Source organism: Ornithorhynchus anatinus, chromosome 1 (genome assembly GCF_004115215.2).
Source record: "Ornithorhynchus anatinus isolate Pmale09 chromosome 1, mOrnAna1.pri.v4, whole genome shotgun sequence".
In the NCBI taxonomy this organism is placed as follows: domain Eukaryota; kingdom Metazoa; phylum Chordata; class Mammalia; order Monotremata; family Ornithorhynchidae; genus Ornithorhynchus; species Ornithorhynchus anatinus.
In genome coordinates, this window is record NC_041728.1 from 27,341,394 (window position 1) to 27,554,061 (window position 212,668).

General features: G+C 52.3%; 2 protein-coding genes and 1 long non-coding RNA gene across 4 annotated transcripts; 2 read left to right on the forward strand and 1 right to left on the reverse strand.

Annotated features, from left to right (window-relative positions):
- Positions 1-6,470: 6,470 nt before the first annotated feature.
- On the reverse strand, positions 6,471-97,668 carry MERTK (MER proto-oncogene, tyrosine kinase). Its single transcript, XM_029071151.2, has 19 exons — positions 97,548-97,668; positions 79,701-80,043; positions 71,345-71,445; positions 68,566-68,739; positions 57,622-57,708; positions 51,934-52,049; positions 44,175-44,358; positions 40,334-40,485; positions 34,521-34,671; positions 32,892-33,045; positions 30,834-30,919; positions 28,056-28,151; positions 27,122-27,202; positions 24,126-24,218; positions 21,163-21,281; positions 16,044-16,153; positions 13,822-13,981; positions 12,670-12,806; positions 6,471-7,453 (listed from the first exon to the last, which is right to left on the reverse strand). The coding sequence occupies exons 1-19, from the start codon at positions 97,624-97,626 to the stop codon at positions 6,949-6,951; spliced, it is 2,928 nt and encodes a 975-aa protein (XP_028926984.1). The 5' UTR covers positions 97,627-97,668; the 3' UTR covers positions 6,471-6,948.
- On the forward strand, positions 51,364-59,773 carry LOC114813833. Its single transcript, XR_003761593.1, has 3 exons — positions 51,364-51,877; positions 55,393-55,505; positions 59,367-59,773. It is a non-coding gene; the product is annotated as an uncharacterized LOC114813833 (long non-coding RNA).
- Positions 97,669-114,910: 17,242 nt separating the features above from the next.
- On the forward strand, positions 114,911-212,272 carry ANAPC1 (anaphase promoting complex subunit 1). 2 transcript variants are annotated; one of them, XM_029061318.1, is made up of 48 exons: positions 114,911-114,978; positions 118,056-118,292; positions 120,520-120,681; positions 123,318-123,369; positions 124,736-124,836; positions 126,318-126,400; positions 127,396-127,469; positions 130,046-130,191; positions 130,919-131,139; positions 132,303-132,512; positions 133,421-133,516; positions 136,014-136,104; positions 136,214-136,279; positions 138,540-138,674; positions 140,801-140,941; positions 141,675-141,735; positions 142,019-142,206; positions 144,946-145,020; positions 148,039-148,304; positions 151,502-151,593; positions 152,647-152,795; positions 153,296-153,374; positions 154,315-154,351; positions 155,126-155,196; positions 156,665-156,843; positions 164,208-164,434; positions 167,209-167,327; positions 169,777-170,048; positions 172,698-172,932; positions 175,271-175,362; positions 176,495-176,629; positions 176,721-176,803; positions 177,669-177,747; positions 180,358-180,432; positions 184,177-184,253; positions 185,870-185,960; positions 186,061-186,114; positions 187,543-187,736; positions 192,446-192,532; positions 196,402-196,519; positions 197,377-197,454; positions 198,670-198,737; positions 200,384-200,522; positions 203,496-203,582; positions 204,200-204,295; positions 204,655-204,853; positions 208,517-208,651; positions 211,899-212,272. In XM_029061318.1, the coding sequence occupies exons 2-48, from the start codon at positions 118,080-118,082 to the stop codon at positions 212,012-212,014; spliced, it is 5,844 nt and encodes a 1,947-aa protein (XP_028917151.1). In that variant the 5' UTR covers positions 114,911-114,978; positions 118,056-118,079; the 3' UTR covers positions 212,015-212,272. The 2 variants fall into 2 exon arrangements, with proteins under 2 accessions (XP_028917151.1, XP_028917161.1); XM_029061328.1 differs by lacking the exon at positions 132,303-132,512.
- Positions 212,273-212,668: the final 396 nt, after the last annotated feature.

Genomic DNA, 212,668 nt, shown 5'->3' on the forward strand with positions numbered 1-212,668 from the left:
GTGGATGGCACGACCATCCTTCCCGTCCCGCAGGCCCGCAATCTCGGTGTCATCCTTGACTCGTCCCTCTCGTTCACCCCACACATCCTATCCCTTACCGAGACCTGCCGGTTTCACCTCTACAATATCGCCAAGATCCGCCCTTTCCTCTCCACCCAAACGGCTACCTTACTATTACGGGCTCTCGTTATATCCCGGCTAGACTACTGTGTCGGCCTTCTCTCTGACCTCCCTTCCTCCTCTCTCGCCCCGCTCCGGTCTATTCTTCACTCCGCCGCCCGGCTCATCTTCCCGCAGAAACGATCTGGGCATGTCACTCCCCTTCTTAAACAACTCCAGTGGTTGCCTATCGACCTCCGCTCCAAACAAAAACTCCTCACTCTAGGCTTCGAGGCTCTCCGTCACCTCGCCCCTTCCTACCTCTCCTCCCTTCTCTCTTTCTACCGCCCACCCCGCACGCTCCGCTCCTCTGCCGCCCACCTCCTCGCCGTCCCTCGGTCTCGCCCATCCCGCCGTCGACCCCCGGGTCACGTCCTCCCGCGGTTCCGGAACGCCCTCCCTCCTCACCTCCGCCAAACCGATTCTCTTTCCCTCTTCAAAACCTTACTTAAAAATCACCTCCTCCAAGAGGCCTTCCCAGACTGAGCTCCTCTTCCCCCTCTACTCCCTCTGCCATCCCCCCTTTATCTCTCCGCAGCTAAAGCCTCATTTTCCCCTTTTCCCTCTGCTCCTCCACCTCTCCCTTCCCATCCCCACAGCACTGTACCCGTCCGCTCAACTGTATATATTTTCGTTACCCTATTTATTTTGTTAATGAATTGTACATCGCCTTGATTCTATTTAGTTGCCATCGGTTTTTATGAGATGTTCTTCCCCTTGACGCTGTTTAGTGCCATTGTTCTCGTCAGTCCGTCTCCCCCGATTAGACCGTAAGCCTGTCAAACGGCAGGGACTGTCTCTATCTGTTGCCGACTTGTTCATCCCAAGCGCTTAGTACAGTGCTCTGCACATAGTAAGCGCTCAATAAATACTATTGAATGAACAGGACCAAGAGCAGGGTTCGAGTGGAAATATTCTAACTTTACGAACAGAGAGCAGTTCTCCCAAGACAGCTTTTTATTCATTTACTCGGTCGTATTGAGTGAGCCCTTACTGTGTGCAGAGGATTGTACTAAGCACTTGGGAGAGTACAATAGAACAATATCTCTTAAGAAACACTCTTAATAATATGTGCTTACTATGTGCCAGGCACTGTACTAAGCACTGAGGTACTGTCCTAAGCACTCTTGTGGAACGTGTCTATCAGGTCTGTTCTATTTTACTATCCCAAGCTCTGCAAACGGTAAGCGTTCAATAAATACCACTGATTGAAGGAGCAGCAATGGAATACTTTCCCCTTCACCTTCCATCTTCTTGGAATCGGGTGGTGGGGTGGTAGGGAGAGGGAGTATGTATAAATTCCGGGGAAGCAGCGTGGCTCAGAGGAAAGAGCCGGGGCTTCGGAGTCAGAGGTCATGGGTTCGACTCCCGGCTCTGCCACTTGTCAGCTGTGTGACCGTGGGCAAGTCACTTAACTTCTCGGGGCCTCAGTTACCTCATCTGTAAAATGGGGATTAATTGTGAGCCTCACTTAGGACAACCTGATTATCCTGAATCTACCCCAGCGCTTAGAACAGTGCTCTGCACGTAGTAAGCACTTAACAAATACCAACATTATTATTATTAAATCCCTAGAAACCAAATGTTTTAAGCCTAACCCTTACCATTGTCCAAAATGATAAATTAACGTCATGGAAAAGTGCCGGCGAGGCTGTGGTTAATGGCAGGGCTTGGCCTAGGATTGGTGTGAGGGTTAAGGATAGGATTTAAAATGATAATTATGGTATTCGTTAAGCACTTACTATATGCCGGGCATTGTACTAAGCATTGATTTATGACTGATGTGTGGACAACTGGAACTCACCGAACCTGACCATTGGCTAACCTGACCATCTCTGGACTGAGATCCCGTGTCAGACTTTGAGCCCATCATTGGACAGGAATTGTCTCTATCTGTTGCCGAATTGTACATTCCAAGTGCTTACTACAGTGCTCTGCACATAGTAAGCGCTCAATAAATATTATTGAATGAATGAGATCACTTCGTCTACTAACCCTAACCCTTTTTCCTTTTCGATCTCTCCCTCTAACATTAGTCTGGCTCTCTTTCTGATTCCACTATTTCCCTACACCATTTCCCCTCCATCTAATTTATTTTAATGTCCGTCTCCCCCTTTAGACCGTAAGCTCACTGTGGGCAGGGAGCGGGTCTAACCAACTCTGCTTTATTGTATTTTACCCAGTGCTTAGTACAGTGTTCTGCAAATAGTAAGAGTTCAGTAAATACCACTGATTTCCTCTCTGCCCCTTCCCCTATTCTGAGGCAGGGAAAAGGATCCCTTATCCTCCTGCCAATCAATCGATGGTATTTATTGAATGATTACAGTGCGCAGAGCCTTGCACTAAGCACTGGGGAGAGCAATCAATATTTATTGAGCACTTAAAGTGTGCAGAGCACTGTACCATGTGCTTGGGAGAGTAATCAGCAGCCAGTTAATCATATTTATGGAGTGCTTACTATGTGCAGAGCACTGTACGATGTGCTTTGTAGATTATAATACAGCAATGAGCAATCAAATTCCCTTACCACAAATAGCTTACAGTCTAGAGAGGTGGAGACGGACATTAATATAAATAAATTACAAATATTTACACATAAGTGCTGAGGGGCTGAATTGGGTTGAATGAGAGAGACGAATCAAGGATAACGCCAAGGTTACGGGCTTGTGAGACAGGAAGGATGGTGGTGCCGTCTAGAGCGATGGGAAAGTCACAGAAAGGACAGGATTTGGGGTGGGAGTACAATAGAATAGAGGTCCCTGCCCACGACGAGCTTACAGTCTAGCGTTCATTCACTCAGTCATATTTAGTGAGCGCTTACTGTGTGCAAGGCACTGTACGAAGCGCATGGGAGAGTACGACATAACAATGAAACAGCCACGTTCCCTGACCATTACGAGCTCCAGTCTAGAGGGACAAGAAGTCACCGTTACCAGGACAACCAGACGGGATGGTAGAAAACCCCACTTCACCAGCCCCCCCCGCCATCGGGGGGAAAGAGGAATAACAGAGAAGTCAGGAAACCGCGATGCTCCTCTGTTTCCCATGCGCCCGGCAGGATACCAAGACTGCTTTGCAGAAGTAAAGCTGCCGTTCGGCGCCTGGTTGGTCAATTCCCCGCTGACTAAGCAGAGGACTGGGGCGCCAGTTGGCCCGGGCTCTTGACCGAGAGGGGCTATAAAAGTCCGAGTTTATTTGGAGTCGAGGGGTCAAGGGTCACACCCGGGAGGAGGAGGTCTGCTGTTTATGTTGAGCCACTGGAGCAATTGGAGAGCTCTCTCTTCCCCAGCCTTTTGCTTTCACCCCGATCCCGAGGCCCTGATGCTGCTCGGACCTCGACAGTCAGACTCAGCCAGAAGGGGGCAGAAATTTATCGCTGTGTCATACAATCCCGAGCGCTTAGTACAGTGTTCTGCACACTGCAAGTGTTCAATATATATGACTGAATGAATGAAAGCAACATCCGTCTGACCCCGGACACTCACGGCTGGGGGCGGCCTACGACTTCGCTTCTTTCACGGGGTTCAGTCCTCGGATTCTCGTCTAGACAGCTGAAAACGACGGCAATGGCTGACAGAGGCTCGGACCCCCGTCAATTAGTCAATCAGTTAATCAGTGGTATTATTTGAGGGCTTACTTTGTTCAGAGCACTGTACTAAGCACTTGGGACAGTACGATACAACAATAAACAGACACACTCCCTTCCCACACCAACACCTGTTCAGCTGCGTTTCCCCCCTCACACCTGGTCCCGCTGGGGAGGGCAAGTTCCCAAATAGGGAAATCAATTCGTTTTTTCATTCTCTTGTTAGCTTGTCTGTTCGTTCGAACGAACCAACGTTCTTTCACTCATTCACTCACATTTTTTTAATGGTGTTTGTTAAGTGCTCGCTATGTGCCAGGCCCTGTTCTAAGCTCTGGGATAGATACGAGTTCACCGGGTTGGACACAACCCAACATATAGGGCTCACAGTCTTAGAACCCCATTTTTAGGATGAGGTAACAGGCCCAGAGAAGTTAAGTGACCTGCCCAGGGTCACACAAGAGCCGACAAGTAGTGGAGCTGGGTTTAGAACCCAGGCCCTTTGACGCCCGGGCCCGTGCCCTTTCCAGTAGGCCACGGTGCTTCTCACTGTTTAAATTCAGGAGTCACAAAACATGAAGACATTCCCTTCGAAGATTGAAACTTTGGCTCAAAAGACTCGAGAACTCGTGAGACCTGGTGGAAAGAACGCAGGCCTGGGAGTTCAAGGTTCGAATCCCAGTTTCACCACTTAGGTGTTGTGTGATCTTGGGCAAGTCCCTTCTTTGGGCCTCAGTTTCTCCCTCTGAAAAACGGGGATTCGATTCCTGTTCTCTCTCCCCCTTAGATGGTGAGCCCCATGTGAGACAGGGACAATGCCTGGCCTGATTAACCTGTGTCTATTCCAGTACTTTGTTAAGCACTTACTTTGTGCCGAGCACTGTTCTAAGTGCTGGGGCAGATACAGGGTAATCAGGTTGTCCCACTTGAGGCTCACAGTCTTCATCCCCATTTTACAGATGAGATAAATGAGGCACGGAGAAGTCAAGTAACTTGCCCGAAGTCACACAGCTGAGAGATGGCGGAGCCGGGATTAGAACCCATGGCTTCTGACTCCTAAGCCTGTGATCTTTCCACTGAGCCACGCTGCTTCTCTACAGTGCTTGGCATATAGTAAGCCCTTAATGTTGGTATTTGTTAAGCGCTTACTATGTGCAGAGCACCGTTCTAAGCCCTGGGGTAGACACAGGGGAATCAGGTCGTCCCACGTGGGGCTCACAGTCTTAATCCCCATTTTACAGATGAGGGAACTGAGGCACAGAGAGTGAAGTGACTTACCCACAGTCACACAGCTGACAAGTGGCAGAGCTGGAATTCGAACTCATGACCTCTGACTCCAAAGCCCGTGCTCTTTCCACTGAGCCACGAAGCACTTAACAAATACCACAATTAGTATTGTAATTACTTGAACGAAGACTACCGCACCCATGGGATATTTACTCTGACACGAAATTCCCTCACAGTCCACAGGTGGGCTAGGACCAGAAGAACCTCTTTTCCCTCCACCCACCCACCACCACAAACACAACCCCACACCCCGCAAAGCTGTGACTTTCGACTTGCCTGGTTTTCAGCATCTCCGATCAGGGAACCGAGGCCGGAGCAAGCGGAAACCAATGGCTCCGGGACAACAGTCTGTTCACCCTCCTTGAGTGACTCACACGGAGCTCGGCGATCCAAAACTGTGGTCTCCTGCCCTACGGGATTGAGGTCTCGTAGCCGGCGGAGGCTTACGGATCACCGTTCCAAGTCTCCTTCCTTTCGGCCTAAAGCGCTTCTGGCCCCGGGGTTTCCCCCGAGTCTGAGGCGGCCCTCTCCAGCCTCCCGCCGGCTTTCTAGGAAAAATCCTTCTGGTAGAAAATGAGTCAAAATATCTTTGGACCAACTATGCGGTTCACGGCAAACCTGGCCCGCCCACAGCGAGAGTCTGGCCCACGTTTACCCTCCTGTGGGAAAATGATCGAATACATTTGGACAAAACTGTTTAGTAACCATGGTGAGTGGTAGGGAAAGATGTTCCGAAGAGGGCAGTGAGGGAGCTGGGTGGAGAGCACTGGGGGAGCTCGGGGGAGAGCACTGGGGGGGAGCTGCGGGGAGGGCACTGGGAAGCAGCGTGGGCTAGTGGATAGAGCACAGGTCTGGGAGCCAGAAGGACGTGGGTTCTGATCCCAGCTCCACCACTTGTTGTTTGTGTGACCTCGGGCAAGTTACTTCACTTCTCTAGGCTTCAGGTACCTCATCTGTAAAATGGGTCTTAAGACTGTGAACCCTATGACAGGGACTGGGTCCGATCTGATTAGCTTGTATCTACTTCAGCGATTAGTATAGTGCCTATTCCATAGTAAGTGCCTACTACTCCTCGGACTAATAATAATAATGAAGGGACTGTAGGCTTTAGGCCCCGGCAGCAGAGTTCTGACAGAATCACGCAGCGATACCTGACGCTCTCAACCTCCGAGGCTCCAACCAACTAGATTTTCTCACCCTCCGGTTGGGGCAGAATTAAGACTTCACTGAGCCTGGGGCAGAGCCCCAACAGCACCAACCCCCCCAGGACAGACCTTGACTCTCAAATGAGCAGATTCTCCCCGGGGCCCTCGCGTCCAGAACACCCCACAAACGAATTCGCGGCCGAGCACAGCCAAACCTTTCCCGGGAATCGGAACAGACCCGCCCAATTCGCTACTGTGCTGAAAGGATTTTAAAGAGCGGGAGAAAACCCAGGTTGGAAATTTCATTTTACAAATTTATTTCATTCGCCATAAAAAAAAACCAATATGAACAGTTCTTTGCATCGCCAAGAAACAGCCGTAGGTGAGGTGAAACTGCTGAACCCTCAAATTTTATAATCCCAAATATACTCCCTGTGGGCGGGGAACATGCCTACCAATTCTGTCGTACTGTTTTCTCCCAAGCGCTTAGTACAGTGTCCTGCACGCAGAAAGCGCTCAATAAATACCGCTGAGGATGATGACGATGAGGAAGGTGAAATAAAATAGGTCGTCTTATCAAAATAGAATCTCTTTCTCGGCCTCTTTCAAAATATATATATGTCTCTATACAAATATATATATTTATATATATATTATGCATTTTCCAGGCACGTTCTGGACAACATTCCAAAGGCAGTAGAGAGCGCGGAGTTAACCGAGCCGACAGTTCCGAATGTTCGATCGGGCTCGTTACCTCCTCCCGGGGGCAGGTCTTCACATGGGGATTTCGGAGCTCTCCGAGGAGTCGTCCGCACAGAGCAGCCCGTCGGGCGGGGCGTCCTCCGGTGACGGGGATCCCCCCCGGGACCACGCGGCCCCGTTCCTGACCGCCGCCTCCTCCGACGAACCCGGGTTCCCCCCGGCCGGGGCGGGCGGCTCGGGGATGTCTTCCTCTTCGGCCGTCCCATTCAGGATGTACCTCTCTTCGGGAAGGAGAGACGCCTGGTGCACGTCGGCCTTGACCACGCTGCCGACGGGGGCGGAGGAGCAGGAGGCGATGATGTAACTGGAGTCCAGGTTCATGTCCAAGTCGGACAGGTCGGGGTCCTCCGCCGACTCCGTCCAGTCATCCTGCCAGAAGGTGTTGATGTAAAGCGTGTCGGCTTTTCCCGGGGCCTCGGGCAGACTCTCCAGGAGCTTCTCCAGCTGGACCTTTAACATCGTGAAGGTGGGGCGGTCCAGGGGGTTGGCCACCCAACAGGAGGACATGATTGCGTACCTGGAATGGGGGGGAAAGCGGGTGTCATCTCCAATCTGACCATTCCCCACCCCAGCCTTCCCTCCTGGGGAGAGATGCTTCGGTTTGGTGACCGGCTCGGGGGAGGAGAAAGGGCGAGAGACGACTGAGGTGGGAAACTGCCAGGTTGGGGAAATGAAGGATTTTTTTTCCACCCACCCCTCGATCTGGTCAGCCTAGGAATCGACTGGCTAGGAACCATCATTCCTGCCGCAACAAAATCTTCTAGGAACCATCATTCATGTTGCAACTAATTGCTCTAAGAGTCATTCCTGCTGCAACTAAACCTCTAGGAATTGTTATTCCTGCTGCAACTAAACCCCTAGGAATCATCATTCCTGCTGCAACAAAACCCTCTAGGAATCATCAATCTGCCGCAACGAAATCCTCAAGTCCTGGACAGTCAGCCCCTCCATGTTAGTAAAAACTCACATCAACCTCACATCACCACTGGCTTCTTCCCCGCTGCCTTCAAACATGCCCATGTCTCCCCGATCCTAAAAAAACAACACCCTCTCTTGACCACACAGTTCCCTCCAATTATAGCCCCCCTCCCTCCTACCATTCCTCTCTTAACTCGTCGAGTGAGTCGTCTATACCTGATGCCTCAAATTCCTCTCCTTCAATTCTCTCCTGGACTCCCTCCTATCTGGCTTCTGTTCCCTTCCCGCCACAGTCACCGCCCTCTCAAGGTCACCGATGATCTCCGTCTTGCCAAATCCAACGGACGCTACTCCATCCTAATCCTCCTCGACCTCTCAGCTGCCTTTGACATGGTGGACCACCCCCTTCTCCTGAAAACGTTACCCAGCCTTGGCTTCACTGACTCTGTCCTCTCCTGGTTCTCCTCTTATCTCTCTGGCCGTTGATTCTCAGTCTCTTTCATGGGCTCCTTCTCTGCCTCCCACCCTCTAAATGTGGGGGTCCCTCAAGGTTCAGTTCTGGGTCCCCTTCTATTCTCCATCTGCACTCACTCCCTTGGAGAACTCATTCGCTCCCATGGCTTCAGCTACCATGTCTATGCAGATGACACCCAAATCTACATCTCCTCCCCTGAACTCTCTCCCTCTCTCCAGGCTCGCATCTCCTCCTGCCTTCAAGACATCTCTACTTGGATGTCCTCCTGTCACCTCAAACTTAACATGTCCGAAACAGAGCTCCTTATCTTCCCACCCAAACCCTGTCCTCTCCCTGACTTTCCCATCACTGTAGACGACACCACCATCCTTCCTGCCTCAAAAGTCCGTAATCTTGGTGTCATCCTTGACTCCTCTCTCTCATTCATCCCACATATTCAATCCATAACCAAAACCCACCTTCACAACATCCCCCCTTTCCTCTCCATCCAAACTGCTACTACATTAATCCAATCACTCATTCCACCCCACCTAGATTACTGCATCAGCCTCCTTGCTGACCTCCCAATCTCCCGTCTCTGCCCATTCCAGTCCATACTTCACTCCTCTGCCCAGATCCTCTTTCTACAAACACGGTCAGGACACGTCATGTCCCTCCTCAAAAATCTCCAGTGGCTGCCCATCCTCCTCTGTATCAAACAAAAACTTCTCACCATTGGTTTTAAAGCCGTCCATCACCTCGCCTCCTCCTACCTCACGGTGCTTCCCTCCTTCTTCAACCCAGCCCACATACTTTGCTCCTCTAGTGTTAACCTTCTCACAGTGCCTCAATCTTGCCTGTCTCACTGCCAACCCCTGGCCCATGTCCTGCCCCTGGTCTGGAATGCCTTTCCTCCTCAAATCCCACAGACAATTATTCTCCCCACCTTCAAAACCCTTTTAAGGGAGCATCTCCTCCGAGAGGTCTTCCCAGAGTAAGCCCAATCTTTCCTCATCTCCCACTTCCTCCTCTCCCACCCTGACTGGTTCCCTTTGCTCATGTACATATCTGTAATTTTATTTATTTGTATTGTATTGATGTCTGTGAACTCATTGAGGGCAGGGAATGTCACTGTTTATTGTTGTATTGTACTTTCCCAAGAGCTTAGCACAGTGCTCTGCACACAGTAAGTGCTTAATAAATACAACTGCATGAATGGCCTCAAGCGTCATGTCGATGAAAGGGGTTTTGGTTAGAAAACAACTGTAACGGCGCATGGAGATAGTTTGAGATTGCTCAACCTCGATCTCCCTGGGTGGAAGTCACCAAGTTTTGTGGAAAACCGGAAATCTGCCAGTCAAGATGGCCTCTGTATTCCTTTGACCCTTTGAGGGGAGTTTGCTTGCATCTCACGTTTGAACCCCACAGAAACACATGACCACATCGTGGGGTGTGTTTCCCCAAAGACTTACATGTGATTAGTTAGGTTCCAATCCAGAAACTTTTCTGACAGCGCGCTCTCCCTAAAACCCAAATTTTTCTCCAGTTTCCAAACGGGGAAATCCGCAGGGATGTGACTTGGGCAGCAGCACTAAGCAGATCTCAAGCACAAGTGCTGCCTAGCTCCCGCTAAAGGGACCCACGTGGGCCTTATGGGGGTAGTTTCCAGTTTGGCCTGTTGCCTGGCTTTGTTTCGGGCTGTGGAGTCAGGTATGTTCATTGTGCCCAACAATAGGATAAATATATCCCGATGCCAGCTCGGGCACAATAGCTGGGCAGGGCCCACACAGTGTGTGGAGCAGGGTGGAGGAGGACAGTGCAGAGAGCAGGCCGGGTACAACAGAGTCAGAGAGGAGGAGGCATGGAGCAGTGCTTTTTTAGCTGAAGGGAACCAAGAGCCAGTGTAACTTGAGCCTTGTTTTTTTGTCTGTCTGACCACAATCTGATAAGGACTGGGAGTCAGTCTGGAGCTTGGAAGGGAGCAGGGCCGGGAAGGGAGCCAGGAATCTGCCCAGAGCTGAGGAGAAGCAGGGCCAGGAGTCCCCCCCGGAGCTGAGGAGCACAGCACCGTCATTTTATTTATTTCTATTAATGTCTGTCTCCCCCTCTAGACTGTGAGCTCACTGTGGGCAGGGAATGTGTCTATTCTATTGCACGCTCCCAAGGGCTTAGTAGAGTGCTCTGCACACAGTAAACGCTAAATAAATAAGATTGACTGACTGACTGAGTCTGCTCAGAGCTGAGGAGGGAGTCCTCAGCATGGATTTGAGAAGCAGTGTGGCTTTATGGAAAGAGCTCCAGCTTGGGAGTCAGGGGTTGTGGGTTCTAATCCCGACTCCCCCACCTGTCAGCTGTGTGACTTTGGCAAGTCACTTCACTTCTCTGGGCCTTCATCTGTAAAATGGAGAGTAAGACTGTGAACTCCACATGGGACAACCTGATTATCTTGTGTCTACCCTAGCGCTTAGAACGGTGCTGGACACATAATAAGTGCTTAACAAATACCAATATTATTATTATTATTTTTAAGTCAAGAGTCTTCCTGGAGCTGAGGATAAGCAGAGGCAGGAGTCTACCCGGAGCTTGGGGATCGAGTGACTGAATGCGGATTTCCTGTCATCTCTTTAACCGTAGAGTCATCTCCGAATAGCGACACTATGAACACATCTCCCCGCCTCTTTCTGCAATCATTCTGGTAGCGTTTCCATCGAGTTTTCTTGGTAAAAATCCAGAACCGTTTCACCATGGCCTTTTTCCGCTCAGTAAACTTGAGTCTCCTCTCTCGACTCTCTCCTGTACTGCTGCTGCCTGGTACAGGGGACTTCTGACTTGTAGCAGATGGCTTGCCACTTGCTAGCCACTGTCCAAATTAGGAATGGAATGGACAGGCCTCTGCTTGACTCGCCCTTCCATAGTCGAGACTGGTAGGGGACTGGAAATGCTCCAGGTGTGACCCTGAGAGGGGTGAGTGTGGATAAAACCAACTCAAATACCTACCTATCCTCCAGGAGGTAGATTATACCACTACCTTCTTAATTAATGATAGTAGGTCTCTGTTACCTTTTTGGCAGCAGATGGGAGCAATTTCCCTTCCTTCTTTTCAAGGATAGTATAAAGTCGGACAAAGGCCGGACAGGGACTGTGTCCTACTTGATTATATTGTATCTACTCCAATGCTCAGTACAGTGCTTGGCTCATAGTAAGCGCTTAACGAACACCACAGTTATTATCGTTGTTAGATTGTGAACCCGGGTCTAATTAATAATGTCAGTATTTGTTAAGCGCTTACTATGTGCAGAGCACTGTTCTAAGCGCTGGGGGAGATACAGGGTCATCAGGTTGTCCCATGTGAGGCTCACAGTTAATCCCCATTTTACAGATGGGGTAACTGAGGCACAGAGAAGTTAAGTGACTCGCCCACAGTCACACAGCTGACAAGCGGCAGAGCCGGGAGTCGAACTCATGACTTCTGACTCCGAAGCCCAGGCTCTTCCCAGCTTCCTATGCTGCTTCCCAATTCCCACCTGGGTATTCTCTTCCAATGCTTAGTACAGTGCTCTACACCCAGTAAGCACTTACTAAATACTATGACTATACTTAACTGATCTTTTGTAGCACATTGAGCTCCTTGAAGAGATGTACTGAGAAACCCAGTGCTCTTTCTTACGATTCTCATTTCCTGGTGGTCAAAAAATACCACACTTACCGTTTCAGCTGCACACCTCTGAAGCAATTACTTGTTGATGATGGTATTTGTTAAGTGCTTACTAAGTGTCAGGGATACATACAAATCAGGTTGGATCAGTCCCTGTCCCACATGAGGCTTACGGTTTTAATTCCCATTGTACAGATGAGGGAACTGAGGCGCAGAGAAGTGAAGTGACTTGCCCAAGGTCACCCAGCAGACAAGTGGCAGTGCCAGGATTAAAATCCAGGTCCTTCTGACTCCCAGGCCTGGACTTTCCCACGATGCTTCTCAAAAACTTCCCACTCGGGTTTCTCTTTTGGGCCAAATGACATCATCTATAATAGAGGATGTGCCTATTCTGCGTCCAGTAATCAATGGCACTTATTGAGTGCTCACTGTGAGCAGAGCACTGTACTAAGCGCAGGGGAGAGTTCACTAGAACAACGGAACAGACACATTCCCTGCCCACAACGAGTTTACAGTCTAGAAGGGGAGGCGGACATTAATAAAAGTAAATTACAGCTATGTCCAGTACACAGCAGATGCCCAATAAGTGCTACAGGGGCAGCACCCACCCCAAAGCCAGAGAGCAGACCGCATTGGTGCCCCGACGTCCCCCGTCCCTCCCGGGGGCCGCGAGCCTGGGCAGCGGGAGGGCGAAGGGGCCGCTCACATGTCATCGAGGCAGTCATCCGGCTGTTTGAGTCGGTGGCCGTGAAGCAGGTAGTCGTAGATTTCGTGATTCTGCACTCCAGGGTAGGGCGTCATCCCTCGAGTCGCGATCTCCCACATGGTCACTCCAAACGCCCACTATGAGCGAGGGGAGGCAGCACGTCAGGAAAGACCTTCCCACTAAGATTGAATGGATCTGTTCATCGCCAAAGGTCAGTTCCTCAGAGTTCATCGCGCAACTCGCACAATGCCGGGGATTATGCCCGGGGTGTTTTGTTCCTCAAAATGTGTGCTCTGAGCTCAGCAGAAAGACAAGTAGGCCCCTCAGTCGCGATCGGTTTATTCCTCTCCATGCCTCCTCCCCAACACTATTGTTCCCTGGTGGAAAGAGCTTGGGCCTGGGTGTCAGAGGACCTGGGTTCTAATCCCGGCTCTGCCACGCGCCTGCCGCGTGACTTGGACCAGTCACTTCATTTCTCCTGGCCTCCGTTTCCTCGTCTGGAAAGTGGGAATTCAAACCCGGTCTCCCTCCTACTTAGACAGTAAGCCCTACACGGGGAAAGGGACTGTATAGATTATCTTGTGTCTATCCCAGTGCTAAGTACAGGATTTGTTCTATAGTAAGGACTTAAATACCATAAAAATTATTATTTTCCTTTCATGAGCTTTTTCCTTAACAGAAAAATTATCTTATTCATCAGGATGAGCTTTATAGTCCCAGAATACTTTTTCCAATCTCAGGGTATGCATATCTCTTCAGCATATCTATCTCCGCGGGGATTGTGGTGACAGGTTTTTTGTGTGTTTGTTTTTCCAATGGTATTTATTAAGCGCTTACTATGTGCCAAGCACTGTTCTGAGCGCTGGGGTAGATACAAGATAATTGGGTTGGACACAGTCCCTGTCCCATATAGAGCTCACAGTCTTAATCCCCATTTTCCAGGTGAGGGAACTGAGGGCCAGAGTAATGACTTGTCTAAGGTCACACAGCAAACAAGTGGCAGAGCTGGGATTAGAACCCAGGTCCTTCTAACCCAACTCTGGGCTCTATCCACTAGGCCACGCTGCTTCTCAATTAGCTCAAACACTCCCTATCCTAAATATAGGCATTTGAGCTATTCTCGGTGGGGGATTCTCGACGCGGCTCACGTACCACATCGCTTTTGCTGGTGTAGACGCGATCAGCAAGACTCTCTAGAGCAATCCATTTCACTGGCATCTTCGCAATGCGACCTTGCCGGTAGTAGTCTCCGCTATAGATCTTCTTAGAGAGTCCAAAGTCAGCCACGCAGACGGTCAGGTCATCCCGGAGCCTATAAAGTTCCAAGACCGAGGAGTTGATTATTGAAGTCGCTAAAGGCTTAAGGCATTCCACATCAAGAAGCAGTGTGGCCTTGTGGAAAAAGCGCACGCCTGAGAATCAGCTCTTGGGGCAGGGAATGTGTCTACCAACTCTGTTATGTTGTACTCCTGTCTTGTCTTATGCCGTCGAGTTGTCTCTGACCCAAAGCGACGCCACGGACACGTCTCTCCCAGAACGCCCCACCTCCATCTGCAATGGTTCTGGTAGTGGATCCACAGAGTTTTCTCGGTCAAAATCTGGAAGCGGTTTACTGTCGCCTCCTTCCCCTCAGTCAACTCGAGTCTCCCCACTCTACTCTCTCCCGTGCCGCTGCTGCCCAGCACGGGTGATTTTTGACTCGTAGCAGATTGCCTTCCACTCGCTAGCCAATGGCCAAGCTAGGAATGGAATGGACAGGCTTCTTCTTGACTCTCCCTCCCGTAGTTGAGACTGGTAGAGGACTGGGAACTCTCCTGGTGCGACCCTGAGAGGGGGATGTTGTACCCTACCAAGCATTTAGTGCATTGTTTTGCATTTGGTAAGTGCTCAATGAATGGTTTAATTGAACTGGGCTCTAATCCCGTTTCCTCCACTTGTCTGCTGTGTGACCTTGGGCAAGTCGCTTCGCTTCTCTGGCCCTCAGTTTCCTCATCTGCAAAATGGTGAATAAGACTGTGAGCCCCGTGTGGGACAGGGACCGTTAAGCGCACCATGTGCCAGGCACTGTTCTAAGCCCTGGGGTAGGTATGAATCAATCAGGTGGGACAGAGTCTCACATGGGGCTCACAGTCTACGTAGGAGAGTTGGGATTTAATCCCCGTTTTGAAGATGAGGCCCAAAGTAGTGAAGTGACTTGCCCGAGGTCACACAGGACAAGGCAGCTGGAGCATTTTCCTCCTCTAACACCAACCTACTTACTGTGCCTCGATCTCATCTCTCTCACCGCTGACCCCTTGATCACACCCTTCATGTTGCCTGGGACTCCCTCCCCCTTCAGACAGGCATCAATATAGAAAAAATAGAATTATAGATATAAACATATATACATTAGTGCTGTGAGGTGGGGAGGGGGAAGAGGAAAGGAAGCAGGTCAGGGTGATGCGGAAGGGAGTGGGAGATGAGGAAAAGTGGGGCTTCCTCTGGGTAGGCTTCTTGGAGGAGGTACGCCATCAGTAGGGCTTTGAAGCGGGAAGAGTAATTGGTGGTGCTTTGCACACAGTAAGCGCTCAGTAAGTACGTTTGAATGAATGAATGAATTGAATGAATGAATGGTATGGATTGTGTGTATCAACTATACTGTACTTGTCTGCCTGACTACTTGTCTTGTTTTTGTCGTCTGTCTCCCCAGTTTAGACTGTGAGCCCGTTGTTAAGCAGGGATTGTCTCTATCTGTTGCCAAATTGTACATTCCAAGCGCTTAGTACAGTGCTCTGCACATAGTAAGCACTCAGTACATACTATTGAATGAATGAATGAATGAATACTCTTCCAGTCGCACAAATAAGTGCTCAATAAATACCGCTGATGGGGCTCACAGTCTACAGGAAAGGGTAAACAGGTACTGGCTTAGTGCTAAGAGTACGGGCTTAGAAGTCAGAAAACATGGGTTCTAATCCCAGCTCTGCCACTTGTCTGCTGTGACCTTGGGCAAGTCACTTAACTTCTCTGGGCCTCAGTTGCCTCATCTGTAAAATGGGGATTAAAAGTGTGAGCCTCACACGGTACAACCTAATTCCCTATATCTATTCCAGCACTTAGAATAGTGCTTGGTACATAATAAGTGCTTAACAAATACCATAATTATTATTATAATTATAATTATCCATTTTACAGTTAGGGAAACTGAGGCTCAAAGAAGCTCTGAGACTAGCCGAAGGTCTCAGAGCAGACAAGGAGTGGAACTAGGATTAGAACCCAGGTCTTCTGGCTCCCGTGCTCATTCTACTAGACTTCCCTGCTTCTCTCTGGAACACAGCCGAGGGTCCGGGATGAGTCTGATGTCCCGGGAAGTAAAGTGAAGCCAGAACACTCACATGCAGTTGCGAGCCGCTAAATCTCGGTGAAGAAAATTCCTGCTGCTCAGATACTCCATCCCCAGTGCAATATCCACCATGAACTTCAACAGGGTCTGCACAGGCGTGTGCTGGTTGGGATAGAAAGGAAGAAGGGAATGAGAAGCTGCTCCCAACAGCAAATTCCAATGACCCTTTCCCGCTGATGCCGGGGTAGGGGCGTAATCTCCTGGAAGGCGGGCGTTGTGTCTACATTGTGTTATATTGTGTTATGTTGTACTCTCCCAAGCTGCTTAGTACAGTGCTCTACACACAGTAAGTCCTCAATAAATTCATTCATTCAATCGTATTTATTGAGTCCTTTATAAACTGTTCTAAGCTCTTGGAAGAGTACAACATAACGGTAAACGGACATATTCCCTGCCCACAACGAGCTCACGGTCTAGAGGGGGAGACAGACATTAATATAAACAAATAACTTACAGATACGGACATAAGGGCTGGGAGGGGGGAAAGAAAGAAGGGAGCAAGTCGGAGCGACACAGAAGAGAGAGGGAGAAGTGGAAAAGAGAACTTAGGAAAGTCCTCTTGGAGGAGATGTACCTTCAGTAAGGTTTTGAAGGAGGGGAGAGTAATTGTTTGTCTGATTTGAGGACGGAGGGCGTTCCAGGCTAGATGCAGGACGTGGGCGAGAGGTCGGCAGAGAGCTAGATGAGATCGAAGAACAGTGAGAAGATTAGCGTTAGAGGAGTGAAGTGTGCAGGCTGCGTTCTAGTAGGAGAGTAGCGAGGTGAGGTAGGAGAGGGCAAGGTGACTGAGTGCTTCAAAGCCAATAATGAGGAGCTTCTACTTGATGTGGAGGTGGATGGGAAACCACTGGAGTTCCTTGAGGAGTGGGGAAACATGGCCTGAATGGTTTTGTAGAAAAATGATCCGTGCAACAGAGTGAAGTATGGATTGGAGTGGGGAGAGACAGGAGGCAGGGAGGTCAGCAAGGAGGCTGATACAGTAATCAAACAAATAGCTCTGACCGATCGACTGAGAGGCAATCCCGTGGCTCAAATAGGCTGAGAACTGCTGACGTGTCACCAGGGGCTAGGGGCGGACACGCATAAATACAAACACACACAAACTGCTCTTTTTACCCCAACCCTACGGAATTTAACTGAGGAAAAGACTCAGTCAGGTTTTTCTCTTCCTAAAACAGGGTCTACCCTGAGGCAGAAACTGTAAAACTGAGTGGTCAGGAGTTATACTGGTCAGAAGCTACTGGAGGTTTTTCGCTATATAAGGCAAGAGGGAATTCGTTCTTTGTTGATGCAGCTGGAAGTCGTTTTTTCCTCTCGTTCTTTGAGTCAGCAGGCCTAAGCCATGCTACAGTTCTCTGTCTTCCATGTACATCTGGCTGTTGCAGATTCATGACTTGAGAAATAGCATGGCCTAGTGAGAAGCAGTGTGGTCTAGTGGATAGAGCCGGGACCGGGGAGTCAGAAGGTCCTGGGTTCTCATCCTGGCTCTGCCTCGTGTCTGGTGTGTGACCTTGTGGAGGTCGCTTCTCTTCTCTGGGCCTCAGTTACCTCATCTGGAAAATGGGGATTAAGATCATGAGCCCCGTGTAGGATGGGGACTGTGTCCAACCCGATTTCCTTGTATCCACTCCAGTGCTTAAATAATGCCTGGCACATAGTAAGTGCTTAAAAAAAATACCACAAATATTATTATTATTGTTGGCATGCAGTGAAGAGGCTGCATTTTCTCCCTTAGACTGGAATAGTAGTAATTGTATTTCATTCAGCGCTTTCTATGCGCAGAGTACTGCACTAAGCACTGGGGAAGGATACACAGCAATAATGATGGTATAGATTAAGCGCTTTCTATGTGTTGAGCACTGTAATAAGCACTGGAATCGATATAAGGTAATCAGGTCAGACTCAGTCCCTGTCCCACAAGGGGCTTACAGTTTAAGTGTGAGGAAGAACAGATACTGACTCCCCATTTTACATTTGAGGAAACTGAGGTCCTCAAAGCGACTTGCTAAGTCCCTCCACAGGAGGTTAGTAGCAGAGACGGGATTAAAACCCAGATCTTCTGATTCCCAGGCCCGTGCTCTTCCCCCTAGGCCATGGTGAGAATTAGACACTGTTCCTAGTTGTGAGCCCTATGTGGGACGGGGACCGTGTCCAACCCGATGAGCTCGTACCTACCCCAGCACTCAGTACGGTGCCTGGGACATAGTAAGCACTTAACAAATGCCATTAAAATAAAAAAGAACCGCCTTCAACCTTTACCCCGCATTGGGTGAAACATTTCCCAGTGCAGCTTAGAGTTCCACACATCGACCCCACCAGGAATGACTGGTTCTCATTCTTTCCTGTTTTACAACTGGAGGAATGGACTGAGGTACAGCTGGATGATTGTCAGGTGAGGGTCAAAGGTTACAGGCCTGTCTGCCCAAAGTCACGAAGGAGGGGGAACTGACTCCGTGTGGCTCTTGGAACCCCTCCGGCCTGTCCCCATGACGTGTAACACGCCCACAGCCCTACGTGTGAACTCTTCCCACAGTGGGGGAAGATGATAATGGTATTTGTTAAGCGCTTACTATGTGTCAAGTCTACTCAGCGCTGGGGTAGATGCAAGTTCACTGGCTTGGACACAGCCCCTGTCCCACATGGGGTTCACAATCTATGGCGAAGGGAGAACAGGGATTGAATTCTCATTGACAGATGAGGAAACCGAGGAACAGAGAATTAAGCGATTTGCCCAAGGTCACGCAGCAGGCCAGTGGCAGAGGCAGGATTAGAACCCAGCTCCTCTGACTCCTAGATCAGGATTCTTCATTCATTCATTCTTTCAATCGTATTTGAGTGCTTACTATGTGCAGAGCACTGTACTAAGCGCTTGAAATGTACAATTCGGCAACAGATAGAGCCAATTCCCATAGCCTATGCCGCTTCTCAATTCCACTGGCTCCCTCAGAAGCTATAGGATGTTTATGAAGAGGAGGTGTTGACGAAGAGGAGAGGAGTTGATGAAGAGGAGAGGAGAGTTTAGCTAATCCCCATTTAATGGGGGATTAATGGGGAGTTTAACTAACTCCCTTGCCCTTGGACACCCGCACTGAGTACGTCCTTTATGCATCGTTATACAGCAGAGGATCGGTCAGGAGCTTCCTGAGGTGTGAAAGCTGGCTTGGTCTGGCCCTGAGGCCAAACAGAATCAGAAATGGGTGGTGTGGCCTGCTCTTTTCCTGGCAAAGCGCCGACTTGGCACAGATGAGAAGACAGGTAACTGCAAATATTTTTCCAGGCCTTGGGCGGGCTGCCTGGCTTCCCGATGTTCCTGAACCCCCTAAGAGGCCCAGGCCCACGGAAAAGGCTCCCATAGATTTCTGAGCAGGATTCCCTTAACAAATGCCATTATTATTGTTATTATTATTATTCCCTGCCCTGCTCATCCCAGGTCTGACCAGAGCCGACTGTTTCCGATCGGGGCGTGGCTTAGCGGAAAGAGCCCGGGCTTGGGAGTCAGAGGTCGTGGGTTCTAATCCCGGCCCTGCCACTTGTCCACAGTGTGACTTTGGGCAATCACTTAACCATTTTGTGCTTCAGTTATCATCTGTAAAATGGGGATTAAGAGCCCCATGTGGGACAACCTAATTACCTTGTGTCTACCCCAGCGCTTAGAACAATGCTTGGCAACCAGTAAGCACTTAACAAATACCAGCATTATTATTATTAATCACCCCAAATGGCAGCTTTTTGGCCTGGTAGCTCTTTGAAGCCGATTCCACTCCCACTATCATTGTCCTTATTAATAATAATAGTAATAATAGTATTTATTAAGCACTATGTGTCAAGCACTGTTCTAAGCGCTGGCGTAGATACAAGGTAATCAGGTTGGACACAGTCCCTGTCCCAAATGGGGCTCACAGGCTTAATCCCCATTTTACTGATGAGGGAACTGAGGCAAAGAGAAGTGAGGTCACACAACAGACAAGTGGAAGAGCCAGAATTAGAACCCAGGTCCTTCTGACTCCCAGGTCTGCGCTCTTTCCACTAGGCCACGCTGCTTCCAAAGATACCTACTCTCTCTTCTGTTTAGAGAGTTGGCCCTGGGTGGACCAGGGACTGGGGCTGATCTGATTATCTGGCACCTACTCTAGCGGTTGGCAGAGTGCTTGGCACCAGTAGGCACTTGATAAACATCACAGTAAATAAAGTGAGAGAGGGAGTTAGCAGGACAAGGAAAGGAGAGTGTCCCCAACAATGGTCCTAGGGAGAAGGGGAGGGAAAAGAAGCAGTGTGGCCTAGCAGAGAGAACCCGGGCCTAGGAGTCAGAAGGGTCTGGATTCTCATCCCAGTTCTCCCAAGTGTCTGCTGGGTGACACTGGGCAAATCACTTCCCTTCCTTTTGACTCCATTCCCTCACCTGAAAAATGGGGATTGAGACTGTGAGCCCGATGCAGGACACACTGTGCCCAACCTGATTAGCTTGTATCTTCCCCGGAGCTCAGTACAGTGCCTGGCACGTAGTAAGCGTTTAGCAAATATCATTAAAAAAAAGGGGCTCATATTTGAGGTAGAGAAGGGAGCACTTCAAAAGTGGCAGGGCATAGATCTCACCTCTTTGATTTCCTCCTCAGGCGTTAGTGAGAGGGGAGGGAGATTCTGTGTTCCAAGACCGGGGTCTGTGAGGAAGGAACTAGATCTGGTTGGCCAGCAGAACTAATTCTGGCTAATTTCTGCTCCGCCACATGTCTGCTGTGTGACCTTGAGCAAGTCACTTCACTTGTCTGGGCCTCAGTTCCCTCATCTGTAAAATGGGGATTGAGACTGAGCCCCCCAGTGGGACAGGGACTGTGACCAGCCTGATTAACTTGTATCTTCCCCAGCACTTAGGACAGTGCTTGGCACATAGTAAGCACTTAACAAGTACCATTGCTATTATTATTAAGGAACCAAACAGAATAGAACTGGAAGGAGGAACAGAGTCCATTTCCTTTTTTATTTTGGCCCGCTCCCTGATCTTCATCACCACTCCCTGCCTTATTTCAGCTGGGCCCAGACAGATCACTTTCAGACCCTGGGCCTAATTACCGCCATCGGGGTCGCGGACCCCGCCTCCACGGACGGGTCCCTACCTGGGAGCTGGTCTTCAGCCTGGAGTAGAGAAGGTAAGTGTGTAAATCTCCATATTTCATGAAGGGTAGGATCACCATCGGCTTGGGCACCCGCTGAGAGCTCAATTCTATGCACACACCTGGGAAGAGAAACTAGTTTAGCCAAATGCAGGACGCATCATATCCCATCTACCGCGGAGAGACGACTCAATCGTGCGCTTCCGGACCAACTAAACCAATGCCTACTGGTGGCTGGATTCTCTTTAGCCTGAACACTCTTCGTCCACTCCTAGCCGGTCCGTGCCACTGTCTCGTTTCTGACCAACCGTGAGGAACAACAGGAATTACAGCGGGTTTACCACCAGGTGGGCAGGGTTTGTGTCTACCTACTCTACTGTATTCGCCTCTTTCAAGCGTTTGGGACAGTGTTCTGCACACAGTAAGCACTCAGTAAATATCATTGATTGACGTAGTTCCCAGTGAACTCTGGTTCTCTACAAATAACTGATGGATGAGTGTAAAAACCAGTACTAAGTATTATGAAATTGCTGTGGAGTGATAATAACATTGATCTCATTCGTTCGTTCAATCATTTAGCGAGCACTTACAGGATGCAGAGCACTGTACTAAGCACTAGGGAGAGTACAATACAACAATAAACAGACACATTCTCTGCCCACAATGAGCATCTCTTGACTTAAATAATTATGATCACCATTTTCCCCAGAATTAAATAATATTGGATATTCAAATGATTTTTGGGAAATAATTTCACATCGCCAGGTTCCCAACTACCTCATCAGATTCCCAAAGGCTTTCCCACTTAGCATTTCCCACAGCACGCTGGAGAACTAGGACAGCATGGATTATTTCCTTGTGATTACACACAAGACATGGACCATGTCTCAGTCTCCTGCTCCAAGCTTCTCCTGTTATGATTATCCTATCCTTGTGAAAAGTAATCAGTCGATCGTATTTATTGACCGCTTACTGTGTGCAGAGCACTGTACTAAGCGCTTGGGAGAGTACAACAGAGTTGGTGACACATTCTGTGCCCACAACAAGCTTAGAGAAGTTTTGTCTTAGCCTGTGGAACCGAAAACTGGAGACACTAGCGTGTTTAGCTAGGGGAGAATCGAGAAAAATTTGCCATTCATTAGGAAAAGTGGAAGTTAAATTGCAAAATGAATCCCCATTCCCTTTACGCCAGCGATCCTTGATAGCGCTCAGCATTTGAGACAGGAGTCACCAATCAATGAGGAGGCCTAAGCAGTGTGGCCTTGTAGATAGAGCCCAGGCACGGGAGTCAGAAGGACCTGGATTCTAATCCCGGCTCCACCATTCGGGTGATGTGTTATTCTGGGCACGTCACCTGACTTCTGCGGGCTTCAGTTCCCCCATCTTTAAAATGGGGATTAAGACCGAGGGCCCCATGTGGGAGAGGGACTGTGTCCAACCCAATCACCTCGTATCTACCTCAGCACTTAATACAGTGCCTGGCACATAGTAAGTGCTTAATATCACATTTCTTTTTTTAATCTCCATCTCCAACATGAGATTCATCATTTGCAGTCTGGCCTCCTCTCTCTAATTTAACGTCTGTCTCCCACTGTACACTGGAAGCTCCTTGTGAGCAAGGATGATGATGATGGTATTTCTCAAGCACTTACTATGGGCCAAGCACTGTTCTAAGTGCTGGGGTAGGTACAAGATTATCAGGTTGTCCCACGTGGGGCTCACAGTCTTAATCCCCATTAGACAGATGAGGGAACTGAGGCAGAGAGAAATTAAGTGCCTTGCCCAAAGTCACACAGCTGACAAGTGGTGAGGCCGGAATTAGAACCCACGATCTCTGACTTCCAAGCCCCGGCTCTTGCTACTAATAATAATGTTGGTATTTGTTAAGCGCTTACTATGTGCCGAGCACCGTTCTAAGCGCTGGGGTAGACACAAGGGAATCAGGTTGTCCCACGTGGGGCTCACAGTCTTAATCCCCATTTTACAGATGAGGTAACTGAGGCACCGAGAAGTTAAGTGACTTGCCCAAAGTCACACAGCTGACAAATGGCCGAGCCGGGATTTGAACCCATGACCCCTGACTCCAAAGCCCGTGCTCTTTCCACTGAGCAAGCTGCTTCTCTGACTAAGACGTGCTGTTTTGATGTGGATCACATCGACCATACTGTCCTTAGCCAAAAGTTTAATACAGTGTTCTGCACACAGTAAGCACTAAATAAAGAGCATCGATTGATTGACCGAAGAATGCCAAAGATGTGCCCGTCTCCGTGGACTATGCGGTCTTTTGCCTGTGACTTTAGCTTGGGGGATCAAACTCCATCTCTGGCAAAAGAGAATACAATGTTCCGAGATGGAGACTGACCTCCGAAGGCCTTAGAGAAAGAACTCTGCTTCCAACAGGCTGCATCCTTTCTATTCTCCGACTGCCCCCTGTTCAGGCCCGACTGTCCCTTCGGTCTCACCCGCCCGAAAACCGAGACTCCGCTCACCGTTGAAGAAGCAGAACAAGACACAGAACGAGACGCACAGATGCAGGAAGGGGAAATTGTCTGATGGCTGATGGCCAGAGGGCGTCTGAGCCGAGTCAAAGAACAGGTGGGAGAAGAGAGACGTGAGAGGAGGAGGAGAGGAGAGCAGGTTGCAGCAAAAGTCCCGACTCAGAGAGACAAAGTAGCCAGGCTGATGTAGAAATGTCTGATGCAGAAGTCAGGAAAGAAGCTGTTCAGGGCCTAGATGAGCAAGCGCATTGATTAAAACATCCGGACCCCGTGGACCCTCAGAGACCACCCGATCGCACGGCAGTAAAGCTGAGGCCTACCTAAACAGGAAGGGGGAATGGTCGAGGAAAGTCCTAAGAGGCTAAGAGGGAAATCCTGGTGAAAAATCTATTCTCCCGGGATCTCATCTGACCGGATTACCACTCGGCAGCCCCGGCTTTTGAATTTTTCATGGGCTGGGTTACGTACCTAGGAGTTTGATAACATTTGGGTGATCGAAGTCTTTCATGCACGCGGCTTCGCTGAGAAACTCCTCGATCTCTCTTTGGGAAAAGTTATCCACTGCAAAAGGAAATTAATGCAAATCAGAGTGGGGAAAAAAACACAACTAGGTTACCAAACAGACAGGTCACCTGGAAAAATAACCAACCACTCCGACCGGCTTGCTGCCGCTGGCTTGTTTGTATGACCGCAATTAGACCGTTTCCTGTCGATGTGAAGCTGCAAGGAGGGAATGGTCATTTTGGGGGCCACAAAATGAGGCGGACTTGGCATAAAAGTTAACGGCTTCCATCCAGACAAGATCTTCCCCAGCTTTGCCGTCCCTCGTGCCCAATTTACCCTCTGCTGCTGCTTTCCAGCATGCTCTGGGCTACAGAAACAAGAGCCTGATATTCCTGACCAGAGGCCCCTTGACCCTCGGCATTCATTCGCAGATCACTGGGAAAACCAAACAGGATCCCGGAAGCGGGAGGAACAGCAGACCTTATTCTTCTGCATTGACTGGATTTGCTCCCTTTATTTACCCCTCCCTCAGCCCCATGGAACTAATGTCCATATCCGTAATTCATTTATTTATATTAATGACTGTCCCCCACTTCTTGACTGTAAGCTCGTTGTGGGCAGGAAATGCGTATGTTACATTTTACTCTCCCAAGGGTTTAATACAGAGCTCTGCACACAGAAAGCGAAGCAGTGTGGTCTAGTGCATAGAGCACAGGCCTGGTAGTCAGAAGGACCTGGATTCCAATCCTGCCTCTGCCACTTCTCTGCTGTGTGATCTTGGGCAGGCTACTTAACAAGCGCGTCTTTGGCCACAGTCTTGGTTTGCATGACTGAACTGGGTCCATAAATTCTGCTGCTGATTAAGTGACTCGGTCTATCAGCTCTAAAATCTGCACCAAGCATTCCATCCCCACTTATTTCGAATGTAAAAGGTTATTTTAGAAAGGCATGCAGGCTGACTGGCCCTTCAGTTTCCTCTTGCAAGTAGATTCTAAATTTGAGGGGGGTAAAACAAAAAAAAGGGCAGTTTCACAATGTCACTTTCAGAAGTAACAGAAAATCTTTCCGGAGGGTTACTGAAGAAACAACATTAAGAGAATCGACAACTCAGTCGGTCAGCAGTCCCTCCCATCAACTCTGGAGGAATTGTGGGGGTGGACAAAGGGAACAGGTCAAGGGAAGGGGCAGAAGAGTGGGGCTAAGTCAGAAAAACCTGCTCTGAAAATGAGGAGTTCTTTTCAATCGGTCAATCACCAATGGTATTTATTGAGCGTTTACTATGTGCAGAGCACTGTACTGAGCGTTCTGGGAGAGAACACTTCAACAGAGTTAGCAGACCCGTTCTCTGCCCACAACGAACCCCCGCCCCCGACCCAAATGAGAAGCTTCCAAGTTTGGCAGAGCCCGGGCTGATGGGGCTGAGGTTTTGTTTGGCCTGGATGGTGTCACGGCCACTTCAGGTGTCAGTTGGAAGATGGAACCAAAGCTTCTGGGGACAAAAGCTTTGCCCCTCCTCTGGAAACAGGTACCCCCTGTCCCCCATGTGGAGATGATCCCTAATCTATAGCCGACTGTCTAAATGAGCTTTGATGAAAGTTGTAATCAAAGTGCACTAAAACCCAATTAAAATCATAATGAGATGTTAGCTTATTCCGAATCCCCAACTGACGTCTTGCGCTCCTTGTGGGGCGGGAACATACCTACCACCTCTGTTGTACTGAACTCTCCCAAGTGCTTAGGACAGTACTCTGCAGACAGTAAGTGCTCAGTAAATATTATTGATCGATTGATGATATGATAGAGATGGTAGCATTTAAGCTCTGCACTAGGAAATCTATTTATGGAAGTCTGCTTACCTGAATCTAAGTTTCAAACCTTCCTAGACATGGTGTAATTATTTTTTTATTAGGCACAAATATTTTCTGTGGACTGTGAGCTCACTGTGGGTAGGGAATGTCACTGTTTATTGTTGTATTGTCCTTTCCCAAGCGCTTAGTATAGTGCTCTGCACACAGTAAGCGCTCAATAAATATGACTGAATGAATTTTCCGGGCTCCATTCCTTCACTATTTCCTGGCCACAAACTCAGCTGCGTGGAACTTTGTGGAATAAATGTGTGATCACATGCACACACTTCTTTATTACTCCTTCTTCACCCCTCACCATTATGTGGCTGACAATGGATAATGACAAATAGTCTGTAAGGTCCTTGTGTGCGGGAACTTTGATATCCTACTCTACTGTATTGTACTATCCCAGGAGTTTAGTACAGTGCTCAGCCACAGTAAGTGTTCAATAAATCCCATTGATTGAAACGTGTCTAGAGATAGAGCTCTCTAGACTGTGAGATCATTGTGGGTAGGAATGTGTCTGTTGTTATACTGTACTCTCTCAAGCGCTTAATACAGTGTTTTGTACACGGTAAGCACTCAATAAATTAATCTAAATGAATTGCCAAAACTGAGACTAGCTTTGGAGGGAAGAGAAGAGTTGGAAATGGACTCTTCCTCGTCAATGTGAATGTATCAATCGATCCAATCAATGATATTTATTGAGCGTTTACTGTATGCAGACCATAGCTGTCAGCGCTTGGGAGAATATAATAGAGTTGGAAGACACACACCCTGCTCACAATAAGCAGCAGCATGACCTAGTGGATAGAACCCGGGCCTGGAAGTGAGAAGGACCTGGGTTCTAATCCCAGCTCCGCCACTTGTCCTGTGTGACCTTGGGCAAGTCACTCACCTCTCTGTGTCTCAGTTCCCTCATCTGCAAAATAGGGATGAAAACTGTGAGTCCCGTGTGGGACACGGACTGTATCCAACCCGATTAGCTTGTATCTACCCCAGCGCTTAGTACAGTGCCTGATACTGTAAGCACTTAACAAGTATATTGAGGAAAAAATAAGAGTGGGGGGGTTACAGTCTAGAGATGAGTTTACAGTCTCAGGGATTACTCACGCTTCATAGTTTTTACTGCGACTTTCTGACAGGTCCCATCGGACTGATTAAGATTTCCTTCCATCACTGATCCGAACTCTCCTGTGAAGCACAACGACAAATTATTCATTTGATCGTACTTATAGAGCGCTTACTGTGTGCAGAGCACGTACTAAGCACTTGGGAAAGTACAATGCAACAATAAACAGTGACATTCCTGCCCACAACGAGTTTATAGTCTGTGGAGGGGAGGGATGTCCAGAGGCATATTGGGAGTATCCTCCTTGCCCCAGGGGAGCTGAACTACCATGAGGTTCCTCCTCTCATTCAGAAAGGAGAGATGAAGTAGTTTGTAAAGACAACGTTCACCTCGGATGAACCCGCTAAGACTAAACCTACAGGATTTCTTTAGAAAGGTCATTTTATAAACATTCCCAGTTTTGTACTGCATAAGTAATAAGGTTTAGACCATAATCTAAACCTTTGCCCCAGTTGACCTGGAACCGATAATTTATTATGCCCGGTGATTAATTCAAGTGACTCAAAGGTACTGCCCTTCAGTAAAGTTTTACAGCTCATGGACTGAAAATGAAGTGCCAAAAAAGGGAGAGAGTTGTCATTCCTTTTGGACACAGGGAAAAAGAAACTAGTATCACCTTTGGTCTGTGAAATAATTGAAAGAGACCTGGCATGAGAAAGAAAACAGAACAGAGTGATTAAGTAGTTCAGCCAGAGATTTTTCCCATTTCCACTCCCACAAAGGAAACGTGGTGAGCTTCCATCACAACAATATCTGGGTATCATTACTCTAGTCGCCTCGGTTTTTCCTTTAAAAAGAGGAAGGGTACAGGCAAGTCTATAGACCCTCACAGTCATTCGACAGAATTCTCATTCACTCAAAATGGGGAGTCTGGTCCATTTGACTGCTTGTAAGTACGTATTACGAATTGCTTACCCTCTCCCAGAATTTTCCCAAGTGTTAGAAGGCTTCTGTCAATCACCACGTCTTCCAGTTTATTTTGCAGCTCTTCACTGACTCCCAAGCTGCTTACTATAAAAGAAGTGTGCAGGGTAGTTGTCGATAGGGAGTATTTTCTGACATGAGTCCCATGGGAAACTTTCCAAGATAGTCTTCCCCCCATTCCTCTCTGCACCAAGAAGAAATTCCTAGCCACTGGCTTTAATGTACTCAAGCAGCTCTCTTCCTCTTACTGAGAAGCAGTGTGGCCTAGTGGAAAGACCCCGGTCCTGGGATTCAGAAGACCTGGATTCCAATCCATCACTTAACTGCCGTGTGACCTTGAGCAAGTCACATTACTTCTCCGTGCCTCAGTTCCCTCATCTGCAAAATGGGGCAGGGAATGTGTCTGTTTAGTGTTATAGTGTACTCTTCCAAGTGCTTAGTACAGTGCTCTTCATGCATTAAGTGCTCAATAACTATGACCAGGTAGGAGGAAGAACAGGTATCCCCATTTTACAGTTGAGGAAACTGAAGGACAAAGAATAATAATCAATAATAATGGTGGTATTTGTGAAGTGCTTACTATGTGCCAAGCACTGTTCTAAGTGCTGTGGGGGAGGGGGATAAAAGATAATCAGGTTGTCCCACATGGGGCTCAGAGTATTAATCCCCATTTTACAGATGAGGTAACTGAGGTCCAGAGAAGTTAAGTGATTTGCCCAAAGTCACATAGCTGACAAGTGGCGGAGCTGGGATTAGAACCCAAGACCTCTGACTCCCAAATCTGTGCTCTTTCCACTGAGCCACGCTGCTTCTTTAAGTCACTTGCCCAGTCACACATCAAGCAATTGGCAGAGGTGGAATTAGAACTCAGGTCTTTCTGAGTGCTCTCTCCACCAGGCCAAACTGTACTTACTGTGTGCAGGGCACTGTACTAAGCATTTGGGAGAGTACTGTACAACAGAGTTGGTAGACCCAATCCCTGCCTACAACGAGCTCCCCGCCGAGACTGTAAGCTCATTATGGGTAGGGAACGGGCCTACTAATTCTGTTTCACTGTACTCTCCCAAGCATTTAGTACAGTGCTCTAAACATAGTAAGTGCTCAATAAATACCACTAATTGATTAAAGGACCATATTTGGAAACAAAGAGATGCCCTTAAATATCCCCAAGCAAACCCCCGGAACAAAATCAGGGCCTGCTGAAGATCTAGGGGCCTCGATATCTAATCAGAGTCCAAGGAAACGAAAGGACACCGACAGGATAAGCAGGAAGGCCCCCAATGTCTATTAAGGTTTGAACAATTGTAGCTTTGCTCACACTCCAAGTTGCAACCGATTGAAAGCTCAGCCCTTCTCCAGCCCCTTGTAAAATATCGAAAAGTATTTTGTTCATGTTATTTGTTAAGTGCTTATCATGTGTCAGGCACCGTTCTAAGCACTGGGGTAGATAGAAGCTAATCAGTTTGGACACTGTCCCCGTCCCACGCGGGACTCACAGTCTTAATTCCTATTTGCCAGATGAGGTAACTGAGGCAAGAGAAGTGAGGCGAGTTGCCCAAGGCCACGCAGCAGAGAGGTGGTAGAGCAGATTAGAACCCAGGTCTTCCTGCCTCCCGGGCTCTAACCATTAGGGAAAGCTGTCGTTTTCCCAGATGACGTTACGGGCAGGAAGCGCCTGTCCACACACACAAACACACACCCACACCCCCCCCGTGTGTGGGATGAGTAATGGACACTCTCTTCTGCACTGCGTGTACTTCGAGATAGTTGCTTGTGTTTTTGATCCGTTAATTGCATTGCCAGATTAAAGTTCACTAGGCGTAGCCTTCTAGTGAGCCGCTTGGAGGTTTGATGAGGAGGGTGAAGTTTAGGGAATTTTTCAAGTCCGTCTCCCATTTGGGGCCGGCAGTGGGATAGAGCTTCTCAGGTACCTGAGGATTGCCGAGTGCCACGGCTTCCTGGTCACTGATCGAACAACTTAGATCCAGGACTGTCTACTTACATAGGGTTTTTGATTGGGATAGGGAAGTGGTAGCCCACTTTTAGCAGGGCAAACGCTTGATTTCCAGGAGCAACGATGGCTTGCTCAGACCTATTTTTTTCTTCAGTGGTATTTGTTAAGCGCTTACTATGTGCCAGGCATTGTACTAAGCGCTGGGGTAGATACAAGCTAATCAGGTTGGACACAGGCCCTGTCCCACATGCGGCTCACAGTCCTAATCCCCATTTTACAGAAGAGGTGACTGAATTATCACATATCAATCATTCAGGCAATCAATCAATGGCATTTATTGAGCACTTATGGGGTGCAGAGTTCTGCGCTAATAATAATAACTGTGCTATTTGTGAAAACCTTACTATGAGCCAGACAGTGTTCTAAGCACTGGAGTAGATGCAATACAATCAGGTAGGACACAGTTCCTGGATTACATGGGGCTCGCAGTCTCAATCCTCATTTTACAGAGGAGGGAACTGAGGCCCAGAGAAGTGAAGTGACTTGCCCAAGGTCACAAAGCAGACCGGTGGTGGAGCTGGGATTGGAACCTATCCACTAAGCCAGGCTGCTTCTCTTTCCTCTCCACTCCTAACACTTTCTCCGGTCATCCAGGATGGATATCCTGTCCAACCTGGTGACCCCCTAGGCTGCGGTCTCCTGTTGACTGGCTTGCCCTTCTTGAGGGAATCCCACAGGTTTATCTTCTGCTGCCCAGATATAACTAGTAAAAAACACCACCACCCAGCCTCCCCGGAGGGAATGCGGTCACTTACAGGTAAGTTCGATAACTCTCCGACTGAATGACTTCTTGGCTTTGTAATTTACTACCAATTCCGAATCCTCCTCACTGAAGGCGCTCCTAAAATGAAAAGAAAAACCAAATTTAAAAAACCCACCCCGAAGTCCCTTGTGATTCATTTTGTAAAACGATTCCTCACAAAATGGTAATGCAAAGGGTAGTTCGAGAAATCTAACTATATTTCCTTGCTTTGATGCCTTAGAAAATACATTTTTCCACTAACTACATACATCAGCAAGGATTAATGAATACAGCATGGGCCTAGGAGTCAGAAGGCCATAGGTTCTAATCCTGAACCCATCACTTGTCTGTTGTATAGGCTTGGGTGAGTCACTTCACTTCTCTGGGCCTCAGTTACCTCATCTGTTAAATGAGGATTAAGACAGTGAGCCCAGGCGGACAGGGATTGTGTCCAACCTGATTTCCTTGTACCACTCCAGCACTTAGTACAGCCCTGGCACACAGTAAGCACTTAACAAATACAATTATTATTATTATTTTGTCATTCCATTCAGTTGATCCTTTTCTATCAGTTGCAGGCCTGGGGCTAAAATTCTACAAGGAACATTCAGTCTTAGGGGCTGACACTCTGGAAGGTCAGGAAGAGACAGATCCTTCACCTGTGGGTTGTTAATTTGTCACTAAAAGCAAAACCTTTCTTGGCATCAGGGAGACACCAGATTATGAAAAGAATATCCAGGAAAGCAAATAGTCCAACCCAGAAGGAGGTCAAATGACAAAAGATGTGATCTGAACATCTGCATCCTAGCTAAATACCTGGATCATCACCAGTGATATTTATTGAGCGCTTACTGTCTGCATAGCACTGTACTAAGCATTTGGGAGAATTGGTAGACATTATCCCTGCCCACAGTGAGCTTACGGTCTAGAGGCTAAGCATCCTCTACCAAGTACTTTGCGATATTGAGCTTTGGTAGGGTCGGGAGATAGATGATGAGAATTATTCACATAAAAATATCTCCCCATTTACGAGCTTTCTAGATGTATGTATATTAATTCCAGTGTGGTCACTGGATTTTTCTTATGTGGTTTCTAATAAAACAAATCTTTCCTTGCCAAGAATCAGATTACTGAGTGAAAAAGTGAAAAAGTACTGTGCTTATCTCTGGAGAGACTGCCATTTGATATCTCGACCAGAGCCAAAACCAAGCATATCAAAGAATGGACTTTGCCATTTATCATTATTATGATAGCTGTTGTTGTTATCACTGTTATCATTGTGGTATTTGTTAAGCACTTACGACGTGTCAAGCACTGTTCTAAGCGCTGGGGTAGATACAAATTAATCAGGTCAGGCACAGACCCTGTCTCACTTGGGTCTCACAGTCCAAACAGCGGGGAATATAGGTACTTAAACCCCATTTGAGGAAGCTGAGGCAGAGAAGTTAAGTGATTTGCCTAGGGTCACACAGCAGGCAAGTGGAAGACATGGAATTAAAACCAGGTCCTTTGGCTCCCAGGCCCATGCTCTTTCCACTAGGCCTTGTTGCTTCTCGTTTTCCAGCAACTGCCTAAATAAGGATGTGTGAGGCTCCTTGGTTGGGCCCTTCTCAAGAACCATTCTGGCACCGCCTAGGGGATGTTCTGGATATACTTTAAGGAGCTCGGAGTGGGGACCGCTTTAGATGAGTGAATCCACCACATAATAAATGTCGCATCAACTGACACCGTTATCACCGTTCTTGTCTTGTCTTATGCCGTAGAGCCGTTTCCGACCCATAGCGACACCACGGACACATCTCTCCCAGAACGCCCCGCTCTCCATCTGCAATCGTTCAGGTAGCGGATCCATAGAGTTTCCTCGGTAAAAATCTGTAAGTGGTTTCCCATTGCCGCCTTCCAAGCGGTAAACTCGAGTCTCTGCCCTCGACTCTCTCCCGTGCCGCTGCTGCCCAGCACGGGTGAGTTTTGACTCGTAGCAGATGGCCTTCCACTCGCTAGCCACTGCCCAAGCTAGGAATGGAATGGGTAGGCCTCTGCTTGACTCTCTCTCCCGTAACCGTTGGCTTACCCAAATCTCGTTTCCTGCGCTCTCCTCCTAATAGCCACAGAGACGTACAGAACCAGCCCAATCACTGTCACTCCACAGAGGCACGCGAGGATGATCACCACAGGATCCGAGTTTCTGGGGGCCGGAGTTGACGATGGGGCGGAGTTGGCTAAACCTGGAGAAATGTACGTTAAAGCAAAATAAGGAGATTTGCTCTTGTTCCAGAAACTGCCTCCTCTTTAGACTTCAAGCTCTCTGAGGACAGGGAATGTGTTTATTTTTACATTGTACTTGAATTGTATTTTCCAAGCACTTAGTACAGTGCTCAGCACACAATAAGCGCTCAATAAATATGACCGAATGATTGAATACTCTCCCAAGTGCTCAGTACAGTGGTCTGCACACAGTAAGTGTTCAATCAATATGATGGATTGAACGAATGAATGCTCTTCCAAATGCTTAGTACAGGGCTCTGCACACAGTAAGTGCTCATTAAATACGATTGAATAATCCAATTTTGAGTTAAATGTCGCCATCAGTCATCCCAGCCCCATATCTTCAATTAATCAGTCAATAGCATTTACCGAGCGCTTACTGTGTGCGGAGCACTGTCCTAAGTGCCTGGGCACTGTGGAGCACTGTATTAAGTGACTCAGGACCCATAAAAAGCCCATAAAAAGGAGAAAACTGTCATATGGGAAAAGGGTGCAACTCTTAGCTAAAAACCTGCTTGTGACAGTTCTAAGGGGAATTTTCTTTCTGCTACATCCTGAAAGGAGTTTGGGCCCTATCAGGAGCTCTTTAAAGCCCACTGCCATACTACTTTGCAGTTTTGAAAGGGTCCTGCTTTTAATTCTTTGCAGAATATTCTTTGTTCTTCTTTAGAGAAGCAGTATGGTTTAGTGGATAGAGCACGGGCCTGGCAATCAGAAGATCAAGGGTTTAAATCCTGGCTCCGCCACTTGTCTGCTGTATGGCCTTCGCTTCTCTGTGCCTCAGTTATCTCATCTGTAAAATGGGGATTCAGACTGTGAGTCCTCTACAGAACAGGGACAGTGTCCAACCTGATTTGTTTGTATCCACCCCAGTGCTTAGTACAGTGCCTGGCACATAGAACTTAACAAATACCATGATCATCATACGACATATTATATATCATATATTATATAAATATTATATTTAATACATTATTATTACTATTATTAAATGTATTTGGTCCCCTTTGGAGGCCCTGCCCCAGGTTCTCTCAGGCACTACTCAATCTAATAATCGAATACTAATCTAAAAATAATTAGTAATAATAATAGTAGCAATCTCACACTCAATCCAATAACAACAATAATGATGATGATGATAATAACCGTGGCATTTGTTAAGCACTTACTAAGTACTGAACATTGTACTAAGCCCTGGGTTAGACACAAGATCAACAGGTCCCACCTGGGGCTCACCGAATGAGTAGAAGGGAGAACAGGTACTGAATACCCATGTTGCAGATGAGGGAACTGAGGCTGAGAGAAGTAAAGTCACACAGCAGATAAGAGGTGGAGCCGGGATTAGAACTCATGCCTTCTGACTCCTAGGCCCAGGCTCTTTCCACTAGGCCACCGACTGCCTTTTATTTGCTGTGAACGGGGGTTTCGGGCTCACCGACTCCTGGAATGAAGAATTTCACTGGGTCACTGAGGGGTCCGGCGCCTCCGCTTGTCACGGCTGCTACTCGGATGGTGACCGTGGCGTTGGTGGCCTCGATGGGAATGAATGCCCAGCTGGAATTCCGGTGGTCTTCCGAGCAGCGGTCCTGATGGAAATGGGGGACACGTTCATTTAATCCTGGAGCAGCAGGAGTGAGCAAATTGGAGTTTCGTCCTGTTTTCCTTCCCATAAATAGGACTCCACTGGCTAGCTTGGTGTCTGTGCAGCTAGGACAATGAACTATTACTCTTCCATCATTCAATCAATCAATCACATTTATTGATGGCTTACTGTGTGCAGAGCACTGTGCTAATAATGATAATTGTGGTATGTATTAAGCCCTTACTTTGTATGCACACAATAAATTATCCATCCTTGGTTTCACGGACTCCGTCCTCTCCTGGTTCTCCTCTTAACTTTCTGGCTGTTCATTCTCGGTCTCCTTCGTGGGCTCCTCCTCCCCTTCCCATCCACTAACTGTAGGGATTCCTCAAGGGTCAGTTCTTGGTCCCCTTCTGTTCTCCATCTGCACTCACTCTCTTGGTGAACTCATTCACTCCCTCAGCTTCAACTACCATCTCTACGCAGATGACACCCAAATCTACATCTCCTCCCCTGTTCTCTCTCCCTTCCTCCAGGCATTATATCTCCTCCTGCCTTCAGGTCGTCTCCATCTGGATGTCCACCCACCACCTCAAACTCACCATGTCCAAGACTGAGCTCCTCATCTTCCCTCCCAAACCCTGTCCTCTCCCTGACATTCCCGCCATTGTGGATGGCGCTGCCATCCTTCCCATCTCATAAGCCCGCAATCCTTGACTCTGCTCTCTCATTCACCTCACACACCCAATCCGTCACCAAAACTGCCGGTCTCACCTTCTCAACATCGCCAAGATCCCTTTCCTCTCCACCCAAACTGCTACCTTGCCGGTACAATCTCTCATAATATCCCGACTGGACTACTGCCTCAGACTCCTTTCTGATCTCCCATCCTCCTGTCTCTCCCCACTTCAGTCTAGACTTCACTCCGTTGCCCGGATTATCTTTTTGCAGACACGCTGGGGGCCTGTCACTCCCCTCCTCAAAAATCTCGAGTGGTTGCCTATCCACCTTCTCATGAAGCAAAAACTCCTCACTCTTGGCTTCAAAGCTCTCCATCACCTGGCCCCCTCCTCTCTCACCTCCCTCCTCTCCCTCTACAGCCCAGCCTGCACACTCCGTTCCTCTGCCGCTCACCTCCTCACTGGGCTTCGTTCCCGCCTGTCCCATCATCGACGCTGGCCCACATGCTCCCGCTGTCCTGGAATGTCCTCCCTCCTCACATCTGCCAAACTAGCCCTCTTTCCCTCTTCAGAGCCCTATTGAGAGCTCACCTCTGCCAGGAGACCTTCCCAGACTGAGCCCTCCCTTTCCTTCTGCTCCTCCTCCCCTCCCCATCGCCCCGACTCCCTCCATCCGCTCTACCCCCTTCCCCTCCCCATAGCACCTGCGTATATTTCTACATATTTACTGCTCTTTATTTTATTAATGATGTGCATTTATCTATGGCTCTATTTATCTATTCTGATGGTATTGACGCCCATCTACTTGTTTTGTTGTCTGTCTCCCCCTTCTAGACTGTGAGCCCATCGTTGGGTACGGATTGTCTCTATCTGTTGCCGAATTGTACTTTCCAAGCACTTAGTACAGTGCTCTGCACACAGTAAGTGCTCAATAAATACGATTGAATGAATGAATGAATGTTTGAATGAGTGAGGTGTGAGGAATCCCGGTGAGGCTGCTGTGGTGCCCGGGCTTACCCTTTCTGGGGGAAGGAATAATTCCTTTCAATAGTTGGTTTGTTTTTTTTTCCCTCTTGCATAATTGTGCAGTTGTGACTCAGCTGGCCAGGGTATTTATGAGCCATTCCAGGACCCACTGGGAGGAAGGCCAGATTCGGTCTGGCGACGATGTGACAATGAGTCAGAGGAATTGGGTACAAAGATGGCAGGTTCAATACGCCATCGAATGCAACAGGCAGAGACATTTTTCCTCCTCCTTCCTCCTCCGCCCCACTTCACTTTTTTTAATACTGCATTTGTGAAGCGCTGTCTATATGCCAGACACTGGGAAGCAGGATGGCCTATTGGCTAGAGCCTTGGCCTGGGAGTCAAAAGGACCTGGGTTCTATTCCTGGCTCTGCCACTTGTCTGCTGGGTGACCTGGGCCAAGTTACTTCACTTCTCTGGGCCTCAGTTCTCGCATGTGGAAAATGGGGATTAAGACTGTGAGGCTCATGTGGAGCAGGGACTGTGTCCAACCTGATTAACTTGTATCTACCCAAGCGCTTAGAACAGTGCTTGACACATAGTAAGCGCTTAACAAATACCATCACCGTCTAAGCACTTAGACTTGAATCTGTAACCTTTGGACATTGGATATTCTCCCCATTCCCAATCCCATAGTGCTATATACGTATCTATAAATTATACATTATAAATTACTTATTTATTGATGTTAGTTTCAGTCTCCCTCTCTAGGCCATAAGCTTGATACGGGCAGGGAACGTGTCTGCTAATTCTGTTGTATTGTACTCTCCCGAGGGCTTAGTACAGTGTTCTGCACAGAGTACTGTTCTAAGCGCTGTACCAAGACAACACGGGCTTGGGAATCAGAACGACCCGGGTTCTAATCCCGGCTCTGCCACTTGCCTGTTGCATAACTTTGGCAAGTCACTTCACTTTACTTCATCTCATCTGTCAAATGGGGATTAAGACTGTGAGTCCCACGCGGGACACGGACTGTCTCCAACCTGATTATCCTGTATCAACCTCAGCGCTTAGCACAGTGCCTGGCCCATTGTAAGTGCTTAGCAGATACCATAAAAACCCAAACAGAAAAAAAACCCGGGAACCGAAAGACTGTAGAGAGCCAAAACAGAATCAGTATCTCTATGCTTGCCTCCAGAGGGAGATCCGGGCCCTAATCGACTGCAGTTTCTTAGCAGCCCAAGATTGTCCCAGAGGCCAGGAATTGAGGTCTGCTTTCATATTCGGTTACTTTTTTAAAAGGAACAAAAAGTACAGCTAACTTTCAACTTCACAGAAATGGGGAGGGGAATGGCGAGAGCGGGGAAAACTGAAATCCACAGACCATCCAGAGAAATCGCATTTTTTGGCCTTTTTTCTAGGTGCCTCTTCCATTAAAGCCTTGATCCGAACTGCTACCGAACAGGGATCTCATCTCCTCTCATCCATTCAGCTCTAATTCTGGTGGTGATGGAACCTCCTCACTCATTCATTCATTCGTATTTATGGAGCGCTTACTGTGTGCAGAGCACTGTATTAAGCGCTTGGGAGAGCACAACATAATAAACGGACACATTTCCTGCCCACAGCAAGCTTACATGAGTAGCGATAGTGTCTACGACTTCCAGTATGGTACTTTGCACACAGTAAACGCTCAAAAATACCATTTATCGATAAATACTATTGAATTATTGATTTTTGTGCTAATTAGTCTTGCTCCACACCTAAACAAAAGTCCCGAAGTTTCTAGAGCAAGTTTCCATAGGTGGCAGGGGAGAATTTGGAGGAAGGAGAAGGGGGTTGTTAAGGTGAGGAAAAAGTCTTTTAGGTAGAGTAGATGTGAAGCTTTAGGTTGGGGGGGCGGGGAGGGGTTGCAGTGAGGGCGAGGAGAAGGGGAGATGGTCAAACAATGAAGTTGGTGACCAATCTCCTAAATTCTTAGTCCAGTGCTCTGCACTCAGTAAGCGCTTAACAAATACCATCGATTGAATGATGTTTACTGAGCACTTACCAGGTGCAGAGCACTGGACTGAGCTCTTGGGAGAGTACAAGGCAGCGGAATTGGCAGACTGGTCCCCTGTCCACAACAAGCTTACAGTCTAGAGGGGGAGACAGGCATTTAGTACAGTGCCAAGAGCTAAGTACAGTGCTTTGCATGCAGTAAGTGCTTAATAAATGTGGTTAAATGAATAAAGTATGGATATGTACATAAGTGCTGCAGGGCTGACAGGGGCTGGGCGGGGGGAATGGGGGTGTGAATAGCAAATGCTAAAAGCGTCCAGGGATTCGTACAGAAGGACCCAGGGACCGAGTTTGAGGAGCTGGAGTTCCCCGAGTAGGCGGGGATGAGCCGGGCTAACTGTCCGGAAAGTTCACGGACATGGCTGACCACAGAACCACCACTTACAGAAAAGCGTGAGAGCTTTTGTGCTGAGGCTACCCACAGTCTTCAGAGCCGCCATGAATCCGGCATTTGGTATGATATCCGGTGCACAGCAAAAACTAATGTGAATGCCAATTCTTTAGACTCATAATAATTAATAATAATTGTGGTATTTGTTCAGCGCTTACTAGGTGCCAAGCCATTGTTCTAAGCACTGGGCTAGATCTAGCACTGGCTAGATAATCAGGTTGGACTCAGTCCGTATCCCACATGGGATTCACAGTCCTCATCCCCATTTTCCAGATGAGGTAGCTGAGGCCCAGAGAAGTGACTTGCCCAAGGTCACATGGCAGACATGTGGCAGAGCTGGGATTAGAACCCAGGTCCTTCTGACTCACAGGCCCGGCCTCTACCCTCTGGGCCACACAGCTTCACAAGGAACTTACACGAGCGAGAGGCCAGAAAGATTGTGTTCCCTTGCATTCTTTTCCCTGGCATTTAGTTCAGCGCTCTACATGTGGAAGATCCTTCTAAGTACTCTGGGATGAATGTCTGATTTTGTGCCAGCGAGAACTTGTGAGGAGATTTTCTCCAGGTCAAGAGGTAGAAAAATGGCAGTTTAACAAATACCATTTAAAAAAAAAAGGCAAAGAGGCAAAAGAGAAAACAGTGCCACGCCTGGCAAACACTGAATAAGAAGAAGGGAGGAGGAAAGAAAGAGGAGAGAGGAGGAAGGAGGGGAAGGAGGAGGAGAAGAGGAAGCAGAACGAGGAGGAGCAGGAGAAAAAGAAGAAGGAGGAGGAGGAGGACAAAGAAGGAGAAGAAGAAGAAGAAAAAGGAGGAGGAGGAGAAGAGGAGGAGAAGGAGGAGGAGAAGGAGGAGGAAGAAGGAGAAGAAGAAGAAAAAGGATGAGGAGGAGGAGAAGAAGAAGAAAAAGGATGAGAAGGAGGAGGAGAAGAAAAAGAAGGAGAAGAAGAAGATGAAGAAGATGAAGAAGTTGAAGAAGAGTATTTGTTAAGCAGTTACTCTGGGTCAAACAGTATTACTAACCAGTGGGGTAGTTACAAGATAATCAGGTCGAACACAGTCCCTTTCCCAGCAAACTAGGGGCAGTCTCTTTTGTGCGAAATGTGACTGGGGCTGTAGGTCCTGCCTCGGCCTTGTCATCCACCCGCACACGCATGGGTGAATTTTGCCTTCATTACTGCCTTTTTCCAATGCCAAGGGCAACTATATATCAGTCAAAACATGTACTAAGCGCTTGGGAGAAGAATACAATAGAATAGGTAGACAGAAACCCTGCCTTGAAGGAGCTTAACACTGCTCTTGTACCTACTCTGGCTCACGGAAAGACCAAGCCCGCTCCCACAGAGAAACCGGCTAAACCCTCCAGAAGAACAGCTGTGTTGTAAGAGAGGGCCAAACCATTGCTTCACTGTAAGCTCGTTGATGGGAAGGGACTGTGTCTATTTAATGTTATATTATATTCTCCCAAGCACTTAGTATAATGTTTGGCACACAGTAAGCGTTCAATAAATATGACTGAATGAATGAAAGAATGAATTTCCGGACCAAGACTTCTGGGCGTTCAGACTCACGTTGACCTCCAGCTCTTGCCAGCAGTAGATGATGAAGAAACCCAGCAGGGCTCCTTCGTGCTGCTGGATCGGAGGTGTCAACCATCTGACTTCCAGGGAATTACTGGATTCGTTCAAATGTACGGACACATTCGAAGGGGCGGCCGACGGGGCTGAAAAGGAAACAGAGAGAAAGGCTAAAGCTCTCAGGAAAAATGATCTCACGTGACCGCTTCGACAACTGTGGCATTTGTTAAGCGCTTATGATGTGTACTAAGCGCTGGTGGAGATAGAAGCGAATCAGGTTGGACACAGTGCCTGTCCCACAAGGGGCTCATGGTCTTAATCCCCATTTTGCAGATGAGGTAACTGAGGCATAGAGAAGTGAAGTGACTTGCATAGAGAAGTGAAGTGACTTGCCTAAGGTCACCCAGCAGACAAGTGATGGGGTCAGGATTAGAACCCAGGTCCTTCTGACTCCAAGGCCCGTGTTCTCCCCATTAGGCCGCACTGCTTCTCTAGGATCTTGGAGGAGGCAGGTCTCGGTGGCTGCTCTCCCTAGCTGTGAAGCTGGACAACCAGCTCCCGCGGTGATAGAGTTGAGGTTCCTGACCGTAGAGGTGAAAACACAGACCTGCCCCCCATAATCTGGCCTCTGCCCCGGGGCATTCTTGCAAGTGACGCTTCCTCCATTCAGTCTCATACTGAATCTCAATGCTGAGACCTTTTTTTTTTTGGAGGGAAGGTATTTGTTAAGCGCTTACTGTGTGCCAGGTACTGTATTAATCGCTGAGGTATATGCAAGCTAATCTGGTTGGACACACTCCCTGTCCCACATGAGGTTCACTGTCTTAATCCCCATTTTACAGATGAGGGAACTGAGGCCCAGAGACGTGAAGTAGCTTGCTCAAGATCACCTAGCAGACAAGCGGAGGAGCTGGGATTAGAACCCAAGCCCCTCTGACTCCCAGGCCCATTCTTCTACTCCCTTCTGTGACTCCCTAAACTTGCTCCCTTTATTCATCCCCCACTCCCAGCCCCACAGCACTTATGTCCATGTCTGTAATTTATTTCTATCTCCCTTCTAGACTGTAAATTCGTTGTGGGCAGGGAATGTGCCTGTTTCTTGTTCTACTGTACTCTCCAAGCACTTAGTATAGTGTTCTGCACACTGTAAGCACTCAATAAATACGACTGACTATCTACTAGGCCACTGTGTAAACATACATTGCAATAAATGCATTCCTATACATGCACAACGGACAGAGGGTGATGTTTTATCATGCAGTTTGGAGAAGAATTAGGAAGAATAGAAAAGCTAGACACGGAAGACTAGAGGAACACAATATCACAATGCCACCATGAATTAGTTACAACGTTGGCTGTTACCCAGCAAGGGGAAGGCAAAAAAAAATGATAATAATAATAATAAAATAATGGTATTTGTTAAGTGCTTACTATGTGCCAGGCATTGTACTAAGCACTGTGGTGGATCCAAGCACATCGAGTTGGACACAGTTCCTATTCCACGTGGGGCTCAAAGTCTAAATCCCCATTTTACCGACGAGGGTACCGAGGGCCAGAAAAGTGAAGTGACTTGCCCAAGGTCACCCGAGGCAATTCTTTGGACAATGAGGTGAATAGACGGAAGCCCCATCTGTCGGGCTGTGATAATGGGCCCATCCCCGGCCACCGCTCTGGGTTTGACACGGCCAAGTCGGAGGCGGAAGCAAAACAAGTCCTGAGTGTCTCAGCTGAGCCCGCGGAGTCAGCTTAGACACTCAGGACTTGTTTGCTTCTGAGTCCCGCCGTCCATTCTGTCCCCATCGAATCAGAATAAAATAAACTGAAATAGGAAGCAACAACTTCAAAGTCCAGAAAATACAAAGCCGACTGAGTTTGCGGTGCCCAGTTTCCCCCTCTGGAGCTGGACGTGATGACTCAGCGTTGGCCGTCTGCCTCACGGCAGCTGGGTTTACTGAGATCCTCACACGGAAAAGACTTAGGCACCTTATCAAGGCTCCCTGACTCATATCTCGTCCTCGATTTGATTTCATTCAGCTTTTGAGAATCAGTGAAGAGCAGCGTGGCCTCGTGGAAAAAGCACGGATCTGGAAGTCAGAAGACCTGGGTTCTAATGCCGGCTCCACCACTTGTCTGCTGTGGGACCTCGGGCAAGCCACTTCACTTCTCTGGGCCTCAATTCCCTCATCTGCAAAATGGGGATTAAGACTGTGAGCCCTACGTGGGACAGGGACTGTTCCGACCTGATTAGCTGGCCTAGTGGATAGAGCACAGGCCTGGGAGTCAGAGGGACCGGGGTTCTAATCCCGGCCCTGCCACTTGGCTGCTGTGTAACCTTGAGCAAGTCACTTCACTTCTAGGTGTCTCAGTTCCCTCATCTGTAAAATGGGAGTTGAGATTGTGAGCTCCATGTGGGACAGGGACTGTGTCCAATCTGACATACTTGTATTCACCCCAGCGCTTACTTCAGTGCCTGGCACAGAGGAAGGGCTTAACAAATACCTCAATTATTATTATCATCATTATTATTATCATTACTTTGTATCTCTAGATTGTGAGCTCATTACTGGCAGGGCCTACGTCTATTTGTTGTTGTACTGTACTGTCTCTAGAGTTTAATACAGTGCTCTGCACACAGTAAGCACTCAATAAATACAACTGAATCGAACTGAATCTGCTCCATCCCTTAGCACAGTGCCTGGCCCAAAAAACTTAACAAATCCCATCCAACACAAAAACAGACATCTTAGCCAAGGTCAGACCGGCTCCTGATGCACTGGGGAAACTCCTCCAGCGACAGGGCTGGTCTGGACTGTGTTGATCTCAACCACGCTAAGGAGCATCTTGCTATCTCTGTGCCCTGAGCCATCAAATAGCTACTCAGCATGGGGAAAATCAGTCAATCAATGGTATTTATTGAGCACTTACTGTGTGCAGTGCACTGTATTAAGTGCTTGGGAGAGTGCAATATAATTGATAGTCATGATCCCTGCCCTCAAGGAGCTTACCATTTAGTGTTAAACAAAAACTCCTCACTCTTGGCTTCAAAGCTGTCCATCCCCTTGCCCCCTCCTACCTCACCTCTCTTCTCTCCTTCTATATCCCAGCCCGCACACTCCGCTCCTCTGCCGCTGCTCACCTCCTCACTTGGCCTTGTTCTCGCCTGTCCCACCTTTGAACCCTAACCCACGTCCCATCCCTGGCCTGGAACGCCCTCCCTCCTCACACCCGCCAAACTATCTTCCCCCCTTCAAAGCCCTACTGAGAGCTCACCTCCTCCAGGAGGCCTTCCCAATCTGAGCCCCCCTTTTCCTCTGCTCCTCCTCCCCTCCCCATCACCCTGACTCGCTCCCATTACTCTCCGCCCCCTCCGTCCCACAGCCCTTGTGTATATATGAACATATTTATAATTATAATTCTATTTATTTTTCTTAATGATGTGTACATATCTATAATTCTTTTTATTTATAATGATGCTACTGATGCCTGCTTACTTGTTTTGATGTCCATCCCCCCGCTTCTAAACTGTGAGCCCGCTGTGGGCAGGGATTGTCTCTATTTGTTGCTGAATTGTAATAATAATAATTGTTAAGCACTTACTATGTGCCAGGCACTGTTCCAAGTGCTTAGTACAGTGATCTGCACATAGTAAGCGCTCAGTAAATCCGACTGATTGAATGAATGAATGAATTTAGTGAGCCACGTGGCAGATATTGATGGAGATGATCTTCACTCGGTGCTTACAAGGTGCCAGAGGCCGGGCTAGAGAATCAGAGCGGTCACAGTCCCTTCTGACAAGGAGCTCAGAGTCCAAGAGCTCGGCTAGTTCATTCATTACCTCCTTCCGTGGTACTGGCCAGAATCCAGGCGCTCACCGCCGACCAGCCGACTTCATTCATGCAAGAAATGCCAATCTTATAGTTAGTCAGGACCCGCAGCTGTTCGATTCGGTACAGACGAGGGGAGGCGGAGGCGGTAAACATCATGACTGATGCATTATTCAGTGGATCGGCTTCCTTAACCTTAAACGAAAAGACAAAAAGTAAGGCCAGGATAAATCATCTGATTGACCGGAATTTCAGATTCGGTTTACCTCGAAAACATATTTAGGAAGCAAACCCTTTCCTCCTAGTAAATGCAGTTCCTTCCATCACTGCCAATTTGGGTGACTCATCCTTTCTGAGGGAACGGCAGTTACCCCAGAGAGGAGGACCCTCCCTGCTTCCCAAAGTGTGTACAAGGGCCCTGGACGTCCGGGGAGACGTCTGCTCTGGTGAAATAGTCCTTAGGCTTTCGCTCCATGGTCACCAGAGCGAAACTGTTGAATGGAAGTAGTGTGGCCTAGTGGATAGAGCCTGGGCCTGGGAGTCAGAAGGACCTGGGTTCTAATCCCAGCTCCGCCACTTAACCGCTCTGTGACCTGGAGCAAGCTTCGTCACTTCTCTGGGCCTCTTATTTCATCTGGAAAATGGGGATTAAGACTCGTAAGCCCCATGTGGAGCATGGACTGTGTCCAACCTGACTGGCTTAAATCTATGCCAGTGCTTAGTACCTAATAAGCACGTCACAAATACCGTAAATAAAATGGAAGCTGCAATCCATGAGGCTGAAGTAAAAATTTCTTGTCCCTTCCTCACTCCTTTCTCTTCCTGAGGTGATTTTTTGATATTTGAAGGCACACCTCCTCCAAGAGGCCTTCCCTGAATAAGCCTTCATTCCTCTTTTCCCACTCCCTTCTGCTACACCCTTGCTCTTAGATTCGCTCCCGTTTTTCACCCCTCCCACAGCACTTAGATATATCCATAATTTATTTATTTCTATTAATGTCTGTCTCCCCCTCTAGATAGCCACCTTTTTGTTTTCATATAGTGTGCCTACCAACTCTGTTATGGCGTTATGTCTCAAGCGCTTAGTACAGTGCTCTGCACACTGAAAGCGTTCGATAAATATGAGTGATTGATAAAGAGGATAACGGTTTTGACTACAGTGATGGGGGAGGCACAGGGAGGACAGGGTTTGGGTGGGAAAAGGAGGAGTTCTGTTTTGGACATGTTTAATTTGATATGATGGCAGGACATCCAGCTAGGGATGTCTTGAAGGGAGGAGGAAATGTGAGATTGCAGAGAAGGAGAGAGATTAGGGCTGGAGTTGGAAACTGGGGAATCATCTACATAGAGATGTTATTTGAGGTCAGGGAAGTGAATAAGTTCTCCAAGGGAGTGGGAGTAGATGGAGAAGAGAAGGACTGAGCCTTGAGAGACCCCCCCACTGTTGGAGGGTGGGAGGCAGAGGAGGAGTCAGAAAAATAGATCGAGAAGGAGAACCAAGAGAGGACAGTAGCAGTGAGTCCAAGATTGGATAAAGTTCCAAGGAGAAGGGGATGGTCTACAGAGTCCAAGGCAGCTGAGAGGTCTAGGAATATTAGGATGGAGTAGAGGCCGTTAGATAGGGTGAGAAGACGATCTTTGGTTGCCTTAATGATCTTAATGTTTCTTTGGGGCGAAGGGGCGGAAGCTAGATTGGAAGGGATCTAGAAGAGAATTACAGGAGAGGAAGTGGAAACAGCGGGTGTAAACAACTCTCACAAGAAATTTGGAGAGAAATAATAGGAGGGAGATGGGGCAATAACTGGAGGGAGCCGTGGAGTCAAGGGAGGGCTTTTATTTTGGGATAGGGGATTCATAAGCATGTTTGAGAGCAGTGGGGAAGAAGCCGATGGAAAGCGAACAGTTGAAGATGGTCATCGAGGAGGGAAGTAGGAAGGGGGCGAGTGTTTTTTAAAAAGCTATGAAGGGATGGGGTCAAAAGCCCAGGAGGAGGGGGAAGATTTAGAGAGGAGGTGAGAGATTTCATCTTGAGCTTCTAAAAGGAACACAGGGAGAGTCAAAGAGGGTGAAGGAGGAGGAGGATAAGGGATTGAAGAGGAGCAGGGGAGATTTTAGGGAGCTCACACCTAATAGTTTCAATTTTGTTGATGAAATATGCGGCCAGGTTCATTAGGGGAAAGAGATGGTGGGGGCTGGGAGAAAGGAGGTTTGAGGAGGGAGTTAACTGTCTGGAACGGCTAGTGTAGGAGTGAATTAGAAAGGAGAAGTATTGTCAGGCAGTGGAGAGGGCTAAATTGAAGCAGATAAGAATGTATTTACAGTGGACAAGGTTAGGAAGCAGCAACGTGTGACCCAGGGGGTGGGACACAATCAGTCAATTCAAAGAGAACTTTCAGTGTGCAGAGCACTGAACTAAGAGCTTGGGAAAGTTCAATGCGAAAGAGTTGGTAGACATGTCCCCCCTATCCACAAAGGGTTTACAGTCTAGATGGAGAAGAGCTTGCTGTGGAGAGTGGTTTATACTTCTGTGGAGCCTGTCCCAAGGAGGTGTGGCTTAGTGGAAAGAGCACGAGTTTAAGAGTCAGAAGACATGGGTTCTAATCCTGGCTCCACCCCTTGTCTGCTGTATGACCTTGGGCAAGTCACTTAACTTTTCTGTGCTTCAGTTACCTCATCTGTGAAATGGGGATTAAGACTCAGTGACCCCCATGTGGGACAACCTGATTACCTTGTACCTACCTTAGTACTTAGAACAGTGCTTGGCACGTAATAAGCACTTAATAAATACCATCATCATCATTATTATTATTCACAAGACAGGACAGCTTGGGGTTCAGGACCCTCCAGATTCAAAGTGGGTTTTGGGGGGGTTTCTAACAACTTAGCTGGCCTCTCCAACTAAAACAATGCACACTCCATCCTATTTCTGATAAGCTGCCATTTCTGGCTGTTTCCCTTTGCTGTTCCACGATCTTTCTCCAGGATTTCATTCACTCTCACCCCTTTCCAGTCAACAGTTGCATGGGGCAAATCCGTCACGCCCACACTGCCGGGGGTGAATGACGCATTCATGCTTAGAGTGGCTTAAGCTATAGAGAAAACTCAATTCTCTCAACGTTCTTCCAGATTCTAGGATTTCATGCCTTAAAAGAGGCCCCAGCTGTTTGTATGACAATCCAGAGAGTAATTCCGACGCTGTCTGTAGGATGTACCAGAGTAACTGACTCCACTGCTGTTTGGATGATAATGATGGATTAACTGCAGCTCTTTGTGTACAGGGAACATGTCAGGTTATTGTACTGAACTCTCCCAAGTACTTAGTACAGAGCTTTGCACCCCGGAAGCGCTCAATAAATACGATTGAATGACTAAATGAATACTACCAAGACCAAACCCCAGTGGGGAGCTGTATTCTCTGAGTCTGATTTGAGGCTCTGTCCCATGGCTTATTCTGAGATTACAAGCAACTTTCCTCGACGTCCCCATCTGCTAAATGGTACGAGTGACTGTTTCCACCTTCCTGGGTGGTCCCGAGGCGAGGGTTTACTCTGTCACCATTTCAATTAAAGGTATTTATTGAGCGCTTGCCTGGACTCAGCTCTTGGGAGGTTACATTATACCAGAATTGGGTGGCGCCATCCCTGCCCACAAGTAGTTTACAGTGTACAGCCTCTACTTGGATCTTTTGGAACCAGATTTGAAAGGAAAACAGCAAGAGCCTTCTCCTTCTGTTTCATCCACAGGATATTTCCCAGTCCTTTTCCTCAATCAATTAATCAGTCATTCAGTCAGTCAACTGTACTTTTTGAACACTTACTATGTACTAGATTAAGCCCTTGGGAGAAACAGACACATTCCCTGCCCACAAGGAGTTTACAGTCTAGAGGGGGAGATGGCCATTAATAGAAATAAATTACGGATATGAACATAAGTGCTGTGGGGCTGGGAGGAGGGAATGAATAAAGGGAGTAAGTCAGGGCAACGCGTCGCATATGGGACATGGACCGTGTCCAAACTGATTAGCTTGTGTCTAGCCCAGCGCTTAGAACAGTGCCTGGCACATAGTAAGCGTATAACAAATGCCATTAAAAAAAATAATAACCCAGTCCCATGTCCTATCCACTAGGCTGCTTCTCAACAGACTAGACTTGGGTTCTAATCATGACTCCCCCACTTGCCTATTGAATGACCTTGAGCAGGTCACTTACCTCTTCTGTGTCTTAAATTCCTCAGGGACCAAATGGAGATTAAATGATCTGTTCTGCCTCCTGCTTAGACTGTGAGTCCCTTGAGGGAACTGGACTGTTTATACTTGGATCTACCACGGCGCTCAGTACATAGCAAGCGCTTAACTAATATCGGCATTATGATTATTCTAATCAGCAATCAGAGCCACCAGGACACACATGCTTTGGATTCCCATTGCCCTCCATATAATAATGATAACTATTATAATAATAATAATTACAGTACTTGTTAAGTACTTGCCAAGGGCTGTCCTAAGCACTGGGGTAGATACAGGTAATCTGGTTGGACACATTCCCTGTCCCACATGGGGCTCACACTCGTATCCCCTTTTTACAGATGAGGTAAGTGAGGCCCAGAGAAGTGAAGGGCACGCCCAAGGTCACGCAGCAAGCATTTGGCAGAGCCAGGACTAGAACCCAGGTCCTTCTGGCTGCCAAGCCCGTGCTCTATCCACTCAGCCACGCCACTTCTGCATATTAGGCAGGGTAAAGCAATCCGGATCACCATTCCGGAAGGTAGACTTGAGGGTTTCTTCCAAGGGGGACTTTCCTTGTATCTCCTCTCGGGCGCAGAAGATGGGGTGAGGGTTGGGGTCGGATTAATCTGGCGGGGCGACCCTGGGCCCCCCAGCCTGGCCCTCGGAAAAAACAAAAGCAAGTGCATTCTCCCACTCCTGGGAAACCCCTCGGGGAATTCTTTTTCTGTTTTCCTTCTTTAGAGGCGGCACCTACTTCTGGGTGACCCAGCCCCAGAAGCTAAATCAGAGGGAACCCCTCCGGTCCCTCCGCTCCCTTTTCCGGAGGCTGTAGGTCACCGGGCCGGGGGTCAGGCTCCCGGGGGCCGAGGGCAGCTCCGGAATCATCCCCCTGCCCACGGGGTCTGTGGTGGGGCGTGGACATGGGGAGTTCAAAACAGAGGCAGAGGATGCAGTTCCTGGACGGGCCTCCTAAGCTGGTCAGGGGAAAGGCTGGGGGCACGACAGAGGAAACTGGCGGGTGTGACCCACCCAACATGTTTGTTTGAATATCGTCCAGAAGCTCATTATTAATGTTTGGAGCCCAGGAGGGCAGTGACTCAGCGCCACAAAACTTTCAAAAATGCACAGTTCCCCGAGCAAGCCGAGACCCTTCGACATCAGCGGAGCCGGGATTAGAACCCAGGTCCTCCGACTCCCAGGACCGGGCTCTTTATTTCTATTGAAGTCCGTCTCCCCCTCTAGACTGTAAGCTCTTTGCGGGCAGGGAATGTGTCAGTTATTTTGTTATATGGTACTCTCCCAAACAGTACAGCGCTCTGCACACAGTAATCACTTGATAAATACAATCAACTGACAACTTGTTCCTTTTTTTGACTTGCTCCCTTTATTCATCTCCCATCCCAGCCCCACAGCAGTTACGTACATATATCTGTAATTTATTTATTTATATTAATGTCTATCTCCCCCTCTAGACCTTAAGCTCGTTGTGTCTGTTATACTGTACTCTCTCAAACACTCAGTACAGTGCTCAGCACACATTTAGGGCTCAATAAATATGATTGACTGACTGATTTTCACTAGGCCACTTCGGTTCTCTAGGTACTTCTGTACACATCCTTGTACCCGGCCATTTTCCCTATCTACAATCGATTTTAATGTTTACCTCCCCCCTAGACTGTAGGCTTTTTTATAGTATTTATTAAGTGCTTACTATGTGCCAGACACTAGGGTAGTTACAAGATGATAGAGTTGAACACAGTCCCTGTCCCCCATAGGGCTCACAGTCTTAATCCCCATTTTACAGATGAGGGAGCTGAGGCACAGAGAAGTGAAGTGACTTGCTTAAGGTCACACAGCAGACAAGGAGAGTAGAACCCAGGTCCCCTGACTCCCAGGTCTGTACTCTTTCCACTAAACCACACTGCTTCTTCTTTTAGGCAAGAGTTGCACCTGCGAGCTATATTATTCTGCACTTCTCCAAGCACTCAGTACAGTGTTCTGTGCACAGTAAGCACTCAATCAATCAATGGTATTTATTGAACGCTATATGCAGAGCATTTTACCAAGCGCTGGGGAGAGTACAATACAACAGAGTTAGCGGACAAGTTCCCTGATCTCAATGAGCTTAGGATCTAGAGCTGGGTTTTCAGTCAATAAATACCACGGATTGATTGACAACAGACTCTTCTGTCAGGGGCCGGGTCGAATGTCACTGGGTCACTCAGGCAGGGCCCAGGGGAAGGGCTCGATGAGGGGGTGGAGGAGGGATCTGGGGGTCTGCAGCAGAGTTGTCTCCCCCCACCCCAGAAGGGGCCATCAATGGCTTGGGAGCTCCCATGTGATTTCAAGAGATTTGGTCCCTATCCTGTCAGGCCCAGCTCACCTCAGCCATTTTGTTGGTCACCTGCCTGCCACCCAAAATGCCCAGAAAAGAGAACGGCATGTGCTTTAAGGGCCCGGACGTAGGTCCGTTCCAACCTGGACTCCCAGAAATCCCATCAGCAGAGGAGTCACACCTGCTTATGGGACAGGGGAATTCCGGCGTCACCCTCTCCAAACCAGCATTCACCCTCACCCTCCCAATGCCCAACAAAGCACATATCTGCACCCCATTATTCATCTAGGCTTCCCCTTCACACAGAGCGGGACTGTTTCAGCCTGGCAGGGCAGGGCAGGGAGAGGGGGAGGGGTTTTGCTCAGTGGTTAGAGCAACCCTTAATGAGTGCTGTTCCTTTTCCCTAAATACTCCCTTTCTTCCCTTCCACGCTCCCCACTCCAAAGTGTCCTGCCCTGATTCAAAATGAAGTCAGGCAAGAATTAGGACGCCTGGTTCTTGAAATAATTAGGACGCCTGGTTCTTGAAATCCAGAGGAAAGCTAGGGTTGCTAGGATGTGTGTTTGACACCTTTCCAACCAAACTCTCTCTTTGGGTGGATTAACGGGGGAAAGGAAGAGGGAGGAAGGAAGGGAACCAAGGTTAAGCAGAAACACAAATTCAGGCTCGTCCAGCAAAACCCTCCAAAGGACCCACCACACCGGGACTCCCATCAGACCCTGTCGCAGCCCGGGGAAGGCCTCGACCGGCTGTAGCCGTGCGAACCATCTACGCTCCCCTTACTCCCAGTCTCCGGGGCCCAGATGCATGAGAATGACGCCGCCTCCGCCTCCTCCGGGCCACTGGGACTGCCATCAGCCCCTGCTCCAGTCTGGAAAGGAGTCGACCAACGATAGCGTGAGGGCTTCTCAACTTTTAAAACGTCGACCCCATCACCACAGGAACCACAGCTGTGACTTCCGATCCTGAAAAGACTGCTGCTCCTTTCATGCTTGTCGCCGTCCTTGTCTTCTAGATTTTTGGTCTCTTTTCTTATGTATGGGTTGCCGACTTCTCCCTGCTCTCCCGTTCTTAGACCGTGAGGCTCTTGGCGGGGGTCAGGGATCGTGTCTGTGAATTTCTTTTCCAGTAACTAGTACAGCGCTTTGAACACGGTAAGTGCTTAATAAATGCTATTAATACAACTACTTACAACTACCGACTAGCTTACCTGAACTCTGCACACATTGAAAGGGGAATAGCCATCAAAGCCTGGAGTCCAGGAGACCAGAATGCTATGGGCCGTCCTGTTTTGGACCCGGACTGCAGTCGGTGCTGAGGGAATGGCTAAGAGAAAACAAGGAAACAAACGTCATTTTCTTTTTTATTATTATAATTATTATGTTTACAATGGTATTTGATAAGCACCTACTATATGCCAGGCTCTGTACTAAGCACTGGAATAGACACTCTCCCAAGTGCTTAGTATAGTGCTTTGCACACAGTAAGCGCTCAACAAAGGCGATTGAACGAATGAATTGGATTGGACACAGTCCCCGTCCCACATGGGACTCAGAGTCTAAATCTCCATTTTACAGATAACTGATGCTCAGAGAAGTCATTTGCCCAAGGTCCCACAAGTGGCAGAAAAGTGGGATTAGAACCCAGGTCCTTTTGACTCCCAGGATTGTGCTCTAGCCTTTAGGTCATGTTGCTTCTCTTTAAAGAAGCAGAAATGTGGTGGGAAGACAGGGCCCGGGGGGGGGGGGGGGGGTGTCGGATTTGTCCTCTTCTGTCCCCCTGCTGCCGACGCTGTCCCGACCCCCTGCCCTCTCCCTCACTCCAGCTGAAGGGGGAGAAGAGGCAGCGGGTAAGAACCACAGACCCTTCTCTAGATTTTCCTAGAGTCAACCCGGTCCCCCAAACGGTGTGATCTAGTGGATAGAGCACGGGCTTGGGAGCCGGAAGAATCTCCGTTCCATCTGTCAACTGTGCGACCTTGAGCAAGTCACTTCGCTTCTCTGGGTTTCGACTACTTCATCTGTAAATGGGGATTAAGGCTGTGAGCCCCGGGTGAGACATGGACTGTGTCCAATCTGATTCGCTGGTATCTCCCTCACTGCTTAAAACAGTGCTTGACACATAGTGAGCGCTTAAGAAATGCCATCATTATTATCACACTTGGGAATTACAAAAAGCGTGTGTGACTTTACCCCTCACCCGTGGTGAGCGGCTTATTCATTCAACTGTGTGTACTGAGCGCTGACTGTGTGCAGAGCACTAAACTAAGCACTTAGGAGAGTACAATACAACAATAAACAGACACATTCCCTGCCCACAGTGAGCTTACATTCTAGAAGGGGAGAGACAGACATTAATATATTGAAAAAATACAGCTATGTACATAAGTGCTGTGGATCTGGGACGGGGGCGAAGAACAAAGGGAGCGAGTCAGGGTGATGCAGAAGGGAGTGGGAGAAGAGGAAAGGGGGGGCTTGGTCAGGGCAGGCCTCCTGGAGGAGATGGGCTTTCAATAAGGCTTTGAAGGGAGAGGAGAGTAGCTGTCTGTCGGATTTGAGGAGGTTTAGGCTGGTTGGCAGCAGGGGAGGGGGGTGGCTATTGGCGAGGCTGCTGGGTAGCCACATCCTTGGCATTCAAAGCAGCAATGGCTTTCGATGGTCAGATCCAGCTGGCCACGAAGCCGAGGGGAGAGATGGAGCAGGGGGCGGGTCCGGCCTCCAATCAGTCATTCAAATGATGCTGAGGGCTGAGCGCTGTACTAAGCGCTTGGGAGAATACAATATAAAAAGACACATTCCCTGCCCACAACCAGCTTACAGTCTGGAGGAGAAGACAGGTAATTCGAGAGCCAGGGAGAAGCCCCTGTGAGAGAGGGGAGGGAGGGAGAGGGGCTTGTTAACAATAATGATACTGATAATAATCATGATAATAATTTTGACGTTTGCAAAGAGCTTACTGTAGGCTAGGCACACTGAAAGGATGTGTGGCCTAGTGGAAAGAGCAGGGACCTGGGACTCAGAGGACATGGGTTCTAATCCTGACTCCATGACTTCCCTAGGCTGTGAGCTCGTTATGGGTGGGGATCGGACCTGCTAATTCTGTTGCATTGTACTTTCCCAAGCTCTTGGTATGTTCTCTGAACACAGTAAGTGCTCAATAAATATGATCGACCGACTGACTGACTCAATGAATGAATACTATTGGTTGGTTGACTGTCTGTTGTGTGGCCTCAGCCAAGTCGCTTCGATTCTCTGTGCCTCAGTTACCTAATCTGTAAAATGGGGATGAAGACTATTGGTGCCAGGGACTGTGTCCAACCTGATTATCTTGTATTTACTCCAGTGCCCAGCACAGTGCCTGGCACATAAGTAAACACTTTAAAAAAATACCATTTTTTAAAAACAACAATAATAATGTTGGTATTTGTTAAGCGCTTACTATGTGCAGAGCACTGTTCTAAGCGCTGGGGTAGACACAGGGGAATCGGGTTGTCCCACGTGGGGCTCACAGTCTTAATCCCCATTTTACAGATGAGGTAACTGAGGCACAGACAAGTTAAGTGACTTGCCCAAAGTCACACAGCTGACAAGTGGCAGAGCTGGGATTTGAACTCATGACCTCTGACTCCAAAGCCCGTGCTTTTTCCACTGAGCCACGCTGCTTCTCTAACAATACTTTGTGGTGGATTAGAGTCAATACAAGCAGACTGGATGCAGTGCCAGTCCAACGTGAGGTTCCCAGTCTGAGGGGGAGAGCAAACAGCTGCTGAATCCCCAGTTTACAGGTGAGGAAACGGGAATGGAGGAGTCAAGGACTTGCCCGAGGTCACCCAGCAACAGGTGGAGGAGCCGGTAGCTACTGTTCCTCAGACCTCCCATCCCCCAGAGCCCTCCAAGCCCACCCAACCCTGCTGGAGGGCTGAATCACGCCGAACATGTGCAAAGGGAGCAAGCAAAGGCCGGAAACCAAACCCCACCATTCCCTGGCCCTCACTGCTGGACCCCCGGCCACCTGATCACCGCTCTACCTATCGCAGCACGACCTCTGGAAGACCCCTGCCTACCTTATGGATGCTTTATCCCTGACTCACTTCCACCCTTGGACTTCAGGAATTCCCATCATTTCCTCTGGAAACTGTGAGAGTGCATTTCGGCCCAGAGAACTAACACGGCCTTTCCGGCAGCCACTTTCAGTTTGATACTTCCGATTCAAAGGAGCCGTCGGGAAAACTCCCTTCGGCCGCCACGACCCACTTGGCCTGCTGAAGCGATCAATACCGTACCCTCATTCTTCACGTCCTTCATTTCCTATCCTCCTAATCCATCGATCGGTCCTACTTATTGAGCGCTTACTGTGGGCAGAGCACTTTATTAAGCACTTGGGAGACTACCACACCACAGAGTCGGTAGACACGTTCCCTGCCCCCAGATGAGTTTATCGTCTAGAGGGGGAGATAAACATTACTATAAATAAATTATGAATGTGTACGTAAGTGCCAAAGGGCGGAGGGAGTGGAGAAAAAGAGTTGCAAATCCAAGTGCAAGGGTGAAGCAGAAGGGAATGGGAGACAGGGAAATGAAGGTTTATTCAATTTTTAAAACCCAATTCTTCTTCTCGTACCCCTAGAGGCCCTACTAAAGTTGCTTCTGCTTATTTTCTTATGAAATAGATCACCTCAAAGATCGAGAATACCGACTTCAATACAAAATGCATTTTTCAAAATCGCAACTGCTGGAATCCATTGTAAGAATCCCCCCGTCTGCAGGGAACACTCAGTTGAAGGTGGGCATTTCTACTGTTCTATCAGCCTCCTCACTACACTGGCCTCCTTATTTTCAGGCTCTCCTCTCTCCACTCTATACTTCACTCTGGTGTTTGGCTCATTCCTCATCCTGCACACATCTTTTCGTTCTTCCTAAACCTCCAATAATTGCCCATCCTTCTCCGCATCAAGTGGAAACTCCTGACCCGTGGCTTTGAAGCTCCCCCGTCAACTCTCTCCCTCCTATTTATCAACTCCCTTCTCCCATTACACCCCAGCTTGTACTCTTCTTCGCTCCCAAGCTCATTAGAGAATCGGCATGGTGCAGCGGATAGAGCACAGGGCTGAGAGTCAGAAGGTTGTGGGTTCTTATCCCGGCTCTGCTCTGTGACCCCGGGCAAGTCACTTCATTTCTTTGGGCCTCAGTTACCTCATCTATCAAATGGGGATTGAGTCTGTGAGCCGCAGTATAGGACAGGGACTGTGTCCAACCCGATTTTCTTGTATCCACCCCAGCGCTAAATACAGTGCCTGGAACACAGTAAGGGCTTAACAAATGCCACAGTTATTATATTATTGTGCTTCATTCTCAAGGCTCCCATCTCTGGTCGCCTGCTCTCCCTAGAAGCATCACTGCCTATGGAAAGAGTCTGGTCCTCGGAGTTAGAGGATCTGGGTTCTAATCCCATCACTACTTGCCCACTGTGTGACCCTTGGAGAGACACATAACCTCTCTGGGCCTCAGTTACCTCATCTGTAAAATGTGATTTAACTGTTCTCCCTCCCCTACCCATGGACTATAAGTCCTATGTGGGACAGGGACTGTGTCTGATTTGATTATTTTGTATCAATCCCAGCACTCAGTATAGACCTTGGCATATAATAAGTGCTTAACGAACACTACCATGATCCCTGTTCATCGACTTGGAACAACTTTCTCTTTCAAATCCTCCAGAACACAGCTCTCCCCATCTTCAAAGACCTGCTGAAATGTCAACTCCTCCTCCAGGATGCATTACCCAATACTGTCTTCCACTCACTTCATATCCTCTTATTAATAGTATTATTATTAATAACAATAATCATAACAATTGTGGGTTTTGTAAAGCGCTTACTATGTGCCAAGCACTGTACTAAGTGCTTTGGTGGGTACAGGATAATCAAGTCCCACATGGCATGCTCAGTCTAAGTAGGGAGGAGAACTGGTGTTAACATACCATCTTGCAAACGAAGAAATTGAGGTCCAGAGAAGTGAAATGACTTGCCCAAGGTCAAAGAGCAGACAAGTGGCAGAGTCGGAATTAGAACCCAGGTCCTCTGGCTCCCGGGCCCACGCTCTTTCCAATAGGCTGTGCTGCTTCTCTTACCTGCCACTTCAAAACTTTTATACTAACAGTCACCCATAGATGTACATTTCGATTACCATATCGATTTATATATTTTACTCTTTATGTATGTTGGTATTTGTTAAGCGCTTACTATGTGCAGAGCATTGTTCTAAGCGCTGGGGTAGAGACAGGGTAATCAGGTTGTCCCACGTGAGGCTCACAGTCTTAATCCCCATTTTACAGATGAGGTAACTGAGGCACAGAGAAGTTAAGTGACTTGCCCATTTACACACCATTAGATTGTTGGTAAGAGATGTTTACCAACTGGGTTGTAATTTACTCTCCCAAGAGCTAAGTACAATGCCCTGAACACAGTAAATGCTCAGTAAATACCACTGGTTGATTGTTTATTCACCGATCCAACTTTCCCTTCACTTTTTCCTATCGGAAAATTATTTTCGGGCCGTCTCCCCCATTAGTTTGCAAGCTCCTTGAGGGCAGAGACTGTATCTTTCACCTCTATTTTTTTTTGGATGTTATTTGTTAAGTACTTACTATATGCCCAGCACTGTACTGAGTGCTGGGGTAGATACAAGAAAAGCAGGTTGGACACAGTCCCGGTCCCACCCAGGGCTCACACGCTTAATCCCCATTTTATAGATGAGGTAACTGAGACACAGAGAAGTAAAGTGACTTGCCCAAGGTGACACAGTGAGCAAATGGCAGAAGCTATGTAATACGACTGCATAAGGCGTCGACGAGGAACGAGGGTTAGGAAGAAGTCGGACAGTGTCATCGTATTACTTACCTTTAATATTGATCTGTCCTGCCTTTGACACAGTCAGTCCTTTATCATTGTGAGCTTCGCAACTGAACACGGCCGATTCAGCAAGACCTGCAACACAGGGAAACCCCGTGCGTATTGTCAATGTGGAGGAAACAGGGTCAGTTTTTTTCCAAAACAAATCATTTTCAACTCCCAGCCCCTTCTTGTTTCAGTATAAAAAAGAAAAATGGACAATACTCATTTCTTGTCCGCTGAGGTGCTTTCTTTGCTAAGATCCTTAGCACGCGCATTCATGCAGTGTGGCTTAATGGATAGAGTACGGGCCTGGGAGTCAGAGGACCTGGGTTCTAATACTGACTCCGCCATGTGTCTGCAGTGTGACCTCGGGCAGGTCACTTAACTTCTCTGCCTCAGTTACCTCACCTGTAAAATGGGGATAAGAGTGTAAGCCCTTGGGTGGGACGGGGACTGTGTCCAACCTGATTAACTTGTATCTTCCCCAGGGATTAGAAAAGTGCTTGGCACATAGTAAGGGCTTAACAAGTACCATCATCATCATCATTATTATTATTATTATTATTATTATTATATGCATAAGTTCATTTACTTATTTAGCAATACCTTTAATTATTCATTCATTCAATCGTATTTATTGAGTACTTACTGTGTGCAGAACACTGTACTAAGGCTTGGAAAGTACAATTGGTCAACAGATAGAGACAATCCCTACCCAACAGTGGGCTCACAGTCTAGAAGGGGGAGACAGACAACCAAAGAAAACAAGTGGACAGGCATCATTAGCATCAAAATAAATAGAATTTATAGACATATACACATCATTAATAAAATAAATAGAATAATAAATATGTACAAACATACACAAGCGCTGTGGGGCGGGGAAGGGGGTAGAGCAGAGGGAGGGAGTCGGGGCGATGGGGAGGGGAGGAGGAACAGAGGAAAAGAGGGGCTCAGTCTGGGAAGGCCTCCTGGAGGAGGTGAGCTCTCTGTAGGGCTCTGAAAGGGGGAAGAGAGTTAGTTTGGTGGGTGTGAGGAGGGAGGGCATTGCAGGCCAGAGGTAGGATGGGGCCAGGGGTCGATGACAGGACAGGCAGGAACGAGGCACAGTGAGGTGAGCGGCGGCAGAGGAGCGGAGTCTGTGGGCTGGGATGGAGGAGGAGAGACGGGAGGTGAGGTAGGAGGGGGCCAGGGGATGGAGAGTTTTGAAGCCAATAGTGAGGAGTTTTTGTTTCATGAAAGGTTGGTAGGCAACCACTGGAGGTTTCTGAGGAGGGGAGTGACATGCCCACAGCGTGTCTGCAGAAAGATAATCCGGGCAGTGGAATGAAGTCTACGTGGCTCACTGGAAAGAGCACGGGCTTTGGAGTCAGAGGTCATGGGTTCGAACCCCGGCTCGGCCACTTGTCAGCTGTGTGACTTTGGGCAAGTCACTTAACTTCTCGGTGCTTCAGTTACCTCATCTGTAAAATGGGGATTAAGACTGTGAGCCCCACGTGGGACAACCTGATTCCCCTGTGTCTACCCCAGCGCTTAGAACAGTGCTCGGCACATAGTAAGCGCTTAACAAATACCACCATTATTATTATTATTATTAAGTCTAGACTGAAGTGGGGGGAGACAGGAGGTTGGGAGATCAGAAAGGAGGCTGACGTGGTAATCCAGTCAGGATAGCATGAGAGATTGTACCAACAAGGTAGTGGTTTGGATGGAGAAGGAAGTGTGTCTGAACTGCTTTGTTTTCTTTCCAGCTCTCACTATCTGGACATCATTTTTGTTCATCTCTCCCTTTAGACTGTAAATTCACTGAGAGCAAGGATGGTACTCAGTGCTCAATTTCTAACTCAAACCCTGTGTGACCTCACCCTGCATGTCTGCATCAACACATGAAGGAGGAGAACAGCATCATAGAGCTAAAGGAGGAGGTCGAAAGTCAGAGAGGAGAAAGAACAGGAGGGTCTGATCAACCGAGAGCAGCAGCTAGAAAATCCGACCCTGGGCACGATCTCGTTAGGCAAACCCCGAAACACGTGGAAAATGCTAAAGGTGTCCTCGGCTTCATTTTCATGGGAGTACGGAAGGAGCCAGAGACGGGCAATTAATGTCCCTTTAATTTGGGCTTAAAAGAGGAGTATAATAAATGACTACCAAGGCATGATGAGGTCTCTCTGGCCGGGTTTGTTTGGTGGTTTGAGGAGTTTTTTTGTTTTTAATAGTGTTTGTTGTACACTTACTGTGTAAGGCCTGGAATGCCCTCCCTTCTTATATCAGACAGATAATTATTCTCTCCCACCTCCAAAGCCTTATTGAAGGCACATCTCCTCCAAGAGAACTTCCCTGATTAGCCCTCTATTATTTTTCATCTACTTCCTTCTGCATCCCCCTCACTTGCTCCCTTTATTCATCCCCTCTCCCAGCCCCTTGGCACTTATTTACCTTACTGTCATTTATTTATTTCTATTAATGTCCACCTCCCCCTCTCAACTGTAAGCTCTCTGTGGGTGGGGAATGAATCTGTTTAATGTTGCATTGTACTCTCCCACGCTCTTAGTACAGTGCTTTGCACACGATAAGTGCTCAATAAATACTACTGAAGGAATGAATATGTGTCAAGCACTGTTCTAAGCACTGGGGTAGGTCCAAGTTATTACAAGTTACTACCGACATTCAGTGGGTCATGTCTCACTGGGAGAGCGGAGACGTGGGAGGAGAATTCATGGCTGGGAAACAAAGAAGCAGAGAGCTGTTTCCCCTCAAAACTGTAAGTTCATTGTGGGCAGGAAATGAGCCTGTTTATTGTTATACTGTGCTCTCCCGAGTGCTTAGTATAGTGCTCTGCACACTGTAAGCGCTCAATAAAAATGATTGAATGAATGAATGGGAGAGTGGGGAACAGGACCATGGATGTGGACGGTAAAGTGTGGGAACAAACTTAACACCTCATCTTCCTCTCCCTCAAAACTCTGTTTCCCCCCCGTGATTTTCCCATTACTGTAGACAGAACCACCATCCTCCCTGTCTCAATCAGTCGCACTTATTGAGTGCTTACTGTGTGCAGAACACTGTACTAAGCACTTGGGAGAGTACAACAGTCCAGAATTGGTAGATACATACCCTGCCCACACCTAGCTTACAGTCTCACATGCCTGTAACCTTGGTGTTATATATAGCCAAATTAACTTATTGTATCAGAGAGGTTTCACGGGAGGGCAGCCGCTTACTTTTTTTTAATGGAATTTGTTCAGCGCTTACTATGAGCCAAATACTGTACTGAACAATGGGGTAACTTCAAGGAAATCAGGGCGGGCACAGTCCCTGCCCTAAATGGGACTCACACTAAGTAAGAGGACGAACGGGTACTGAATCGCCATTTTACAGGTGAGGAAACTGAAGGCCTGAAAAGTGAAGTGACTTGCCCAAGATTGTACAGCAGGCAAGGAGCAGAACCTGGATTAGAACCCAGGTCCTCTGACTCCCAGGTCCTTGCTCTTTCCATTAGGCCACACTGGCTTTCCATCTGAAGTAAAATGGACATGTCCCTCCCTCCCACTGAAAACTTTCCTCTTTCTTTGTCCTCACATCATGGCTTTTACATCGTTTCCCCGTTTCCCTATTACTTACCTACCCTGAACCTTCCCTCACACCCTCTGAAGCAACTGCCATAAAGGCGGCTAGTATTGTAAAGTTGAAAATCAGCCTTATAAAGTCGAAACGTGTGAACTGCACAGTGAAAAGCCTAAAACTGCAGAACGGCCTGTTGAATTAGTAATATGGGAAACTGTTTTCTGGGAAACAGAAAATCACTTCTATTGTTCGTAAAGGAGGCCCCATACAATGAGAGAGAACCACAGCCGGCTGCTGTTCGGTCACCAGATTCACGAAAACCCCGATAGGTCACCCTGCAAGTCCTCATGAAGACAAGAGCAAGCATTTAATGCAAGATTACAGATTCTTCTCGGGGACCCGATAGGAGGGAATCTAACTTTTGACAAACAGCACCATTCAACTTCAGCCACAAAGGTGCCACCCAGATTTCTCTTTCGACATTTGAGATTTTTAAAAAGGAGACAGTGTCAGAGTTCACAGTCTTAGAACCTCTGATGGCTATTTTTGTTCTGTAACAGGATGTCTCCCGAAAAGGACAGCCCAACCAGAGTTGCTGAGGGAAGTTAAATCTTGTTATTCAGAATGGAACTGGATGGGAGTTGAGCAATCCGGTAAATAAATCAGATAAGTGTTCCTTGTTTTTGCTTAATAGAAACCTAACAATGGAAACCGGCTCTAGAGCAGAATAGTTTTGTTTGCAGCTGGGAGGCTTTCTAACCAAGTCGATTGAAAAAAAAAAAGGAAACCATGTAGGAAAAAGAAGGGAAGTCTTAGGAAAGTTTTGAAATATTCAAAGGTGGGGAAAGGGGGAGGGTTTTATTTAATCTAATATCTGTGTCAAAGATCCTTGCTAAATTCTCATCTCTGAGGAGCAAAACAGTAAGGCACCTGACCACAGAGTTTGGAGGGGAATGAATGTCTTCAGAAAGACCAATAATAATAGTATTTTTTAAGCGCTTACTATGTTCCAAGCACGGTTCTAAGCGCTGGAGTAGATGCAAGGTAACCAGGTTGTCCCACGTGGGGCTCACACTCTTCATCCCCATTTTACAGATGAGGTAACCGAGGCTCAGAGAAGCGGCTTGCCCAAGGTCACACGGCAGACAAGTGGCGGAGCCGGGATTAGAACCCATGTCCTCTGACTCCCAAGTCCGTGCTCTTCCCACTAAGCCACGCTGCTTCTCTAAGTAGCAAGGAATCATTCACTCATTCAATCGGATTTATTGAGCGCTTACTGTGTGCAGAGCAATGTTCTAAGAGGTTGGGAGAGCACACGAGACCAATAAAGAGACACGTTCCCTGCCCACAGCGAGATGACAGTCAAGAATCGGAATGACTTGATGGAGCCCAACTCCCTGGGAAGTGTCGGGACCGGAATAACAGTTCTCATGATGCAGTTTCTTGGAGACACCTTTCCTGCATCAGTGCCTCATGAGAGCCTTCATAAAAGACTATCATATCGTAGGGAAGCAGCATGGCCTAGTGGATAACGCACGGGCCTAGGAGTCGGAAGGACCTGGGTTCTAATCCTGGCTCTGCCACTTCTCCGCTGACTCGCCAGACATCGTGGTTGACGGGAGTCGTAGTCTGGCCAGGCTCAGGACCCTTCAGAACCCAGACCCAAGAGCCTTGAAGGTTGGTCAGATACCATTGGCTAAGCAGCGTGGCTCAGTGGAAAGAGCCCGGGCTTGGGAGTCAGAGGCCATGGGTTCGAATCCCGGCTCTGCCACTTGTCAGCTGGGTGACTGTGGGCAAGCCACTTCACTTCTCTGGGCCTCAGTTCCCTCATCTGGAAAATGGGGATGAAGACTGTGAGCCTCACGTGGGACAAGCTGATGACCCTGAATCTACCCCAGCGCTTAGAACAGTGCTCTGCAACAAATACCAATATTATCATTATTATTACCTTCAAGGGGGACTCTGGAGGACTCAGAGGGAAAGGCAGGAAGGAAAGAAATAACCCTTATGCGACTCCCCTTCAAAGCCTTATTGAAGACACATCTCTTCCAAGAGGCCTTTCGTAAGCCCTCATTTCCTCTTCTCCCACTCCCTTCTGCGTCACCCTGATTTGCTACTTTTATTCGCCACTTCCCCCTCAGCCCCACAGCACTTATGTCCAGATCTGTAATGTATTTATATTATTGTCTCTCCTCCCGTCTAGACTGTGAGCTCACTGTAGGCTGGGAATGGGCATACCAACCCTGGGGAGAAGCAGCATGGCCTAGTGACAAAAGCACGGGTCTGGGAGTCGGGAGGACCCGGGTTCTAATCCCAGCTCTGCCACTCGTCTGCTGTGTGACCTTGGACAAGTCACTTCACTCCTCTGGCCCTCAGTTACCTCATCTGTAAAATGGGGATGAAGCCCCATGTGGGACAGAGGCTGTGTCCAACCCGCTTTGCTTGCATCCACCCCAGAGCTTAGCACAATGCCTGGCGCATAGTGAGCACTCAACAAATGCCACGGATTTGATTGTAATTATGAATTTAAGAGCGTAAATAGAGGAAACATTTTCAGCTTTGACTTTGATCCTGGGTCTACTCCCCATAAGTGACCCTGTCTACCTCTATAGACTCTGAGGTCGTTGTGGGCAGGGAATGTCACTGTTTACTGTTGTATTGTGGTTTCCCAAGTGCTTAGTACAGTGCTCTGCACACAGTAAACACTTAATAAATACGACTGAATGAATGGAAAACTGTCCAGCTTGTCCTTCTATCAGCAGTCCCTCGGAAGCTTGACCAGTGACAACGGTAGGTTCTTCAAAGCACAGTGGCTTCAGAGTGGCTGTTTGTCAGGGTAGGAAATACTGCAATGAGTCAGGGGGGAAAAAAAATCAGAATACGAAAGACTCTTCTGCCAGCAGTTATACTGCATTCGCCCAAACACTTAGTACTGTGCTCTGCGCACAGGAAGCACTCAATAAATACAACTGACTGGCTGATTGAAAAGAAGAGCCTTATTTGGGGTAAAGGAACAGGGAAAGCTATCCAAGTGGTGGTGAAAACATAATTCACCCCCTTGCCTCTATACTGTAAACTCGCTATGGGCAGGGAACGTTTCTGCTAATTCTGCCTTTCCCAAGCACTTAGTGCTCCGCAACTGCTCAATAAAAATCAATTATTGATTGTGTTATAATCTGATCAAAGCTGTGGATCTCCAAAGTGAGGAGGACAAGGCAAGCATGGATGTCACAAAACCATATATATTCTAGAACCCCATTTGGAGGCAAGATAATAATGATAATAAAATAATAGTAATTTGGGTTTTTAAGCACTTACTATGTGCTAAGTCCTGGGGTAGGTACAACCCAATCAGGCTGTGCCCCACAGGGGACTCACGGTTTGAGAGGGAAGGAGAACAGGTATTTCAACCCCATTTCACAGAGGAAAAAACTGAGGCACAGAGACATTAAGAGGATTGCCCAAGGTCCCACAGCAAGCAAATGGCGGAGCCAACATTAGAACTAAGGTCCTTGTATTCCCAGATCTCTTTTCATTATGCAACCTGTCATTTCTCTCACAAATCTGCTTTGAGTTTCAGTTTTCTTTTCCCCCTCAGATGACTCGAGCTGATGGGTGCTCATGAGCAGGGAAGGGACCAAAGTGCGGGCTGGGAAAAGTTAGATTTTGGGGAATTCCCAGATTAGCAGTAGTAGTAATAGTAGTGATTAGGCACTTACTATGTGCAGAGCACTGTACTAAGCACTCGGAGAGAATACCCAGATGAGAATAATAATAATAATGTTGGTATTTGTTAAGCGCTTACTATGTGCCGAGCACTGTTCTAAGCGCTGGGGGAGACACAGGGGAATCAGGTTGTCCCACGTGGGGCTCACAGTCTTCATCCCCATTTTACAGACGAGGGAACTGAGGCCCAGACAAGTGAAGTGACTTGCCCACAGTCACACAGCTGACAAGTGGCAGAGCTGGGAGTCGAACTCATGAGCCCTGACTCCAAAGCCCGTGCTCTTTCCACTGAGCCACGCTGCTTCTCAATTAGACATTATCCTTGTCCTTTGGGGGGCTTTCAATCTAAGAAGTCCTTTAATCACTTTCAAGCCTTTTAATCACCATTTAACATATTGAATCATTTCTTCTGGGGAATCACTTTAAAGCAAGACATCCTAATGCGTTGGAGAAGATTTCTCAAGAGAGACTTAGCCTCCAGCCTCCCTTTCAATGGGCTTGAAATGATTCAACCCCCACTAACTGAGGGAGCTTAAATAAAATCTCAACTCACCAAATTAAAATGATTTCTATGGAGCTAGCCTGAGAAGTTTATAAACTTCCTGTTTCACATGTGTCATCCACATCGGCTGGTGTATCTTCCTTTATCAGCATCCTCTCCTCGGGGAGATGTGGAAGGGCAGAGTTCAAAGTCAGTGCTAATGATGTGCTTCACTGGTTTGGAAAGTGTGGGGCCCTCTCGAGAGCAAGTTTCTTGTGTCTAAAAGAAGACATTACCAAATACAGAGCTCTGCTCATTCCCTTGTTTGAGGAATCAATGAGTCAATGGTATTCACTGAGCACTTTCTAAGTGCGGCATCCCATACGGAGCGGCTGAGGAAGTACGATAGAGTAAGAAACCGAGGGCAGGGTTACTTTCTGCAGAGTCTAATTGTCAGCGCATCATTTCGCCACAGAATCACGAGGCTCCAGGGAAGTTTTGCTTGTAACTCGCTTCCCTTACAGCTAGGTTTGGGGCTGAATAAAAGTTCAGGCCTCTTTTCCTCACACTGAACGTTGTTTCTTTTCACATATAAACTTCCATTATAATAGTAATAGTTGTGGTATTTGTTAAGCGCTTACTATGTGCCAGGCACTGTACGAAACGCTGCGGTGGATACAAGTTTAGCGGGTTGGACGTGTTCCGTGTCCCACATGGGGTTCACAGTCTTAACCCCCATTTTAGAGAAGAGGTAAATGAGGCCCAGAGAAGTCAAGTGATTTGGCCAAGGTCCAAGAGCAGACGTGTGGCGGAACTGGGATTAGAACCCAGGTCCTTCTGACTCCCAGGACCCTCCTTTATAACAAATACCCTGAAAAATGAAACAAAATAAGTGACGCAGCAAGAGGAGCTGGATCCTCCAGGCAAGAGGAGGAAAAGTCTATTGGGAAAGCCAAGTCTCACAGCCGCAGCCCAAAATATCCACTATAGGCCAGGGGCAACCAGCAGTGACCAGGTGGAAGAGTCATGGGGATCAATCAATCAATCAAACATGCATACTTTTCAATCAATCAATGGTCAATCAATTGATCATTCCCATTTCTCAATGATATTTACTGAGCGCTTACTACGTGCAGAGCATGCTACCAAGCAATTGGGAGAGTACAATCCAACAGAACTAGGAGTCACATTCCCTGCCCATAATGAGCTTACAGTCTAGAGGAATTTAGGCACTAATTTTGCGCAGAGCACTGTACTAAGCACTTGCATGTGGGTAACCCGCCTGGGAAGTGAAGTTGAGCCCAGAAAGGCTGTGTTAATGCTGGAGGTGACCCTCTAGACTGTAAGTTGGTCGTGGGCGGGGAACGTGACCGGCTACTCTGTTGTCCTGGACTCTGCCAAGCGCTTAGGACAGCATTCCGCACACAGTACGTGCTCAATAAATACCACTGATGAGGACGAGGTCATCGCCGACTCGGCAGAAGGTTAAGGGGCGAGAGAGTGGAGGGGGTGTGCGATGATACTTCTCGGCTTCACCCCCAAGAGAAGGAGGGTAGATTAGGGAGAAGCGGTGTCTAGTATTGGTGCACAGAACCTATGACCTTCTACTCCCAGGCCTGTGCTCTATCCACTAGGCCATTCTGCTCCCCCTGTAGCCTGAGTCACCTGGACCGGACACAGTCCCGACCACGAGATGAGGGGAGGGAGGACGGAGAGGAGGAAGCATTTCTTGGACTCCCAAGTGCTCGGTACAGTGCTCTGCACATAATAAGTGCTCAGCAAATACCACTGTTTGATGGATTGATTAATGAGGATTAAATCCTCCTCCCTCCAATTTAAGAACTGTGAGCCTCAATTGGGACAGGGATTGGGTCCCAACTGATCAACATGTATCTAGCCCAGCACTTAGAATAGTGCTTGACACATAGTAAGTGCTTAGAAGCAGTGTAGCCTAGGGGATAGGACATGGGTCTGGGAGTCAAAAGGAACTGGGTTCTAATTCCGGCTCTGCCATGTACCTGCTGTCTGATCTTGGGCAAGTCACTTCACTTCCTCTGTGCCTCGGTTACCTCATTGGCAAAATGGCGATTAAGACTGAGGCCTATGTGGGACAGGGACAGTGTCCAGCTTGATTCAACGGGTATCTACTCCAGCACTTAGAACAGTGCTTGACACATAGTAAGTGCTAGAAACAGTGCAGCCTAGCAGATAGAGCATGGCCCTGGGAATCAGAAGGAACTGGGTTCTAATCCCGGCTCTGCCACGTATCTGCTGTGTGACCTTGGGCAAGTCACTTAACTTCTCTATGTGTCAGTTCTTTCATCTGCAAAATGAGGATTCAAATCTGTTCTCCTTCCTACCTAGACTGTGAGCCCCATGTGGGACCTGATTATCTTCATTCATTCATTCAATAGTATTTATTGAGCGCTTACTATGTGCAGAGCACTGTACTAAGCACTTGGAATGTACAAATCGGTAACAGAGACAGTCCCTGCCCTTTGACGGGCTTACAGTCTAATCGGGGGAGACGGACAGACAAAACGATAGCAATAAATAGAATCAAGGGGATGAACATCTCATTAAAACAATAGCAAATAAATAGAATCAAGGTGATGTACATCTCATTAGCAAAATAAATAGGATAATGAAGATATATACAATTGAGCGGACGAGTACAGTGCTGAGGGGAGGGGAAGGGAGAGGGGGAGGAGCAGAGGGAAAGGGGGGAAATATCTTGTATCTATCCCAGCGCTTAGGACAGTGCTTGGCACACAGTAATACCACAAATTACCACACAAATTATGGCACAAATACCACAATTATTATCACTGATAATAATAATAAAAACAAATACCATTTTAAAAAGTTCTTAGCCTCAAGACTCCTAAAGCAATCCACCAGAAAAGAGTGTGGTTCTGATGCCAAGAGAGGCAGCCAGGAGCTCAGAAGGGACAGACAGGAGGATGGAGAGACTGAGCAAAAAAGGTATTCTGAAGAGAAGGAAGTGGAGATTGGCATCTAGATGTGAAGGGGAAGTGGGAAAAGGATCGTCGTGGGGAGAAAGAAGCCTTAAATGGGGGAAGGGAGCGAATGTGTTGAAGTTAGAGGCTCCAGAGATCCCAGGCAGGAAGTTTTTGTGGGTGCTGGGGGTCCTGGGACAATGTTATCAACTTGCTTACCTGCAACAGTTAGTGTGGAAGGAGATTTCTCCTGCTCCTTGTCCACTCGCATGCTATTTCTAATCCAGTAGATCTTGACGGGCTCAGGAGGACCCACGGCGTGACAGGTGAGGTTGAAGATGGTATTTCTGCTCACATTCAAGCTCCCAGGGTGCCGAATGAAGTGAGGCAGTCCTACCGAGGAGAATAAGAATGGCACTTGGGACATCAGTGCAATCATCTTTCCCTCAGCCCTCTGGGTAAGATGCAGAAAACAGTTTAACAATCAATCGTATTTACTGAGCGTTTATTGTGTGCAGAACACTCTGTTAAGCGCTTGAAGTCCTGAGGACCGCCACTTTAAAGAATATACATAGAAATGTCTGTAATTTTAAAATTCGTAATAATGTCTCTCTCCTCCTCTAGACTGTTAGCTTGTTGTGGGCAGGGAATGTGTCCTTTATTGTTGTATTGTATTCTCTCAAGCATTGAGTGCTAAATTCAATCGAATTTACTGAGCGCTTAACTGTGTACAGAGCACTGTACTAAGCACTTGGGAGAGTACGATACAATAATAATGATAATAATAATAATGTTGGTATTTATTAAGTGCTTACTATGTGCCGAGCACTGTTCTAAGCGCTGGGGTAGGCACAGGGGAATCAGGTTGTCCCACGTGAGGCTCACAGTCTTAATCCTCATTTTGCAGATGAGGTAACTGAGGCACCGAGAAGTTAAGTGACTTGCCCGAAGTCACACAGCTGACAAGTGGCCGAGCCGGGGTTTGAACCCATGACCTCTGACTCCAAAGCCCGTGCTCTTTCCACTGAGCCACGCTGCTTCTCTGCAATAATAAGCAGACACATTCCCTGTCCACAAGAGCTAGTGCTCTGGACACGGTAAGTGCTCAATAAATACAACAGACGGACTGACTGGGACCACTTCCTGTTGGTCTGAGAAAGCTTTTTGGGGTTTTTTTAATGGTAGTTCTTACTACGCCAAGTACTTTTCTAAGTGCTGCTGTAGATACAAGGTTATCAGGTTGGACACCGTCTCTGTCCCACATGGGACTCAAAGTCTAGGTAGGAGGAAGTAGGATTTAACGCCCATTTTACAGATGAGGAAGCTGAGGCTCAGAGAAGTTAAGCGACTTGCCCGTGGTCACCCAGCTGACGAGTGGCAGATCCGGGATTAGAACCCAGGTCCTCTGACTCCCATTCTCTATTCATTAGGCCACGTTGCTTCTCTGAAAGCAAAGTCACTTCTGTATCCACTCAAAATTCCCCTGAAGATTCCTAAACTGCTTTAAAAACTCATCCAAAGGGGCTTTACTGGCAGATGAACAAAACACAAATAAAACCGGTTTTGTAAGTCAGACCGCTCTACCTACCGCAGAGTCACTGAGCTCCTCATCAGTGCCCTGAGCAGTCAGGCTCAGAGGAATTGCATTTCTCTATCAAAGACACCCTGGCCTGCCTGGGTGACTTGTACAAAAATCAGGTTTGAACACTGGGTATCTAAGAGGGAGTAGGTCATATTAAGGCTGAAAAATATTACCGAAACGCATGAAATGAGGTGTGTCTACCATGAACACAGCGCTGTGCTGAGCCCTTGGGGATCACAGAAATGATCCCGGCCCTTCGGCGATTGATGATCCAATAGGTGGGCCAGACACTAAAATAATTTCAGCAGGAGGAAGGAGGAAAAGGGAGATATGGCAATAAATACGCGCTTAAAAAATAGGGTCGGTAAGAAGCAGCGCGGCCTAATGGAAAGAGCACGGGCCTGAGAGTCAGATGATCTGGGATCTAATCCCGGCTCTGCCAAGTGCTTCCTATGTGACCTTGGGCAAGTCACTTAGCTTCTCTGTGCCTCATTTGGCTCATCTGGAAAATGGGGATGAAGACTATGGGATACGGACTGTGTCCAACCTGAAGGTGTATCTATCCCAGTGCTAGGCCCAGAGTAAGCTCTTAACGAGTACCATAATCATCATTATCACTAGCCTCGCTCGAGGCAGAGGCAGAGAGACATCCCACCTTCAGCCACTTCCTCTTGGGTCTGCCATGGCATCCTCCCTTACAGCACGTGCTCTCACCCCACATCTCTGGGTCTGATGGGGAGCCCGGCCCACCCTCTGTCCCCCAAATCAGGGAGGGGAGACGGGATCCACTGTGCCTCCCGGCAGCCTGGGTGACCTGGTGACTCCAAAATCCTATTCCCCCTTCTCCTTAGCCTGTGAGCCCCACGTGGGATGGAAATGTGCCTGACCTGATTACCTCGTGTCCTCCCAGTGCTTAGTACGGTGCCTACCACTTAGGGAGTGCTTAACAAATACTGTAATTATTATTATTCTCTGAAGACCCCCTGTAGGGAAGGCATCCAGCAAATAATAATGATGGCATTTGTTAAGCGCTTACTTTATGCCAAGCACCATGCTAAGCACTGAGGGACAAGGTAATCAGGTTGTCCCACGTGGGGCTCAGTCTTAAGCCCCATTTTACAGATGAGGTAACTGAGGAACAGAGAAGTTAAGTGACTTGCCCAAAGTCACACAGATGATAAGTGGCTGGGGCCGGGATTAGAACCCACAACCTCTGACTCCCAAGCCAGTGCTCTTTCCACCAAGCCACACTGCCTCTCTAAAAGCACTTAGCAGGCTGGCAAACGCCTGGAACTTATTGCCAAAATCACGAACCGGGTAGGAACTAAATCTCAGGAAGGCAGGTGTTCACCATCCAGATTTTTTTCCCGCCCCTAAATCCATGGAAGATTAGATTCAGTGTGGGTTAGGTCTCACCTTGGACTTCGAAGTCAATGGGATCGGACACTACTTCCTCCTGGTTGATTTTCAGCTTGCAGACGTAGGATCCGTTATCAGAACGCTGCACGTTGCTTATGCTTGAAAGAGACACACACAATTTTATCTCGAGTGGCTTCCCCAAACAGTTCTCCGTGCACTTCAGCTTAATCTTCCTTCAGTGGGTTTGATTCCTACATGGTAGACAGGACTTGGCAAACTTGGATGCCAATCACTCAATCAATAGTACTTATTGAGCGCTTACTGGGTGCAGAGCACTGTACTAAGCTCTTGGGAGAGTGTAATATAACAGAGTTGGTGGACCTGTTCTCTGCCCACAGGAGTTTATGGTCTAAAAGATTAAAATAGATTACACATACTGACATAAGTGTTGTAGGGCTGAGGATAGGGTGAATAAAGGGTATGAATCCATGTGGAAAGGAGACACAGAAGGGAGAGGGAGTAGGGGAAATGAGGGTTTAGTCAGAGAAGGCCTCTTGGAGGAGATGCGACTTTAATCAGCTTTTGAAGGTGGAGAGGGATGATCCGCTGGATATAAAGGGGGAGGGAGTTCCAGGCAGAGGCAGGGCCTGGGCAAGGGGTCGGGGGTGAGATAGATGAGATCAAGCTGGAGTGAGTAGATTAGCATAAGAGCAGCAAAGTGTGAGGGGTGGGTTGTAGTCGGAAATCAGTGAGGTAAGACAGGAGGAGTCAAGGTGATTGAGTGATTTAAAGCCACTGGAAAGGCGTTTTTGTTGGATGCAGAAGCGGATGGGCAACCACCAGAGGTTCGTGAGGGGCGGGAAAATACGGACTGAACAGTTTTTTGGAATAACGATCTGGCCAGCAGAGAGAAGTATGGCCTGGAGTGGGGAGAGACAGGAGGCAGGGAAGTCAGCAAGGAGGTTGATGCAGTAGCCAAGGAGGTTGATGCAGTAGCTAAGGTATGATAGGGGAAGTGGAAGGTGTGCATCTCCAAGCAGGACATGGGATAGATGCCTCTGTTACAAGATCTAGCCGAAGCCCTGCAAGCTTCATCTTCACTTTCAAGGAATGTGTCTGTTATACTGTTATACGGTACCCTCCCAAGCACTTAGTGTAAAATGTAATAAATACTTTTGATTGATTGATTTCAGAAGGAAAGTTCTCTGAATTTTTTTATGGTATTTGTTAAGTTCTTATTATATGTCTAGCACTGTACTAAGAGCTGGGGTAGATACAAGCTAATCAGGTTGGACACAGTCCGCGTTCCACATGGGGCTCGCAGTCTCAACGATCATCTTACAGATGAGGTAACTGAGGCCCAGAGAAGTTAATAGTAATAATAATAATAACAATGATAATGTTGGTATTTGTTAAGCACTTATGTGCAGAGCACTGTTCTAAGCGCTGGGGTAGATACAGGGTAATCAGGTTGTCCCACATGAGGCTCACAGTTAACCCCCATTTTACAGATGAGGTAACTGAGGCACAGAGAAGTTAAGTGACTTGCCCATAGTCACACAGCTAACAAGTGGCAGAGCCAGGATTCAAACTCATGACCTCTGACCCCCAAGCTTGGGCTCTTTCCACGGAACCACACTGCTTCTCTAAGGTCACACAGCAGACAAATGGCAGAGCCGGGATTAGAACCCAGGTCCTTCTGACTCCCAGGCCCCGTACTTTATCCACTAGGCCACGCTGCTTCCCTGAATGAGCAGGTCCCCTTGATTTTCCAGGCCACATTATGGTGTGCTCCTTGAATACCACTGACAAGTCAGTATCTCAAGGACAGTGTCCTGGGGAAGCCACTCAAAGATCAGGCTGGTAAACACTTTTCTTTGCTGGCCAAAGGTAACATTATCTTAGTGTCTTGTCTCCTACTTGCCAGATAGAAACAAAGAAGAATATTAGATTTCAGGAATCCTAAGAGAGTTCTGGCCGGCTTACTGGGAGACGCTGAACCCTCACAGGAACTGGATTTAGGGACAATTCCCTAAATCTTCCTAGAGGCAGCCCTGGGTCGATCCCTTGTTAGTAACAGAGCCGGACGACCTCCGCCACACTTTCTATTCTCCTCAAGACTGTAAGCTCGTTTGCGGGCAATCCTTCATTTCCTTTTCTCCCACTCCTTTTGACGTCACCCTTGCACTAGGATTTTCACCCTTTATTCGCCCCCGCCTCAGCCCGACAGACTGAGGATAAACACCTATCCATAATTATTTATATTCATGCCTGTCTCCCTGTCTAGATTCTAAGCTCACTGTGGGCAGGGAATATGCCTACCGACTCTGTTGTGTTTTACTCTCCCAAGCGCTTAGTACAATGCTCTGTCCAGGGTAAGTGCTCAATAAATACCTTTCAGCAATTGATTGCTTAATGGCCTTCCCAGACTGAGCCCCCCCTTTCCCTCTGTTCCTCCTCCCCTCCCCACTCCCCCGTCCCCTCCCCTCAGCACTGTGCATATTTGTAAATATTATTTCTTACCCGATTTATTTTGTTAATGATGTGTATATCTCTATGATTCTATTTATCTTGATGCTGTTTTGTTTTGTTCTGTTTTGCTTTGCCGACTGTCTCCCCCATTTAGACTGTGAGCCCGTTACTGGGCAGGGACTGTTTCCATCTGTTGCCAAATTATACATCCCAAGTGCTTAGTACAGTGCTCTGCACATAGTAAGTGCTCAATAAATACTACTGAATGAATGAATAATGGAAGAAGACCAAACGTGAAATTTTACTAGGAGTGTATCTGTGGCCAAAAAAGCCCTACTTTATGCCCCCCAAACCCATACCTCGTTGTGTAACCATGTTTGACGCTTGCCGTGCCTGGTGCTGTTTTGGATTTTGCCTCCTCGTCTGCTATTCCTTAAGAAGCTTTTGCTCAAAAATAGCTGTTCCTAATGACGCAGGCAGAAATAGCAACAGAACCGGGCCTGAACTCTCCTTCCCCCACAACCACCCCGCCCCGAATCTAGCAGGGAGCTGGCCTGTCGCTATCTTTCGGAGCTTTTTGGGTAGGGAATTTGTTGTATGAGCTGACCTTTTCTCCTTCTTTGGAATCTAGCTCCCTGAGCCAATTTAAAAGAATGAATTTGGCTTGACTGTGCCCCAAATAGCCTTTTGCGTTTTCAAGATTTATTTATTCCTTAAAAGGGGCCAACAGGAGCAAAATGAAGCCCTACTGGGGATTCCCTCTAGGCAGGAAGCTCACTGTGGGCAGGGAATGTGTCCTTTATATTGTTATGTCATACTCTCTCAAACGCTTAGTACAGTGCTCTGCACAAAGTAAAATAACATTGACTGATTGACTGATTCCTTACAGTTCCTACTGACAGCAGAGCTTCTGACACTGAGGACCTTCAGACCTTTTAAAAACTAGTGCAAGCACCTACCTCAAACACACTCACACTGCATCTTTCCCCTCCAAGGGTTGGTTTTTTTGTTTATTTTTCTTTTTAATGGTATTTATTAGGTATCTACTATGCGCCAGGCACTTTAACTAAGCACTGGGATAAATAAGAGCTAAGGAGGTTGGACACGGTCCTCGTCCCACGGTCCCATTTGACAGATGAGGTAACTGAGGAACAGCGATGAGAACTGATTGTCCAAGGCGGAGCCGGAATTAGAACTCAGATCCTCTGACTTCCAGGCTCATGCTCTTTCCACTAGGCCATGCTGCTTCTTCATTCATTATAAATCTGAGGTTCACTAGTCAGACGGTCATTCAATCAATTGGATTTCTTGAGCCCTTACTGTTTGCAGAGCACATACTAAGCGCTGGGGAGAATAAAATACAACAATAGAACAGACACATTCCCTGCCCCAAATGAGCTCACAACCCAGAAGGGGCAACAGACATTAATACAAATAAATAAATTACAGATATGTACATAAGTGCTGTGGAGCTGGGAAGGAGGATGAATAAAGGGAGCAAGTCAAGGTGGCATAGAAGCAGCCTGGCTCAATGGAAAAGAGCCTGGGCTTCGGAGTCAGAGGTCATGAGTTCGACTCCCAGCTCTGCCACTTAGCTGTGTGACCGTGGGAAAGTCACTTCACTTCTCTGGGCCTCAGTTACCTCATCCGTAAAATGGGGATTAACTGTGAGCCTCACATGGGACCACCTGATTACCCTGTATCTACCCCAGCGCTTAGAACAGTGCTCGGCACATAGTAAGCGCTTAACAAATACCAACATTATTATTATAGAAGTGAGTGGGAAACGAGGAATGGAGGGTTTAGCGGGAAGGTCTCTTGGAGGAGATGTGCCTTCAGTGACACTTTGAAGCGGGGGAAGAGGGATTGTCTGTCAGATATGAAGAGGGAGAGTGTTCCAGGCCAGAGGCAGGTTGTGGGCGACGGGTCGACCGCAAGACAGATCAGATGGAGGGACAGTGAGAAGGTTGGCATTAGAGGAGTGAAGTGCGCAGGCTGGGATGAAATAGGAGAGTAGGGAGGTGAGGTAGGAGGGAGCAAGGGGATTGATTTAAAGTCGATGGTAAGGGCTTTCCGTTTGACGCGGAGTGGTTTCTGAGGAGTGGGGAAACATGGCCTGAGCGTTTTTGTAGAAAAATAATCCAGGTAGCAGAATGAAGTACGGACTGGAGTGGAGACAAGAGGCAGGGAGGTCAGCAAGGAAGCTGACACAGTAATCAAGGTGGGATAGGATAAGTGCTGGGATTCACATGGTAGTAGTTTGGATGGAGAGGAAAGGGCGGATTTTAGGGATGCTGAGAAAGCCGAACTGACAGGATTTAGTGATGGATTGAATATGTGAGTTGAATGAGAGAGAGGAGTCAAGGATACTGCCAAGGTTACAGGCTTGTGAGACAGGAAGGAGGATGGTGTTGGGAAAGTCAGAGGAAGGACAGGGTTTGGGGGGGAAGATAAGGAGTTCTGTTTTAGGCATTTTAAATTTGAGATAACGGCGGGATATCCAGGCAGAGATGTCTTGAAGGCAGGGGGAAATGCAAGACTGCAAAGAGGGAGAGAAATCAGGATTGGAGATGTAAATTTGGGAATCATCCACATTCATTCATTCATTCAATCGTATTTATGAGCGCTTACTGTGTGCAGAGCACTGTACTAAGTGCTTGGAAAGTACAATTCAGCAACAGATAAAGACAATCCCTACCCAACAACGGGCTTACAGTCTAGAAGGGGGGAGATAGACGACAAAACAAAACAAGAAAATGGGCATCAATACCATCAAAATAGATAAATAGAACCATAGATAAATGCTCACCATTAATAAAATAAATAGAGCAATAAATATGTACAAGTATACACAAGTGCTGTGGGGAGGGGGAGGGGACAGAGCAGAGGGAGGGAGTCGGGGTGATGGGGAGGGGAAGAGGAGCAGAAGGAAAAGGAGGGCTCAGTCTGGGAAGGCCTCCTGGCGGAGGTGAGCTCCCATTAGGGCTTCGAAGAGGGGAAGAGAGCTAGTTTGGAGGATGAGAGGAGGGAGGACATTCCAGGTCAGGGATAGGACGAGGGCCTGGGTGGATGGCGGGACAGGTGGGAACGAGGCCCAGTGAGGAGGTGAGCGGCAGAGGAGCGGAGTGTGCGGGCTGGGCTGTAGAGGGAGAGGAGGGAGGTGAGAGAGGAGGGGGCCAGGTGATGGAGAGCTTTGAAGCCAAGAGTGAGGAGTTTTTGCTTCATGAGAAGGTGGATAGGCAACCACTGGAGATTTTTGAGGAGGGGAGTGACAGGCCCCCAGCGTGTCTGCAAAAAGATAATCCGGGCAACGGAGTGAAGTCTAGACTGAAGTGGGGAGAGACAGGAGGATGGGAGATCAGAAAGGAGGCTGAGGCAGTAGTCCAGTCGGGATACTATGAGAGATTGTACCGGCAAGGTAGCAGTTTGGGTGGAGAGGAAAGGGATCTTGGCGATGTTGAGAAGGTGAGACCGGCAGGTTTTGGTGATGGATTGGATGTGTGAGGTGAATGAGAGAGCAGAGTCACGGATGACACCGAGGTTGCGGGCTTGTGAGATGGGAAGGATGGCAGTGCCGTCCACAGTGTCAGGAGTTGAAGCCATGGGTGTGAATGAGTTTTCCAAGGGAGTCAGTATAGATGGAGAATAGCAGGAGACCCAGAATTGAACATTGAGGAGCTCCCACAGTTTGGAGGTGGGAGGCAGAGGAGGAGCCCACGAAGGAGACCGAGAAATAAGGAGGAGAACTGGGAGAGGACAGTGTCAGCAAAGCTGAGATTGGATAATGTTTTCAGGAAAGGGGAGGGTCGATAGTATGGAAGGCAGCTGGGAGGACAAGGAAGGTTAGGATAGAGTAGAGGTCATTGGATTTGGCAAGAAGATCACTGGTGACCTTTGAGAGGGTGTTTTCTGTGGACTGAAGTGGACAGAAGCCAGATTGGAAGGGGGTCAAAGCGAGAATCGGAGGAAAGGAAATTGAGAGAGCGGGTGCAGAAAACTCATTCAAGGAGTTTGGAGAAGAATGGAAGGAGGGAGATGGGGTGATAACTGGAGGAAGCCCATGGGGTCAAGGGAGGGTTTTTTTAGGGTAGGGGAAAACATGGGTAGTTTTGAAAGCAGAGGGGAAGAAGCCATTGGAGAGTGAACAGTTGAAAATTGTAGAGGGAGGGAAAAAGGGTCTTGATAAAGTGTGAAGGGAAGGGGTTGGATGTGCAGGTGGAGGGGTTGATTTTGAGAGAAGGCAGGAGAATGCCTCTTGAGAGACTCCTGGGAAAGAGGGGAGAGTTGAAGATGGGGTAGAAGGGGGGGAAGGACTGAGGAGGGGCTGGGGATATTTAGGGAGATCACTACTGAAGAATTCAATTTTCTCAATAAAGTAGCCAGATCATTAGGGGTGAGGGATGGAGGAGGCAGAGGGACAGAAAACCCCACTGAATTGCAAACCAACTAGAAAACTTTTGTTTTTTCTGCAAGGCCAAACCTTTTCTCCTGCTCCTTATTCACCCAGTTAATATATTCCCCTCAGCTTTAAAGGTTCAAAACATCCTCAAAAAGTTATTTGTCTGAAATGCCTGTTGACTCTCTGCCCCTCCCCCTGATAAAGAGAGTCAGCTCTGGCAAGAACAACCCCGTTGGCTGTCTTCAGAGCCCCGGAACAGCAGACAAGTAGACAGGTGACCATCCCTGGGTTATTTCTCCTTGAGGGAATAATGTGATTCTCCAAAACTCTGTCTTTACTCTCTCCTTCTCCCTTCCCTTTCTGTCTTCCCTAGGCATATGGCAAATGATTCTATCCAAGGTCAGGTCAAGAGTAACAAGTGAAAAGGGAAAGTATAGCTCCTTCCTGAAGTGAGTCATATACTGGTCTCATAGATTTTTGTCCTACTGATAATTGTTTTTAAGAGTCATTATTTTTCCACATTACTTTGTTGAAGTCTTTGCCCAGGCATAGTGAGGTACCTGGATTCTTCTGAAGAGTAATTCTGTGAAACGCTTTGAAGGGAGCTAAGAACATTAACGATGCCACCCTGTCCAGGACTCTGTCTCTGAGAGGAAAAGAATTAATTCATTCAGTCATATTTATTGAGGACTTAGGGTATGCCAAGCACTGTACTACACGCTTGGGAGAGTATAACACACAATAACCAGACCCATTCCCTGCCCACAAAGAGCTTACAGTCTAGGGGGGCAAGACATTAATAGAAATAAATAAATAACAGATATGTAAGTGTGGCCTAGTGCATAGAGCACGGGCCTGTAAATCAGAAGGTCCTGGGTTCTAATACCGCTCTGCCACTTGCCTGCTGTTTGACCTTGGGAAAGTCACTTCACTTCTCTGGACCTCAGTGACCTTATCTGTAAAATGGGGATGAAGACTGTGAGCCTCACATGGGCCAGGGACTCTGTCCAACCTGATTAGTTTATATCCACCCCAGCGCTTAGTAAAGTGTCTGGCACATAGTAAGCACTTAAAGAAAAAATCTCTCCAGCCCTTAGAACAGTATTCCAGTGTTAGGAACAATGCTTGGCACATAGTAAGTGCTTAACAGATACCATTATTATTATTGTTCAACACAGCTCTGCTGGGGTAGAAGTATCACCCCAATGACAAGAGATAATCTATGTTCCCTTCAGCCCCCGGGAACCGCAGAGTGTGAAAAGTGGGGGCTGTTGAGAAAATTAACAAAGAGCTGGCCAAATCTTTGCTTTGAGTGTTTCTTGTTATACTGTACTCTCCCAAGCGCTTAGTACAGTGCTTTGCACACAGTAAGTGCTGAATAAATACAACTGAATGAAGTAAGAGACGTTGCCCGCCCGGGGAAGACCACCTAACTCATTCACTCATTCAATCGCATTTATTGAGCGCTTATTGTACACAAAGCACTGTACTAAGCGCTTGGGAGAGTCCACCTCTCCATGCAGGGGGAATCAGGGACTTTACCTAATAGAAGATATAATGGCGGTCAACTCGTTGTCCGAATAAACGTGAGTGATGGCGTGATGGGCCCCGAGGAGCTCCTTGCCGTCCTTCCACCAGGAGATGACGGCAACGTCCTGGTAGATCGTGGGCACGTAAATCGAGCAGTTGAACTTGCCATCGTTGTGCTCGGAGAGCGCGATGTGCCCCACCGTGGGATTGAACTTGAGGGGCGGGGAGAACGTGGGCGTCTGGAGCGGGCCGGGGCCCGGGGAGACCGTCGCGGGGGGGACCGCTTCCGAGGACGACGCCATCGAGGGGTGGGCCCGGCGAGGCGCCTCTGCTTCTCGTTTCGCCACGGGGATGTCTGCAAAGAAAAACACCAGACTAGTGGATAGCGCAGGGGCCTGGGAGTCAGAAGATCAAGGGTTCTAATCCCCGCTCTGCCGCTTGTCTGCTGGGTGACCTTGGGTGAGTCACTTCACTTCTCTGGGCTTCAGTTACCTCATATATAAAATGGGAATTGAGTCTGTGAGCCCCACGAGGGACAGGGGACGTATCCAACCCGATTCACCCCGGCTCTTACTACAGTGCCTGGAACATGGTAAGCGCTTAACAAATACTACAATTATTATTATTATTATCCCTTTAAATGGCAAGATAAATTTTCCCCGTGGCAGGTGGCAAGTTTCTCCGGAGCTTGTCGCCTTGCTTTCTTCATTCAATCGTATTTATTAAGCTCTTATTAAGCACTGGGGAGAGTACAATACAACAACAAACAAAAACAACAAATGGCTCGCTCATTTTTCCAAATCATGGTCTTAGAACTCCAGGACCCACGAGACACATCGATGATGTGCCAAGCTAATCAATTTCCTTCCCACAGTCCTCGCCTCTTCCCAGCTAAGAGTGAAACCTTGCTGATTTCAAATGCGGCTTTCTCACTGGCCGAGTCCGAGACATCAAGGGACAGCGATGATGGCAACATTTTGGTAGGCTGTAGGCTCGAGACTGTAAGCTCACTGAGGGCAGGGAATGTGTCTGTTTTTGTTCTATTGTAATAATACTAAAACTATGTGCCAAGCACTGTTCTAAGCACTGGGGTAGATACAAGGTAATCAGGTTGTCCCAAATGGGACTCACAGTCTTAATCCCCATTTTACAGATGAGGTAACTGAGGCACAGAGAAGTTAGGTGACTTGCCAAGGTCACACAGCAGACAAGTGGCGGAGTTGGGATTAGAACCCATGTCCTCTGACTCCCAAGCCCATGTTTTTTCCGTTAGGCCCCGCTGCTTCTCTACTAGGCCCTGCTGCTCCTCTCCCAAGCGCAGGGTACAGTTCTTTGCAAACAGTGAGCACTCAGTAAATATGATTGAATGAATAATGAACGCCTAGTGGAAACAGCACAGACCTCAGTATTTGTTATTATTAAAAATAATATTAATAATGGTATTTGTTAAGCACTTACTATGTGCCAGCAGGCGCTGTACTGAGCGCTGGGGTGGATACAAGGAAATCGGGCTGGACACAGTCCCTGTCCCATGTAGGACTCACAGTCTCAATCCCCATTTTACAGATGAGGTAACCGAGGCACAAGGAAGTGAAGCGACTCGCCCGAGGTCACCCAGCAGACAAGTGGTGGAGCCGGGATCACCACTTACTATGTGACAGGCACTGTACTAAGTGCTGGGGTAGGTACAAGACAACCAGGTTGGACACAGTCCGTGTCCCAAGTCCGGCTCACAGTCTTAATCCCCATTTTAAAGATGAGGTAACAGAAAGGCAGAGAGGCCAAGTGACCGGACCAAGGTCACACAGCAGACAAGTGGCCGTAAATTCCTTAGTGGCCCGCCAGCCAGCTGGGCCGGAACCCTGAGAAGAGCCCTGGAGGAGAGAACATGGCCACTTCAGTCGGGGTCCATCTTCCCGTCCCCTATCCCCCCCAAACACACAGAGCAGAGCCGTCTGAAGACGTACGGGGTCTGGCTTGGGGGCCACAGGGTTTTGTCACTGAAAAATCACTGGATCGACAGTCCTGGAGCTAAGATCAATTAATCAGTGGTATTTATTGAGCACTTACTCTGTGCAGGGCACTGTACTAAGCGCTTGGGAGAGTACAAGCGCTTAGAGAATCAGCGTGGCTGAGTGGAAAGAGCACGGGCTTTGGAGTCAGAGGTCATGAGTTCGAATCCCTGCTCTGCCACTTATCAGCTGTGTGACTGTGGGCAAGTCACTTAATTTCTCTGGGCCTCAGTTCCCACATCTGTAAAATGGGGATTAAAACTGTGAGCCCCACGTGGGACAACCTGATTACCCTGTATCTCCCCCAGCGCTTAGAACGGGGCTCTGCACATAGTAAGCGCTTAACAAATACCAACATTATTATTATTATTATTACAATAGAACAGAATTAGCTGACACGCTCCCTGCCCTCAGTGAGTTTATAGTCTAGAGGACGAGCATACAGTCTAGAGGTACAGTCAAAGCAGTGTAGCCTAGGGGAAAGAGCAAAGGCCTGGGAGTCAGAGGATCCAGGTTCGAATGCCAGCTCTGTCACACATCTGCTGCGTGACCTCGGGCAAGTCGCTTCACTTCTCTGGACCTCAGTATTCTTATCTCTAAAATGGGGATGAAATACCTTGGGCTATAAGCCTCATGTGGGACAAGGATTGTGTCTGAACTGAATGCTTGGAACAGTGCTTGGAACAGAGCAAGCACTTAAATACCCCAATTACTAATTATTACAATCAGACCCACGTGACGGTTCTCCCCATCGCAGCCCCACCTAGACTGTAAGATCGTGGTGGACAGGAAATGTGCCGGTTTATGGTTATACTGTACTCTCCCAAGTGCTTAGTACAGTGCTCTGCACACAGTGAGCACTTGATAATTACTATTGAATGGAGTATAACTGTCTACTTAATGGAGAATTCTCTGGGAGCGGGGGCCCTTCCTTTGCATGCCAGCTCCACCCAGGTTCTTGCCATGCCCATCCCCGAGAAGTAGGGTGGGTTGGTCACTTTTGAGCATCTTTTAATGTTTTAAACTATATGAAATAAAAAGCTAAGCAGTCATAGTAGAACAAGCTGAGAAGAGGAATCTAGGAAATGATGCTCCCATGGAAAACTTTCCCATTGATGATGGGAAAGAGAAGCATCATGGCCTAGTGGATAGAGCCGGGCCTGGGGGGGGTCAGAAGGATCTGGGTTCTAAACCCAGCTCCGCCACTCGTCTGCTAGGTGACTGTGGGCTAGTCACTTCACTTCTCTGGGCCTCAGTTACCTCTTCTGTAAAATGGGGATTGAGATTGTGAGCCGTAGGTGCGACAGGGACTGTGTCCAACCCGATTTGCTTGTATCCACCCCAGTGCTTAGTACAGTGCCTGGTGCAGAGTAAGCGCTTAACAAATACCACAGTCATTATTATTATTATGGAGCCTCTCGTCATTAACCTTACTGGAGCTTCCCCAGAGTTTAGTACAGCTAATCTCCCCCGATTAGACTTTGAGCCCGTCATTGGGCAGGGATTGTCTCTATCTGTTGCCGCATCGTACATTCCAAGTGCTTAGTACAGTGCTCTGCACATAGTAAGCGCTCAATAAATACTATTGAATGAATGAATAAACGACTGGTGAACCTCAGTCCCACCACAAAGACTTCGGACCCGAGAACTGCTCAAAGGAACTGATTTTACTACTCATTGTTCAGGCAGGGCCCACTCACTCTCTGTCATCGGTGCTCTTCACGCAGTAGGCGCTCAGTAAATACCACTGATGATGGATTGATCTGTGCCAGCCAGAGTACTGGTGGGAAAGTGGGTGTCACTGTACCTCGATCTCGTCTACCTGGCCGCCGACCTCTCGCTCACATCCTACCTCTGGCTGGAACGCCCTCCCTTCTCATATCGGGCAGATTTTTGCCGTCCCCCGACTTCAAAACCTTATCGAAGGCCCATCTCCTCCGAGAAAACTTCCCTGACTGAGCCCCCCTCTCCTCTTCTCCCACTCCCTTCTGCGCCGCTCTTATTTGCTCCTTATTCATCCTCCCTCCTATCCCCACAGCACTTATGTATATAGCGGTATATATAGATCTGTAATTTATTTACTTATTCTATCACTGTCTCCCTTTCTAAACTGTGAGTTCACTGTGGGTCGGAGTGGGTCTGTTTGTTGTGGTATTGTACTCTCCCTAGTGCTTCGTAGAGTGCTTTGCACACAGTAAGCGCTCAATAAATACCACTGAATGAACGACTGAATGAATGTCACGGTTCTGTAGGCGGGCAGAGGTGCCGCCCATTGCTAAATGCGACTGAGCACAAAATCCACTTGTGGCCAAAAAGACCGAGAAGCTGGGCCGCGGCATCCTAGACCAATGGGTAGTTGCCATGGTAACCACCTCCGCTAACAATAATGATGATGGTATTTGTTAAGTGCTTACTATGTGCAAAGCACTGCGAGGGGTACAAGGTGATCAGGTTGTCCCGCGTGGGGCTCACAGTCCATCCCCATTTTACAGATGAGGTAACTGAGGCACAGAGAAGTTAAGTTAGAGAAGCAGCGTGGCTCAGTGGAAAGAGCACAGGCTTGGGAATCAGAGGTCATGGGTTCTGATCCCGGCTCCGCTGCTTGTCAGCTGTGTGACCTTGGGCAAGTCACTTAACTTCTGTGCCTCAGTTCCCTCATCTATAAAATAGGGATGAAGACTGTGAGCCCTATGTGGGACAATCTGACTACCTTGTAACTACCCCAGCACTTAGAACATTGCCTGGCACATAGTAAGCACTTAACAAATACCAACATTATTATTATTGTTATTATTAAGTGACTTGCCAAAGTCATACTGCTGACAAGTGGCGGAGCCGGGATTAGAACCCATGACCTCTGACTCCATGGCCCGTGCTCTTGCCACTGAGCCACGCTGCTTCTCAGCTGCTGGCCATTTTGGCTATGTGGCCTTTTGATCAGACTTAGCCCCCACAGGTACTTCCCTACTACTGGCTCCAGGGACCCTACGGTGTCTCTCTGCGATTAAGAGGTTCGGTCTATCTTATTCACTCAGAATCCACCTTGATAAGTAGCATCCTTCTCGGTAAGTCAGTCAATCATATTTATTGAGCGCTTACTGTGTCCAGAACACCGAACTAGGCGCTTGGGAGAGTACAATATAACAGACACATTCCCTGCCCACAACGAGTTTACAGTCTAGAGGGGGAGGCAGATGTTAAATTACAGATATTGGACTTGTGTGCTGTGGGGCTGGGAGTGGGGGATGAATAAAGGGAGCAAGTCAGGGCGACGTAGAAGGGAGTGGGAGAAGAGGAAAGGGGGAGTTTAGTCTGGGAAGGCCTCTTGGAGGAGATGCGCCTTCGATAAGGCTTTGAAGCCGGGGAGAGGAATTGCCTGTCGGATTTGAGGAGGGAGGGCGTTTCAGGCCAGTGACTGGGTGTGGGCGAGGGGTCGGCGACGAGATAGATGAGATCGAGGTACGGCGAGGAGTTTAGCATTAGAGGAGCCGAGTGTGAGGGCTACGTTGTAGTAGAAGGCAGAAGTAGAGCAGTAGTAGAGCTAATAGCTATTGAAGCGATGGTCCTTTTAAAACCCGTCGGCCCAGGTGCCTTTTAGGAAAAAGAGTTAAGCAAAAGCAGCTCGTCTTGCGGCAAACTATTCATTCCAAAAGGTCCCCGAGTGACTATTTTGGCCTCCAGCCTACAACTCCGAGCATTGATTTCCAAAGAGCGTACGGCGGATTTTAGGGTTTTTCCCTCCCCGCAATGGAAGGCATTTCCGGAGCTCCGCCCATTCCAGAGCTCCGATTCTGGCGGCACCCGCATGCCGTTTGGTAACAATTAAGCCCTGTCCCTCCCCACTGACCCTACTTCGCACCGTAAGCTGCAGTCAGCAAGGCCTGGAATTCCATCCAGGCCTTCGTAAAAACAAACAGAAGCAAGATCGACCCTCCGGGATCGGTCTCAGCTCCCCGATGTGCCTTCTGGTCTTTCTCGGCCAGGCGGATTAACTTAACCTGATGAGGGAATCTCCCCGGCACTTCGTACGCGGCTTGGGAAGCAGCGTGGCCCAGTGGATAGAGCCCGGGCCTGGGAGTCAGAAGGACCTGGGTTCTAATCCCAGCTCCGCCACTGGTCTGCTAGGTGACTTCGGGCAAGTCACTTGGCTTCTCTGTGCCTCATCTGTAAAATGGGGATTAAGACTGTGAGTCCTCCGTGGGACAGGGACTGTGTCCAACCAGACTATTTCGTATCTATCCCAGAGCAAAGAACGGTGCCCGGCACATAGTAAGCGCTTAACAAATACCATTAACCACAACAACTCAGTAAGCACTCAATAAAAATGATGGATTGACTGAGGACTAGGGAACTCTCCCTCCCCTTCAGCTGCTGTGAAAGGGCCTCCGCCTCCCTCTTGCCCCTCTCCTGATCATCTCCAGAGATGGGGCGAGGCTGTTGCCCTGAAGGGCCTTTCTGAAAACCGAGGCATGGAAAATCCTGCACTCGGGGGTGAGCAGGGCCCCCTCAATACGGCCATACCCCTGTTCTTCCCATCAGGGCCTTTTGGGAGAGAAAGATCTGTCTCGGCCTCTAGCTTGTAAGCCTGTTGTAGGAAGGGAATTCATTCAATCGCATTCACTGAGCGCTTACTGTGTGCAGAGCACTGGACTAAGTGCTGGGAAATTCGGCAACAGATAGAGACGATTCCTACCCAACAACGGGCTCACAGTCTAGAAGGGGGAGACAATCTGTTATTCTGTTCCACTGTTCTCCCCCCAAGCGCTTAGGACAGTGCTCTGCACACAGTAAGCGCTCAGTAAATTCGACCTACTGACTGACCGCTCCACCCCCTAGTTGGTTAATGCCAGCATTTATTAACTACTGTGCTAACCACCGACGGAGATATGAGATAAATAAATGGAACTCAGTCCCTGGCCCACAGAGCGCTCACTATCTAAATCAGGGTAGGCTAGACACATTCTTCTCTTTGCCTGCTATGCGGCCTTGGTCAATTCAGTGAACCTCTGTGGCTCTGTGCCTCAGTTTCCTCATCTGTAGGCACATCTCCTCCAAGAGGCCTTCCCTCCTTTCCTCTTTTTCCACTCTCTTCTGCGTCTCCCTGACTTGCTCCCTTTATTCATCCTCCCCTCTCAGTCCCACAGGACTTATGTACATATCTGTAGTTTCATTTATTTAAATTAATGTCAGCCTCCCCCTCTAGACTATAAGCTCGCTGTGGGCAGGGAATCTGTTTACTGTTATACTGTACTCTCCCAAGGGCTTTGTACAGTGCTCTGCATGCAATAAGCGCTCAATAAATACGAGTGACTGACTGACGGAATTCTCCCTCTCCCTTAGACTGTGAGCATCATGTGGGACAGGGATTACGACCAACCTGATTATCTTGCATCTACCCCCCTGCTTGGCACATGGCAAGTGCTTAACAAACACCACAATTATTATTAATATTAGATCCAAAAAAAAGAGAAATAAATTATAGGCAAGAATTTTCAGGCAACGAGAGCATTTTTAAACCAGGAGACTACGAAAGGGAGGGCAAAGATAGGAACGGTGGGAAAGCAGTGGGGACTAGTGGCACGAGTGCTGGCCTGGGAGTCAGAGGACCTGGGTTCTAATCTCAGATCCGCCATTTACTGCTGTGGGACCTCAGAGCAGTCACTTAACTTCTCTGGGCTTCAGTTCCCTCATCTACAGTCCCGTGCTCTTTCCACTAGGTTCCTCCAGCCTCTGGGCTTCCTCTTCTTGCGAGGCTTCCTTGAGTTCAGGCCCAGGAGCCCCATGGTTTCTGTCCCCCCTTCCCGTTTCCCTTCCCCCACAACTTCCTACCTTCCCCTGATCCTGACACCCCAATAGACAGCTCCACTAATACAAAAATAACAACAACTGTAATTAGGGTACTTATAATAATAATAATAATAATTGTGGTATTTGCTAAGTGCTTACTCCGTGACTGGCACTGCGCTAAGCGCTGGATAGAAGCAAAGTGGGTTGGACAAAGACCCCTGTCTCACGTGGGGCTAACAGTCTCAATTCCCATTTTACAGATGAGGTAACCGAGGCACGGAGAAGTCACACAGCAGACAAGCGGCAGAGCCAGGATTAGAACCCATGAATTTCCGACTCCCAGACCTGTGCTCTATCCACCACGCCATGCTACCTCCCTAAGCGCTTCCTCAGTACCAAGCACCGTTCTAAGCGCTGGGGTAGATACAGGTTAATCAGATCATACACAGTCCCTGCCCCACATGGGGCTCACACTCTAAGTCCCCCTTTTCCAGATGAGGTAACTGAGTCTCAGAGAAGTGCCTTACCCAAGTCACGCAGCGGACACGTGGCGGAGCCAGGATTAAAACCCAGGTCCTTCTGACTCCCATGCCCACAAAGCCAGCTGCTTCTACAGGGAGAAGCAGGGAGGACAACTTTCCACAAGAAGATCCGACCATGGATGCTCCTGTTGAGCTTCAAATGGCCTGTTCTTACTTGTGCAAATGAAATTCTGGATAGAAGTCTGGAAACTATGATGATGGTTAGCTTCTACCTCAGTCTACCATTAGGGTTTAACAGGCATGTTCTCCAGGCTCTCCGTTGCCATCCACAGATAAACAAGGCTTGCTTTTGTACACTGTAATCTGGGACAGCAAGGGGCATTTACAAACTCTTTGTTCAGACGGGGGGAATACGGTGTTTATCGCTTCCAAAGAATGTCAAGGAAAGCAGAACTTTAACGCAAACCTAAACTACCCCATGAAAGACGGGTCACAAAGGGCTTGCTTGTTTCCTAGGTAAACAACTGAAATTTAAGACGTTGGTCACCTGACCTCACTCAGAGGAAGGGGGGGGGGGGGGTGTCCTTCTTAGAGTGAATTCAAAACTTTAGCTGAGTTTCAGGTTGACAGCACCATAATTATACCCTTTGCTTTTGGTTTAAATTGATATTTATGAAGCGCTTCCTATGTGCCAGTTACTATATCAAGCACTGAGGTGGATACGAGATAGGTTGGATACAGTCCCTGTTAGTGGTATTTATTGAGCGCTGTAATAAACGCTTGGGAGAGTCCCATAGGACCCCACTTAGGGCTCAGAGTCTTAATCCCCATTTTGCAGAGGAGGTAACCGAGGCGCGGAGAAGTGTAGCGACTTGCCCAAGGTCGCACAGCGGACGAGGGGCAGAGTCGGGATTATTAATAATAATAATAATGTTGGTATTTGTTAAGCACTTACTATGTGCAGAGCACTGTTCTAAGCACTGGGGGAGATACAGGGTGAACAGGTTGTCCCATGTGGGGCTCACAGTTTTTCATCCCCATTTTACAGATGAGGGAACTGAGGCACAGAGAAGTTAAGTGACTTGCCCACAGTCACACAATTGAAGAGTGCCAGAGCCGGCATTCGAACCCATGACCTCTGACTCCCAAGCCCGGGCTCTTTCCACTGAGCCACACTGCTTCTCCTCTGACTCTGAGGCCTGTGCCCTTTCCACCAGGTCACCCCGCTTTCTTCCCTTCATAAAAGAGGAGCAGGAGCCGTTGGCGAAAACATGCAGGGATCAAGCTGATAAAACCCAGGAACTAGCACAGCTCCTCAGCGTCTCTTCAGATGGCCAGATGCAATGAAAAACACTGGTTTGGTGCCCCAAACACATGGGTTACCGCAGGGTTCTACACATTACCATCACGAAATGCCTTTCATTTTCTTCCTCTGCTCAGTTGTAACCCTCAACTATGTTTCTCCTTTGGAGTAAAAATTTCCATGTGCGATCCCCATCCAGAGGCGGCAACTTTCATTAGTTCTGGCATTCTCCTGGAAAAATCTATCTCGCCGCTAAGTTGGATAAGGGGGAGCCCCAGCCGGGGGAAGGTGGAGGGCAGAGAGAAGAGGAGGAGAATGCAACGGAGGGATTTAGAAAGGGTGAAAAGGTCTGGCCTTTGAGGAGGCTTGAAAATATCCCCTTTGACCCCAGTTCTCTTTGTCCCACACAAAAGAAGAGGGAGAGGGGATCTGTTTGAACAGTGGGCGGCACGGGGAGGTCTCAGGGGGCGATGCTGAAAGAGCTCATAGCTACCTTAGTGGACTGGAATCAAACATCCTGCCAACGACTCTTCCCTGACACGACACCGGAGGGGCAGAAAAAGCCGAGACGAGGATTGGTGCTTCCGGCCTCCTTGGTAGTTCAACCAGGGCCGAGCCTGCCGCTGCCTGACTTGGGAAGTCTCTCCTCCATCCCCCGAGGTGGAAATGGGGTCAGCCCCCTATGAGCTGGAAATGTGTCTGTTTATTGTGGTATTGTCCTCTCCCAAGCGCTTAGTACAGTGCTCTGCACCCAGTAAGCGCTCGACAAATACAATTGAATTCATGAATGAATGCCAGGTGAAGGGCCCGGATCCGGCCCATAGGCTGCAAGGCCAGGCTGGGACCACCTACTTACCAGCGGCGGGCCAGGAGAGGCTGGTGGCCCTGCCCCTGAAGAAGATCAATCGATCGATGGTATTTGCTGAGCGTTTACTGGGTGAGGAGCGCCGTACTAAGTGCTTGGCAGATAGAGTGAGTCAACACAGTTTCTGCCCTCAGAGAGCTTGTAGTCCAATCCAGAGGAGTTGGAGCAGCATGGCCTAGTGGGTAGAGCAAGAGCCAGGATCCTAATTCTGGCTCCACCACTCGTCTGGCTTCACTTCTCTGGGCTCAGTTCCCTCATCTGTACAATGGGGATGAAGACCGTGAGCCCCACGTGGGACAGGGACTGTGGCCAACTTGATTAACTTGTATCTACCCCAGCGCTTAGAACAGGGTCTGGCACAGGGTGGGCGCTTAATAAATACCATTAAAAAAAAAAGGGCACAAGGGTCTAAAACTAGGGATATGGTCCAAGGTCAAAATGGTGACCATAAATCGGCAGGTGCTTGAGGCTGGTCCAGGCCCAAATAAGCAGGAAACGGCTGCCCACCGGCCAAGAAGTCACTGAGGGACTATATCTTTCCATTCAGGTTTACTTCCAACCCTGGTCAGTTTGGTGGTTAATTTCCTTCAGGACAAAATAGTCTAAAGAGATCAATCGATCAAATCGACGTCCTCGATCGAGCGCTTACCGTGTGCAGAGCACTGTACCCGAGAGCTTGGGAGAGTACAATAAGGGATTCGTTCATTCATTCAATTGTATTTATTGAGTGCTTACTGTGTGCAGAGCATTGTACTAAGGGCTTGGGAGAGTATAATATAACAACAGACGGTCACATTCATGCCCACAACGAGCTCAAAGCAGTATGAACTTCACGCTGCGCTGCGCGTACAGACAGACTCTTTTCACTACCGACGGGTCAAATCTCCAGAAGGCAAGATCCCACCCGTCACCCCAGTAACAACACTCCATTTTGTCATGTGGGACCCGGTGAGGGGGCGGGTTAGTGGTTTCACGGTTCAAGCTCTCACGTGTTTTCCATTCTGTTTTGGAGGGTAATGACTAATCGGAGTGAAGAGACAAGGAGAGATGCCCAAGCCAGGGAAAAGAACGTCATGTTTTCGGTCTGCCAACTTTGGCAGCTCTCCTGCTCGTTTCTGCTCGGACAGCAAATATCCTCTGACAACAATACTCTCGCACGGATGTAAGCGTGGTCGACAGAACGCGCGGATTACAACCGTAACTCTGCCAACGGTAGGGAGAAAATTTAAGATCAAGGCATCTGGGAGAATGAGCTGATCTTTAAACAAGAGCACATTACTTTGGGAGCAATAAAAAAGGGCAGAAAGAACAGTAAGAGGCCCAGTTGGCAAATCCTGTAACAGCACAGAGATCCGAGAGCAGGAAAAACAACAGTGAAGATAAGGCCAAGTCATTAAAGAGTCCCGCGAATCACAGCATGACGGTGTGGGGCAAGATCTGAAAGCTAAAGGGAGGAAAGACAAATCACTGGCAAAGATACAAAAGCCAGGAAAAAAAAAGAAAAGGTTTAGTTCTCCCTTATTAATCAATCGATGTCATCTATTGAGCGCTGACCACGTGCAGAGCACTGTACTAAGCGTTTGGAAGGACTTGCCGCAACAGAGTTGGTAGATGGATCCCTGCCCTCAAGGAGTTTACAGTCTCGTTCGAATCCATAAAGTTCAGATTCATGGGGCTCTGTAGTAATAGATTTATTGAGGGCCCATCCGGGGCAGGATGCTGTACTAGATGCCTGGGAAATAAGGAAAAAAATCAAGTTGTAGGTTCCCTGCCCTCTAAGAGCTTACACTCTTAGAAAAGGAGGAAAAACATAAAAGTAATAACCAAGAGTGACTTCAAGGACTCCCCCCTCCCACCCCTTCACTGAAAAGCAGCGAGGTCTAGTGGATAGAGCACAGGCCTTGAGGATAGAGTTCTAACTCTGGCTACACCACACGTCTGCTGGGTGACCCTGGGCAAGTCGCTTAACTTCTCTGTGCCTCAGTTACCTCATCTATAAAATGGGGATTAAGACTGTAAGCCCCGCGTGGGAAAGGGACTCTGTCCAACCTGATTTGCTTATATCCACCCAGTGCTCGTAGAGAAGCAGCGTGGCTCAGTGGAAAGAGCACGGGCTTTGGAGTCAGGGCTCATGAGTTCGAATCCCAGCTCTGCCACTTGTCGGCTGTGTGACTGTGGGCAAGTCACTTAACTTCTCTGTGCCTCAGTTCCCTCATCTGTAAAATGGGGATTAAGATTGTGAGCCCCACGTGGGACAACCTGATTCCCCTATGTCTACCCCAGCGCTTAGAACAGTGCTCGGCACATAGTAAGCGCTTAACAAATATCAACATTATTATTAGTAAGCACTTAAATACCATGATTATCATTATTGTTATTAAAGTGCTCTTCATTCAGTCCTCATTCCCATTAGAGAGGACCAAAATAAAGCATATATATACATATATAAGTACACACAGATATATACATAATACACACATATATTTATATAGAGAGAATATAGAGAGTACCATACAATTGAGTGGGTACATATGATCTGCTACTTTTCTACCTACTCAACTCCATCGTGAGCTCCCAAGTGCTCAGTACAGTGCTCTGCACACATAAGGGATTATGTCTATCTGTTGCCAAATTGTACATTCCAAGCACTTAGTCCAGTGCTCTGCACATAGTAAGCGCTCAATAAATACTATTGAATGAATGAATAAGCACTTAAATACCACTGACTGGGAAATATAAGAGAGAGAGAGAGAAAGCTAAAGAGGGTGATACCAGCCGCCCCCCACCACAAACACACTATAATCCTCTTCAAGAGTGAGAGCACTAATGAATTTTAATACCAGTAATGTCTTACAGTTTTCTCTCTCTCTCATTCACCATCGAGCTCTGGTTTTGCAGTGTGTGTCCAGAAAGAAATCCGAGTCGGACAAGGCAAGCCAAACGGTGCCATTCAACTGAGAGTGGGCGTCCAGGGTATATTTCGGGACTCGGGGTTTTTTTTTTTCCGCAAAGAAAAGTACATTTCTTGCCCAGGAGCTGGGTCACACAGCAGCCTTGAAGACGGTAATAATGAGTGGCTGCCTCCGCCACTCCCAGCCAGGGCTCAACGTTCACAGTGGAAAGGGACAGAAGCCTCTCAGCTCAGAGGAATGTCGGGTGCAGTATATGCTTGGCCAGTTTTTCGATCGGCATTTCCCTCTTTTCTTTTTTTAAGACTGTTTGGCCTCCCACAAGCCTACAGAGAGGGTCGGCTAGCAACTAGAAGGACCTAAAGTGATGCCCCTGCCACCAAAGGAAAGAAAAGGGGAGAAAGAGCGTGGCCCGGTGGATAGAAACTGGGCTTGGGAGTCAGAAGGACCTGGGTTCTCATCTCCGCTCCGTCACTTGTCTGCTGTGTGACCTGGGGCAAGTCATTTCACTTCTCTGTGCCTCATTTCCCTCACCTGTAAAATGGGGATTAAGACTTTGAGTCCGACGTGAGACACGGACTGGGTCCAACCTGATTAGCTATGTCTACCTCGGCGATTAGAACGGTGCCTGGCACACAGAGAGCGTTTAACAAATACCATAAAATGAAGGGGTAGGGGGAGAAGAGGCAGGTAGGCTCTCTCCTTTCAATCTGCCTTTCCTTTCTCTGCTGAGGGGTGAAAGAAAAGGGGAGAATAGGAAGGCTCCCTCCTTTGAAGGTACTTTGCCTTTCTCAGCTAAGGGACTGAAGGGTGAAGGAAATGGGGAGAAGGAGCAGACGCTCTCCTTGGAACCTACTTTTCCTTTCTCGGCTCAAGGTCCGAAGGGAGGAAGCGAGGGGGACGGGGGAGAGATTCCGTTCCCCTTCTCGGCTCAGGACCTGAGGGGGCGGCGTAAACAGAACGGAGAGACGGGGAGAAGCGGGCGACGTGAACGGAGTTTGGGCTGGACTGGGAGACCAGGGGTCCCGCTGTCCTTCAGGAGGTAGCAGAGAAGTAGCGGGTGCCTCTCCGTCCCTGGAGAGGGACTGTGGCTGGATTGCGGCTTGTGCTCCCTGCCCAGCGGGCACCGTGCCCGGACCTCACCCTCACAGAGCTACCGATTCCGCCCTCGGCTGCTGCAGCTTGCTTTCCCTCTTACCAGCCCGGCCAGGGCACCTCGAGAACCCTCAGAGCTCAGTTTGTGGGTGCTACCGTCCTCCCATTTATTATCGTATTGTAATAATAATGGCATTTAAGCACTTACAATGTGCCAGCAGGCACTGTACTAAGCGCCGGGGTGGATTCAAGCAATCGGGTTGGACACAGTCCCTGCCCCATGTGGAGCTCGGAGTCTCTACCCCCATTTTACAGCCGAGGGAACTGAGGCCCAGAGAAATGAAGTGATCTGCCCACGGTCACACAGCAGACAAGTGGTGGAGCTGGAATTAGAACCCATGACCCTCTGATTCCCAGGCCGGGGCTCTATCCCCTGCGACTCCCCCAAGTACTTAGTACAGTGCTCTGCACACACTAAGCGCTCAATAACCTTTGCTCTTCACCCCCACCCCAGTCCCAGAGCATTTAAGTATATATCTGTAATTTTATTTATATTGCCGTCTGTCTCCCCGCCTCTAGACTGTGAGCTCACTGAGGGGAGAGAATGCCACCGTTTATTACTGTACTTTCCCAAGCGTTTAGTACACAGTACGCGCTCCATAAATACAAACGGATGATCGAATGAATGAATTTTCTGAGGCGGGGTAGGAGGTGGGCTAAAAGATTTCTCGTAACAGAACGGGGGCATCGAGGCAGCTTTTCCACGGAGAGAGGGTAGGGAGAGACACTTTAAACCCGTCGATGGACAGGGATTGTCTCTATCTGTTGCCGAATTGTGCGTTCCAAGCGCTCAGTGCAGTGCTCGGCCCACAGTAAGCGCTCAGTAAATACTATTGAATGAATGCACAAGCTCTCACAAACATACACACTCAAAATATCCTCCCCCACACACTCGGACACCCTGACACACAAACTTACACACAACTCTTCAATGCATAAACCCACGGGGTCACACACACACACACAAACACATACGCCTAAAGCCCAACTAATAATAGCGTTGGTATTTGTTAAACGCTTACTATGTGCAGAGCACTGTTCTAAGCGCTGGGGTGGATACAGGGTAATCAGGTTGTCCCACGTGAGGCTCACAGTCTTAATCCCCATTTTACAGATGAGGTAACTGAGGCCCAGAGAAGTGAAGTGACTTGCCCACAGTCACACAGCATTCTCCTGCATCACAAACCCTACTTAAAGCTCACCTCCTCCAAGAGGCCTTCCCAGACTGAGCTCCCCACTTTTTTCCCTCTGCTCCCTCTACCCCCCCTTCACCTCTCCACGGCTAAACCCTCTTCTCCCCCCTTTCCCTCTGCTCCTCCCCCTCTCCCATCCCCTCCCTTCAGCACCGTACTCGTCCGCTCAACTGTATATATCTTCATCACCCTATTTATTTTGTTAATGAGATGTACATCGCCTCGATTCTATTTAATAATAATAATAATAATGTTGGTATTTGTTAAGCGCTTACTCTGTGCAGAGCACTGTTCTAAGCGCTGGGGCTTAGACATAGGGGAATCAGGTTGTCCCACGTGGGGCTCACAGTCGTAATCCCCATTTTACAGATGAGGGAACTGAGGCACAGAGAAGTTAAGTGACTTGCCCACAGTCACACAGCCGACAAGTGGCAGAGCTGGGATTCGAACCCATGACCTCTGACTCCAAAGCCCATGCTCTTTCCACTGAGCCACGCTATTTGCTATTGTTTTAATGAGACGTTCTTCCCCTCGATTCTATTTATCGCCACCGCTGTCGTCCGTCCGTCTCCCCCGATTACACCGTAAGCCCGTCAAAGGGCAGGGGCCGTCTCTATGTTACCGATTTGTCCATTCCAAGCGCATAGTACAGTGCTCTGCACATAGTAAGCGCTCAATAAAGACTATTGGATGAATGAACATACGCACGTCTCAAACATACAACACCCAGGAATTCATTCAATCATTCCTCTGATCGTCTTCGAGCGCTCACTTTGTGCCGAGCGCTGTACTAAGCGCTTGGGAGAGTGGTAGTGGAAAGAGCACCGGCTTGGGAAGGAGAAGGTCATGGGTTCTAATCCTCAGCGTTTGGGAGAGTATAATACAACAATAAACAGACACATTCCCTGCCCACAACCATGCATATACGTGGCTCAGTGGAAAGAGCCCGGGCTTCGGAGTCAGAGGTCAGGAGTTCGACTCCCGGCTCTGCCACTTGTCGGCTGTGTGACTGTGGGCGAGTCACTTCACTTCTCTGTGCTTCAGTTACCTCACCTGTAAAATGGGGAATAACTGTGAGCCTCACGGGGGGCAACCTGATGACCCTGTATCTCCCCCAGCGCTTAGAACAGTGCTCTGCACAGAGTAAGCGCTTAACAAATACCAACATTATTATTATATACACTCCGACAAGCGCTCTCATCCAGATGCACGTACGTTCTGACTATATACATAAAAGCAGCGTGGCACAGTGGATAGAGCCCGGGCCTGGGAGTGGGATGGTCGTGGGTTCTAATCCCCCCTCTGCCACTTATCTGCTGGGTGACCTTGGGCAAGTCACTTTACTTCTCTGGGCCTCAGTTTCCCCCTCTGTAATACGAAGGTGAAGACCGTGAGCCCCAGGTGGGACAGGGACTGTGTCCAACCTGATTTGCTTGCATTCCCCGCCGGCTCAGTGGAAAGAGCCCGGGCTTGGGAGTCAGGGGTCATGGGTTCGAATCCCGCCTCTGCCCCTTGGCAGCTGGGTGAGCGTGGGCAAGTCACTTCACTTCTCTCGGCCTCAGTTCCCTCGTCTGGAAAATGGGGATGAGGACTGTGAGCCTCACGTGGGACCACCCGATGACCCCGTATCTCCCCCAGCGCTTACTACAGTGCTCGGCACAGAGTGAGCGCTTAACAAATACCAACATTATCATCAGTAGTAGTACGGGGCCCGGCACACGCTAAGCGCTGACCCCAAACCACAATTATTATTATTATTATCGTTGCATGCATTCTCCTTCTCCTACACGTAGTTGGAAAGACACACACATTCAGCCCATCCTCCGTGCGTTCCTGCGTTCGGTCGCATTTATCGAGCGCTTGCTGGCCGCAGAGCACTGTACTAAACGCTCGGAAAGTACAATCCGGCGACAGAGAGAGCCCCTCTCTGCCCCACACCGGGCTCGGGGTACCCGCTGTCCCCCTGAGGGGGGTGGATTCCCTCGGGCCGGGTGGGCGTCCCGCACCGGTGCCCCCCGGCCCTTCCCCAGCGGCCGGCGCTCAGTACATAGCCCCCGCCCGCGGACCGCTCGACGGGCTGCCCCGATGCCCTCGGTTGTGTCGGGGGGTGTGGGAGGAGGGGGAGGCTGGCAGGGCTGGCCCAAGACACTCACCGCGGGCGGCGGCCGGGAGGGCTGCGCGGAGGAGGAGGACGAGGAGGAGGAGGAGGAGGACGAGGAGGGGTCGGTCCATGTCGGGCTGGGGTGCGGGGGTCCGGGCGGCGGGTCCGGGCGCGGGGGAGCCGGCAGTCCGGCCGCAGTCCGGCCCTGCTCGGCCCGGGGGAGGGGTCGGGGGAGGGGCCGGCCCACCCGAAGCGGGAGGGGGCTCTGCGCGCACACACCAAACACACACCCACGCTCACACCCACTCTCTGGCCCTATCTTTCTGCCCCATCTCTTTCTCCCTCCCTCCCTCCCTCCCTCCCTCCCTCCTTCCCTCCTTCCCTCCTTCCCTCCTCCCCTCCTCCTCTCCTCCTCTCCTCCTCTCTTCCTCTCTTCCTCTCTTCCTCTCTCTCCCTCTCTCTCCCTCTGTCCCTATGCCCCTCTTTCTCCCTCCTTCTCTCTCTCCCGCTCCCACTCTCTCCCTATCATCTCTTTCTCCCTCCTTCTCCCTTTCCCTCTCTTTCTCTCCCCCTCCCACTCTCTCCCTATCATCTCTTTCTCCCTTCTCTCTTTCTCTTTCCCTCTCTTTCTCTCCCCCTCCCACTCTCTCCCTATCATCTCTTTTTCCCTCCCTCCCTCTCTCTTTCCCTCTCTTTCTCTCCCCCTCCCACTCTCTCCCTATCATCTCTTTCTCCGTCCCTCCCTCTCTCTTTCCCTCTCTTTCTCTCCCCCTCCCACTCTCTCCCTATCATCTCTTTCTCCCTTCCTCTTTCTTTCCCTCTCTTCCTCTTCCCCTCCCACTCTCTATCTTTCTCTCTCCCTCTCCCTCTCTTTCTCTCCCCCTCCCCTTCTCTCCCTATCATCTCTTTTTCCCTCCCTCCCTCTCTCTTTCCCTCTCTTTCTCTCCCCCCCCTCGCTATTATCTCTTTCTCCCTCCCTCCTTCTCTCTTTCCCTCCCCCCCGTCTGTTCCTATGTCTCTTCCTCCCTCCTCTCTCTCCCTCTCTTTTCCCCTCCTCCTCTCCTTCTCTGTTCTTATATCTCTCCCCCTCTCCTTATCTCTTTCTCCGTCCCTCCTCTTTTTCCTCCTCCTCTCTCTCCCTCTCTGTTCCTATGTCTCTCCCTATCTTTCTCCCTTCCTCCTTTTCTCTTTCCCTCTCTTTCCCCCTCTTCTCTCTTCCTGTCTGTTCCTACCTCTCTCCCTCTCTCCCTCTCCCTCTTTCTCCCTCCCTCCTTCTCTCTTTCTCTCTGCCTCTTTCGCTCTCCTCCTCCTCTCTCCCCCTCTCTGTCTTTCTCCCTCTCTGTTTCTCTCTCCCCTCCCTCCTCTTCGCTGCCTATTTCTCCCTCCCTCTCTCTTTCCCTTCATTTCCCTCCTTCTCTCCCCTCCTCTCTCTCCCTCCCGCCATCTTTCCCTCTCCCCATCTTTCTCTCTCTTTCCCTCTCTCCTTCTTTCTCTCTATCTCTCCTTCTTTCTCTCTATCTCTCCTTCTTTTCTCTTTCCCCTTTCTCTCTTTCCCCTTTCTCTCTCTCCTTCTTTCTCTCTCTCATATCGTGGTATTTTTTTAAGTACCTACTATGTGCCCGGCACTATATTAAGTTTCAGGGTGGACACACTCAAATCGGGTTGGACTCAGTCCCTGTCCCATATGGGGCTTGTGGTCTTCACTTCCGTTTTACAGACGGGGGAACTGAGGCACGAAGGAAAGTGACTCACCCAACGCCACACGGCAGACAAGTGGCAGATCCGGGATTAGAACCCGTGACCTTCTGACTCCCAGGCTCGGGCTCTATCCGCTAAACCGATCTGCTTCTACACACATCCCTCCTTCCCCAGCTTCCTCAAGAGTTGGGGAGCCCCTTCACCCCCTAAGCCAGTGCCACACATGCACAACACGCACAGAATTGGGGACCCCCCCCCCACTTCACTGCCTAAACCAGTGCCACCACCCCAAGCCACGTTGGGCCTGGGAGAGTCAGGAGGTCACTCTACCAAGTCCTGGGTGGGATTCCTTTTCATCGGGGAACGTGTCCGCTAACTCTGTTCTTTTGTACTCTCCCAAGCGTTCAGCACAGAGCCCAGCGCACAATAACTGCTCAAGAAATTCCTCCGATTGATTAAACCACCGTTCCCACAGAGTTTGGGGATAGGGGCAGCTCTGTCAGAGAGGGAGCCACCCTCCCGTAGTTGCTCATTCCTTTCCACCTCTGCCAAAAACTCCTGGCCCCGTGGCTCACTGGGAGAGCCCTAGTCCCTAAAGTTGGAGGTCCCGGTTTCGAGTCCCGGCCCTGACAGCTGATCGCTGCGTGACCTTTGGCGAGCCGCTTTAACCTCCCCATGCCTCAGTTTCCCGGCTGGGATGATAATACCTGAACCCTACCTCCCAGGGGTGTGGCGAGGAGTGAATAACTAGGGTGAGGCGCATTGGTAATAAAAGCACCAAATAGAAACCGAGACGCAGCATGGCGGAGTGGATCGAGCAAGGGCCTGGCAGTCAGAAGGTCAGGGGTTCTAATCCAGACTCTGCCGCTTGTCTGCTGGGTGACCTTGGGCAAGTCACTTCGCTTCTCTGAGCCTCAGTTACCTCATCTGGAAAATAGGGAGCGAGACTGTGAGCCCCACATGGGACGGGGACTGTGTCCAGCCCGATTTGCTTGTATCCACCCTAGCGCTTAGTACAGTGCCTGGGATATAGTAAGCGTTTAACAAATATCATTATTATTAAGACCTTTGATCAGCTCTCTCCCTCCTACCCACCCACTTTTAGTGCCATTGTTCTCGTCTGTCCGTCTCCCCCGATTAGACCGTAAGCCCGTCAAACGGCAGGGACCGTCTCTATCTGTTGCCGACCTGTTCATCCCAAGCGCTTAGTACAGTGCTCTGCACATAGTAAGCGCTCAATAAATACTATTGAATGAATCTCCCAGGACACCCCAGCTTCCACTCTTCGTTCCTCTCACCGGGCCTCGTTCTCACCTCTCCTGCCACCAAACTTTTTCACCTTCTCTTCCCTCCTGCCTGGCGTTCATTTCCAACCCAACCAGTCCACTGCTCTCCTCATCTCCAGTGATTGAATCATTTTTACTGAGGGCCTACTTTGTGCAGAGCACTGTACCAAGCGCTTGGGAGAGTCTAATGCAACAATAAACAGATCTTCAAAGCCCTTCTGAACTCACATCTCCTCCAGGAGACCTTCCCCCATTAATCTCTCAACTGCCCACCCTAAATCCAAACAATCACTGAACTCTTACTGTGAGCAGAGCACGGTACTAAGCACTTGGGGGATTACATTATAACACAGTCGACAGACACGTTCCCTGCCCACAAGGCACTTACAGCCTAAAGAGGGAGACAGATATAGATAAAAATAAATTACAGCTATGTATGAAAGTGCCGTGGGGGTGAGCACTTCTGCCCCACCTAAGCACTCGTGTACTGACAACTGCTGGAAACGCTTATGTACACAGGTTACATACCCTATATCCTAAATTCTTACACATGGTTCTATTTACCTTCTGCCTCCTGTCTGCAAACATTTTAACCTCTGTCTCCCCTGCTAGATTGTAAATTCCTTGCAGGTCGGGGTCAGTGTATTTACTGGATTACACCAGTCCCAAGTGGTTTGCACAGAGAAGGTGTTATACTATTGATTTTTTTTTGGGGGGGGGTGAGGGGGAACTAGAAGAGGGGCCACATGACTCCCTTGGTAATGGCGATCACTTCCATCTGTGCTATTTCCCTTGGTATTTTCCACCTGGTCCCGCTTCATTCCGTGCTTCTTTTTCTCTTCTGTTGGCTGGGTTCCTAAATTGAGGCTAACGTCCCCAGATTTCCTTCCAAAGCCTGGAGCATTCCCTAAATCATAGAAGATCTCATGCACAAAAACTCCGGTTCTTTGATTCCAACTTTAGGGTGGGACTCTCTCAGTAGCCGGGACAGGTTTGGATCCTCAGGAAAAAATCTTTTCTTGTGCAGTGTTACCTTGCGTAAAAAGAGTTCATGTGAACATTTGAATGTGGTGGAATTAACTGGGGTTTTGAGCTGGAGGTGGGTTACCTATGAAAGAGATCCCATATCCCAGGCACCAAAAAATTCCTTTTTAAGAGTTGTTTTATTCGGGGTAATCAAATAATTGCATTTGGAGTTTCATTCCTCTCTCTGTCTCTCTCTCTCCCATAACCCCATTTAAGAGCAGTTGCTAATGAGCAACCCTAGTTATTAATTTAATTTTCAGCTCTTGGGTTTTTTGTTCTGCTTTCTTGTTGGGGTGCTAATGAGGAAATAACCAGGGGGCAAAAAGCTCCTAGGGAGAGGAGAAGATTGGACAGAATAATGATTTGGTTTCAGATGTTTTGCCGTGCAAGAGGGTTCTAGTTTTAGAGGTGATGATGGGGAGGAGAAGGAAGGGGGTAAAGGGGACAAAACGAAGAGGTGCTCAGACCAGTCTGAAATTTATAAAATAAAATGAGAAGCAAGGTTGCATAGTGGATAGTGCAAGGACCTGGGAGTCAGAGGGACCTGGGTTCTAATCCTACCTCCACCACTTACCATGGGCAAGTCACTTGACTTACCGGTGCCTCAGTTACCTCATCTGTCAAACGGGGATTGGGACTACAAGCCCCTCGTGGGACAGGGACTGTTTCCAACTCAAATTGTGCGTATCCACCTCAGGGTTTAGTACCGGGCTTGTCACATAGTAAGCGCTTAATAATGGTGACATTTGTTAAGCGCTTACTATGTGCCACGCACTGTTCTAAGCGCTAGGGTAGATACAAGGTAATCATAGTGTCCCACGTGGGGCTCACAGGCTTCATCCCCATTTTACAGATGAGGGAACTGAGGCACAGAGAAGTTAAGTGACCTGCCCAAAGTCACACAGCTGATAAATGGCGGATCCGGGATTAGAACGCACGACCTCCGACTCCCAAGCCCGTGCTCTTTCCACCATCGCTATTATTATTTTCATTATTATTATTAATTCAGTGCTATGGCTGCAGTAAGTACTGAATAAATACCATTAAGTGATTGATTGCTGCCCTACCAATGTACAATCTATTTATTGCTACTGTTGTTGTCTGTCCGTCTCCCCGGATTAGACTGTAAACCCATCGAAGGGCAGGGACTGTCTCTATCTGTTACCGATTTGTACATTCCAAGCGCTTAGTACAGTGCTCTGCACATAGTAAGTGCTCAATAAATACTATTGAATGAATGAACAATCAACCAGTGGTATTTTTTAATCCTTACTGGGCACAGAGCACTGTACTAACTGCTTGGGAGAGTCGAATACTATGGAGTCAGTAGACATTTTCCCTACCCACAAGCTGCTTACAGTCTCGAGCGGAGGCAGGCATTAATAGAAATAAATAAATTAGGAATATGGACGTGAGTGCTGTGGGGCTGGGAGGGGGGTGAATGCCAAGAGGTATAAACCCAACAGCGTTAGAAGGAGCAGCAGAGGGCCGCCGCCGACCGCGAGAACAGCAGGAGGTTTTTCGCAGAGCTTTCTGCAGTCCGTAGTCCAGGGACACAATTAATTGTGGTATTTGTTAAACTCTAAGTACCGAGCACTGTATGTTCTAAGGGCCGGGACTGAAACAAGATTATCAGGTCAGACCCGAGACCCTCTCCCCTCAGCCTCCCACCCAAAATGCTGACAAGTCCCCGCTGCTGACCGTGGTCTAGACGAAGTTTCCGGGAATTATTCCGGATAGGGCAGTAATAGTTGGAATAATAAGAAGAACGTAATAATATATTATAATATAATGATAAGAGCACTTGTTAAGTGCTCACTGCGTGCCAATCCCGTGTGAGGGGCTGACGTCTTTAGGATAATCAGATTGGACACAGTCCCTGTCCCTCTCGGGGCCTCATAGTCGAAGGAGGAGGAGGGAGAGCACTAATCCCCATTTCACAGATGAGGAAACTGAGGCCCAGAGAAGTGAAGCGACTTGCCCAAGGCCACACAGCAGGCAAGCACTGGAGACTGGGATTAGAACCCGGGTCCCTCTGACTCCCAGGCCTGGGCTCCTTCCACTATACGCTGAATCTCAGACTACTAACCGTCTCATAATCCCTCCAAACCATGTCAGAAGGACTGACTTCTGATAAATGAGTCTTCAGAGAGAAAGGCCGTTGGTCTAGACGGTATTCCTCCAATGGTGTACAAGTATGTGTACGGTCAGTCGTATTTACTGAGCGCTTACCGTGTGCAGAGCACTGTGCTAAGCACTTGGGGGGGCGAGCGCAATAGAACAGAAAACAGACAAGTGAATGAACTCCCCAGAAGGCTTACTGATCGGCCGTGCACAGTTTGGGAACAGAAATGACTATAGGAGTTCAAAGTTTGAGAAGCACTGTGTCCTAGTGGAGTCACAAGACCCGGGTTCTGATCCCGGCTCTGCCCCTTATCCGCTGTGTGACCTCGGGCAAGCCATTTAACTTCTCTGTACCTCCGTTTCCTCAACTGTAAAATGGCAATCGAGACTAAGAGCTCCACAGGGGACAGGGACTGTCTCCAATCTGATTTGTTTGTATCTGCCTCAGTTCTCAATATAGTGACTGACATCTAGTAAGCAAGCAGCGTGGCTCAGTGGGAAGAGCCCGGGCTTGGGAGTCAGAGGTCGTGGGTTCGAATCCCGGACCCGCCACTTGTCAGCTACGTGACTGTGGGCAAGTCACTTCACTTTTCTGTGGCTCAGTTCGCTCATCTTTAAAATGGGGACTAACTCTGAGCCTCACGTGGGACACCCTATGTGTTCTGCACATAGTAAGCGCTTAACGAATACCAACATCATCATCATCGTCACTGAACAGACACCATTAATAAAATAATCAGAAAGACCCATATTGGTGTCCTGTTGTGGGCAGGGAATGTGTCTACCAACTCCGTTACATTGTGTTCTCCCAAGCACCTAGTAGAGTTCTCTGCTCACCGTCAGCGCTCCATAAATACCTCCGATTGATTGACTGAAGCCTAATCCCTCTCCGTCTTCAGCTTTAAAGCAGTCAATCACCTCTCCCCCTCCTACCTCACCTCGCTGCTCTCCTACTACAACCCAGCCCGTGCCCTTTCCTCCTCTAACGCCATCCTTCTCGCTCTACCTCCGTCTCATGTACCTCGCCGCCGGCCTCCCGCCCGCGTCCCGCCTCGGGCCCGGAACGCCCTCCCTCCTCAGATCCGACAGACAGTTACTCTACCCTCCTCAAAGCCTTCTCGAAGGCATGCCTCTTCCGAGAGGCCTTCCCCGCTTAAGCCCTCCTTTCCCCTTCTCCACTCCCTCCCGAGCCACCTTGACTTGCTCCCTTTATTCATCTCCCCCCTCACAACCCCACAGGACTTACGTACGTATTTGTAATTCGATTTATTTATATTAATGTCTACCTCCCCCTCTAGACTGTAAGCTTGTTGTGGTCAGGGAACGTATCTGTTATATCATACTCTCCCAAGCGCTTAGTACAGTGCTGACTGACTCGCTGACCGAAATAGAAAGCACTTAACCAATAGCACAGTTATCATTATTATTGCTTTAGGGGCACCTAGTGGAAAGAGCACGGGCCTGGGAGAACATGGGTTCTAATCCCGGCTCTGCCGCTTGTCTGCTGTGTGACCCTGGGCGAGTCACTTCACTTCTCCGGGCCTCAGGTTCCACATCTAAACAACGGGGATTCGATCCGTGTTCTCCTTTGTGAGACGGCGAGCCTCACCTAGAACGGGGACTGTGATCCGATTATCTTGTATCTACCCCACTGTTCGATACGTAGTAAGCATTTAACAAATAAGTTTATTATTAGCACAGCATGTACACACAAGGCATGTAATAATAATTATTGAATTTGTTAAGCGCTTACTATGTGCCTGGCACTGCGCTAAGCACTGGGGTGGATGCAAGCAAATCAGGTTGGACATAGTCCCTGTCCCACGCGAGGCTCGCGGTCTCAACCCCCAATTTACAGATGAGGTAACCGAGGCCCAGAGAAGTGAAGTGACTTGCCCAAGGTCACCCAGCAGGCAAGAGGCGGAGCCAGGATTAGAACACATGACCTTCTGACTCCCAGGCCCGGGTTCTATCCACTAAGGTATGAAATCAATTCCAGATAGGAGGAGAGGCAGAGAAGAAGGGTAAGCAGAGGTTTTGCGGCAGAGTCCTATCAATCAATCAATCAATCAATCAAACAAGCAAGCAAGTAAGCAAGTAATGGTGCTTGGGAGAGCCTTGTGGACAGTAAGCGCTCAATAAATACGATTGAATGAATACAACAGAGTCAGGAGACACTTTTCCTGCCCACAGCTAGCTTAGGGTCTTGAGGCTACTGTCCTCCTTTTAGGCAGGATGGCTCCAAGTGGGCCAGCTGACTGCACAGATCAGGTAACGCAGTCCAAGGGATATGGAGTAGAAAAATAATAATAATAATAATTACAATAATAATTATCACTGTGGTATTTGTTAAGTGCTTACTTTGTGCCAAGTACTTTTCTAAGCACTGGGTTAGATACAAAGTAATTAAGTTGGACACGGTCCCTATCCCACTTGGGGCTCACAGTCTTGGTCCCCATTTTACAGATGAGGTAACTGCGGCCCAGAGAAGTTAAGTGAGAAGCAGCGTGGCTCAGTGGAAAGAGCATGGGCTTTGGAGTCAGGGCTCATGAGTTCGAATCCCAGCTCTGCCACTTGTCGGCTGTGTGACTGTGGGCGAGTCACTTAACTTCTCCGTGCCTCAGTTCCCTCATCTGTAAAATGGGGATTAAGACTTGTGAGCCCCACGTGGGACAACCTGATTCCCCTGTGTCTACCCCAGCGCTTAGAACAGTGCTCGGCACATAGTAAGCTCTTCACAAATACCAACATTATTATTATTATTATTAAGTGACTCGCCGAAGGTCACCCAGCAGACGTGGGACAGAGCCGGGATTAGAATATTCGTTGAATTCATTCAATCGCATTTATTGAGCGCTTACTGTGTGCAAAACACTGTCCTAAGCACTTGGGAGAATACAAAACAACAAGAAAGAGACATTTTCCCAGCCCTCAACGAGCTCACAGTCTAGCGGTACATAAAAAAAAGGAATAAATATATTACAGATATACACATATACGCTGTGGGAATGGGAGGGAGGATGAATGACGGGAACAAGACGGGGCCACGCAGAAGGGAGTGGAAGAGGAGAGGAGGGCTCAGTCAGGGAAGGCTTCTTGGAGGAGGTGGGCTTTCAATAAGGCTGTGAAGTGGGGGAGAGCAATCATCTGTCTGATAGGAGGAGGGAGGGCGTTGCAGGCCGGAGGTAGGACGCGGGCGAGAGGTGGGCAGCGAGATAGACAAGGCGGAGGTACGGTGATCTCTGTCCTCTGACTCCCAGGCCTGGGCTCTTTCCTCTGGCCCGCGCCTGTGCCCTTATTGGCGTTGCGGGGAGCAGGGCGGCCCAAGCCCAGCCCCAAATCATACAACGCTCTGCACACAGTAAGCGCTTAATAAATACGCTTGAATGATTGAATGAATTCCCTCCAAACGTCTAGGAAGCAGCATCTTCGAACACCCCCCAGTTAACCTGCCTCAAATCTGCCAGACGACTAATCTCCCCAGCCTTCAGATCCTTATAATAATAATGTTAGTATTTGTTAAGCTCTTACTAGGTGCAGAGCACTGTTCTAAACTCTGGGGGAGATTACAGGGTCATCGCGTCGTCCCATGTGAGGTTCACAGTCTTAATCCCCATTTTACAGATGAGGTAACTGAGGCACAGAGAAGTGAAGTGACTCGCCCACAGTCACACAGCTGACAAGTGGCAGAGCCGGGGGGTCGAACCCATGACCTCTGACTCTGAAGCTCAGACTCTTTTCACTGAGCCACGCTGCTTCCCGATTGAAGGCCCATCTCCTCCAGGAAGCCTTCCCAGGCTGAGCCCCACTTTTCCTCATCTCCCACTCCCTTCTGCATCGCCCTGACCTGCTCCCTCTGCCCTTCCCCCCTCTCCCCGCCCCGCTGCACTTATCTGTCATTTTATTTATTTAATAATAATAATAATGTCGGCATTTGTTAAGCGCTTCCTAGGTGCAGAGCACTGTTCTAAGCGCTGGGGTAGATACGGGGTCATCGGGTCGTCCCACGTGAGGCTCCCGGTCTTCATCCCCATTTTCCAGAGGAGGGAACTGAGGCCCAGAGAAGCGACTTGCCTACAGTCACACAGCTGACAAGTGGCAGAGCCGGGATTCGAACCCATGACCTCTGACTCCCCAGCCCGGGCTCTTTCCACTGAGCCACGCTGCTTCTCTTTATATTGAGGTCAGTTTATTTGTACTGATGCTTGTCTCTCCCTCCCTCTAGACCGCGAGCTCGTTGTGGGCAGGGTTTGTCACTCTTCATTGCCGTATTGTACTTGCCCAAGCGCTTAGGACAGTGCTCTGCACATTCATTCATCCAATAGTCTTTATTGAGCGCTTACTATGTGCAGAGCACTGTCCTAAGCGCTTGGAATGGACAACTGGGGAACAGATAGAGACGGTCCCTGCCCACTGACAGGCTTACAGTCTAATCGGGGGAGACGGACAGACAAGAACAATTGTAAGCGCTTAATAAATACGACTGAATGAATGTCCATTCCAAGCGCTTAGGACAGTGCTCTGCACATAGTAAGCGTTCAATAAATACTATTGAATGAATGAATGAACTTGGGACCAGGTGGGGCCCAATGGGGATGTGCAATGTCCCAGCTCCCTCTAGCGGTAGGTCCGTGTATTTACGGAAACATGAGAACTTTTTATTTTAGTAATAATAATAATAATAATAATGTTGGTATTTGTTAAGCACTTACTATGTGCCGAGCACTGTTCTAAGCGCTGGGGGAGATACAGGGGAATCAGGTTGTCCCACGTGAGGCTCCCAGTCTTAATCCCCATTTTACAGATGAGGTAACTGAGGCGCAGAGAAGTGAAGTGACCTAATAATAATAATAATAATGTCGGTATTTGTTAAGCGCTCACTATGTGCCGAGCACTGTGCTAAGCGCTGGGGGAGACACAGGGGAATCAGGTTGTCCCACGTGAGGCTCCCAGTCTTATTCCCCATTTTACAGATGAGGTAACTGAGGCGCAGAGAAGTGAAGTGACAATAATAATAATGATGGCGGTATTTGTTAAGCGCTTACTATGTGCCGAGCACCGTCCCAAGGGCTGGGGGGAGACACAGGGGAATCAGGCTGTCCCAAGTGAGGCTCCCAGTCTTAATCCCCATTTTACAGATGAGGTAACCGAGGCCCAGAGAAGTGAAGTGACTCGCCCACAGACACACAGCTGACAGGTGGCAAAGTCGGGAGTCGAACCCATGACCTCTGACTCCGAAGCCCAGGCTCTTTCCACTGAGCCAAATAATTTTTATTATTAATAATAATAATGTTGGTATTTGTTAAGCGCTTACTATGTGCAGAGCACTGTTCTAAGCGCCAGGGGAGATTTACAGGGGAATCAGGTTGTCCCACGTGAGGCTCCCAGGCTTCACCCCTATTTTGCAGATGAGGCAACTGAGGCCCAGGGAAGTGACTTGCCCACAGTCACCCAGCTGACAAGTGGCGGAGTCGGGATTCGAACCCATGACTTCCGACTCCCAAGCCCGGGCTCTTTCCACTGAGCCGCGCTGCTTCTCGCGTTTTTCCAAAGGTGATATTTGTTAAACGCTTCCTATTCATTCCATCCTATTTAATGAGGGCTTCCTGTGTGCGGAGCACTGTAAGAATAATAATAATGACGATGGTATCTGTTAAGCGCTTACAATGTGCCAAACACTCTTCTAAGCGCTGGTAGATACAGGGCAATTTGTATATATTCTTTATTGCTCTACTAATTTTATTCATGATGTATATTCATTCAGTAGTATTTATTGAGCGCTTACTATGTGCAGAGCACTGTACTAAGCGCCTGGATTGTACAAATCGGCAACAGATAGAGACCGTCCCTGCCCTTTGACGGGCTTACGGTCTAATCGCGGGGGACGGACGGACAAAAACAAGACAACTTAATCACAATAAATAGAATCGAGGGGAAGAACATCTCAATAAAACAATGGCAATAAATAGACTCTAGATCCGTGATTTTATTTATCTATTTTAATGGTATGGATGCCTGACTGCTTGTTTCGTTTTTGCGGTCTGTCTCCCTCCCTTCTAGACCGCGAGCCTGTTGGTCGGGCAGGGACCGTCTCTGTCTGTTGCCGAACTGCCCATTCCAAGCGCTTAGTACAGCGCTCTGCACGAAGCAGGCGCTCAATAAATACGATCGAATGAATGAAGCAGGTTGTCCCGTCTGGGGCGGACACTTTCAATCCCCATTTTACAGATGAGGTCACTGAGGCACAGAGAAGTGACGTGGCTTGCCCAAGGTCACACAGAAGACAAGTGGCGGAGTCGCAATTAGAACCCAGGACCTTCTGACTCCCAACCCGGCCTCTTGCCACTGAGCCACGCTGCTTCTCTAAGTGCTCGGGAGAGGACAATAGAACGATAATCACATCCCCTGCGATGACGGGCTTACTATGTTCCGGTGAGTTGATCGTATTTGTCGAGTGCTTACCGTGCGCAGAGCACTGTACTAAGCGCTTGGGAGAGTCCAATGTGACAGTAATCACATCCCCCGCGACGATGAACTTACTATGCGCCAGTCAGTTGATCGGATTTATTGAACGTTTACTGTGTGCAGGGCTCTGCACTAAGCACTTGGGGAGAATTTAAGACTAAAAAGACCCATTCATTCCCTGCTCACAACCACTAATAATAATGTTGGTATCTGTTAAGCGCTTACTCTGTGCCGAGCACCGTTCTAAGCGCCGGGGGAGATACGGGGTCATCGGGTCGTCCCACGGGAGGCTCACGGTTAATCCCCATTTGACAGATGAGGTCACTGAGGCCCAGAGAAGTGAAGTGACTCGCCCACAGTCACAGAGCTGACAGGTAGCAGAGTGGGAATTCGAACCCATGACCTCTGACTCCCAAGCCCCGGCTCTTTCCACTGAGCCACGTGCCGGTCCAGCAGACAGCCAGTCGATCGCATCTGTTGAGCACTTACGGCGTGCACAACACTGCCTTGAGCACTTGGGCGGGTACGATAGGACAGTATGGCTCAGTGGAAAGAACCCGGGCTTGGGAGTCAGAGGTCATGGGTTCGAATCCAGGCGCTGCCACCTGTCAGCTGTGTGACTGTGGGCAAGTCACTTCACTTCTCCGGGCCTCGGTGACCTCCTCTGTAAAAAAAATGGGAATTAAAAAATGTGAGCCCCACGTGGGACAATCTGATTACCCTGTAACGACCCCAGGGCTCAGAACAGTGCTCTGCACAGAGTAAGCGCTTAACAAATACCATAATTGTTATTATTATTAATAGAAATAAATAACAGATGTGGACATAAGCGCCGTGGCAGGCATCGTTCTGAGCGCTGGGGTGGATAGAAACTAAACAAGTAGGACACGGTTCATGTCATTCATTCGGTCGTATTTATTGAGCGCTTACCGTGTGCCGAGCACCGGACTAAGCGCCAGGAAAGTACATCTCCACACCAGATAGAGACAATCCCTGCCCACGGCGACACGGGGCTCTCCGTCTTGATGCCCATTTTATAGATTCGGTAACTCGAGGCCCAGAAGAGGGAAGCGACTGGTCCAAAGTCACCCAGAGGACAAGTGGCAAAGGCGGGATTAGAACCCAGGTCCTTCTGACTCCCAGGCCGGGGCTTTTTCCGGGAGGTCGTGCTGCTTCTCGGGCCATTTTCGGGTTTCCCGATCCTCCTGAAGTACGGAGCCAAGCTGCGAGGGTTTTTTCGCGTGTCCTGCCCTTTGGTTTATGCAGATTTAGATAGGCGGAGGCTGTGATCTTTTGCCAGCGGTGCTGTAGTGATCGTCCCCCTTCCCAGCCCCTCAGCACCACGTCCACTAAGGGTCATTTATTTATTTTTATTAATGTCTGCTTCCCCCTCTCCCCTTGGCAGACGACAAGAAAACCACTGTGGGCAGGGAACGTCACTATTTATTACCGTACTGTACCTGTTGCGTGTAAAATTAGGCCTCTTTGTTGCTCTGCGGGGTCAGTAATAATAATAATAATAACGACGTTGGTATCTGTTAAGCGCTTACTCTGTGCCGAGCACCGGTCTAAGCGCCGGGGGAGATACGGGGTCATCGGGTCGTCCCACGGGAGGCTCTCGGTTGATCCCCATTTGACAGACGAGGGAACTGAGGCGCCGAGGAGCGAATGATAACAAGAATGATAATGCTGGTATTTGTTAATAATGATGTTGGTGTTTGTCAAGCGCTTACTCTGGGCAGAGCACTGTTCTAAGCGCTGGGGGGAGATACGGGGTCATCAGGTCGTCCCGCGTGAGGCTCCCGGTCTTCATCCCCATTTTACAGATGAGAAGCGGCGTGGTACAGTGGAAAGAGCCCGGGCTTGGGAGTCAGAGTTCACGGGTTCGAATCCCGGCTCCGCCACCTGCCAGCTGCGTGACTTTGGGCGAGTCACTTCACTTCTCTGGGCCTCAGTGACCTCATCTGTAAAATGGGGATTAAAACCGTGAGCCCCACGTGGGACAACCTGATGACCCGGTATCCCCCAGCGCTTAGAACGGTGCTCGGCACAGAGGAAGCGCTTAACAGATACCACCATTTAATGGAGGCCCAGAGAAGTGAAGTGACCTGCCCACAGTCACACAGCCGACAGGCGGCGGAGCCGGGAGAGAGCCCGGGCCTGGGAGTCAGAAGGTCTTGGGTTCTAATTCCGACTCCTCCACCGGTCTGCTGTGTGACCTTGGGCAAGTCGCTTCATTTGTCTGGGCCTCAAGTTACCGCATCTGTAAAATGGGGAGTGAGACCGCGAGCCCCACGTGGGACGGGGACGGTGCCCAACCCGACCTGCTTATATCCACCCCTTAGCACAGTGCCTGGCACGTAGTGAAGCGCTCAACAAATACCGTTATTATTATTATTATTTTCTAACCCAGAAGGTACTTCTTTCTCACACTAGTATTTGAAAAGTCCGCAGAAGGGCGTTACTTCTGCTGAGGCTGCGTTTCCACCAGAACATCCCGCACGTGACTTTCCACCTACTCTCCCAAGCGCTTAGTCCGGTGCTCTGCCCACAGCAAACGCTCAATCCACACCACCGACCGAACCAAGGCGCGCAGTTAGCGCTTAACGAATGCCACTCAAAAAATAAAAACCTGTCGGACGCCCCTCCCTCATCCCTTCGTTCAGTGTCGTATTGATTGCGCTAAGCGCCCGGATCAAGCACCCGCTCACCAAAAGAGAGACCAATCCCTGCCCGCGACGACATGGGGCTCACCATCTTAATCCCCATTTTACAGATGAGGGAACCGAGGCCCAGAGAAGTGACCTGTCCAAAGCCACACAGGGGACAAGTGGCGGAGCCGGAATTAATCATGTCGGTATTTGTTAAGCGCTTACTATGTGCCGAGCACCGTCCTAAGCGCTGGGGTAGACACGGGGGAATGAGGATGTCCCACGTGGGGCTCGCCGTCTTCATCCCCGTTTTACAGATGAGGGAACCGAGGCCCAGAGAAGTGAAGTGACTTGTCCAGAGTCACCCAGAGGACAAGTGGCAATGGCAGGATTAGAACCCAAGTCCTTCTGACTTCCAGGCCCGGGCTTTTTCCAATAGGTCCTGCTGCTTTTCTGCCCGTTCACAGGCTTCCTGATCCTTCTGAAGTACAGAGCGAAACTCCCAGCGCAGCGCGGCTCAGTGGCAAGAGCCCGGGCTTGGGAGTCGGAGGTCGTGGGTTCGAATCCCCGCTCCGCCCCTTGTCAGCTGCGTGACTGTGGGCAAGTCACTTCACTTCTCTGGGCCTCAGTGACCTCATCTGGGAAATGGGGATGAAGACCGGGAGCCTCACGTGGGACGACCTGATTCCCCTGTATCTCCCCCGGGGCTTAGAACAGTGCTCGGCACATAGTAAGCGCTTCACAAAGACCAACATTATTATCATTGTTACATTATTTATTACTCTATTTTATTCATGGTATGTCTATATCTACGATTCTATTTATTTTGATGGTACCGAGGCCTGCCTCCTTGTTTTGTTTTGCTGTCTCCCAATAATAATAATAATGTTGGTCTTTGTGAAGCGCTTACTCTGTGCAGAGCACTGTGCTAAGCGCTGGGGTAGACACAGGGGAATAAGGTTGTCCCACATGAGGCTCCCAGTCTTCATCCCCATTTGGCAGATGAGATCACCGAGGCCCAGAGAAGTGAAGTGACTTGCCCACAGTCACCCAGCTGACAAGTGGCGGAGCCGGGATTCGAACCCATAATAATAATAATAATGTTGGTCTTTGTGAAGCGCTTACTCTGTGCAGAGCACTGTTCTAAGCGCTGGGGGAGGCACAGGGGAATGAGGTGGTCCCACGTGAGGCTCCCAGTCTTCATCCCCATTTTCCAGATGAGGTCGCCGAGGCCCAGAGAAGTGAAGTGACCTGCCCACAGTCACCCGGCTGACAAGTGCAGCGTGGCTCAGTGGAAAGAGCACGGGCTTTGGAGTCGGAGGTCATGGGTTCGAATCCCAGCTAGGCCACTTGTCAGCCGTGTGACTTTGGGCGAGTCACTTCACTTCTCGGTGCCTCCGTTGCCTCATCTGTAAAATGGGGATGAAGGCTGGGAGCCCCACGTGGGACGACCTGATTCCCCTGGGTCTCCCCCAGCGCTTAGAACAGTGCTCGGCACAGAGTAAGCGCTTAACACATACCGACATTATTATTATGAAGTGGCAGAGGCAGGATTCGAACCCACGACCTCTGACTCCCAAACCCGGGCTCTTGCCACTGAGCCACGCTGCTTCTAGCCTGTGAGCCTCTTGTGGGGCAGGGACGGTCTTCAGTTGTTGCAGCATTGCAGTTTCCAAGCGCTTAGGACAGCGCTCCGCACACAGCCTGCGCTCCATAAACGGGATTGAATGAATGATTGACGGAATGAATGAATGAAGCGCGCCGCGGCCACAGGCCCCGCCCCCCCGAGCCCCTCAACGGACCCCGCCCCACGACGTCATCACGTAACGCCCCGACGCCCCGCCCGCGATGACGTCACCCGCCCCCGCCCACCGAGCGCTCCCCGGGCCCCGCCCCCTGATCTGTCATCAGGCCCCGCCCTCCCTTACGTCACCCACCCCGCCCCTCGAGCGCCAGACCCCGCCCCCGATGACGTCACCTCCCCGGGGGCCCGCCCTTCCGCCCGGCGCGGGGGGCGACGGGAAATCCAAGATGGCGGCGCCCATTTGAACGGCCGCGCCGGAACCGCTCGTCCGCCCGCCCGCCGCCGCCGCCGCCTCCTCCTCCTCCGGGCAGCCCTCCCAGCCCGCCCGACCCGCCGCCGCCGCCGCCGCCGCCGCCGCTGCCGCCGCCGCCGCCGCCGCCTCCGGGGAGCCCGGGCCGCTCAGCGCCCCAACATTCCCGCCTCCTCCAGGTGGGCGCCGCCCCGGGGCGGGGGGGGCCCCACTCGACCCCTCCCCACCCCCGTCATTCCTTCATTCACTCCTCATTCCTTCATCCCTTCCTTCCTCCTTCACTCATAGCTTCCTTCATTCACTCATTCCTTCCTTCACTCATTCCTTCACTCCATTCATTCATCCCTTCACTTATTCATTCATTCCTTAATTCACTCATCCCTTCCTTCCTTCCCTCCTTCATTCATTCATTCATCCCTTCCTTCCTTAACTAATTTCTTCATTGTTTCATTCCTTCATTCGTCCCTCCTTCCTTCATTCATCCCTTCCTTCCCTCCTTCATTCATTCATCCCTTCCTTCATTCACTCATCCCTTCCTTCATTCACTCATGCCTTCCTTCATTCATTTACTCCATTCATTCATCCCTTCCTTCATTCACTCATTCCTTCCTTCATTCATTTACTCCATTCATTCATCCCTTCTTTCCTTCCTTCATTCATTCCTTCATTCATTCATTTACTCCATTCATTCATCCCTTCCTTCATTCACTCATCCCTTCATTCATTCATTCATTTACTCCATTCATTCATCCCTTCCTTCCTTCCTTCCTTCCTTCACTCATCCCTTCATTCATTCATTCATTTACTCCATTCATCCCTTCCTTCCTTCCTTCCTTCCTTCCTTCCTTCCTTCCTTCATTCACTCATTCCTTCATTCACTCATTCCTTCATTCACTCATTCCTTCATTCCTTCACTCATTCCTTCCTTCATTCACTCATTCCTTCATTCCTTCACTCATTCCTTCATTCATTCCCTCATTCATTCATTCACTCCATTCACTCCTTCCTTCCTTCCTTCCTTCCTTCCTTCCTTCCTTCCTTCCTTCCTTCCTTCCTTCCTTCCTTCCTTCCTTCCTTCCTTCCTTCCTTCCTTCCATTTGTTAAGCGCTTACTCTGTGCAGAGCACTGTTCTAAACACTGGGGGAGATACTGGGTAATCAGGTTGTCCCACATCGGGCTCCCAGTCTTAACCCCCATTTTGCAGATGAGGAAACTGAGGCCCAGAGAAGTGAAGTGACTCGCCCGCAGTCACCCAGCTGACAAGTGGCAGAGCCGGGCTTCGAACCCATGACCTCTGTCTCCCAAGCCCGGGCTCTTTCCACTGAGCCGCGCTGCTTCGTCTCCCCTCTCTATTGAGCGGCGATCGTCCCTCCTCACTGCTGTCCTGGACTCTCCTGAGCGCCCGGTGGTTATAATAATTATAATAATAATAATAATGAGCAGCATTTGTTAAACCCTTACCATGTGCCAAGCACTGCCCTAGACGCTGGGGGCAATAGAAGGGGATGAAGTCCCTCCCATCTCCCCCCGCCGTGGGGCTCTCAATCTTCATCCCCATTTGACAGATAATAATAATAATAATAATAATAATAATAACAAGTCATAATGTTATCTGTTAAGCAAGTCCTATGTGCCAAGCCCTATCCTAAATGCTGGGGGAGATCGAAGGGAATGAGGTGGTCCCACGTGGGGCTCGCATCTTCATCCCCATTTGATAGGTAATTATAATAATAATAATAATAATAATGTCGGTATTTGTTGAGCGCTTACTATGTGCCGAGCACTGTTGTAAGCGCTTGGGGGAGACACAGGGGAATCAGGTTGTCCCACGTGGGGCTCACGGACTTCATCCCCATTTTCCGGATGAGGGAACTGCGGCCCAGAGAAGTGAAGTGACTCGCCCCCAGTCACCCAGCTGACAAGGGGCAGAGCCGCTTCATTCGAACCCATGGCCCCCGACTCCAAAGTCCGTGCGCTTTCCACGGAGCCGCGCTGCTTCTCATTCCTTCGGTCGTATTCATTTTGCTTTTCAAATCCATTTCCCTTTTTCTAGGGAAGCGCTTTGGGCTCAGCTAACCCGAACCACTCTTTTCCCCATCATTGAGCGCTTACCGTGTGCAGGGCACTAATAAAGTGCAACGATAAAGACCGAAGCATTGTGATGATTATGATATTATAATAATAATGCTAATGAGAAGGAGGGTATATGGGACCGTGTCCACCTCCCACCCGCGTTTGCCATCCCAGTGCTCAGTGCAGTGCTTGATTCTTTTTACTGCCGTTGTTCTTGTCCGTCTCCCCCGATTAGACCGTAAGCCCCTCAAAGGGCAGGGACCGTCTCTATCTGTTGCCGATTTGTCCATTCCAAGCGCTTAGTCCAGTGCTCTGCACATGGTAAGCGCGCAATAAACACTATTGAACGCTCTGCACACAGTAAGCACTTAATAAGAACCGCTCGCGGGCAGCGGCCACGCCTACCAACCCCGTTGTATTGAATGTCCCCGAGTGCTTAGTACAGTGCTCGGCGCGCGGGAAGCGCTCAAGAAATACCATTTACGACGACAGGACGTCCCAGCTCGTGGGCGGGGGACGCGCCGCTTGGTTCCACCGTCCTCTCCCCAGCGGTTAGTACGGTGCTCCGCGCACAGTAAAGGCTCGGTAGGCGGGCTCCCTTCCGGAGCGAGCGAACGAACGGATCCATCCCGCGCGCGTCTCCAGCGCTTCCCCGCGCGCGGGACGGGTCCCGTCCCCCTCCCGCGCTGAGCTGCCGGTCTAAGACGAGAAGCCGCCACGTCGGCGAGAGGGGATCGGGAACCGTCTGCGTCCGGCTGGGGGCGACGCCTCCTCCGGGAGGCCTTCCCGGTCGGAGCCCCCCCCCCCCCCCTTCCCCTCTGCCCTTCCCCTCCCCTCGGCACCGGGCTCATTTGTCCGTTTTATTTCTCACCCTATTTATTTCGTTAACGGGGCGTCCATCCCCTTGATTCTCTTGCTGACGCCGTCTCGTTTTCGTTCCGTTGTCTTTCGCCGTGCCGTCCGTCTCCCCCGTTCAGACGGTGAGCCCGCCGTCGGGCAGGGATCGCCTCCTACCCGTCCTTTCCGAGCGCTCGGTCCAGCGCTCTGCGCGTCGTAAGCGCTCCTCGATCGAATGAAGGACCAACCCGCCGCGAATGCCTCCCCCCCCCCCCCCCCCCCGGCCCTACCCCCTCCCGTCCCCCGCCGGCCTCGGAAACCGAGCCCGCCCCGCTTTTCGCTTCAGAAATAATGTGGATATCTGGAACCCATGTCGGACGTCTATGAAGAGAGGGTAACGATGATCGCCGCGGGGGATTGGCAGGAGTTCGTTCCTTTCGGGCGGGAGCACTGCAGACACCATCCGAACGCGCTGAACCTTCAGCTCCGGCAGCTGCAGCCCGCGTCGGAGCTGTGGTCCTCGGACGGGGCCGCCGGCCTGGTGGGGTCCCTCCGGGAGGTCACCATCCACGAGAAACGCAAGGTGGGCTTCGCGGCCGCTCCCGCTCCGTCCCGCTCGGTCCTTACCCGGCGCTCACTCTGCGCCCGGGCGCCGTTCTGAGCTCGGGGGCCGGCGCGGGGCCGGCCCGTCCTCCCCCGGGGCTCACGGTCCGAGTAGAGGGGGACCCTCCAGCGCTCAGCGCGGCGTCCGGCACGTAGTAAGGGCTGAACGGACGCCGCCGGGACGACGGTTTAACGGCCCTTTTCCGCACGAGGGAGGGAACCGGGGCGGAGGGGAGCGGGTCGCCCGAGGTCACGCGGCCAGTACGAGGCGGAGCCGGGATTCGATGGTAATTACGATAAGGGTGGCGTCCGTTAAGCGCTTCCCGTGTGCAAGGCGCCGTTCTAAGCGCTGTGGCGGGTATAAGGTGATCGGGTTGTCCCCCGTGGGGCTCGTCGCAGTCTCCATCCCTATTTTACGGATGAGGGAACGGAGGCGCAGAGAAGCCAAGTGACTTGCCCGAAGTCACCCAGCCGACAGGTGGCTGAGCCGGGATTGGAACCCGTGACCTCCGACTCCCCAGCCCGGGCTCTTTCCGCTGAGCCGCGCCGCTTCTCAGATCCCGGGTCCTTGTGACCCGCGGGCCCGGGCGCTTTCCACTAGGTCGCCCCGCTTCTCCCTTGCGGTCGGTGCAAAGTACGGGCCTGATAGAGTGCAGAATAATGTTCACGGTTCTCGTTAAGTACTTCCTACGTGCCGGGCCCCGTACTAAGCGCCGGGGTAGATACGAGATCATCAGGTGGGACCAGGTTCCCGCCCCCCGTGGGGCTCACGGTCTTAATCCCCGTTTTTCCGATGAGGTAACCGAGGCCCAGAGAAGTGGAATGACTTGCCCAGGGTCACACAGCAGGCTAGACGTGGAGCCGGGATGAGAACCCAGGCGCCCTGGCTCCCGGGCCCGGGGTCTGTCGCCCGTCATCGGGCGGGGATCGTCTCTATCTGGCGCCGAATCGTACACTCCGAGCGCTTAGTACAGTGCTCTGCACATAGTGAGCGCTCAATAAATACTACTGAACGGGTGAATGAATAGGCCACACCGCTCGCGAATGTCAGGTCAGCGTCCCGGCAAGCGGGGGCTTCACTCAGAGAAGCAGCGCGGCTCGGTGGAAGGAGCCCGGGCTTGGGAGTCGGAGGCCGTGGGTTCTAATCCCGCCTCCGCCACTTGTCGCCGTGTGACCCGGGGCGAGCCGCTTAACTTCTCCGTGCCTCAGTTACCTCGTCTGGAGAACGGGGATTAAGATGAAGACGCGGGACGGCCCGATGACCTTGTGTCTGTCCTGGCTCGTAGAACAGTGCTTGGCGCAGAGTAAGCGCTCAGCAAATACCATCGTTAGTATTATCGTTCCTGAGGGTATCCGTCGTCTGGGTTCGTTCACGCGAGGGAAGCGGCACGGCCTAGTGGGTAGTGCCCGGGCCTGGGAGTCAGAAGGACCAGGGTTCTCATCCCGGCTCCTCCACCTGTCTGCTGTGTGGCCTTGGGACTCCACATATATAATAACGTTGGTATCTGTTAAGCGCTTACTACGTGCCGAGCACCGTTCCAAGCGCCGGGGTAGACACGGGGGAATCAGGTTGTCCCACGTGGGGCTCGCAGTCTTCATCCCCATTTTGCAGATGAGGGAACTGAGGCCCACAAGTGTGAAGTGACTCGCCCGAAGTCACACAGCCGACAAGTGGCAGAGCTGGGGTTCGAACGCTTGACCTCTGACTCCCAAGCCCGGGCTCTTTCCACTGAGCCACGCTGCTTCTCTTTGTGTCTGTACGTATATATGTGTCTATACATATGTATGTGTATAAGTATGAGAATCTTATGGATTATTTGGGTTATTTTTAGTATAATTGCAACCTGTAGATGTAACAAAAGATGGACCGGCCCCTAAGTGGTGGGTAGAAGCTTGCCCTCTCCCCTTCCGTTGCTGTCTCTCATTTATCGATGTCGTTTCCGACGCCAGAGACAGCTGGACGCTACACCCCCCCCCCCCCCCCCCCGAAGAAATTTTTCCTGGTTCCTTGTGTGGAATGGTCACCTTTTTACATTTTCCCACCGGCGTGCCTTTTTTTTCCCCGCCCCCATTCCTCTCCCTGGCGTATCTTCCGTGCTAGAGCGCTCCCGGTCCCCGATCCCTGGCCAAAGATCTCCGCCGGGTTTCCCCGACTCCTCACGGAGGCCCCGTGACGGACGGAGCCGGTCAGCTCTTTCTCTTTCCAGGAGAGCTGGCACTTACGCAGAGGGGTGAGCGAGGCCGGAGAAGAGGTGGAGTACGACGAAGAGCTGTACGTGGCCGGAAACGTGGTCATCTGGAGCAAAGGGAGCAAGAGCCAGGCGTCCGCCGTCTACAAAGCCTTTACGGTGGACAGCCCCGTTCTCCAGGTACGGGAGACAACTCGACGGCAGGCCGTAAGCTTCTCGTGGAGAGGGAGCGTGTCCGTTCGGTGACGTCGGACTCTCCCAGGCGCTCGGCACGGTGCTCGGTGCACACCACCGGCTGGGTCGGGGTCGCCTGGGGGGACTGGCAGGGCCCGGGCCGCCGGCGAGTTTGAAGACCTCGCCCCCGGCGTTTATTCGGCGGCCTACTGTGTGGCACTCACAGTCACCGGCATCTAAGACTCGCTGGGGCCGGGGAACATATCCGTCTGTTGTTATAGCGTAGTCTCCCTGGCGCTTAGTACAGTGCCCTGCGTACAGTAAGCGCTCGGTAAATACGGTGGAATGAACGAGCGGGTCCGATCCCAGCTCCGTCACCTGTTTGCTCCGCGACCTGGGGAAAGTGACTTCATTTCTCCGTGCCTCCGTCACCTCGTCCGTAAAATGTGGCGATTCAGAGTGTGTGCCCCCCGTTCATTCGTTCAGTGTGGGTTTTATCGAGCGCTTACTATGTGCAGAGCACTGTACTGAGCGCCTGGGAGACTCCACGGGACCACCTCATCGCACTGTGTCCTCCCCAGCGCTTAGAACAGTGCTTCGCACATAGTAAGCGCTTAACGGATGCCATCGTTATTATTACACTATTACAATAAATAGATATATCCCCTGCCCCCGAGTCTTAGATCCCACGTGGAGCAGGGACTGTGTCCAGCCTGATTAACTCATATCTACCCCAGTGTTTGGCGCGTAGTAAGCGTGTAGCGAGTGCCATAATTATGATTATCACGAATGAATACAAGAGAGCCGATGGGCACGTCCTCCGCCCGCCCAACGGGCTTTCAGACCAGAGGGGGAGACACACGTGAAGAAAGAATTGATAATCTATTTTCATATAGAAATCTCTGCATAAGGGCTGAGGCCGGATACCAAGTCCCCAGAGTCACAGGTCCGAAGGGCACAGACGCCGCAGAAAGGAGAGACCGTAATTAGAATGAAAAGACGGGAGCCCTGCCCTCGAGAAGCTTGCATTCTAGCGGGAGAATTTACCCACTCGCGCGCGCGGGGGAATCCTTTTCCTTTCCCCCTCTCCCACGCTCCCTCGGCCTCATCCGTTCGATCGGATTTACTGTGTGCGAAGCTCCGTACTGAGCGCCTGGGAGAGTTCAGCACAGCAGCGTCATTGGAGGTGGGCAGGGAGGCCGGTTCGAAGTCCAGCATGGTGACCGCAAGGCCCAGGGGGGTGGGTCGGCTACCTGGTTGATCACCGGGGGCTTATTCGTTCATTCAGTCGTATTTATCGGGCGCTTACTGTGTGCAGAGCGCTCTGCTAAGCATTTGGGAGAGCACGACAGAACGGCGGACACCTTCCCTGCCCGCGACGAGCTGGCAATTTAGAGGCGGAGACGGACGACGAATGGAAATGAATCAGTGACGGAGAGGGACGTGAGCGGTGTGGGGCCGGGAGGGGGGACGAATAAAGGGAGCAGGTCAGGACGACGCGGAAGGGAGTGGGAGAAGAGGAAAGGGGAAGCTTGGTGGTTTTCCGAGGACAATCTCCTGTTTGTTTCCTTCGCGCCACCGTTGACCGTCTCCCAGTTTTAGCCTTCGAATGGCCGCGTGTCAGTTCGTAGGCATATCGACTACGTGCTCAACGAGTCCGTCCGTCAGGGGTGTTGACCGAGCCGGTACCGTGTGCGGAGCACTGTGCTAAGTGCTTGGGAGAATCCAGTCCAGTCGAGTGGATAGGCCCGATCCCCGCCTCTCCACCCCGGACCTAGACGAGACAGACCAAACGGGCCTGTACGGGAAGGAGGCCCAGCAGATACCTGCATTTCAAGTGGAACAGAAGGTAGTCAGTCGATGGATCGTATGGAGCGAGCGCTTACTGTGTGCAGAGCACCGTTCCGAGCGTTTGGGAGAGCACGATACGGCGGACACGTTCCCTATCCGCGACGAGCTAACGGTCTAGAGGGGGAGACAGACGTTAATAGAAATAAATAAAATTGTAGATGGGTACATCAGTGCGGGGGGGCCGGGAAGGGGGATGAATTAAGGGAGCGAGCCAGGGCGACGCGGAAGGGAACGGGAGATCTTCCCTCCTGCTTTCTCGGGACGGTGGCGTTCCTGGGAATTGGCTGGAGAAAGCTGGATAGTTCATTTAGGGTGAAAATAACGGGTTCCCTGCCTTCTAGGAGACTTGGGAGAAAACCGTCTGGAGTCTGTAAGCTCCCGGTGGGCGAGGAGCGTGTCTACCCACTCTACTGCAAGATATTCATATAACACAGCTGTGACTCAGTCAGGGTGAAAGAAGATTGGAGTGAAACGGGCGAACAGAAAAATTATTCTTATTGTTCCCGGCTTAATGATGTGCCCGGATTCACTCGGTTGCGTTGATGAAGCGCTTGCTGACTCAAAGCACCGTACGAAGCGCTCTGGAGAGTACAATAGGATGATAGACACATTCCCCGCCCGCGGTGAGCTTACGGTCTAGAGGGGGAGACGGTAACATCGAGAAATGAATTCCAGACATGGACCGAAGTTACAGATAGGTTCGTAAGGATGGTGGAGGAGCCGGCGACATTTTTTTATTTGTTTTCTAATCCGATCGCCGATAAGCGGTTGCTTACCTGTTTCGATCGTAGGCACTGTGGTGTGACTTCATCGTCTCTCAGGATAAATCCGAAGAAGCCAACGGTAAGTTTATTGCGTTAGGAATTTTGTTTTACGTTCCGATGGGATTTATTGCGTTTCCTCCCCACGTACAATGTCCGTTGCCACGTCGCTTCTCTTCCGCCGTGTGATGTTGGGCGAGTCGCTTAAATTTTGCAGAATGGAGATTTATTCGTTCATCTATTCGTTCGGTCATCAGAGCACTGTACCGAGCACTTGGAAGAGTACGGTACGACAAGAAACAGGCACGTTCCCTGCCCCAACGAGTTTACAATCTAGAGGGGGGAGGCGGACATCAATATAAACAAATAAATGACAGATATGTACGTGAGGGCCGAGGGGCTGGGAGATTTGACACCTGTTCTCCCTCCTACCTAGACGGGCGAGCCCCAGATCGTACCTGATCATTATTTTGATTATTTGGCACTGAATTCGGTACGTGGCTCACAGTAAGCACTCAAGAAACACCGCAGTCTCTGTCGGTTATCGTTAGGCGACTTGGTCAAAAGGAGGTCACCGGAGTTGTGGGCGAGTATGGTCTCGGCCGAACGAGGAGAGCAGAAAGTCCGTTGCAGGGGGTGGAGGAGAGTTGGAGAGCGAGGGGTTCGGTAAGGAGTTTGGACAGGAATGGGCGGAGGAAAACGGGCCGGAGAAGCGACGTGGCAGGGATGTCGAGAGAGAGCTTTTTTTTAGGAGGGGGAGGCTTGAGCGTGCTCGGAGGCAGAGGGGAAGGAGCCGGAGGAGAGGGAGAAGTTAGCAGTGAGGTTGGGAGGGGGATGCGACTCATCTGAGCAATCAATCCGTTGTAGTTATCGAGCGCTTACTGGGTGCAGAGCACTACTAAGCACCCGGGAGACTACAAATAAAGCAGTGTGTGAGAACGGTAGACGCGTTCCTTGCCCACAGCGAGCTTACAGTCCAGAGGGGGTGACTGCTTTCACCGGCTAGTCTGCCGTAACCGCAAAACGAACTCCACCTCCGCTGGATTCGGGTGCTGTTCTCTGATTTGTTTTTTCCCCCATCAGCTCGTCGTGTCCTGATTTTTTTCGGTTCTGGTTTTGAATGGTATCTGTTAAGCACTCGCTATGAGCCGGGATGGATCCGAGCCAATCAGGTTGGACACACGGGATTAAAAAGTCTCCATCCCCCATTTTACGGTTGAGGTCCCTGAGGGCCCGCGAAGTGAAATGACTTGCCCAAGGTCACACAGCAGGTGAGGGGCGGAGCAGGGGTTAGAACCCGGGCCCTTCTGACTCCCAGCTTTTCCCTAGGCCCCTCTGCTTCTGATGTTCGACCTGGTTGGTATTTTCGTGGTGCGGTGTCCTAGTGTTGCTTCAGGGGTCGACGCTGGGTGCGGCATTCTAACCTCCGGTTGATTTTTTCATCTCAGGTAACGACGAAGTAGAAAAATGTATATGCATACTACAGAGCTCATGCGTAAACGTCCATAGCATCGAGGGAAAAGATTATATCGCTTCCTTACCTTTTCAGGTAAAGCTTCCTTAATTCTTCACTAGCGCTTTCGTCTTTTTCCAAAAGTTCACTGGAGGAGATTGGATGGTGGGTTTGGAAGAGTCTCGGTGCTTGACCTTTGGGGCAGAATAGCGTAAAAGAGTGTGATAGCTGAAATCCGGAAACCCACCACGTACTTAGAAACCGTTTTAATCCTCGTTTATTTTTCCGAGGAAAGGAAAGAACAACCGGGGAGGAATGAATAGTTAGGTATTGCTTTTCAGGGTGTTGATTCGGGGCTCTTCTGTTCAAAAGTATAATTGTGTGAGGCTTTTTCAAAAAACCTTTAGTTCTGTTGATGAAAAAATGGTGGTTTTGTCTTTGTTTAGATCGATCCGAGGTACTTTGGAAAATAAGAAATAAAATATATGTGCAGTAGGTAGCTTACTCTTCTTCAGCACTTTTAAATGGCAATAGTAGTTATACTAATTGTTATTATTGTGGTATTTGTTTGGTGTTTACTATGTGCCGAGCACTGTACTAAGTGCTGGGGTAGATACGAGATACTTAGGTCCCACACGGGGCTCACAGTCTCAGTTCCCGTTTTACAGACGAGGTAACCGAGTCACAGCAAAGGTAAGTACTTGCCCGGAGTCACACGGCAGACAAGAGGCGGAGCCAGGATCAGAACCCGGGTCCTCTGACTCCCAGGCCCGCGCTGTTTCCACTCGGCCACACTGCTTTATGTCCTTTCATTTGTTCACTCAGTCGTATTTATTGAGCACTTACTGTGTGCGGAGCATTGTACTAAGCACTCGGAATATACACTTCGGCAACAGATAGAGACAATCCCTGTCCCACAGCGGGCTCACGGTCTCCAAGGGGGAGAGAGACAACAAAACAAAACAAATTATTGAACGTGAAGAAATTTAACGGGCAGCAGCGAGGCCTAGCGGATAGAGCCCGGGCCCGGGCGTCAGGATGGACCTGGGTTCTAATCCCGGCTCTGCCCCTCGTCTGCTGGGTGACCTTAGGCAGGTCAGTTCACTTCTCTGGGGCCTCAGTCCCCTCGTCGGCAAAACGGGGATTAAGACCGTGAGGCCCATGTTGGACGTGGACCGGGTCCAACCTGACAACCTCGTATCTACCCCGGCGCCACCCCACAAAGAATGTGAAGAAAATACGAGAAGCAGCGTGGCTCAGTGGAAAGAGCCTGGGCTTGGGAGTCAGGGGTCATGGGTTGGAATCCAGGCCCTGCCGCTTGTCAGCTGTGTGACTGTGGGCAAGTCACTTCGCTTCTCTGGGCCTCATCTGTAAAATGGGGATTAAGATTGCGAGCCTCACGTGGGACAACCTGATGACCCCGTATCCCCCCCCGTGCTTACTATGCACACAGTAAGCGCTTAACAGATACCACCGTTATTATTCTTATTTGTTTCTGGGAAACCGCGTAATGATGCTGAGGGGCTTAACTCTTCTTTTCCTCTCTTTTTGCCGTGTCAAACCGACGGGCTTTCTAGGTTGCAAATGTTTGGCCCACCAAGTATGGTTTGTTGTTTGAACGGACCAGTTGTGCGCACGAAGCTCCTGCCAGCCCTCCCAGGTTTGCGTTTTTCACTGATCAGCTGAGCCTCTGCTCTGACAGACACCCCCAACCTCCCCCACTTCATCCGAGGCAACAGATCCGGCTGTGTCTTAGCACCTTTCTTCCTCTCCGTCATTTTCTCGAAGTATTTTCCGGCGGGGGATCGGAAAGCACCGTAGAAATATGATCCCTCGAGCCCTCACCCCTGACGTCGTGGACTCCCCCGCCACGTGTCCGGTCCGGGGGCCGGGAGAAAAAAAGCTGTGCTTAGAAAAGTCACCGCTGTTAGTTTTAGCAGAACCGGTCATTCGTTCATCGAGCGTCGTATTTATTGCGTCCTTACCGTGTGCAGAGCACTGTACTAAGCACCCGGGGGAGTGCAACAGAACAGTCAACAGGCGCAAACCCTGCCCGCAACGAGCTAAAAGTCTAAAGCGGGAGCAGAGGTTAATATAAATCAGGAAATCAGAGGTGTGTATATAAGTGAGGTGGGGCTGAGGGAGGGGTGAATAAAGGGAGCGAGTCGGGGACGCAGAAGGGAGCGGGAGAAGAGGAAAGGGGGGCTTAGGGAAGGCTTCTTGGAGGAGACGGGCCTGCGGTAAGGCTCTAAAGCAAGGGCTGAGTCGTCATCTGTTGGATTCGAGGAGGAAATTCTGCTTCGGGGAGAGCTCTCTCTCCTCCCTTCTCGTTTCCCACCCTGCCGGCGTCGACTTGCCTGCTCGCCGCCGCCTCTCGATCGGCTTTGGATTCTGGCAGGAAAAAGCGGGGAAGAAGGCCACTCGGGGAAGGAGCGCGGAGGCGAGAGGGTCGGGAAGGGTGGAGAAGAGTCGGAGCTCAGGGGTCGGAGAGGAGATGGCGAGCCGGGAATGCGAGAGGGTGGAGGAAGGCTAGGTCGTCTGGGGAGTCGGGAGGCCTTGATCCGATGCACCGTTCTGGCGGTCGACTCCAGCGGGGATAAGGGAAGCCGCGTGCGATGCGTCTGGCCGGTAACCGTGTCCGTTGCGTTTTGCTAGAGAACCGTTACCCACCATGTTCAGCATGCTGCATCCCCTGGATGAAATCACTCCTCTGGTGTGTAAATCTGGAGGTGAGTAAGTAATAACGGTCCTGACGGTAACGGCGGCGGTATTTGGTAAGCGCCTACTCCGTGAGCAGCGGCAGGGCCTAGTGGGTGGAGCACGGGCCCGGGAGTCAGAGGGACCCGGATTCTTCTTCCTAATGGTGTTTAATAACGATAATGTCGGTATTTGTTAAGCGCTCACCGGGGGAGATACGGGTCGTCCCACGTGGGGCTCCCGGTCCTCATCCCCGTTGGACGGATGAGGTCGGCGAGGCACGGAGAAGTGAAGTGACTTGCCCGCGGTCACACAGCTGACAGATCCGGGAAGCGCTTACTATGTGCCGGGAGCGCCGGGGTAGCCGCGAGGTCATCGGGTTCGGACCCGGTCCCCGCCCCAGGTGGGGCTCACGGTCTTCATCCCCATTTGGTCACTGAGGAGTGAGGTGACTTGCCCAGGGCCACCCGGCAGATAAGCGGCCGAGCCGGGGCGAGAACCCAGGTCCCTCTGACTCCCAGGCCCGTGCGCTATCTGCTAGGCCGTGCTGCTTCTCGTGGCCCAGTGATGTACGTAACGGGGAAGTCATCAGTCCCTCACCCCACCGCCTCCGTGAACCAGTAGATCCTGCAATCCGGCCGGTTGGGCTTCATCATTATAATGGTGATGATGATAATGTCGGTATTCGTTAAGCGCTTACTGGGTGCCCAGCACTGTTGTAAGCGCTGGGGGAGACACAGGGGAATCAGGATGTCCCACGTGGGGCTCACGGTCTTAATCCCCATTTTACAGATGAGGCAACTGAGGCCCGGAGAAGGGAAGCGACTCGCCCACAGTCACACGGCTGACAAGTGGCGGAGCCGGGATTCGAACTCATGACCTCCGACTCCCAAGCCCAGGCTCTTTCCACTGAGCCACGCTGCTTCTCTGGAGAGAGAAGAGGCAGCGTGGCCTAGTGGCTGGAACCCGGGCCCGGGAGTCCGAAGGACCTGGGCTCTAATCCCGGCTCCGCCACTTGTCCGCTGCCCGGGCGAGTCGCTTCGCTTCTCTGGGCCTCAGCGACCACATGGGGATGAAGACCGCGAGCCCCATGTCGCGACCGGGACTGGGTCCAACCGGATTTGCTTGCGACCTGGGACAACTCGATGACCCCGTATCCGCCCCGGCGCTCAGAACGGTGCCTGGCACACAGAGAGCGTAGAACAGATGCCGCAATTATTATTATTACGCTGAAGCGTTAGGATAGAACGAAGCGAGAGATAGCACGCTGAGCGAGAGCGTGATGGGGCTGGCGGGTGAAGCGGAAAATACCGGGTGGAACGTTTGAGAGTCGAGCGCTTTTTTTTTTTTTTTTAACACCGTTTGATCTGGGACGGCCGAAACCAACTTCGGTTAGAGAGGGGAAGCAGGTAGGTAACGTGAAAGTCGGCAGAGCGCTGGAAGTAACCGTTAGACATCAGGAAGGGGTTCAGTGATGATAATCACGGTACTCGTTAAGCGCTTACTATGTGCCGAGCGCCGTTCTGAGCGCTGGGGGAGATACAGGGTCGTCGAGTTGTCCCACGTGGGGCTCACGTTGTTTAATCCCCACTTTTACAGATGAGGTCACCGAGGCCCAGAGAAGTGAAGCGTCTTGCCCGGGGTCACACAGCGGACCAGTGGCGGGGTGGGGATTAGAACCCACGACCCCTGACTGCCGAGCCCGGGCTCTTTCCGCTGAGCCGCGCTGCTTCCCTGGTGGTCCTCGGAAGGTTTCTGTTGTGATTTTTAGCCTAGAGCTGGAAGGTCAACCCGTCCAGACCTCAGAACCGAGAATACTTTGTTCTGCCCGCACTAGTTTAAGGCGAGTAGAATCGACATGGCTTCGTGGATAGAGCGCCAGGAGGATCTGGGTTCTAATCCCGGCCCTGCCACGAGTCTGCTTGACCTTGCGCCAGGCACGTCGCTTCTCTGGGCCTCAGCGACCTCATCCGTGAGACCTGTAAGGTGAAGGGTGTGAGTCCCATGTGGGACAGGGACTGTGTCCGGCCTGATCAACTTGTCTCCGCTCTAGTGTTTAGAACAGTGCCCGGCACATGGTGAGTGCTTAACAAGTAGGTAGATCGTGGTATCTGTTAGGCGCTCACTACGTGCGAAGCGCCGTTCTAAGCGCTGGGGGATTCAAGGTGATCAGGCGGTCCCACGTGGGCCTCACGGTTTTTTAATCCCCATTCGACGGGTGAGGTGACCGAGGCACAGAGAGGTTACGTGACTCGCCCCAGGTCACACAGCTGACCGGCGGCGGAGCCCGGGATTGGAACCCGTGACCTCTGACTCCCAAGCCCGCGCTCTTTCTTTCCGTTGGGCCGAGTACCGTAATAATTATTATTCCAGTTATTCTACAGGTGGACTTCCTTATCTGTAGGGTCAAGAATCCTCGGGGACAGGATTTCTGTTCATTTTAGTCACTGGGACGGGATTTCCGTTCATTCTAGTCATCGGGACGGGATTTCTGTTGGGTTTTAGTCATCCGGGCGACCACTCGGCTATAAAAACCTCGAGCCCGTAGTCCTTCTCCTTCTTTTCCCGAAGTCCGGGTTGGCGCTCATCACCTTCCCTCTCCCCTTAGGCCCGTTCGGCCCGTCGCGGGTACGGTACGTGGCGGACGGCTCCGTGAGAATCGTTTTCCTCAACGCGGACCCCTCCGTCGTCATGACGTACGACGCCGTCCAGGGCTCGCATTCGATTTGGGCTCTGCGTCGAGTAAAACCAGAGGTGAGGTCCTGCCGTGGCCGCCCTCTCCCCGGCCGCTCCCTCTCCACCGCTGGCTCGTTGGGGTCGGCCGCCTCTCCGTGGCGCCGTTCCCCCCCCCCCCCCCCCGCCGCTCGGTGACGGGCCGGTCGTCTTTACCGAGCGCCCGCCGGGTGCCGAGCACTGAGCTGAGCGCCCGGGGGGGGTCCGATCCCGGCTCTGCCGCTCGTCCGCCGGGCGCCCTGCCGGGCGCCGAGAACCGAGCGCCTGGGAGAGCCTCCTCCCGGCTCTGCCGCTCGTCGGCTGCGTGACCTGGGGCGGGTCGCCTCGGAGCCTCGGCTTCCTCGTCGGCCGAAGGGGGGTGGGGACCGCGAGCCCCCCGTGGGGCAGGGACCGTGTCCCACCCCGTTTGCCCCTATCCGCCCCGGCGCTTAGTACCGTGGGGGGCACGCGGCAGGCGCTCGACGAATACCACGGCGAGGGTGACGACGTGGGTCCGGGGGCGTTGGCGAGGCGGAAAGGCGAGGGGGTGGGAAGAGGGAGGGTTGAGTTGGGGAAGGCCTGTCGGGAGCAATGCGATTTTAATACGGCGGGGGGGGGGGGGGGGGGGGCGCGCGGGCGGGTCTGTCGTGTGTGAAGGGGAGAGGAGTTCCAGACCTGGGGGAGGCCGTGGGAGAGGGGGCCGCCTCGATCGTTTGAGGTAATTTTGAGGAAAAAAGCCCGCTCTTTTCTTCTCTCTCCCCGCCCCAAGGAACAGAACGTGGTTCTGAAATTCTCCGAGCCCGGGGTCACCCCGCAGCACCTGGCCACCAACAGCTCCCTGACGGCGCACCTGAGAAGCCTCTCCAAGGGGGACTCGCCCGCCGCCTCCCCTTTCCAGAATTACTCCTCCATCCACAGCCAGAGTCGCTCCACGGCGTCACCCGGCTTGCACTCGCGCTCGCCGTCTATTTCCAATATGGCGGCCCTCAGGTGGGTGCCGCCCGGGCCCGCCACCCAACCCTCACGCCCCGAGGGCGCGGCGTAGCCGGGGGAGCCCGGGCCTGGGAGTCCGGAGGTCACGGGTTCTCATCCCGGCCCCGCCGCTTGTCTGCCGCGGAGCCTCGGGCGAGTCGCGGCGCCGCTCTGGGCCTCAGCCTCCTCCTCCGCAGGATGGGGGTCGAGACCGCGAGCCCCACGTGGGACCGGGGTCCCGATTTGCCCGTATCCACCCCAGCGCTCAGTACGGTGCCTGGCACGTAGTCAGCGCTTAACAGATGCCACGGTTATTACCGTCGGGGACGGATCTTTAGAGAGTAATGATATTGGTATTCGTTAAGCGCTCGCTTTGTGCCTGGCGCTGTTCTGAGCGCTGGGGGGAGATGCAGGTTAATCGGGTTGGACACGCCCCTCGTCCCACGGAGGGCCCGGTCCGAGTCCCCGTTTTACAGACGGGGGAACGGAGGCCCAGAGAAGCGGAGCGACCTGCCCGGGGTCACACGGCAGACAGGTGGCGGGGCTGGGATTAGAACCCGTGACCTTCTGACTCCCGGGCCCGGGCTCCAGCAGCTAGGCCGTGCCGCTTCAGTCGTCGACAGATGATCGGTTGCTTATTTATTGACATTAGCACCTTTCTCCCCCCCCCCCCCCCCCCCCCCCCCCGGACTGTAAGTCCGTCGCGCGTGGGAAGCGCTTCTGCTGATTTCGCTGTCTCGTATCCCCCCGAGTGCTTAGTACAGTGCCCTGCACGTAGGGGGTGCTCGGGAGATAGCACCGACGGGTCGGCTGGGGTTGACCGAAAAGATCGATACGATAGAGAAGCGACACGGTCTAGCGAACGGAGCCCCGATCTGGCAGCCGGAAGGACCGGGGTTCTAATCCCGCCCCCGCCACTTGTCTGCCGCGTGACCCTGGCCGGGTCGCTTCGCTTCTCTGGGCCTCGCTAACCCCGTCTGTAGGACGGGGCCGGAGACCGTGAGCCCCGGGCGGGACGGGGACCGTGTCCAACCCGATCACCTCGTGTCTACCCCGGCGCCTCCGCTGGCGCCTGGCACCCGGCGGGCGCTTAAGAAATTCCACGGTGGTGGCTGTCTTCGTCCGAAACGGTCGTCGCGCCCCGTCTCCGAGTGACGCGTTGCGGCTTTGGGTCTCCGCAGCCGCTCCTATTCTCCCGCACCGGGGGTGCGCTCGTTCTCGGGGCCGCAGAGATCCAACTTCACGAGCCTCACCCACTCCCCGAAGAGGCAGAGCGTCTCCCACTCCCCGACCAGCAATCCCGGCGACTCCTTCCTCGCCCCGGAGACGGAGCCCATCGTCCCAGAACTGTGCCTCGACCACCTCTGGACCGAAGCGGTCGCCAACGCGAGGTCCGGCGCTTCCCCCTCCCCGGTCGGTCCTGCGGAGACTCTTCCGTCTGGAAGACGGGCGGGTGGATTGGCAGCTCGGGGCGGGCAGGGCGTGTGTCCCGTGATCGTTCTCTCGTCCCCTCCCGAGCGCTTAGTACAGGGCTCCGCACGGTGTAAACCCTCGGTAGGTTCGTTCGAACGAGCTTCCGCGAGGCGCCGGGGTCCAGATCGCTCTCGCGTCGAGCCGTGTACCGGAGGATCGCGGCGAGAGTGTCGGTTGGCAGCGCGGCCTAGCGGATAGAGCGCGGGCCTGGGAGTCCGAAGGACCCGGCTTCCAACCCCGGCCCCGCCGCTCGTCTGCCGCGCGACTTGGGCCACGTCGCTTCACCGCCTCGTCTGCAAAGCGGGGACGGAGACCCCCGGGCCCCGTGCGGGACAGGGGCGTCGTATGATCCGACTAGCTCGTCTCCACCCCGGTGCTTAGCGCACGGCTCCTGGAATACGGGAGGCGCTTAACGAACCCCATTTCTTCGAAAAGGGAGGGAGCCGGAGGGAGGGGGAGGGAGGCCTCGGGGAGGAGAGGAAGGGGAGACACCCTGCTCCCTTCAGCCGGGAGGAAGCTCGGTCTCAATCCCCATTTTCCAGACGGGGGACCCGAGGCCCGGGGACTCGCCCGAGGTCACCCGGCGGACGACCGGCGGAGCGGAATTAGAACCCTGGACTCTATCCACGAGGCCACGCTGGCGTCCGGAGGGGCAGGAGGGGCGGCAGGGGCAGGCAGGCCCCCTCCCCGAGCTCGAAGTCCCGCGGCCCCTCCTCCGGGATTTCCCCTCCTTCCGGAGCCGGGTCCCGGTCGGCTCCCGCCCCCCCCCCCCCCCGGCACCGACCCTCGACGCTGACGGCGCCTCCTTTCGCTTCCTTATCCGAAGGGAGAAGAATTCTCAGGCCTCCAAAGCGTTCATCACGTCTGACCTGTGCGGACAGAAGTTCTTGTGCTTTCTGGTGGAGTCGCAGCTCCAGCTTCGGTAAGCCCGCGGCGGGGACCCTCCTCCTCCTTCTCGGCTGTGTAACTTGGCGGAAATATCACCGCGGTCCCTGAGATAGAGCGACGCTCCCGGGAAACTCCGAACCAGAGGCGAGCGATGTTTACTTGGGAACTGGCGGAAGGGATCGCGTCGAGGCGAGGCGTCTGGGGGAGCGAATTTGAGGAGGAGTATTGGATATCATACGGTCGATCGATCGATTAACCTGCTGAAGACCGTCTTCTACGTGGAGCGGCGGGTACCGATCATTTAAGTTTTTTGGCGTACGTGTGACCTCGGACTGGAGTTCTGTGCTTCGGTTGCCTCGTTTGTGAAACGGGGGGGGGGGGGGGTAACCAAGCGCTCAGTACAGCGCTCTGCACGTAGTAAGCGCTCAATAGATACTAGCGAATGAATGAATATTAGTGGGAAAATGCATGTAGAGAAGACTTTCTCCTTTTGCCTTAGTACACTGCCCTGCACCTGGTGAACACTCAGTAAGTACGGTCGATGGATCAGTTAACCTGCCGAAGACTGTCTTTTACGCGGGCCGGTGGGGGCTGATTATTTAGGTTTTTTGGCGTATGTGTGACCTTGGGCAGGTCACTTGAGTTCTGTGCTTCAGTCGCCCCGTCGGTAAAATGGGGGGAGTAAGACTGTGAGCCCCAAGTGGGACGGGGACGGTGCCCGATTCGATTTGCTTGTATCCACCCCGGCGCTCCGCGCCGTGCTGGGCACACGCGACAAGCGCTCAGCAGATACCTGAATTATTATTAGTACTATCATGTATGCATCTGTATGCACGCCCACATGTCCGTAAGGTTCTGTGGCCCTGTCCATCACAGAGAAAGATCATCGGCCTGGTTTAAATTCCAGTTTGGCTGGATTGAATTCCATGCCAAGTATTCTTGTGTCTTCTGAAAAATAATTCTTATCAGTAGAGGAGCGTAGGTCTGGCCCTCGGTGGCAACCGTCATCAGTTTTGGGCTCAGTGGAGAGAGCCCGGGCCTCGGAGTCGGAGGTCAAGGGTTCGGCTCCCGGCTCTGCCGCTGGTCAGCTGTGTGACTGTGGGCGAGTCACTTCACTTCTCTGGGCCTCCGTGACCTCGTCTGGAAAATGGGGATTACCGGCGAGCCTCACGTGGGACGACCCGATCCCCCCCCGTGTCTCCCCCGGCGCTCAGAACAGCGCTCGGCACATAGTAAGCGCCTAACAGGTACCAACATTATTATCACGGCGTCCTTCGACTGTCTCGGCGGGCGTTTTCAGCAGGATATTTGCGTCGCCAGCTCTTCTGCCCCATAATCACGGTGATAACTGCGGTATTGGTGGAGCGCTTACTCGGTGCCAAGCACTGTACTCAACTCCGGTACACTGAGGACCGGTCGGCCGCAGTCCCTCTTCCACATGGGGCTCACGGTCCAAACCGGAGGGAGAAGTCGGCTTTTGAATCCCCGTTTTGTAGGTGAGCAGGGTGAGGCGCACGGAAGCGAAGTGAATCGCGAGATCGTAGAGGCAAGTGGCGGGACCGGGATTAGAACCCAGATCTCCCGACTCCCAGGCCCGCGCTCTTTCCGCTGCCCCGTGATCGCGGTGCTCCCTCTCCTTGCACCGGCTCGCCCCCGAGTGAAACGGTCAGTTGGGATAGTATCTGTGGAGGGCTTTCTTTTTCCCGAGCACCGTACCGGGGGTTTGGGAGAGCACATCCCCTGCCTGGAGGGAGCTTACGGCCTAGAGGGGGAGACGGACGTTAAACTGATTTACAGGTAGGGGAAATGGGAGAGGACGAGGTTACGCACGGAAGTCCCGCGGGGCCGGGGTTGGGGTGAGTATCGCAAATCCAAGTGCTTCGGAAACGCAGCAGGGAGGGCCGACGGAAGAAGTCAGGCCCCGGTCGGGGATGCTCCCCTCCGAATCAAATGCCAGTAAAGCTTTCGAGCTCCGCCGTTGAGAGAGGTTCGCTCTCCGGGGCTGCCCGTAATGGAAAGGTCTAAGCCGAAGGGTCAGACGGTAGTCGATTCCCCCGTGCCGGGCGCGGGAAAGAGTCAAAAGGCGGACGATCGAGCGATCGGAACGTCGGTCGGAGCCGGCGGCGGAGACTCGGGGTTTCTGCTGCGCGGGAGAAGGCGATGGTAGACCGCTCCCGCATTCATTTTTACCAAGAAAACGCTACGGCTGAAGTCCGTGAAGTCGCCGTGGATCGGAAACGACTCGGCGGCATTCGCCGCCGAGTCGGGAAAGGCCTCTTGGAGCGCGCGTGATGTCAGTAGCGCTGGGAGCCGCGTGTGGGCCGCGGACCGGGTCCGACCCCGTTTGCTCGTACCCGCCTCGGCGCCCGGCACGGGGTGAAGCGCTTAGATGCCACGACGATTGTAACGCTGTCGTCGTCGATCCGGGACGACCCTATCCACGCTCGCCGTCTGGTTTCTCTCCTCCGGGCAGCATTTGGGACTAGGTGCTCATCTCGCTCTCTCTGTCTCTCTTCGACTGCGCCGCTCAGCTGCGTGAAGTTTCAGGAGAGTAACGACAAGACCCAGCTGATCTTCGGTTCCGTCGCCAGCATTCCCGCCAAAGACGCGGCCGCCGTGGAGGTGAGCACGCCCGCCTCGTGGACGCCAAGCGTCGTTTCCTCGCGGCCGCTCCCGGCCGGAGTCGCGCTTCCTCAGATGCGGGGGCTCAGTGCCGGACTTGTGCTTTCAGAATATTGACACCACGTTGGTCCTGGAAGGCAACGGGAGCTTGGTCCTGTACACGGGAGTGGTTCGGGTGAGTCCCCGGCTGCGGGCTTTTCCGATCCGTCCAACAACAGTTTCTCTTGGTTCACAGTCTTGGTAGTCTTTCGGCGCTTACCGTGTGGCAGGCGCCGTTGCAAGCGCCGAGACGGGGGCGGAGTTCATCAGGTTGGACGCCGTCCCTACCCTCCCGGCCAGTTGTCTGCAGCGTGGCCCTGGGAGCCCGTTGTTGGGGAGGGGTGGTCTCTTACTGCTGCTGCATTGTCCTTTCCGAGCGCTTGGTACGGTGCTCGGTAGGTGCTCAGTAGAAAGCGGCGTGGCTCAGCGGAAAGAGCCCGGGCTTTGGAGTCAGAGGTCACGGGTTCGAATCCCGGCTCCGCCACCTGTCAGCCGTGTGACCGAGGGCGGGTCACTTCGCTTCTCTGGGCCTCAGTTCCCTCATCTGGAAAATGGGGATTAAGACCGTGAGCCCCACGTGGGACAGTCTGATTCCCCTGTGTCTACCCCAGCGCTTAGGACAGCGCTCCGCACATAGGAAGCGCTTAACAAATACCAACATTATTATTATTATTATTATTATTAAATAAAATTGATTGAATGAATGGCCTCGGGCAAACCTTCCCTTCCCTGTGCCTCTCTTACTTCATCTGTAAAATGTAAAACTATGAGCCCCGGGTGGGACGTGGATCGTGTCTGGACTGCGGATATGTTCGCGTCCGCCCCGGCGCTTAGTACAGTGCCTGGCCTAGAGTAAGCGCTTAACAAACACTGCTGCGATTGTTATTACCATTATTATCAATGATAGTAATCCCCCTTTTACAGATGAGGGAACTGAGGCCCAGAGGAATAATAATAATAATAATGACGTTGGTATTTGCTCAGCGCTTACTACGTGCAGAGCACTGTTCTAAGCGCCGGGGGAGGTACAGGGTCATCGGGTCGTCCCGCGTGAGGCTCACGGCTAATCCCCATTTGACAGATGAGGGAACTGAGGCCCAGAGAAGTGAAGCGACTCGCCCCCGGTCACCCGGCCGCCGGGTGGCGGAGCCGGGATCCGAACCCGTGACCTCCGACTCTTTCCACTGAGCCACGCCGCCCTTACCCGAGGTCAACGCAGCAGGCAGGCGGCGGAGCCGGGATTAGGACCCAGGTGTTCTGCTCCGACCCAAATGTGTCTGTTTTATCAGTTCAACCGGAGACAAGCCGGGTGGAGAATTTAAGACCAAACTGTGCCGGCCCCGATGGCAGATACACCCAGGTTCCCGCGGGCCTGCCCCCGTGACCCGCCCGAGCGGACGGGAGCCGACAAGCTTCCGTCAGATGAGCGGAGGATCCGATTCGAGCCCTCAGTGGTATTTATCGAGCGCTCACCGTGTGCAGGGCACTATTCTAAACGCTCGGGACGACAGACCGTAACGCAACAGACACGTTCCCCGCCCCCAGTGAGCTTGCGGTCTAGAGGGGGAGACGGAGGCCAACGTAGGTGAACGAGTCTCCCAACCCTCGGTACGGTGCTCTGCACGGAGTAAGCGCTCAGTGTGGACCCGCTCGGGTTTCCGTGGCGACCGAGGCCCCCCCGCGGGCCCTCAGGTTGCCCGCCCTGGCCGTAAGCTCGCCGTGGGCGGGGAACGTTGCCGTTCACCGTTCCGTCGGACTCCCCCGAGCCCTCAGTACAGTGCTCTGCGTTGGTTCTTCCGTTCGATCGTATTTATTGAGCGCTGTACCGTGCGCCGAGCACCGCACTGAGCGCCGTATTGGGAGAGCACAGTATACCGGTCGACAGGCGCGTTCCCTGCCCACAGCGAGCTTCCAGGCCGGAGGGGCTGGACGTAATATGTCCACGTTATGTCCGTGATGATAAGTATATCCTAGCAACAGTAAGTTGCGGTCGTGATACGTAGTATTCGGTATGGTGTAATATGTTGTCTGTGATGTTATAGAAGGTATCCAGCGTAGTATATCCACGACATATTATTATGTCAATAATGACATGAATAAATACATTCCAGATAGGTGCAGTAAGCACCGAATAAATTACAGATACGCACGGTAAGCACCGAATAAATCCGACCGACCGTGGTCTCTAAAGAAGTGCGGGCACCTCCGTGTTTTCTCCCAGAAGCTTTCTCCGGCCAAGACGACCCGTGGTCTATATTCATTTGAATGATTCATTTGACCGATAAGATAATATTGCAGCGTGACATGAGAGTACTGTAATATGTTATCATCATCATCCGTCCATTCCATTTCCCTCTCCCCCCGCCGACCTCCCTCTCCCCGACGCGGCACCCAAGGTGGGGAAGGTCTTCATCCCCGGTCTGCCGGCTCCCTCCCTGACCCTGTCGAGCGCCATGCCGCGGCCCAGCACGCCGCTGGACAGCGTCAGCACGCCGAAGCCTCTGAGTCAACCCCTGGGCTCCTTGGAAGAGGTAAGGAGGGATTTCTTTCTCCGTGCGGAGCACTGGACTGAGCGCTTGGGCGAGTCCGGGATAACGGAGGCGGTAGACGTGTTCCCCGCCCTTAAGGAGCTTACCTCCTAGAGGGGGGAGACCGACGGGAATATAAATCGATTTCAGATGTGTGCGTGAGCGCTGAGGGAGGGGTGAATGACGGCTACAGATCCAAGTGCTGGGGCGATGCGGGAGGGAGCGGGAGAAGGGGAAAGGACGGCTCAGTCGGGGAAGACCACTCGGAGGAGGTGGGCCTTTCATAAAGCTTCCAAGGTAGAGTGACGGTCTGTCGGATACGAAGGGGGAGGGCGTTCCGGGCCGGGGGCGGGGCGCGAGCGAGAGGTCGGTGTCGAGATGGACGGGATCGAGCTCTAGCGAGTAGGTTGGCGTGAAGGGAGCGAAGCGGGTTGTAGTAGGAGAGCGGCGAGGGGATCGAGTGCCTGAAAGCGGACGATGAGGAGTTTCCGTTCGACGCAGAGGTGGATGGGCAACCGCCGGAGGGTCTTGAAGAGCGGGGAAACACGGGCCCGGCGTTTCTGTAGGAAAGTGACCCGGGCAGCAGAGTGAAGCGCGGACCCATTCAATTCTGTTCTCGAGTCTCGGTTCTATTCATTTGCTGTTGTTTTAACGAGACGTTCAGCCCCTCGATTCTATCTGTTGCGTCGTTCTTGTCCGTCCGTCTCCCCCGATTAGACCGCGGGCCCGTCAGCGGGCGGGGACCGTCTCTATCCGTTACCGATTTGGCCATTCCAGGCGCTTAGTACAGTGCTCTGCACCTAGTAAGCGCTCCGTGAGCACTGTCGAATGAATGAATGACTGGCGTGGGGAGAGACGGGAGGCGGGAGAGGACGAACGGTTGGATTAACACGGTAGCGGTTCGGCTGGAGGGGAGAGGGCGGATTTTAACGACGGTGTCAAGGCGGAACCGACGGGATTCGGTGACGGGTCGAATGTGTGGTTAGAGAGAGAGAGAGAGGGAGGAGTCAAGGGTAACGCCGAGGTCCCGCGCTTGTGAGACAGGGAGGAGGGCGGATTTTAGCGACGGCGTGCAAGCGGAACCCACAGGATTTGGTGACGGATCGAACGTGTGGTTAGAAAGAGAGAGGGGAGTCGAGGATGACGCCGAGGTCACGGGCTTGTGAGACAAGAAGGAGGGCGGTGCCGTCTTGAGTGATGGGAAAGTCACGGGGAGGACAGGGTTTGGGTGGGAAGATGAGAAGTTCCGTTTTAGACATGTTGAAGTTGGAGGCGTCGGGAGGGCGTCCGAGTAGAGGTGTCTCGAAAGCAGGAGGAGATGAGGACGGGGTTTGGGTGGGGAGATGAGAAGTTCCGTTTTAGACATGTTGAAGTTGGAGGCGTCGGGAGGACGTCCGAGTAGGGGTGTCTCGAAAGCAGGAGGAGACGCGAGACTGCGGAGAGGGAGGGAGATGGGGGCTGGGGATGAAGAGCTGGGGGTGAAGTCTGCAGAGAGGTGATAGTTTGAAGCCATTGGGAAAGGATGAGTTTTCCCAAGGAATCCTCCTTGCTCCATCCCTCCCCCTCCCCGCTCGGTCTATTTTAGTCACGGCACGGTGCCGTGCACGTAGGAAGCGCTCAATAAATGCAGCTGATCGACTGATTTAGCCCGTAGACTAAGCTCCTCGCGGGCAGGGAAGGCGCTTTCCAACTCTGTTACGTTGTCCTCTCCCGAGCGCGTAATACGGTGCTTGGATCGGTCGATTTTTTTCCTTTCGCTCACAGATTGTAATCCCCGTGGAGGTGGGCACTCGCTGTATCAACCAGTCAGTCGGTGGCATTTATCGAGCGCTTACCGTGAGCAGAGCGGTCGGTCGTATCTGTTGGGTGCTTACCGTGCGCAGAGCACTGTGCTTGGTTAAGCGCTCAACGGAGCATGGCAATGATAATTTTGGCATCTGTTAAACGCTCACTACGGGCTCAGTACAAGATAGCCGGGTTGGACACGGTACCGCGACCTCGGGAAGCTCGGCTTAGCTCGACGTGGTTCCCCGAACCGAGATAAACTGTCGGTTTTCCGTCACTGAATTCGTTCAGAAGTTTCCATTTTGGGTTTTTGTGGGGGGGGATTCCTTTTTTGTTTTTGGCAGGTGGTGCTGTTGTCTCCAGTTCCCGAGCTGAGGGATACCTCCAAACTTCACGATTCTTCCTATATCGACGACTGTACTTTTCAACAACTTGGAACGTACATTCATTCGGTCAGAGACTCCGTCCACAACAGGGTAACTCTAGTAAGTGCGTTTTGCGTTGCTTCGGTGTCAGCGGTCGGGCGTCGTTTTCTGCCTGGGTTTTGAGATTTCTCTGTCGTTAGCAGCTGACAAAGAAACCGTCTCTATGGGATAGGGGTTTTAATTATTTGGACCTCGTACGGTTTATTTTCCCGAGTCACCGCTAGTATCCAGCTCTTAGAGTCAAGGGGGTAGGATTTTAGGGATTGGGAAAGGATAGTCTGAGAGTAGCGTGGCCTAGCGGAGGGGGCACGGGCCTGGGAGTCGGAGGATCTGGGTTCTAATCTCACTTTTCTGCCGTGTGACCTTGCGCAAGTCACTTCCCTTCTGTGCCTCACACCTCATCTGTAAAATGGGGGTGAAGACGGTGAGCCCCACGGGGGACATGGACTGTGATGATCTTGTACCTACCCCAGCACTTAGTGTAGCGCCTGGCACTCGGCGTTAACCAGTACCATAAAAAGACAGATCCGGGGAATTTGTGGAAGAACACCTTATTGCTGGGACGTAGACGGCGGGTTGGAAAAACACGTGGACCGTCAGTGCAAAAAGGACGGTTGACTTCTACTGACAGTTACTAATCGGGAACGTTCTGTAGTAGTGGAACAACCATCTTTATCAAAATTGGGTTTTCTTTTTTTATGAAGTTTTAGATTTTTCAGTATGACTTAAAAGAAGCAGGTGTTCGAAAGAAACGGAGGCCGCTCGATTCCTAACTTTCTCTCGTTCTGCCCAGGAACTCAGCAACGGCTCCATGGTCAGGATCACCATTCCCGAAATCGCCACCTCAGAATTAGGTAAGAGGGCCGCGGGGAAGAATCCCGCTCGGCCCCAGAGCCCCCGCTCCGCTGGGCTTAGCTCAACGCTCGGCTCTGTTCCGCCGATCCTTTCCGCTTCGCTAATGAGCGCCCCGTGTCTCCTCGTCTTCTCTGAGGACGGGCAGCGCTACCGGCTCCCTTTCCTCTTGACTCCGCCGGCTCTTTCGGTCTTAACGGCGTTCTGACGCCCCGCCCCGGGATTTGGTGACGTGCTGATGCGGCGTGTGGAAATCGCCGGAACCGAACCTTTCCCTTTCCCCAGTGAGAAAGTGCCTGCTAGCGATCAAGGCCATCCTGCCGAAAGAGATAGCCGTCCAGGTGCTGGTCAAGTGGTACAATGCCCACAATGCCCCCGGCGGACCCAGCTGTCGTTCGGAGTGGAACTCGTTCGTCACCTGCCTCATGAACATGATGGGTTACAACACGGACCGTTTAGCCTGGACCCGAAACGTGAGTCGACGGAGTTTTCTCCGTCCTGGCCTTGGTCGCGGGTCCCCCGCTCAGAGTTCAAGTGTCCGCCGCCGAACTAAGCCCGAGGAGGGCGGCCAGGCAAATCCCGCTGACCCTTAACCACTGGCGGCCGTCGGTGTCTTGGCGATTTGAAACGGAATCGGTCGGGCGAGAGCCAGACCCCCGGCTCTCAGAGCGGCGGGAATCTGTTTGAGAGGGACGGCCGATGATCAGTCCCAGTGAAATAGGATGGGTACTCCGCTGCCGTGATAATAATAATAATAATAATAATGTTGGTGTTTGTAAGCGCCTACTATGTGCAGAGCACCGTTCTAAGCGCCGGGGTAGACACGGGAATCGGGTTGTCCCACGTGGGGCTCACGGTCTTCATCCCCATTTTGCAGACGAGGTCACTGGGGCGCAGAGAAGTTAAGCGACTTGCCCCCGGTCACACAGCCGACAGCGAGAGGCAGCGTGGTGTGACGGATAGAGGACAGACCTGGGAGTGACAAGGTCATGGGTTTCCTCCCCTTGTCTGCTTTGTGGCCTCGGGCAAGCCGCTTCACCTCTCTGTGCCTCGGTTACCTCCTCTGTAAAATGGGGATCGAGAGTCTGAGCCCCACACGGGACAGGGACTGGTCCAACCCGATTTGCTTGCGTCCACCCCAGCGCTCAGAACGGTGCCTGGCCTATAGTCAGCGCTTAACGAATGCCGTGATTATAATTCCTGTTGCAATCGTTCTAGGGTTCCCACAGATTGTAACATTCTGATTAAGCTCATCTCCACAAATAGAGTAAGTTCTTGCCGGAAAGATCACGTCAGCTGTGTGACTTTGGGCAAGTCACTTAACTTCTCTGTGCCTCAGTTCCCTCGTCTGTAAAATGGGGATGAAGACCGCGAGCCCCACGTGGGACGACCCGATGACCTCGTATCTACCCCGGCGCTTAGGACGGTGCTCGGCACGTAGTAAGCGCTCGACCAGTACCAACGTTATCGTCGTCGTCGTAGCGTCCATTCATTTATTTGGGACGCAGACAATTGTCCGTGGGTGAAATCGGCCCAGGTGGACCAGAGGGATGGCACGATTCGCCAGTCAGAAGCCGCCTCGGGACACGAAGAGTTCCCCGGGGAGCCGAGCTCCGACTTGAGGTCTCTTGGCTGTTGTCAGTTATGGAAGCCGAAGTCTCCCAACAGATATTCGTTCGGTGGTGTTTATTGAGCGCTTACTATGTGCAGAGCACCGTACTAAGCGCTTGGAACGGACAGTTCGGCAACAGATAGAGACGGTCCCCGCCCATCGACGGGCTTACGGGCTAAACGGATCCCTCGGGCAGCGGAGCCAACTTGGGGGATTCCTCGGCGACGTGGCCTTAGGGGCAGAGCTTTGGAGGGCAGGAAGAAAAGGGGCAGGTGAGGAGGGAGAAGGAGGGAAATACGAATTATCGCGGCATCCGTTGAGCGCTTACCGGGTGCCACGCACCGTACTAAGCTCTGGGCCGGAGACGAGCAGATCGGGAAAGACACAGTCACTGTCCCGGGTGGGGCTCGCCGTCTTAATCCGTTAATCCATTTTACGGATGTGGTCACCGAGACTCGGAGAAGTTAGGAAGCAGGAGGAGGAAAGGAGGGAATGAAAGAGGGCCAAGAAGAGGGAGCAGAAGGCTCTCACTCGTGCCACTCCTTCCTCACTGCCGCCTCTCCGGTCCTCACCAGGAAACGCGCCTAGCGGGGCAAGCGGGGGAAGTGTCCGCGTGGTTCGTCTTGCCCTCTCCCACTGCCCCGGCAAATCTTCGTGAGGAGGAGCCTCCCGCCCGTCTGCCCCGGCCCTGGCTGATCGTCCAGCCCAGTGGGGGAGCCGCCGAAACCGGGAAGGGGCCAAGCTGGGGACCTTCCCCGACTAGTCCCTCGTCTCCTCTTTTCCCACTCCTTTCTGCGTCGCCCTGACCCGCTCCCTTTATTCGTCACCCCCTGCCAGCCCCGCAGCTCCTGTCCCAGTTTACAAATCAGTACGGCATAGGAAACTCAGGGTTTCATTTCCGTAGAGTGGAAGGTGACCGCCTTTGTCGAGGTCTAGTAATCGTCAGAGTTGCCCTTTTGAACGCTGGCATCATTTTCATCCGTTGATTCGTATTTATTGAGCGCTTACTGTGTGCAGAGCGCTGTACCGAGCACTCGGGAGAGTAAGATACAACGATGAACAGGCACATTCCCTGCCCACAGTGAGCTTGCGGTCTAGAGTATTGACGGACGTCAATACGAATAAATAAATACAGATATGTACCTCAGCGCTGTGGAGCTGAGGGAGGGGATGAGGAAAGGGAGCAGGTCAGGGTGACGCAGAAGGGAGTGGGAGGAGGGGGGGGGGGGCTCAGTCCGGGAAGGCTTCTCGGCGGAGACGGGCCTTCGATAAGGCTTCGAGGGGGGGAGAGGGATTGTCCGCGGGATTTGAGGAGGGAGGGCGTTCCAGGCCAGAGGCGGGACGTGGGCCGGGGTCGGCGGCGAGATGGGCGAGGTGGAGGCGGAGTGAGAAGGCGAGCCCCGGAGGAGCCAAGCGCGCGAGCTGGGGGTTAGTAGGAGAGCGGCGAGGTGAGGTAGGAGGGGGCGAGGCGGTGGAGGGCCTTAAAGCCGACGGCGAGGAACCTTTCTTTGATGCGGAGGTGGCCGGGCGACCGCTGGAGGCTTCTGAGGAGCGGGGTGACGCGTCCCGGTGTTCGATATTCTCCGGCGGTGTTTTGCAGCTCGACTTTGAAGGATCGCTTTCCCCGGTCATCGCACCCAAGAAAGCCAGACCTTCCGAGACCGGATCGGATGACGTAAGCATCTCCCTGAGCCGTTGGCGGAGGAGTCGGTCTGTCGCGTTGTCGCGAGGGTTCGACTGTGAAACCGAGCCGGGCGGTCCGTCCGGCAGCATTCTGCGCTGGGTGGTCCGATGGGTAGAGCGTACAGCTGAGAGTCGCCCGACCCGGGTTCCGGTTTGGGCTCTGTGCCGAATGACCTCGGCCAAGTCATTCAACCTCTCTTTGGCCTCCATTTTTTTTTTTTTTGCGTCGGTAAATTGAGTTGAGTTTTTTTTTTTTTCAGGGTATCCATTGGGCAGTTACTATGTGCCCGGCACTGTGAGGAACGTATCTGTTTACTGTTACTCTGTACTCTCCCGAGCGGTCGGTACAGCGCCCTGCACATAATAAATGCCCGACGGGTACAGTTGAATGAGGTACAAGGTAATGAGGTCGGACGTAGTCCGTGTCCCACCTGGGGCTCCCGGTCTCGATCCCGATTTTCGGCCGAGGTGACCGAGGCCCGGGGAGGTTGAGTGATTTGCCCAAGGTCCCGCGGCAGACAAGCGGCAGAGCCGGGATTCGAATCCCGGTCCTCCTGACCCCCAGACCCGCGCTTTACCCACTACGCCTTGTTGCTCTCTCTTCCTTCCCGGGGGTATCACGAGCGTGAAATGAGGTAATCGACGTTAGCGCACTTTGGAAACTAACCAAGAACAAGGTGGCGTTTTCATTATCGAGGCGCAGCGTGGCGTAATGGATGGAGCACGGGCCTGGCAGTCAGAAGGTCCCGGGTCCAGATCCTGGCACCGCCACTTTTCCGCTGCGTGACCTGGGGCGAGTCCCTTCACTTCTCCGGGCCTCAGTCACCTCACCTGTAAAATGGAGATGGAGACTGTGAAGCCCCACATGGGACAGGGTTGATTTGCTTGTATCCACCCCAGTACTAAGTAGAGAAGCAGCGCGGCTCAGTGGAAAGAGCCCGGGCTGGGGAGTCAGAGGTCTGGGGTTCCAATTCCAGCTCTGCCGCTTGTCAGCTGTGTGCCTGTGGGCGAGTCACTGCACTTCTCTGTGCCTCAGTGACCTCATCTGTAAAATGGGGATTAAAACTGTGAGCCTCACGTGGGACGACCCGATGACCCTGTCTCCCCCCCAGCGCTTAGAACGGTGCTCTGCACATAGTAAGCGCTGAACAAATACCAACATTATTATTATTACAGTGCCTGGAACATAGTAAGTGCTTAACAAATGCCATAATTATTATTATTACAGTATAACGTAGCAGTTACGCTCCCTGCCCACCAGCCTACAGTCCAGATGAGGAGGCAGACATCACTAGAAATACGTAAAAGACAGATAGGGACGCGATCGCCGCGGGGCTGGGACGGTAGGTGTAGAAAGAGAGCGGGTCGGGGCAGCGCAGAAGCGGGGTGAAGAATAGGACAAGAGGGCTCAGTCAGGGAAGGCCTCTCGGAGGAGACGTGCATTTAATAGGGCTTCGAAGAGCAATAATAATAATAATGTTGGTATTTGTTAAGCGCTTACTATGTGCCGAGCACTGTTCTAAGCGCTGGGGTAGACACAGGGGAATCAGGTTGTCCCACGTGGGGCTCACAGTCTTAATCCCCATTTTACAGATGAGGGAAGTGAGGCACAGAGAAGTTAAGTGACTTGCCCACAGTCACACAGCCGACAAGTGGCAGAGCTGGGATTCGAACTCATTAACCCTGACTCCAAAGCCCATGCTCTTTCCACTGAGCCACGCTGCTTCTCCAAGCACCGTACTAAGCGCTCGGGAGAGTATGGGACAATAGAGTAGGCGGGCGCCATCCCCGCTCACAAGGAGCTTACGGTCTAGAGGGGGAGACGGACATTCAAATGAATCCCAAGACGCCGCCAGGGGCCGTCCGCCAAAGCCTCATCCCGTTAGCTCGGTGGAACGGCAGGGAACCGTATCGTCGGAGGGCCGATTTTTTTGCCTTGGGAACGTCGGAAGATGTGATGGAACTGAATTGATCGGGAATTCTAAACTGCTTAAAGTTGCTTTGGGAGCCCGAGAGACCATAAATCGATAAAAATGACTATAATTCGACCCTCTGTTCAGAAGTAATACAGTCGACGATGAGGTCTCGCTGTTGTGTGCAGGTGTGGTTGAACGAGTCGATGTGCCAAAGACCATCCGTAAGGTGAAGGAAATGGGCTTGACCGTAACGGTCCCTCTTCGTCTACCCCGAATCCTTCCGCAGTTCTTTCCTCTTTCGGGATATGCGCCCAACGATCGATCCTTCAGATGAACTCCCGTTTGAAGGTTTAAAGCCTCGCAGCAGGAGGCTTAGCCTAGCGTCTTGCATTTGGTTCCCTTGTGGCATTCATTTTATTCCCGTTTCACACCTCCGCGATCGCAAGCACCTGACTCGCTGCCGATCGATTCAGCCACGATCGTAGAGGAAACCGAACGAGGCTTTAGAGAAGCAGCGCGGCTCGGTGGAAGGAGCCCGGGCTTGGGAGTCAGAGGTCATGGGTCCGAATTCTGGCTCTGCCACCTGACAGCTGTGCGACCGTGGGCAGGTCGCTTCACTTTCCCGTGCCTCAGTTCCCTCACCTGTGAAATGGCGATTAAGACACGTGAGCCTCACGTGGGACGACCCGATGGCCCTGTGTCCCCCCCAGCGCTTAGAACGGTGCTCTGCGCGTAGTAAGCGCTTAACAGATACCGACGTTATTATTATTATTACCGGAGAAGCGACGTGGCTCCGTGGCCGGAGCGCGGGCCCGGCAGTCAGGAGGATCTGGGTTCTAGCCCCGGCTTTTCCACGCGACCGCTGCGCGACCTCGGGCGAGTCACTTCACTTCTCTGGGCCTCAGTCCCCTCATCCGGAAAATGGGGATTAGGAGCGTGAGCCCCACGTGGGACGTGGGCTCCGTCCAGCCCGACGGCTCCGTACCTCCGCCAGCGCTCGGAACCGGGTGCGGGCACGTAGGAAGCGCTTAACGAGTGCGGCGATTATTATTTTCCGAATAAACCGGAACACGTTTTCCTCCCTTTTCGTTCAGGACTGGGAATACCTGCTAAATTCAGACTACCACCGGAGTGTCGAGTCTCATCTCCTGGCTAGGACTTTGCGTCTGGACCCTTTGGAAACTTCACCTTTAAAAGAGACCTCTTCCCCCAGCCCGAGTCTGGATTCTTCCACGCTTCTCTTCACTCACATCCCTGCCGTCTTCTTCGTGCTTCACCTCGTGTACGAGGAGCTGAAGCTGAACAGTCTGATGGGTGACGGCGTCCAGTCGCTCGTCGTCGTCCTCGTTCAGCTGGCCAGGTACGGCGGCCCCGGCCCCGGATTCGGAATCGCGCTCTCTCACGGGAGCGGTGGGTGGGGGGGGGAGGGGGGCGCGGGGAAACGGCGTGGCCTCGGGGAGAGGGCGCGGGCCCGGGAGTCGGAGGACCCGGGTTCTAATCGCCGCGCCGTCCCCCGGGGGCCGTGCAACCGTGGGCGAGTCATTTCTGTACGCCTCAGTCGACTCATCCGGGAAATGGGGATTAAGATCCGGGACCCCACGTGGGACGCGGACTCCGCCCGACCCGATTATTTTAGAACGGGGCCTGACGCGGAACAGGTGCCACTGGAAAAGAAAGGGGGAGGGGGCCGCCCCGAGTACCCGCCGTCCGACGTGTGGCACCCCGCCAGCGGCGTTTAGCGGGCACCCCCGGGGGCAGAGCCCCGGACCCGACGCCTGGGAGCGCCCGATCCGCTTGAGAAGGAGCGTGGCCTAATGGGTAGAGCCCGGGCTCGGGAGTCAGGAGGGACGGCGGTGCCGTCTACAGCGACGGCAGAGTCGCGGGGAGGCCGGGGTTCGGCTGGGAAGTTAAGGGGCTCCGTTTCGGACACGGGACGGGAGGACGTCCAAGGAGGGGTGCCCCCAAGGCAAGAGGAGATGCGAGACCGCACAGAAGGAGAGACAGCGGGGCTGGAGATGGAGAGAAGCAGCGCGGCTCAGTGGAGAGGACACGGGCTTGGGAGTCGGGGGTCATGGGTCCGAACCCCGGCTCTGCCACCTGTCAGCTGGGCGACTGTGGGCAAGTCACTTCACTTCTCTGGGCCTCAGCGACCTCATCTGTAAAACGGGGGCGAAGACTGCGAGCCTCACGTGGGACGACCCGATGACCCCGAATCTACCCCGGCGCTTAGAACGGTGCTCTATAAGCGCCTGACAAATGCCAACGTTATCGTTAGATTTGGGCATCCCCCAGCTCTGCCGCTTGGAGGCTGGGCGGTCTTGGGCCGGTCGCTTCACGAGAATTCTCTGGGCCTCAGTGACCTCGTCTGTCAAACGGGGATTGATGCCGCGAGCCCCGCGTGGGACAGGGGCCGTGTCCAACCTGATTATCTTTCATCTACCCCAGTGCTTAGAACTTGAAGCCTAGTAAGTGCTTAACAAATACCATTGTTATTAGTAACTCTGCGGACAAATACCAGAAAATTCCCAGCCCACCACATTATTTTTCAACTTCCTGATCCCCCTGCTTAACACCTTCCGGGTGACATCAGTTGGATTTTGCATTATTACCCTCTTGATCTTCTTTTTTGCAGGTGTTAGGATTTCCTCTGTGGAGCCGGGGTGATGAGTATCTACGGGGCTTGTGGCCCTCAGGGGCCTGACGCCTCCGAGGGCATTTTGTGCTAATGAGGGGAGAGAGGGCAGAACCAGGTGGCTGGAGGTACCGGTAGCCTCTTCCCTCAGCCGGTGCTATTTATTGAGCGCTTACTATGCGCAGGGTGCCGTATTAAGCGCTTGGGAGAGCAGCGTGGTTCAGTGGAAAGAGCACGGGCTTAGGAATCGGAGGGCGTGGGGTCTAATCCGGGCTCCGCCACCCGTCAGCTGTGTGACTTTGGGCAAGTCGCTTAACTTCTCGGTGCCTCAGTGACCTCATCTGTCAAATGGGGATTAAGACCGTGAGCCTCACGTGGGACAACCTGATCTGCCCCAGTGCTTAGGACAGTGCTCGGCACATAGTAAGCGCTTAACAAATACCGACATTGTTGTTATCGTCTGTTAATTTTTTTAATGGAATTTGTTAAGGAAGACTGAGCCCGGTGCTAGCGGGGGGATAAATTCATCACCTTCCGCCCCCCTTTTTTTTTTTTTATGGTATTTGTTGAACTCTTACTGTATGCCGGGCCCTGTACCGACTGCCGGGATAGATAAAAGGTAATCAGGTTGGACACGGTCCCTGTCCCACGTGGGGCTCACGGTCTTCATCCCCATTTTACAGATGCGGGAACTGAGAGAAGTCAAGTGACTCGCCCAGGGTCACACAGCAGACGAGTGGCGGAGCCGGAATTAGAAGCCAGGTCCTTCTGACGCCCGGGCCCGGGCTCTGTCCACTAGGCCACGCTGCTTCCCGTGCTGCTCTCCTGAGCTCCTACTGTGTGCGGAGCCCTGTACTGAGCGCTTGGGAGCGTACAGTGTAACGTAACAGCTACGCTCCCTGCCCACGGGCCTGCGGTCCAGATGGGGAGCCAGGCATCACTCGAAATACGTACACGACAGATAGGGACGCGATCGCCGCGGGGCTGGGACGGTAGGTGTAGAAAGAGAGCGGGTCGGGGCAGCGCAGAAGCGGGGTGAAGAATAGGACAAGAGGGCTCAGTCAGGGAAGGCCTCTCGGAGGAGACGCGCATTTAATAGGGCTTCGAAGAGCACCGTACTAAGCGCTCGGGAGGGTATGGGACAGTAGAGTAGGCGGGCGCCATCCCCGCTCACAAGGAGCTTACGGTCTAGAGGGGGAGACGGACATTGAAATGAATCCCAAGACGCCGCCAGGGGCCGTCCGCCAAAGCCTCATCCCGTTAGCTCGGTGGAACGGCAGGGAACCGTATCGTCGGAGGGCCGATTTTTTTTCGCCTTGGGGACGTCGGAAGACGCGAAGGAACTGAATTGATCGGGAAGCAGTCGAGAACGGGGATTTAAAGCCAACTTCCTAACTCTTCCCTGCTGGAGAGCCGCAGTCCTCGATGGTTTTAATTTGTCGTTCTTTTAAGACTACGTTAAAGGACCCTGTGATGTCTGGGTTAAAACGCCACGGAAAAGCGAATGCCTTAAGGGAAGGTCGACCGTAATGCCTTCTAACCAAAAAATGATGGTATCTGTTAAGAGCTTGCTTCGTGTCCAGCGCTGTTCCGAGCGCTGGGGTAGACGCAAGTTAGGTTGGACACGGTCCCTGTCCCGCCTAGGGATCACAGTCTTCATCCCCATTTTACAGAGGAGGTAACCGAGGCCCGGGGAAGTGAAATGACTTGTCCGAGGTCGTACACCGGGCACGTGGCGGAGCCTGGATCGGAACCTAGGCCCTTCTGACCCCCGGACCCACGCTCTGACCACCACGCCGTGCCGCTTCGCTCTCCCTTCCAGTCTTCCGACCGATGATAAATGAAGAGGAATCTAAATGCCGCCCTTAATATCGATGGATTTTCACTATTTTGTTCACCCCCCCCCGTCTCTGCAACTGTTTTAGGGATTTGAAACTGGAGCCGTACATAGATTATTACTACAGAGACTACCCGGCCCTTGTGAAAACCTCCCGGCAAACGTGCTCCATCGACCAAGGTAAGTGGAGTTGCCCTCAGCCGTCTCTTCAGTGGTGCAGAGTCAGAAACGAGCGCCTTTCTCGATACCCGCCTTTGGGACCGTAGACGTCCTCCTAGTCCGTCGTGCCGGTGGACGTCGCGGTCCCGCGATTTTACCGAGGGCGGCCTGAAAAGCCGGCGGGCCCCGGTGTGCTCCATTGGCCATTTGACCGCCAAGCCCCGCGTCGTTCCGAGTTCAGCTTCCACCCCGGGAGGAATTCCGGCGGACGTCCGGGAGAAGAGAGACATCAAACTCGGTCTGTCGGTGTGCGTCTCTGTGCCTCAGCTCCCTCATCCGTAAAATGGGGATGAAGACTGTGAGCCTCACGTGGGACAACCCGATAGCCTGGTATCCACCCCAGCGCTTAGAACAGCGCTTGGCACATAGTAAGCGCTTAACAAGGAGTAATAATCATAATAACGATGGCTTTTGTTAAGCACTTACCAGGTACAGAGCCGCTCTTCTAAGCGCTGGGGTAGATACAAGGTAATGAGGTGGTCCCACGAGGGGGTTAAAGGCTTCATCCCCAATTTACGGACGAGGGAACTGAGGCCCAGAGAAGTCGGGTGACTTGCCCAGAGTCGCACAGCTGACGAGTGGCGGAGCCGGGATCGGAACCCACGGCCTCCGACTCCCGAGCCCGGGCTCTTTCCGCTGAGCCCCGCTGCTTCTCTATAGAATCGCAGATATATGCACGTCTTTAACAAAATAAGTAGAGTAAGAAATAATACGTACAGTACATTGCCCTCGGCCACCAGCCGCGGCAGCCCGTGCCCGAAACTCGGCGACCCCGGCTAGGCCGATTTTCAACTCGGTGCCGCTTCTGGCCCATTCATTTACCTCTTATTCCGGGACAGCCGACGATTTCTTGCAAACGGGGCCCACGGGGCGGCGTGGGAAAGCCCGGTGGCAAGTCTTGCCTACCGTGACGGGGCAGGGCCAAATCCTCTCGGCGTCTCTCTGTCCAAGAGCAAAGTAACGACCAACCGGCCGTGCGGCCGAGCGTTGTTTGCAGCTGGGTCTTCTTTTCAGCCCAAACAGGTTCGATGCACTACCCTGCATTTTTGACTCCCGAGCCTCCGAGTATCTATCAGTGGCTGAGCTCCTGTTTGAAAGGTGAAGGGGCTTCATCTTACCCTTACTTACCCGGAGTCTGTGAAAGAAGCAAGCTGGTGGTCCTGGTACGTACGGAGAGAAAAACCACTCTCTCCCGTGAGGGTGTTTTTTTCGGCGGTATTCGTTAAGCGCTTACTCTGTGTCGGACAGTACCGAGCCGCGGGGTATAAGGTTGTCAGGTCGGACGCGGTCCCCGTCCCGCACGGTCTTAATCCCCGTTTCACGGATGAGGGAACTGGGGCCCGGGGAAGTGAAGCGACTTGCCTGAGGTCACCCAGGGGACAAGGGGCGGAGCCGGGATCGGAACCCGGGTCCTTCTGACCCCCGGGTTCTCTGCGTTTGACCTCGCTGCTTCCTTCGCACTTGAGTCTTAGCCAAGAACCCGGGTTTGAAATTTAACAGACCGGGCGCGGATCATCCGGTAGTATCTACTGAGCGCTTAGTGTGTGCAGAGCACTGCACCGACCGCCTGGAACGGACAGATCTGCGCTAAGACTTCCCAAATCGATGTCAGACGAGCTCGTCGGTATCGAACACGCGATCGTACGCGTCTTTACCCATACAGAGTATCGCCCTGTACATCCTTGGTGACGAGAGAGCCGTTTCCGGTGAAGCATCGCAGTACTTGTCCGGGATAACGCCAGGTGATTGCCGCCGATTCCTCGGGATCCTTAAGCGTCTCAGCCGGCGGGCGCCGGCCGACCGCCGACGATTAGGAAGCGAAGAACCCGGAGGCCGGCGGCGGCGGGATCGCCGCCTCAGGCCACCCCCGCGTCTCGTGCCGTCCGAGTCCCCGCCTGAATTTCTGGAACCGGGGCCACCCGCCCTCTGCCCCGGGCTCGCCGAGCCAACGGTCCTCGGCGTGAGGTCGGCGGGGGACGGGAGTTGCGCGTTTGGCGGAAGCAGCCAGCTTCCAGGGTGAACCGGTGGCCTTCGGGTCATCTCCGCGGGGCCCAATTTGGACACCCCCAACGTCCCGCCTCCCCTCCCCTCATACGTTCCTCTTCTTCCCTCCAGCCTGGAAGCTCCTCAGGGGCTGGGACCGTGTCACCGTCTCCGGTGAATTGTACTCTCCCCTCTGGTGTGTAAGCTCCTTGTAGGCAGGGAACCTATCTACCAACTTCGGTATCCTGTACTCTCCCTTTATTTATGTACGTTAAGCGCTCACTGTGTGCGGAGCACTGTTCTAAGCGCCGGGGAAGATAGAGGGTAATCGGGTTGCCCCACGTGAGGCTCCCAGTTAATCCCCATTTTCCAGATGAGGTCACTGAGGCCCAGAGAAGTGAAGCGGCTCGCCCGCAGTCACACAGCTGACAAGTGGCGGAGCCGGGAGTCGAACCCGTGACCTCTGACTCCCATGAGGCCCGGGCTCTTCCCGCCGAGCCACGCTGCTTGCAATGACTGTAAGCTCCTTGCGGGGAGGGAATGTGTCCAGAAACCGGTGTATCGTAGTCTTCCAGGCGCTCAGTTCAGCGCTGTGCACTCAGTAAGTGCTCAGTAAATACCACTGGTTGATGGAATGATTGCTTTCAGGCTCCTATAAGGAGAATCGTAAAAATGGCGTTTCGTGCTGTTCTCTTTCAGTGCCAAAAAAGCAACAGACAGAGCGGGATGACAACAGGTAAAAACAGTAGTAATAATAACGGTGACGTAATGTAACGTTGGTGTCCGTCAAGCGCTCACTACGCGCCGAGCGCCGTTCTAAGCGCTGGGGCAGACACAGGGGAATCAGGTGGTCCCACGTGGGGCTCGGAGTCTTCATCCCCATTTTCCAGATGAGGGAACTGAGGCCCAGAGAAGCGAAGCGACTCGCCCGCAGTCCCACAGCTGCCAAGTGGCGGAGCCGGGATTCGAACCCATGGCCTCTGACTCCCAAGCCCGGGCTCTTTCCGCTGAGCCCCGCTGCTTCTCTCTGATGACGGAAGAATGTTCTTCTATAACGAAGAACAATAACGACAGCGGTATTAGGCGCTCAACTACGGGCCGAGTACCGTGTACTCAGGTGGGCGGGGAACCCGCCTACGTGTTCCGTGTACTCTCCCAAGCGCTTGGTACAGTGCTCTGCACGCGGTGAGCCCTCGATCAGTACGATCGGTTGGACACGGTCCCGGTCCCGTACGGGGCTCACGGCCTGAGTAGGAGGGGAAAAAACGGGTATCGAGTTCCCGTTTTACGGATGAGAAAGCTGAGGCGCGGAGAAACGACGCCGCTCGGCCCGGGTCGCCCAGCGGGCGGGTGGCCGAGCCGCGGTCGAAATCCGGGTTCCCCCGCTCCCGCGCTCCTCCCGTTGGGCCGCACCGCTTCCCCAGGTGATCCCGATGGGACCGTGTTGCGAGAGCTGTTCAGTCGGTCTGTTTAGGAAAGCCTTCCTCCCGCGTTCTGGTCTTTTTTCCAGGCTCAGCTTCGGGCACGACGCATCGATCGCTAGCCTCGCCGAAAAGTTAGTGCTCTGGATGACTGACGTCGGTAAGGGACCGCGATACTCCGCGGCGACCCCGCGCGGGAAGGAGGAACCCTTCCTTTCCACCCCGGAACGTGCCTTTCTTAGCCTCTTCTCCTTCCCCGATGGCAGCGCGAGGGCGGTGAGGAGACGGGGAGGGTCTCCCGTAGCCCTCCCGGGATATCGCCCAGGAAGTGGGATCGGCCTCAATCTCCCGCTTTCGGTTTCGGGCCGGGAACCGGAGCGTCGGGTCGCTGCCGCTTCACTCCCGCCGGTCCCTGGGAATCTGGGAAAGTCGGCCTAGCCCCGGGAGTCGGCGGAAGCCTTTCTCCCAGGTCTCTAGGCCCCGGACACGGTGTCCCTGACCCTGCGGGGTCGGTCGAAAAGCCACTGTGGCCCCAAGGGGTCAGTGACGGTAATAGTAATGATGTCGGTATTTGTCAAGCGCTTACTCTGTGCCAAGCACCGTTCTAAGCGCTAGTCCCCGGGCCCGCTGCCGAGAGGGGAGGGAATCCGTCTGCCCTCAGGGGGCTCCCCCCTCCCGCCCCGTAGGGTATCGATTTCCCCGGGGACAGGGTTGGGGAATGGCGGTCGGGGTCCCATTTTTTCGGTCGAGGGGGCGGGGAGGAGAAGGGCAGCGGAGGCGTTGAAGAGAAGAGACTCAGAGCAGAGCAAAAAGCTCTTTTTGTTAAGAGGAGAGTGGAAGTAATAATAGTAGTCATCGTGGTGCTCGGTGAGCGCTTAGCCAGGTGCCGAGCGCCGTCCCAAGCCTCGGGTGCAAGTGAATCGGGCTGGACACCGTCCCTGTCCCGCGGGCTCGATCCCCGTTTTACGGATGAGATAACTGAGGCCCGGAGAAGCGAAGTGACTTGCCCGCGGTCACGCGGCGGAGCCAGGGTTAGGACCCGGTTCCTTCCGACTCCCGGGCCCGGGCTCTTACTCCGCAAACTGGGGGATCCGGGGAAGGGACCGGAAAATGCGCAAGTACCCCGCGGGGAACCCCGGAAATCCTCGACGCTAGCGGGCCTGTCTCGTGGGACGGGCAATTCAGTGCGTAAAGGGGACAGCGACCTCCCCTCCCCTCCTCCCGAGCCTCGCCTACGCGTAGTCCGGCGCTCAGAACGGCGCCCTGCACGTAGTGAGCGCTCAACGAACACCGACGTTATTATAGCCTCCCCCAAGTCCGCCACTTCCTCGGCCACTTCGGTGAGGGCGCGAGCTTCCCCCCACCTTCGCGAGAGTCCCCTCGAGCCCGTCCGACCTCCCCCTCGAATGGGACGTCGCGTCGGCGGTCCCCACCTCGACGGACACGGCATCCGCCTCGAACCGTGGTTCCCGGAGACCCGTCGAAGGTGGAGGAAGGGAAACCCAAGTAGTCCCCGAAATCTCTCCCGGATTTCCCCGCCCCTTCCCCCTTCCTCCCCGTGGGGGTCTGTGGGTAACCGCGGCCCGTTCGGATCTCGGAGCGGAAGCTCGTCTCCCGTCGGCTCCCAGGCTTCACCCTGCGCGACTTGGAGTCCCTGCCCTTCGGAGTCGCCCTGCCTATCCGGGACGCCATCTATCACTGTCGGGAGCGGCCGGCTTCGGACTGGCCGGAAGCCGTGTGCCTCTTAATTGGCCGTCAGGATCTCTCCAAGCAGGCCTGCGAGGGGAACTTACCCAAAGGGAAATCGGTGAGTATCTGCCGAGGGCACGTCCCCGTCGGGGCGGAACCCGGGAGATTTTTTTGTCCGTGGGGGCGGTTTCTCCTCTGTCGGCTCTCGGGTCCGGTTTGGGACGGCTGAAAAGTCGGGCGGCCGAACGCGGGGCTTGAACTGTTTACGTTGGCGTTGCTTTCCCTCAGGCTTCGAGCCGGTGTGACTCGGCGGATAAATTCGTAACGGTAATGACGGTGGTATTCGTTAAGCGCTTACTCCGTGCCGAGCGCCGTTCTAAGCGCCGGGGGAGATAGTGAGGCGGGCGCGGCCCGGCGGAAAGGGCACGGGCTTTGGAGTCGGAGGTCACGGGTTCGAATCCCGGCCCGGCCACCCGTCAGCCGTGTGAATTTGGGCGTCACTTAACCTCTCGGTGCCTCGGCTCCCTCATCCGTAAAATGGGGATTGAGACTGTGAGCCCCAAGTGGGACGACCCGATTCCCCCGGGTCCGCCCCGGCGCTTAGAACGGTGCTCGGCCCATGGTGAGCGCTTAACAAATACCAACGTTTATACAGGGTGATCGGGTTGTCCCACGCGGGGCTCACGGTCTTAATCGCCATTTTCCAGATGAGGTAACCGAGGCGCGGAGAAGTGGGGTGACTCGCCCGAAGCCACACAGCTGACAGGCGGCGGAGCCGGGGAATAGAACCCATGACCCCTGACTCCTAAGCCCGGGCTCTTTCCGCTGAGCCGCGCTGCTTCGATATATGGGTCAATGGGTCAAGCAGAGGCCCACCCGTTCCGTTCCGAATTGTCCGTCCCAAGCGCTTAGTGCCGCCCTCCGCACGTAGTGAGCGCTCGCTCGATCAGTACTGTCGAACGGATGAGATGCCGGCTTGGCCAGCGGCTAGCGAGTGGCCGGCAACCCGCCACGCGTCAGAACTCACCCGGGCCGGGCAGCAGCGGCACGGGAGAGAGTCGGGGGCGGGGGGGGAGACTCGAGCCCACCGCGCGGAAGGAGGCGACGGTAAACCGCTTCCGGATTTTGACCGAGAGGACTCTGTGGATCCGCCACCGGGACGACGGCAGGTGGAGGCGGGGCGTTCTGGGAGAGACGCGTCCGTGGAGCGGCTGTGGGTCGGAGATGCCTCGACAGCCTGAGACGAGGCAGAGCGTGTCAAGCGCTGTCCTAAGCACCGGGGTAGATACAGGTCAATGAGAATGGACGCGGCCCCCCCCCCCCCCCCCCATCCCACGTGGGACTCCCAGTTTGAGTGTGCAGCCTACGCGAAGCAGTAGGAGCATTCGAAGCGGCGTGGCGCAGCGGAAGGAGCCCGGGCTCTGGAGTCAGAGGTCATGAGTTCGACTTCCCGGCTCCGCCACCCGTCAGCCGTGTGACCGGGGGCGAGTCACTTCACCTCTCTGGGCCTCGGTTCCCTCATCTGGAAAATGGGGACGAAGACCGCGAGCCCCACGTGGGACGACCTGATTCCCCCGTGTGTCGTCCCCCCCCCCGTCCCCCCCCCCCAGCGCTTGGAACGGTGCTCGGCACGTAGTAAGCGCTTAACAGATACCGACGTTACTATTACCCGAACGGCTCTAAGCGTTACGCGCTAAGGAAGGCGGCGGTGTGGCCCCATGAAAGGAGCCCGGGCCCGGGAGTCGGAGGATCTGGGTTCCAATCGTAGACTTGCCTGCTCTGTGAACTCGGACAAGTCACTCAACGTCTCCTTGCCTCAGTTTCGGCATCTCTTCTCCCTCTCTTCTGGGGTGAACACGGTCTCTGTCCCCCATGGGGCTCCCGGTCTTAATCCCCCTTTTACAGATGAGGTAACTGAGGCCCAGAGAAGTGAAGCCACTTGGCCCAGGTGACGGAGCAGACGGGTGGCAGAGCCGGGATACGAGCCCAAGTCCTGCCGACTCCCAGGCCCGTACTCTTTCCACCGGGCCACGTTGCTTCCCTTCTCGTCTGAAGGGCTGCCTGGGCTTCTTCTGAACAACTCTCCGCTCTTCCGGATGGAGTTCAGAGCTGTGGATAGGCGGGCTACACTGCCAACTCTTAACCCAAGCCCGGTTTTATCGCTTAACTGAAACCTCACGGATCCGTTTAGGTCCTGAATGAATTGGAGAGGAGGGTGGGTGAGCTTACTCCCCGTGCCCCGATCTCGTCTACCTCGTCACCGACCCTTTTTCCACGTCCTCCCCCTAGCCCGGAACGCCCTCCCCTTTCCTCTCTCCGCCCTCCAAGCGCTATTAAGGTCACGTCCCCTTCACCGACCCTTTTTCCACGTCCTCCCCCTAGCCCGGAACGCCCTCCCCCTTCACGTACGTCAGTCCGCCGCTCTCTCCGCCCTCGAAGCGTTATTAAGGTCACATCTCCTCCAAGAGGCCTTTCCCGACGAAGCCCTCTTTTCCCCAGCTTGCTCTCCCTTCGTCGTCATCTCTGCACTTGAAACCGCCACCTCAGGACACTGGATAATCCCCTCACCTCCCAACCCACGGTACTCAGGCGCTTATCTCTAAATCGTATAAACGACTTGTTTCTTCATATCGGTGTCTCTCTCCCTTTTTAGGTCGTAAGCTCTCTGTGGGCAGGGATCGTGTCCGCCGATTCCGTTGCACTGTACTCCGCCAAGTGCTCCGTACGGAGTTCTGCATTTAGTGAGCGAGCAATAAGTACCACCGATTGATGATTGGTTGACGATCTAAGCGAATCTAATGAGGTTGGCGTCCGTTAAGCGCTTACTCCGTGCGGAGCGCCGTCCTAAGCGCTGGGGGAGATGCAGGGCCGTCAGGGTGTCCCACGTGAGCCTCACGGTTGAGCCCCATTTTCCAGATGAGGTCACCGAGGCCCAGGGAAGCGAAGTGACTTGCCCACGGTCACCCGGCTGACGGGTGGCGGAGCCGGGATTCGAACCCATGACCTCCGACTCCCGAGCCCGGGCTCTTTCCACCGAGCCACGCTGAATATCGTCTTAATATGGGGCGTGTGCTCGTCGAGGGCAGGGAATGTGTCTGTCTATTATTGTACTCTCCCCAGCGCTCAGTACGGGGCCCTGCACACAGTAAGCGGTCGATAAATACGACCGAATGCGCTCCGGCCTTTCCGTGCTCCTTAAGGCGGGGATCGTGCTTGCCCGTTCCGTTGTTGCCCGCTCTCCCGAGTGCTTGGCACAGTGCCCTGCGCACCGGAAGCCGATGAGGGACGGTAAATACCATCGATCGATTGGGGATCGCAAGGCATTTGAAAACCGTGGGCGGGTCACGTCACTTCTCCGTGCCTCAGTTCCCTCATCTGTAAAATGGGGATCGAGACTGCGGGCCCCATGTGAGGCAGGGACTGTGTTCAACCTGATTAGCTTGTATCTACCCCGGGGCGTAGGCCAGTGTCTGGCACACAGTAAGGGCTTGACAAGTACCATTCAAAAAATCCACGGTGACAAATTTCAGTCAGTGATACCAGCGCTCCCCACCCCCGCCCCGACACCCTGGCTTCTTTAGAAGCAGGAAGCACCGCCCTTCCTCCTGGAAGAGGAGACGGACCATTTCACCGTCTGAAACCCTTTGTCCTTTTAAGGCAAGATTTTGAGCCCCGTGCCTGAAAAGCAAATGGTTAAAAATCCGATTGCAAAGTGGATCTTACAACCCCCCAAACCGATAAAAAAAAAAAAAATAAATAAAATAAAATCAAAATTTGAATCCGCACGAGGCAGACCAAGTGGGTTTGGGTTAGAGAAACCGCACACTTTAGGGTTGGGAAGGAATAACAAGATAACCCTCACTTTTTTAATGATATTAAAAAATGACACTACTGTACTCCGCCCACAGTAAGCGCTCAGTAAATGTGAATGATCCGGAGACTCTTTTTATGCTATTTAAGCACTTACTCTATACCAGACACTCCACTAAGCGCTAGGGTAGATACGAGCTAATAAAGTGGACGCAGTCCCCGTTGCACGTGGGGCTCACGGTCTCAGTCCACGTTCTACGGATGAGACAGCTGAGACGCAGAGAAGCAAAGTGACTCGCCCCAGGTCACGCACAGAAGACAAGTGGCGGAGCCGGGATTAGAATCCGGGTCCCGGGTCTGTGTTTTATCCACTAGGCCTGCTGCTCCTCTGTTCAGATCAATGCCGTGGGCGTAGGGCGGAGTTCCCTCGTATTTACTGAGCGTTGGCTATCATGGTGATGTCGGTATTCGTCAAGCGCTTACTCCGTGCAGAGCACCGTTCTAAGCGCCGGGGTAGACGCAGGGGAGTCGGGTGGTCCCACGTGGGGCTCACGGTCTTCATCCCCATTTTACAGATGAGGGAACTGAGGCCCCGAGAAGTGAAGCGACTCGCCCACAGTCGCACTGTGTGCAGAGCACTGTACTGAGCGCTTGGGTGAGTACATTATAAGAATGAACAGACCCATTCCCTGCCCACGACGAGCTTTTCGGTCAGAGTTCTGTGGCCGCGGGAGAGAAACGGGGTTCGGATTTGGGAACCACGTAACGCGCTTCGCTGACGTGAATCCTCGGGTTTCCACCGGCGCGGGTTCTGTTTCCGCGCGTGCGCGTGGGATTTCTCGTATTTAGTCGTCAGGAGTGACGGGGGGAGGCCGGGTTCCCTCCACGGGGGTCTGAAAGAGCGTCCAGTGAGTAGCCCTTGAATTCCCCTGATGGATATAAAGGTATCTCCACCGATGGGAAGACCGTCTTTCCGGGCAAGGGCGAGAGGTCCCAACTGGACCCCGGGAGTACGCTGAGGCGGCGTACTGCCCGGCAGGGAGGTCGGTGAGGGGCGCGTTCACTTGGCTGCAGAGTGTGCCGTGCCAAAGAGCCCCTCTTCGCTGCTCTCAACGGGCAGGACCCCCGTCCCGTCCCCCGCCTCTGGCGGGCGCTCGGAGGGAGAGCCAAATTCGGTCCCCGTGACCGTGCTCAGCAAGCCGGGGACCAGCCGATACTCTCGGACCGCGCCCATCTCCCGAGCCCCCCAGGTTTCCGGGTCCGGGGGGCGACGGGGCGGGTGGGAATCGGCCGGTTGCGTTGCGGGACGGATTGGGGTTCGGCGGCTCTCAGGCGGCCACCACAGCCAGATAGATGAACAGGGCGTCAGAGGGTGCGAGAATGCAGTGGGGGAGCGGGATAGAGCGAGGGCCTGGGTGTCGGAGGGACTTGGGTTCCAATCCCGGCGCGGCTATTTGTCTGCTGGGTGGCCTCGGCCGAGTCACTTCACTTCTCTGGGCCGCAGTTATCTCATCGGTAAAATGGGAATTGAGACCGGAGAATCCCATGCGGGACAGGGGCTGTGTCCCGCCTCATTAGGTCGTATCTACCCCGGCGCTTAGTACGGTGCCTGGCACGTGGTAAGGTCTTAATAATAGTGGTGTTCGTTAAGCGCTCGCTATGTGCACAGCACTGTCCTAAGCCCTGGGGGGGGGGGGGGGCGCGGGGGATGCGAGGTGATCGGGTTGCCCCACGTGGGGCTCGCGGTTTTAATCCCCATTTTCCAGATGAGGTAACCGAGGCACAGAGGAGTCGAGTGACTTGCCCAGAGTCACAGAGCTGACAGGCGGCAGAGCCGGGATTCGAACCCGTGACCTCTGACTCCCAAGCCCGGGCTGTCTCCGCTGAGCCGCGCTGCTTCTCTGACAAATAGCACGATGTGGGCGGGGGGAGGTTTCCCGATCAGTCAGTCGTATTTACTGAGCACTTACCGCGGGCAGAACACCGTACTAAGAGCTCGGGAGAGCTCGGTATAGCGGACACATTCCCCGCCCACAACGATCTTAACAGTCTACGGCGGGAGATGGACATTGATATAAGTAAATACGTAATAGCGATGGACGTAAGTGGTCTGGGGCTGGGAGAGAGGGAAGAACGGAGTCAGGGCAAGGCAGGAGGGAAGAGTGGGAGAAGGGGAAAGGAGGGTTTAGAGAGAGGAGCGCGTCTTCAGGAAGACTCTGAATGGCGGGGGAGCGTAGAGAAGCAGCGTGGCTCAGTGGAAAGAGCATGGGCTTTGGAGTCGGAGGTCATGGGTTCGAATCCCAGCTCGGCCACTTGTCAGCCGTGTGACTTCGGGCGAGTCACTTCACTTCTCGGTACCTCAGTTACCTCGTCTGTAAAATGGGGATTAAGACCGTGAGCCCCACGTGGGACAGCCCGATTCCCCCGTGTCCACCCCCGGCGCTTAGAACGGCGCTCGGCGCGTAGTAAGCGCTTGACAAATACCAACGTTAACTAATTGTCGGATACGAGAGGGGAGGGAGTTTCAGGCGAGGGCGAGGGGACGGTGGTGAGGTAGTCGAGATCGGGGTACGGCGAGAAGGTTGCCGTCGGAGGAGCGAAACGCCGGGAAACGATGCCCACCTCGGAGGGGTCGTCGCATCGCTTCCATCTGGTCCTCTAGCCGGCGGCTCTGGTTCGGAAGGGCAAGGCCCACCTGCCCGGTGAGGAGCCCCGACGGGCCGCCCTGTCGTCCGGTGACGTGAGATGACTCTCCATGTGCTAGTTCACCCCGCTGGGGCCCAAAGGCCGCTCTCGCATTCCCCGGTCCTTCAAGATGCCACCGGCTCTGCGTGCGCGTGGACGGGTCTGTGCTCCTGCGGTGCTCGAGCTTTAGGACGGTGACGCTGGTATTCGTTAAGCGCTTACCGTGTGCCGAGCGCCGTTCTAAGCGCTGGGGGAGATAACGGGGTCATCACGTCGTCCCACGTGAGGCTCACGGTCTCGGTCCCCATTTTACAGATGAGGGAACTGAGACGCAGAGAAGTGAAGTGGCTCGCCCACAGTCACGGGGCTGACAGGTGACGGAGCCGGGATTCGAACCCATGACCTCGGACTCCCGAGCCCGGGCTCTTTCCACTGCGCCACGCTGCTTCCCTCGGAGAACGGGGGGGCCGACGTTGAACTCAGCTTCATCCTTCCCCCCGGGACTGTGAGCTCATCGTGGGCGGGGAACGTGTCTACCGGCTCTTACGCTGTACTCTCCCAAACGCTGAGTACACTCTTCTGCGACCCAGTAGGCGCTCGATGAGCCCAGTCGACTGATTGGTGATTTCTAAATGATTGATTTCGTACATTTCGAAAGGACTGTGAGACCTTTTCCTCTCACGGTCAGATATCGGCCGATTTTAAGCACCTCCCTCTATCCCTGGGGTCGGGGAGGCGATTACTGCTTCTATTTTGTCTGATCCTTCTCTTCCTAAGTATTTTCCTACACCCGCCCGAGTTGCACCCCGACCGGTCAGTGGACGGTATTTCTTGAGCGCTTACGGTGTGCGGAGCCACGTACTTAAAGCGCTTGGGAGAGGACGATACAGAGTGACGTCTCGATCCCTCCGTCCGAGCAGGCCGACCGTCGGGATGGGGCTCTCTTGCTGTTTCCGTCTCGGATGTCTTTTGTTCTGCCCGATCCAGTCTGTTGCTCAGGTGCCCTCATCAGAGGTTGCTTCGGGAACGGAAACGGAGGAGGAAGACGACGGTATGAACGACATGAATCAGGAAGTGATGTCGTTGATCTGGAGCGAAGATCTGAGAGTCCAAGAGGTGCGCAGGCTGCTTCAGAGTGCCCACCCTGTCCGAGTCAATGTTGTTCAGATGCCAGAAGTGAGTGACCACGAGTACATTGAAGAAAAAGAAAACAGGTAACCCCCTCGGGAACTCCGCCGTTTATGCGGCTTTCATCCGATTCGGGTGAACCGGAATCTTGCCGCTGCCGCCTTGGCTTTAAATACCTTTGCTCCATCCATCCACCCCTCGCCCTCCTTCTTTCCCCCCCGTCCCCCACCGCAGCGCGACGCTCCGTCTTATCACCAGAATGGTTCTGATTCTGGCTCCACCACTCGCCTGTGGTGCGACCTCGGACGAGTCCCTTGACTTCTCTGGGCCTCACGTTCCTCAACTGGTAAATGGGGATTCAAGACCCGTTCTTCCCTCCTACTCGGGCTGTGAGCCCCGGGTGGGACAGGGACCGTCTCTGGCCTAATTAATTTGCATCTACCTCAGAATTTAGAACCGCGCTCGACACGCCGAACCAATACCGTAAAAGGAGCGGCCCGAGAAGCGCGAGGAACAGCGTGACCTGTCATTCGGTGATATTTGTTGAACGCTTACTACGTGCGGAGCACCGTTCCAAACGTTTGGGAGAGTATAATAGAAGAGAATTAGCAGCCCACAAGGAGCTGTGGATAGAGCACAGGCCTGGGAGTCGGGTGGACCTGGGTTCTAATCCCGGTCCCACCTCTTGGCTGCTCTGTTGCCTTAGATAAGTCATTTCACTTCTCCGTGCCTCGTTTCTCTCACCTATAAAATAGGGATTTAAGCCTAGGAGCCCCCGTGGGACATGGACCGTATCCAACCCGATTAGCTCGTGTCTACCCCAGCCCTCAGTACAGCACATAGGAAGCACTTAAATACCATTTTAAAAAAAGGTGTGAAAGGCTCGGTAGGTAGATTCGGGAGTCACTTGCCCTTGGGTAGTGGCTGAAACCGTGAGAATCTAGAGCAATAGACGGGGATCGAGAGTAGAGCCTTTCTGGACTTGCCCGGGTCAAAGGGAATTGAACGGTCAGAGAGATGAGGAGGAGAACCGTGCGAGTCCGGCCTCGGTTAAACCCGGGGCTGCGGAGAGTTTCCCAGAGGAGGAAGTGGTCCGCGGTGTCAGAGGCCGCTGCCCGGGCAGGACGGAGTGGAACCCCACCCAGCGGGGCTAAGAGGAGGTCGCCGGAAACTCCGAGGAGTGCGGTCTCCGAAAAGTCGAGGGGCCAAAATCAGATTACGGGCGGTGAGGTGAGCGTTAGAGGGAAGGGAGGGAACACCCCGGGAATTTTCCAGAAAGGGGAGGACGGTCCATACTGACCCCTTCGTCCGGATGGAGCGTGGGCCCGGCGGTCGGAAGGTCGTGGGTTCTAATCCCGGCCCCCTCGTTGGTCTGCGGGACCTCAGTCAAGTCGCTTCACTTCTCTGGACTCAGTTACATCACCTGTGAAAAGGGGACCGAGTCTGGGAGCCCCATGCGGGGCAGGGACTGTTTCCAACCGGATTTCCTTGTATCCTCCCCAGCGCTTAGTGCAGTCCCTGGCGCCTAGTAAGCGCTTAACAAATACCGTAGTTATTATTATTGAGCGCTTACGGGGTGGAGAACGCCGTACTAAGTGTTTGGGAGAGTACAGTATAACAATAAAAAGACACATTCCCTGTCCACAACAAGCTTACAGTCTAGAGGGGGAGTGTGTATATATGTATGAGTGTGTGTATATATGTATATATGTGTGCCTGTGTGCGTATATATACGTATATACGTATATGCACCTATGTTTGAGTCTACATAACTGCTTTATCCCCCTCATTCCTTCGGGAAGCACCGATCGGTTAATACCAATAACGTTCCCTCCAGACTGTAAGCTTGTTGTGGGCCAGGATCGTGTCTACCAACTAGTGTATTATGCTCTCTCAAGCGCTTAGCGCAGTGCCCGGCACACAGAAAGCCATCGGTAAGTACAACGGAATGACTGAAATGTGCACAGCTCCGGAAAAACATACCCATCGTCGCATCCCCACCCTTCAGGAGCTTATATTTAGAGTTCGTACCTCCGGGGGCAGCTGTCCGGTTCAGCAGTGAAAGCCAAGTTGGGTTGGCGTCCCCCGTTGACCGGCTTCGATGTCTGTCTCCCCTCTTCTAGACTGGGAGCCCGATGGGGGCAGGGATTGCCTCTATCCGTTGCCGAATCGTACTTTCCAAGCGCTTAGTGCAGTGCTCGGCACACAGTAGGCGCTCAGTAAATGCGAGTGAATGACTGAAATGGATTTGGTTCCTTTCTACCGAAAAAAAAATGTCGGAAGGAAGAAAGGGGCGTAAGGAAATCGAGCTAAATGAAGGGCGGGTAATGAGAGGAAGCGGGACTAGGAGGATCTCAGAATCCTTCATCGCCACCCCTGGCGTTGGAAAAGGGATGGTGGTATGCTTTGGGTGCCTACTAATAATAACGTTGGTATCTATTAAGCGCTTACCATGTGCAGAGCACCGTTCTAAGCGCCGGGGTAGATACAGGGTGATCAGGTTGTCCCACGTGAGGCTCCCAGTTAATCCCCATTTTCCGCATGAGGTCACTGAGGCCCAGAGAAGTGAAGTGACTCGCCCACAGTCACCCAGCTGACAGGTGGCAGAGCCGGGATTCGAGCCCATGACCTCTGACTCCGAAGCCCGGGCTCTTTCCACTGAGCCACGCTGCCCACTCTCCCTGTCCCAGGTGGGGCTCGCAGACCGAGGATTTTTGCGACGTCCAGGTGCTTGAGTTCTCGGTGAGGGGGCCGTCCGTCAGTGCCACGGCCACTTTGCCCTCGGGCGGCGACGGATGATTTTGCCTTTAAGTGGTTCAACGGGCCGTCTCCCCGGCGGTGTTTCTCGTCTTGGTTGCAGGTTACTTCAGCTGTGTCAGAGGACCATGGCCCTCCCCTTGGGACGAGGGATGTTCACCTTATTCTCATACCACCCGGTTCCAACGGAGCCTCTGCCGGTTCCCAAACTGAATCTGACGGGTAGGTTTTCACCTCGAGTGGAATTGGCGCCGGTACGAATGCCCTTTTGGTTTCCTCCTTCGGGACTCTCGCTTTCGGATCACGTCCCCTGCGGAGAATGGTCAGTCCTATCAGACGAGACCCCGGTTAAATGTAGAAGGAAACCCGGAGTCCGTATGGTCCTTGTGGGCGGGGATCGTGTCTACCGAGGCTACTGGATGATTCTCTCCCAAGCGGTTAGGTCAGTGCTCTGCGCGCAGAAAGTGCTCACTGAAGTGCTCAGAGAGGCAGCGTGGTCTAGGGGAAGGAGCCCGGGCCCGGGAGTCCGAGGACGTGGGTTCTAATCCCGGCTCGGCCACGGGTCCGCTGTGTGACCTTGGGCGAGTCACTTTCCCGGGCCTCAGTTCCCTCAGCTTTAAAATGGGGATCGAGACCGTGAGCCCCATTTGGGACGGGGACCGCGTCCACCCCGATCAACGTATATCTACCGCAGCCCTCAGAACGGTGCTTGGCACATCTCCTCTCGTCTTATGCCGTCAAGCCGTTTCCGACCCATGGCGACGCCCAGTGAGCACTTAACGAGCACAGTAATAATAATAAATGCCACGGTTATTATTAATAGATTCCATTGTTCGATCCGAGGGAAAGATTAATGCCCCCACGGTGTTTGTTTGCCCTCTGAGGATGCGTATCCTCCAAGTCGGCATCCGCCAAATGAAGAGATTTCAGCGATAGACACAGGGTAAGCTTGAAAGCCCCGAGTTGGCCAGGGACTCTCGTATTTGGTCCAAGGCCTAGCACAGCGTTAGTGATGACGACAGGCCGCAAAACAGTTTCCCCCCGGGGAGTCGATTCGTGGTAAGTCATTGGCTCTTTCGAAATATCACTTCCATTCTGAGTGTCCGCGGCTACTGTTACAAGCGCTGTCAGCGGTCGAATCGCCTAACCGAGAGAGTATCTGTCAGGTCGGTAATTAACTCCTCAATTGCATACAGAAAGTTTAACTTCATATTTACCGCCTACGTGGATCCTAACTGTGATTTATTTTAGCTCAGTGTTAGTGAAGTATCCTGCCGCACCCACCCACCCTCCCTCTCCGAGGGTGATTCTTTAAATCAGATCTTTATGAGAGAGAGGACTCATAACCGTAACTGAAATAGCATCCTGGCATCAGCTATTATTATTGTTATGACTATTAGTACATCTGTTAAGCACTTACTGTGTTTCGAGCTCTGTTCTAAGCACTGAGGTAAATACCCGCTAAGTCAGACACAGTCCCTGTCCCACATGGGGCTCACTGTCCAAGTGGGAGGGAGGACGGGTATCGAATCCCCTTTTCACGAGGAAACCGAGGCCAGAGAAGTGAAGCGACTTATCCGAGGTCGTACAATAAGCAAGCAAGTGGATTAGAACCCAGGTCCTCTGATTCCTCCCCCCTACGACGCTCTCAGTCAATGGCAATAGCTGTAGCTTCATCTACCCCGCTTGGGTCAGTCAATCACCTTCATTTATGGAGCACTTACTGTGTGCAGAACACCGTACTAAGCGCTTGGGAGAGTACCCTATAACAGTATAGCAGACACGTTCCCTGCCCACAATGAGATTGTAGTCTAGAGGGGAAGGCAGACGTTAATCCAGATAAGCAAATTACGGATATGGACATAAGTGGGGTGGGGCCGGGAAGGGGGAATGAAGAAAGGGAGCGAGCCAGGGTGACGCAGAGGGGAGCGGGAGAAGGGGAAAGAGGGGGGTTCGTCAGGGAAGGCTTCTGGGAGGAGATTCTCTTCTATTCTAGTTGATTCTATTTAGTTGCCGTTGTTTTTCCGAGACGTTCTTCCCCCCCGACTCTATTTATCGCCATCGTTCTCGTCCGTCCGTCTCCCCCGATTAGACCGTAAGCCCGCCGAACGGCAGGGACCGTCTCTTATCTGTTGCCGCCTTGTTCGTCCCAAGCGCTCAAAGAATACTGTTGAATGAATAAATACTCTTGAATGAGGAGAGGTGCCTTCAATAAGGCCTTGAGGTGAGAGGAATTGTCGGATATGAAGAGAGAGGGCGTTCCAGGCCAGAGGTGGGATGTGGGCGAGAGGTTGGCGGCGAGAGATGAGATCAAGGAATAGTGAGAAGGTTGGTATTAGAGGAGCGAAGTTTGCCGGACGGGTTATAGGTGGAGAGTAGCAAGGTGAGGTAGGAGGGGGCGGGGAGGTTGAGTGCTTTAGAGCCACTGGTGAGGAGTTTCGACCCAGAAGGGAAGTGGAGGATGTCGGGCATGCGGTGCGTTGCCCAGAGGGCTTAGACATAAACCGATTAAATTTCAGGTCCGGCTTAGCGCGCGCTCCCCCCGTTCTGGGGAGGGAGCCCCGTACCCCGAGGAGACCCATTCCCTCCCCCCGTGGCGTCGGTCCCGCCGTCAGCGATCCGCTTCCTGGGCTTTTCCCTTCTTCACCCGTCCCTCGCCTTTCCCGGCCAGGGCGGGCTCCTCCTCGCAACACGACGGTGGACCTGAACAGCGGAAACATCGACGTGCCCCCCAACATGGCGTGCTGGGCCAGCTTCCACAACGGCGTGGCCGCCGGACTGAAGATCGCCCCGGCGTCCCAGATCGACTCCGCCTGGATCGTCTACAACAAGCCGAAGAACGCCGAATTAGCCAACGAATACGCCGGCTTCCTCATGGCCCTGGGGCTGAACGGCCACCTCACCAAGCTAGCCACCCTCAACGTTCACGACTACCTGACCAAGGTGAGGCCTTGAGCTCGCCTTAGGGCTAGCCCCTGGTTTTAATTTTTTTCTTCTTGTTTTTTCTTCTGATGGCGTTTTTTTCCGCTCGATAATTACAGTTGAATTCATTCGTTCATTCAGTCGTATGTATTGAGCGCTTACTCTACGCAGGGCACCGTGCTAAGCGCTTGGAATGTACAGTTCGGCAACGGGTAGATACCATCCCTGCCCAGCGACGGGCTCACAGTCTAATCGGGGGAGACAGAGGGCAGAGCGAAACAGAAGGAAACAAAATGAATAAAGAGCTTAGTGGGTGCCAGGCACGAAGCTCGTTGTGGACAGGGAGTGTGTCTATTATATGGTTCTGTTATACTCTCCTCAGTGCTCAGTACAGTGCTCTGCACCCAGTAAGTGCGGATAAATAGATACGGTCGACTGACTGTATTAAAGCACCGGCTTAGACGCAAGCTACTCAGGTTGGACACGGTCCTTGCCCCACGTGGGGCTCCCCATTTTAAGGATGAGATAACCGAGGCACAGAGAAGTTAAGGGACTTGCCCGAGGTCCCCCAGCGGGCAAGTGGCGGCGCCGGGATTAGAACCCAAGCCTTCCCGACTCCCAGGCGTGGAGTCGGTCCTCTAGGCCACGCTGCTTCTTTCTTCTGTATTCTTCGGCTCAGAGGGCAAAACGTCTGGATCGGTTTTCCAGAGCAGCTCTTCTCTCTGGCCTGGCCGCTGAAATCCCTTTCCCAGGTTTCAGAGGGGCGCGTGAGGCATCTGAGGACTCGAAAATTCCGAGCCGTTGATCCGACAGCCTAGTTGCGCACTGGGTTGTATCGATAAATACCAGATTTTTCTCTTGGTTCCTGGGGTCGTTTTTATAGGGTGAATCGTGGCTCAGTGGAAAGAGCCCGGGCCTGGGAGGCAGAGGTCAGGGGTTCGACTCCCGACTCTGCCGCTTGTCGGCTGTGTGACTGTGGGCGAGTCACTTCACTTCTCTGTGCCTCGGTGACCTCATCTGTAAAATGGGGATGAAGACTGTGAGGATCATAAAAAAAAATCTGCCCTCTTCCCTCCCGTTCTCAACGACTGGGCACGGGGGGCCACTTTTGATTCCTCAGGGCCCGTAGAGATCACCCTTTATCTGGTGTCTTTTTTTTTTTTTCTGTCGATTCCTCCCTACTACTTGGTAAAAAGAAGGCCCCCCCCCCCCCCCCCCCCCCCCCAGAAAGGGAATTGCGATGTTAGTGGAGAATGAATCTGTTCCTGAAGCACTGGGCAGGAACTCTGGGAATGAAAGGTCTCTCTTCCCCGACCTGTTCCTCTTCTCTCCCAAAAGTCCCGTGTTGCCTCTCTCCCTGGAAGCTCGCTCACATCAGTGGTCTTTCTTGAGCGTTTGCTGTGGGCAGAGCACCGGACTAAGCGCTTGAGAAAGGACAGGCCCGAGGGTCAGAGGGACCCGAGTCCTCATCCCACCTCCGCCACCTGTCTGCTGTGTGACCCTTGGGCGAGTCGCTTCACTTCTCTGGGCCTCAGTTCCCTCATCTGTAAATTGGGGGTTAAGACCGCGAGCCCTATATTCATTCAGTCGTATTTACCGAGCGCTTACTTTGCGCAGAGGACTCTACTAATGGGACGTGGACTGCGTCCGACCTCATATCTTCCCCGGTGCTTAGTATGTTGCCTGCCACATAGTAAGTGCTTAGCAAATAGCATTTAAAAAAAAAAAAAAAAAGACATTACAGCATGGTTGGCAGACACGGTCCCTGCCCACAAGTAGATTCCGTTCGACGGTGGTTGCCGAGAGAGAGCCAGGCAGGAGAGGAGCCTCCCCCTTCGCCGGGCTTCTTGGCAACTTGTTCTCTTGGGCGGCCCTGATGGGCGGGAGGAATTGGCTTCCGCGTCCTCAGAGTGGAAGCGAATCCCCTCCTTTCCCAACCCCCGCTCCATTCCAAGGCTCCTTTGGGATACCGATCGCCAAGAGAGACCCTTTCTCTCCCACCCCGACCCCCCGGCCCGAGCCTTTCACAGAGAGAGAACTTTTTCCGTGACCTGTCCATTTCATCGAATGGTCCGTCGTATTGACTGAGCACTTACTGTACGCGGAGCACCGTACTGAGCTCTTGGGAGAGTACGGAAAAAGAATAGACAGACCCAACCCCTGCCCACCACAACCTAGAGGGGGAGGCAGACGTTAACGTAAGTACGTAGATGACGGATATGGACGTAAGCGCCCGTGGGGCTGATGAAGAAAGGGAGCGAGTCGGCGATGTAGAAGGGCGAGGGAGAAGGGGAAAGGAGGGCTTAGTCAGAGAAGGCCTCTGGAGGAGGTGTGCCTTCTATAACCAGCACGGAGTAGTCGCTAGAGCACGGGCCTGGGAGTCGGAAGGTCCTGGGTTCTGATTTCGGCTCCACGCTTGTCTGCTGCGTGAGCTTGGGCAGGTCGCTTCACTTCTCTGTGCCTCAGCTGCCCCCTCTGTAAAATGGGGGTTGAGACCGCGAGCCCCGCCGGGGACGGGGACTGCGTCCAGCCCCTTTTCCTCGTCTCCACCCCGGCGCTTTACAGATACCCTGATTATTATCGTAAATAAGGCTTCGATGCGGGGGAGAGGGATGGTCCGTTGGATACGAGGCGGCTGATCTTCTGTTCGGCCGGTCTCCTCCACCGCAGGGTCACGAGATGACGAGCATCGGTTTGCTCCTCGGGGTTTCCGCCGCCAAGCTGGGCACGATGGACATGTCCATCACGCGGCTCCTGAGCATCCACATCCCCGCGCTCCTCCCGCCGACCTCCACCGAGCTGGACGTCCCCCACAACGTCCAGGTGGCGGCCGTCATAGGGATCGGCCTGGTCTACCAGGCCACCACCCACAGGCACACGGCCGAAGTCCTCCTGGCGGAAATCGGTACGTCCGCGTCGGTCCGGGGGCTTCCTGGCGGGCTCACTGGGTGCAGAGCGCGGGGCCGGTCCAGGTTTATGCTTGCGTGCTCTAACAACTCTGCCCTCTCCTCCGCCCGGCAAAACGATTTCTCCGTCCTTATTGACCCCGGTGCCCACAGCCCTCCGCCGACGGTTCCAGACTTTTAACTCCCTCCTCAACCCCCCCGTCCCCCTGCCTCCCCCATCCCTCGCCTCTAATGACCTGGTCACCTACTTTATTGATATCAGGCGTCATCTCCCCTCCTGCTTCAACGCTCCCACCTTTCCCAGCGGTACCTTTAGAGGAGATCTCCTGCCTTCTCGAAAGCCGCCCCCTCCACCTGCGCATCTGACCCCATTACTTCTTACCTTATCAAAAACCGCTCGCCCCGTCCTTTCTTCCCTCACCAACCTCCATCTTCAACTGTTCCCTCTGCAATAGGCTTCTTCCCCACTGCTTTCAAACACACCCGTGCCTCCCCGATCCTAAAAGAAACCCTCCCTCGACCCCACGGCTCCCTCCGGTTATCGCCCCGTCTCCCTCCTATCATTTCTCTCCAAACTCCTGAGCGAGTTGTCCACGCCCTCGGTCTCAGGTTCCTCTCCTCCAGTTCTCTCCTCGACCCCCTCCAATCTGGCTTCCGTCCCCTTCGCTCCACAGAAATCGCCCTCTCAGAGGTGTCCAGTGATCTCCTGCTTGCCACGTCCGGTGGCCTCTACCCCATCCTGATCCTCCTCGTCCTCTCAGCTGCCTTCCGCACTGTCGACCATCCCCTCCTCTTGGAGACGTTATCCGACCTCAGCTTCACTGACACTGTCCTCTCCTGGTTCTTTTCTTCTCTCCGGCCACTCGTTCTCGGTCTCTTCCGCGGGCTCCTCTTCGGCCCCCCGCCCCCTAACAGTGGGGGGTCCCTCGAGGTTCAGTTCCGGGTCCCTTTCTGTTCTCCATCTACCCCCCCCCCCAACTTCTCTGGAGCGCTCGTTCGCTCCCCTTGACTTCCGCTACCACCGCTGTGCAGGTGATTCCCCAATATACATCTCCAGCCCTGATCTCTGCCCTTCTCTGCAGTCTCGCATTTCCTCTTGCACCTCTACTTGAATGCCCCCCCCCCACCCACCCACCTGAGGCTTAACGGGTCTCAAACAGAACTCCTTATCTTCCCACCCGAATCCTGTCCTTCCTCCGACTGTCCCATCGCTCTACAAGGCGTCACCAGACCCATGGTGTTATCCTTGATTCCTCTCTCTCATCCAGCCCACGTATTCGATCCAAGGATGAAGGCGATGGGTCTGACCCTCACCACATCCCTAAAATCCGCCCTTTCCTCTGCATCCAAACTGCTAATGTCCAAGCGCTTTTTTTCCTATCCCGCCTCGATTATCGTATCAGCCTCCTCGCTCGCCTCCCTTCCTCCTCTTTCTCTCCGGTCCACGCTTCACTCTGCTGCCTGGATCATTTTTTCTACGAAAGTGTGGGACGTTTCCCTACGCCTCAAGAACCTCCGGTGGTTGCCCATCCACCTCCGCGTCTAACGGAAACTCCGTAACGTCAGCTTTTTAAGTACTCGGTCACCTTGCCTTTTTCTACCTCACCTCACCGTTCTCCTGCTACAGTCCAGCCCGCGCACTTTACTCCTCCAGTGCTGATCTTCTCACTGTATCTCCATTTCATCTATCTCGCCACCAACCCCTTGCCCGCTTCCTGCCTCTGGCCTGGAACGCCCTCTCTCTCCATATCCGACAGGCAGTTACTCTCCCTCCCCTCAGAGCCGTACCGACGGCACGTCTCCTCCGAAAGGCCTCCCCGACTAAGCCCTCCTTTCCCCTTTTCCCACCCCCTCCTGCGTCACCCTAACTCGCTCCCTATATTCATTCCCCGTCCCGGTCCCGCGGCACTTAAGGACATATCTGTAATTTTGTTTATTTATATTAATGTCCGTCTTCCCCTCTAAACCGTAAGCTGACTGTGGGCGGGGAATGTGTCCGTTATATGGTTACGTGGAATTCTCCCCAACACTTAATACAGCGCTCCGCGCACAGTCAGCTCTCAATAAATACGGTTGACCGACCGATTTGCATAGGAAGAAATGAATTGATGATGTAAATCCCACCCTGAGGCACTTTGGTAAAAAGCATTAGCTTTAAGTAACCAAATGTCTTTTCCTTTTTTTTTTTTTTTTTTTTTTGGGACCATGGTCTGACATATATAGGTCAGGAGTCATTGTACGTGAGCAGAAAAAGCTTGATTTCTTTAAATGTCGACACAGAGTTGAATTTCTTAAAGGGGGCAACTTCCTAAAATCCCGTGTTTTGTTTTCGGACAGGGCGTCCACCGGGCCCCGAAATGGAATACTGCACGGATCGGGAGTCGTATTCCTTGGCAGCTGGTCTGGCTCTGGGCATGGTATGCTTAGGGGTAAGCGCCTATTCTTTTTTCTTTCTTTTGTTTTAAATGGTTACTGTGCACTTGCTACGTGCCAGACACTGGACTGAGCGCTGGGGTAGGTCCGCATGGGGCTTCCGGTCTTAATCTCCGTTTTATAGATGAGGAAATTAAGGCATAGAAAAGTGGACTGACTTTCCCAAAGTCACACAGCAGATAGGTTTGTGCCTTTTTTAAAAAAATACGGTAGCTGTTAAGCACTTGCTTTGTGCCAGGCACTGTCCTAAATTCTGGGGTAGCGTCAGGTTGGACGCAGTCCCTGTCCCGCATGGGGCTCCTAGTCTCAGTCCCCATTTTTTACAGATGCGGTAACTGAGGTGCAGAGAAGGGAAGTGACTTGCCCAAGGTCAAATAGCAGCCAAGTGGCGGAGCTGGGGTTAGAACCCAGGGTCTCCAACACCCATCCACATGCTCGTTCCGCTGCGCCAAGCTTCTTCCTGCAAGCGCCAAGCAGGAATCCGAGTCGTGGGGCTGTGAACCAGTCATCGGTATTTATCGAGCGCCTACTGCATGCGGAGCACTGTACTAAGGGCTTGGGGGAGTATAATACATCGGAGTTGCTTGACGCGTTCCCCGCCCACGGGGAGCTTACAGATCGGAGACTAGGACTACGCAGGAAAGCCTACGTCTTGAGAATTGGCCACCGTATCTTTGTTGGGTTGGAAAATCAGTTCAGTCGCTCTCCGGTCTAATGTTCTTGTAATGAAGCGGTAGACCCGTAAACTCGTCGCGGGCAGGGAATGTGTCTGTTTATTGTTGAGCGTCCTCTCCCGAGCCCTTTGTACAGTGCTCTGCACACAGTAAGCGCCCAGTAAATGCGACCGAAGGAATGAAAGGGTGGAGGAAGCTTTTCACACAAGAAGGCGCTCGTCCCGACTCTGCCGCTCGTGTGCCGTGTGACCCCGGACAAGTCGCTTCGCTTCTCTCTGCCTCTGTTAGCTCATCTGTAAGACGGGGATTGAGACCGTGAGCCCTGTGCGGGACGGGGACTCTGTCCAACCCGATTGACTTGTATCTGCGCCGGTGCTCAGAACAGTGCTTCGCACGTAGTAAGTGCCTAACAAGTGCCACTGTTCCGACGATGCTCCATTTCCTCGCCATCCAGCACGGCAGCAACCTGATCGGCATGTCCGACCTCAACGTCCCCGAGCAGCTCTATCAGTACATGGTGGGAGGGCACCGGCGCTTCCAAGCGGGAATGCACAGGGAGAAACACAAATCTCCGAGCTACCAGATCAAGGTGAGAGCCCGAGGCGGAGCGGGACGCCGGCAGCGTCGGAGGGATTGGGGCGCGCGAAATCCCGACTGATTCCGCTCGTTCTGTTTGGCAGGAGGGAGACAGCATAAACGTGGACGTCACTTGCCCGGGCGCCACGCTGGCCCTGGCTATGATCTATTTGAAAACCAACAACAGGTAACCGCTTCCGGGGGCCTTCGAGTCGGGGCGCCGCTTGTTTGTCTCGGGGGATTTCCTGGCCGGGGAGGCAGAGACTCAAGCACGGCCCCCCCCCGCTTTCCAGGTCGTCCTCCCGCGGGGAGGGGAAAAAGGATCGGAAAATCCCCAGATTTCAGCACCTTCGAGATGTCATTCATTGTCAGTCATATTTATTGAGCGCTTTCTGCGTGCAGGGAGCTGTCCTGAGAGCCCTTGGGAGAGGACAGTATTCCCTGCCCACAACGAGCTTACGGTCCAGAGGGAGAGCCAGGCGCTAATATAAAGAAATTACAGATGTGTGCATAAGTGCCGTGGGGCTGGGAGGGGGGGATGAACGAAGGAGCCAGGCATGGCACCGCACAGTACGGTTTGTGGCTTTGAATACTCAATTCCAGTTTCTGTGCTCACTTCTCAAATGAGCTTTCCCTTTAGGTTATTTGAAATGAGGCCCGATCCTTCTCGACCTAAAAAGACCGCTTTGCTCTTGGAGAGCGGAAAAAAGAAACAGCACCCTCGAAAAATTATTTTCGTGTTAAGTAGAGGAACCAATTGTTCGTATTTAGCGTTAACTACGTGCAGAGCACTGTACCGAGTGCTTGGGAAAGTACAGTGCTTACCGTCTGAAGGGAACGGCTGGGTCCGATTCGGACGCCGGGAGTGTGATGTCGGTCTTATCGCGAGTGAGTAGCCAAAACTGGAGAAGTGGGGTCTCTAGGATTTCTTTGCAGTCAGCTAAAGATAGAATAATACGTAGCTAATCCTTTTAATTACGTCACCTCCTGGGGGGAAGAAGCAAAGTTGGTGTTGAAACCTTTGTCTTACAAATGTCATTCTGCTCCAACAGGTCCATTGCTGACTGGCTTCGGGCTCCTGACACCATGTATTTGCTGGATTTTGTGAAACCTGAATTTCTCTTGCTCAGGGTATGGTTTGGTGCGGTTTGGAGACTCTGAGTAAATGACTCTGAAGGAAACGATGACCCTCTAAGTACTTGTCCCCGTTGATTTACTTGCACATTTTCCCCAGACAGAAAACTTACTTTCGGCTTTCACGTGAGATTTTTAAGAATGTCAGAAGTTTAGTATTTCCGCATGGCGTTCCCCATTCGAATCAGTGGCGGGTCCCTCTAAGCCAGTGAGCCCCATGTGGGACAGTGACCGTCTCTAGAAGCAGCGTGGCTCAGTGGAAAGAGCCCGGGCTTCGGCGTCAGAGGTCATGGGTTCGACTCCCGGCTCCGCCGCTCGGCAGCTGGGTGACTGTGGGCGAGTCACTTCGCTTCTCTGGGCCTCAGTTACCTCATCTGGAAAATGGGGATTACCTGTGAGCCTCACGGGGGACAACCCGATTACCCTGTATCTACCCCTGCGCTCAGAACAGTGCTCTGCACATAGTAAGCGCTTAACGAATACCAACATTATTATCATTTTGTATCTGTCCCATACTGTCGATCGAGAAAGCCGAATTCTCCTTCCTTCCTTCATTCCTTCAGTTCATTCGGTCGCGTCTATTGAGCGCTTCCTGTGGGCAGAGCACTGGACTGTGCGCTCGGGAGAGTACAGTAGAACGAGAAACGGGCACATTCCCTGCCCACAATGAGCTTACAGCCTAGAGGGAACTGTAATTCTTCTTCCCCCAGCCGGTGTTAGTGTATGGAATTCCTGGTCGATCGAGCCACGTGGGGTCCCTGGAGGGAAATTTAGGGATGGATGGCGGGGAGTCAGGGGTTTTGATTGGTCTGTCAGTAGGATGGCTGCCCACGATACCGTCCTTCTGTTGTCGGAGACAGAAGCGCGAGCGGGGAGGATTGGGGGTCTGGCACAGTAAATGGCATTGTGAACAAATAAATTGCAAGGAAAATAATAATTGTGGTATTTTAAGCAGTTGCCTAATAATAATAATGACGGTATTTAAGCGCTTACTATGTTCCAGGCACCGTACTAAGTACTGGGGTGGATACAAGCAAATCAAGTTAGACACAGTCCCTGTCCCATGTGGGGCTCACAGTCTCAATCCCCATTTTACAGGTGAGGTAACTGAGGCCCAGAGAAGCGAAGCTACTCACCCAAAGTCACACAGCAGACAAGGGACGGAGCCCGGGATTAGAACCCGGGTCCTTCCGCCTCCCAGGCCTGCTCTCTATCCACTACGCCGTGCTGCTTCTCGATGAAGGACATAACGAAGAGCACCCTCCTTAGAGCAAACCCCTTAGCCCAGCGGAGAAGGCACAGACCTAATCGATCGGTCATTCGATCCGTGGTGCTCGTTGAGCACTTTCTGGGGGCAGAGCACCATCGTGAGCGCTTGGGAGAGTTCAGTACAACAGAGTCGGTAGGCATGTTCCCCGTTCACAAGATTCATACAGTCTAGAGGGGGAAGCGGACGACTCGAAAGACTGGTCGGGGTCTCTCTTTTTGGATTCCCAGAATAATTGCAGAGAACTTGAAGGCTGCCGTACTTCCAGTCCTCGCTCTGCCCCTTGCCTGCCGTGTGACCTTGGGCAAATCACCTGAGTTCTCCAGTTTCCTCCTCTGTAAACGGGAAATTCTAGACCTGTCCTCCCTCCTATTTAGATTGTGAGCCCCATGTGGGACTATCTTGAATCTACCACAGGACCTAATACAGCGAGTGGCACAGAGCGCTTAACTTACTATTGTATCATTCACTAAAAATGTAATCAAGAGAGCTTGTGGACCTTCCCTTCTCTAGGCAACAAACCATCTGCTTAAGAGGGATTTAAATGAAATTTGCCTTGGGATGAGAGAATGGGCTAATTAGCCTCTGAAGTTCCTTCCAGCCTTGAGTTTCAGAGGGAGGGAAAGAAAAAGAGAGAGAGAAGAGAGAGAATATGAATTTTGAACAGTCTCAAAGGAACTTCAGGTGAGGTGTCAGTGCAAGGATCAGCACCGTACAAGCTGCGAACACAGAAACCGGGCTCCGTTTTCCCCACTGACTTTGGGCACCAAGCGCTCAGACAAATACAGTAGAATTAGTGGACGGAGTACCGGCCCTCAAGGAGCTTACCATCCAGCAGGGGATACCGACGCTCAAGTGTTCATCGTGGAGGCTCTTTGGGCCAGCCTGTCCTAGGGCCTCCGGCATGGAGGCTTCTTCCTGAACTGTCTCCGCCTTCTGACCCCTTCCCGGGAGCTCCCAGACCAAAAACCCTTCCCTGGGGCCCCCCTACTGCAGCCTGGTACGCACTGACAGGCGTGCGTCACTTACCAGCCCCGGAGATGGGTGACGGCGGGATGGGGATCTGTGCCCACACGGTGCCCGGAGGGGTGCTCCGCGGCTACCCGGCCGATGTTTTATTCCCAAAGATCCAATGATGAGCCCGTCAGATATCTGCATACTCATTTTGCAGCGACAGCGAGTGCTTGGAAGTTTGCAGGTCAAGGAAGCAGCTTTCGAACGTGAACTTTTATTCGTATTCACGCCGACCCCTTTATTGAAAAACAATCCTCTACCTTTGCTGACTCTTATTTCTGCCATTTAATACTCTCTGTACTTGCTCTTTGTTTTTTTTCCCTCAGACGCTTGCTCGCTGCCTGATTTTATGGGATGACATTTTACCCAATTCCAAATGGGTCGATGGCAACGTCCCACAGGTAAGTAGGTTCGAGGAATAGCCCCGCCTCTTCCCCGGAGCGGACGATTTGCCCTCCCTGTGTGGTTTGACAGACTTCGTCATTCTATCAGACGGACCCGGCCCTGCCTGGTTATAATGCGGAGTCATCGAAGATAGCATCTCCTGAGGTTATCAAGGCAGCCTTCTCAAAAATGTATCCTTGATGTTTTGATCCTATTTCGAATGTGCTTTTATGTAAGCTGCTATTTTACTCATGTGGTTAGAGGCAATTTTAGACTTCCTGCTCATGTGTGATTTTCATTTTAAGAACTCTGATATAGCCTCTTCCTGAGGAGCAGTGTCTTGGTTAAAATCTAGCTGTCCACATGAATCAGGCAAACGGCGTTTGAAAGCTTCGAACCAAGAACTTCGTTCTTTCTTCCATGCTGTGTTCACCGGGCAGAAGGGTGTTCAGGTCTCTACAGCAAAATGCGAGGCTTGTTATTTCCGTGAACATCCTAGATCTCGTGTATTGTGCTCCTTCGGTGATCTAGACAGTTGAGAAGGTGTTCACTGGGGGAATACACTGAATTCTGAAGTGCTCTGACTTAACTCTTCCTAGATACTGTTATTACTTAGCTCCTCGGTTCTCAAGGGTGTGTCTTTGGAAAGTTAAAGACAGTATCTATTTACTAATAATAACGATTATTATTATTCTATTAAGTGCATACCATGTGCCGGCCATTGTACTAAGCCCCGGGGTGGATACAAGTAAATCAGGTCGGACGGGGTGTCTCGTATGGGGCTCACAGTCTCGATCCCCATTTTAAAGATGAAGTAACTGAGGCCCGGAGAAGAGAACTGCACACAGTAAGTGCTCAGTAAATGCGATTGAATGAATGAAGTGAATTGCCCAAAGTCACAGAGCAGACAAGCGGAGGAGCTGGGATTAGAACCCATCACCTGCCGACTCTGACACTGGTGTTCAGTGCCTACGATTCCTCCTAGTCAGACGGTGAGCCCCATGTGGAACAGGGACTGTGTCCGACCTGATTAATTTGTATGTACCTGAGCACTTGGGGCAGTGCTTCACACGGTGCAAACACTTTACCGACGTCATAACGGTAATAATAGTGATTGGGAAAGAACGATTCAATAAAGTGGGTAGATGCGATTTCCTGCCCACAGACGACCGCGGGCTATTCCTTCGGTTCCCTTTATGCTTCCTACCTGGAATCGAAGCGTCCTCACGGCGTCTAACCTCCCCAGAATTTGTCTAGAGATTAAAACTTCCCATCTCTTACTTCCTTCATCAATTACATAATCTAATACCCAATCTCTTCTCCACCTGCTCTGGGCCTGGTGGTACAATGCGGTTATGTATCTCGAAAAGGTGATCTTGGCTTAGTGGAAAAGAGCCCCGGCTTGGGAGTCGGAGGTCGTGGGCTCTAATTCTGGCTGGCTCTGCCACTTGTCTGCTGTGTGAACTTGAGCGAGTCACTTCACTCCTCTGTGCCTCGGTTCCCTCATCTGTAGACGGGGATGAAGACTGTGAGCCCCACGTGAGGCAATCTGGTTTCCTTGAATCTACCCTAGCGCTCAGAACAGTGCTCGGCACATAATAAGCGCTTAACAAACGTCATCGTCGTCCTTATTATCGTGAGCGGCCGTATTGTGGATCGTGTGGGTTTTTTTGTTTCGCTTGTGTTTTTCTCGGTTTTTTTAATGGTATTTAAGCGCTCGCCGTGTCCCCGGCACTGTACTGAGTGCTGGAGTATTTTGTATTTATTTTGTATTTCATCATATTTATTAAGCACTTGCTGTGCGCAGAGCACCGTACTAAGGGCTTGGGAAAGCGTTGCAGCAGTAAACAGTGACAAGCCCCGAGCACCACCAGCTCAGAGTCTAGAGTAGATAGAAGTTACTCAGGTTGGACACAGACCTTGTCCCATATGGGGCATACCGTCTTAATCCGGTGACCGGACGAGGCGTCTGAGGCGGAGAGACCCAAAGTGACTTGCCCAAGTTGACGCAACAGGCGAGTGGCAGAGTTGGGATTAGAACCCGGGTCCTCTGACTCCCAGGCCTTTCCACTAGACCACGCTGCTTCCCTTCCCTCTCTTTCCCTCCCCCCCTCCCCCCCCCACTTTCCCTTCTCCCTGTCTTTCACCGGAATAAAGAAGTGGCACATTCCCTGTGTACGTGAAGCTTTACATTCTAATGAGGAAAGCAGACATGAAGATATCCTGCGGGATCCATATCCGTGTCTCTCCATCTGTGGGTCCGTCTCAAGTGTTGGACGTTTTCTGGGCCGCAGAAGGCAACAGGCAGTTCACCTTAGCATCCCGTTCAAATTTAGACTGTTTCTGGCGGTGGGTCTTTCAGCTTCGCCCTATCGATGGTGCTTGCCACATTCAGCTCAGAGTGCTAGTATGTTTCATTCATCCGGTCGTACTGATTGAGCGCTTACTGTGTGCGGAGCACTGTATCAAGCGCTTGGAAAGTACAGTTGGGCAACAGAGCCAATCCCTACCCAACAGCGGGCTCCCAGTCTGGAAGGGGGAGACAGACGGCAAAACGAAACAAGTAGGCATCAACAGCATATAATAATAAGGATGATGACGGTATTTTCTGAAGTGATTACTACGTGTCGAGCACTTCTCTAAGCCCTGGGGTAGATACAGGGTAATCAGGTCGTCCCACGTGGGGCTCACGCCCTGTATCCCCATTTTACAGATGAGGGAGCCGTGGCCCGGAGAGTGATGATGATAAGAAGGATGACGGTAGTCGTTAAGCGCTTACTACGTGTCAAGCCCTCTTCCGAGCGCCGGGGTAGATAGAAGCTAATCGGGGTTGGACACAGTCCCTGTCCCACATGGGGCTCACAGTGTTAATCCCCGTTTTACAGATGAGGGAACCGAGGCCCAGAGAAGCAAAGTGACTAGACGTGGCTCGGTGGAAAGAGCACGGGCTTTGGAGTCGGAGGTCATGAGTTCGAATCCCGGCTCCGCCACTTGTCAGCCGTGTGACTGTGGGCGAGTCGCGTCACTTCTCTGGGCCTCAGTTCCCTCATCTGTAAAATGGGGATTAAGACCGCGAGCCCCACGTGGGACATCCTGATTCCCCCGTGTCTCCCCCAGCGCTTAGGACAGTGCCCGGCGCGTAGTAAAGCGCTTAACAAACACCAACGTTATCGTTATTATTACTAGACACTTACCTCCTCGGAAATGACGGGGCCCAAAAGGGTCAGTCCAGAAATGATTTTCAGGCCGCGTTTTTCGTCGTCAGCGTCTAAAAATAGTAACGACGGTGTTGGTTATTCACGGTCTTAATCCCCATTTGCCGGATGAGGGAACTGAGGCACTGAGAAGTTAAGTGACTTGCCTAAGGTCACACAGCAGACAAGTGGCGGTAGACCGTCCTGTGAGGGGTTGCCCGGTGCGACACGCCCCGGCGCCGTTTAGTCTTTGTATCGTCAGCTTATGTTCAGCCATTATGCTAGCCCCGCGAGGGAACCGAGGTGCAGAGAAGTTCGGTGACTTGCCCGAAGTCACACCGCTGACAAGTGGCGGAGCCGGGAAGCGCTTAATAAATATCATTAGAAAAAATTAATATCAGGGCGAATGGCACCTGCTTTTAGGTGGACGTTAGAATGATCGGGGCAGGTTCCTGCAATTTTCGTGCATGTATTGATGACACAAGGTACACCGCTTCCCACATTGCAAAGAAGAGCTGCAAGTTAAAAGGTGAGCCCCAATAAACGGGTGTCCGTATGTTTCCACAGATCATAAGAGAAAACAGTATCTCCCTCCATGAAACAGAGCTGCCATCCTCAGAGGAACTGAACCTGGAAACCCTGGCGTGAGTAGTAATAATAATAATAATAATGATGTTGGTATCTGTTAGCGCTTACTGTGTGCAGAGCACTGTTCTAAGCGCTGGGGTAGATCCATTCATTCAGTCGTATTTATTGAGCGCTCACTATGTGCGGAGCACCGTACTGAGCGCCTGGAATGTACAAGTGGGTAACAGATAGAGACGATCCCTGCCCTTTGACGGGCTTACGGTCTAATCGGGGGAGACGGACGGACGAGAACGATAGCAGTAAAATAAAAGATTTACAGGGTAATCAGGTCGTCCCCCGGGAGGCTCACGGTTAATCCCCGTTTTACAGGTGAGGTAACTGAGGCCCCGAGACGTGAAGTGACTTGCCCACAGTCACGCAGCTGGCAAGCGGCGGAGCCGGGATTCGAACCCCTGACCTCTGACTCCCAAGCCCGGGCTCTTTCCACTGAGCCACGCTGCTTCTCTAGTGGGAGGCGGGGTTTTCCTAAGAGGAATCAGTAATCAATCGATGAGTCGATCGGTGGTATTTTATATTCATTCATTCATTCATTCAATAGTATTTACTGAGCGCTTACTATGTGCAGAGCACTGTACTAAGCGCTTGGGATGAACAGGTCGGCAACAGAGAGAGACAGTCCCTGCCCTTTGACGGGCTTACGGTCTGACCGGGGGAGACGGACAGACGAGAACAGTGGCAGTAAATAGAGTCGAGGGGAAGAACATCTCGTCAAAACAATGGCAACTAAATAGAATCGAGGCGATTTGATAAGCACTTACTCTGTGCCGAACACTGTACTAAGCGCTTGGGAGGTACAGAGATCGTGTCTTTGTCTACTTAGAGTCTAGCCGGGAAGGCAGGCATTAAAACAGATTTCAGTTAGGGGAAACGGCCAAGTATTAGGCTGTGTACGTAAATTCCGCCTGCGACCCAGTGGACAGAGCACGGGGCTGGGCATCGGAAGGACCCGCGTTTTAATCCTGGCTCCGCCACTTGCCTGCCGTGTGGTCTTGGACAAGTCACCTCACTTATCGTTGCCTCAGTTCCCTCATCTGGGAAAACGGGGGGATTAAGACCGTGAGCCCCGTGCAGGTCGAAGACCGTGTCCAATCTATCTTTTATCTGCCCCAGTGCTTAGAACCGCGCTTGATGCGTCTTAAGCGCTTAAGAAATGCCGTTAAAAAAAAAAAAAAATTAGAAAATGCAACTGGAGCATTTTTTTCAAAAAACATTTGCAAATGCAACCGGAGCATGCTTCGCCCCTCAAGTGGGCGAAGCTCAAGGATTCCCGACTCAGACAGGGGGACCACCCGTGGCTGGAGCCCCCCCCTCTGCTTTTGCCGTTTGCGTTGGCGAACCATAAGGCACGAGGGCGGGAATCCTTGCAAGGCCGTGGGTAGTCACGGCTGACGGGGAAGTGACCCGAAATGTCGTTCTTTGTGCGGGGTTTTTAATATGCAGAGATGAGTACAACCGAGACTTCCAAATGAATCAGAAGGCAATATAGCGAGTAGGATTTATTTTTTTGCTTTCGACCCAGTGCCTCTCTCTCCAAGTCATTTGGGCTGTTTTCTTGGTGTGAATCCAATAATTACTAGAGCGTTTCTCGGTTTGTATCTTGCTTTCTTTTTAGGCAAGCACATGTTTACATAATTGCTGGAGCCTGCTTGTCTCTGGGCTTTCGATTTGCAGGCTCAGAAAACCTAGCCGCGTTTTATTGTCTGGTAAGGCACCGTGTCTTGCGACGTTTCTTTCTGATCGTTGGAATTGGCTTTCTCTCTTTCCTGAGTCTTATTTCTTTCACTTTTCTTCCCCCCCCCCCAGTACAGATTCGCGAAAGATTTCATGAAGTGCTTGTCAGCCCCGACCGCTTCTGTAGTAAGTCCTTTTAGGGTTTTCGTACTTTTATATTGACACCGTACTGTGCGATGCTCTTGTATATATTCGTCAGTGACACTCTGTGAACTTCATAATGTTGGTATTTGTTAACCCGCGCTTACTACGTGCAGAGCGCCGTTCTAAGCGCTGGGGGAGATGAAGGGTCATCAAGCTGTCCTACGTGAGGCTCCCAGTCTTCATCCCCATTTTACAGATGAGAGAACTGAGGCCCAGAGAAGTGAAGTGACTCGCCCACAGCCCCGCAGCCGACAAGTGGCTTAGCCGGGACTTGAACCCATGACCTCTGACTCCCAAGCCCGGGCTTTTTCCACTGAGCCACGCTGCTTCTAATCTAATCTTCTCTATCTGCAGTTTGTTACAGTTCAGAATAATTGAGACTATAAACCCCCTTACTAAGTCGAGACGTACAGTGTTCTCATAATAATAGCGGTATTTGGGAAGCGCTTACCGTGTGCCACGCTCTGTGTTAAGCTTTTGGGGCAGGCACAGATCAGTCAGATGGGACCCGTTCTCTGTCCCGCGTTAGGCTCGCAGTCTCAGTAGGAAGGAGAACGGGTATTGGATCCCCATTTTACAGAGGAGGAAACGAAGGCATAGAGAAGTGAAATGACTTGCTCGAGGTCACACGGCGGGCGAGTGATGATGATGGCATTTGTTTGTCACTAACAACCCAAGCACTATTCGAAGCGCTCAACGAATACCAGATTGGACCCAGCCCCTGTCCCACAAGGGGCTCAAGGTCTTAATTCCCGTTTTCCAAGGGGGGGAACTGGGGTCCAGAGAAATGAAGTGACTTGCCCACGGTCACGTAGCAGACAAGTGGCAGAGCCGGGATTAGAACCCAGGTCCTTCTGACCCTCAGGCCCGGGCTCTGTCCCTTAGGCCGTGCCGCCGTGTGAGTGGCAGAGCTGGAATTAGAACCCAGGTCCTTGGGCTCCCAGGCCCGTACCCTTCTCCTCGCGGCGTGACTCAGTGGAGAGAGCCCGGGCTTGGGAGCCAGAGGTCACGGGTGGGAATCCCGGCTCTGCCGCTTGTCAGCTGTGTGACCGTGGGCGGGTCGCTTCACTTCTCTGTGCCTCAGTGACCTCATCTGTAAAATGGGGATTAACCGTGAGCCGCCCGGGGGCCGACCCGATGACCCTGCATCTCCCCCAGCGCTTAGAACGGTGCTCTGCGCATAGTAAGCGCTTAACACATACCGACATTATTATTACTACTCAGGAGACAGGACTCGTGTCCGATCCGATTGACTCGTGTCGTTCCCCCGCGTTCGGCACTGCGCTTGGCACAGAGTAAGCGCTCGGTCAGTCCGGGCCATCCTTACCGCCGCGCGGTCTCCGTCGTCCGGTCGCGGGCTGAACCCTAACCCCTCGCATCCTGCCATCTCTCCTCGAACGACACTTCCAGACGGGCCATTATAACCTGGAGACGTGTCTGAGCGTGGTGCTGCTTTCCCTGGCGATGGTGATGGCCGGCTCCGGGAACCTCAAGGTCCTCCAGCTCTGCCGCTTCCTGCACAAGAAGACGGGGGGAGAGATGAACTACGGGTTCCACCTGGCGCATCACATGGCTCTCGGACTTCTCTTTTTGGGAGGAGGAAGGTACGGCGGGCATCCTTTTTCCGATTTTGGCCCGAGGGGAAGGGCTTCTCGTCCTCTTTCTTCGGGTCGCACGCCGTGAGAAAGCCCCGTAACCCGGTTTGGGTCCTTCCTAAAACCTACACGATAGCCTCCTAACCAAATCAGTCGGTCGTATTTATGGAGCGCCTATTCTGTGCAGAGCACCGTGCTAAGCGCTCGGGAGGAGACGGTAGAGCAGGGGTGGCGAATCAATCCTCCAGACCTGTTTTTGTCCTCGTGGGAGTGTGCGTCTCTGCGTCCGTGTGTACGTCTCACGCGGGATATAGGTTTACGGATGGCTCACCGGGGGAAGCCACGTGGTTGAATCGGTGATACCGAGCCACCAAACCGCACGTCGTCGTGAATCGAATCAAGTTACGGCTTCGCAGTTTGAAACTCTAAGTGAAACCCACGAGGCGGAAGGTACTTAGATGAGACCAGAGCCGAACGGAAGACTACTCTTTCGGAGAGGAGAGCGAGGAGAGAGAGCGTTATCTTGGAATCCCAGTCAAGTAGAGTCCCAAACCTGGGGCTGTGAAGGAAGATGGGAAAAGCCAATCCCGCCGCCTGTATCTCTCGGCGAAGCATTTTTCCGGCGTCATTCCCGCCGGACCTCTCCAGCTCTCGGAGAGCCCTAGGTGCCTCTTCGGAGAGAAGTCTTCGTCACGGCTGGCGTGGCCCCGGGACTACCCGGCAGGCCGGGAGGAGAACCGGACCCGTGCTCCTTCCACAGGCCCGGAGGCGGTCAGGAACCCGGAAGCCGTTCATTCGGTAGTATTCATCGAGCGCTTACTATGTGCAGAGCACTGTACTAAGTGAGCGCTTGGAGCGCACAGTTCGGCAACGGAGAGAGCCAGTCCCCGCCTAATAACGGGCTCGCGGTCTAAACGGGGGAGACAGCAAAGCGAAACAGAACAAAACAAATCAAGCAGTGTAGTGCAGACGTCGTCAGGATAAACAGAGTCAGAGAGATAGGCGCCTCATTAACGAAATAAATAGGGTCATAAATAACATGGACAGATATGCACCGTGCTGAGGGGAGGGGAAGGAAGAGCAGAGGGCGGGAGGGGGGGAATGGGGAGGGGAGGAGGAGCTGGGGGAAGGGCGGCTCAGTCTGGGAGGGCCTCCTGGAAGGAGGCGAGCTCTCAGGAGGGCTTCGAAGAGGGGAAGAGAGTCAGTTTGGCGAGTTAGTTTAGGTCTCGCTCTCGAAGTCGGCGGCGTCCCGGCTTCTCCTCTGTGGGAATTGGTCCTTGCGGTTTATGGAAAATAGAGAAAACTCAGAAAGCAGCCGGTGGAGAATCAGTGGCGAAGTCGACCTGATTAGGTGGAAAGAGAATCAAGGGAGCTCAGCCTCGAGAAGGGTGTATGTGTGCGATGGGCGGGCATCAGGCCTCCCAGCCTTCAAAGACGTGAAGAGAGACAGGCTCCGTCTTTACGGGGGTCAGAATAAGGGGGATTAGGCCTGGGGCAGGTGGGGAGATTAAAATTGGCTGTAAAAAAAAAAAAAAAAATCGGCATAACCCCAGGGAGGGTGGCAAGTCAGACACTGCCACCTGGGTCTCGGGGAGCAGAGGAATCGTTTCCTCTGGAAATTTTCAAGAAAGACGACGAGCTTCTTGACCGGTTCGGGAATAGGGCCGGCCCGGAAGCCAGAGCCGTGTGACCTTTGAAGTGCACTCTGACCCCACGACAAGAACTGAGCCCGTGATTTCCGGCAGAGAGGGAGCCGATCGGTGATTTTTTTTCCCCAGAGCGATCGGATCTTACAAGCAGGGTCTCTTATTCCCCGGTCAACCTTTGGAAGCGTCACCCTTAAAGTCGCCGGCGTCTGGTCGGTTCGTGTGTTTGTCAGAAGTCTCTTTCTCTTCTACCAAATTCACGTTCAGTTATTATGTCCGCGGTGTTGCTGAGGGCAGGCTCCGGGAGACGTGAAGGGAAAATCCCTTCAGCCATGGCTGAGTGAGTCATTACAATGTGAGAGAGAAACTTCTCCCTTCCGTCGATCGGAAAGAAACCGAAATGATATCCGAGGTCTGAATTCGGACGGGAGGCTCTCAGAAATGCACACGAACCCTATGAGCGGTCTCGAGCGAGAAGGGGCTCTGTTAAATTGGGAGGAGGTAGAGCGCGATCGGTTCGTCCGTGGCGTTTCCTGGGTACCTGCTGTGTGCAGAGCACTGTACCGAGCACTCGAGAGAGTCCAGTAAAGGTTTAGGATGATTCCTGCCCACAAGGAGCCTGCAGACCGAAAGGGAAGGCAGACGTTACAGTGTAGCGCAGCGGGAGACCAGGCCCAAGTGCACAGGTGATGCAGAAAGGAGGGCTGAGAAGGCCTCTTGGGGGGAGATTTTAGCAGAGCTGTGAAGATGGGGAGAGGCGGTCTGTCGGATATGGGGGGAGTTCCAGGCCGGAGAGCGGATGTGGGCCAGAGGTCGGCGGCGAGAAAGATGAGACGGAGGTACGTGAGAAGGTTGGCCTTAGAGGAGCGGAGTGTGCCGGTCGGGTCGTAGTAGGAGAGCAGCGAGGTGACGTAGGAGGGGGAGAGCTGACTGAGTTCTTTAAAGCCAATACTGAGGAGTTTCTGTTTGATGCAGCGATGGATGAGTAGCGTGACCACCGGGCTCTTGGTTAGAACTGTCGTGCTGAAATTTCCCCCAGAGTGCCGAAGGACCTGTGCCGGAGTGCTGTGGATTTGTGTGAGGGGGTTCGGAGCGAGGAGGCAGACTGCGTGGGCTTCTTGCGTGAGAGAAAAGACGGACGGACCGGGTAGCCGTTGTCTTATTCTGTCCTGCTAAGGAAAGAGCGGTTGACCTGTTCTTCCCCGGATGGGATGGGATTCACATGCATCCCCCCTCTCCGGTCTTCCCTGTGATGTGCTTCCAGGCCGCGATTTTTCCCGTTGGTTTTCTCTCCTGTACCCTTTAAAGAAAAGCAAAAGCCCAGAGCATCTCAGAGACGGGGCTGCAAATTGAAACCCACAAATCAGGAAATACACAAGTGAAGGTTCTCAGACTAGCGTCAGCTCTCGCACGCCGCATCCTCGCAGGCGTGCGGTTTCCCCCTCTCCCGCTGGTAACGTTCGCCGGCTGAAATTCACCAGGTCCCCAGGGCGGCCTTCGCTTCTGTGTCCGTCCACGGCCCCCGCCGTGGGAGCGGCCTCCTTGGCCCTCGACTCCCTCTTCCTCTTTCCGCCCTGTAGCTCCCCCTTCCCTCTCCTCTGTCCCGTTCTGGCCGGCCGCCCCCGACTCCCCTCGGCGGATTTTAATCCGGTAAAGGGACGGACGCCTGCCGAAGCAGGACGGTGTTCAGGGATGGATCGCCACATCGGCCCTCGGTTCTCTACCGCCAGCCCGCACGCTCCGCTCCTCTGACGCCAGCCCGCTCTCACTGTATGTCCGGCTCTTCCGGCTCTCCACCGACTCCGTGCCCGCGGCCCGAAACTCCCTTTCCCTTCATACCTGGCAGACCACCACGCTTCCCCACCATCACAAAAATCGCATCACCTCCATGAGGCCCTCCCTGAGTGAGCCCTTATCCCCCCGTCCCTTCCCCCTGTGTCAACTAAGCACTTTGATACTCACCTCAGCCCCACAGCGCTTACGTACTTATCCCACTACTCTACTAGTTCCCCTACGTGTAATTTATTTTAATATCTGTTCCCCGCCGTAACGTGGTGTGGGCAGGGATCGCATCTACCAACTCGGTGCTACTCTGCTTTCTTTAGTGCTTATTGTAGGCGCTTAGTAGATACCGTTGGATTCATTGACTGATTAATTCCGCCTTAGCCCCGTAATGTGTTTTATTGTCCGTCCCCTCTAATCCGTAAACTCCCTGTGGGCAGGGATTGTGTCTACCCCCTCTTTTGTATTGCACTCTCCCAAGTGCGTAGTACAGCGTTCTGCACGCAGTATGCTCCCAACGAATGACGAGACATCACTCCGTAGGTCCCGGAGTCCCGCTCTCGACTGGGAGTCCAAGACCACGGGACTGCCGCCGGTAGAATCTCTGTGTACCCGAGGCATCGTTGTTTCGGGTGAAGTTCCGTCGATTCCAATTTCCATTCCATTCATTTAGTTGTATTTACCGAGCGCTTACTGTACGCAGAGCACTGTGCTAAGCGCTTGGGAGGGTACAATATAACAATAAACGGACACATTCCCTACCCACAGATTCCATCAAACCAGCCAGGGTACGGGATCTGATATTAAGTTTGGGTCATGGGTTCTTTGCTTAATTTGAGGCTTTTCTGCAACGATTTCCCCTCCTCTACCCTGTCCTCCCTTCCCAAACCCAGCGATAGCCGACAGCCAAAACCGTCCAGCCCTTCTTCCCCTAAAAACACGTCTGCCCCCGCCCCCCCCCGCTAACCAGGGCAAATGTTAGGTTTGATGTTAAGAGCGATCCTGACCCCTCTTGCGTCGGGTGCCGGAGAAAATGGAAAAGTAGACAGTATTGCTGCAAAGGCATATTTTGGCGGCGTCGCGTCTCCTCCAACAAATCCGGACTCAACAAGTTTTCTGTAGTTTCGAGCGAGCGGTTTGTGCGTGGGTCTCTCTGTGTGTGAATTAGCCCCCTATTTTGGAAACTCTGGCCACACAAACCCGATTTCCTGATTCTCAAGAGTGCTTTGAGTAAAATCCCGCCCACCCTGGTTGATCATCGTATCCCTTCCTGCTTGACTCTCTTTGCAGATATTCTCTGAGTACTTCAAATTCTTCAATCGCCGCCCTTCTTTGCGCACTCTATCCCCACTTTCCAGTTCACAGCACCGACAATAGGTGAGTTTTCTTTTAATGTTTGTACTCCAAGCACATCACTGGCCTGACCTTCAGTTCCGGGTGAGGGAAAGTTGAAGGAACTCACCTCTTGCGGTGTGGGAAAGACAAAGAGAAGAGCCACGGACGGATGAGAATGACCTGTCCACAGCAATGCCGCCGTAATTAGTAGTATTTATTTGTCGTTTCGCTATTAGCATCCCTTGAGTCCCTGACCGTTCCCTTTTAAGTAAGCTCGTTGTGGGCAGGGAATGTGTCTGGGTATCGTTATATGGAATTCTCCCAAGCTTCTAGTACAGTGCTTTGCGCACAGTAAGAGCTCCGTAAGTACGGTTGAATGAACGAGAGAAAGAAGCAGCGTGGCTGAGTGGAAAGATCACGGGCCCGGGAGTCAGAAGACCTAGTTTCTAATTCCGGCTCTGCAACTTCCCCGTTGGGCAAGTTACTTCACTTTTCTGGGCCTCGGTTTCCTCGGCTGTGTAAAAATGAGGATGCAGTACCCGCTCTCCCTCCCACTTAGGCCGTGAGCCTCGGGCGGGACCGGGACCGGGTCCGCCCCGCTCAACCCGTATCTACTCCAACGGTTGAAACGGTGCTTGACGCGGAGTGGGCGCGTAACGGATGCCGTTTAAAAGAAAAACAGAGAAGGAAGAAAGGGAGTCGGTCCAAAATGGCCCGTTTGCAGTTGGGGCAGGTGGCATTCTTACTGCTACGTAGCAGGTGCTCACCAGATCCGTCAGTGGGACCGGGCCTAGTTTCACCGCCCTTTCGTTCCGAGACCGGATACCTGGTTCACGGGAAATGGAACCGCGATCTTTGCGACATTACTGAGCGAGGGGGAGTGAGATGAAATGAATGGAAACTCTCTCCTCCCCGTCCCGTCCCCCGTTCCCATCCCCTTGGCCCCTTCCCGTGGAAGCCGGGAATTCCCACACCCACCGACACGGTCGGGCGGACTCCGTAACCCTCACCCTAGACCGAACCTCGGGCCGACCAGAATTTCATTCGCGGAGTGAAATGCTCGAGTGGGAGGAGAGGGAAAGCTTCTTGATGCGTCTGCGTTCGGTGCTGTCCCGGTCTCGGAAAGACAGGCGGAACCTTGTGGAGAATCGGTGTGGCCCAGTGGATAGAGCACGGGCTTGGGGGTGGTCAGAAGGAGCCGGGTTCTAGTCCCAGCTGCTCCTTGGGCGAGTCGCTTCACTTCTCTGCGCCTCAGTTCCCTCGGCTGGAAAACGGGGATGAAGAGTGTGAGCCCCATGTGGGACAGGGCCTGTGGCCGACCTGAGTCGCTCGTATCTACCTCAGCACTCGGAACAGTGCCTGGCACATAGTAAGGGCTGAACAAATATCAAAAAACCCTCGAAAACAGCCCCGAAAAATACCACCCCACCCCACCCCCCCCCACCAGATTTGCGTTGTGTTCTGGAGACCCAGTCACTTCTTCAAGGCTGTGGAGGAAGCAGAGTTCATTCTGACAGAGGGAGCAAACCAGCCAACTCCCAGGCTAGGCCTCACTCAGAACTCTTCTAGACTCTGAGCCCGCTGTGGGCAGGGATTGTCTCTGTCTGTTGCTGAATTGCCTGTCCGAGCGCTTAGTACAGTGCTCTGCACCCAGGAAGCGCTCAGTAAATGCGACTGAATGAACACTTTACTCTCCCTTGCACGGCAGAATGTCTAGTTTAGTCGGAGCCAGTGTCCGGGCCGTAGATGAGCTGAATCTTCAGGCCTCGGAAATTTGGCTGGGTTCTTGGTGTTGTCGTTTGGCTTGAAAACACTACCGTGATTCGGATGACCCACACTCCCCGCTAAACCCACTCCATCAGTGGTCTTTATCGACTGCTTAACTGTATGCGGAACACCGTACTAAGCGCTCCGAAGAGTACAGTGCGACAGAATTGGCAGGGGTGTTCCCTGCCCATAGCGAGCGTTCGGTCTAGAGAGGGAGACAGACTTTGGCGTTTGTATTTGTTAAGCGCTTACTAGGTGCAGAGCACTGTTCTAAGCGCTGGGGTAGATGCGGGGTCATCAGGTTGTCCCACGTGAGGCTCACCGTCTTCATCCCCATTTTACAGGTGAGGTAACTGAGGCACAGAGAAGTGAAGTGACCTGCCCACGGTCACACAGCTGGCAAGCGGCAGAGCCGGGATTCGAACCCATGACCTCTGACTCCCAAGCCCGGGCTCTTTCCACCGAGCCACGCTGCTTCTAGTATGAATAAAGAAGCGATTTATAGCAAATCATTTAAAGATATAGATTTTATATCTTATAACGTTAGTAATCCATTGTTACTTTTATGACATAGAACAGTAAACCTGAGGAGAAGTGCTCTTATTAGAGGATATACCCACCTCCGTTTTGACTTATTCGGCCCTGACCCAGATTGAATGGTATCTTAATAATAATTGTGATATTTAAGGGCTTGCTGTGTGTCAGTAATAATGATAATAATTGTGGTATTCGTCAAGCCCTTTCTATGTGCCAGGCCCTGTACTAAGCTCTGGCGTGGTTACAAATTGGGCTGGACACCGTCTCGATCCCCATTTTACAGATGAGGTAACTGAGGCCCAGAGGAGTGAAGTGACATGCCCAAGGCCACACCGCAGACAAGTGGCAGAGCCGGGTACTAAGCCCTGGGGTAGATACAAGATCATCGGGTCCCGCGCGGGACTCCTCGTCTATATCGGAGGGGAGACGGATAATGAATCCCCCTTTCACAGATGAGGGAACTAAGGCACCGAGAAGCTAAAAGGGCCCGCCCAAGGACACACAGCAAATGAGTGGCAGAGCCGGGATTAGAACCCAAATCCTCCGACTCCCAGACTCGTGCTCTTTCCACTGAGGCTACGTTGCGTCCCACGGAATCGTTCCAGGGGACGGCCCACGGAAAACCTTGCCGTCGGTAATGTCTTCCTCATTAGAACACCAACTATAATGTGAACTTTACCAGAAGGTCTTCGGTAACGTGCGGTAGCCCGAGACCGTGGTCTGATAAAGGATGTGTGACGGGTATTATTCATTGGAAGTAAAGAGAGAGTTTAAACGGGAAAAGTGTTCACAGCTTCTTAAAGAAGTTTTTAGAAATGGCCATCTCAGCAGTTTTTTTTGAAAGTCTATCAAGTGTTTGGCTCTTTTCGTTCTCAATAAAGATGTTCCCTTGGGCTTAAATAATAATCTGACGTCTCACCGGTGAAACCCGATTTCCTGTAAAACATTTGTACGTATGCGGTATCTTTAGTGTGGACCTACCTTCGCTTTAGCCTCTCAGACGGCATCGAAGATGTGTGGGGGTTAATTTTTTTTTCTGTGCACTTCATCTTGCACCTCGGTCTCGTGCTTTAAGAATTTTAGATGAGACACTAAGAGCCGGAGCCCTGGGGTCTTGTTTCTCTACAGCCAGACAGGCCAAATGTATCCAGCTTAATAGAATAAAGACAATAATAACGATTAAAAATAGTGGTGGTACTTGTTAAGCGCTTACTATGTGCCCAGCACTGTTCTAAGCACTGGGGTAGGTACAAGTTAATCAGGTTGGACCCGGTCCCTGTCCCACATGGGGCTCGCAGTCTTGATCCCCATTTTCCGGATGAGGTAACTTGAGGCCCAGAGAAGTGAAGTGACTTGCCCAAGGTCACCCAGCCGACACGTGGCGGAGCCGGGACGAGAACCCGGGTCCTTCTGACTCCCAGGCCCGGGCTCTCGCCACTGTGCCCCGCCGCGTCTTGTGTAGCAGAGCGGATAGAGCGCTTACTATGTGCCAAGCACCGTTCTGAGCGCTGGATACGAGTCTTCCCCACCTGGCAGTCGACAGGCCGTCGTCGGGTGCCTTTGCAAAGCGGTTTTCCGAAGGGCTCGTCCGTATTTTCCGTGGACAGGTATCACCTCCAGGCACTGCGGCACCTCTACGTGCTGGCGGCAGAGCCGAGGCTGCTTGTCCCCGTCGACGTGGATACGAACATTCCTTGTTACGCGCTGCTAGAGGTCACGTACAAGGTAATTTTCGCCGTCCGCCAACCGGTCCGCCGCGTCCGCGGAGCGGTTACCGTGTGCAGAGCGCCGTCCTCAGCACCGGGGAGGAGGAATGGGTTTATTTCTCTTACTGTCTGTCTCCCCCCTTTAGACCGGAAGCTCGTCGTGGGCAGGGAACGGGTCCGTTTATCTTTCCGTTGGGCTCTCCCAAGCGCCGAGTACAGTGCCGTGCACACAGCGCTCGAGAAATTCGATCGGTGGGGTTTACTGAGGGCTATGTGCAGGACGGGACGATACGACAGAATTAGCGCACGCGTTCCCTTCCCGCCACGAGCTTACGGTCTAGAGGGGGAGAGTATAATGGTATAGAGTTGGTAGCCCACAAGTCTAGAGGAGGAGAGTACAGTACGACAGATTTGGTCGGATCGTTCCCGGCTCACAGTGAGCCGGCCAGACTGCCCCTCCAGCTTGAGGCTCTCTCCAGGCTCACAAATCGGCCCTCACACGACGAAGCCGATGATCGTCGGCCCGTAGTGAAAGTCGGTGCCGTGCGCGGAGCGCTGTCCCGAGCCCTCGGGAGGCTCCAGTCCAACGGAGTCGGCGGGCACGATCCCTGCCCACGACGAACCGGCGCATCTAGTTCGTGATGCCGTCCAGGCTCGCGAATCGGCCTCGCACACGGAGGTCAGTGATCCTCTTCCCGTAGAGAAAGATCTGCCAATCGGTGGTATTTAATTGAGCGAGCGCTCACTGCGCGCAGAGCCCTCTGCGTGGGAGAGCATGAGAGTAAGTAGACGGAGTTCCGGCCTCCGAGGGGCTTACGGTCTAGCCGAGGGGGACAGGCAACAGACCACCACACGTTCGGATGTTCCGTTTTCCAGGGGTCACAGTGGTACGAAGAAACGACCGAAGAGCTGATGGCCCCTACTCTTCTCCCCGAGCTCCATTTACTCAAGCAGGTAAAAGGGGACCGTTTGTTTCGTTCGTTTTCCGGTATCCGTTAAGCGCTTACTGTGCGTCGAGCCCTGTTCCGAGCTCTGGGGTGGGTACACGTTAATTAGGTCAGACGCAGTCTCTGTCCCGCGTGGGGACTCTCCGGCTCAAGTAGGAGGGAGAACAGGAATTGAATCCCCGTTTTCCGGTTGAGGAAACGGAGAGGCACAGAGCAGGCAAGGGACTTGGCCGAGGTCACACCGCAAGCAACTGGCAGAGCTGAGGTGAGAGCCCAGGTCCCCTGACTGGTTCGGGCTGCTACCCGAGGGCCTCGAGATGGATTCGCGACCTCGGAGAATTAGGCTTCACCCCCTTCTCCGCTGCCACGCGACGGGAAAAACCAACGAAACTGTTTTCCTATCGCTAAGCGGGAGGTGCTGGATTAAGCAGGCGGAGGAGAGATCGAAGGGGAATATCTTGTCCCCAGTTGTAACTGGAACGGGATCCTCCCCGGGGGGCGGGGAGGGAACCGTGATCCACCCTGTGAGTGTGACAGGGCAGAGCCTCGCCCGAAAACAAATAGATCGATTGATGAGTTAATTAATTTGGCGTTTAAGTGCTTACTGTGTGCCAAGCCCCCTTCTGAGCGCTGTGGTAGATGCAAGTTAATCAGGTTGGACACAGCCCCTGTCCCACCTGGGGCTCCCACCCTTAATTCCCATTTTACAGACGAGGGAACTGAGGCCCAGAGAAGTGAAGTGACTAGCTCAAGGTCACACAGCACAGACAAGTGCGAAGCGGGACTAGAACCCAGGTCCTTCTGACTCCCAAACCCTTGCCCTTTCCACTAAACCACGCTGCTTCTTAGTGGATCTCAGGAAGGGTGATCCAGGTTTACGGTCCCCGGGAGCCTCATTTCCTCTACGCTTTTGCCGTGGTGATTTTTTTCCTTCATCAGAACCGTGCGGCAGTTCAGCAGCATAATGCAGTGGCTAGAGCACGGGCCCGGGAGTCGAGGGCCACGGGTTCTAATTCCGGCTCTGCCGCTTATCTGCCGCAAGACCTCGGGCACGTCGCTTAACTCTGGGCCTCATCCGTAAAATGGGGATCAAGACGGTGAGCCCCGCGTGGGACGGGGACTGCGTCCCACCCGATCTGCTTATATCCACCCTAGTGCCTGGCACGTAGTAAGCGCTTAACGAATGCCATAATTATTATTATTCTGATATTTGTCTTGGCAGGTTAAAGTGAAAGGCCCGCGCTACTGGGAATTACTCATCGACCTGAGCAAGGGGACCCACCATTTGAAGTAAGTAGTCTCACCTGGCTTGATCTCCCCCAAGTCGGATCCTTCCGTAACAGTCCCGTATGGCTTGGGGTAGATGCGAGATAATCGGGTCCCCCGTGGCACTCGCGGTCCGTGTAGGAGGGGAAGCGGTTATCGCGTCCCCATTTTGTAGTTGAGGGAAGTGAGGCACGGGGGAGTAAAGTGACTCGCCCGAGGTCATCCAGCAGGCGAGTGGCAGGGGCGGAAGTAGAACCCAGATCCTTCGACTCCCGAGCCCGCACTTCATCCACTGGGCCATGCTTTTGGAAAGAGGTTTTTTAAAAACTTGGCCGTAAGCTCAGTGGAAAAAGCGTCGAGCCGTGGTATCGTTGAATTCCGGACTTCGGGGAACGTATCCTGCGCCGATCAATCTTTTCCATCTAAAGCCACAGGTAGAATTCTGCGTAGCCATATGAACTCAGAAATTCTGAAAATGAGTGTGAATGTATCGTCTTCCAAAGCCCGTTTAACCTTCCGAAATCTCAACGTTACCCGTCCCGTTAGATTTAGAGTTGGGCTGGTGTATCGGACGGGTGCTTGCGAAGGCTGCATTTAGCCCGGTCCGTTCAGCGTCGCACGGGTCTGTCGGGCGATTGTATTTACTGAGCGCTTACTGCGTGCCGAGCACCGGACTCAGCGCTTAAGAGAGTACAGGAGAACGATACGATAGACGCATTCCCTGCCGCAGCGAGTTTACAGCCTAATGAGAATAATATCTGTGGTATTCGTTAAGCGCCTACTAGGTGCCGGGCACCAAGGTGATCGGATTGGACACAGTCCCTATCCCGCATGGGGTTCACAGTCTTAATCCCCATTTTAGAGATGAGGGAACTGAGGCCCAGAGAAGTGAAGTGGCTTGCCCAAGGTCACGCAGCAGACAAGGGGCGGAACCCAGGTCCCTCTGATTCCCAGCTTCGGGCTCTGCCCGCTAGGCCAAGCCGCGTGAGCCAGGAGTCCCGGAGGAACAACACCTTTCTTCCTCTTCTGCCGCAGATGATAAATTGGAATCAGAGCTTTGATGGCCTCTTCTTTTCCCGTTGCCCGTTATTCAAAGTTTGTTTCCCGTGGAATCAGATGCTTTGCAGAAGCAACGTGACCTCATGGAAGGGCCGGGGCCCGAGAGTCAGAAATACCGGGTCCTGATCCGGCTCTGTCACTTGCCCGTGATGTGACCTTGGGCAAGTCACTTGATTTGGTGGGGGGCCTCAGGTTCCTCATCTGTAAAATGGGGCTCCGGCACCTGTTCTCCCTCCTCCCCGGGCTGGCCGTGAGCCCGAGGAGGATGGGAATTGCGTCTTACCCGATGAGGATGGTATTTGTTTAAGCGCTCACTGTGGGTCTAACGCTATTAGATACTAGATAACCAGGTCGAGCGCAGATCTGCCCAGCCTTTAGTACAGTACCTGTCGCAGAGTAAACGCTCAACAACCACCACCGTTGTTATTGTTGTGTGAGGAGTGGCACCGTTTTGAAAATATTAAAGAAGACTCTACGGACCTTTATTTAGGAGCCAGGTCTGTGTTGTTTAACCTGTCTGCCTTAAGGGAGTGGTACTGAAGCAAGACTAAGCTTTCCCCCAGGAAGACAGAGTATAACTCCTTGGTGAATTCCACCGTTGTGTCCTTCAGATCGATCCTCTCCAAGGACGGAGTGCTGTACGTTAAACTCAGGGCCGGGCAGCTCTCGTACAAGGAGGATCCAATGGGCTGGCGAAGCCTCTTAGCCCAAACCGTCACTCACAGGAATTCCGAAGCCCGAGCCTTCAAGGTAAAAACCCGTTATCCGCAAAATCATCGTCGTCGTCTTAATAGTATCTGTTAAAGTGCTTACTACTACCAAGTGCCGGGGTAGATACAAGCTGATCGGGTCGGACGCGGTCCCCGTCCCACGGGGGGCTCACGGTCTTAAGCCCCGTTTTCCGGATGAGGCCACCGGGGCCCAGAGAAGTGAAGTGACTTGCCCGAGGTCCCACAGCAGACGAGGCCCAGCCGGGATTAGAACCCAGATCCCTCCGACTCCTCGGCCCGGGCTCTATCCATTAGAGCACGCCGCTTCCTCGCGGAAGCCTTGGCGAGGAAGACGGCAGTCAGGCAGATGGTGCGTTCAGCAGATCCGTGCCCTCCGGGGGACTGAGCCTTCTCATACCGTCGTAAAGAGAGGCCCGCGGGGTGAAACCCCAGACTTTCTCCGCTCTCCCGAGAGTCAGCATTCATTCAGTCAGATTCGTTGAGCATTTACTATGTGCAGAGCACTGTACAAAGCGCTTGAGCGAGTATTACAGTAAGCAGACACATTCCCTTGTCCACAACGAGTTTCCAGTCTAGGGGGGAGCCTGCTGTCCAGCAGGCCCCAAACCCAAAGTCAGCATCGGCCGCAGCCGTGGAAAATACACTCAGGAGCGCTGGTGGGTTCTTGTAGACGTAGACCTCACTAAGATCGCTCCTGCTCTCGCTGCCTAGTTTTCAGGCCCAGGCGACGCCTGGCTAGTGGGGTGATCCGTTTTTATTCCATTTACCCAGGCCAGGTTGGTTTGTCCAGGCGGCAGGCAGCTGGCTTCCAGCCTCCTTCCCCTCAGACGTCACCACCTTTCCAAATCCCATCCCGCGGGTTGGATAAAATGGGAGAAACAGGTTCTACTTGCTCCGCGTGCGTTTTTCCGCTTAACGGGAGCCTCCCGCACCCCGCTAAATGCAGGACGTATTTGAAACAAACGCCGAACGGCGCCGGCCGTCAGAGCGAGGTCTCTGGCCGGTGCAACCCGGTCCTTTCCCTCGCTCAATCTAGAGGAAGCCCGGACGTGGAAGAGGGGCCGGTTGGGTGTGGTTGGGGGGCAAGGGGACGCGGGGAGGGAGAGGACGCCGGCGGTTGGAGAAGAAGGTGCTTGAGGCGAAGCATTTCCCCTCCGTCTCACGAAGCCAGCCCCGCGGCGCTCAGCCCGCTTCTTCTGAGAAGAGGGCGTCCGTAGTAGCCCCGATTGCCCCTTCCCCAACCTCGCCAGGAGCGTTTCCAAGCGAACTCCAGCCCTCCTGGAAAAGATGCGGGCCATCATTCCCACGACCCGAGACGTGGGAGTGACTCTCGGGGCCCGAACTAGTCCGGTAACCAATGAATGGGTCCCTGGGGTCCTTCATTTGGCTGTGTTATTTCTCGTTCGGTTGTTTTTACTGAGTAAATTGTTTTTACTGTACCGAGCGCTTGGGAGAGTACAATACAACAGCAGACAGACACATTCTGTGCCCGCGACAAGCTCACTGGACTGTGGGCTGGGAATGTGTCTGTTTTCTCCAGCTAAGAAGAGGCGTTTGGGAACAAGGGTGCGTGGGGGATGGATTCTTCTCCTGGAGTGAGAGTTGATTGGCATAAGTGGGAAGGGAGGAAGATTGCCGGTAGGGTATTCGAACTTGCCCCTGAGGGGCTTGGATGAGGAGCTGGGCTGCCCGGAAATGGGGATAGAGGGAGAAAAGTCGCCACGGGACATGACCGGTGCCATTACTGAGGGGACGAAGGAGGAGGAGGATAAAGGGGAGAAGGAACGTCGTCGGAGTCGCCGATGGGCCCAACCCGGTTGGGGTGGGAGAAAGAGGGGGAACAGTCGTCACAGACGCGAGAAGAGAAACAGATCACAACGGCGGAGATGCCACTGGGCGCCTCCGCTCACTGAAGAGTGAGAAGCAAATCGTCGACTCGGGCGGAAAAGCTTTTTGAGAATCCCCTTCTCGCTGGCCGCCCCCCGTCTAATCGGTCGTCCCCGGGCGGATGTGGTTCCTTTCAGTTTTGCCCTGATGTCAGACTGGCAGAGAAGCCAGAGCAGCTCAGGGAGGGGCCGGTTGGGAAAAGAACTCGCTCGGCCGATCAGCAGTTTCTAGCACTGCAGCCCAGACCTGATAATAACAACTGTGGTGTTTGTTAAATACGATGTGCGAAGGACTGTTCTAGGCGCTGGGGTGTAGATAGAGAGCAATCAGATCGGACACAGCCTACGTCCCGTGCGGGGCTCGGTCTCTGTCCCCATTTAACGGGTGAGGGAACAGGGGCCCAGAGAAGTGACTTGCCCAGGGTCGCGCAGCAGACAAGACCCCTTGTTCTGTCCACTAGGCCACCCTGCTTCTCCTGCTCATTAACATATCCAGGGGAGTCTTGTGCACCGTAGATTTGCTAATGCTCTTCCAAACAGCCGCCTTTACCAGTGTGTAACAATTTATTGAGCACTTATTGTGTGCAGAGCACTGGATTAAGCACTGGGAGAACAGTCAGGGTATTTCTTGAGTGCTTACTGTGTGCAGAGCGCTGTAGTAAGCGGTTGGGAGAGCAGTCAGGGTATTTCAGGAGCGCTTACTGTGTGCAGAGCAGTGTATTAAGTGCTGGGGAAAGTATCCTCCACTAAAGTCGGTGGACGTGTTCTCTGCCCACAGCGCGCTTACAAGCTAGTGGGGGAGGCAGACTTTAAAGTGAGTTACAGGGAGGGGAAGAGGCAGAGGGGAAGAATGTGTGCGTAAGTGCCGCGGGGGCGGCTATCAAAGTGCTCGAGAGGTTTAGACTCACATGCGCTGGTGATGCGGCGGGGGGGGGGAAGGATAGGTGGGGACATGGAGTGGAATATCAAATGAAACCTACTTTAGATCCAGATTCTCTTAGATCTCTCAGAAACCCAAACGGGATAGATCCATTATACGGAATTCAGTGCCATCGCAGAGTGCAGTTACAGCCAGTTGTTTTCTCATGTTCATCCTTTACTTTTAGCCAGAAGCAATTTCGGCTTTCACTTCCGATCCAGCTCTTCTCTCATTTGCTGAATATTTCTGCAAACCTACTGTGAATATGGGCCAGGTAAATACGGAGAGACCTACAGCCCCGGGGTGGACATTGGTATTATTTGTTTTTCATGATAACGACTGTAACTGTGGTATTTGTTAAACCCTTACTACGTGCCCAGCACTGTTCTAAGCGTAGGGATGCAGTTCCTGACCCACTTGGGACTCACCGTCTTCATCCCCATTTTACAGAGGAGGTAACCGAGGCACAGGGAAGTGAAGTGACTCGCCCGAGGTCACACAGCAGACACGTGGCAGAGCCGGGATTAGAACCCACATCCTCTGACTCCCAGGCCCGGGCTCTTTCCGCTAGGCCATGCTGTTTTTATTCCTGTATACATAATTGGTCCAGCAAAGGGCAGAAAACTGATGATCTGAAATCAGTTCTCTAAATTGGAAGGTGGAAGCGGTCTTTATTTCATCCTTAAGTGAAATTAAAAATGCACGTGCTTTTATTTAAATCCCACGGGAATAAGATGGGTTTCTAGATTCTAATGGTAGATACCAAATTCAGATTATGAATTTTGGGGAAATGTGTGGTGTTGGAGTAGAATCATATTAGGAGAGGGTCATGGGAGAAGCAGAAAGGTGCCCTTGTCTGGGCCGCGTCCCGAAAAACCCGTTTCTCTTCAGAAACAGGAAATTTTGGATCTCTTTTCTTCCATTCTTTACGAGTGCGTCACTCAAGAGAACCCGGAGATGCTGCCCGCGTACATAGCGATAGATCAGGTAAAGTGGCAACGAGGCTCTCTGCGGTCGAAGCCCGCCAACCGTCCTTCGTGGCCGGGTCCTGGTCGGCGGCAGCCCCGGCCTGTTTTGGGGAACGGTGTACGTCCCCCAGCCTGCGTTGGGGATGTACTCCGGAGTCCTGAGCGCGCCGAGCTCGCCCCCAGTGAAGGCTGGGGAAAATGTCCTAAAAAGGCACCGAGAGGAGCCGAGCCTGCCCCCGGTTGGCTCCCGGTTCTCTGGGCGCGTATGAATGTGCCGGCTCCTGGTGGGGTAGAGAAGCGGAGACCGCCCCGTCGACGCCGCTCGTTTGCGGAGAGCACGCCTTGCCCTCTCCCCCTGATGATCGTTTCTCCGAAAAGGCGGTGAGGCGACTGGAAAGGAGGGAGATGTCCGAGACCTTCGAACTGTGGCAGATCAAGTTGGTGTTGGAGTTCTTCGGCTCCCGGAGCCGCCAGGAGAGGCGGCAGAAGAACCCCAGCCAGGGGCTCTTCATGAACTCGGAATTCCTGCCCGTGATGAAGTGCACGATCGACAACGCTCTGGACCAGTGGCTGCAGGGTAAGCCAGCCCCCCCGCCCCTCGAGGCGGCCGCCGCTCACGGCTTTATTTCGCAAGCACCTGGGAGGTGATGATGATGATGATTATTATTATTATTATTATTATGGTGTCTGTTAAGTGCTCACCGTGTGCCGCGCGCCGTTCTAAGCGCTGGGGTAGAGTCAAGGTGATCGGGTTGTCCCGCGTGGGGCTCACGGTCTTCATCCCCGTTTTCCAGATGAGGGAACTGAGGCCCAGAGAAGGGAAGCGACTCGCCCAAAGTCACACAGCTGACGAGTGGCAGAGCCGGGATTAGAAACCCCGAACCCTTTCCACTGAGTCACGCCGCTTCTCTTACGAGCCTCTCCCTCTTCACCCGGCTGGGAGAGGGCTGTTTGGGTTTATTCGTTTTTCTGTGGTATTTGCTAGGCATTTACCGTGCGCCGGGCACCGCGCTGAACACTGGGGTGGGTAGGAGCTCATCAGGGTAGCTCGGGAGAGGGTGGTGACTGTGGCCCGACGCCAAGGAACGCCATTCGGTCAGTCATCCAGCCGTACCTGTTGAGCGTTCACTGTGTGCTCTGCTGTGCGCTAGGGAGAGTACAGTAGAACGATAAACGGACGCTTTCCCCGCTCGCGCCGAGTTTACCGTCTGGACCGGGGCCTGGGAGTCAGAGGACCCGAGTTCTAACCCCGACCCCGCCGCTCATCTGCCGCTTCGCTTCTCTGGGCCTCGGTTCCCTCATCTGTAAAACGAGGTTTCGATACGCGACTCCCTCCTACGTACGCCGTGAGCCCCGATGATCTCGCGCGCACCCCGGCGCTTCGCGCTTGGCGCGTGGCGAGCGCTCAGCCAGTAGCGCCGCGATGATTCTAAGTCCATCGCGTCTCCCGGGAGGCAGGTGTGAGGCGCAGGCGGGGTTCCGAAAAGATCGCATGCGAAAGACGTCGGGGAGGTTATTTTCGCTTTGAATCTCCCTCTCTTGTTCCTTTCATTGCTTTCAGTTCCCTCAGAGCCTCTGGTGCCTCTGCCGTGCGACGGCGAGGCGCTCGGTTGAGCAGACGCAGTTAGCAGTCAGAACGGTAGTGACTCTCGAAGCCGAAGGCTCCAGCCCGCCCGAGGCGCCGAATGTAAATCGAGGGCCGAAACACGGTTCGGTTAAAAACCCACCCCTCCCGCCGCTAGGAAACACGGCACGGCGAAGGAGGAATCGGAGGCGCAGACGGGAAAGCCAACGGTCGACTGTCCGACCGAGCGTTCTCCCTCCGGCTCCGGAGCCGGTCGGCCGCGCTCGTCGAGCGCTGGCCGGGCGCCCGGGAGCGTCCGCCACGACGGAGGCGGTCGCGGCGGCGGCCCCGGCGGCAGCCGACCGTCGGCTTGACGTGGCGAGGGTCCCCGAGGTTTCGGTCCTCCCCCTTCGGGCCGTCCGGGCCGTCGTAGTTGCCCCGGGGGGTGGATGCCACACGGACTCGGCTCAGGAGTGTCGGGACCCTTTCTGGAAGAGGTTAGTTTCTCTTCGGCGCCCGTGAGGGACCTGGCTCTCGTCTCCGCTTCGCCGGGAGGCCGGCGGCCATCCGCACCGAAGCCCAGCCCGTAGCGTGGGCAGCCGACGGATGGTATTTGTTGAGCGCTCACGGGGTGCAGAGCTGTGTATTCGACGCTCGGGTGAGCACAGTACACCAGAGCTGCTCACAACGAGCTAACGTCTCAAGTCAGTCCTGGTGAGTAAAGCTTGCCGGGGGAGGGGAGGAGAAGGGAGAGAGAGAGAGAGACCCTCGGTAAGCGCTCGGTAGGTACGATCGAATGAGTAAACGGAGGGAGGAGGAGAGAGTACATTTTTAATGGTATTTATTATCGTTATTATTGCTACTACTGCTATTAATAACGTCGGTATTTGTTCAGCGCTCACTACGTGCAGAGCACCGTTCTAAGCGCTGGGGTAGACGCAAGGGAATCAGGTCGTCCCACGTGGGGCTCACGGTCTTCATCCCCATTTTCCAGATGAGGGAACCGAGGCCCAGAGAAGTGAAGTGACTCGCCCACAGTCACACAGCCGACAAGTGGCAGAGCTGGGAGTCGAACCCATGACCTCTGACTCCCCAAAGCCCGGGCCCCTTCCGCCGAGCCACGCTGCTTCTCTAATAGTAGTTAGTAATTACTAATTAGTAATATTACTATTACTACTATTACTACTATTATTATTTTTAATGGTATTTGTTAACCACTTACTAATGGCCGGGCACTGTACTAAGCCCCGAGCACTAACACAAGCTAATCGGGTTGGACGCGGTCCCCGTCCCACAAGGGGCTCACGGGCTTCCTCCCCATTTTGCAGATGAGGGCACCGAGGCCCAGGGAAGTGAAATGACTCTCCTAAGGTCCCACGGCAGACAAGGGGCGGAGCCAGGACTAGAACCCAGGTCCTCCGACTCCTAGGCCCGTGCTCTTCCCACGCTGCCTCTCAGTTCTCCAGAAGGAGGGAGGCACCTAGTGAGACCGGCATGAAACCGAAGGGGTCCTGGAACCTTCTTCTGGAGCACGTTCGAGGGCACGGAAGTGGAGAGGAGGAGGAGGAGTTGTGAACCGGAGGGGCATGGGGCGAGACAAATGAAAGCCTGCCTTGTTTTCTGAGGGAAGAAGGGGCTGGATCTTCTGTGGGGTTGGCAGGGAGGGGACCCCCCCCTCCTCCCCCCGCTACCGGTTCTCAAGGGGGTCTCCCAAATCCGTAGCAGCTGGCACGGGCCCCCACCCCTACCGTCGAGGTTGCCCGACCCGGCGTCTCGTCTCCCTCCCACCGGGAAACTCCTTCCCAAAACGCGCTTGCCCCAGGCAGCGTTCAAGGCCTTCGTTCAGCCGCCCCCAGGGAATGAACGTTCACCGCGGCAGCTTTTACAGTCAGGTTTTGTCTTGGTTCCTTTTTAGTCTGCGTTGGCCTGGCCGAGATTGTCCTTGAATGTGTTTTCTAAGTTAGAGAAGTTCCTTTTGTCGCTCCGGGTGTATACGATGGCCTTGCCGGGGCGGGCGGGATGATGCCGGGCGAGGGGGAGAGAGGGGAAGGAACGGTTTCAGTTGAAACACAGCGATCGGGACGCCGGACCTACCAGCTCCGTCCCCCTCCACCTGAGCCCAAGGGATCCTCTCCTCCTTGAGGGTGTCCCCCGAGCCTTTCTCTTTCTCTGTGGCCTTTGTTAAACACGTACCGCGGGCCGGGCACGGGGATAGATACGAGGGGATCAGGTTGGACACGGTCCCTGTCCCACATGGGGCTCACGGTTTCGATCCCCGTTCTCCAGGCGAGGAAACCGAGGCCCAGAAAAGTGAAGCGACCTGCCCACGGTCACGCAGCAGACGAGGGGCGGAGCTGGGATTGGAACGCGGGTCCTTGCGACCTCCAGGCCCGGGGCTCTCGCATTCTCGATAACGTTCTAACAGAGAAGCGACGTAGCTCCGTGGAAAGAGCCCGGGCTTGGGAGTCAGAGGTCGTGGGTCAGCTGTGTGACTGTGGGCAAGTCACTTCACTTCTCTGGGCCTCAGTTCCCTCATCTGTCAAATGGGGGTTAAGACCGTGAGCCCCACGTGGGACGACCTGATCGCCCCGTATCTATCCCGGCGCTTAACCCAGTGCTCTGCCCATAGCAAGCGCTTAACAAATATCAAAATTATTATTATTTTCCTCACCACAGCGGGAGGGGACGTGGCTCTGCACTCTTATCTGAGCGGCCAGCCGACTGAGGAGTCGCAGCTGAACATGTTGGCGTGTTTCCTGATTTACCACTCGGTCCCGACTCCAGCGCAGCTGTCGGTCGGCGGGTTAGAAGGTGAGTACCTCTCGGGAGCCAGGGTGGTGCCCGGGCTGGGCGACTTCTCCTGTGCCCTTCCTCCGTTTGCAAGTTGAACCAGCTTTCTTTCATTTGTCCGTTTATTTCTATTAATGCCTGTCTCCCCATCTAGTCTGCGGGCGGGGAACGTGTCTGTTTATTGTTCTCTTGTGCTCTCCTAAATTGATTTATTCCTTTATATATTAATGTCTGTCCCCCCGCTAAATCGTAAAGCTTGTGTGGGCAGGGAATGTGTCTATTATATATATACTATTATATATTATATATATAATTATATATATATAATTACACAGTAAGTGCTCAATAAATTTGATTGACTCTTTTGGGATGAGGGAATAGGAGGGCTAGTTTCTTGTTATCGTGACTCTCAGGGGGCTATAAAAGAAAATGGAATCTTCAACCAATCAGTCGTATTTATGAAGCGCTTTCCGCAGAGCACAGTACCAGGTGCTTGGGAGAGGACAGTATGAGAGTGTAACAGATGACCTCGGCCCATCATTTAATCACGATAAAAATAGTTGTGATTTGTAAGAGCTTCTCGTGTGTCGAGCACTGTGCTAAGCGCTGGGGTAGGTACAAGATAATTTGGTCCCAAGTGGGACTTCACAGTCTACTGTAGGAGGGAGAACAGGTGTTGAATCCCCATTTTGCAGATGAGGAGACTGAGGCACAGACAAGTTAAGGGACCTGTCCAAGGTCGCAAGCAGATGCATGGCAGAGTTGTGATCAGAACCCAGGCCTGCGCTCTTTCCACTTGGCCCCGCTGCTTTCTGATGGCGCATTTTGGCAGATTCTGTTGCTCGAAGTACTCTTTTGCTAAATAAGCTGCGACGAGATGGCATCTGGTAAATGGAGCACTGATCTTGCATGTGCTTTCTATTGCTATCTGAGAGTCAAGTCAGTCGGCGACATTTGGTGAGTTCTTCTGTGTGCAGTGCACTCTCCTGAGCCCTTGGGAGAGTCCAATGCAACGGAAATTGGTTGACGCATTCCCTGCCCACGACGAGCTCCGAGGCCAGAGGCGGGACAGACGTGAAAATGAACGCACCGTGGATCCGCACACGAGTGCGGTGGGGCTAAGGGGGTGAATAAAGAAAGCGAGGTCCAGCCGGATAAAAACCATTAAAAAAAAAAAGTGGAAGGGTGACTCAGAAAGCAGAGGGAGTAGAGGAAACGTGGGCCGTGTCACATCTCCCCGAGGAGATTCTGATAAGGCTTTGAAGGTTGGGAGAGTCGGCGGTCTGCAGAATACGAAGGGGGAGGGAGTTCCAGGCCAGAAGGGGGACGTGGACGAGGACTCGGGGCTGAGGGAGACGAGATCGAGGCACAGTGAGTGAGTCGGCTTTGGAGGAGCGGACCGCGTGGGCTGGGCTGTAGTAAGAAGTGGGAAGGGGGCGAGCCGATGGAGTGCTTTAAAGTCGACGGCGAGTTTCTGTTTGACGTGGAGGTGGAGGGGCCGCCCCGGAGGATCCTGAGGAGTCGGGAGACGCGGACTGAACGGCTCTTTAGAAGACCCATCCGGGTGGCAGAGTGAAGTTTGAACCGGAGTTGGGGAGAGATGTGGGGCGGGGAGGCCGGCGAGGAGGCGGGTACGGTAGGCGAGCCAGACTGGGATAAGCGCTTGGATCATTAGCCGTTTGGATGGCGAGCGCTTAACAGGTTCCACAATTATTATTTTTATGGGGAGGATGAAGGCAAATTTTAGCGGCGGTAAGACGGTAATAATAATGCTGGTATTTGTTAAGCGCTTACTATGTGCAGAGCACTGTTCTAAGCGCCGAGGTAGATACAGGGGAATCAAGTTGGCCCACGTGAGGCTCACAGTTAATCCCCATTTTACAGGTGAGGGAACTTAGGCCCAGAGAAGTGAAGTACATTCATTCAGTAGTATTTATTGAGCGCTTCCTACGTGCAGAACAATGTACTAAGCGCTTGGGATGAACAAGTCGGCAACAGATAGAGACAGTCCCTGCCCTTTGACGGGCTTACGGTCTAATCGGGGGAGACGGACAGACGGGAACGATAGCAATAAAGTGACTTGCCCGCAGCCACGCGGCCGACGAGTGGCGGAGCCGGCATTCGAACCCGTGACCTCGGACTCCCAAGCCCGGGCTCTTTCCACTGAGCCACGCACGCTGCTTCCCAAGAACTGATGTGTCCAGACGGTGGCACTGTGGGAAGGGACTACATCTGCTTATCGTTCTCTTGTACTCTCCCAAGCGCTTAGTACAGTGCTCCGCACAGGGTAAGCGCACGGTAAATAGGATTGATGGACTTACTGCGGCCTGGGCCGGTAGCGCCTCCCTCTTGGTACCCGGCTGCTCCCGGCCGAAGTGGCGGGTTGGCGAGTTGCGCCGGGCCGTCCGCGGGTGTCGGACGCTGGGCTTGAGCTGGTCGGTGCGGAGCTTAGTCGTATTTATTGAGCGCTGTCCGTGTGCGGAGCGCTGTACCGAGCACTTGGGAGAGTGCACTAGAACAGTAAACGGACACATTCCCTGCCCAGAGCGAGCTTACAGACTGGTAAGCTCTTGGGAGGCTCACTGCTGAATTCATTCATTCGTATTTATTGAGCACGTACTGTGTGCAGAGCACTGTACTAAGCATTGGGGGAGTACCATAGAAGAAGAAACAGAAAGATTCCCTGCCCACAGTGAGCTGAATGAACGAATGAAAACCTCCCGGCATTTTAGGCTGTCATATATGTGGCCCATCCTGCCTTGAAGGTAGGTGACGCCACCCCGTTTTCAACATTTTCGAAAAGCGTTCCTATTATTTTGGGCTGCCGATCGATCCTGTTTATTGAGCGCTTACTGCGGGCACAGCGCTGTACCGAGTACTCGGGAGAGGACAGCGCGACAGCAGAAGAGGAACATTCCCTGCCCCCACCACGCTCACAGGTCATGGGTTCTAATCCCGGCTCCACCGCCTGTCTGCTGTGTGACCTTGGGCAAGTCACTTCACTTCCTCAGTCACCTGATCTGTAAAACGGGGATCGAGACCGCGAGCCCCGCGTGGGACGGGGACCGCGTCCGACCCGATTCGCTTATATCCGCCCCAGCGCGCGATACGGTGCCGGGGACACGTCGTTAGACCTTAACGGGCACCACGGTTATCGCCACTGTTGATGTCGAGCCGTTTCCACGGAACACTTTAAGCCCTTCTGTTGGTGAGGTTTAAAGGTAAAGGAATCCTTCCGCACCTCTCACCCTGCGGTCCGTTTCCCTAGGGAGCACCGGCTTCTCGGAACTGCTCCTGAAATTCAAGCAGCTGAAAATGCCCGTCTGCGCGTTGCTGCGGTTGGCCCCTCTGCTTCTCGGAGCGCCGCAGTCCATGGTTCGCTGACCGCCCCGGACGGACGAGGGGCACCGGGCGCCCTGCACGGAAAGTCACCGAGCATCCGAGCCCCGGGGGTTTATGAGTGAGTTACGGAAGATACGCCTGGGCGTGGTCAGAGCCCGGCGCGTCGTAAAATCGGGGGTCGTTGGAAATGTTCCGGGGAACTCTCTGTGGCCGTCGTCATCCCGCCCGACCGGTACGGAGAAGTGAATTTTAAAACGCCTTTACTTTTGTAAATAAAGCTTTCTGTTCCAAACCGGTAAACGCAGGAGCTCACTGAGGGATCGCAGTCCGTGGAGACGAAGCGGGTGGGCTCCCCTGGCACGGCCGTCCTGCCGGTCGGGGTGCCCGCGGGCGGAGCCGCCCCCGTCCGCCGCGCAGAGCCGCGGTCGTCCCGAGCCTCCGGACCCACGGAGGCCAAGCTGGCCCGCGGTCACGGCTAGGCGAGGATGCTCCGTCGGAGCCCCGAGCGGGCCCGGAGGAGGTGCCGAGCCGGCCGAGATGCCTGCCGGTCGACGGGGAGCCCGACCTCTTCCCCGTTCCTCGGGGGAAGACCCCGCTGCCCAGGGCCAGGGGCCAGAGCCGGGCCCCCTCAGCCCTCGTGCGACCCCCTGAGGTGCCCTGGCCAGCGTGGCTCCGGAAGGCCGATTCCCGCCGGGC

Bases quoted from the DNA above. Each gene is read 5' to 3' on its own strand.
- MERTK (XM_029071151.2), bottom strand. From the start codon at position 97,626: ATGGACCGACCCCTCCTCGTCCTCCTCCTCCTCCTCCTCGTCCTCCTC. The intron at 71,446-79,700 runs GTAAAGTCCCTG...GTCTCTTTCAAG, and splicing joins GCCATTATATCTTCTATTAG to CATAAGCAACGTGCAGCGTT. The intron at 16,154-21,162 runs GTAGGGACCCGT...TATCCCAACCAG, and splicing joins GGCTGAAGACCAGCTCCCAG to CACACGCCTGTGCAGACCCT.
- ANAPC1 (XM_029061318.1), top strand. From the start codon at position 118,080: ATGTCGGACGTCTATGAAGAGAGGGTAACGATGATCGCCGCGGGGGAT. The intron at 151,594-152,646 runs GTAAGTGGAGTT...TCTTCTTTTCAG, and splicing joins AACGTGCTCCATCGACCAAG to CCCAAACAGGTTCGATGCAC. The intron at 185,961-186,060 runs GTAAGGCACCGT...CCCCCCCCCCAG, and splicing joins TAGCCGCGTTTTATTGTCTG to TACAGATTCGCGAAAGATTT.